General features: G+C 47.5%; 2 protein-coding genes and 1 long non-coding RNA gene across 14 annotated transcripts in view; all 3 read left to right on the top strand.

The window, feature by feature from the left end:
* The first annotated feature begins 26,706 nt into the window (after nucleotides 1-26,706).
* Nucleotides 26,707-42,499, top strand: LOC147002875 (uncharacterized). Its single transcript, XR_015048071.1, has 4 exons — nucleotides 26,707-26,764; nucleotides 28,508-28,560; nucleotides 41,875-41,950; nucleotides 42,362-42,499. It is a non-coding gene; the product is annotated as an uncharacterized LOC147002875 (long non-coding RNA).
* A 24,795-nt stretch (nucleotides 42,500-67,294) lies between these two features.
* On the top strand, nucleotides 67,295-253,116 carry Mical2 (microtubule associated monooxygenase, calponin and LIM domain containing 2). 12 transcript variants are annotated; one of them, XM_085841396.1, is made up of 36 exons: nucleotides 67,295-67,461; nucleotides 76,740-76,811; nucleotides 111,852-112,191; nucleotides 143,320-143,527; nucleotides 146,737-146,853; nucleotides 149,168-149,269; nucleotides 151,019-151,174; nucleotides 154,621-154,721; nucleotides 157,988-158,245; nucleotides 159,292-159,407; nucleotides 160,205-160,331; nucleotides 160,951-161,041; nucleotides 162,109-162,256; nucleotides 163,079-163,278; nucleotides 163,573-163,679; nucleotides 168,328-168,396; nucleotides 171,556-171,699; nucleotides 173,518-173,643; nucleotides 174,631-174,849; nucleotides 175,022-175,123; nucleotides 176,534-176,659; nucleotides 184,982-185,089; nucleotides 186,456-186,642; nucleotides 189,044-189,132; nucleotides 191,036-191,138; nucleotides 204,588-204,768; nucleotides 208,061-208,245; nucleotides 215,713-215,787; nucleotides 220,023-220,168; nucleotides 220,694-221,975; nucleotides 230,779-230,870; nucleotides 234,287-234,367; nucleotides 236,945-237,038; nucleotides 247,650-247,749; nucleotides 251,473-251,546; nucleotides 252,817-253,116. In XM_085841396.1, exons 3-36 carry the CDS (start codon nucleotides 111,928-111,930, stop codon nucleotides 252,999-253,001), a joined length of 5,763 nt encoding a protein of 1,920 aa, XP_085697522.1. In that variant the 5' UTR covers nucleotides 67,295-67,461; nucleotides 76,740-76,811; nucleotides 111,852-111,927; the 3' UTR covers nucleotides 253,002-253,116. The 12 variants fall into 12 exon arrangements, 11 of the variants coding, with proteins under 11 accessions (XP_085697522.1, XP_029334958.1, XP_085697520.1 ...); XM_029479100.2 differs by lacking the exons at nucleotides 204,588-204,768; nucleotides 208,061-208,245; nucleotides 215,713-215,787; ... (6 more) ...; nucleotides 251,473-251,546; nucleotides 252,817-253,116 and adding exons at nucleotides 193,607-193,662; nucleotides 194,668-194,916 and having other exon boundaries at nucleotides 67,301-67,461; XR_003837099.2 differs by lacking the exons at nucleotides 204,588-204,768; nucleotides 208,061-208,245; nucleotides 215,713-215,787; ... (6 more) ...; nucleotides 251,473-251,546; nucleotides 252,817-253,116 and adding an exon at nucleotides 194,668-194,916 and having other exon boundaries at nucleotides 67,300-67,461; nucleotides 191,036-193,662.
* Nucleotides 253,117-270,978: 17,862 nt separating this feature from the next.
* Parva (parvin alpha) overlaps nucleotides 270,979-272,370 on the top strand; it is a 163,512-nt gene continuing 162,120 nt past the window's right edge. Inside the window, exons 1-2 of the mRNA XM_021166342.2 lie at nucleotides 270,979-270,997; nucleotides 271,365-271,564. Coding sequence (XP_021022001.1) covers nucleotides 271,429-271,564 — 136 coding nt within the window. The 5' untranslated portion in view covers nucleotides 270,979-270,997; nucleotides 271,365-271,428. The remainder of the gene's footprint in view (nucleotides 270,998-271,364; nucleotides 271,565-272,370) is intronic.

Below are 272,370 nucleotides of genomic sequence, written 5' to 3'. Positions count from 1 at the left end.
CTGAAGAGGGGTCAGGGCTCGAAAATGGGCTGTGTACCTGAGACAGCAACCTGGTCTATTGGCAGTTATCCCTTCAGTGCCTAGAAACGGGGTACTTAAAAATTAAATTAAATTAAATTTTTTAAAAAGTGTTTCCGAAAACCCTTCTCCCACTTCTTTGATTATCTATCCTGATTCTTCCTCATCAGTTTCCCTGACATTTCTCTCCTCCCTCTCCCCCTCCCCCTCCCTCTCGGCACCTCCTGATCTTTCTCTCATTTCTTCCCTGTGCTGGCTAATTTTTTGTCAACTTGACACAAACTAGAGCCATCTGGGGAAAGAACACCTCGGCTGAGAAACTGCCTCCATTGGCTTGGGCTGTGGGTATATAGCATTTTCTTAACTGCTAATTGATGTAGGAGATCCCAGCCACTAGGGGTGATACCACCAACAGGCAGTTGAGCCTAGGCTGTGTAAGAAAAGTGGCTGAGCAAGCCAGAAGAGCATATGACAGTGACCTTCCTCCATCAGCTCTACTTCAGTTCCTGAGCTCCAGGCCTGGCTTCCTTTGATAATGGAGTGTAAACCTATAAAACACAATGAACCCTTTCCTCCCTGAGTGGCTTTTAATCATGATCTTTATCTCAGCAACAGAAAGCCAAACTGGAACATGCCTCATCTGTTCTCTGGGGTAGTTAGCACAGGCCACTGACTCAGTGGAGTCTCTTCACCAGCTCCTCCCCTGCCACCTACTAGGAACCAGGAGCTTGGTTGTATCTGCAGGGCCCCAGGCCTACACACCTGATCCCTGAGAAACGAAGTGGGGTAGTGTGGTTAGAGCTGCTGGTACAGCACTACAGTAACATGCATTATTAATTAATTAATTAATTAATTAATTTTATTTAAAGTTTTACTCATTGAATTCTCAGCAGCCTTTTGAGGTTTAAGCTTTTTGGTCTCAAACAAGGACCCTTCCTTAAGATCTCAAACTAACAAGGAGTTAGATGGGGATTTGAACCCAGTAAGCCACCTCCAGAGCTTCTACTATCTTTGAACACAATACTCCTTTGCTACACTTCGGCTGGGAAGTATCTGAGGTGTCTGGGAGCAGAAGATAAGCAATTTCCCTGGGAAAACATAGAAAATAAGTGTCTGCGATGGTGACCGCTGTGTCATGTCCATACACCTGAGTCCACAGCAGTGGCCGCTGAGAGGAGGCATCCCTGAGGCCTTCTTCCTACTAGGCAACTGCTTGCCACTGATCTGAGAGAGATGTCTGTCCTGTTCTGTAGGCAGAGAACGGGAATGGGAGACTCAGAAAGGCCAGGCTACCACTCAGTCAATGACTGCAAACCTGCCTCTGGCCAAGATGGGACACCCAGCCACTCCTCAACTGGCAGGCCTCTAAGTAGAGACTCATAGAGTCCAAGGAAAGCTCCCTCCCAGCGTGCTTTGCTCTGCCCTCGTGAGTGTCTGGAAGGCCCTGCTCAGTTAGCTTGCTGGAGATGGCTGACCCTGTGCAAGGAGCCTTCTGCTGAGGCTCTAGATGCCCTGCCTGTCACTGTGCATCAGTGTTCACTCACCAACAGAGATGAAAGCTGCCCTGGGGGGGGGGGGGAGTCAGTCATATCCAGCATCGGGTGAGAAACTGCAAGAGACCAAATTTGCTATCCAGCCCTTGATTTGACTGTAAAATACTAAGGACTCCTCAGATAAGCCCTGACTCCCACCTTAGGTCTACTACTGACCAAATTACAAAGGCTCTTTTTAAACGGCAACAGAAGAGCTGTGCTTTCTCACAAGGGGAAATATCAATTTTGTGATCACATTCTTTGCAGAACTGTTGTGCAGATAAATAGTTTTGTTATTAAACAAAACGATCACAAAAAGAAATGAAACCATACATGACTCAATTATTAGGTCTCTACCTGCCTAGCTTTAAGCAGTCTGGCAGATAGCCCCAGGCTGGTAGCAGAGACACTGAGCAAGCTGTAGCCATGGACACCACCCCAGTGCAGGCATGCTCAGCTCTGAAGAGCTTGGATGGGGGCAAAGAAAGCCCAGTTACTCTGGAGACTGGTAGAAGAGTCCCTACCTAGGTGGCTTTTGTGAGATGAAAGGATGAGGGGTGGGGGCTGGAGCAGAGTGGGGACAGATCTGCACAGTTCTGTTATGTTTGGCAAAACAAACCTTCTGAACCACACTTGCAATTTGTCCAAGATCTAAATACACTAGGGATATCAGGGGCAATGGCGGTGTTAGGTACTTCTCTGCCGCTATGATAAACACCATGGCCAAAGGCAGCTTAAGGAAGAGAGAGAGAGTTTATCCAGGGGATAAGGGTTCACTCAGTGGAGGCATGGCAACTGTGTGATCAAAGCAGAAACAAGAACAATACACCTTTCAAGTTAACAGGAGACCTACACAGGAAAAATATACCTTGCAGGCTAAGGGTTATATTTGCAGTTAAGACAGTTAGAATAAAGCCGGGCGTGGTGGCGCACGCCTTTAATCCCAGCACTCGGGAGGCAGAGGCAGGCGGATTTCTGAGTTCGAGGCCAGCCTGGTCTACAAGGTGAGTTCCAGGACAGCCAGGGCTACACAGAGAAACCCTGTCTCGAAAAACCAAAAAAAAAAAAAAAGACAGTTAGAATAAGTTCCTGTTTGTCCTATGTTTGTTTGTCCCATCTGCACCAAATGTGCTTGATCACATGTGGACAGGAGGAACATGCACAGAAAATACATCAGGATGTACACTTGCCCCTGACTGGATAAAGGCGGCAGGTACACGGGCAGGAAATACGTCAGGATGTATGCTTGTTGTTCCTGATAGGGCCCGATGGGAAGTGTGGTGAACTGTGAATTTTGCCTTCTTAAACTCCTGGAAAATGTGACTCATGGCCATTTCCTGGGAACCCGGAGATGGACCTAGCCAGAGTTCATCAACCTGGTCAGGACTTAATTAAAGCTTGCTTCAAATTTGGTTTAAAATTTTGGTCATGTCCTTATTCCACACTGGTGGGGACAACACGTCAAGCAGCAGGAAACAAGAAGCTGAGAATTCATATCTTTAATTACAAACATGAGGCAGTTTGAAATTAGGTGAGTATATATCATCTCAAAGCCCACCCACAGTGACCTACTTCCTCTATCAACTGGGGACCAAGTGTTCAAATACCCAAACCTGTCGGGACATCTCTCATTCAAAACCACCATAGGGAGTGTGGTTTTGTTTATTTCTCTGTCTTCATTCAGAGCACTGGGAGCACTTTTTGGAATAATTATACAGCGTTTGAAATTCTCACATTCTCTCTTGGAGAATCAACTGTGACATAAACATCTCATTTCGTGGATGAAGACGTGGTCCCAGCAGGCTTGTCACTCACTAGAAATTTCCTAGAGAGTTAGAAGCTGCTCAGCAGCTTTGGGTCTTGCTGTCCACCCCCAACCCCCACCCCTAACCCCCACCCTTCGGGAACACGCACCCAAGGAGGCCTGTACGGTGTTGCTCATCAAAGCTCCGTGTGTGCTGCTGAGCGTGCGAAGGCCACTTATTGGCACTATTGAAGAGGAAGAGGACAGACTGGGCTCTTCTCTCTCACACAGCTCAATGCTGTGCGGCAATAAAAAGAATGAGTGACATTTATAGGCAACAATATTGCTAAGTCTCAGAAACATTATGTAAAGTTGGAAAAGGCAGTTTGCAAAATGAAATTCACAGACTACTGTGTGAGCATATTTTTAAAACACGAAATAAGAGCAGATATTATGTGTGAACCCTTGCAAATAGTAACAAATGCAGGTATAATGCAGGCATAAATGTATAGCCTGCTTCTGAGTGAGAGGCAGCAGAAAACACACAAAGCCTCCACCCCCAACCCTATTTTCTAATATAGTTAAAGGCCAGGCTGACCTCACTATGTAAGTAAGGTGTTTACTTTGATCCTTAATTCTCCTGCCTCTACCTTCCAAATAAAAGGATTGTAGGCATATAGCGCCACTTGGCCCTCTCCATTTTCAATGGTGAATATATGTTGAGATAACTCATAAGGTTAATGTGCTCTGCTGCAATTGTTTTGTTTTGTAAAGCTATTTAAAGTGTGCTATGGAGAATGCACTTGTACATAGTTAAGTACGTCCATTGTATATTTTCTGAATCTCCAGACAGATCCAACGGCGCTGTGTTGTGTGTGTGCTGCTTCATGTGTCTGTGCTATTTAGTCTTGTCGACTTGACACTAACTACAGTCATTTGGAAAGAGGGAACTTCAACTGAGGAGGAATTGTCCCCATCAAATTAACTCCTTGGCAAATTTATAGGGCTATTTTCTTGATTGACAGTTGATGTGGGAGGGCCCATCCCACTGTGAGCAGTGTTAATCCTGGGTTTGGTCCTGACTTCTTGTACTGATCCACTGTGATTGGGACATGTAACCCAACAAATCCGCCCCCCTCCCAAATAAGTTGGACTAAATGGATGGAGTTAGAGGTGGAGAAAATGTCTCTGGCAGCTGTTCTCATGGCTCAAATGAAAAGAGTGAGGTTACACATGACTCTGCATGTCCCTGCAGCCACCTACAGTCCATCCCAGAGCAGCCACAGGGACACGTCAAATAGAGTCAAGACTGTGAGGTCACAGTGCCATGAAGAATAGGTAGATAGACAAGGAGGGGGATGGAGGGAACAGGTGAAACAAAGGCCAAAGCTGACTCCTCATAAAGTGCTTGAAGGACCACCATCCCTGCTTTGCCTCATAGCGACAGGGTGGGGGGGCAGCTTGTCGTGGCATTCCATTCCATTTATCTGAGGATGGACAGCTCAGCGAAGCTGGAGCCATCTCCCTCTCTCCTGGACTTGAGGCTGAGGAAACCATCCAAAGGAGGAAGAGAGAAACCCGAGTCAAGCTTGTGAGTCTGAGGGAGAAGAAGTGGGGACAGAGGTGGAGACACCCCCGGACCCTTGCCTCTGGTTTCTTATGAATCTTTCTGAGATCCAGCTGTGATATCTGTCCTTAGATTCTTCAAGTCCTTGGAGACTGTTCCAGAGTCCTCACAGAGACTCACCCTGTAAACAAGTGTTGCCTGCTGGGGTTGGTGAATACTTTGTTCTCCTGCGTTCTTCCAGTTTCATCTGTTTACTTATTTGAGGCTGTCTCATGTCACCAAGGCTAGCTTCCAATTCACTAATGGCAAAGGTGACTTGACTCCTGAATCATTCCACTTCCACCTGCCAAGTGCCTGGCTTACAAGTGTGCACCACTGTGCCTGGCTTGCTTGCTTTCATTTTAAGGAGATGGTTCTCTTCAAGGTAGTCTATTTACTCACAGGAGCGTATTGTCTTCCCTTGCGATTCCTAGGAAGCAGGATCAGCTGGTCCTACTGAACAGAGACAGTCCCCAAGAGCAGCCCCCCCCCCCTTTGTTAGCCTCTGCTTAGCAATGCCATATGCACAGTTTCCTGAAGCCTTCTCTGTTCCTGCCTGTAACACAAAATAGTTCAGAAAAAAATTGGTGCCAAGATTTTTCTGAATGGAAATTCCATCTGCCCTTGGAAAGACTGTCTACGTGGATTCATGGTTTCCATGAGTAACAACCCCTGAATATCCAAAATATATGTTTCTTTTGCCAAATTTCCATGGGTGGAGCAAAAGAGACCCATAGGACCTTATTCCTAGCCTTTAGCACAGCACAGGAGGGAGAACCTGGAGGCTGGTTGCCTTGTTTCTCTGGCTGGCAGGTGGATCCGTGGGCTCCCTGTGTTATCCCATGTGTCTGAAATGGAGGAGGACGAGCAAGCAGGAATAGTATTTTGGTGGAACTAGTTCACAAAAGGAAACGTGGCAGAGCCTGATGGTGAGTAATTATTATAGAACCCAGTCCTTCAAGCAAAGCAGCCTGCTTCGAAAGACCACAGAGAGCAGGCCTGTTGAGTCCCCTTAGAAGTAGGAGGTTCTGAGAGACAATGGACACTTCTTTGTGCACACACACACACACACACACACACACACACACACACCCTCCACCCCCTCCCTGCTCTTCCCAGCCAGCTGTATGCAATTCTACCCCCATCACTCAAGCTCTCAGAGGTGCTATCCCACAGACTGTGGAGAGTTATGGGGAAGCCATCATCCACACTGGATAAAGACTTCCTGGTGTGGCCACTCAGAGATCCCCACACTGCTGCAAGTAGCCTCCCACCCACACTCTGTAAGGAAGCCCAGATGGTCTCACTGGTTGCTCAGGGTAAACTTTGATGAGATCCCACTTTAATTTGTCATCAGGGCCTTACAGGGAGGGGGTAGACATCGTTCATAGCTCCTGGGGAAAGAATAATTGAAACAGTAGGTAGTCAAGAAAATGAGGAATTCAAGATTATCCTCACGCTGTCAGGTATAGATGAGGAGAATTAAAAATGCCTTTACCCAGTCACCTCCACCATACCTGATTTATTTGTTTGTTTGTTTGAAAATGCTGGCTGATAGGAACCATATTACTATATAGATGTTTGCTGATAAATCCGGGTGCCTGCTTGCCTGCCATGTTTAGAGGTGTTGACTTGGTAGGTGTGACATGGGGTTCCTTTCATGTTGTGGTCCAGTCTGGCTCGGGAGACCACAGGAAGCATCCTTGAAAAGCATCCTCTTATCATTTGGCCTCACCACAAAGCTCTTCTTCTGTCTTTTCACCAGCTTCTCCTCTAGCTTCTGGGTTAGCTTGTTCACACCCAACAGTGCCACCCGTCCTCCTGATGTTCTTGGAAACTGCTGGAGAAGAGGTAAGGCAGATGGATGGAGAGCCTGACAATACTGGGTTCAGATTCTTCGAGGACTGGACCCGCTCATCTCCTGTAGGCTCTCCTGTAAGATCTGCAGGTTCGCACCCAATACCTGGGCTCCTAGCTCAGTATTGATATAGTGTATGATAGTGATGTTATCAGTCATGTCACTAGGGAAGCCTCTAGGAAATGCTTGTGCAGCCAAGAATCAACCTTGACTTCTAGGCATAGCACTACCAACACCACCAGGATGGCAGAGCCTTCCTGAAAATATTGAGGCAGGACCCATCAGGCACTGTTCACCTGGTAGGTGTTTCCAGAAAAGTGGGGGTGGCTTCTGTGGGCTGTGTGACCTTAAGATCCTTACTGGTCAGCAGCTGAATGGAAAAAAACTCTTACACTGTGTACACAATATGGACACATCTCAGATACATTACACTAAGAGAAAGAATCTAGGTTTAGAGAATTAGGGTCCATTTGCATGTTCTAGAAAAGTCAAGCTGTTGGGTCTGCAAACAGATGCCCTGCTGTCAGAGGCTGGGGCGAGAAGGAGTTGAAGATGAAACTGGAACACACTGGGAGAGTCTGTGCCTTGATCATGGCCGTGAGCATGTAACTTAGGAGCCTATCCGTGGGCACCACACTGGCCACTAGTGAGAGAAATTTTATGGATGTGAGTTTGTGATGTTGGTTTTAGTTGTCGATTTGACACAACTCAGAATCACTTGGGAGGTAGGTCTCTGGCTATGTCTAGGACAGGGTGTTCTTGATTTCATTAATCAAGTTTGGAAGACCTGTCCACTGTGGGCAGCCTTTCTGTAGACAAGGATCCTAGACTGAAGGAGCAGAGAAAGTGAGCTGAACACCAGCATGCTCACAAGCTCATCACTCCCTGCTCTTAACTGTGCATGTGACGACGTGTCACCTGCTGTGCATGTGACGACGTGTCACCTGCTGTGCATGTGACGACGTGTCACCTGCTGTGCATGTGACGTGTCACCTGCTGTGGATGTGACAAACCTGCTGTGGATGTGACGTGTCACCTGCTGTGCATGTGACAAACCTGCTGTGGATGTGACGTGTCACCTGCTGTGCATGTGACAAACCTGCTGTGCATGTGACGTGTCTGCTGTGCATGTGACGTGCCTGCTGTGCATGTGACGTGTCTGCTGTGCATGTGACGTGCCTGCTGTGCATGTGACGTGTCTGCTGTGCATGTGACGTGCCTGCTGTGCATGTGACGTGTCACCTGCTGTGCATGTGACGTGTCTGCTGTGCATGTGACGTGTCTGCTGTGCATGTGACGTGTCTGCTGTGCATGTGACGTGTCTGCTGTGCATGTGACGTGTCTGCTGTGCATGTGACGTGCCTGCTGTGCATGTGACAAACCTGCTGTGGATGTGACAAACCTGGCTATTTCAAGTTCTTGACACTTTGGTTTCCTCACAATGGTAGAGCATAGCCCAGAACTGTGAGCCGCATAAACCTTTTCTCCTGTGATTTGCTTTTGTAGGGAGATGTTGTCACCAACAGGGAACAAAGCTAAGACAGTGTGTCTATGTGTGTATGTGTGTGTGTGTATGAGAGAGAGAGAGAGAGAGAGAGAGAGAGAGAGAGAGAGAGAGAGAGAGAGAGAAATTGAGAGAGAGAGAGAGAGGGAGCGCTTTCTTTCCCGAATCCTGATTTTCAGACACATATATATAATACATATAATAGGGCAAAGCTTGTTCAGCACCTGTACTGGCTAGTTTTGTGTCAACTTGACACAGCTGGAGTTATCACAGAGAAAGGAGCTTCAGTTGGGGAAATGCCTCCATGAGATCCAGCTGTGGGGGGCATTTTCTCAATTAGTGATCAAGGGGCAAGGGCCCCTTGTGGGTGGTACCATCTCTGGGCTGGTAGTCTTGGGTTCTATAAGAGAGCAGGCTGAGCAAGCCGGGGGAAGCAAGCGGAAGCAAGCAAGCCAGTAAAGAACATCCCTCCATGGCCTCTGCATCAGCTCCTGCTTCCTGACCTGCCTGAGTTCCAGTCCTGACTTCCTTTGGTGATGAACAGCAATGTGGAAGTGTAAGCCGAATAAACCCTTTCCTCCCCAACTTGCTTCTTGCTCATTATGCTTGTGTAGGAATAGGAACCCTGACTAAGACAGCACCCCAGGAGGCCTTCTCTGACAAGGGTTTGGCAACCAGGCCTCAGATGCTATCCTGCGAAGCCTTCTGGACTCATAATCTTGGATAAGCCAGTGTATATAACCCTAACATTTCCTTACTTTTTGAAATACAGTATCTAATTTGTTACAAAAGAACAACAAAAGTCTGCCTTAAAAAGAAGAAACTTGCCAGGGGCCACTGCATTTCGGGATGGGCTGAGCATGCTTGTGAGGTATATTAGGGCACGTGGATCCAGAGGTTAAAGGACCAACTTCAGTTCACTCCTCTGGAGCAATCCACCTTGATGTTTGAGATAAAGGGTCTCATTGGCCTGGAACGTAATGATTAGACTGAACTGGCTGACTATGGAGCCTCAGGGACCCACCTCCTGCTCCTCCCCAGTGCTTGGATTACAAGTGTGCACTACCAGACTTGGTTGTGGGTTTTTTTGTTTTGTTTTTGTTTGTTTGTTTTTTACGTGGGTGCCAGGGATCAAGCCCTTCACCCACCGAGCCACTTCCCTATTCCCTAACACTGCAACTCAATTATAAAAGCATGGCCCAAAGCAATTCTACTTCCTCATCTCCCAGGTGAGCTGACAGTTTTCTCCACTTCTCTGAGCTCTGTTGGCCTCCTCTACAAAAGGAGGGCAGGAACTCAATCTCCCTCCTGGGTCTGTTGTAAGAAATAGCTCCTCAAAGCACCCAGCAAAGTGCCTGGCTTGTAGGAAGCCCTGGGGAGCACTGACTATGGTTATACAGCCATCAGCAACATCATTACCAGGCCTGGCTGGCAGAGCTTTAAGCCTTTTATCACACACGGACATGGGCAGGAACAGAGCCCCTTTGTGTGGGCCCAGCCAAGCTCTGGGGAAGGCCGGCAAGGGAGTGTCCACAGTAAATGTGCTAGGACCACAAAGAGCTATGGAGAGTCCAGCGGACAGCACTTTTTGTTTACGCAGGCAAGCCTTTTATCTGCCTCCCAGCCTAGAGCTGCCAGGAGAGCCGGGTCAGAAGTTCACCTAATAAACAACGTTTGCATGCAGAATATGCCTACATCCAGTCTCGGGTGCTGATGCTGGGGTTCTCACAGTTTAAGGCTGCTACTCTTGAACCAGGCATGGTGATGCATGCCCGAGAAACTCCAGCACTTAGACTCACACACCAAACAACAAATGTATTGAAGGTTTCCCAGCCTGTGGTGCTACCGGAGGGTTCTACAGCCTATAGGATGTACAGACTAATGTCGCTGCAAACTCAGGTTAGGAAGCCCGTCATCTGAGATTAGTGACCTGGTACCTCTTAGGGTATCAGGTTCATACTGAGCCACACACTAAAGCCCTGGGCCCAGCATTGGCCGCAGACTATACAACCATGATTCCTTAGAAGTACTCTGGTGGCAAGCAGTCCTTCCTCTGAATCCAGGCCCAGAGACCAGGAGAAAAATCTGTGACCAGAGCATCTCAAGAAGGCTCCTAGAAGTTCTCAAGAAATGAGAAATGGTCTTGGCACAGTGACCTTTGATCCCAGCATGTAGGAGGCAGAGGCATGGAGAGCTCCAAGAGTTTGAGGCCAGTTTGATCTACTCAGAAGGCTCAAGGCCAGCTAGTGCTACACAATGAGACTGTGTCTTGAAGGGGGAAGAAAAGTAGTAATGGAATTTTGTGTGGTTCCTCTACGTCACTGCTGAGCATCCACTCAGTCATTGCAGCATTCACTATAGCCAGCTCAGTGCCTAGTAGCTGATTTAAAAGCAAAGAGAATGTAGTATACAAATATACAGAGTTATTCAGGCATAAGAAACAAATAAAGCATCTATTTTCAGGAAAATGGATGGAGCTAAACGTTATCTCAGTATGTGAAATAAGCCAGACGCTCAAAGTCAAATACCCATCTTCTCTCCCATAGGTGGTGTGTTTATTAGACAGGGCTCCGTAGAGGAACAGAGCCAATAGAATGAAAAGTGTTATGAAAAGACCTTCACAGGACTGGTTTACAAAGACTGGGTCATCCAACAATGGCTGGCTGCATGTTGGAGGTGCCGAGAACCCAATCTGGTTATTCAGTCCACCAGCTGCCGGCTCCAGCAAACCCAGTCTGGCTTGGAGGATTCTTCAGGAACCTGTTGGTCTTCAGTCCATGTTGGAAGGCCAGAGAAGCTGAAGTCTGATGGCCATGCAAGATGTGGCAGAACCAGCAGTCAGCAGAGGACAGACACTGTCACCAGGAGGGAAGCAGCTCAGGCTTCTTTTATTTTAGTTTTTTTTTTTTTTTTTTTTGAAACAAAACCTCACTATGTAGCCGGCCTGCAACTAGCTATGTAGCCCGAGCAGGTCTGGAACTCCTGCTTTCCAAGTGCTAGGAGCAAAAGTGTGTTCCACTCCACCCAGCCTTCCAGCAGATTCTTAACTACAGACAAACTAAAGCTCTGGAAGTTGGAACGGGGCAAGGGATGTGTGGTGGTTTGAATAGTTTTGGCCCCCATAGATTCACAGGTTTGAATGCTTGGCCCACAGGGAATGGCACTACTAGGAGGTGTGGCCTTGTTGGAGTGGGTGTGGCCTTGTTGGAGTGGGTGTGGCCTTGTTGGAGGGGGTGTGGCCTTGTTGGAGGGGGTGTGCCTTTGTGGGGGTGGGCTTTGAGGTCTCCTATGCTTAAGCTCCATCCAGTGTGAAATCAGTCTCCTGGCTGCCTGCAGATCAAGTTGTAGAACTCTTGGCCCCTCCAGGACCATGTCTGCCTGCGCACTGCCATGCTTCCTACTCTAATGATAATGGACTAAACCTCTGAACCTGTAAGCCAGCCCCAGTCAAATGCTGTCCTTTATAAGGGTTGCCTTGGTCTCTCCACAGCAATGAAAATCCTAAGGCAGGGTGCCTCCCCTAGTAGAGGTGGGATTCCGATGGTTTGCAAAGGGAGGGCAGCCTGGGTCATATACCCAGAGAGACATTGTTTCAAAACAAACAAAACAAACCAAGCTGTAATGAAGCGAAACAAAAGACACTATAAGCAAGCAACTTAAAAATAAGGAGTGGGCAGGACACAGAGGCTTGCTTCTTTGAGTGACTGCATTCCAAAGCTCCCCAAACACTTGCTTACTTCTTTTTCTTTGGTGTCTTCTTTCCTCTGTCTGGTCTCCCTCTCATTCTGGTTTGAGAGGCCCTGGGTGTGCTCACTCAGCACCCAGGCTCCACGTGTGTCTCCATGTGTGTCACCTCCTGGTCTGGGTGCTTTCAGACATCCTGAACACCATCTGGTTAGTCTCCTGAGTGCTGGCATTTAGCAGGAACTGGCTCGCAGCATTGCCCAAGAACCATGGAATAAATGAATAAATTTGGTTCTGGGCTCCATCACTTCATGTCAGAACTCAAGCAAAACAACCCAGCTTGTCTCCGCCATGTGTCCCTCCTGCCCACGCTGTTCTTGACTCCGCAGTCACAGAGCAAGAGAGTCTTAGACACTCTGCTAAGGGGTGACTTAGGTGGAGGCAGTGAAAGTGAGATCCTCCACCCTTTCCCCAACCAGGTGATGTCTGAGCACCAAGATCCAAGTTGAGCAATGAATATGGTAGATGGTCTTAGCCAGAATCCCTGGATGTTTCTTGTTTGTCTAGTTGATTGACTGGTTGGTTGAGGCAGGGGCTCACTATGCAGTCCAGGTGGTTTCAATGAGAGCCACCACCTTTCCTCCACCCCTGCATAGGCTCACCACCACCCCATCACCCCTGCATAGGCTCACCACCACCCCATCACCCCTGCATAGGCTCACCACCACCACCCCATCACCCCTGCATAGGCTCACTACCACCCTACTGCCCCTGATAGGCTCATGATTTGTGCTCTTTGTCCCCAGCTGGTGGCGCTGGTTTGAAAGGTTGTGGACCACATAGGAAGTGGTGCATTGCTGGAGGTAGTGGGTCACTGTGGGTAAATGTGTGTGTATAAGACAGAGGTCAACTTCAGGTATCTTCCTTGCTGACTCTCATTATTATTATTATTATTATTATTATTATTATTTATTAGACAGCATCTCTTACTGAGATAAACACTGATTGGTTAGACTGTCTGACTAGTGAACTCTGAGGACCACCCTCACACCCTTGCAATCCCAGACTGGGTTAAAGACTTAGCCTGCCTTGCTTCACTTTTTTTTTGTAATTTACTATTTATTTTATGTGTATGAATGTTTTGCCTACTTGTATGTATGTATTTATATCTACCACTTGTGCACCTGGTTCCTGAGGAGAACAGAGAGGGCAATGGAGCCGGTGGGACTAGAGTAACAATGGTTGTAAGCCATCATGTAGACACTGGGAATGGAAACCAAGCCAGAGCTCATATCTCTCTAGCCCTTCTTGCTCATCTTTTTATGTGGGTACTGGGAATACAAACTCAAGTCCTGGTGTCTTCACACATGTGCACACACACACACACATGCTGCCACACGTGCACACACTTATGCTGGACCACATGTACACACACATACTGAACCACATGCATGTGTGCATCACAAGTGTTTAATCAACTGACCTATCTCTCAAGCTCCTTGCTGTCCCTTTGAGCTTGCTGGGATTCTGAATTCCTTCCTGTCCTTCAAGCCGGAAGTCCCACTCTCAAAGACCACAGATTAGTGTGTGGCTAGAGACTCCTTGGAAGGTTACGGTACAGTCCAGTGAAGTGTAGCTCAGATAGATTCCAGAGTTCACAAGACTGAAACCATAAGGTGATCAATGCATTGTTGGGAGAATGGAACATAAGAGGAGACAGGATGTTAACCTCTCACTGGCTCCTGCTTTACAATAGGCAAAGTGGTCACTGGGGGTTTTTAATCATCTTCCAGGTCAAAATCATGGACCAGAAACAAACATTAGACAATCTAATTCCAAGAGAGGAACATCAGTGGCTGGGTTTTGTTTGTTTTGTCTTCCTCAATAAAGAGAAATAAGAAACCATTTAGGCTCTCCAGTCTTCCCTCTGGAATCATGGTTTTAGCAGAAACTCACTTCTTTATATACGTTCTTATAGAGGGCTGTGTATGCCCACTTGTGTACATTGCACATGCATGAATGTGTAGGTAAGTGTGCCCAGGCATACACACACATTGGAGGTCGTGTGTTGACCTTGGATATCTTTCTTGATTCTTCTTCATCTGTTTTTTTTTTTTTTTGAGACAGGACCTCTCACTAAACTTGGAGTTTGCTATTTCAGCTAGACTCACCGCTGTAGCAGAGAACCTGAGTTTGTTCCTGTGACCCATGTTGGACAGATTATAATCACCTATAACTCCAGCTCCAGAAGATCCAAAGCCCTCTTCTGGCAGCCTGAGGCACCTGCATACACATACACACAAACCTAAGCCCATTTCCACACAAATGCATTATAAAAGACATCTGAATAGGAATATTCATTGTAGCTTTGTGGTTGCTGCAGCAGCAGCTGCTCAAGGCATCAGGGGACTTGAACCCACACTGCTTGATTTCAAATCCAGCATGACCTTGAGAAGATTATTAACCCTTTATTCCCCAGGTCCTTACTAATAATAGAACCTGCATTAATAATTATAAGGGTCCTGAAGCTGTGGGCTGTTTACAAATATCTAGTGAAATAATCCATATAACATTCTTCTCATTGTCTCTGGCTTATAGCAGAGGCTCAATAATGCACAGAAGAGGAAAATGACTTCTTATGGTACACTACTGGAGCTACCAGAGCTACCAAAGACCAGGGAGCGTGTGTTTTAACTCTCATTTCAGGGCCTTACATCTGGAGCCAGGATGAACCTCATAAAGGGTCTTCAGAACGAACAAATTTATTTACAAAGTTTTAACTTGGAAGGATTTGTAGGAAGTGTGTACAACAGAGTTCCATTTGTGGAGGCAGGGAAGATGTACTATGCCTCCAGACAATGCACTTGATTACCCAACCACAGTTAAAATGTGGGGAGCATCCCAACTGTTAATGGCTCTGGATGTTTAAGTTTGCACTATTTCACTGGACGCTGCCTAGAACTGTGGCTGTTTATGTGCTAGTCTTGACACTGTATCTGTCAAGCTTCTGTCTCGTCTTACTCCGGCTTCCCCATGGGTCTGGTATATCTTATGTTGCTATAGCTGAAGCTGGACACTTTATAAACTAGAGGTATGTTCATCTGACAATACTGGTGGTTAAGAAGGTACTGGTGTGTTGGCAAGGGTTTCCTGATTGTGTGTCACATTATGAGGGAGAAACAGACACAGATCCAGCAAAAGAGATCAACTCTATTGGAAAAAACTCACTTTACAATAAACCAGCCTCCTGAGACCTAACTCGCTGACAAAACTAGTCCCTTCCAAGGTGCCCTCCCTCCATGACCTAAGCCCTGCCCCTTGAGGAATTCACCACTTGATGCTCTCACATGGGGCACACAAACTGTTGAAGAAGACACCTGAGCTGTCTCCAAACCTCAGCAGACATCCGCCAGCTCTTGTTTTGGGGCATGCTAGGGTCTAGTACATACATTATCACAATATTGACTTGGGAATCATCACCCCCACCCCAATTCCATGCCCACTTAAGGCCTCCCACTTACAATTTTCCCAGTTAAGCCTTCAGAGTTCTGAGGTTGCAGGCACATTCTGTCACCACACTGGGCTCACTGTCCTCTCACTTTTAAAAAGATTACTTTCATTAGTTAGTTAATTAGTGTGTGTGTGTGTGTGTGTGTGTGTGTGTGTATTTGTGCCTGTGCACGTGTGTGTGTCTGTGCATGCAGGTGCTGTGGAGACAAGAAGAGGGCATCAAGTTCCCAGAACCTGAGTTATTAGTGGTTGTGAGCCACTGAGAATTGAACTTGGGCAATTCTTGAGCAACGTACACTCTCAACTACTGAGTCATCTCTCTAGCTCCTACACACTTTTATGTTAAGTGTGCTATCACTTTTCTATTGCTGTGATAAAACACCATAGCCAAGGCAACCCATAGAAGAAAGCATTTATTTTGGCTTGCAGTTCCAGCGGGTAAGAGTCCACCATCGTGGGGAGACATGGCTGCAAGTGGCAGCTGTGTGGCAGGAATGGGGAGCTGAGACATCACTTCTCAACCGCTGGCTCAAAGCAGAGATAGTGAACTAGACCTGGCTGAGACTACAGACTCCTCAAGCCCACCCCTAGTGACAGACTTCCTCCAGCAAGGCCACACCCCCTAAACCTTCCAAAACAGTGTCACTAACCAGAGACCATGTGTTCAAATGCCTGTGTCTGTGGCATAGATTTCTCAGTCAACCACCACAGAGTTTTGGTACTGAACTGTCACACGACTGCACACCCTATCTGAACCACCTGTGATGTATATTTCAGGACTCAGGCTTAGCCATTCTGAATGAGTAGAAAGAACATATTTGAATGGAAGAGCTGAACAGTAGCCATGCTGCAGGGACCAGCACTGTTCAAAGCCTGCCTTTGCCCTGGCTGCTGTTCTTCTCAGAGACACAAGATAAAGATCTTTGGGCTTAGGGCCTTCTCTCCTTGAGGCACCCAGGGAAAGCATCTGTCTGTGTGGGTGATGGAGATGGTGGTGACTTAGGCAGGATTTTAATTGTGTATCTTAGGGACCGACTGTATTTATTTATGGGTCTGTGTCATACTGTTTAGTCATCAGGAGACTGTGTGGAACACAACAGAGGTGCCATCATACTTGGCCCAGAGATATAAGAGCTAAGAGGGCAGAGGTCCTGATCTCAGCAAGGGCAAGCTCTGCTCTCACTCCTTACGCATGACTTGTGTGTCAGCATCCTTTAACATTTTTTACTTATGCATTTGTTCTTAGTTTCTAATTGTTATATTTTAGATTTAATGTTTTAACTTTTTTGTGTGCGCACACACATGTGTACATGCACATTATTAGTGCACCTGTTGAGGTGAGAGGGCACCTTTTGGTATCATGTCCTCTTCTGCTATGTGGGTCCCAGGGATCAAACTCGGGACACACACCCTAGTGTTACCAGCCCTAGTGTCACCAGCCCTAGTGGCAAGTGCCTTCACCTGCTGAACTGTTTTGCTGGCCCTTAGTTTGTTTTTTATTCTTTGACTATTGCATATAAGTTTATATTTTATTTATATAAATTTATATATTAAATATCAATATATATTTATAATTTTATTCCGTCTCACTCAAATTACTCTTGCTATCCCGCTCTCCTGCTGAAACCCTTATTTACAAGTCTGCCCCTTTTTTGTGTATGCATTATCAACTGAGTTTAAGTAGGGCTACCTGTGTGAGCGTGGGTAGGGGGCCATTTACTGGAGCAGCATATCAGCAGCTACATCACTGAATAAAGTGACAGTGACGTTCTTCTCAGATCCACCTTCAACTGCTACCTTTTTTTTTTTTTTTTTTTTTTGAGACTGGGTTTTCCGTAGTAACCCAGACTGCCTTCAAATTCACTATATAACTGTGGACAACCTTGAACTTCTAATAATCTTGTCTCCAGGTCCTGAGTGCTGGGATCACAGGTGTGTGTGCCTCCACTGAGCTGTGTTTCCAACCCCTTCTTCATGGTGTCTAATGTTTTCCATGAATTCTACCTTAAACACAACTCTAGATTATTGCATAGAATTGTTATGGGAGTACCAAATGCTATTATTTAGTGTGTGTGTGTGTGTGTGTGTGTGTGTGTGTGTGTTGTGCTGTAATGTGTGTAGTTGTCTGTGTCACTGCATTGTGTGTGTAGAAGGGGTATCCATGTGCATGCCCAGGGAAGTCAGGGGTTGATGTTGGTTGTCTTGTTTTAAGACAGGGTTTTGTGTTAAACCTGGACCTCACTAGCTAGGCTCGTCTAGTTGATGAATATGCTTTAGGGACCCATCTGTCTCTGTTTCCTCTTCCCCAATGTCAGGGTTACAGACCACAGAGCTCACTTTTTATATGGGTTCTAGGGATCTGAACTCGGTCCTGACACTTGCAGGGCAAGCACCTCACCAACTGAACCATTGCCTCAGCTCAGTGCATAGTATTTTCTCTTTTGCAACAGAGTCATGGGGCTGGAGAGATGGCTCAGCAGTTAAGAGCACTGGCTGTTCTTCCAGAGGTTCTAAGTTCAATTCCCAGCAACTGCAGGGTGGCTCACAACAATCTATAATGGGATCTGATGCCCTCTTCTGGCATGCAGGTGTACATGTAGAAAGAACACTCATATACAAAATAAATCTTTTTAAAGGAAAAAAGAGAGTCATACAAGATAGCCCAGGTATTGAACTCCCAGTCCTCTGACCTCAGCCTCCCATGTGCTGGAACTACACAGGTGCCAGCTTCTGTACTTGGCTTAAGTTTTATCTTTATAGACATACTGTGTGCTCTAAAGTGAGTCTACTTCTGTCTCTGTGCTTTGGCTGTCTCCACCCTGCCCTGTTCTCAGGGGTCCAGAGGGTCCTGAGTATAAAGATGCTGAAAGGGGTAAGGTGGACGGAACAGGTCAGGAGCCTCAGATGCCACTGCCACCCTCCATGAGCAGAATAGTCTGAGGACACTCTGGACACAAGAGAAAATAAAAAACAGAAGAAACAAAAACAAAACCCTCTGAGTTGTAATACCTGCTTTTGCAGACTTGGACTTTAAAATGAAGCCATCACAGAATAGCATACAACTACCTTAACTCAGGCCTGGCCTGAAATTCTCAAGCCACGTTCCAGAAGTGGTTGCAGCAGGGATCCCTTTAGCCCATGACCGTAGCCAAAAGCAGTGGTTATGTTTTAAAACTCACCCTGCTGCTACATATTTTACTTCTTTGTAAGCTTTAGATATTTAAAAATAAAAATCCTAAAGATAAGTGAGATGTGGGGGGTCCATGCCTGTGATCTACGCATTTGGGAGGCCTAGAAGATTGTGAGTTCGAGGTCTATGTGATAAAATCTCGTCTCAAACCAACCAACCAGCATCCCTCAGTAAGGAAAACACCACATTGATTGATCTGTGGAGGTCATCATCGTCCTTCCCCTGCCCTCGTGCTTACACCCGTGAACACCCACAGGGTGTTTGTGCGATGCGGATGCTCTTCTCCACAGTATTAGGCACACCTCAGGATACAGAATTCATTTGGAGCAGGACTTGGCCTTGGGTCTAAAACCTGCTCAACATTTAAGTGTGCACCCAGAGGAGCATTTGTTGCAGCAGAATTCCGAAATCTGAGCAACCTTTGGCAGCTGACGGCTCAGAGGGAAAAAAACCAAACAAACCCAACAACCCATCTAGAGCCTTTTCCCAAAGCTGAAATATTTATGTTGGGTGCAAATATGGCCTGAGGTTTCAGGAAGAGGGTGGGGATGGTTAAGGGTGGAGGGCCGTGGGAACAGCGCCACCTTGTGGTCTCATCATTACTTTCCAGAGCAGCTATAGCTGCAGTGCCAGCTGCCACCGACTGGGGCGGACATTTTGGACTTAGGACTTTGATTCAGAGACTGGGAGACATCTGCACTAGAACCTAGCTCCGACAGGCCCAGCTGCCTGACTCAAAAGACTTCATTAAAGACCTACTCTGGCACAGCTCCATAGTTGTTGAAGAGGGCGGGGGTGGGGGTGCGGGGGGAGAAGGGCGTGTGGCTGGCACTCATGAGACTGCTTGGATCTGGAGGGACTGGCAGAGAGCCTGGAAGACCACGCCCAAGCTGGGAAGCTGGGGAACCAGGCGGTCTTTATTGGGAAGGAAGGCAGGTGGGTGGCCACTCCTTCCCTTAGCTCTGTCTTGGCGTGTCTATTGGTCTCTCCCGTTGCTGCCCCCCCATCACCCCAATACAGGGTACCAGGAAGGTAAAATAAGATGGCAGTTTCCTAGAACATCGGAAGTCCCAGAGGCACCCGGAACTCTTCCCTTCTTCCTCACCTTCTCAGTGTGGACTGTCAAGCACAACACATCTCTGTCTGAGACAAAGATGACTGCCATCACAGGCAGGGGACACGTAAGTCATCTGTGCTTTTTTTTTCTCCTAACAGCTACATCAAAATAAGTATAAGAAGCAGATAAAATTAATTTGGATAATATATTTTGTTTCATCCAACAGATCTGATGTCTTGGCATTTTAACATGTTAAGAAAATAGAATTCAGAGCTAGGCATTGTGGTACACAGCTGTAATTCCAGTGCTTGAGAGATTGAGACAGCAGGATTGTGAACTTAGAGAGTATCCTGGGCTAAAACAGAGAGATCATCTGACAAACAAAGATAAACAAAAGAGTAATGATATCTTTAGCTCCACTTCCCACCCTGGTTCTAAGGCTTTGGGATTCTGTATGTATTTTACTAGATTGGACACACACACACAGATGCACACACACACCAGAAGCAGTTAGCACAAGAAAGGACACAGGATTCTTTGGTAGTTAGTAGAAGAGACCAACATGACCTGGCAAAGTCACATGGAGGCATTCACACTAGGCCATGGTGGCTGTGTGAGATTTAGAAAATGAAGTGACGAGTGTTTGGCCTGAGGAAGATGGATTATCCATCCCTGTTTTACTGGATCATGTCTGTCTCCCCTCCAATCTCCCCCCATCAGTACACACACACACACACACACACACTCATGTATGCACACACAGGTGTGGAGGTCAGAGCGCAGCTTCAGATGTCTCTCCTCAAGCATTGCTCACCTTGACTTTTGAGACAGATTGCTCACTGACCAAGAACTCACTGAGTAGCCTAGTCTGGCTGGCCAAGGAGCCTGAGATCTGCCTGTCTCCGCAGCAGTGCTGCCATTCCAAGCACACACCACCACACATGGCTCTTAAAAATGATTGTTATTTAAAACAAACAAACCAGGGGTTCTGGAGCCCCCCAGTGGGACCCTCCCACTGTCAAGCCAGCGTTACTGACTGAGCTGCTCTCTGGAGTTTTAACGGATCGACAAAGATCAACAGCAGAATCTTCTCTGGATGCTTTAGAAAAATGTTCCAGGCTGACCCAGTGACCCCATCCCATAAGCCTCTGTGGCCCAGGCCCACAGTAAACCTTCCACTGGGGCCCTTCACTCACCAGTCTCTTCTGAGAACCTCAGAGCCATAGGTGAAGGTGCCCACCTAGCGAGTGTATGTGTTCCCTCATCCACACCTCCTGGTCACCGACAGTCCCCAAACCCCAATCCACATCGCATGTTCTCCTGGGTTTGTTTGTTTTGTTTTCTGGTTTTTTGGTGTTTTGTTTTGTTTTGTTTTGTTTTGTCTTGACTCCCCTGAAACTCACTCTGTAGACCAGGCTGGCCTTGAACTCAGAGACCCACCTACCTCTGCCTCCCAAGGGCTGGGATTAAAAGCCTGCGCCACCACCACCCAGATTTCCAGTTCTTTTCTATGATTACATCTTATGGACTTAGTTTGAGTTGGGGGCACAGGTCACAGCTTGTATGTGGGAGTTGGTACTCTCCTTATCTCGTGGGTGCTGGGTTTGAAGCTACATGTCAGGCTTGGCAGGAAATGCTTCTACCCATGAGCCATCTCTCTCTAGCCATCTTCAGGTTTTTAGGGCTCAGAATAATTAAGTCAGAGTTGATAGAACCCACAATTCTACACTTCTCCAGTGGGGAAACTGAGTCCCACTGAGGGAAAGAATGTTGCCAGGTCATGAAGCAAGATTCTCATCTGAGGCAAATGAGAAGGCTCAAAGGGTAAAATAGCATGCCTCACAAGCATGGCAACCGGAGTTCAATCCCCGAAACACACAGTAGAAGGAGAGAAACAACTCCCTAAAGTTGCCCTCTGACTTGCATATACACTCCATGGCAAGCACACACACACACACACACACACACATACACACACATACACACACACTATATCCACAGCATACACATAATCACCACCACCACCATCACCATCATCATCACCATCATCATCTTGAGTCTTCCCTTTCCTGTATTCACTGTAGCCTTAGGCATCTACTAGATGGTATGGATAAAAGCAGCCATACTCTTATTTATTCATTAATAAATAATAATGACAAATTATTTATTAATTTATCTCTGGGGTGGGCCGAACAGGTGGGAGCTGACTGACACCTCACCATGTGGTCTCCACAAGGTCTCCACTGTTTGGGCACTCTTAGTGCCTCACCCTCCATGCTCTTACCCAGGGTTTGTTCTCCAGGAGGACACTTCAGCACATGCCACAGTGGTCACACTGCTAATTCTTAGGACCATATGAGAAGCACACCCTCTGCCTGCTCCACCAATCCCAGCAGACCCACAAACGTATCTTGTTTCTCCATGTAAACATAGCCTGGAAGTTTATGTAACAGGAGTGATCAGGATCCCTAAAGCCTGGTTTCTGGAATGTTCCCATTCTAGGTCCACACGGAGACAGACACACGGTCTCCCTTCCTCCTGCAGTTTGGGCTTGTAGCCACTTGCATTCTGCAAGATGTCCAGGAGGTGGCGCCAAACTGATGTCCACAACAGTTGCCTATGAACCTCTTAATCAGAAGGTAGCCCCTGTGTGGAGAAGGAGGGGATCTGCAGGGATGCTGCCATGCCAACAGATGTAGTTGGCCTTGGCCAAGAGTCCGATCTCTGCTATAACAGGGGTCCTATTATACGCAATGAAGGCCAAGACGTCTCTGCTCATTACTGCTGTCCAGTGCTCAGTGAAGACCAGGCTCTGGGTGCCCCCTATAAGTGTGTGTGTGTGTGTGTGTGTGTGGTGCCATGCAATGGCTGACAAAGCTCTTTGTACCCTACTGTGCCTCTGAAGGTGTTCTAGGCCTGGAGCAGGTGGGAAAGCTGGCCCTCATTAAAACTGAAGCACCCGGCAAGCCAGGGGGATCAGGGGGGAGACAGCTCCTTGAACAGCTGCCTCTGGCAACAAGGAGCCTCACTATTTTGCAGTGGTGATTCCCATAGCAGCTTCACACAAACATACTTGGGAGGTAGGCCCATTATGGTGGCAGGTGCTAGACGCATATGGCTATTTAAATTAATTAATAAAAAAATTCTTTGAGATCCTATGAGATAGGGTATACCATATTCCAGGCTGTTCTTGAACTTGCCTTAAACTTCTCATCTCCTGCCTCCACCTCCCGAGTGCTGGGATGACAGATTTGTGTGAGCACTGCTGGTGTGGGCAGTGCTGGGCATGGAAGCCAGGGCACATGTCAGGCAGGCTCTCTAACAACTGAACTACATCTCCAGCCCTAAGATGAAACAGACTTAAAATTCAGTTCCTGCACACGCCTGTAATCACAGCACTCAGGAGACCAAGGCAGGAGGATTGATGTGAGTTTGGATGCAGTCTGGGATACACAGCAAAACCCTGAAGTGAAAAATCCAGTTTCTTAGTTCCATTAGCCACACTTCAGACACATAGTAGTGGCTAGTAGCTGCTACCAGGCCAGCACAGAGATGAGTATAGACAATCTCTGAAAGTCCTGTTAGACAACGTGAACCCAGAACCCGTGTCTCCCACCGACAGGGTTGCATTTGCATGTTGGAGTACATTTGGCCCTCTAACACTACCTTCCAAGGATGTGGTTCCTGCAAGGTTCTTGGAGGTGGGATCAGGCAAGGCGCAGACCAAATGCTTGAGTCCACTACTCAGTCTTATGGCTGAAGCTTTGGACAAGCCACTTTGTCTCACTCTAGCTGCGATCTCATCTATGCGGTACAGACAGGATTGCCAGCTGCCACAGTTATTACTAACTGACAACAGGTGAGTCCCCAGCTCCGTTCTGCAGCCCATGTACTCTCAGGCTGGGTTGTCACCATGGAAACCTATGTCTGGCTCACAGGTAGCACGAGGCTTGATTCTTGTCCAGAAGGAGATGGTCATCTAGGTGACTGGTAAGATATGTGACATGATCAGTCCAAAACTGTTGCTAGGTCCCATCTGGGATTGTACATGGCCCTGTGGGACAGGACCACAGGAGAGACACCATGCTTACAAAGTTTACGTGAGAGGGCCTGCATGGGTTTTGGAACAACAGAGATAATGGGGGGCGGGGGAATCAGCCTCATGATGTGGTATTGGGCTGAACCATGCAAGGATGGGGAGAGACTGGGAGGTTGGGAGGGAGGGCCTGAGCAGACACAGTGGAGAGTGGCCAGTCAGGAGGCAGGGACCCAGAGGAAGAGTATCAGAAACTAGGCCATGTTGCTGCAGTTGGGTGAGGCATGGTTTGGGGGTGGCAGGGTGTGTGCGGGGGGGGGGGTTATGTATTGGAAAAGACAAAGCCTGGAGACCAATCGTGTTGGTTGCAGAAGGAGGAAGGCTGGGGGACTGTGCAGCAAAGGTGACCTCTCCTCAGTGTGTTTCCTCTAGCCAGCATCTCCAAGGCTTGAGAGCGGAGGCTGACACCAGGCTAGCAGCAGACAAGCCAGGAAGTTCTCGTCCGCTTCCAGTGGACACTTCTCCTCCAGACCTTGCCTGTAAACACTATTTATTTTGGAAAGCAACTGCTCTGTTTTCAAATAAAACGTTGGGACATGCGGTATTGGATTTCCCTGATCTGACATTGACCTAGAAAAATGTGCTGGCAGGCACAGAAAATGTGATGGCCCACTGCGCTGGCAGGCACCAGTGTCTGCTCTTGGCTGGGACTGACTGCAAAGGTTAAGATTTGAGAGAGCAGATGGGGCCTCCTCCCTGCTGGGAGCAGGTTCTTGTTGCAAAGAAGAAGGCAGCTGAAGGCTAGGTGACAGTGTGGGCTTCTCAAAGCCTGTGTGTGCACAGTCATGAGGAGCAAGAAGAGAGATACCCAGTGAAGATGGACATACGTGGACCCTGGAGAAGAAGCTGGTGAAGAGGGCTGGGGGCTGGGCCAATATTCAAACCAAGAGCAGCCATAGGATGTGCTGAAGTAGTCAGGGTACAGTTCTCAGGAAAATGGCCAATGTGACTTGAGCCCTAGGGGAGGCCTGGAGTTCATTCTTATCATTCTTCAAAGGACAGGCTTTAAGAGACAGAGTGGCCAGAACTACCTTCAGGTGGAGGTCATGGTGTGTCTCAGGCTGGCAGGAGACTTGGGACCGTCTGTAAGGGGACGGGGGAACCAGGGAGGAAGTACATTCCAGAAGCCCCTTGCCATAGTAGGAACCTAGACATCTGGGGTCATCTGGGACAGAGTCCTGATATCATGAATAAAGGAGACACAGAGAGCAGTAAGAAACCACTGCAGAGTCACTAAATCTCCCAGAATCCCCCAGCCGAGCCAGGGATCTTATTCTGTTTCACAGTGTATTCTGTATCCCCTTCATCACTGCTTCCCCCACTCCCATCTCCCAGCCAATGGGATGAACTGAGATGAGAGATGTACAGTCGCCAGCTTGGAGCATGGTAAAGCCTCAAGAAACGGGCGGCTGCATTGCAGCTTCACCACTCAGCATGGCATGCCTCCGTTTCCTTATTTGTACACTAAAAATAATACCCAACTGTGCCTCACAGGGCTGCTGGGGAGGGCCAGAGATATGGCCCAGAGCACCTGACTAGCATGTAGGATGCCCTGGGCTTCATTCTTAGCACCATATGCACCGTCGGTGTGTGGTGGTGGCCCACACTTGTAAAACTAGGACTGAAGAGGTGGAGGTAGGTGTCCAAGGTTGTCCTCTGCCACATAGTCAGTTCAAGGTCACCGTGGGCCATGTGAGGAGACCCTATCTCAAACCAACAAACAAAAACCAAACACTAGAGGGGATTAGATGAGCTCATACATGCAAAGGCATTCAAATATTGCCGGCGCTGAATAACCACAGCTGTTTGCCATATTAAACATTATACCCATCTGTCTCTCCATGCGCTCCTCATTTAGTGTCTTTATGGAGAGTCGGCAATGTTCTGGGTACTGAGGTTCTGCCAGGGGCAGGAGGCACCACAGTCCAACTGTCAATCAACTGGTGAATCGCCTGACAGGAACAACCTCAGAGAGAAAGGCTTGTTTTGGCTTACTGTTTAAAGAGGGTACAGTCCTTCATGGTAGAGAAGGCAGGGCAACAGGAGTGGCTTCCTCCAAACCTGCAGGGACATGGGGCAGCCGTTTCACACGTGGCAGGCGGCTAGGTCAGGAAGTCACAAATAGGATCTGAAGCTGGATCAGGCTGTAGCCCTCGAAGCCTGTCCCCACCCCCACTCCCACACCCACCCCATGTCTCTGGTCCCAAAGGTTCTACAACTTCCCGCAACAGTGCCAGCAGCTGGGGAAACAGTGGGTGTTCAATACTTGGGCCGACAGGGGACATTTCACATTTAAACCAGAGCAGTCCTCAGACTATCGGTGCCCGTGTTCCGGTGCCTGGACTTGATGACCATGCCGCCTCAAGTGGCTGAGGAACTGTGGTTACAGATGGAAGGGATGCTACTCTGCGATTGCCTGGGTGTGTCCATCTCATCTGAAGGCCCTTATAAGGAGAGTGCAGGTAGACATCCTGATGGCAGAGGAGGCAGAGGTTATGAGTGAGGTGACTGTGGCTTTGGGGATAAAGCCTGAACCTAGGACCAAGAAAGGGAAGGAGATGGAAAGTGGCCGGGCCGCCCTTCATGGTAGCTTGATAAGACTGGACTGTCCAGAATGATATAAATTCTCATGGCTTTAAGCCACTAACTTTGGGGAGTTATAGCAACCAAAGGAAACTAACACAAGCCCTTCTGCTCGGAGTCTCTAGCCTTTTAAGGACAGACACACAGTAAGAAACAAAGGCAGGGCATGCTGCACACGGAGTGACATCTGGGATCAAGGGTCAGATGATGATAGGCCACCCCTCTGTCCCTCCCACTCAGCCACTCCCCACCCCCCACCCCCCGCCCCCGAGCCTCACACCTCCCCTCTGTCTGCCTAAGGTGTCCAGAGCTCCCTGGCTCTGACTGGAATAGAAGCACACAGAGAGGCAGCTTGTAAGGCTCCTGGGCTAGAAAGAACCAGGTGTGTAGTTTCTGCACCAGGAGCGGGTGGGGCCTGTGACCAAGGTAATTAGCCTGTCCCCAGGTCCCTGGGTGGGGCAAATGTGACTTGTCAAAGCCAGCCAGCAGAGGAAGGCAAAGCTGGTAGACAGCCCCAGTGGCTCCCAGGTCTCTGTGATTACAAACTCTCACTGTTATAGTAAGGAACACCTAGAATCCTCCCATACTGGAGGCCGTAAAACAGGACTTGGCTTGGCTTTCATCTTGCCAGGCTGCAAGACTGCTTACAGGAGAGTTCCTCTTTCATCTCCCTTGCCTTTAATTGGCAGGTCTGAGCCCAGGGAGCCACCTCCAGTCTGAGCCCAAGGAGCCCGACTCCAGTCGACCTCCCTGGCCTCGCCCTGTTTACGTCACCACACGGGTGTCTGCCCCACCCTGGAGCAGACAGCTGAGCAAGGCCTGAGCTGGGCAGGAAAGTATGGAGGAGCATAACTCACTAGAGGGCCGGGGAGTAGGTGGGGCTTGTGGGCATGGCTGGGGTAATTAGTCTGTTTTCTGGTCCCTCAGATGTTACTTGGGAGTAGATGGGGTTCATGGACCTTGGAAGGGGGGGTGCTTGTGGCTCATGTTCAGGAAGTCAAGTGGGGCACCGTTCAGTGATACTTTATCTAGGAGAACTACTCACAAGGTGGATGTTTTAATGTATAGGGACATGCTTGGTAGAGCTCCCCTTGCCCTAACTTCACAGTGACACTCAGGAATGGGTACAAGCTGAGGCCCAGGGGTGCCCTCTGTCCTACATCCATGAGAGGGGTCAGAGGTCAGGTGGAGGCCAGCACTGAGAACAGGGCTTTTGCTCCTGTAGAAAGGAGACTTGACTCAGGGGACTAAGGGGACCAGATACCATTGAAGAAGGCTTGATCCTTGAGCCTCTGGGACCGTGAGCCTTACCCAGAGGACTGCTGGGGTGGGGAGATAGAATGTGTGTGCTGTTGGCTGTAGCATGACTCACAGTACGTGTGTTTGAGCCAGGCAGCCACCATCTATGTCCACCTTTTTCAGGAATGGCCGTGCTTCCAGGGTCAGCCTGCATTTGACCCCCCTCATCTCATTCACTCACCCCTGAAGCTGGCTGCACGGCTATGGCTGTTCACTGTAAATAAGCTGACTGTCTCCTGCCCTCGGGAGTACCCTATCCTGAGAGCAGGCCTGGGGCAGCTGGCCTCACCCATCCCACATCCTCCATCTCCCATAGTTACTTCCTAGCCCGGGCTACAAAGTGAATTCCAGGCCTGTCTGGGATGAGACCCTCTATCAAAAAACAGTTACTCACCCATACGTGGATTCTTCAGGGGTGGTGTTTGCTGTGGGTTTGTGCTTGATGACAGCTGGAAGTCACCCAATGACCCTGAGATGAAACTGGGCTGTCCTCTGCTCTCGGGCACATGTTCCAAGAACCCAGTCTAAAACTTCATGTCTGAACGTTAGATGTAGTTTATTTTCAAAACTTGACAATGTCTTTTGTCAATAGAAATGATGTTTATATTTCAGAAATAAAATATGCTCCAGAAATAAAAGTAGACTCAAATCACTGGTTGGGTCTTTCCAGATCTATTGTAGTATAATCAACAAATGAAAATCACAGGGGCGCGTGCGCACAAACACTGTAGAGGCAGGAGGAATGGAAAACTCTGAGCCATGCTGGGTGATATAAGAATTCTTTCCCAAGGGAGATGTTAACCACATCTTTCCCCTTCCTCCTAAGACTCCAACAAGAGACTGAAGACCAGCTCACCGAAGCTCATCGTGGAGAAGCAGGTTCATTGGGCTTACTTACAGAGAGTGGGTGAGGTGTCACTGACCTGAGTGTGGGGAGCCCCAGAGCAGTCACACTGGAAAGTCTCTACCTGCTAGGGAGCCAGCATCTCTATAGACACATAGATAAAGTGCCCCTCAGTTAATCTTCACTTAGCATTTCCCTAAACTCCTAGGCCACATGCAACCAGGGCAGGATCGCATATAAGTGCCTGAAAGGTGCGGGTGGGAGGACGGTTAAACTATCAGGTGAGGGTCTATGGACTCTCCCCACCTCCTTCTATATAGGAAAGCTCACAGCAGCAGGATGCTATTTAAAGATGTCCAGATGGAAAACAATGTATGCACACGGGCATCTGGTTATACTATATATAGATCATGTATTACCAGGACAGATTCAACTGTTTAAAGGCTGCGGCTGCAGACACAGCGTAGTTGGTAAAGTGCTTGCCGAGGAAGCAGGAGGACTTCAGTTTGATTCCCAGCACCCAAGGAAAAGTTAGACGTGGCAGTGACTGTCTGTAATCCCAGTGCTGGGGAGGCAGAGATGGTAAGAACTGTGGGGCTTGCTGGACAGGCAGTCGGGCCAACTCTGTGAGCTCTAGGCTCAATCAGACCTGTCTTAAAAAACAGTGAAGAGAAAAATGAAGGAAGAAGCTTAATGCTGTCCTCTGGCTTACACACACACACACACACACACACACCTGAGTGTGGGGAGCCCCAGAGCAGTCACACTGGAAAGTCTCTACCTGCCACACGTGTATATGTACTCGCACACATGCACACACACATGAACATATATGTGCACATACACAAACATTTGTATATAAATTTATTTTACTCTTAGTGTAATTTGGCCATAAGAACAACTTGGTATTGTATCCTAAGCAGTAACCCAGATCCTTCAAAAATTTCTTGTAAATACTGATTTTAATGACTGTTCAGAAGTCTTACCCTTTCTTAATAGTGCATTATTTCTATTTAGAATGTTTCTCGTTTTTCCATTAACTCTCAAAAAGCAATTTTATGAGTTTGCAGATTTTTTTTTGTGAATATTTTTAATGATGGCCTTAACATGAATTACTTGGTTCAAGATACGAAATGTAACTTCCTTATAGTCTATGGAGGTTAATTTACATGACGTAAAATCCACCCTTTGTAAGCATAGAGTTCAGTGATTCTTAAAACAAGTCCGTGGTCTGGAGAGATGGCTCGGTGGTTGAGAGCAAGCACTGTTCTTGCCAATGATTGGAATTTGGTTCCCAGCACCCACATCAGGTGGCTCACAACTGCCTGCAACTCCAGCTCCAGGAGGTCTACTGCCCTCTTCTGCCCTTCATGAACACTGCAGGCACACACACAATATAAAACAGCAGCAACAACAACATCCTAAGTTAGCAGCCATTTCCATAATCTAGTTTTAGAATACTTTTATCAACCACTCACTCTTTGAGCCCAGGTAACCATAAACCTACTTTCTGTCACTAGAAGATTTTGTGTGTGTGTGTGTGTGTGTGTGTGTGTGTCCAGTTGGTACTCATCTCTCTACTGATTTAGCAATCAACATTTGAATATATAGAGACAACCTTCACACAGTGTACCCCAACAGATTTTGTACCTCATAGGAAGTAGTACTAATAAGAGGTGTAGCCTTGCCGGCATATTTATGACTTAGTTGGAGGAAGTTTATCACTAAGGAGTGGGGTTTGAGATTTCAGATGCTCAAACTAAGCCCAGCAAGGCATTCATTTTCTGTTGCTTGAGGCTGCAGATGTAGAACTCTCAGCTACCTCTCTCAGCTCCCATCTGCACGCTGCCATGGTTCCTGCCATGATGATAAGAAACTAAACCTCTGAACTGTAAGCCAGCCCCAATTAAATGTTTTCCTTGATAAGAGTTGCTGTGGTCATTGTGTCTCTTCACAGCAGTAAAAACCATAACTAAGACCTCTCCTACACAGTGTTGAACATAAATGTGGTCCAGAGGCTGTAATGGGTGTGGCAGCCTGCACATAACTGCAGCCTTGGATGTATGGACAGGGAATCCCCAGGGCAAGCTGGCTAGCTGGACTAACCATAGTGGGCAGCCCTGGGTTGACTGAGCCTTTGCCTCATTGAATAAGATGGAAGAATGATCAAGGAGATTCCTAATATGCATAGGCACACACATGCACACTCCCCCCCCCAACACATGTGCCCAAATGCACGCAAGCATATACACACAATTCATAAGCAAACATACATCAGATCACATATTAAAATGGATAAAGAAAGAAAAACAATTGTAGTTCAGTTCCTTGGCTCCGGCATGGAGTTACCACCCTGAGCCCTGCTCAGAGTTCTGATGGCAGCAGTGGAGGCAGGGGTGGGGGTGGGGTGCCTGTGCTAGCAGAGCCTGGAGAGTAGACAAGCAATGAGGCCCTTCTCTCCAGCGAGGCTGACATTGTGTGCAAACCTGGAAGCCACTTGGTTCTTGGCTCCAGAATGGGTCTGACATCAATCTCTCAATCTCCAGGCCACTTTTAGATGCAAGGCTGCTGGTGTGGGGACTTTACGAGAACAGGACTGGCTGGCTGTGAAATCGCTGGCATTTCATGGAGTGAGGGAATATTTTACAAGCGCTATGCTGAGCTGGGCTCTGAACCCAGGCCAGGCAGTTATGTAACTAGCCTGGGAGATATAGCACATGTAGGATGGGGAGACAGGTGGAAAGAAGGGGGAGTCCCTAGGTCACTGTGATTGAGGCGCTCTGGTCCCCCTCAAATACCACAGGGGGTGGACAAACATATGCTCCTTAAGTTTCCTGAAAGTGGCTAATGACTTACCGCATTTTTCATGAGTGTGTGTGCACACATGTGTACATATGTGTGCATGTCTCTCTTTCTCTGTGTGTTCATGTATGTGCCATGCACATGTCTGTCTGTCTGTCTGTCTGTCCCCTCCATTCATCATCACCAGAATGCAAGTTTCCTGACAGTGGTATCTGGATCTGCATGCGTTTTTATCATCCACATATAGCAGAGGGTGACCTATAAGGTGCTGCGCTCCCTGCTTCTGGAAATATCCAAACATCCACTCACTTAACAAATTGTGACAATTTGACCTCTACATCTACCCAGGTCTCCTAAGTTCACGGGCAGCCTCAGTGCCCTGATGTTCAAGTTTATACATCAACTCAGTGAGTGAGCAAGATTGCACACATCTGAAATCGGTCTCTGCCTTGGGGTCAGCTGCTATGACCTCCAGATGGCCATCCTATAGTGTCCCCACTGTGGGACCTTTCTGTGTATAAGCCCATCCCTCCTGTCCCTGGAATCCCCCAAAGATCTGGAAGCAGTGCCTTGTGCTGTTCAAGACAAGTGTCCCATGTGTTTGAGCTGTCTCTTGTGTGTCATCGCCATCTACTCACTGTCCTTAGAAGGGTGCTAGTGAGTCACCGTCCCCTACTAAGTGAGTGACGTCTTAGAGCCCTCAGTGAGTCTTGGCAGTTTGTAGATTTTGACACATTGTAGCAAATTTTTAGGTCACTTTTCCCATTTAGACTTTTTAGCTAGAGAGTCAGTTAATTAACAAAGGAGAAATACTCACCCCCTATCTATCTATCTATCTATCTATCTATCTATCTATCTATCTATTTTTGAGAGAGGCTTTTTTTTACATATCAGTTTGGTCTGGGACTTAATACATAGCCCAGGCTGGCCCAAGACTTACCAATCAATCCTCTTAAAAATAATCATGATGTGGTGATGGAGAGCTAGGAGGCCAGAGGGATATTTGGGGCACTACTATATATATAATGTTATATATGTAATATTATATATAACATGTATGTATATATGTGTGTCTGTGTGTATATATGTATATGTATGTATATGTATGTTCAACTATGTGCTATGCTGGCTGGCAAAGCAGTCCACCAACTGGGCCATATCCCAGCTCCTACTGGGACACACATATATATGTGTGTATATATATATATATAATTCCTGAGACCATATATATTTATATTCCTGAGACCCTGTCCTAAGGGTGAGAGAAGGGCACACTGTGGATGTGACAAGCAGTTGCTTGGAGATCATTCTAGTACTTTCTATCACTGCCCACCAGCAGGAGCCAGGACTATGGCTATGGTCGTCGACTCTGCTCATGTGATCCTCACAGAGACAAAGACAAATTTTAATTTGGAGCCATTTATTCCCACTGTAGAGAGAGTTCCAGATAGGCCTGGTTAACACACACCTATAATTCAACTATTTAGAGACTGAGGCAAGAGGGTTTCACATTTGAGGGCAACCTGAGGTACAGGTATCCTACACTCAATAATCAGATACTTCCTGGGCACACTTGGGGACTCCAAAGTACAGGTTTCTCAATCCTCCCCAAGGTGTGAGTCCCAGTTTGTGTACCTACCTCTCGGTGCCTCGGTTTACCCACTTTGCCCAGCATGGTTGCATAAGGACTAACCTGGTAGGCTCATGGCAGCCACTGTTGAATAAACAATGAGAGGTTCAGGCTGTCCCGTGGCCCCTGGTGCTGGTCCAGAAGGTATGTGTCATGGAGCCTGTGAAATCTGAGGACGAAAGTCCCGGTGAATACAGAGCACCTTGTCCCCTGCCATTCTGAAGTGCACACCCTGTACCTTGGCTTGCCAGCTTCTTGAGATGTCGCACTTACTCCCAGCCAAGGTCAGTGGTTTCACTCTGTAACATTTATAACTGTGACTGTGGCAATGAGGACCATAGCACCTCTGAGCTCTGCTCTATTTCAGTCAGAGCCCAGTCAGGAGGCCATCTGACTGTTGTGGCTTATGCAGCCCAAAGGTTGGGCTCTCAGCAGGTGTCTGGGTACATGGCAACTTGGGATCTTACCCCAGCTCTGCTGCAAATGCCCAAAGACTGTGTGTTCTTCAGACTAACTTTCCTACCACCACTAAAACTTAACTCCTTATTTATAAACTGGGGGTTAACACCTGGCACTACATGGGGCTATTGTTTTAAATGAACTATCCTGCTCCAGGCCTGGCACAAAACAAGGTTGTTGTAAGTGAGAGTGTCCTGCCTCCTCTAGGGGTTCTGGCATGGCAGGGGTATGAGGTGCTCTAGGTGGGACTTGCTTTCTATCCAATCCCTGTAGACATCCTCATCTGTGCCTAGAGCATTGGGTTCAAGCCAGCATCTCCTTCAATGCTCTGTACACTAGGACCAGGGACCAGGCTCTGTTATCTGATGGCAATCACAGGAAGCCTATTTTTCTAACTAGGCAGGGCTTCTGCAAACTTCCCATTCTAAGCTTCGTATTTCTAAGAAACTTTTACATGACCCCAGGTGTATAGTGCTATAAGATAGAGGGCCCAATCAAATATTTACTGATAACAAATGATGAAAGTTATTTAAAAGCAATCCTTTGGGAGCTGGGATATGGCCCAGTTGGTGGACTGCTTTGCCAGCCAGCATAGCACATAGTTGAACCCAGAGCCACATAAACTGTGCATAGTGGCACACAGGACGTGGATGCCTAAGGATCAAATGTTTAAGTTCATTCTTGGTTGTATAGCAAGTTGGTGGCCAGCCTGAACTACATGAAAGACTCTATCTCAAAATGTAAAACAAAACAAAAAGCCCAAATCCAATAATTCCTTCGTATGCATATAATTTTAACCATAAAAAGAAAGAAAACTTGCACACTAATGAGGCGGATGCACTTATTTGTTTTTCCATAAGGACATCAATACTGAGTATTGGATGCTGCAGAATCCAAGCATCTTTAACATGTTTTAGAGTTAATCAATATTTGGAGTTGACTTTCTAATCAATGCTGAGAATACTGCTTCACATAAATGTATAGTGACAAACAACACAAGGAAATTTAGACACATTTCAGAAACTGTTGGAAATTCTGCCCTAATCTCAAACTAACATTCATGAATCATGTTTTATTAATTAATTGACTTTAATGAATCTCAAGCCAGCAACCCAACCTGAAATTTTAAAGGTTTATTGTTATTATTATAAATGATTTGTGTTGTGTCTGTGTGTGGACATGTGGGTAATGTCCACAGAGACTAGAGGCATCGGATACCCTAAATCTGGAGTTACGCATGGTTGTGAGCTGCTATGAGGGTGCTGGGAATGAAACTCAGATCCTCTGGAAAAACAACAAGTTCAAGGTGCAACTCTTAAAATCAAATATGAATATGAGTACCAAAGATACACTAATTTGAGATTCACATGCTTAGGCATGATGGTAGGAAAAGATTTAAAGTCTTTGTTTTCCATAATGAAGCCAACACATTTCTACAAGAGTGGAAAAGTGTACATTAAAAGTCTTGCAGTCTATAACATGCGGTCTTATCAGAAGTGAGCCAAAGTCTGTCAGGCAGTATCTGCTGACAGACACTGTGTGGTCTGACAGCAGGAGCACAGCAAACACACGTCTCTGCATGTCCAGAACCAAGGCTACAGCAAAATCTGCCAGAAACATGGAGTTTATTATGTGTATGATTCTGAATCAACATTGGATCACAATGCACACAGAAACCTTATACTACTGTCAGACTTTTGTGACCCACACATGTTGCAATTCACAATTTAAAGAAGGTGAGATCTAGATTAATGATTGTACTGGCTATTTTTGTGTCAACTTGACACAGCTGGAGTTATCACAGAGAAAACTTCAGTTGAGGAAATGCCTCCAAGAGATCCAACTGTAAGGCATTTTCTCAATTAGTGATCAAGGGGGAATAGGCCCCTTGTGGGTGGTGCCATCTCTGGGCTGGTAGTGTTGGGTTCTATAAAGAGAGCAGACTGAGCACGCCAGGGGAGGCAAGCCAGTAAAGAACATCCCTCCATGGCCTCTGCACCAGCTCCTGCTTTCTGACCTGCTTGAGTTCCAGTCCTGACTTCCTTTGGTGATGAACAGCAGTATGGAAGTGTAAGCCGAATAAACCCTTTCCTCCCCAACTTGCTTCTTGGTCATGATGTTTGTGCAGGAATAGAAACCCTGACTAAGACAATGATGTTCAGTCATTTAGTTGTAGGGACCAGTTTGGAAAATTGGCTACAGGCTTCTAAGACCACAGGATCTTTCTGCATAACTGGGTCCACTTCCCTCTCCCTCAGTCTCTCTCCTCTTTCTCTTCTTCCTTTCTCGCTGTACTGAGATCAAACCCAGGGCCTTACACATGCAAGCCAACCACTACACCCCTGAGTCACCCGCCTGCAGTTCCAGCCAGCTCTTGGGAGACAGAAGGGTTGAATCCCTTTATTGGATTTAAGAGGTGAGTCCTTGAAGAAGTTTCCAGAATGGTTTAACTAAAGAGGGGAGACCCAACCTGAATGTGGGTGGTACCACCCCATGGGCTGAGGTGCCAGGCAGAATAAAAAGAAGGAAAAGAGAAAGAGAAAAGGAACTGAGCACTAACATTCAGCATTCATCTCTGTGTCTCTGTGTCTCTGTGTCTCTCTCTCTCCCCCCAGCCTGGCTGCTGACCTGTGAGCAGCTGCCTCACACGCTCGCCTTGTCCCCTGAACCATGAACTGTATCCCTTCCAACCAAGAGCCAAAGTAAATCTTCTTCAAGTTGTCTTGTCACCCTCTTGTCAAAACAATGACATTCATTTGAAAAGTAGTTCTGGAAGCTAAGAAGTTCAATTTCTAACCAGGGCCCTTTTCTGCATTATAACATGGCAGAAGACATTGGGCCGGAGATAGGGATGTGGAGGGAGCAGAATTCAGCCTTCAGATGGACCTCCCCCGGACATTAATGAACACAGTCCATGTTCGTGATTTCAATAAGTCCTTGCAACTTAATTACTTCCAAAAGACACTACCCTCAGCATGGTTGCATTGGGAACTTCCTGTTCTGGTTAATCTTTGGTTGTCAACTTGACACAGACCAGAGCTACTTGGGAAGGGGGAACCTTAGTTGAGGAATTGCCTCCACCAGATTGATCTCGGGGGGAATTCTCCTGATTAATGATTGCTGTGGGAGGATCCCGCTCACTGTGGATGGTGTCCCTGGTTGTCCTGGGTTGCAAATGAAAGCAAGCTGAGAAATCCTTGGAAAACAGTCCTGTAAGCAGTTTCTCGGTGGGCTCTGCTCCAGTTGCCGCTTGCTATGAGCTCCTGCCTTGGCTTTCCGTAATGATGAACTGAAACTTGTAAGTGAAATAAACCTTTCTTCCCCTGGTTACCTTTGGTCATTGTTTCATCACAGCCAACAGAGAAGCAAATTAGGACAGTTCCCAAGCCATTAACTTTGGGGACACATTTGAATCAAGGCAAGTCACATGGTCAAGCCTGAAACAAGAGTGGAGAAATAGACTGGATTCACTAGCTAACTCTTCAGGAGTGGAACAGGGGTGGGAACCTTGGCAGCTCTCTGAGACGGTGGCTGCTCGGCAGGGCTCCTGACACTCATTCTCTGCCCTCCCTCCCTCCGTGATGAAGCTTTGATTAGTTATGTCCTTATTGCTGGGACAAAATGGCTGAAAAAAAGAAAGCTAAGGAAGGCAGGCCTTGCTTTGCCTCCCAGTTGCAGGGATACATTCCATCATGGCAGGGAAGTCATGGTGACAGCGGTGTGAGTTGACAGGTCACAATATGTCCATAGTCAGTAGACAGAGAGGTGAATGCTGGTACTCAGCCCACACCCTCCTTTTTATCCAGTCTAGGCCCGCAGCCTAAAGGATGGTGCTGCCCACATGTAGGGTGTTAGGTCTTCCCACCCCAGTTTAACCAATGTAGAAACTCCTTCGCAGACGCTCACAGAGGTGTATCTCCGAGGTGATTCTGGATCCTGTCAGGTTGATAATCAGCATTAACATTGAGATTAGCACAGCTGGACTTGAGCAACTCACAGGGTTGCTATCCAGGAGCAGGCCTTCTTACAGCTCCACAGCAAGGACTGGGCAAAGGGCATGGGATTGTTAGTCAGTTACTTCCTAGTGTTGCTGCAACCAAGCTGGGTGGTCTAAAGTCACTGAATTGTACCTTCCACACTTTAGAAGACTAGACGTACGTCCTCCTAGCCTCTGGTGTGGCTTACTGGCTGCACTTGGCCTATCTTGGCTGCTGCCCCAAATCCTTAGTGTTATCCCAATTCTCTGTCTTCAAGTGATGTCTTGTGACGTCGCACTCACATTTCCCCTGTGTGTGTGTGTCTCTGTCTGTTTCTCGGTGTCCCCTTTAATAAGGATACCAGATATACTTTCTCCTTAATTACCTCATTTCAACTAAATGTCTTTTGTAAACTCCTTATTTATTAATATAGTTTTCTTCTGTGTTACCTACCTTTCCCGTTGTTGTGATGAAATATCAGACAAGGAGTAATTTATGAATGTGGTAGGGGTGGGGCTTAGCTTATAGTTCAAGGGAACAGAGTCCACAATGGCAGGAGCATAAAACAAGGGGTTCTATTGTGTCCTAAGTTAGGAAGCAAAGATGATGCACATAGGAAGTGTCCCCAATGTCCCAGCAAGGTCCCATTTCCTAAAGGTTCCACAGCTTTCAACAACAGTAGCACCTGCTAGGGACTGTGAATCCAAACATATGCCCTTTCTCTCTTTCTCAACCTTTCACCTTCACAACATGCTCCAAAGTACCAGGAATTAGGATGCTGATATACCATTTTGGGAGAACACAATTTAGCTTAGAATACTGATCTTTTGAGATGAGCTAGATTTTAGAGGAAGTTACAATGCTACCTAAAACCCTCAAAAGGATGGCTGGATAGATAGAAGAAGAGATAAATAAGTGAGTAAAAGTATAGATAGGTGAGTGAATCTATATTTAAATGGATGGATGGATGGATGGATGGATAGAAGGATGGATGGATGGATGGATGGATGGATGGATGGATGGATGGATGGATAACCCTGTAGATGGGTAGATGTGTGAGTCAATGGATGAGTGAGTGAATGAATATAGAGCCCAGTGTTAGCTTTGCAATGAGGCTGAAGTACACTTTTAGCTCTGGAAGTCATGAAGGATACCCAACACTTGTGCCTTCAACTATGGCAGCTTCTCAAGGAGACAATTCTAATCCCCTGGAAGTTTTGACTGCCTATGACATCGTGTCAGAGAATGCAGCACCATTCAAAAAGCCCAGCCAGCTACTGCAGAAGCTTAGCGAGGAACCACCCACTACCACTCCTCGAACATACAAACCATCATCACCAGGGCAACCACAGGACAGCAGCATGTTACCTAGTAACAATGCCTCCCTTCTCTCCCATCACTCTTCCTTCTGGTGCCAGGTTCTCTGGAGACCTTGCTGTCTTTTAAGGTAGCTGTGGGTGGGATGATGGGATTTCCTGGTGTTGGGGGGACACTTCTACTCTTAAACTTAGTGTGTTTGCCATTTTATAACACCATTTTGTTTTCTTTTGATGCTAATAAGGAGTGGCCACAGTTAAGACCAGGCACTGAATCCCTTGCCTGAATTCTTTTAAGGAGTTGTGGGAATAGGATGAAAGGGAGGTTCAGAGGACCTCTAAAAAGTCCAGAGTTTAAGATCTTGTTAGAGATTAATGTCCATATATCTTTGGAAGATTGTCAGTTATTTCTGTTTGGTTTCAGACCCTGGGATAAGGGACTGAGGTGCATATATTACACCTCAAAGCAGACCTGGCCTCCAGGTTTTCCCAGCATCCCTCAGTCCCTATCTGGCATACCCTGCCCCCAATTCTGAACTTTCTAGCCCAGGAATGGGCTGCCCTTCCCCTAGAGGTTCTTCCCTAGATAATCCAGGCATTTTGGTCTCTTCTTTCCTGACCCAAGAGTGCCCTTTCTCTCTTTCTCTTTCCCCACATCCATGGTGACTCCCCTGGCCTCAATCCTTGGAGCCAGTGAATTCACCTGAGAGCAGCTTCCCAATAAACCTGCCTATATATAACCCATCTGGCTTGAATTGGCTCATTTCATCAGCAAAGAATTAATCTAGCACCTAGTACCAGAAGCAGATAACATGATGGGGTCTCTAAAGAGAGGGACCAGAGTCTACAAAGCAGAAGCAGGGAATCTTCTCAGACCTGAGTGTGGGGTAAATTTCACAGTGTAAGCCTGCAGCACGGCTCTCTGATTTCCAGGCAGGAGGCAGGGAAGGGGTCAGGGAATAGGGCAAGGAGTAAGATGTATGGCCACTAATACCTGCTTCATATAGAAACTCACTTCCCTGGTGAGAGATCCGAGAGTCTGCTGGTTGGAGAGCCACAGAGCAGTCTCAGTAGGAGGCCTGCTTGTGTCTGAGAGAAACAAAGAAAAGAAGAGAAAAGAAAAGGTTGTGGTCTCAGCTAGATTCCAGCTTCACATTTTCACATTCTTACCTCTCTGATGTTGGGTGGGCTTAGTCAGTTCTGTCAGGGAGAAGAGAGTCAAAATTTGGCTCCTCACAGTGTAATAATTCTAGGCCACAGCTCTTCTCAAGGTGACCTTCCCCTGACTCCCAGCAACTGTTTCTTCCCTCAGCCCCTCTTGCCTCATCATCTTTATGCAGACAGTTCTATACTGCGTGGTCAGCCCTCAGTAAACAGTTCTTCACGAATGCTCCCCAAGTTAGCCAAGATGAGCCCTGTTGCTTTGTGCTGGGTCCCTCAGTGACTCAGCTCCCCTAATCAAACCCTTCTGTGGTGAAGCCCATGCTAAAGATCTTGGGAAGGAGGTCTCTCATCGTGCAGCCCCATCTGGCCTCACCTCCACCCTCACCCCAACCCCAGGCTTGCCACTGGCCAAGGCTCACTGTAGAACTGACTCTTCCCGAGCCACTTGCCCTTGTTCTCAGCAATTCCCATTCCTCACACTCTTCCTTGGTCTGTGTCCCACTCTCCCTTCCTCAGCCTCACAGGGCCATGCTTTAAGACCTCATATAGAGATGCTAATGATCTGTCTGGTACAGGGTCCACAGACTGGTACTTACCTGGTAAATACAGGACAAATGAGCAATCCCTTGTAGAGGTCTGTTGAGCAAGAATTTCTGAGAGCCTGGCACTTTCCTTCAAGGTCCAGTGTCACTCAGAGGTGTGTTTAGATATGGCTGAATGCCTTTTACTTTATTTTTCTTTTTTAAATTTTATTTTATCTTGAGGCAAGGTCTCTGTGGTAGTTTGAATGAGAAATGTCCCCATAGGCTTGGGTGTTCGAACACTTTGGTATCCAGTTGGTGATGCTATTTGGAGAGGTCTTGGAAGTGTAGCCTTGCTGGAGGAACTATCTCAGGCAGGCTCTGAGAGTTTACACCCTTCTCCACTTCTGGTTAGTTCTCTCTGCTTTGCTCCTACGGTTGAGGATGTAAGCGTCCTGACCATTGTGTCTGCTGCTACAATTCCCCGCCATGATGGACTCTTCTCTCTCTCTGGAGCCATAAGTTCAAATAAACGTTCTCTTCTGTAAGTTGCCTTGGTATTTTATCACCACAACAGAAAAGTAACTACTACAGTCTTTTTTTTAAAGAAATATTTATTTACATTTATTTTATCTATAGGAGTATATTGTAGCTGTCTTCAGACACACCAGAGGAGGGCATCAGACCCCATAACAGATGGTTGTGAGACATCATGTGGTTGCTGGGAATTGAACTTAGGACCTCTGGAAGAGCAGTCAGTGCTCTTAACCTCTGAGCCATCTCTCCAGCCTCTACTACGGTACTTTTATGTGGCCCTGGCTGACTTGGAACCTCCCAGGTAGAAGAAAGCAGCCTTGAACTTGCAGCAGCCCTCTAGCCTCTGCTGGTATTATGGGCTTTCACTGACACTACCATGCCCATCTGTACATTTAAGTGAAAGGCTTTGAGGCTAATGCCACCCTCAGGCTTGTCGTTTTCTGTCTTGGGTTTTGGGATGAACAGAAAAGCGAGAGTCAGTTTCTGAGCTCTGAGTTATGCAATCATGATCAAAGCTAAGGCAGGAACACAGGCATGGTCCCCATCAGCAGCTTTGATGACTCCTGGGTGAGTCACTGCTGGAAAAACAGAGCGGGAGATAGTCTATGTAATCAAGAAGAAATCCTTTCCCGTGGGGCATTCTCCCTGGTAAATGATTGCCTGCCAGGAGCCTTTGCGATCCTTTGCCCAGCTGCAGAGCTGATGGGGGCTGGGGATTGTCTGGAGAGTCACCTGAGGGGATGGGCTAGCAGTCTTGGGGATACTTCTCAGGGCCCCCCTTGTTCAAGAGGAACAGCTGGCCGGCCGAGTTATCTCTACCATCCTTCTTTGCTCTTATGTTGGGCAGCTGAAAAAGAAGTTTGTAGAAGAAACTCAGCCCTACTGCCTGGTGGGTGTCTGTGGGAGAGGAGCTAAGGGAGGGGGTTTGATGTTTTTCTTTTAGGAGGGAGAGAAGGGAGGAAGAAGACGGAAGAGGAGAAGGGGAGGAAGGAGGAAGAGAAAGAGGAGCTTAGCTGAAGGTAATCTTTTTCAGCTGCTCTTTGTTTCAAGACCCACCACTGTAGCCCTAAGGAGAGAGAGTTTGTGCTGGGTGCACACACCCCTTCTCCCCAATATCTCATTCCCCTGGGACTTGGTCTCCTGGTCCTCAGCCCTGGCAGAGGCAAGCTTATCCTTGACTAAGCCTGACTCAGCCACCCCTGATGGCGTCTTCTGGGCTATTGCCCTTCCCAGGATGTAATCGTGTATGCTCTGTGGGCAGACGGTCTGTAACAAATTTCCTAGGATGGAAACCACATGACTATAAAAATAGTTGGGCCCGATTGCTGGAATGCACCACGGCTCAGGAGTAGCCCAGGGATGTCTTGGCCCAAGCTAGTGGCTGGCAAATGAGGTTCATACCCACTTTCTTCCATCCTGTCTACCTCAAGGTACCCATTTGCATGTCAGCTCCAAATGGGAACAGAGGATGATACAAGCTCGGGCACCTTCTTAGAGACTCGCTCTTAGTATGCGTTTCCAGAAAGCTTCCTGGTACAGATCGGATGCTCCCTGACTTACCTGGCCCACCCAAGGTTAGCATCAGATGCCAAAGTTCCAAGGGAGACAAGCGTGGAATGAGACATCTCCACAGCTCCCAGAAGCTTTGTTCAAGGGACAAGTCCCCTTTTGGGGTGACTGGGGAGTGGTAAAGCCAATTTCAAATGAGTCTAGTCTCTAGAATGCTGGCCACCTGAAGATGTGGTTTTCAACTAGAACGTTCCCCTTTCCTGTCCCTCCTTTGTCCCTGGAGGACTCAGGTTGGAAGCCCTGCTCTCCCCTCCTTCACCAGGGATTGCTGAAGGTGGGTCAAACAGTCAAGGAGGCCAGAAGATGTTGGTGGCTGTGATGGGTAATACTGATTGTCAGCTTTCCAGAACACAGAATTGAAGAGACAACCCCCTGGGTGTGTCATCTGTAAGGGGCTTTTCTAGATACAGTTAACTGAGGTGGGAAGGCCCCGCCCTGATGTCAGATGGCACCAATCCTACTGCACAAAAAGGGGAAAGCTACCTGAACCCCAGCTATTCATCTCTCTTTGTTTCCTAACTGCAGATGCGACATGCTGGACCAGCTGGCTCACCCTATCATGATGGAGCGAGCCAAAATGAAAATAAACAGGCCCCTCTTTCAAGTTGTTTTTGTCAAGCATTTTGTCACAGCCAAAGCAGCACAGTGGCCTTATGGAGAGTCTTGGCAATGGATACCTTGACACCTGGTCCAAGGTATTCATTCCAGGCCAGAGACAGCAGGAGCAATGACACAGGAAAGCAAAGTGGCTTGGGGGTGGAGCTTTGTCAAACCCTGGCCCAGTCTCCTCTTCCTCCCTGGGTGCAGGACCTGCTCATGTGCCTGTGAGCACAAAAGTCAGTGAGGCAGGGAGTTTCCATCAAATGCAACTGGTTAGATCCTGGGACCAGCCATGCATGGGAAGGTCTGAGTATGAAGGCGTTTGTTTGTTTGTTTGTTTGTTTGTTTGTTTGTTTTGCACAAATAAATTAAAGGCAAGGAACATTTGGGAAGGATCCCGAGCACTGCTGCAGCAGGAAGCCTCCATTTGTGAGGCAGTGAAATCACCGTATATGGCCTGAGAGGAAATCCTCAGCAAAGATGCAAATAGGTCATCAAGTAATAGCAAAACTATGCAGCTGACTGGAGAGGCTGTGCAGCCTCTGCAGCTGAGCAAACTCCAGGACCAAGAGGGCCACAGAGGATGGGGTGCAGGAGACTCTCCCTTGTGCCGCTGCACCCCCAGCCAGCGTCTAGCCCCCTCGTCCTATCTCCCCATTGGGATCTGCCCCTAGTCTCTCCAGAATCCCCTTGTTCCCAGTGGCTGAGACAGGCAGGGACGGGAGTTTGTTGGACTCTTGCTGGTGACTAATGCAGTACTTGAACAGGAAACAGACTGCAAAAGACTTAGGAGACACTATAATTAGCTCATGTCCTAAAAACACTCACTTGGGAAGAAATGGAATTAACACACTGGGAGGAGGAGGAGATACAGCTCCTAAGAAGGCCGAGGCATCATCCAGGAAGTGAGCCTTTCTCCCAGGCAGCTGCCGCACTGAGTGTACCCAGCTCTGCTCCCAGAGCCGACCACCAAGCAAGCCCTGCTTGCTGCCAATAAGATGGCCTGGATTGTCTGTGGTTCTGGATAAGCTGGATTCACAGGGAGCATGATATACTAGGATATGCATGAAGGACTGAGATTTGGAGTTCAAGAGGGTGAAGGCTCTTCCTTTGGGCTATTGCGGATTGTGTGTAAACATTTTCTCATAGGCTCATGTGCTTGAACACCTGGTCCCCAGCTGGTGGCACTGTTTTGGGAGACTGTGGAACCCATAGGGGCCATGGTCTAGAAGGAGGAAGTGGATCTTTAGTGGCTTTCCATATCCTTTTCAGTAGGTTCCTTCTCAACTTCATGTCTTTGGTCATAACCTACTAAGTATAGTGAGTTATGTATAGTGGGTCTACCAGGGGTCACATCCTTAAGGAAGATTGATTCACATTACTGTGACAAAATATCTGGGGGGAGGGGGGAGGAACAACTTAAGTGGGGGTGGGGGGTATTTTGGCTCACAGTTTGAGGATATATAGTCCATCACCATGGGAAACCGTGCATCTGGCCCATGGCCACAGGAACACCTGGCAGCCTCTTTATACCTTGTATCACTAACTGCAGAGCACATACAGAAACCTTCATTTAACCCTCCAGACCCTCTGCCCAGAGGCCTACTGCAGCTATCAACTGCTAATAGCTCTTCAGAAAGGCACGGGACGTGGGAAACTCTGGCTGGTTTGATCCTGTGCAGGTAAGGACAGCAGATGTAAGTTCACAAGTACAGTCACCATGTCACGTCCAGATGGCAGCATAAAACAGAGCTCCCCACCCCACCATCCTCCTTTGTGATGTTCCCTGAGCCTTGGGGCGTGGGTGACAGGGGTAGGGCTGGGTTGATAGAGATGTCCTATTTGACGCTCAGCATTCTTGTTAAGTATTTGGACGCAGTTACAAGAAAAAAATAAGATCCCGGAGAAGCACAAAGTAGAGGTGATGATACTTTAAGAAAATCTCTTCTGATTGCTTCAGATTCCCCTATATGCCAGGCTGCAGTGATCCTAGCAGCCTGAATCCAGTGATGGAGTAGAGAGCAAGTCAGGAGAATTGGCCTTGGATAAAGGGCAGCTTGGGGTTATAATACTCAGCAGGACACTGAGTTACTAGGTCCCTTAGAGTGGACATTTGTAAGACTGTTGTCTTTTTGTGTGTGTGTGTTTTTTCCTAGTCTGCAGGACTTCAAATCTTTTATTTTTCAAAGCCTTACAGCTTGTCTTCAAAGGAAAACCAGAAAATAGATCTATCCTGAATCCGGTGGGGGCCCACATTTCCTGGCGCTTATACAAAGCACCCGCTCCCTACAATGCCCTGGGGGCCCACAGAACACTGTTTGGAGAGCACAGATCTAGAGTCCTGACCTTTGGGGTTGGCTACCCAAAACTCTTTTTCATGGTCCTTTTATTTCCTCCACACAAAAAATTATTGCTAAAATAGTGAAAAGCAGTGACTATTCCTGGACTGGTATTGTCTAGAAATGTCAGTCAACACAGAAGGACGATTCACGTCTCTCAAGCCCCTGCCAACGGCTTAACAGCCTCGGATCTCCATGATGAACATGCAGAGCTCACTTAGTTCTCCCTCTCCTCAGGAGCCGCAGCCTCTGCCGTGTGCTCTTCCAGCACCTCTTCTGAGAGACAGGTGCCACTTCCTATCCAGTGAATGGGAGCCGCCTGGGGATTTGCTTCACACAGTGTTTAGTGGAAGCGATGGGGCCAGCTCCAGGCAGGCCTTAGGGAGCTTTTTTGTCTTCCTCCTCCTCTTTGCCCTCCTCCCCTAAACCCCACTTTCCTGCTACTGCCCACTGAGGACAAAGCAGAGGTGTCTCTGGAGAGGCCACACCAGATCAGACACCCCCAGTTCACCTGCTGTCTGTCTGCAGAAGCATCGGTCACTAGACTCCCGCAGGATCATTAACGATGGCCTCTCTGGGGCCTGTGTTTTGAGGAGCCTGTTCCTGCTTCAGCTCTTTCCATTGCTGAGTTACAAACCGCCCACTGCTGAGTACTTTATACTAATTGCAGTCTGAATGTGAAACGTCCCTTACAGACTCACGTGTTCAAATGCATGGTCCTTCCCCTGGTAGTATTGATTTGGGAGGTCAGATCCAGCTGGAGGCAGTAGACCTCTGGACAGACAGCCTTGAGGGTTATACAGTTTCAGCCTTTGCTCTGGCCTGTAGTTTGATCCCTGTACCAAGCAGCAGCCACACGATTCTGTTACCATGGGCCACTCTTTCTTCACCATGATAGACTGTATATCCTTAAACTGTGAGCCAAAAAAAAGCGCCCCTCCTTCCTTAAGTTGCTTCCATCAGATACTTTGTCACAGTGATGAGATAAGTGACTGATGCAATACTTAAATACAGCTGGGGTCGGGTGGGGTAGCTCAGTTGGCAGAGTGCTTGCCTAGGGTGATAATGTTAAATGTCAACTTGCCAGAATATAAGACCGCCCTGGGTTAGCCTCTGGTTAGGCTTATGAGAGACTACATTGGTGGCATTAACTGAGGTATGAAGTTCTGCAGGGACCATGATGAGCATTGCCTACCAAAGGCAGAATGGAAGAGATGGCCACCTGGTATATGTGAACTGGTACCTTTTACTCCTCTTTGTCTGGATGGCTCCTACCCACACATTCTCTAACTTTGAAGGACTCTTTGGTGGGGGTGGGAGGAAGTGCAGCTGCCTGGCTTCAGAATCAAATAGATACAATCCTGTCCACTAAGCCCTCTGCCAAAACCATAGTGGGAAAAATCAGACTATCAATGGGTGCAGTTAAGATTCATACCTGACCCTCGTCTAGTGAGGAGGACGAAGATTGTCTACCTGCCAGCCCCAGCCAAGCCCATCTGCAAGCGTTGGAAGGTTTTCAGCTATGTCGTTTACTTCTCCCAGTCTCACATACCAGTGACACACCAGGTTGGCCCCAGCACAAGTGACCCCAGCAGGGCTGTGGCAAGGTCAGTGGTTGTTGCCCAATTCCAGACAGAGTTCCCCTTTAGGCCAGCACCTGAATATCCTCTCCAGCCTTCTGCAACTCAGTCAGGCAAACAGGCTTCTGTTGCAGTACTCATGGTGTTTTAGTCACTGGGGGCTGGGGGTCGGGGACAGAGACAGAGAGAGTTGATATGGGCTTTTGAAACCTCACAGCCCATCCCCAGTGACACAGTTCCTCTAACAAGGCCGTACACCTCCTCATCCTTCTAGTCACGTCAAAGAGTGACTAAGCATTCAAATATATGAGCCTGTGGGGGCCATTCTTACTTAAACTACCACACACGTTTTTGTTTTTTCCCTGCAAGGATGGAGTCCCCTGGATCTCATTTGTCTGAGACCCCAAAGCTGTACTGTCTTCCTTTATCTTTTGCCCTTATTCAGGCCAGACCTGGTTCTGAATCCAAAACCATTTCCTGCTTCAAACAGGAAGTTCTCTCAGAAGTGAGATGCCCCTGCCCACCTGGGGGCAAGTCTGCTTGGCAAATGTCAGAGCCACTTCCTGTCAGAGCTACTTCCAAGAATCCAAGAAACCTACCAGGTCCTGAAGGCAGGGAGCTACCCCTCCCGAGAGCCTGGAGCTTCATACTCCTGTCCTGGAAGGCCTTCGGCTGGAGACTTCTAATGGGAAACTGTCAGATACCACCCATACTGACTTGGTTTTTGGCTTGCGTTGGCACCAACATCCTGTCTGCCCTGCTTCCTATGGAGGGGCAAATGAATGCATTTTAATTGTGCTGGTATATCACAGAGCTTGGGGGAGAGCTGGCTTCTTGGAACACCACCGGCAGCTATCAGAAGAGGAAGGCGTCTAGGAGCTGAGGCAGGAGGGCAGGAAGTGAAGTCATAGAGCCAGAGGCTTCCTTCCTGGCTGAGGTAAACACCTCCATATGTTCTGTAGCAAGCAGCTTACCTGACCCTCCGAGCTCAGGGAGGGCATGACAGTCCCTCCCTGCAGGGGCCTCCCCACACCCAGGTCTACCCTGGGCACAGGCTCCCTTCCCTGTCTCATCCATCCACTGAGCAAACACGACCGACCTTTGAACGAGGCTGCAAATTCGTCAAGGTGAAGGGTATTGTGTGCACCCTGGCACAGGCACGCAAGAGAATGCTTAAGCAGAATAAATCACCCCAAGTGCCGCCTGCCTGCAGGAATCCTGGGACAGAGTGCGGATTTATGTATGTTTACCAACCCCCACCCTTTAGCTCTAGTTTTTCCTCTGGTCTTGAACCCAGTCCCTCTGCCAGACTGACAGGAGGTCACAGGATTGCTGTGTTTTCTGTTCCCACCACAAAGCTTAGAGACCACCAAGGTCATTGGTCTCAGGATTCTCCCCGGTACCCATCAGGCCTCAAAGAATTCTGTCTACCTTTAGGGAGGATCCTTAGCTGAGAGTGGCTGTGGCTTTCCTCCTCTTCCTCCTCTTCTCCCTCCTCCTCTTCCACTGCCTCTTCTGCTTCCTCTTCCTTTTCTTCCTCTTCCTTCCTCTCCACCCACCGCGTCCCCATGACACATAAGATTACCCTGGACAGACAACACTGTGGAATCTGTGGCCACAGACGAGGCTGTAGACCCTGGGAAAGAGGGAATCACCCTTTCTCTGACAGGCCTGGGGCTTCCAATTACCACAGGCTCCCCGTCTCCTTTCCTTCCATGCCATTCTCCTAGTCTATGTCCTCTGTCCCCTTTCTTCCTCGTTCTGTCTTTCTGTCCCTCTTTCTTCTCCTTCACCCTCTCTCCCTCCTTTCCTGTCTCCCATAACAAGCAGCATCAGGCTAGGTCCCATGGCCACAGGTCTGTAGATCCTGGGTCACAATCCTATCAGAGACAAGCTGTGCTTGTTGGCTTAAGTTACTTCAGTACCCTGAGCCAATGTTGTCATGTGCAAGGTGGGAACCCTCTGCCCCGCTTCTCTGCGGAGGGTTCAGAGGGCTCGTGTCTCTGCAGCACAGCACTCAGGGCTCGGCAGGACAGATGCTCTACAGTGTTCATGAACTCTGTGGGATACAGCAGGTGTGCTCTATGTGCTGGGTACAAAAGGAACAGCCATGGGCCCAGCAGATGATTCTAAACAAACTCCAGGTGCCATCTCTGTCATAATATATGATAATTATTTTTTCATAAGTGTAAGAAGAGACATAAATAGTTTCCCTGCAAAGCTCTCAGGGGCAGATTTTAAGGGCTCATATTGAAATTAAAGACACACAGTGGCTTTGAGAAACCAATCTCACATCCTGTGTGAAATTTTCTTTATATAGCTTGTAAGGGTTGTGAGACTGCCAAGACAACTCCGTGTCTTCCCAGGAAGTAACCTTTAAAATGGGAGGTGACTATTTTATGTCTGTATGGCAAGGCAGGCTTGGAGCTACACAGGCCTAGGAAGCCCCTGAAAACCCACACACGGGGTGACCATAGTGTTCCAGCAAGTATGTATCCACTTAGTGAGACTGTAGCTGCATGGAAGGATAGCCTTCCAAGGTAGGTTAGTTCTGACGGATGCAGGGGCTGCCTACAGCACCTGGATGGCAGGGAAACCGAGAGGCATGGGGCAGGAAGACACTGTGGTGAATAGCAGAATCTACCACAGGAGGCTTTAGGACCTGGAGCAGGGAGCGTTCAGGTGTAGGTCATCTCTGAGTTAGCTGACTTTGACAGTGAGTGTGAGCAGCCTGCCTCCCTTCCTGCAGGGAGTTCTCAGACTCTTTTTTACTTTGCCACTGGGATTCCGGTGGGAGGGTGCTCAGGTTCATTACCACATCCTAAAGAGCTGGGGAGCTGAATCAGGTTCCCAGATGGCAAGGCTCAGTGTGCCATCCACAGAGACCCTCTCTCAAATAGGTGAACGTAAATAGCCATTACAAGCTGATGCTAAAATTCACATGGAAGGTAAGAAGGGCAAATGAAGAACTTATGTGCCTTTAAAGAACAAGGACAATGGAGGAGTGTTCCTCTTTCTCCACATCCTCGCCAGCATCTGCTGTCACCTGAATTTTTGATCTTAGCCATTCTGACTGGTGTGAGGTGGAATCTCAGGGTTGTTTTGATTTGCATTTCCCTGATGATTAAGGATGTTGAACATTTTTTCAGGTGCTTCTCTGCCATTCGGTATTCCTCAGGTGAGAATTCTTTGTTCAGTTCTGAGCCCCATTTTTTAATGGGGTTATTTGACTTTCTGGAGTCCACCTTCTTGAGTTCTTTATGTATATTGGATATTAGTCCCTTATCTGATTTAGGATAGGTGAAGATCCTTTCCCAATCTGTTGGTGGTTTTCTTGTCTTATTGATGGTGTCTTTAGCCTTGCAGAAGCTTTGCAGTTTCATGAGGTCCCACTTGTCAATTCTCGATCTTACAGCACAAGCCATTACTGTTCTATTCAGGAATTTTCCCCCTGTGCCCATATCTTCAAGGCTTTTCCCCACTTTCTCCTCTATAAGTTTCAGTGTCTCTGGTTTTATGTGTAGTTCCTTGATCCACTTAGACTTGACCTTAGTACAAGGAGATAGGAATGGATCGATTCGCATTCTTCTACATGTTAACAACCAGTTGTGCCAGCACCATTTGTTGAAAATGCTGTCTTTCTTCCACTGGATGTTTTTAGCTCCCTTGTCGAAGATCAAGTGACCGTAGGTGTGTGGAACACTCCTCCATTGTTGGTGGGATTGCAAGCTTGTACAACCACTCTGGAAATCAGTCTGGCGGTTCCTCAGAAAATTGGACATAGTACTACCGGAGGATCCAGCAATACCGCTCCTGGGCATATATCCAGAAGATGTCCCAACCGGTAAAAAAGACACATGCTCCACTATGTTCATAGCAGCCCTATTTATAATAGCCAGAAGCTGGAAAGAACCCAGATGTCCCTCAACAGAGGAATGGATACAGAAATTATGGTACATTTACACAATGGAGTACTACTCAGCTATTAAAAAAATGAATTTATGAAATTCCTAGCCAAATGGATGGACCTGGAGGGCATCATCTTGAGTGAAGTAACACAATCACAAAAGAACTCACACAATATGTATTCACTGATAAGTGGATATTAGCCCAAAACTTAGGATACCCAAGATATAAGATACAATTTGATAAACGCATGAAACTCAAGAAGAATGAAGACCAAAGTGTGGACACTGTGCCCCTTCTTAGAATTGGGAACAAAACACCCAGGGAAGGAGTTACAGAGACAAAGTTCGTAGCTGTGATGAAAGGATGGACCATTTAGAGACTGCCGTATCCAGGGATCCATCCCATAAGCAGCTTCTAAACGCTGACACCATTGCATACACTAGCAAGATTTTGCTGAAAGGACCCAAATATAGCTGTCTCTTGTGAGACGATGCCGGGGCCTAGCAAACACAGGAGTGGATGTTCACAGTCAGCTATTGGATGTATCACAGGGCTCCCAATGGAGAAGCTAGAGAAAGTACCCAAGGAGCTAAAGGGATCTGCAACCCTATTGTTGGAACAACATGATGTACTAACCAGAACCCCGGAGCTCTTGTCTCTAGCTGCATATGTATCGAAAGATGGCCTAGTCGGCCATCAATGGAAAGAGAGGCCCATTGGACTTGCAAACTTTATATGCCCCAATATAGGGGAATGTCAGGGCCAAAAGAATGGGAATGGGTGGGTAGGGAAGTGGGGGGCGTATGGGGGACTTTTGGGATAGCATTGGAAATGTAATTGAGGAAAATATGTAATAAAAATATTAAAAATTTAAAAAAAAAGAAACAAAAAATGAAAAAAAAAAAAAGAACAAGGACAGACTGACACTGACAGCCATCAAGAGTCGCTACCAAGGCCCCAGTGTTGAAAGGTTTAGTGCAGGCATAGACAGTAGACAACGAGATAGAACAAAGAGCCCAGAGGTTAGCCTGTAGCTGTCTGGATAATAGTGGGAGGCAAAGCAAGGTGTAGTTCCATGCACAGCACATGAATATATGAAGTTTAAAAGCTGAAAGAACACTACGACCATTATTTTGAATGAATGCTTTTGCAGGACAGATACTAACACTGTGCCAGTATGACACTGCACTCAGAGTATGAACTGATGGGTCATGTTTATGCCTATGGGTTTAATTTAATTTTATTTGGGGTTTTGAGATAGGGTTTCATCGTGGCCCAGGTTGGCCTTGAACTCCCGATTCTCTTGCTTCAGCCTCCTGTATGCTGGGATTGCAGGCGTGTGCCACCGTGCCAGGCAAGCGTCTGTCTTCAAAAAGGAAAAAGGAAAGTATGTGAAGTGAATGTCACAGTCATGAAGCTGTATGGCAGGCAGCACATGAGCTGTGGCTACTTTATTGCCTTATGTTAGGAATATTGGGAAAATCATCCCTGTATCCTTGGCCTCTGGTATTCCTGAAAAGCTGGTTATGGGCTAGAGGGCAAAGGGCAGAGTCATTTTCTGCCCTTATGTATGACAGTCAATTCCCTCATAATCATTAGTCCATTTATCAAGCACTGAGGAAACAAATATAATTAAGGTGTGTTCTTCCTCAGTGTAAGAAACAGGAACATGGCCACACTGTGATAGGTGCTAAGACTGAGGTATATCTGAAAGCCTTAAGGAGGACACAGTGGGAGGAAGCTTTTGTTCTGCCCAGTGTGTGGGAATGAGGCAAGCATGGAGTTGGGTCTTGAAGGGTGAATAGGAGTTTGCAACGAGATAAGAGAGTAGTGTGAATAAAGGACTGGACTATGAGTGGGGCTGGTATGTTGTGGGGCTGGAGGGTGGCTTGCAGCTTGACATGTGCTTCAGAGGGAACATCTGGCAGTAGAAAACGCTGGAAGGCAGGAAGATTGGTGATTTAAGCGAGAGGCAATTAGAACATTGTCTGAAGCTGAGAGAGCAGTGTGGGGTTCTACATCTGTGGCTTCCATATCACAGAGTCAACCAATTTGCCATGGAATTCATGACATATGATACATTATATATTGTACAGAATATTTGTGTTTTGGCTGGCTATTGTTCCGAGGGAGCTGAAGCGATGGCTCGGTGGTCAAGGGGTCTTGCTTCTTTTGCAGAGGACCAGAATTCTGTTGCCAGCACCCACTTCAGGTGCACATGACTATATAAACATGCACTTAATTAAAAATAAAAAAATGTTTAAAAATTTTTCTGAATAGTATTGGGATAGCATTGGAAATGTAATTGAGGAAAATATGTAATAAAAATATTAAAAATTTTAAAAAAAAAGAAACAAAAAATGAAAAAAAAAAAAAAAGAACAAGGACAGACTGACACTGACAGCCATCAAGAGTCGCTACCAAGGCCCCAGTGTTGAAAGGTTGAAAGTCCCCCTTCCCCAATCATCATTTCCCAAAGAATAAAGTAGATGAATGAGCTCTAGGTTCAGTGAGAGCCCCTGTTTCAAAAGGTAAGGTGGAGAGCCACAAGGAAGACACCATTGATGACAACTGGTCTTGCACGTGTACAGGCATGTGCACACACACACACACACACACACACACACACCCCTGGCTCAGGAGGTAGAGGAAAGAGAATCAGGACTTTAAGCTCCATCTTCAGCTACATAGTGAGTTTGAGACAAGCCTTAGTTACATGAGACTCCATCTCAAAAAGCCACAATAAATATAATAAATATAGCAAGAGGCTGTGCGTAGGTTACAGCCAAACATATCCCCATCGTTTTACAGCATCCTCCACAGACTGGGTACCCGAGGGACTCCTGGCCATAGAACTGAGGGATGTTTGTATTTTTCTGCAAAGCTGCACATTCACAGCCAGGGACAAGGGCTCGGCTAGGCTTGCTTCATCTCTGTTGGGTTTGCTTTAATCAAGCTGTGTTTATCTCCTCGATGTACCCACAGGCCTCCCTGTCTGCTGGAAGAGCTCAATAAATACATGTTGGTGGCCAGGCAAGGAGGGGGGAAGGAGGCAGACAGAGAACAAAGCCAGAGAGAGGAGGGGTTTCTCAAGAATAGCATTAACGCTAGCTACTAGCTTACTCAGTGCCTCGCCATCTAGGAAGGTAAAGTCCCCGGAGACTTCTAATGAAAGGAGCTCACAGGTGTAGGCCTGTTGCAGTGAGTGAGTCCTGTCATAAGGTGGTGGTGTTGCATGGTGCCACATGCCTGTCAACCCAGCACTCAGAAGGATTGCTTTGTAGGCCAGCCTGGACTACACAGCAAGATCCTGTCCAAAAAAAAAAAAAAAAAAAAAAAAAAAAGTAGTGTTGTTTATAACCAAGTGCTTCCTTTTCTCCTAGGGCAAAAAGACCTCACATAAAATAAAAACAAGTTCCCTCTTTGATGAATAAGACAAAACAATAAGCTGGCAGCTGGCGGCGCCCCAGCTGACAGGCTCTGTTCAGGTGGCAGAAAGCACCTGCCCTGCCCTGTTGGCACTGTGGGAGGGGCAAGACCTGCAGAAGCCTGGGGCTTTACAAGTCTTTGCTCTGCTTCCCTGAGTCAACTCCAGCCACCAACCACAATTCACTTCACTTAATAAACTGGGCCCAAAGCAAACAGGCCCCCAGGAGTGCTCAGAGGTGAACACGTGGCCATCCACTCCTCACTGCCTGGTCCTCCATCACCTAGGAAACCCAACCTCTGTGGTCCAAGGCTCCTCCTGCCTCCCCTCCTTCCTTCCCCTCCGTTGGCAGGCTTTGTTGACTCTCCTATTCTTCTCAGCTCAGCCTCTTTCTGGGCCAGCTTGTTCTTCCTCCATCTGACCACACTTGAGGAAGGTGGCTAAAAGCCTAAGTCACCAGCCACCCTCTCAGTTCTGTTTCTTTTCTTCCGTGTCCCCTTCCATCCAGGGAGAGTGAGCAGAGCCATCATCCCCATACTGGCTCACTTCCTGGGCACCTCTCAGACAATTCGGTGAGCCCAAGGATGTCAGACTCATCTCTAGGAATTAATGCCCAGAGACACTGACATGACTGCATCTGATGAATTTGATTTGTGAGATCCTGCTAACGCCACTGCCATTAGATTTCACAGAGGTGGGAAGGGAGGGACTGGCAAGTTGAGACTTTGCCCTGGACATGGTGTCTGGCTGCAGAGGCTGCCCTTCTTTTGTTCCTGGATTTGTTTTTCAAATGCCTCTCTTATACCTGGTACCCAGGAAAAAGTACCTTGAAAGAAAAGTTATTCAAGAACGTTATGTGGATCCATCTCTTAAGTGAGCTCAGCAGCTCGCACTGTGTCGGGTTCTCTCATGGGCAAGGCAGGGAAGGTCGTGCATCTGCCTTTCCCACACTGACACTGCAACAGTAGGGAGATGAAAAGGGCAGGGAGTGAAGGAGCCAAGAGAAAGCGACTCACTTGGCTTGGAGCAGGGGTTCCCTAACTTTGCTGTGCACTAGAATCTCCTATGGTGGCCATTCCTGTAATCCTATGACTTGGGAGGGACAATATGGAGTCCAAGGTCATTCTCGACTACACAGTGAGTTCAAAGCTAGTCTGAGTTATGTGAGACCCTGTCTCAAAATTATTTTTCATTTATTTGCAGATGCTTAGCCCTTTCCCAGATCTTTGGACCGATTGGCATTGGGGATTTTAATTCCCCAGGTGACTAATGCTCAGTAAAACTGAGGAGACGTCAACGTCAATACTGATAAGAAGTAGCAAGTTCGGTGTGCAAGTGGCACAAAGCCAGCCAAGCCTGATTGCATGGAGCTCTAATCCTAGCAACTGGAAGCCTGAGTCAGAAGGATCAATACAAATCCGAGGGCAGCCTGGGCTACTTAGCTAGACTCTGACTCACCCTCTCAGACGAATTAGACAAGTCAATCAACGTTATCTTAAATATAAAAGAAGTCAGGGAAGGGGTCCTATATACTGTATCACATTTAAACAACAAAGGAGGGGTTTATAGGTCTGAGTGGAAGGGTCTTGAGAGGCTCTGGAGAGACGGCTCAGTGGTTAACAGCACCTGTTGCTCTTCCAGAGGACCTAGATTCAATTCCCAGCATCCACATGGCAGTTCACAACCATGTATAATTCCAGTTTTGGAAGATTTAGTGTTCTCTTCTGGCCTCTAAAGGCAGGATATGTATATGGTACACATACATACATTCAAGCAAGATTCCCAATACATTAGAAACAAATAATATTTCTTAAAAAAATAATCTGTAAGGGTGAAGGGAGGCTTCCTCTTTTGCTAGGTAGCCTCAGTCCTGGCTCACCATGTTAACAAAAAGTTATAGTCTTGTCTCTGTCTTCCTTTTTTTTTTTTTTTTACAACTACTGCAAAGAGGCCTAGAGTCCTTGGAGCTCAGACAAAGCCAGAACAACTTCAGATGATCTGCCTAGGTCTGAGCCGGTTCCTGCAGGACTGGAAATGGCTGATTGACTTATCCCTGGACCAGGACTGTTTTCCAATGGATGTTTTACTTACAAGAATGTTTGTGTGACGGTGTCAGATCCCCTGAAGCTAGAGTTTCAGACATCACTGAGCTGCCCTGTGGGTGCTGGGAATTGAACCTGGGTCCTCTGGAAGAACAGCCAGTACTCTTAATTGCTGAGCCATCTCTCCAGTCCCTATTTTCTCTTTCTTCCTTCTTTCCTTTCTTTCTCTCTTTCTCTCTCTTTCCTCTTCTCTCTCTCTCCCTTTCTTTCTTTCTTTCTTTCTTTCTTTCTTTCTTTCTTTCTTTCTTTCTTTCTTTCTTTCTTCCTTCCTTCCTTCCTTCCTTCCTTCCTTTCTTTCTTTCTTTCTTTCTTTCTTTCTTTCTTTCTTTCTTTCTTTCTTTCTTTCTCTCTTATTTACTATAGCACAGGTGAGCCCGGAACTCCTGACCACCTTGTGCCTTACTGCTGAGATTAGCAGGATGTGCCATCGTATTCTATTACTTTTGCATTTTAAGAAATAATTTCTTAAAATTAAAACATTACCTTTATTTATCTATTTGTTTGTTTGTTAAGGGGATGAGGTGCTTGCCCCAGGATGTGAGTGGAGGTCAGAGGACAACTTTTAGGAGTCAGTTCTCCCTGTGGATCCTGGGCTACTAGCTCAGCTCACCAGGCCTAACAAGAGTCTTTACCCAATCAGCCATCTCCCCAGCCCTTGAGGTGTAATTCCTGGGGCTGGAGAGATGGCTCAGCAGGTAAGAGGCTGCTCTTCCAGAGAAACCGGGTTCAATCTCCAACACCCTCTCTTTGCCACAACACACAACTGTTCTGTAACTCCAGCCCTTGAGGATTCAAAGGCCTCTTCTGGCCCTTTTAGGCACTGCATGCACGAGGTGCCCAGACATCCACACAGGCAGAATAACCAGACACATAAAATAAAAATTTAAAAAGATGTAAGCAGTCTTGACAGTTATGGGAAGGACATTGTGAATAAAAAGAACAGACAACTGAGGTCATTTGGGGAGAGATTTTGGGGGATCGAGACCATGAAAGCTGAGGTAGATAAGCAGGGAGGGGTGTTTGGGGGATTATAGTCGATAGGGTTTATTATCCTAATAGAAAGAAAACAGAAAAAGAGAGGACCCACAGGTGACTGGAGGCTTCAGTTTGTAATCAAGTAGGTACTGGTCACTTTGGATATGCCAACTTTGAAAATCTTGTCTCAGTGTATCCGTACTGCTTTAACAGGACAAGCTGGGTACTTAATCGAGACAAGAATTATGCTCAGATTTCTGGTGGCTGAGCAATCCAAGATCAAGTGCTCTCATCTGGTGAGGGCCTTCTTGCCTTTATCCTGAGGCAGAAGGTGAGGGGACGAGACAGAGAGCAGAAGGGACTAAACTTACGTGTGTAACATCTCAGCCTTGAGGTAACACACCCATTTCTGTGATAGGGACATCAGTCCATTTGTAATTTAATCACCTTCAACAGTTCTTCAAACCTTCAAACTACACTGGGGCTTATTAACCTTGCCACACTACCAATTTGGGAAGACATTTAAAGCATCTAGAAGTGTTACGATTAGCAGGGGTGACGTGCAATCCTGAGACTCTGGGGAAGAGCTGGAAGTCATCAGAGTCCAGACAGCTGAGGAAGCAGAGGCCAGGGGTGTGGTTCCTGAAGAGAAAGTTAGGAAATGGGATTCTACAGCCAGGAGCCTGGGTGGAGGAAGGCAGGTCTTACAGCGTAGGGAAACAAAGAGGGGAGGGGCAGGAGCTGGAACTGGAAAATGGGTTTAGTTACTAGGGAGAAGTCTCACTCCAGCAAGAACTAGGCTATCGGATTTCCAGTGAGCAAGATGAATGCAGAGGGTGTTTCATGGAAGATACTTCAAGGTCAGCCTAGGTTGCATGAGACTTGTTAGAAAAAAAAAAAAAATGAGTTTGCTGGTGAGAGGCAGGGTAGTCTCAAAAGGGAGTGTTCGAAATGATTTCTACGAGTTTGGTTTTCAGTTCTGCTATTATATTCCTGTTTGTTTTCTTTTGAAAGCTCGATTATGTTGTCTCCACGAGAGAAATCTGACGGTGATTAAAGCTACCAGCCCAAACAAAGATGGAGAGAAAAGAGGAGGATAAGAGGTAGTGATTTTCCATAAGCTGGGAAAGCAGATGTCAGAGGCTGGGAGGAAGTAGGCAGGGGAGTCATTGCTCCCTGGGGGCGGGGTTTCCCCCTGGAGTGATAAAACCGTTCAGGAACTAGATAAGAGTCCTGAAGGTTGCACAACCTCAAGGATTTATGACGTGCTCCTGGGTTTTGTACTTTGAAATGGGTGGATTATTTTTAAATGTATATTTTATATTTTATCATGCTCATAAAAATAGTGGTCTTACACACGCCATACTTTGTGAGTTTTATGTCTTTTGTCTCAGCTTATATCCACACCATTAGACAGGGTACCACACCCACTTTACGTGACTAGATCATGCAACTGGATTTAAGGTTTCAACTCAAGCTGACTTAACTACAAACCCCAAACTTTGAACCACCTTTTCACACTATCTCTACATTTCACAGGTGCCTGTATTGATAGTGTGAATTGATTCATATCTACTGAGGACAGTTTTCAACTTGGTCACTGTAATGCAACACCTGACATTTATTTTGGTTCACTGTTTTGGAAGTTTTAATCTGTGGTTTGTTGATCCTGTTGATTCTGGTCATGTAGTTGGGGTACCATTTTGAGGCTGTCCTATGTGGTGGAGGAAGCTGTTTATCTCATAGAAGTCAGGAGAGAGAGAGAGAGAGAGAGAGAGAGAGAGAGGGAGAGAGAGAGGGAGAAGGAGGGAGAGGGGGAGGGGGAGAGAAGGAGAAGGAGAAGGAGAAGGAGAAGGAGAAGGAGAAGGAGAAGGAGAAGGAGAAGGAGAAGGAGAAGGAGAAGGAGAAGGAGAAGGAGAAGGAGAAGGAGGAGAAGGAGAGAGTGCTCACTTCAATCTCATCAAGGGCATACCTCTAATGGCCTAAGATGTTCCATCAACTCTTAAAGGCTCTGCCAACTCCTAACAGCACCTTCAACATGAAGGCCACTGAAGAGCAAACTATAAATCCAAATCATAGCAACAAAAATATTATGGTCTGAATATCTGTGTGATAAACACATCTATTTTTTTCCTCTTTGAGATAAGGCCTTCTGTAGCCCAGGCTAGCCTTAAACTTAACTGTGTAGCTGAGGATGACTTGAACTTCCACGTTCTAGGATTAAGACATACACTAGTAGGCCTGGTTTATGGTGCTGAGAATTGAGCCCAGGGTTTCATGCATGTTAAGCAAGCACTCTACCAACTGACCTGTGCCCACAGCCCAGCACCTGTACCCACAGCCCAGCACCTGTGCCCACAGCCCAGCACCTGTGCCCACAGCCCAGCACCTGTCCCACAGCCCAGCACCTGAACCCACAGCCCAGCACCTGTGCCCACAGCCCAGCACCTGTACCCACAGCCCAGCACCTGTGCCCACAGCCCAGCACCTGAACCCACAGCCCAGCACCTGTGCCCACAGCCCAGCACCTGTGCCCACAGCCCAGCACCTGTCCCACAGCCCAGAATTCACATGTGTTTTTGTCATTGTTGTTTGCTGGTTTGCTTTTCGAGATAGGGCCTCACTATGTAGCTTTAGGTGGCAAGGAACTCACAGTATAAAACAGAGAGATCTGCCTGCCTCTGCCTCCTGAGTACTAGCATTAAAGACATGTTTTACACACACACACACACACACACACAGTTTCTACATATTAAAAAATGTCCTTTTAAAAAAATTGGTTCCTTTTATTGGGAACAGCAGTGATTCTAGAAGCTACTAGAAAGTTGAGATTTACCATAAGAAGGAAAAGGAGGCTGGCTGACTCCTCTTAGATAAGAAGAACACAAACCAGGTGATAAGGAAGCTCAGGAGGTGACCTACCGCACAGTCTGAGGGGGAGTGACAGTAGTCATAGAGTAGGCTGGAGGAGGAAGGGCTGTGGAGGGGAAGGTAACACCAAGCAGGCATCTTAGATCTGGCAGGGGTGGGAGCATGGAGCACCTGGCTGGATCCTAGAGGCCTGCTCCAGCCAACTCGTGCCTGATTCTCACGCTGTTTGGCTTCCAGACTCCCTTCCTCTCTCACTGACCAGAGAGAATCCCTTTGGCATGTACTTGCTTTGCTCCAGGAGACAGCCACAGTCTTGTTCTAGGACAGCCCCTTCCCACCAAGTCCTTTTTCTTTGTTCTGGGATCCCCTGACTGTTGGCCACACATCTGTAGCAGCCATTACTTCTTTGTGTATCTCCTCCCGGTTGGAGGAGAAGGATGCTGAATGTTGATGGACCTGCAGAGAATGCTTTACAGCTCATTCTACCCAAAGTAAGGAACTCCCTGTGCAGGAGGTCAGCCATTTGAGGCCTTACCCAGCCTGCTGACCCAATGTACTCCTGCTGGAGGGCCAGCCGACCTGTCATTCCCCCTTCTCTATGGAGGTGGGGGCAGGGAGGTAGGTTCCATTTGGAAGCCTATCCTACTGTTGTGCTTTGAATACGTTATGTTATGTCTCCCATCTCCCGTAGGCGCTTGCGTTTGTCCTGTGGTCTCTAGCTGGTGGTGCTGTTTTGAAAGGCTGTGGAATATTGAGAAGTTGGAGTCTTGCTGGAGGTAGTGGGCCCCTGGGGGCCTGACTTCCTGCCTACTCTCTGTTTCCTGATTGTGGCTGTAATGTGACCATCTTTGCACCCACAGCTCTGCTGTCATCCCATCCATCCCATGATGCATTGTACCCCTTCTTAAGCTATGACTCCAAATAAAGCCTTCCTTCTTCAAGTTGTTTTTATAGGTTTTTGCCATAGCAACAACAACAGTAACATCAAGCAACTAAATTTCCTGCTCCCTTTATCTGTCTTTCTCCCTTGCCCCACGGTGAGGAAATCCTAGGCCCTGAGCATGCACAGCAAGCATTCTGCTGTAGTGCTGTCCTAAGCAGAGGCGTGGACTTTTCTACAAGGAATTGCTTGGAAGGGACGCCTCCTGCAGGCCATGCTGATCTGATACAGAGTGATCAGTCCCTCCTGAGCCCCCAGGATGTGGGCTGTCCTAGGGAGTCCCTTGCTATCTAAGCTGCCTCGGAAGAAAGATTAAGAGGAAAGCAGGCAGGCAGGCACTTACTGCAGGCTAAAGATATTTATCCATTACAGAATTCACCAAAGGCTTATCTGGAGTGCTGGTGTGTGGGTGGAACAGGACTGGAGAACGGATCAGAGAGGAAGGTGTCAGGGTGACATGACTTTTTGAGATGTCAGAAGCACACAGTTATTCTGAGAGACCACACTGGCCAGAGTTGTGGGTAGAGTCCAGGCCGTTAGAGAATCAGCGTATGGGGGCTACAAACATGTCACTCAGTGGTTTACTTACTTCCGGTTCTGGGGATTGAACCAAGGGCATTCATTATACACACCAGACAACCACTGTCTTTGAGCCACATCCGAAGCTAGCTCTCATTCATATATATATATATATATATATATATATATATATATATATATATATATATGTATATGTATGTGTGTATGTGTGTGTGTATATGAGATATATATATATTTATATATTCATTTATATTATTTTATTTGCCTTTCGGAAAACCAGTGTTTTAGGGAATTGAGTGGTCCACACAACATAAAAGCCACAGAAGAAGGTGTTTCCTCAGGTTAGTCCTCCACCAAACATGTGGTCATCTACTGCATGCGGGTTACTGTTTAAGCAATGGCCACTGGGGTGACCGTGGTGAATGCTCCACTGTGACTCCCCTCAGGAGGTTTGATTTTGGGAGCTCAGATGAGCTGTGTGATACACAGCTTTCTGTGACCCTGAGAAGCATAGCAGACACAAGGAGAAGGAAGGATGGTTTCTTTGGGCTCATGGTTTCGTTCCAGAGCCGCTTGGCCTTGCTGCTTTGAGTCTGTGGCTGCACATCACATCATGGTGGGAGCACAAGGCACAGGGGCCTGCTCACTTCATGGTAGCTGGGAAGGTGAAGAAAATCAGAAATGATGTGGCCATAGTGATTGGTGTCTGGAATCCTAGCACAGGGAAAGATGAGGCAGGAAGATTGCTACAAGTTTGGGCCCAATACATCATTCTAGTCAATATAGGTACTGTGTAAGACCCTGTCTCAAAAAAGAAAAAATACCCCCTCCCACACACACATGCACACACATGTGCATACACTCACATACTAACCTCCAAAACAGAAATGACTCAATTGACAAAGTGCTTACCTTGTAAGGCATGGGCACCTGAGTAAGATCCTTAGCATCCCTGTAAAGAAAGTTGTGCACTGAGGAAGGCTCAGGGCTGTCAGACAAATGTGAAGACCTGCATTCAGATCTCCGTAACCTGCATACAGCCAGACACAGAGCACACCTTTGTGACCCAGCATTCCTGCAGTGAGACAGGAAGCAGGTGGGCAGCTGGCCTGGCATACCAAGCAGTGAGTGAACAAGGAGCTGTCAGGCAGAGACTCCTCTTCTTCAAGATACCAGTCTCTTACTTCTCAAGTGTGGATGGTACCTACCTCAAAATATGCTGAGAACTTATGGAGCTTGCTCAGGTATGATGCTGGAAAAATGGTATATATGTGTGTGTATATATATATATATAGTCTCCTAAAATTGCTTACCAAATCTGTACCTCTTAGGAACAATTGATTAACTCAAAAGAGCCATATCTATCACTTACCAGGAGCCACCCTCTGTTCTATGTGTGGATCTCCCTGGCACTATTGCCATTTTATAAGGTAGGTACCTGTTACCCAGGGAAGTTAGGTTTCTTGTGTGGGGCACGCTGTCAGTAGAACTGAGATTCAGTCCGGGCTCCTTGACTTGGAACCTGTGTGACCACCTGCTTGACCATGGCACTTCTTAGGAGAAGCATGCCATACCATACATATATGCTGTGGGATGGATGTGGGATGGACATACAGACAGGTAGAATGTGAGTCTCCTTTGTGGACCAGAATAGAGAAGAGGATTCTTTTCCTTGGCCCACTTAGCTGCTATGTGGACGATTGGGTAGCACTGTTGAGAGCTGTCTCCAGGTAGCTATTCAGCTACTGCAGTGTTATTCAGGAATGGAATATATTCAGATATATTTCAACAACTGAAGCCTAGCACACCATGAGGGTCCCCAGAGTTTAGTGGTCTTATTTCATTTCTTGTGTCTTTAGGGGCCACAGTGATGCCCTTGGACTTTACAGTTGGCTTTGAAGATCTGTGTTGAAGTCGACCGTGACAGTACATGCCTGTACTCATGGCCCTTGAGAAGCAGAGGTGGGGGGATCCAGTGTTTAAGGCCACCCTTGGCTCTGTAGTCAGTTCAAAGCCAGCCTGGATTACAGGAGAGCAAACAAATAACCGAACCAAAACTGAAACAAAACAAAAACTTCAATAAAAAGCCCAAAATTCACAAACTCGGGAAGAGAGACAGACAGAGAGCTAGAGAGCGAGGGTGGGGGGATGTTGATATCTTGGTATCTTCAGTTTTGGGGGCTGAAGCTGGACTCTTTGTGAGGCCCTGTGTTCTCCTAGATCATCCTCACTCCCACACTACGTTTGTCCGTTGCAGTTGTCACCCCTAGTTGGAGTGCCACTTTCTGCCTATAGCAGCAACTTGACTACCCCAGCGCTGACTTTGTCACGTGTGCATACATCCCCGCAAAGTGCAGTGGGACTCCAAGAATAATCCTGACCGGAACCCCCCCAGTCAGTCTCCTCTTCTTCTCCACATTGTCAGAAAAGTCTCCTTGATGATGTGGTGGGTCTGATGGGTCCCTGATGACCTTGAATTCTGGTACTCATATCTAGGGCCAGTGCTGCTGCCTGCAGCCTGCGGGATGATAAGAGGCTTGGACAAGTTGCCACGGTCCTGTTTCTCACACACTGCGGGTATGTCTGAGGGAGGCACCTCTGCTCCCACTTCCTGGCTTAGAAAGTCCTCCAAAGATAGCTGGCTGTCAAGGCAGCCTGGGCCCATCAGCATCTTTTCATCACTTGACAAGGTCACTGCTCCATGGAGACCAGCTTTCCTCTTCCCCTGAAAGCCAAGGCACTTTGATGTCAGCTCTAGAGAAAGCCTGGGAACCACACATTCTCTGTGTCAGCCCTGCTGAGGGAATACTTGAAAGCAAGGGGAAGACCCCAGAGTGTGCTCTGAGGAAAATGTCCCTGGGGGCAGTCTCCAGGCTCCTCACCAACCTTGTTTCTAGCACACTGGGAGGCTGGCACTAGGGAAGGCAGTCCCGGTGTCTCTCTGCAGCATCCTTGGAAGTGGTCAGGTGGATGCTGATAATGACAGGGCCACCAGCTGGGGCTGCTTTGGAATTGCGCAGGCTACTGTTTCGGTTGGAGATGAGGATATTTTTAGGGCTGAATCTGGGTCTTCCTTCTCTCCCTCCCTCTGATGCTAAGTAGCCATCTGTATCTCCCAGGCAACCTCCTCAAGCTGTATCCTAGAAAAGCAGGATGGGGAAGTGACTAATGTTAAATGCAGAGAGTGGGGCTGCTGCATCATTCATTCATCTCTTAAGAAAGGAGCCACATCCTATTTCTCCCTAACATAATATAATGCTTTCTTTGAAGCAAAGTTATATGTCTCCCCGATCCAGCTGGTCACCCTATACTGACAGCTCTGAGTTTTGAGTTTTGACACCCCTATCCCCAGTCTTTCAAAAAGCCACAAGCCTTACATAATTCCTTTACACAGTCAGCCTCCTCAATGGCCAGGCTTGCTCTATTTCAGAGTTACAACTCAGTCCACCACACCTACCTAGCAAGAGCCCCATGAGATAAAAACTTGGTGGCCGGCACAAGAGAGGTACAAAGGATGCTGGGAAGTATTGTAAAACCTTACTTTTGAGCAGCCAGAACTTCTGTCCTAGCCCAGACCTATGGTACATGCATGTAATCTCCACATTTGGGAGGATGAGGCAGATAATTATTGAGATTTGAGGTCATCGTGGAGTACACAGTGATGGAGACCAGCCTAGAGTACACACTGAAATCTTGTCTGGAGAACTTTCTGTTCTGAGCAGTGCTATCATTGCTAGACTTAGTTGGCTCACAGTGCTCCTGAGGACATCAGGCTTGTTTTGATCTGAAGACAGAATGTTGTGCTGTGTCAGACCATGAGGCTGAATAGAGAATAATGTGGACTATGCCTCCCCCACAGTCACCTCTGTTCAGTCACCTGGGCACCTCTCCGGAGTGACGGCTGGTTAAATGAATGAATGCTCCTTCTCCATCTCTATCTCCACACTGCCTGGGCTCAGCCAAGTAGCTATGAGTCTTGCCCACTGAAGTCAAGCTGTGGACAGAGGTCATGCAATTTCCTAATTAAGTAATAACTTAAAAGGCAGGGCCAGGTCATTCAGGTCTCCTCTCCCTGACAGCAGCCAGATGTGAGCTCTATAGTATGCTCAGATCAATTGTCAGTTCTTCTAGAGATCTTACCAGTCCAGGGTTCTCGGAGGCCCAGGAATGGCTATAGAGGCCTCACATCAGGATTGTGTTTGTTGACTTGGAATCAGCTCTCCGTTTAGATACAGTCACGTTAATATGCACATGATCTTGGTAAATGGCTCTATTACAGATCTCAGTTCCCCCATCTGTGAAAGGGGATGAGGATATTGAAAAAATCAATCTCTAAGTCTGGGTTTAAATGAGATGATACATGGAAGGTGTTCATTGATTGGTGGTGACATGGTTAGAGTCCCACCAGAGTCAAGGACTGTCCCTCTTAGAGTCAGTGATGAGTTTTGCAGACTGAGTGGGGTTGAGTACCAGGGATTAAAAAACGCATCCGCAGAAGCGGGGTGAATTCTAAGGACGCTAAGAGGCAAACTCTGAGAAACCCCAAGGCCTGGAAGATGGAAACGCAGAGTATAAAAAAAGATGGGCCCCAGGTTTGGGGGTGGAGGAATTGCTGCCTGTACTTGCCTGGCCAAGGGGCATGCTCTCCAGAGGGTGGTACCCGGGGAATTCCAGCAGCCCGGAGTCATGGTACTGTTTGCCTTCGCCTGCTTTCCTCCCACTGGGTCAGCTCAGTTTCAAAAACATTTATGGACTCTGCATTGGGCCAAGCTGAATGATGGGCTGCGGGCCCCAGGGGTGAGTCAGTCCACTTGAATCCTACTTTCCTGGTCTCTGCTGTCGCAGTGTCCGTATGAATTTCTCAGGACTTCGAGCCCCGAACCATTCATTCAGAATTTTCTCTGAAACTGTGAGAGGCATGGTCACTCATGAAAGTGATCAGAAACAGGGGTTAGCCATTCGACAGCCAAGAAAGAGAAAGTCACAGGCAGTGCGATTGGTCTGTGTCACTACCCCATTTCCCACAGCTTTAGCCCAAGCAAGGCCAGTTCAAGGGAGGACCCAAGCAAGGAAGACTGCATGCAGAAAAGCAAGAAATGAGGGCCCAAGAAGGCCAGGCAGTCCTAGAAGTCCTTCGCTGTTCCCTCCAGTCCAAAAGGGACAGTGAGGCTGTCTTTCCAGCTGCCTAGGTAAAGCTTCGGGAGGCCCAGCTTTCCCCTCTCCCTCGACACGAGAACACCAAGGTCGGGTGTTCGTCTCATAGCAGTCCAGGGCTGGGTCTTCGACCTGTGGCCAGGGTGGAAGCGGCTAGGGCAGGGCTTCAGCCCACATGCGTCCGAGGCTGCAATGGTGACAGCAGTCCCCAGCCTGGTACTAACTGGGCGGGCGCTGGGGTGGGTTTCGCGCTGCACGACCATTGGTCGCGCGTCTCAGGCATGGGGTGGAGCCTCGCCTTCGGAGGCCCTGTCATTGGCCGAACCTCAGATGGGGGCGTGTCCCAATCGGATCCTCCGCGGCTCACAGAACCGCAGGCACCCGGCCGGCTCAGCCTGCGCCGGGCCGCCTCGCTAGCTCCGGGCTCAGCAGGCGGCCCGCGGGGTCCGGGATTTCTGCGCCCTCAGACAGAGGACAAGCAAGGCAGGTGCTGACCTGAGGCCCGGAGGCTCGCGAGACCTTCGGTAAGACGGAGTGGGAGTAGGCTCCGGGATGTGCGGGAGCGGGTGGGGACTGTGCCAGTCCCGGCTGGACTCCGCGCCCTACTGGACGCCCCGGAGGGTCAGGTGCGGCAGTTCCGTCCGGGATCTCAGACCCACCTGCGGGGTGCGCCGTGGGCTCTCCACCAATCAAAACTGTCATTCTAACCTCAGAAAACCTAACACACAAGCGCATAGTAGGCGCCCTTCAGCAGCAGGGTCGCCTGTCATCGTTCAGGGGAACGTCCCCAAACTTTGCTCCGTGCGATCTAGGCTCCCGTACCTTTCCCATCCTCTAACAGAGCGCCTTGCTCATTTTTATTTTATTATTATATTTTTCTGCTTCCTTTCTTCTCCTCCCTCCTTGATAACAGGAAGTTGGGCCAAATGTCAGTGGCCTGGCCAGCGGCGGGCTGGAACTTGGGCTGGTTGCTTGGCCGGTGGCGACGCTTCCAGGGTCCTGCGCTGCTGTTCCCTCTATCTTGGGACCCCTGACAGCCTGTGCTTGTCCCGCCTAGGAGCATCCTACCCTCGCGTCCTGCTCTGTCAGTGGCTAGCTGGCTCTGGGCTGGGGTCTCCCTTGCAGCCTCTGCCTGCTGCAGCTGTTCGGAGAGGGCGGGGTTAATTTATCCCAGGCCAGCCTCAGTCTCAGCCTCACCCTCACCGGCGGAGCTGGGAAGGGCCTGTACTGCACCGGGAAGAGGCGTGTTGAAACCAGAGTACTCTCCTGTCTCCTTCCACATTGTTTATTCTGGGCCTGGGTTTCTAAAGCGGAAAGAGCTCTCGTTTGCAAGGCCTTTCGCTGTCCACTATGTCTTAGGTGGTTTAGTGGGAGGATAAAGTCAGTAGCCCTTATGGACAGACCCGGAGAGAAGAAAGCTGGAGGTTTATTGGCCTTCCGCATTTGCCTCCTGAGTTCTCAGGTACCTGTGTCCTCTGCGTGCCAGCAACCTCCGCGGGGGGGCAGTGGACCTAACGCGTGGGATACCAGGATAGCCCCTGTTCATGTCCCAGGGGTTTCAGAGGTGATCAGTGCTGCCTTCTTCAGGCACAAGGAAAGGGGCACAGGTTGGATCCCAGTAGTTTCTCCCCCAAAAGCTTGTGTTGTGTCCTCTCTGTTTTAGGGATCCGGAAAGCAGTCCTGACTCTGTGCCTGCTTCCCACCAGTTGTCCTGTGGCTGTGGGAAGGAGCTCTGTGTGCATGTGTCTAGAGCCCCTGGCCTTTGAGAGATTCTGGGGACCGCAAAGAACAACGTGCTTGACCAGACAGCAGGAAGGGGGGGGGGGGATATGCGCTGTGAGCTGCTCCTCACTGTGTAGTCCCCTGCAGAGGGGCTCTGGCTGAGTTCTTTGTGATGAGAGGGACTGACTGTGATGCTGCCTTGGAGGAAAGCCTCCTCCCATTGGCTTTACCTCTGTGGGCCTGGCTTTTCCAGTGATCTTGAACTGAATTCATTGAAATAACTTTGACCCTTAGGAACTCCAGGGCTGTTCTTTCTGCAGTGGGGTGGGGCAGGCTTTGGTATACCCTTCTTTTGTTTGCTGGGTGATGGTAAGCTACAGTTTCAACAGCCCCATTCCTAGGAGCTGCAGAGAACAGCCGCGATCCTTCCATCCTGTGATAGGAAGGCGGTGGTCTCTCTCCACCATGTCCTCATCTCTATCTGGGTTTGCCTTCCAGGCATGGGCCCGACTCTGCTCACTCTCCACTGCTGAATGGCAGAGTTCTACCTTCCTGGTTGAGGACTTGGTTGGGCTAACCCAGCCTGGATTGAACATGGCTAACCCAAGTCTGTGGAGTGCTAATAGTCCCTTTGCTCATTCTTTACCTCATGAGCACCTCCACATTAGCCCTCTGTAGTAGTTGGGGCCACACCCATTTTATGGGTGAGAGAAGTGAGTCACAGAGAGATTGCTACTGGTCCCAGCAGACTCTAGAGTCTCATGATGATTCCAGCTTCTAGGAGTGGATATGTGGTAATGTTGACCTGGAGGAGGCAGAAGCAGGAGGATGGCTGAAAGTTTGAGGCCACACCGGTATATCTAATGAGCTCTAGGTCAGCTACAATGGTCTCAAAAACCAAAACCAACAGGGCAGTAGTGGTGCACACCTTTAATCTCAGTACTTGGGAGACAGAGGCAGAAGGATCTCTGTGAGTCTGAAGCCATTCTGGTTTATAGAATAAGTTCCAAGACAGCCAGGGCTACACAGAGAAACCCTGTCTCTAACCACCCTCCCTAAACAAAACAAAAGAAACAAATAAAAACCAACCAACCAAATATAGAAATATAATATATATTTAACATATAATATATATTTATAAATATACATATAACTATATTTTTTTCAGAAAAATAGGATAGTGTAATGAGCTGTGCCTGCCCCTTCCCAGCTTCCCCAGCTACTAAAATGATGTCGCGTTGTGCTAACTCTATGGCTTTCTCCTTTACTTTTCTCTCTGTTCTTTTTTGTTGTAAACTTCCATTTATTTTTATTTGTTTGTTTACTATGTGTGTGTACATGTAAGGGCACGTGTGACACAGTTCCTGTGCAGAGGTCAGAGGACAATCTGGGGGAGTTGGTTCTCTCCTTCAGGTATGTGGGCCCCTGAGATTGAACTCAGGTCCCTGGACTTGGCAGCAAGCCCCTTCACCTGCTGAGCCATCTTGTTGGCCCCCTGGATTTTTCTTTCTGAAGTGTTTTAAAGCTGATTTCTGATGCCATTCTTTCTGTCACTTTTTTTCTCTACACAGTCCAGCACACATCACCTAAAAAGAGCATTCCTTTGTAAAACTGTGGTCATTGCTGCACAGGACAGAGGCAGTAGTATCATATAGTGTCACCTGTCCACATCAAGATAGGCACACGGGCCTGCTGGTCAGGAATGACATCTCCAGCTGTCTGTCGGAGTGTGGATCCATGCATATTCTGCATTCGGCCACTAGTCCCTTGCGTCTCTCTATGAGCAATTACTCTCCGTTTCAAGAGCTTATCTCTCCCGGAAGCACAGTGAGCCCCTGGAGACTGGAGTCCACTTCAGTCCCTCTCTGGATCCTCAGGAACAAAGCCTGCACACAGTGGACACACAGCAGCACACAGCTTGCAGAGCATCTGCTCAGCGGCACCGCAGCCACTCAAAGGGCGTGTTCTGAATGAGGGGACTGTCAGGGGCTCGTGTGACTGTGGTGCGTGTTTGGAATGGTGACTTGCTCATGCACGTGTGGCTGTCAGGGCAGTGAACGTCAGTCCATAAGCATCCTGAAATCATAGGAGAGTTATTTCCAACAGTCACCCTCGCCACTTTGGTCTGTGGTGTGGAGCCCAGATGGCCACGTGTGTGCCCTGAGCAGCAGCTGGCTTTGCACATCACACGTGGCTGACAGCTGCTGAGGTCACTCTGTTCAAGCTTTGAGTTTAGTTCCATTGAGACCAAGTTGGAGCTCTGACACTGAGCTGTGTAGAGAGCAGGGTTCACCCCATCACCCCTTACCCCCACCCTGTCCCTTCTTTGAGCAATACATCTCTGAAGACTTAGAATTTTACTTTTGTTATCTTATCCCCTCCCCCAGATTAGCTTTTCTGAGAAAGGGTCTTATGTAGCTCAGGCTGGACTTGGACTCAATAATTAGTTGACAGTGGCCTCGAACTCCTGAACTCCCCTGCCTCTACTTCCCAGGTGCTGGGATTGCAAATGTGTACCACTACATACAGCTAATCTTTTATTTATTTTTTTCAGCAAATATAACAACATTTTTATGCTCAGGTTGTGTCAGCATTTGAGTTGATATTTTTCCTTTCTTATTACTTTTTGTTGTTGTTGTTTTTGTTTTTTTGTTTGTTTGTTTGGCTGGTTGTTTTTTTTTTCCCCAAGACAGGGTTTCTCTGTGTAGCCCTGGCTGTCCTGGAACTCACTTTGTAGACCAGACTGGCCTCAAACTCAGAAATTCGCCTGCCTCTGCCTCCCAAGTGCTGGGATTAAAGGTGTGTGCTACCATGCCTGGCTTCTTATTACTTTTTAGGTCTTTGGCTGGATGGCTTCCATACTGGAGACCATAGCCTGAGCTCGCTCATGCATGTTAGTCAAGTATTCAACCTCTGAGCCACATCCCCTGCACTCTTTAATGCTTTTAGTCTTAAGAGAGGGTCTCATGAAGTTGCCCAGGCAGGCTTTGAACTTACGTTCCTCCTGTCTCGGCCTTCCAGAGAGCTGGAATTGTAGGTATATACTGCTGGGCATGATATTACTCTTTACTTTTTGTTCTCCCTCAAATTTTTATAGTAAAAATGTTTTTGTGATAGGTAATCCATTATATTCCCTTTAGAAACATGACCTCCGCCCCCCCCCCCCCAATTCTTGGGCACCTATAGACAAGCTTAATTGCCAGTAACAAGCTTAGACTCATGGGTATTGACTACAGTCATGTGTATTGACAGTACCTTAGAGCTAGTGGGATTCTGAAATTTGCTCAGATCATAATATTGTTTGTAGATTAGGTTTATTTTGCTTTTCTGGAGGCTGAGCCACCAGAGATGACAGAAGAGCAGGCAGGCCCAGGCTCCAGGCCCTACTGGTCTGTGCTGACTCTTGGGAAAAATCTTTAAGGACAAACACTTGTGCAGCTCATTCTAGGGTACCCTGGCCCACCCACACTAGCTTCTCTTTTTGTCTGGGCACTTGCCCCAGGCTTAGGACACGTGCCTGGTCCCTGATGACAAGGCACCCCTTCTAAAACATTGATTCTCTGCTGGTGGCCGACATTAAAGCTGTCTGGAGTGATGGTGACAGGACCCCTCTGGTCATAAGCTGCTGCTGCAGTCTGATTTGGGGATGCACCCTTTTCTGTCAGGTCGTGAAGAATCATCCTCCCCGAGTACACAGCACACAGCCTTTTGTGGTATCAAGTGTGGTCTGGTTTCTTCCATTCTCTTGCTCTGTCCTGTGTACACATCTGCACATTGCTGTGGGCATCATGGGAAACAGTCCCTGGCTCACTGAGTGTACAGGTCACTGTTTCCACACAGTGTTTGTCATGTTGGAGACTTTAGGGGTGTTGTTCTGTTTTGTTTTGTCTTGTTTTTTAAATAGGGTCTCATTATGTAGCTCTGTCTTACCTGAATCTGTATAGACAAGGGTAGCCTCATTCACAGACATCTGCCTGCCTGTGCCTTCCAAGTGCTGAGTTTAAAGGCCTTTGCTACCTCTCCAGACTTGTTTTTGTTTTAAAGATAAGGTCTTGTGTAGCTCAGGCTGGCCTCAAACTTATTATGTATGGGTGAATGAACTTAAGTTTGTGATTCCCCTGCCTTCATGGAATCCCTGAGTACTGGGATGATAGATATGCACTGTGGCCATTTTATACAGTGCTGGGGTTCCCACTCAGGGAATTTTCTGTGTAGGGGCAATCACATTCCCAACTGAGCTACAACCCCAGCCTCTTAGCATGTTCTTTGTGTGGATTAATGTTTCTACCCAGGACTGTATTCCTCCCTCCCCGAGATCTCCACCTCTCTGTGGCTGCCTGGATACCTCATGGCTCTAGCAGCCCTCCTGTAGCTTGCCTACATGTCTCTCAGGGCATAGAAATGTTACAGCAGAACCTTTCCTGGGTGACAGGGTATGCCCAGAGCTCATGTTCTTTCAGCTGGCTGTAGGAGCTGAACAGCAAGGAGCTAGTCAGTTGTTGCTGGCCCCTGCACCGCTAGAGGCACAGGTTAGTGGAACACTCTCAGGCCCAAGTTTCGGACACACCCAGCCCGGAAGCTCAGCACAGGCCAGAAACAGGAGTGAGTGTCTAGAACACTCTGTCCTGGACTTGACACCTTCAAATCGTTGTGCTGAGCCGCAGAGATCGCGTCTTTGCTCACAGACTAAATGCTGGCCTTGGCCACTCGTGTGAGGACTGGATCCAGGTCTCAGGGTACTGGGAGCCAGGCACATGAGGAGCAGAGGAGGAGGATGGGCATGGAGAAGAGTTACTGAGATCTTTCAGTCATTAAGAGAGCTGCTTCCTAGGGCAGAGTAGACCCAGGTCTGTGGGGGATCTGACTGCTGACTCCTGCGTTGGATGCCTACTTATCCTAAGGTTCTATGTGCAGTATTTGTGGAGTTGATAGCTCCATGGGTGGGGACAGTTGGACCTTTCACACTTGGATGCAAAGATAGTAACGAGCAAGCGTTTCTTCCTGAAAAAACTGGGGGTCTGACAGCCAAGGGAGAGGGTAAACAGCATGGAGGGGCCCACATGCATGTATTCACTCACTCTAAAACATGCATATGGATGCATGGTACACACACACACACTGAGAGACAGAGAAGGGGATATGGTACTTGCCCCAACACACATGTATACATGTGTGGTTCTCACCTCCACACACAAGTGTGTGTGGCACTTACCATCACAAACATACAGATACCTAGAACTACACCACGAGCACACACAGATGCGATGCATGGTAAAAACACTCACTCATACAAAAAGAACTGGTGAAAACCCAAGCCAAATTTCTTCTCTCAGCCTGCCTCTCATCTCATAATGTGGTTGCTGTTCCAAGCCTCCTGTAGACACGCTGTGGGCACACTTCTCTGCCTGTTACCTGCTTCACTTTTCCTTCTGTCTGCTAGGAAGTAACCAGAGTGGACCAGAGGGCCCACAGGATCTCAGAGACTCAGTAATGAATTGGCCAGAACTCAACGATTGCCTCCTCCATATATTTCAGTGTCTCTTTTGTCAGAATCCCCCCTTGCTTTAAATCTGGGGGATTTGGGACATCTAGGCACTGAGGATAAACATCAGGAACAAGTTCTCCATGAAGATGATAGAGGCAAAAACAAGCAAGCAGACAAACGAAGCATGCTAAGACAGACATGGGTTCGAATCCTAGCCATGTGGCCTTGTAAAGTTCATGAATTCTACCATCTAAGCCTATAAAGAAGAGGTAGTTAGAGTCATCTTGATCTCAACACTGATGTAGAGATGAAATTAAAATATTTACAAGGTGCTCTGCACAGGCCTACATTCCAATACCTCCCTGTTTTCAGTGGTCAGTTTCCACACTGAATAGCATGAATGGGCTCCTCCAGAGCCCCCTCTGGAGCTCAAACTTCAGGTTCCTATAAAAGTCAGTCAGTTCTTCATTTTTCCCCAAGCTGAGCTCCTCCTGTCTGCCTGCTCCCCCCACCCAGCCCTGCTCTTGTGGCACCCCCTCCATACCACCCAGCCTCTAGGCACCCCATCCTTCTCTGCCCTTCACTCCCTGCAGCCTCCTCCTCACTTCCGTCCCTTCTGCCATGGTAAGCAGTAGCTTCCTGGAGAAGGCTCCCTGTTTATGGCTGCTCCCTGGGGTGTTTATGCTGCTTCTCTTCAAGAGCTCCTAGCAGATGTCTGTTTATTGCTGAAACTTCATCTTCAGCCAGAGAGAGGAACAGCTTTTTTTTTTTTTTTTTAGATCTCTAATTGTGGTGGCTGTACAATACAGCTTAGATTGCCTCCGAGTCTTAATTCCTCATTGCTCTCCAGCTCTACCCATTATGAAACTCTTCAGATGCAGGCAGAGAGACCTTATATGTCCCGATTTCAGAGCTGCATTTAAATTTAGCATGCAGTTGTAATCAGTTAGAAAGGTAGGCCAGGGGAGTGAGGGCAACCAACAGTTTGTCTTCTATCCTGGCTCCGACAGATGGTATGAATGAGAGGAGCATTTTTGGTATCCATAGCAACAGCAGCCCTCTCTCACGCCCCCTCTTGCCACCTGCAGGATTGAGCAGGCAGTCTCAGGCTGCTCTAAGATGAGCTGCCAGCTCAGGAGTTTTATCTTTCCCTTTGGACCCGGGTGAGGCTTGAGGTGCTCAGGGAAGGGCAGCTGGGGTGGCTTTAGATGATCTTGACCTCTCTGCTGGAGGAAGAAGAGAGAGCATGAGTCACAGAGCCGTGGGATGTCAAGTTGGAAAGGTCCTATGATGTCTTGGTCACGAAGTTCTCACCCTGCCTTGAGTTTATGGGTTTAGAATAAGAGGCTCAGACAATGTGTTTTTATTTTTTATTTTTATTTTTATTTTTTTTTGAGACAGGGCCTTATCATGTAGCATAGGTTAGCCTTAGCTTGCAATTCCTCTGCCTCAGAGTTCCACATCCCCTGAGCCCTGGGGACAGAGTTTCTACCTTTGTTTTCTCAGTCTGTGATACAAAACCAGATTTTATTTTGTGTTTGTTTATTTGTTTGAGAGAGGGGCTCACTATGTAGGCTTGGCTGTCCTGGAACTCACTATATAGAACAGGATGGTCTCAAACTCACAGAGATCCATCTGCCTCTGCCTCCCAAGTGCTGGGATTAAAGGTGTGTGCCACTGTACCCAGCTCACAAACCCAGATTTTAACTGAGATGGGCAGCTGTTCATAGAGATTTGTTTGTCTCCAATTGGCTATTGGCTGACCCTTGAGAAAATACACCAACATGAGCCAGTTGGGAGTCATGGAGGAGGACTATAAATAGGTGTTGGGGTGGCTACCAACAGCTGGAGGCTCAGGCTTGTTAGAGCCCAGCACAGCATGCAACTGTTGTGCTGCGGCCCAGATCTGGTTGCTCTTCTTTTGCCTGGAGTGTGGTATGCAGGACCAGCTTCTCGCTGCTGCCTGCACACTAGGACTGGGTATGGAATATATGCAATGGTGAACCTTCCAGGGGACATCTTGAAGGAGGAAGGGGTAGGCCCAGCTTGTTAGTCACAGAGCACCTTGGAGGATGGCTAGGATGTCCTCAACAGAAATGAGCAGAGGCAAGAGCACACAGAGGCGTGGGCAGGGGGCATGTGCAGGATATGAACAAACCCAACAGGCAGGAGGAAGCCACCAGAGGACACTGGGCCACCTAATCCTTGGGCCAGGTAAGTTTAGGAAGCCTGGGCTTCCCACCAAGGACTTAATGCTGCCTAAATGGCTACCCTTTGACTACATGTAGGGGTGCTCAAAAAACTGAGTAGAGCAATTAAGGACAGGTCCCATAGCAGACTTCCTCTGTGCCCTGGCTTCGTCTCTTAACTTTATTTGTGGTTGCAGGGTCTGTGTGTGCAATCTCATCTTTCCAAGTACAGCGACCCATTATGAAGCTCCCTAGCTAGGGTTGTAGAATATGGTCCATCTATCTTTGCCTGCAGCATGCATTCTGTAGGGAACAAACACACACACACACACACACACAAACAAAAACAAACAAACAAACAAACAAAAAAACCTGTCCCCTTACACCCTTCCTTCCCTTCTTCCAGGTCAAGGAGAAGAAATGTGGACATAGAGGCTCCTGACCTCAGAAACGGACCAGGAGGTTCCTGCTTGTCTGGGTAAGTCAAAGCAGCAAAGCTGGGATAGATTGGATCCTGAGGGATACTCTCTTCCAAAGGAGCAGCCTGCTCTACAGAAAGAATCGTTTCTGTAGGGCTCAGAAGCTCACAGAGCTCAGCATCCCGTCTGAAATGCTGCCTATTCTCCTGCTTTTGTGACCTCACAGCCACCAGAGCCTCCTTTCCTGCCATGTCCTGGCCTGGAGAGGAGATGAAGGCTGAACTCAACCTTTGCCAGCTTGCTGCTGGTGCTAAACTGGCGGCCAGTAGCATGGCAACTAGCTCAGACATTTGAGCAGGGCTGCTGGCACCTGTCTCTCACATATGTCTTGGGTACACCCTGGATTTGTGTCATGGAATAAAATGTGCTTGTGAGTTGCAAGTGGAAAGAATTGAGTATTCATGGGAGCTGTTGAGGGGGCTGGGGTATGGTATAGACTCCTCATTTCTCTTCCTTCTTCTTTCCTCTGCCTCCCCCTTCTTCTCTTCCTCTCCATTTCTCTCCCCTTCTCTCTCTTCTTCTCCTTTCTTAGCATCAGTTGTTCCAATGGGGGCCCAGGTTGGCTCATCCATCACTCAGGACATCTGATCTGCCATTCGAGACCTCTGATGTACTGTCTACTGGAGGCGGGCTGTCACAGGTAGAACTGGATTTTCAGTTAGGTTTAGTGATATCATTACCCTCACAGGATGCATGTGAGAACTAAATAGGGCAATGGGTTCAGCAGTACCCAATGGCACAAGTCGGGTCATTCTTCTGCCCACTCTTGACTTGGCCTAAGAAGTCTTAAAGCACAGATAGGATTCGAGTTCCTCTTGCCTTCAAACCTTCCATTTGTATTGTTCCCTAAGTGACTTCTGTCCTTAAGTAGTGGAGCTTTGAAGAGTGTTTCAGTCGGGGCGCTACCATAGTCAATAAAGAGCTGTGGGAAGCTTGCCTTCTTGGTGACACCTACACATCACTAGACTCAGAGCCTCAGGGTGAGAAGAGTTCTGATTTCACAGGGGACTTCATTCATTCCATCTGCTGATACTTAAATATCTATTACTCTATTGGGCATTAGACAAATGTCATTATATTATTCTTGAATTTTGCTTGTTTAGTTTTTTTTTGAGAGTAAGGACCTCATTCTGTACTCTTTGAGGGTAAGCCTGGAACTCAAACTCTCTGCAGTACAAACACCTCAAACCCATTCCCTATGCACACTAGGCTGGCCTCGAACCTCCCACCCCAGCCTCCTGCATGCGAAGGTATTGTACTACCATATTTTGCTCATTTCCGATTCTTCTTGCATGCATATTCTTGCAAGAATAAAAATGGTTACAGCATTTCTGAACCTTTTCCACACTCACGATCTGGCTCTTCAGAATCTCATTTGGCCCTGCTGTAGTCAGAATGAACTGTCAACTTGACACAGCCTAGAATCGCCTGAGAAAGCTCTCAGTAGGGTCATGTCTTTCTCGGGTTGGTCTGTGGGAATGTCGGCAAAAGATTGTCTTGGCTGTGACTTGAACAATTGTGTTGGTTAATTTTTTTTAAATTACATTTTTTATTTATTTACCTGTGCATAGTATGGAGGTCAGAGTGCCTACCATAGAGCACATGGGTAGGTCAGGGGACAACTGCAAGAGTTGGTCCACTCTCTACCATGTAGGTCCCAGGGATTGATCTCAGGTTGTCAGGCTTGGTTGCCTTTACTCCATGAGCCCTTCCACTGTCATCCACTCTGGTTAAATTGGACAGGGTCCCAATATGCAGCCCAGGATGTTTTTGAACCAGCAGTCCTGAGTGCTGGGGTGCAAGCATGCACTGCCACCTTAAATGCTGGCAGCCTTGCTCGGGGGATCATTTCAGGTTTGCACACCATGGCCATAGCATCCTCCAGGTCACCACCATGCAGGGTTACCAGAGAGCCCTCTGGTGTAGTACTATAGAACATCCGTTAGGGGACCTCACACATTAGCCAGCTTGCTTTGAGAACATGGATTCCAAATGCCCTGTTGGCTCCATCCCCTTCCTGCCTATGACAAGGTACCTACTGGCAGCCAGAGGAGATCTGACTCTTGCAGCTCCCCCCACCCCTGCTTTGACATCGTATGTCCCAGTTTCCCACAGGGCTCAGGACAACTTTTAGGTCTGGGCTGCCTCTCAGATACAAAGGCCACTAGGCTACTAGGCATCTCCTCTGAGGATGTGTGTGCAGCGCTCTAGGCTAGAGGTTTTCTGGCCTGGAGGACTTGAACTCATTAAAAAGAGTTTAGACCTCCTTTAAAAGCAAAATGGAGCTGGAGATAAAGATCAATGTTAAAGTGTTTCCCTAGCATGCACATGGCCACAACACTGAAAAACTGAAAACAATAACAAACAATAAGAAAAACACATAAAACTAAACCAAGCCCTGTGTGGTCTGAGTGCCCCATGTCACCTCAGGGTAGGTTCATGTGTCTGCCTTCTTAGCTGCTCACCCACTTCTCGGTCTGGAGGTTGGAATCCCATCTCCGAGACTCATGAGTCACTTGTTTCCTCACTCTAGGTCCTGGAGCCTTTTCTCCCGAGCTGTTAGCAAGGTCTGTTTTCCTCAAAGCTCATACACCAACTTCCCCTTCTCTGGTCCACAAGTTTCACAGGAAATGGTTGCTTTTCCTCCACACATCCTGTGTCCTGGTCACTAGCTGGCTCTGCCGTTGCTGTGGGAACTAGGGAATTAGGCCAGTCCTGTTACCATGGAAGCTGCCTCCCTAATGCAAGTTCATCTTGTATAAGGCTAAAGTAGCCATAGCAGTGTGTGGAGTCAGCTGTCAGTTACCTAAGGGAATGGTAATTTCAGCTTGCAAATGCATGGAGAACATTGTCTGGAGGCAGCTCGAAACTGTTTACCACTTTGATTGGTACATGAGTCAAGGACCAAAAATGCCTTTGAGGGGCTTCCAGAGTTTGGACTTGAGAATTTGGTGAGTGTATTTCCTCCCCCTCCCAAAGTGTCAGGTAATCCAGGAGTATGATTGGCTAATTAGTGTTGATAAGGCTATGTGGAAAGAGTGTGACTTACAAACCTGAGTCAGGCCTCTGTTGACACCTGCTCACCTGGGCCTCAGCTGCTCAGGTGCAAGCAGCTGCTCCAGCCTTCTGACCTCTCGGAGGCAGGCAGGAAGATCATTCTGTCCTCCAGAGTCTAGCCCAGGCCCCACACAGCATCTTCAAGACATCGCATCCTCCATCCACCTGACTCTCCCCCGAAGAGCAGAAGTAACAACGGGAAAGCAGGTTTTGGTGGCTCACACTTGTAATCTCAGCACTGGGAGGGGTGGGAGCAGGGTAGGGGGAGGCTGTGGTAGGAGGATTCCTGGGAGATCAAGTCTAGCTTGTGCTACAGAGTAAGTTCCAGCCCAGCCTGGACTATAGTGTGAGGTCCTGTCTGAAAAAGAAAAAGTCACTGGAGGTTCTGCCAGTCCTTGTGATGTGGGTTGGCTGAGAGCTGGTGTTCAGCAAGCTGAGACTTCAGTTTTGGTTTCTGATGTCACCTCCACCTCCTTCCTTGTGTTTCCTCTGTTAGGCTCCCTGTCTGAAGGAATCAGCACTCAGAACCCTTGGTTTGCCAGAAAGAACCAGACACTTAACTTTTCCAGACCCGTGGTGCTTTGCAAACTGTCTGGTGGGCCCTATCCAGGAACTTTTGAAGACACAGGTCCACAGCTGCCTATGCAGATAAGCAAGCTTCAGCTAGGCTGGGAGGAGAGATGCAGGGTGTGGGAGAGGCCAGGCCAGGCCAGGCCAGGCCCGGGCAGGGAGAGGCCGATGAGAAGGTGGCTTGTTTACATTGGGAAGTGAATTTCGAAACATTTCTGGAGTACCTACTGTGTGCCTGTTCCTTGTGCTATGAGGACATTGGAATCCACCAGGCTTGGCAGCTCTTCCCAGAAGGTCTATGGTGCCAGAAAAACAAGAAACACGTGTGTGTAAACAAGAGCGGTGGCAGCAGGGGATTTAAGAAACTTCAGCTCAGTCACCAGGAAGTTCATGACTATCCAGATGACAGGGGGGAAGACCTTGGTGCGAAGAATGTTTTCTATGGGCTGGGAAGACCTGGAAAGTTTCCTAGGAGAGGAGAAGGCGGCAGTAGTGTTTGATGTGGATCTTGAGGGGTAGGCGGAGTGCAGATGGCAAGTGGGAGGAAGCAGAGAGCATCTCTCCCTCTCTGCATGCTGGAGGACAGGGAGAGCTGGTGGGAATATCCAGAGCCTCTGAGTGGGTGAGTGGCTTTGGACATATGGGAAGGGTCTTCTATTTAAGACAGGGCAGGATACCCAGAGAGCCCCTAGGACAGACAAGCCAGACATAGTTTAGTTTCCATCTATTCCAACTTAGGCATTGGGAAGCAGGAGGGCAGAGGCTCGCTAGCCACACTTTACCATTGAACCTCCAAGATTTGATGTTTTCGTTTTGCTTGGTTTTAGACAAGTTGCATGTGTTTAAACTGGCCTTGAACTTCGCTATATAGCCAAGGATAACCTTAAGCTCCTGATCTTCCCTGCCTCTGCCTTCTGAGTGCTGGGATTACAGGCACATAGCTGACTTTATACATTTGCTCAGGGCAAACCCCAGGCTCCATGCGAGCTAGACGGGCATTTCTTCTACCAACTGAGCTCCATGCCCAGCCTTCTCAGGACATTCTAAGGTCTGTTCAGTCATTCTATGGGTATTTACAAGATGGCTCTATTCTTCTAAAACAAGCCAGCCAATTCTGGGTTTACAACAAGGGGAAAAAAAGTAGCAGGACATAACAGGACCCCATCAGGAACCAGACATTTAGGGTCCAGGAGGAGTAGAGACAGTGGGGCCTAGAGAGAGTTTTGGGGAACCTTGAAGTTGGAGGAGGAGGGGGAAGGAAGGGGCCCAGGCTTCACTGAGGAGGAGGAGGAGGGACCATGTGAGTGTGAGGCTCAGAGGATGCTGGGGACTGAAGCAGAAACAATGGGGATGGTTCCTTCTTGGGGAGAAACAGGTAATTATGCTGTTAGCTGTAATGTGGCTAAGCCAGCCCTTAAAATGGATGCCATGGCCCAGGGACCCTCAGCAGGAAAGTTGAGCTCAATGGAAGGGTCCTGAAGAAGTGCTTGCAGTAAGAAAAGACCCCCACCCCCACCCCTTACTGGGAAGACCCCAAGCCTCTGGTTTTGCTTGAGCCAGCACCTCTTTCTTCTCCCTGGCAGTCTTGAACGCTGGGGCTTAGAGGCTCCTTGCATGCTCACAGCAACCTTTTAGATTCTCAGCTTGGGCTTGAATCCACACCTGGCAGGTCAGCAGAGCAGCACAGACTGGAAGCTCAAACACTCCTGCTGTGGAGTTGAGTTTTCATCTTGGCCACGGGAGGAGAAGCCGCTGGGTTTTGAAGTGCATGTGCCTGTGAATGCACTCCATAATTTACTAAAGAAGCAGATGATGAAGGGCCTCCGGGCTCTAGGTGACAGAGATCCCAGTAGAATTGTTCCCAGTGGAAGAGGCTCAGATCCCTCCCACCCACCCGCAGGTAGACACTGCTACTCCCCAGCTTCCACACTGGCCTGCCTCATTAGCATTCACAGTCCTGCTACCTGTAGTGTCCCTGTTTTAGCTTTGGCTCTGCAACACTTCCCCTCTCCATCCTCCTCCTCTCAGGCTTGGCTCCAGCACTGCCTACTTCAGAAAGGCTCTTTCCATTTCTTTCCACCCCTTCTCCATCTGCCTCCATGGGGGAGCCAGCAGTCCCTGGTGCAGAACTTAGCCAGCTCTGGAGTAGAGCACTCTTTCCCAGTGTTATGTTTTAAGCATCCGCCATATCCCAGGCTGCCGGGCAGAGGCTGGGACTCTAGTGGAGTGTGCCTGACCAGGGCTCATGCTCTCCTCCATCTAAGGTATGTGACGTTATATAGATGCTTTAGTTTTCTTGGTCTCTATGTCCTCATGTGAAGAGAGCATATGGTGCCTGCTCACATGTTGGGAACATTGGACGGAATGATTTGTGAACAGTGCTCTGTGCCCAGTTCCAGCCTCACTGGAAAGGGCTGGCATATGGCAGCTTTTATCTTAGCATGGTAGTTGTTACGGTTTGCATATGAGATATCTCCCGCAGGGCTGGAGTTTGAACTCTTGGCACCCAGATGGTGCACTGTTCTGAGAGGCTAGACAACCTTTTGGACAGGAGGTCTGGCTGGCAGACCTTATAGACAGTAGGGACTTTGACTGAGGGTTCTAGGCCAAACCTACTTCTACGTCTTGATCTGTCAAGATATAATAAGCTATATATCAATATCCTGCCACCATGGGTGTAATAAGCTGTATATCAATATCCTGCCACCATGGGTGTAATAAGCTGTATATCAATATCCTGCCACCATGGATGTAATAAGCTGTATATCAATATCCTGCCACCATGGGTGTAATAAGCTGTATATCAATATCCTGCCACCATGGATAGAGTCCCAGCTGTCATGCTTTCTCCACCATGATGGATTGGTTCCTTCAAACTGTGAGCCAAAATAAATCCTTCCCTCCTTCTGTTGCCTCTGTCAGGAATCTGGTCACAGTGGGGAGAAGAGCAGCCATGAGTTAGCTCTCATTCCAGCTTTAGAAGTAGACGCCATCCCCCTGCAAAGGTCACCACTTGACTCAGAGCTGATGTCCCTGATGGCCTCACCACGGGGCACCTTTCCTCCCCCTTCTTCCTGAGCCCCAGTCCCGGCTTGACTTCCATGCTTCTTCTTCCAATACCAGGCAGTGCTACAACCCCATCACCAGTTCCCACCAACCAGCAGAAGTGAACCAAACCAGGCCATGAGGAAAGATAAGCCAGTTTCTTAGATTGTTTAAGTGGCAGAGAGAAATAAGGAAAAGGATGGAATGACTTACCTGTGGGATCCCTGTAATGGGGGTAGCACCCCCTCCCACTGTCAGTCAGGCTCTAAGATGTGCATATCCTCTGGGGGATTGCCAGTGATGACACCCCCCAAGCTTGGCTTACAGTGTAGACCCTGCCCACTGCTTACCTCTTAACTAATTGCTATGTCAGGAGAATGTTCATATCATTCGACTATAGCTTCCAACTTCATTCTCCAGCAAATGTTGGAAGCTCCCACCTCTGCCTCTGGCTGTGTCCCCTTTTGTGCCAGGCAATGTTTATGTCTGGACAGGCCTTCCCCAACTGGTTGTCTGGGTTACCCCTGTACACTAGGGTGCTAGGTTTTATGAGAGCCAGGAGGAGACAGCTAAGCATGCTTGTTCATGAGGCTAATGCTGCAGGAGAGGAGGGGGCTAGTGGGTTTTGGTTATTTTTTGTGTGTTGTCAAGCTAGAGATTTTATATTTTTGGCAACTTTAAAAACTTACCTTTCCTGGGGAGAGTTTAGAGACTACTAGAAGGCTTGGATCAGCCTATCTAAAAATAGAAAAAGAGATTATCTTGGGGTGCTGGCCTGGAGGCAATGAGACAGTGAGCCCAAGCAAAGATAACTTTGTTGAGCTCAATACCACATGCCAGGCACTGCAGTCTCTCTACCTGGTAAGTCAGATGCTCCTGGGAGAGACAACAGAGAACAAAAACAAACCCCTAACTCCCCATGGGATTCTGGCAGGTGTGTTTGATCATGTGGTTCCCTGAGCTTCACATAGAGCTCTTGGAGATTAAAAATCTTTCTGTGAATGTTCAGGAGTGTGTGTGTGTGTGTGTGCGCGCGCGCGCGCGCGCGTGCGCGCTCATGTATGCATGAGTGCTTGTGTATGCTTATGTGTGCAGGCCAGAAGTCTTGAGGGTCATTCCTCAGGAGCCATCCACCTAGTGTTTTGAGATAAGATGTCTCACTGGCCTGGGCTTGCCAAGTAAGTGAGGCTCATTGGCCAGTGAATGATCTGCCTGTCTCTGCTCCCACAATATTGGGATGACAAGTCCGTGGCACTATGTCTGATTTGCATGTGGGTACTGGGGTCAAACTTGTGTGAGTTCTCGTGGTTTGGTGGCAAACACTGAAGCCACTAAACTATCTCATCAGCTCCCAAGATTAAAAATTCATAGGTGGAGAGGAGGCATCTTGCCCTGAAACACACATGGGGTAGCTGAAGGCACCTCTCCTGTCTGCCTCCAGGCAGTCCCTTCCCCTGGAGGGATGCCACTTCCTGTGCCAGCTGGTCAGGGAAGAGAGAACGCAGCAGGACACCAATGTCCTTCAGCCATTCTGAGCTCTGGGATTAGTGTCAGCAGAAATGATCTATGAGAGGAGACCCCAGGCAGGGGGATTAGAATGAAAATAAGACCTGGGGAGGTGGAGGCAGGAGCCATGTGATTGGTGAGTTTGGCTACTGAACACTGTAAGCCTCAGTCTCCTCATGTGGAAAGGGGGCCAAATAATCAGCTGACTCTCAGGATACCGGTGTAGGCTGGGTAAGGTCCTACAAATAGCGCAAGAACTCCAACAAGGTTCTTTCTCTTCCCTTCCTTCCCTCTTCTCTCCTCTTTCTTCCTCCTCCAAAGAGCTATATTAAATAGCTATTGTAATTTTGAAGGGTGGGGTAGCGCTTTGAATTCAATGAAAATCAACTCTAGCTTCCTTTTATCTTTCTCTCCTACTTTCCAGACACTGATGGCAAAGTCTGAGGCCAGGTTGTTGCCAGGACTGCAGGACCAGGTATCCTGAGAGTACTAATCCAGGGGCTTGCACTGGCCACCCCTCTCTGCAATTTACAGATTCTTGCTGCCTTTGTTTGCTTTGTCCCAGTTGCCTGGGTCTTGCTGTGGTTGGACAGCTAGCGCTCCTTCCTGGGATGATTCGGTGGTGATAAAGCAGCCATCTGTTCAGGGCTGTTGTTTGTCAGGATTCTCTGTTTAAGGGACAGGAGCTTACATACAAAGAGAGTATGTCGGAAGGTGCCTGGGAGGCTCTGAAGAATCCAGCCCCATGAGGAGAACATCTGACTGACAGGCTTCCTGCGCCATAGTCCCCTTTCTAGTGCACTCCCCCACCCCCCAGCTACAGGCAGCTCCCAGATTATCCCACCCAGCCTAAGGGGTGACTTGACCTAGGGGCACCAGACCTTCCTGGGGGCTTTTCAGAAAAGACTGCATACATATTCAGCCTGCATCTTGGGTTGAGGGATGGGAGATGGGGTGGAGTCTGTTATGAGAAGATAAGGAAGAATACTAAGTCAGGCTTACCTCGTGCTTAGTGGCAGCTGCTGTTCTAAGGTAACTCTTACGTAACTCTTTTATTCTGTGGCGTTGACCATCTTTCATGTGCCATGAAATTGAAGCATAAAGGTTAACTAGTTTGCCCAAGAATGTCTCCTCCCTCTTCTGGAAGGATTATGTCAGGCAGAGGGTTCCAGGTGTGTCCCTTGTCACCCACTCTAATGAAGCAGTAACAGCTATGTCACCTCTAAGTATATGCTGAAAACTAGTGCTAGGCTAAGTCCTTTACCATATTACCTCATTTAACCCTCAAACTGTCTTTATGGAGTGGGTACTAGAATTAAGTTAATTATAAGTTAAAAGAAAAAAATTTTTGAGACAGAGACTCATGGATCCTAGCCTGGCCTCAAAGTGACTATGTAGCTGACGATGAACTTGAGCTTTTGAGGTTCTTCCTCTACTTCCCAAGTGCTGGGATTGCGGGCACCCCCTACATCTGGTTTTATGTGGTGTGGGATGCATTCTGAGCCCCCAGCAGCAGTTTAGATCAGAAACCAAAGCTCAGAGACAGCTTTTCCAAGAACCACTAACTGTATTAAAGTAAAGGAACCAGACTGTAGAGCTGCAAATGTTGACTGGGAAAGCTTTAAATGAAGGCGTTTCTCTTGCTCAATCGGAAGCTCCTGGCTGCCTGAGGTAAATCCCAGAGTTGGCTCAAAATCTGAGTCTTTGTCCTCTGTCCAGCAGGCTGGGGTGTGGAAAATTCACTTATTGCATGCTTGGTTTGAACCTGCCTTGGTGTCTCTAACTAAACTCATACCAAGTGGCTCCGGAGCCAGCCATGCTCCAGTACATACAGGTTCTAAATTCACACAGTCCCCACACCCTTGTCTTAATGGTCCTAAGGATTGAACCCAAACCTTGCACATGCCAAGCAAACAACTCTCCTCCCGAGCCACACCCCAGCCTTTATTCAACGAGTATTTCCCGGGCGACAGGAACACTCCAAGCCTCGTCTAAGTTCATAGAGCCCTTAGGGAAGCCCCTGACTCTCTGCAGCTAGATGTGGAGAACATCAGAGAGGAAGACCGCTGAGTTCCTTTCCCTGGGGCTTCTCAAGCTCTTGGGATCCACCAGGACACGTGTACCACCAAATCAGGTCCACAGCGGACCAGAAGCCTTCTGCTTCTTAGATATTGCCTGGCACGAGGTCAAGTTCCTGGGAGATGGCATTTCTTCACTCCGACTGATCACAAAAGGAGGCTTTGTGTCAAGGAACAAGTGTGGGCCTGGACTTAGGCTGCTCCACCACGGATCCTAGGATTACTGTGGTTAGTGCTAGTTGGAACTTTGGTTCAAGCGCATGACACAGTTCTAGGTCTTTCCAGGGCAGGTGTGAGGATTTGCCAATGCAGAGCATGGTAACTAGCCAGACCAAAGCCTGTTCCACAGGTAATTCCATGACTAGTCTATTAACAGTCATCTATGTCTCTGAAGCCAGGGTCTGTAAACAGTTGGAAAGGGGATCACTGGTTATGTTAAGTTCTTTGTTGTATAGATAGAGACACCTAGGCCCCTGGTGGCAATGGAGTCTGGGACCTTCTGGTCAGGTGTGATATGTAGACCATGTTTGTTTGGCTGTTGGTCAGACTAGTTGGTCTTTTGAGTGGCTAGACAGCAGTGTGCAGAGGCCTCTGGGAATCTGACTAACGTTGCGCTGACCCAGCCATGTTCATCTCCCTGCCATTGTGCAGGCAATCCAAGCAGACCTTCCAAGAGCCCCTTATGTCCCTGCTGTTCTTCATAGATCTCTTGAGCTCTAGGGAGATGGATATGTGGCACCAGGCTTCTTAGACTCTGGTTAGGCTGACAGTAGACCACATTCAGGATGTCTAACACTTCTACCTACTGTTCCTGGAAGCTTCCCTTGAGAAGCAGGCTAGAAGTGTTGAGGCCCCTGCTTGCTCTGACTTCTCCAGTGAGGCATTAGTACCAAGCCTACAGCTCAGGCTGATAGAATGTAGCCAAGGCAGGCTAGCCTGTTCATCAATTGGCACAGGCCCTGAGGGCTGTGGGCATAGTAATGGGGATGACGATGGGTGGGGTGTTAACTCCTAATCAGGTGACTGCTCTCAGAACTTGCCAACCTCACATGCTATTGCAAGCCACCCCAGCTGCATCAGGCTTTCATGTTCAGGGTACCTCAGCTTGGATGGAAGGACCCTAAGTGTTGAGCATGTCAACCTGGGCTTGAGCCCCGCCATGTTGTAGGGCCAAGGAAGGTGCTACCCAAACTCTGAAGCCTCAGAGCCTCCAGTCTATGAGGAGCTGCTGGGATACAGCATGTCTAGTCCTGGCAGTGCTGACCGTGTGTGGCCAGCACTGAATAAACAGTGAATTTTGTCTCCTGAGTGGTGTGAGCAACCAGACAGGAGATCCTTCCTCCTGATATTCTAAACATGCCTCTTATGTGCTAGAAAGGACATCTGTGTGTGAGGGAGGCATATCAGGGTCTTTGTTTCTCCCAAGCATGGACAGATCCCTTCTAGATCTCAGCTTTCACATCTGTGTCTGTTTCATCCTCTTAAAGTCTCTGAGACATTTGAATTTTCTTTGGATGTGAAAATAAATCACTAGAAATATTTTCTAACCCTGAGCTCTTTCTTCCAAGCAGGTGTGGAAACATTTCTACAGCAACAATTAGGATGTAACCAAATCCTGTGGGTGGTCACCGGAAGCCAACATAATAATTTGGTTAGGAAACAGCCACGCTCAGCTGGCTTGCTTCTGTGGCTTTCTCGTTGATTTATCCTCTGGGGACCTTTCCCCCTTAGGCAAGGGGACAGATTATACATCGGCAACCTGTTAAGTGTTGTACCAGTTAGACTTGATGTCATTCTGTCTTGAGCTTAGAAGTTCTGGTAGACTAAAGCAAACTAAGTATAAAGATAGTATAAAGCCCTGGGGTGATCCTCCTTGGAGACATACCTGACTGACCATCTTGGGGGCCTTCTTCCTCACCACCCACACCACTTCTCATTGTCCTGCCTCATTTTCTGCCCCTCCTCCATCCCAAGCTCCATTCCCATGGTTCTGAAGCAGTTCACCATTTCCAATACATACATGTTGTTCCCCTAAGAAGCTTTCTTTGCCTCCCAGAAGGGCTTGGCCCCATAGTGCTTTGTGGGTTCCTTAGACATACCAGTATGGTGGCTGTACTTGGTTGGCTCTCACCTACTGGCTAAGAAAGACTTTTGTGCAAGGAGCCACCACCCAACCTTCCTGTCTGAGCCCAACACAGCTCCAGCACAGGGAAGGTGGGTAGTAGATACTCATTGGCGGAGCCCCAAGTTCATTTAGGGCTTATGAACCCTGAAGCTCTGCCACACTGTACCATATGAGAGACAGTTGTATTATATTCCCTTGTTGGTGGCCAGGTCTGACATGACAGGTCTCAAGCTTTCAAGGTGCTTGCCCCAGGTCATACACACATAAAGACAAGGCCTCTGATCTTCTGTGTGTAATATAAACCTTTATCATGAGAAAGTTTATTTAGAACAAACCCCTCATTATCAAGTGAGGAAACTGAAGCCCAGTCTGAAAAAAACTTTCTGCAGGTTGTAAAACTAACCAGAGTAGAGAATTAGACCATGGGCCATGGACAAGCACTAAGACCCTTTTTTCTGTTCCCTGCTTTCTCCTCCTTTGCCTCTCTTTTGTGAACTCCACTTTGAGAACATCCTAAGACCTGTGCCTGCCTTTGTTGGCACTCATCCAGGGCCCTGAGCTGAAGGGACACAGGTGAAATGGCTTAGCCTCTCTCCAGGAACATTCAGGACTCACAAGAACTGGGTTTTGTTGGAGAAGGGAGTGTAAGGATCAGGGAAGAACAGCAGGGGCCATCCAGTCCAGGCTAGGGTGACCACTGGTGACGTGTTGATGCATTCAGAGACTGGCTTTGTGGGCACTGCGGACACACAGGGGGACAGTATGAGAGGTGGATTGGACTCAAAGGAAACCTGCTTTAGAGTTCTGATTTCCTAGTATTAGACTCAGATCCAGGCAAAGAGGTCCAGAATGAGCAGTGTGTGCCAGCCTGAGATACCTCCCACAACACACAAACACTTTTTCTGAAGACACATAGCACCCAGACTATGTCCCTGGAGGAAGGTTGGCAGCAAGCAGTGAATTCCAGCATTGTCTGAAGCAAGTGTGGGGTGAGGCATGTGTGCCTTTCTGGCCAGCTCACTCCTCTCATGAGCCCATGAATTGTCTTGTTTTGTTTCTGAGTGACCATGTGCTCTCCTCCCACATTGCATTGTGGGTCTCTCCTGGCTCATTCATTCAGTCCTGGCTTGACACAAGGCCAGGCAAGCTCTAATGTGAACTCCACCCGCCAGCTCTGTCTCCGGTGCCAAGTTGAAACATACAATTTGCCCAAATTACATAGAATGTGATGTTGGCCAAATAGGTACCTTGAGACGTTTTCCAAAACATTTCCCAGATTACACATTTCTTCGGGGCAGGGAAAGTGTGTGCTGTTACATGATTATGGCTTAAATTCCTAGTTCACATTGCACTTTGCCATTTACAAAGAACATGCTGCCATCTTCCCCATCAGGCAGGTGAATTCACCCCCATTGTCCAGATGAGAAACTTGCTTTAAGCAGGCAGCAACCTGCCCAGGCAGCATAATTTGAGGGCTGAGCTGGGGGCACTGCTCAGAACTCCACAGTCTCTCCTCTCTGTTGAACTCCAACCATATCTAAATCCTAGAGGGTCTGGAAGAGCCATTTAGCCATAAATGGATTTTCTTGGACAGTCAACAAGTCATTTTCCCATGAAGTGTTTGGGTTTCTTGCTGCGGTGGAGTAACCAGTGAGCTCCCTTCTCACCCAGCCTCACCCCCAGGAACTGGGTCATGTTTGTGAATAATTGATTCCTTGACCTTGTCTCTTCCCTGGAGGATCCTCCTCCTGTTGCCAAGCAGATCTTTAAAGGCATACCCTTTCGTTTGTTGCCCTAAACCTTGAGCTGACCTCAAAATTGTCCACTTGTGATGTTCTTGATCTCAACGGGCCAGATCTCTAGTAGGTTAATTTGCCATCATTGTGATCTCCTCCTCCCACCCCACCCCACACTTTTTCTAGACCTCGAGACCAAGAAAAAGAGATAGTGTGGGTATCTTATCTATTTGGGTCTGTGGAGGGACAAAGAGGCCCAGCTCTTTCTCACTGACTTCTGACCTCCTCATGATTTTGTGATGAGTGCTGGAGAATGAACAAAGAAAACCATGGTGAGATAGCTCAGCTGACAAAGGGGCTGCTACTAAGCCTGATGGTCTATGCTCCATCCCCAGGATCCACATTGTATCGGGAGAGAACAGATTCCTACAAATTGCCTTTTGACCTTCACAAAATGCTATGGTGTAGTGCATATACACACTGAGAGAGTTAAGTAAACACACACACACACACACACACACACACACACACATGTTCATGTTAGCAACAGGGTCTCACTATGTAGCCCTGGCTGGCCTAGAACTTGCTATATAATCCAAGCTAACCTCAAACTCACAGAGAACCACCTGCATCTGTCTCCTAAGTGCCAGAGTTAAATGTGTGTGTCAAAAGCCTGACATGTAATTTTTCAAGAGAAAAGAGAACCACAGGGAGTCAGGAAGGAATCCTTGGGGTGGGGAAGCAGCTATATCATCTCATGGGTCACTTATTCCCTGAGTGCTCTAGGGTTGCATTTCTCAGCATCTATAGCAGATCTGCTGGCCTCGTTAGACTCTTGAGGTCAACAGAGTTGAATGGAAAGAACAGTGGGCTGAGGCCCAGAGATCCACGTGTGATCCACTGGTCCCAGCTTAGTTACAGGACTTTGAGCAAATCAGGCTGCTTCTTCTGCCCTGACTTCTTAGGCAGGGTATGATAGACATGCAGGGTGTGGGGGTGTCTTAAAAGAGCCTCCTAGGCTTCAGTGGTCCCTCAGTGCCAACTCTTATATCTTATAGTATCTTTTCACCCCTGTCTCCTCCTCCTCCTGCTCCTCCTCCTCTTCTTCCTCCTCTTCCTCCTCTCCCTCTTCTTCCTCCTCTTCCTCTTCTTCCTCCTCCTCCTGTGAGGAGAGCTTCCTTCTGTAAGCACTTCCCTCTTGGCCTATGTAGCTCTGCCATGTCTCCTGGCTCTATCCAGAGTTATGTCCAAGTTCAGATAAGAGCAGCCTGTTACTTCTCCGGTCAGGCTGCACAGAGGCCTATAACTGGGAAGTGATGCTGGAGCTCTAAGGAGAGAGGCTGGTCAGTAGACAGGCACAAGACTGGAAGGAGATGTTGTTTTCAATTTCCCAGGTTCCCAGACTCTACTGTTATTGAAATATGGCCCCCTTGGACCTGGTAGCTCAGGCCTATGATCTCAGTTACTCAGGATCCTGAGGCTTAATGAGGCTACAGTGAATTCAATGCCACTCTGGGCAATTTAGTGAGAACATATCTCAATAAAAAGTAAGATGAAACCTAGGATATAGCTCAGCGGTACTTTCCTAGCATGGGCAAGGGTCCTAGATTCAAACCCCATGACAACCACCACTAAGTAAAAAATGAAGTACATTCTGAGTGGCCAGACCTCGTGGCCAGGGCTTGGGGGGGTATTTTGCAGCAGTAAACATAGAGACATTTGGTAAAACAGGACATAGCTTAGCTAGAAAGCTAGGGGAAGGGAACAGACTTAGGAGGGAACCTGTCACTAGGATTTGTAGTTATGTAGAGTATTCAGGCTAGAAAGAACTTAGAGATCGTCTAACCCAACCTCCACTTTTGTGGACAAGACTGAAACAGTCCCAGGAAACCAGCTAGTGACAGGACTGAGAGGGGAGGGACATCCCCATGCCTCTCCAAATGGCTTTCCCCCAAAAGCCACATTCCTTTCACACATGAGTTCATACTCTGTGCCTTCTACTTGTCTCTTTGACCCTGAGCTTGGCTGTCTGAGGTGTCAGTAGGGCCCCACCTTGTTGTTTATTGAGGCCTAATAGAACCTGGGCACAGCGGTGTGGAGAGGCGGAAGTGCTTCGGGTCTGTTGACTTGTACTCTGTACCTAACGATGCTGAGTCAGCAGGAGTGTGTTTTATGGCGTGTCTTGGGGTGGAAGGTCGATTTTAACACAGGAAGGGAAGGGAATGCCCAGCTTCAGCCGTGGTGGCCTCTTGTGGGTTTGTCATTCCGATTACAACTGCGTGGCTTGGGAAGCAGCCTTGTTCTGGGGCAGGGCTGAATGCAGCCTGCAGAGGCCCACAGAGGGACTCTTGGAGTGAGAGGTGGGCGCCTGTTCCACTGCCGTGATGGCCTCTGTGAACCAGGCAGCCGTGTCTCACTCGTCTGAGGGATCCACTTGCCCCTTTAGTTCTGACTGAGTGAGGATGGAGGGCAGGAGTGGGAGATTCTGTGCTGTGCCCCTTTTGTTGGATGAGCCCTAGGTTCACATGCAGCACCTTGCCTGTCCCTCCCTCCCTAGGGTACTGAAGGATGAATAGGAGACTGTGGGGCAGAGCAGGCAGAGGGTTGTCCAAGGAGAGGGTAGGGTAGGAAGGAGCTCATTCTGGATTTTGGAACTGAAGAGGGTTGTAAGCATGTTTTCTCCTCAGCAGAAAGCACACGGTGACAGAGGGAGACCCTGGAGACCAGCGTCAGCCCTGCAGATGTGACTTCTCCATGCATCTGGAGTCCCATGTGTTTAGACTCTGGAGTGGGGGCTCAGGCAGTTTGTGTTCGTTTTCTACTCTCTGGCTGTCTTGCAGCAGTGAGGGTATTATTGGTAAGGGGAGGACAGTGAGGTGGGACAGCCCACACCAAAGGGTCATATTTAAAATGTCTTGGATTGCCGGGCGTGGTGGCACACGCCTTTAATCACAGCACTTGGGAGGCAGAGGCAGGCGGATTTCTGAGTTCGAGGCCAGCCTGGTCTACAAAGTGAGTTCCAGGACAGCCAGGGCTACACAGAGAAACCCTGTCTCGAAAAAAAAATGTCTTAGATTCCTAGTGCCAAATAAATTGCAAGCAAATATCCTTGTGAGTTCATGGCAGACTATCCCTCCCAGGACTGCCACATTCCAGACAGGGCGTCATTCCACAGAAGCTGGGGCATGGGTGAGAAAACTATTCTTTTACAAAAAGGCCAATAAAAATATATGATCATTTATAAGGCAAAATTACCCACAGAGCAGCTTATTAGTCACAAGGACAAGCTAAAAATTAAAAAAAAAAAAACATCTAGAACCTTCAAGTGAAGAGAGGAGCGAGGACAAGGAGTTCCCCAAGATCTCTTCCCTCTGCCATGGGTGTCCCCCTCAGTGTCTTGCTGAGGTCTATCTCCAGGAAACCAGTTTTAGAGATGACATTTGGAACGGTGTGGAGTGATTTGGAGTCTGAGGCTTTCATGGCTTCCTTTCAAGGGATGTATTATCACCCCTGGACTTTTGTTTGTTTTTACTTCCTCTGCAGTTCCTGGGATTGAACCCCAGAACCCAAGGCTTTGAATATGTCATGCGAGTCCTCTGAGCTGTATGCCCTGCCCTGGGCATAGACTCACTGGCTAGCTCAAGGTGTCCTGGGACTTGCCTTCTTCCTGCTGGAGCCTGGGATCTTGACCATGTGCAGCTAATAGCCCTGAGGTTCATGTCTTGGTGAAGAAACCAAGCATTGCTTCTGACAGTCGCTGCTTATTTTAGTGCGTGTGTCTTTCAGAGCATGAACCCAAATACCAAGGATGGAGGTTAGCACCTTCTCAGAGCCAACACAAATGCATGATGTCTCCTTCTACCATGGAACATACATCCTTGGTCCCACCTCTGTGGTCTCTTTCCCTGGGGCTGTGCTGGAGTTTGGGGGTCGCTGAGAGCTACTTCAGTCCAGCAAATGTCAAGATATTTGCTGAGTTTGGTTCATTTACCCTAGCATCTCCAACCTCAGAAGATGCAGCCTCCAAATGCCCCTAGTCAGTCAGGATCCCAAGACTGTGTTTGCCCCTCCTTCATTGTCTGTTGCTCTTAGCAACCAGCCTTGTAGCTACTTGACTTTCAGACTCAAGTACTTAGGCATGGGAGGATGAAAAAGCCTGTTCAGGTAGCAATCTCCTCCAGACTGGGGTCACAGTGAGTGGATTCCAGGCAGGCATTCTATCCCGTCTGATGATAAAGCCTTTCCACTTTAGTTTATACCACTTTGTAAGTCTTTGGGGAAAATCAGTTCTCGGTGACTTTTACTCCTCCATCCAGAAAAGGAGTGGACCCTGTTGTCTTTGTCTGTCTGTCTGACTGACTCTCTGTCTCTGTCTGTCTCTCCCTTTCTCCTTCCCCTCCTCCCCTCTCTGCTCAGACCTTCATAATGCCTGCTAACAGCAGCAAGCACATTTTCCACAGGTAGGCTTCTCCTCAGCCTTGGTGAAGGCAAATAAGACGTTCTCAGAGCTGAGCTGCCTCATCTGTTTGTTTATGATTGGCTTGCTATCCTGGGATTGTGACTGAGAACTGTTAGCACGTTACTCAGAGCACATCATCACTAGTGTTTTTAGAATGGATGGATGTACACATGAATGAATGTATAAATTAATTGATGGGTAGAGAGATGGATGAATGAATGAGTGTATGGATGAATAATTGGATGGATGGATGGATGTATAAATGGATGGTTAGATGGATGAATGAATGAATGATTGGGTCTTAGGATGAATGTATGGTTAGAAAGATGAATGAATAAATGAGTGAATGAATGAATTCATTCATTGATAAATGTATGGTTAAATGTATGGATAAATGTATGGTTAGGTGAATAAATGAATGATTGAATGAATGGGTGGATGAGCACCAAGCAAAGTTCTCTTCCTTCCAACAGAAACATAAAGGCAGTGAACAGGTCTAGACCAAGTTACCCACCTCCTATCTTGGATCCAGCATATACTTCAGAAGAAACACATTTGGCTTTGGAGGAAAGAAAGCTGTATGAAAAGCGGTTTCCTAGGAAGTAGCAGGGTAGGGCAGGGCAGAGCAGGGCAGGGCAGGGCAGTGCAGGGCAGTGCAGGGCAGTGCAGGGAAGCAGTTAACATTCTAGCCATAATATGCCAGACCTGTTTTTAGGGCTTAAAACAAACGTCAATAGCATTTGCATGGCCACAGCAAAAAGCAGGTTAGAGTCTGTTCTGGCAGCTGTTCTGCTTGTTCAGCACACAGGATGATATGCCCTGCTGCTGGGCGCATGTCATAGGAACCTCCTTATGGGGTGCATGCTCTATCCATTGGCTTGCATAGAGGATCTCACACTGATACCCTAGATCTTGCCCTCCCAATACACTGACTGACATACTAGTAAGCTTTAAGCCACTCAAGAGTCCCTTCTGACTCTGCAGATGGCCCCATCTGCTCATAAAGGCTGGATGCTGTGCATGGGCCCCACTGAAGGATGAGAGGGAATGTGTGGCCAGCTGCATGGCCACCTGGCAGACATTTAATGGAAGGAACAGACAGGTACTGCCCCTTCCCCCTGGCCTCAGCATGTGATCCAGGAAGGTGCTATTTATATCACTAGTTACACCAACGATGGTGTCAGCAGCAAAGGCATGGACTCACACATCAGAAAATCACGCTGAAATGGAGAGTGTGCAACCCAAATTTAAGAAATTTAGAGACAGATATAGTACCATCCATCCTGATTTTACTGGGAAATATCTATTCATTCAATGAACACATCAGCTACTGATGGGGGCAATAGTGACCCTGAAACTGAGATTTCAAAGATAAAAGATGGGACCACTCATCAGTGGGTGAATTAGGAAACAAAACGAAGAAAGAACAGCGCATGGAGCTTGGTCACTTGAGCTCTAAACATTGGTGTAGTACCGACAGGGCACTCAGAAGTGAAGTGGTCACTCTGGGAAGAGAAAAGACACAGACCATCTACCTTTCCCTAAAGGTGTTTCTACATCAGTTACCCAGGCAAGATGATAAACGTACAGAGGTGTAACGGTTTCTGGAGTAAAGGAAGATCCAACAGCTTGCTCTCTGGCCTGTGTGATACTTCCCTGCCCATCTGGGCCTTCAGAAGAGAGAGTAGGATGTGTGTCCTGTTCACCTGGTAGCCTACCATGGTTCTAGAACTGTCCAGGTTCTCAGTAAAGGAGATGGGTGGAACTCAGTGTAGCTGCTGGCCTTCAACCCTAGCTGGTCAGCAGAGTTCCCTAGAGAGTTAAAAGCATTTCACCTCTGGGACCCTCAGCCTCTGAGATTCTGTCTGGGAGTGGCCTCAGATGCTACTTTTGGGTCATTCCATGGGGAATCTGCTGTGCCATTACCCAGCCTTGGTGACTCTGGCACAGAATCCAGAGGGAAGAAAGGGGAGGGGGGCAGATCAGGAAACTTTTGCCTCTGAACGTTCCAGCTCTCTCCTCAGAGCCACTGGGAGCCAGGCCCTTTGTCCGGAAGCTCTGTGGCCATGCGTCATGGTGGCCATCTTCGCCGTAGCTCTTAACTATGTGGCTTCCTCAGGACAAGGTGCCTCATAGATCCATAACCAGTGCCATGAGCACTGTGGGGCAGGAAAAGAGGGGCAAGCAGAGGTCTGATGGGAACACTGACTGGGTTTCGGCAGAGTGAGACAAGGGACTTCAGGAACCAAGCCTCATAAGAAGGTGCTACAGAATGGGGTGGTATTGGGGAGAATGGGGGGCACCAAGGGTGTGGTGACTCCCAGCTCCTTTCCAAACAGTCATACTGTAAGCCATCATATACTCTGAAAGTCATGGGAAACTTCTGATTTGATTTCCTCTTAGTTTTTATCAAGCATCTAGTACTGCCAGAGGCACAAATGCCAGGCACTGAAACAGGCAACCTCTGGCCTCAGTAGATCAATGCAATTGTGTGTGGGAAACATCCCTGTGAAACTCCACAGGGCACGGTGTGGGGAAGGTGGAAGAGGAGGGCAATGTAGTCTTCAAAGAACAGTGCTGCTAAGAATACCACCTGGCCAGGCATCTTTTTGCTTTATCCTCAAGGTGCCCAGCAAGGCAGGGCTATTATTATCCCCATTTTATGGATGAGAAAACTGAGGTTCAAAGAGATTAGGCAACTCATCCTGGCTCAGACACCTAGTAAATGGCGACTTAGGATTTGCCCTCCAGGACCTCAACTCCAGAGTTCATCCTGTAATCCATGATGCTCCATTGCTCCATTGCCTCTGAGTTGCTTTTTCTCATTGCTATGACCTTTAACTAGCTCATTGCTATGACCTTTAACTAGCTCCTTATGGTCTGATAAGGAGCTAGTTAAAGGAAGAGAGGTTCAAGTTGGCGCATGGTTCAAGAGAATGCAGTCTATCATAGAGGCAGTGGGGGCATGGTGTTGGGTATCTCTGTGGCTAGGGAAACTTACAGCAGCTGCTTATTCATATCAGTGGACCAGAGAACAGGGATGGAGGAGGAAGTAGAGCCAGGCTATAAGCCTGAAGTTCTTTCCATCACATATGTCTCACTTTCTCCAGCTAGATCCAATTCCTAAAGGTTCATAACCTCCCACTCATAGGAGGCTTGGTGTTCAAACACAAGCCTTTGGAGGAATTTTTCATGGAAGCTGTAACAACTTGGATTTACCCAGTGACCAAGAGTGGAGGTGAGAACTACAGACAAAGGGGGCTGCACCAGTAGGACCTGAGGATTCCTTATGTTAGGAACAGGGGCTGGGTACTGATGAGGGCTGAAACCACAGAGACAGGCAGGAGCTGGACCAAGCTGGCGGGCTTCATTGGTGTTCACCCTGTTCATCTTTACAGTTGAAACTCCTAAGGCAGCAAAGCATCATGGGTCACAATATGCAACAAAGAGTAACAGGGCTAAGTCTTATGCATTTCTGATAGACCTCTCCAGCAGCAGTTTGAGATCTGGGCTGGGAGCTTGGTGGAAGGTGAATCTAGACATAGAAAAGGATTGATGAGGTGAATTGGAGGGTTCTGGTGGGTGAGTGGATGGAAACGTGAGCCCTGTGTAAGGACAGGAACTGTGAACAGGGCTACTGAAGAGACATGACTCAGCTAGCCAGATCTGCAGGATGAGGGGAGAAGAGCTGAGACCGTTGAATCAAAGAATGTGGCACCAGGGTCTGGTGTAGAAGGGAGACAGGTGCAGGTGAACTTGAGGCAAACAGACCACACTGGAGGTTTATATAGGGCAAGCGGGAGACACAGTTCTCACTAGTGAGTCACTGGGATGCAGCCATTGGTGGCAGAGGAGAGTTGAGGTCCTGGAGGGCAAAGGTCAGAAATTTCTCTTTTAAAGGCAGTTGAGAGAGAGGACTTTACCAAAGATGGAAATCACACACAGACCAGCAAGATAAGGCAGGATAAGTGGCCTTAGAAGTAGAGAGTGGGTGTTGACAGGGGGCCTGGTGCTTGGAGTGCGAGCAGAAGCCAGAATGTGTGGAGGAGGGATAGAGGGGACATGAGGAAGTGACCTTGAAAGGGAACAGTGACTGTGAAATGAAAAGGGAAGGATATAATTTGGTCTCTCCAGGGAAGGCTAGATCTAACAGTGATTGAGTTTGGCCATAGTTGGAGGAGTGTCTTAATAATGATAAATTCATAAATCAGAAAGCCACCCAAAACACATTCAATGAATCTTTGGAGGAGGTGGGAAATTCAGTGAGGAGTCATGTTCTTCTAAATGCTGAGATCTTGGTAGGCTAGACCATTAGATGCCAAGCATCAGTGAATAGGCAGAGGGAGCCTGACTCTGTGGTCACCTTGAGACTGCTAAACGTGGTACTGCACACTCTGTAAACAGGTGTGGGTACCTGACCCTCTTCTCCAGAATCCTCACACACCTCCAAACAGAGGTTGGGGATTCTCATTCCCAAGGCCCAGCTTCAGCAAACCAAATGAAAGATTCACCTGGGAGGTAACTTTGCAGTGGGGCAGGCAGAAGCTGAATAGAAAGTATCCGCCAGCCACAGAAGGCTGGCCCATGCCCTTGACAAAAATGCTGGGTCTCTGGAGGGGAGAGCCACTCCCAAGCCTGGTGTCTATATTGACATGTACCAGGCATGGCAGGGAAGCCAGACACTGCAAGAAGTCTCAGTTTTCACAGGAATTCAGTGTTGTTTGTGACTTGCTCAAGGGAGAGTTGAGTGACTCAGAGACCCACATTTCTTTTGATCTGTCACATAGGGTTGTAGGGTTCAGTAGTTGGGAGAAACCAAAGGAATGAATGAGGCTGCCTGTCTCAGCACCCTGCCGTACACCATTTTCAAATGGGTAAAGGACATGGGTTTTTAAGAGAGAATAGGAAGGCTCATTACTGGGGTTCAGACAACTTTTTCAAGGCATCAGGTCCTGATATAAGGTTAGATATAAAATTGGCAGAATAGATTGTTATTGAAAGTTGACCTACATATTAGCTATTTTCTTTTTTAAATATTTTAATTATATAATTTTAAATATATATTTATACCTATACTATATTTAATATTTATATATGTAATAGCAATTTTAATATTAAATGTATTTATAATATATTTATATAATATATAAAATTATATATTTTATTTTCTCTTGCCAACTATTCTTATGCCTCCTCCCCCTAACCCCTCTCATGCCCCTCCTCCCTCTCAAATTGATGGCCTCTTTTTCTTGATCGTTATTGTGCATTCAAATATGCATAGATATAGAAATGCAACTATTGCTCGTGTGCCTATGATTTCAGGGCTGGCTACTGGTTATTAGGGAAGGAGTTAGGGGCTCATCCCTAGAGAATACTAATTCCTCCTCTCTTCACAGACATTAGCTGCCTGTTGTCTTATGTGTCCAGGTGAGATCCTGTGACATTTCCTCATTCCATAGTGGCATGTCTATTGGTGCTGTCACTGCTCAGGTCTTGTTTAGGCAGTCGTGTTGTTGTGGTTTCGTGACTGTCGCTTCCCAGTCATTTCTAAGAGACAGAGTCTCATAGCCAACTTCTTGGCCCTCTGGCTCTCATAATCTTTCCCTCTGCCCTGTTTTCCAAGATGCTCCTTGAACCTTAGACGTAAGAGTTGTGTTGTAGATACATACATCATGCCTAGGCAGCCCATAATCAGTTGATCTCTGCATTTGGACCCGTTGTGGTTCTCTGTGATGGTTTGCTTCTGTCTGCTGCAGAGAGAGGCTTCTTTGATGAGGAGCAAGAGCTGTACTTATCTGTGGCTATAAGGATAAGTTGTAGAATGTAGCTAGAAATTATGTTGATTAAGTGAAGTGGTGGTGGTAGGGCTCTCCTAAGAGCCATGTTCTCACCAGCCCCAGACAGTCAGCAAGATTTCTAGTATCAAGCATAGTTTCCCTCATATTGAGCTGGCCTTACGTCCCGTTAGAGAGCTGTTGTTACTGCCGAGAGGAGTGTCACTATTGTGCTTTTAGGGATATTTAACCATGTGGATTATAATTGTGGTTCAGAGGCAAATTAGCTATTTTAATATCTCTGTGACAAAAAGTACCTAGCAAAAACAATTCAAGAGAGGAGAGATTCATTTTGTCTTATGATCTCAAAAGTTTTTTTTAAAAAATAATTTGTTTTTATTCATATATGCACTGGTGGGTTTTGTTTTCTTTTGTGTTTGCCTGCTTTCACACATGTATGTCTCTGTGAAGGGGTCAGATCTTGGAGTTAAAGACAGTTGCGAGCTGCCGTGTGGGTGCTGGGAATTGAACTCAGGTCTTCTGGAAGAGTATTCGGTGCTATTAACTGCTGGCCATCTCTCCAGCCCCTTCAACAGGGTTTTAGCATAGCTTATACTCGAGAAGTGGAGAGACAGAGTGGGGACCAAAGACTTAGTCTGAGGTGGTGAGAACCTGTGGCAATGGTGTTCACGTCATACGGGACCAGGAAGCGGAAAGAGCAGGATCAGAGTCTGGGAACAGCCTTCAAAGACTCACCCTTAGTGACTTCCTTCTATCAACCAGGCCCCCAGCTCTCCTGTGTGCTACAGAACCCTAAAATAGCACATTCAAGGAACAAGCACTCAAGCCACAAGCCAGTGGGAACATTTCAGATTCAAAGCATGCCAACACATGGTGGCATAGGAGGGGCGTAGGTTCCCACATGAGCGGCATTCTTGTTGGAGGGAATGCTCGCTCATGACACAGGCCAAATTTAGTATGCCTGCTGATATCTATTGCATTTATTAAGGTATTCTTTTCTGCCTGACAGACAAATCCCCACGCTCAATGGCTTCAAAATTACAAGTTTAGTTTGTTTGTTTGTTTGTTTGTTTTTATACATGTAAAGACTAAAACATATTCTGGTGATAAAGGGTTTTTTTCCCTAAGTGGGCATCTAAAAGGAGCTGGCTTCTTTCTCTCTGTGGCTTTAAACTACCTTACCATGTAGTTCCCAGGGCCATGGAGCTCTAGGAGAGAAGGAAGAGCAAGCAGGATCTTGGGATAAAATGGGGACGCTAATGCATCAGTGCTAAAGTGTTGTAAGTCCCTATGTTCATGTTCCTTAAGGGTATACCTGGTCATCACCATTCTCACAGCTGCAAGGAGCAGCCCAGGAGGAAGAAGCCACCAGGCTGCAGGTCAGCTAGCTTATCTCTGCCATGCCTACCGCCACTAAACTGTCACCTCTCAACTGAATGTTTATGGATGTGTACCCCAGATCCTGGCATATCAGAGCTGATGAAGAACGAGTGTGTGGAGGCATCACAGAGCATCATGCCTCCTAGGTCTACAGGAAAGACTGCCTTTGACTTGGTGGTCAGGGTATTCTGTGTACCTGTGGCTCTATGTGCTTTGTGTAGGAGCATTATGGGAATGGTGCCTAAGAACATGCTTTTGAACTTGGCTATGGGGCCCCTGTGAAAGCTTGCCGACTCAGGCCCTGTGACCTACAGTAAGCTGCTGACTTTCAGTCCTTTGAAAAATGGGCTTGAGTATCTAACAATGCCATAGTTTGCTACAATAATTAACTACTTCAATACGCATTGAAGCTGCTCGCCCATCGCCTGTGATTTCACTGATGCTCATTAAATGCCGACAATCATCTTCTCAGAGAGTGGACACTCACTCTTTCACTCCTGTGCCACGGACAGTGTAGGGAGGGCCTTGTGCTGGGTGTTGGAAGCAGGGAGTAAAGTATGTCAGTGTGGTAACTGACCGTAATCAAGATGGGTATGGGTACTGTGGAAACTCTGGGAGGGTCCCAACCCATTTGGAGAAGACCCCGGGGTGAGATGTGTCGGGAGGAGAGGAGGCTAAGAGGACAAGATTTACAGCTTGAAGATGGGCTCAGGGCATCTGCCCACCCAAGAGTGGCAAAGTCTGGCATGTGGTGGAGCCCACACTGTCATATGAACAAGGACCTTCTTTGTGTGACAATCGGATCCTAGTGAGTCAAGAGGATGCAGAGGTAGCATCTCTAAAGTGGTTGCTAGTCAATGAAAAAGATGCTGAACCTTGATCAAGAGACAGAGCTGCGATAACACAGCTAGTGTTTTGCACACACTAAAAACTGTGTACAGTTCTGGGTTGATCCATCTGCATCTCAGTGGCTTTCAGGGTTCTACTCATGTGCGCATGAATGTTTCCTGCGTAGAGGAGCAGACCCCGATGGTACTATACAGGAACCACAGTGACTAGGAGATTGGACTGGGGAGATGTGGGGTGACTTTGGCAACTAATACAAAGGCTCTTGAGCCCCATTTTCCCTGGAGTGTTGAAACTTTCAGAAATGCCAAATGGGAGGGAGTATGTTAGCATGAGATCCCGTGGAAGGACAAAGAATAACAATGGGCGTTTGGTAGAGCTGAGCTTCCAGAAGCTTCTTGGGCTCAGGTGAGATGTGAAGGGAAGAGCAAGAGAAACCTAGATAACTTAGAAAAAAAGGTTAAAACCACAGCAACTCACCAAATAAAACCAGTGTATTTCCTTCATTAGTGCAATGGTTTATTTTGTTGCTATGGTTTAAAACAATGGACTCCACTATAAATGCCATTCCCCATTCTCTACCCTGGCATGGGCACCTCCACTCTTGGGTGGTGGTCTTTGTGGCTTTGTTTTGTATGGATTTGATTGTTGTTTCTGTGGTGAAATATGCATAACATCAAAGTTACCATTTTAACTGTGTTTAAGTGTATACTTTAGTGGCACATGGACGTTTACATTGTGGCTCAACTATGGCCACCACCCATTCACAGAGCATGCTCATTGGCCTACAGCAAATTGATGTGTCTTATGTAAGAGCTTCCCCTCTTTTCTCCCTCAGACCCTGGAAACCTGCATTCTGTTTTAGTTTGGTATTTTTGAGACAGGGTCTTGATTTGTAGTCTAGGCAGGCCTTGAAGCATGATCCTCCTGCCTCAGTCAGCCTCTTGAGTGCTAGGATTATGGATTACAGGCAAGGCATGCCCCACCACACTCAACTCCATTCTACTTTCTATCTCTGAACTTGCCTGCCACAGGTAGCACCAACTGTCTATCTAAGAACACAGATTACCACAGTAGATCCTGTAAGCACACACCAGATGTTCTGTGGAGAGATGGCTCTATTGTCTACATGGGACAGACATAACTTCCTTTGTGGCTGCTTTTTAGGTTTTCTTGAGGACCTTGTTAAGTAGCCTAACCTTGTCTCTAAGCACGATTCTCCATTGTCAGCCTCCCAACTGCTGAGCTTATGGGCATGCTCTGCCAAGCCCAGCCCCATTCTCCTTCTGTTTCTGAACTTACTTGCTGTGGTGCCTCTCATTGTCTAGCTTGAGACAAGCAAGCACGCCTTTGGGAAAATAGGTGGTTGAGTTCACAGTTTTCCCGGGTGTATGCAGGCCATAGACCTGCAGAACAGCATGCCAAGTGTTGCTAGCATAAGTGGACTCTGTGTTTTATGGGATGTCTGTTATTTGGCTGACCAAGTATATAGGTTTCCATTGGGAGAGATCACATCAGTTGTGAACTGCACCCTCATTTCCATTCCATGTTGCCATAGAAGGAATAACCCTTTGAGTTTTTACGGTTGTTGATATTATTGTTAGTTTTTAGATTATTTGAGAAAGTATCTCCTTATATAGCTCCATCTTGTCTAGAACTCCCTATGTAGCTGAGGCTGGCTTTGACCTTGTGGCAACCTCCTCCTTAGCCTTTGGAGTATAGTCATGCCTGGCTAAGGATGTGACTCTTTGGAAGGGGCCCTGCCACACTGGCCTTAGGGGCTCTGTGGTTCAGGAAGTAGTCGTGCTGGGAGGGAACTTAGCTTGCTGGGATCTGAGCTTCACCAGTTCTTTCACAAGAGCAGGGCTTCGTGCAGGACTGTGCTTTCTTTTCTGGTGGGCACTGATGGCTGAGACCTGATAAAATATCCAGCAATGATTATAACTGGAGAAAGCAAGGTGCAGGAGGCCACCCCTCATGGTAAGTAATACAAGCAGGGGAAAGATATTCCTGGATTCCAGGCATGTCAACAGGAGGGAGTTACTTAAACTGTGCATGGGTTACATAGAAAATTTGGGAACTAGATAGACTCACTAATCCTTCCTTGTTCAGGATGCTGTAACTCAGGAAGCCATGCCCAAGAACATCACGAGCTACACAATTTAACCAGTGTAATTAGGGGCTGGTTGGAAAGACATGAGCAAGTACATATGCTATTTCTGTTACATGGGACCCATCTATGGTAGCTGAGAGTGTGGGTGATGCTATGAATGGGGCTGGGCTCCCCTCACAGCTGGCTCTGTATCTGCCCATGTGGCTCTGTTGGGGCTACTTATCCTGGAACCTCCATTCTCCCTGTCAATCACAGGCAGTTGACTGAGGATACAGATGGGAAGGGGTCTGGGTAACATTAAGCCCCTGTCAGGGATGAGGCCAAGAGGCAAGCAATAGTCCTCCTCACTTGGGGATTTTCTTAGGACACCCTAAAAAGAGGTTTAGCAGTACTGGCTGAAGATGGGAGATGCTGTCAGAATATTTTTGTGGAAAAAAATGAATATAAACATGTACCATACACACACACACACACACACACACACACACACACATGAATACCTATAGATACACACACTCCCACAGATACACAAACACATGTTAAATAGCTACCACAAATGACAAAGTTATAGTTACATTATACAAACATGGACACATTTGAAAGGAGTTCATTTTGTGTGTGTGTGTGTGAGAGAGAGAGAGAGAGAGAGAGAGAGAGAGAGAGAGAGAGAGAGAATGTACAACATACAGGTTTGTTGCCAGGACTCCCGGGTGAAGGTACCTGGCAGACAGTAACCTCAGACAATTCTGGCTACTTGTTGTCCCCTTGTCTTGCCACCTCCTGGTGTGTAGTTATCTCCTGATACAGGGCGTAGGTAGCAAGATCCTGGAAGGTGTGGACTGGGGACGACTATGGGTCATCCTGGTGCCTGGCATCGTGTGTAGCTCAAGAGAGTAGTGGGTGGAGGCCGGGGAGTGGTAAAGTGTGAGGCTACTTCAAACCTGACCACAGCCACCACTGAAGAGGGAGAAAGGGGCTGGAGGACCCAAAACAAGTAAGTGGCAGAGATCATGGGGCAGGAGTGGGAAGGGAAGGGCAGGCCCACCATCAGTGGACTGGAGTGTCCTCCAGTGCTCACCTAGGGCAAGGGGTGACAGGTTAGCCCAGCCCCATTGCAGCTGGGGGTCTGGTTGTTAATGTCATAGCACGTCCCTGGCTGTCTTTCCCATGATCCCTTCTTAGAGAGGTTCCTGGCAGGGTTAGTAGTAAGGGCTTCTGCTGCCTGTGAGTGAGCTCTCAGTGGAGATCAGGGAACAAAGAGAGTTTGGGCTAGACAGTGCCTCTCTCTGGGGCCAGCTGAGATCTCTGAGGCCAGGGCGCAGGTGGGAGGCCTAGCAGGCAAAGCACATCCTCCTGTGGAAGTGACTAAGTCGGGGAGTGCCTGGTGGACACAGCACAGAGCATGGATGGCCCCCTCCTTTCTATCTCAGTTCCTTTCCCACCCCCACGCCCACCCCCACGCCCCCGAACTGGACCGTACGCGTGCTAGCAAATTCTTTCATTGAGCTCCCCAGTCCTCTTTTCACCTGAAGACAGGGTCTTACTAAACTGCCCAAGCTGGCCAGGAACTAACTCTGTAGCCCAGATGGACTTCAAAACTGCCACCCTCCTGCATTAGCTTCTTGAGTAGCTAGACTTACAGGCCTGGGCTACCAGGTCTCGCTTGGAGCTGCTCCTGGTTCATGTTGGCATCATGGTACCCTGAGAGATGGAGGGCCTGACCGGAAGTTAAGTTTTCAGGTGAGCTTCAGAGGAGGCTTTCTATCCTTGCTGGGCTCCACAGACACCTAGCCCAGAGGGAAGTGTTTCCCTGGCTGGCTTTTGCTTCAGCTTAGAGATTCAGGTAGCTGTGACTGATTTTCTACAGTATATGAGGTCAATGGGTTTGTGGTCTTTTCCTGTCCACACTGAGTACAGAATTACACCCTTGTCATTGCTGAGACAGCCCCACCCTCTAGACTCCTTGCTGCAGCAGAACTGAGAGATGGGGAGGGCAGGTTGGCATGAAAATGACATGAGGGTTTTGTTCTTAGGTTGCAGTGACCTTGAAACAGATCTTGTTTGTGGGGCCCGAGGATACAGTAGAGGGTTGAGTGTCTCTCCTGGACGTGGCTACCCACGTCCCTCCCCAGGCCTCCATACATTTTCAGGCACTCCATCTTTTTCCCCAAGACACTGTCATACCGTTATACTGACAGTGAGTTGGGTGGTGAGGCCCAGAGAACACATAGGGAGTGAAGTTCTAAATATAAATACACAGGTCAACCTGGGCTCAGGAGTCCCCATCACCTATATTGAGAGGGTGCTCAGGGTCTCTGTGCAACCTTGACCTTATCTCTGAGATGCTGTGACTGAGTCTGTCACTATACTGTTACCTGCAATCCAGGGCTCTGAGTGATCATTTTTGATGGTCAGAAGCAGGGAAGAAATGTCTTTGTGACTCATAAAGTCACATAGGCAAGAAAGCTGGAAAACCACAAATAAGGGACTCAGTCAACAAAGCCAAAACTACTTCAGGCTATTCTTGGAAACGACACATCACATCTTGTTTCTTCCCAGAAAATGCAAAACCCTGCATACTTCTAGCTAGTCGGTTCTATTTCTATTAACGTCCCAGACTCTAGAGAGGCAACATCTGGGTGGTGGTTAAAAAGGCAGACGACCAAGAACCAGCTACCCAGGAGCTTCTGATTGATGTATTCCTCTTGTTTTTGAGACTCTGCGGTCTCACGGAGCCCAGGCTGACCTGGAACTCACTCGGTAGCTGAGGGTTATCTTGAACTCCTGCCTAATCGCCCTGCTTTTACCAGGAAAGCTCTGGGATTACAGGCTCGGGCCACCACGCTCAGTCAGCTCCGCTCAGCTCTGCTTTCACAGGTTTGAACCTTTGTCCTTTGGAGCTGGGAAGAGTATTCTCCAAAGGTCATGACCCCCCAAATCTCTAATAAATGGAAGCTTAAACCTCAGACTCTGCGTCCCTGGCCAACACTGCCTGTATGTACTCTGTTATCACTTTGCTACCAAAACTCCCCGGGTGAGATTCCCCCTTGGCATATGGGGAAATTAAAACTCACAACTTCAGTGATTTGCTCAGGACTATATGGCTAAGAATCGAGCTCAGACCTAAATCTTCTGAACTGATACTCTAGAGATTTTGTCTAAGACAGGGTTTTCCTATGTAGCCCAGGCTGGACTAACACATGTGACCTACTTCTGCCTCCCAAGAGCTGATATTGCTGGGATGTGCTTTGTCCTGTTTGAAGGTATATGTATAAGTTCTTGACATAGGAAAATAGTCTAGCAGGGTTTGGGATTTTGGGGTTTTGTTGTTGTTGTTGTTTTGGTTTTGTTTGGTCAGTTCTCGGGCTCAAACCCAGCATCTTGGCATGCTAGGCAGAGTCTTTGGGGAGCCAGTCTAAGTCATGACTTATACTTCTTTGTTGATGTTCGAGACATTGAAAGACTAGTGCTAATTACAAAGCCAGTGAACAGTACGAAGTACATGCCGAACCTGATTGCTCTTCTCTCTTATAACTCTGTGTTGTGGGAAGCATTGTCTCCATTTTACAGATGAGAAAACTGAGGTGACCAACAAAGATGACTTGTCTCATATCACACAGTTAGCAAGTCCTGGTTTCCCTGACTAAATAAATGGTCTGATGTTCCCACAAAGATGACTACCCACCATATAACAATGCCATTTTGAACTGGTATGGCTTGGCAATGCAGTCTTCTAAGAAGTGCAGACTGTTTAGATCTGGGAAGGCATGTTCAAGCTGGTACAGTAAGATTCGTGTCCAAGGCCAAACTTAACTCCCCCATGGGCTCTTACCTCCCTATTTCTTATCACATCCTAGATAAGAGCCGGTTCTGGAAGCTCTCACACCCCCAGACCCTCAGCACCGCCTTTGCTTGTCCTATACTGAAGTACAAGATTTAAGTGGTTTCAGGAGAGAGGAGACGAGTTCTTCCAGTTTGTAAATTGGCGCCTGGGAGACAGATCTGGCTTGATACTTGCCAACGGTATGCAATTTTAGATTTTAGACAAGAAGCTGAGAGTGAAAAGTGGGTTTGGATGCAGTAGGCATTACATACATTACATACCTTAACACACGTGCCCAGGACTTCCTGGGCCTGAGTGGCTTGTATGAGGTCATGTAGCAGTCAGGGGGCTTTGTACCCTTGCTCCTGTAGCTCCAAGGTGACCCCACCTCATCCTCAGGAGAGATTTCGGGGTTGCATTAGAATCCTGGGAGCACTGCTTGTCTTCCAGCTCCCGTCCCTCTCTCCTCAGTCAATAGCACACTGCTCTGGTTCCAAAGATAGCTAGTCTGGGAGTGTGCATGCACTCAGAGACAAAGATGAGTCCTGCTTTGTGTTGGTGCTTTCTGGGTGGCAAGTGTGACATGCAGAGAAAGATGAGATCTGGGAGGCCACAGTGTTGATGCCAGAGGGGCCGAGCAAGTGCCGGGGAATCTCAGAGGAGCTGAGGGAGCACACGGGAAGGAATTCATAACTCTGCTAAACCATGTGGGTGCCAGTGTTGCCAGCCCTCTCCGTCTCTGTGTCTTCTTGGGTGGCCTAGATGAAGGAAGTCAGGTGAAGGATGGGCCTGGTCAACACATGCAAACTGACAAGACCTTGCACAGGCATGGGCGTTAATCTCCATGTGAGCATGGTGCCAGGCACAGTGGACACTCTCAGGGGAGCAGTAGGGGAGGACAGGCTCCCACATGAGCCTTGGCCTGGAGGGGACACTCCATGATGTGTCTCAGAACCCCTAACCTATTTTTGCTGAATGCTTATGCTGCCAATGCTTTGACTTTGCCATTCCTGTAACTGTACCCCCTCTTTCCAGACTCATGTCTCTGTACCCCCTCTTTCCAGACTCATGTCTCCATGGCCCACAATGCCCACTCCCCCATCTGCACTGGAACCCTCCTCCTTTTTATAATAGAAACTATTTGACATCTCCTGGGGACTTCTTCAGGCCCAATGGGACACCTGCTTCTCTGAGCACCCACACACTCTTTGTCCAAATGCTACAAGTGCTCTTTTGTCCACTGTTCTGTCCTCTTTCCCAGATGGGGTCTATCTCTGTATCAACCATCTCTGTTCCCAGCACCCAGGGTAATGCTGACACTAGCCAAGGCACCATAAACTGTTATGGATGAACCAGAGATTAGGGGGAAAGATACACAGCCTCCTGACTGCTTTGGGTATTTTGAAACCAACTTCCGATCCAGATGTGCCCTCCATAAATGATCCCATCTGGGGAGTAAGGAGCTGCCTGGGGGCCTTTTACTCTGGGCATTTTTCAGTCTCCCATTGCCAGGCTCCTCAGAGCCCCAACAGCTGGGCCAGCCCAAACCCCTCACGCTGACCTTCTTGTGCTCTCCGTTCATTCTGAGGGGGGAATAAAGCTAGCTTTGCTTTGGGGAAATGGCTTTTCTTCATTTTCATCCCTTTGAAGTTGAAATGATTTTCCTAAGAAATGCTTAAGGTTAGAATGCCACACACACACACACAGAGAGAGAGAGAGAGAGAGAGAGAGAGAGAGACAGACAGACAGACAGACAGACGACAGACATGCCCCAAACCCAAGCAAGCTATTTCAGTGATGCGAATGAACACCCCATTGAGTGTCTCCCTTACATCAACCCAGACCCTTGTTTAGACAGCTCCCTGCTTGGTCTTGCGCAGAATGGGTTCCTTTTGCTGGAGAGAAGGCCGTCCAAGTCTGTCTTCTGGTTGTCTGATTGAGGTAGATGGTGTGCTCCTGGTAGACTCCAGAAACAGGTTTAGAGTGGTTGTCTTTTGCCACCTGTGCAGTGGAAAGTCTTATCCCATAGTAATCAGTAAAGAGGAGCGTGGAGCCTGGAGGAAGATGGGCCATGGGATTGTTGTTGTTGTTGTTGTTTTTAAACCAGTGCACTGACATAATCATAGCTACGTAGAATTCATGTTAATCAATTCGCAGCACCAAGAATGGTAGGTAGGTTTACCACAGGGCTATAAATCCTTTCTGGCCTTTTCCCTTTCTTACTCATTGTTTCCAGAGCTATCTGACTTGTAGCATGATCGCCTAGCTCCTGTTGACATTCTCCGGAGTATATTTATATAGCTTTGTGCAATCTGCAGTTCTCCAGCCAAGAAAGGGAGTGGGGGTTGGGGAGAGAGGTTGCCAGCGAGGCTGCATGCCAGGCTAGAAGGTACTTTGGACCATCTCCAAATATGGTCCACGTGGAGTGGTGAACATGAGGGATGGAGTTCTGCCCTTTAGCCCTTTAAAGGCTATAAGGCTCACCTATCGATGGCTTCCTTCGCAGGTGTGATACTTATCCAGCCCTTTATGCTGACTCCCGCTGACCCCTCCACACCACTGCTCCACACAGTTCCCGAATCATGGGAGAGAATGAAGATGAGAAGCAGGCGCAGGCCAGCCAGGTCTTCGAGAACTTTGTGCAAGCTACCACATGCAAAGGGACCCTCCAGGCCTTCAACATCCTTACCTGCCTCCTGGACCTAGATCCGCTGGACCATAGGAACTTCTACTCCCAGCTCAAGTCCAAGGTGAACACCTGGAAGGCCAAAGCCCTGTGGCACAAACTGGATAAGCGCGGCTCCCACAAGGAGTACAAGCGAGGAAAAGCCTGCTCGAACACTAAGGTAAAGGGGACCCTATGGATGCTCCTTACCCTCATAGGACAGGGAGCTATTGTTCTTGTCCTGTGTGAGTGTCCTATTGTGGTTCTCAGGGGAGGTTCCCTCTGTCTGGAAGGACTGCCTTGAAGCCAATCCTGTTGCTATGGCCACAGCTACCCCTTTGTACCATCCCCAAGGGAGGGAACCAAAGTAATATGGAGGGAGTGAAGCAAATGTCACCCTCCTACATTTCCCATCTCTACAACCCTGCTTGCCACCTGTGGGCCCCTGGCTGTTTATTGAGCAACTTCTGTGTACAGGGCACCTTTTGTCTGTGAGCTCACTGAACACCTACAGTCGGTCTTTGGACAGCTTTAGAGATGTCTGGATGGAGAGAGCAATTGTTTTACCTGGGTTCATACTTCTAGAAGTCATGCTGACTGGCTCTGTATGACTCCAATGCTCTGGCACCGCATTACGTAAGCGGTGTCATTTAAGTGGTTCTCTACCAGGAGCAGACATTTTGGAAAGACTCCTGCCCGTTTTTGTTGTGTGGGGAGTGGGAAAGGGTGGGTACACTTGCCTGTGTGTGCAGATGAAGAGGCCAGGGGTCAACTTCAGGCATCTTCTGCTGCTGCTCTCCACATGGTTCTTTTAAGGCAGAATCTTCCCCTGCATCTAGCGCTAGCCATCACAGCTAGACTGGATAGCCAGTAATCTCCTGGGATCCACCTGTCTCATTGAGGATCACCTCAATGCTGGGCTGGCAGGTGTCTGTCTCCATGCCTAGATTGTATATGGATCCTGGGAGTTGGAGCTCAGATCCTCTCTCCATACAGCAAGATGGTGTGTATTCACCAAACCATCTCCCCAGCTGACTCCCTGGTAGGGAGAGTTAGGCCTGTGAGATAGTTCTCTGGTCTTTTCTTAACATCTCTTTGCCTCTCCCCAGGATCCACATCCCTGCTCAGGAGTACACCTGTAGCTAATTCTCCATATACTGGTTGTGTCCCCTGTGGTCTATGGTTGGTAATATCTGTGAACCTAGGGCCCAGAACATCACACCTCTGACACCTCTGACATGCCAGCACCTGACAGGCTGCTAAAGCTGATATTCATTGCTGGCCCTGGAGAACTATTGCTGGTCCAGGTCCAGGCTGTGTGTTTAGGTTAACATTGAATGCACAGCATTTAGACCTCTCGGGAAGTAGTTCAGCAGAGCCCACGGAATTCTATTCTGTGCCAATTCCAGGACAAGAGGATTGAACTCTCCATGGCAATGGAGCCTGTTATGTTTTTGTTTTGGTGATGGGGAGTGGCTGAGGCCACTGTGGGATACGGCTGCTTTCCATTGCCCCGGGGAAGCAGCTGCCAAGCTCCTGAGCCCAGTGCGCCAGTGTGCAGAGGACAGAAAGGGTCCCAACTGTACTAAAACCATGTACACTTCAGCTCTGAGAAGAGGTGCTGCCCCCTCCCCCTGACCCCATGCTGGTCCAATAACTTGCCCTGCTCTAGCCTCAAGCAGAGGGTACCAGGGCAGCAAACAAAAGGGGAGAAGACAGATGCCCTGGGTACCACTCCCACCAATGCCTCCCTTCAGAGTTGTAATTTCCTGGTTCATGGCTTCCTGGGAGTTGAGCCAAGGGAGCGTCAGAGTTACCTTTTTCAGTCATTGTATATAGTGGCTTTCTTTTTTAAAGGGACCCTGTGTATGCCCCTTGCACCCCCAAGAAAATCACAACGAGGGTACCATAGAAGTTGTATGGTCACTGTTTGACACACCCTCTCCCAGAGAATTTTTTTAGAATCGTTATCCCAGGCTGCTTTGAAGTCGTGGCAATCCCCTTGCTTCAGTGCTAGGAATACCGTTGTCTAGCAGGACTGTTCTTAGGAAGTGGCACTGCCTGGGTGGCTGATCCAAAGGTGAGCCTGCTGAGGGAGCCAGCCAGCATGGCATCTTTTTCTTTTGTTTTGAGACAGGGTCTCATGTAGCCCAGCCTGGCCAAACCCACTATGTCTGGTTTGGAACAGCTGATCTTCCGAATCCATATCCTGATTGCTAAGCTTACTGGCACGCACCACCCTGGCTGGCTCTGAGGATGTGCTGTGAAAAATCATCAGCCAGAGAGTGGCCTGGCTTGTTGGACCAGTCCTGTTTTATAAGTAAGCTCTGGTGGCCTGAAGTAGCAGAGTCCTCACACCTTGTGGCTGTCAGATCACTGTGGGTCCTGGAGATACAATGAAAACAAGGACGTCTTTAGTTAGCGGTACTACTTAGAAACAGCTTTGAGCTTGATGAGTCGTTATGTCTGGGATGTGAGGAGAAACGGAGGCTTTTGGATTTGTGAGAGCCCATCTTACAAAAACTGCCTGTGCTGAGGAGTGGAGGGGTCTGAGAATGCTCTGGCCATCTAGACTAAGACTCCGTGAGCTCAGAGACCCAGCTCCAACCAGTCAAGTCAGTAGGGAAAGCATTCGGTCACAGAGACAGGATGGTCCACCATGTGTCTTTTCCATCCTCTCCCCTTCTGTCCACGTTGGATATTTTGCTCCATTCCCCTAACCTGTAGGCAGGTTTCTCTCCTCTTGAGATGTCCGAGTCCCATTTCCTCAGGTCTGTGATCCAAAGGGCACATCTTTCTCCCCAGGTTCAATAGTGAGTTTTTGACTGACCCACCTCTAAATTTATAATGATCCAATCCAGGGAAGCTGGTTACTATAATTGATGGCCCTTTGATGGCCCTTCCAAGTTTCACATGGTTGACATGAAGGTGGGGCAGTTTCTCAGGGCTGTGGGAGTGCAGACAAACACAGTTTTACTGCTTACTTTATTTCTGCTTAGGCCCTCCCAGACCAGACTCATGCATGGGTGCTGGGTGCTCAGCTCTAAGAGGCCGTGCTGCTGTTCTTCTCATGAGTCAAGCCAAACCGCAAGAGATGGGTCCCACCTGCCCTCCTACATGACAGACACTGACTTGTTCACACAGGGTGTTTGTTTCCTTTGACATAATAGTTTATGCTCAACATCATCCAGAGAAAGAATACTAGGCCTTAGCAAACATGTGGTTGATCATAAATGCTATTCCAGATACTGCAGGTGTGTTGAATGCTGGGTTTAATTAAAGCTCCCAGTTAGCCGCAGGCATGAGTGGGAACAAATGCAATTTGTCTGGACCCTTCTCTGTATTGAGAGGAACATAATCCAATACCATCTGGAGTTAGTCTGGGCTTTTCAGCCCTCCCAACTCCAGGTGCTAAACACTGTGGTTACTTCCAAATCTCTAGGCACACAGGTCTGCATGTACTATGGCAGTGGCAAGGGGGCGGGGGCGCAAGATCTACTAGGAGGAGAAGAGCTGCAGTTAAGAATGACCTAGCAGGTCCCCAGAGCACTGACACAGCGTGTATTGCATAATTTAACCTGAGATAGTTGTTTATGACCTATTAATATTTATGAGGGTTTCATTAGGCACTCCATAATTTGTTTCCTGGGTGTGGCTCTGGATAAGAATGAGGTGAGCCAAGGATCAAACCATATGAACTCAATTGAGATTGATACCACCTTGGGACTAGGGCCACACCTGGCTCAGATGTGACATCCAGGTGGGTAGGTCGTATGCCAGGCCCAGATGAACTTGCAATATTTAATCTGGTATGGAGTTGTCACACCACCAAATCCGTGCACTTATGTAATGCTAGGAGCAACTTAAGAGAATAGTGTTCTCTTCAGCTGGCAGGTGATATGCAGGGGCTGGGCGTGGGCAGCTGGGAGCAACAGCTGTCTTGGCGAGCCAGTGAGTAGCAGGCTAGGGGTTGGGCTCTCTTGGTTTGCCCCAGCAGCAGGTGTTTGTAGCTAGGCATCCAACAGTAAAGAGGGTTAAGAAGGTATGAATCTACCTTCTACTCAGTGTTTTCAGCCAGCTTGAGCTCCACAAGACACTGACAAAGGGAAAAACACTGCAGGAGAGATGCTGAGATGGGTCAGTGAATAGCGGCTCTTGTCATGCAACCCTGGCGACCTGAGTTCAAGCCCTGAAACCCACGTGAAAGTGGAAGAAGCTTCCGCAAAGATATCTTCTGACCTCCACACACATTCCATGGCATGCATCCCCCTACACACAGTAATAACAATACAGTTAAATTCTATAAAAAAGAAGCCGTTCTCAAGTTATATATGGATTCCCATGCCTGTAATCCTAGTACTAGGGAGGTGGAGGCAGGAGGACCAGGAATTCAGGGTGAGCCTGGACTACATGAGATTTTGTCATTAAAAAAAAGTTCTCACCTGAGCTTTTTATAGTGGAGATAGGAATGCAATTACTTCCTTATTCACCTACATATTTAATAATTCACAAGATGAGTGTTATTGAGTTATTACTATGCACAAAGGCTTATCTAGACACCTATAAATCTCTCCACGGTTCTGTAGGCTGCTTTGCTGTCTCTACTTTAATCTGTCACATAGGATCAGTCGTGTATCTATCTACTTCATAGAGGAACTGATAGGGTTAAATACAGACTTGCCGTGGAGTCCTTGAGTGTTGCCTGCTGCCTAGTTAATGATCAGCAAACACCAAGCCATCTCAATCGTTAAGAACTCAAGTGCTGTGAGAGGGGTGTGCACCCCAGTATGCAGGAATATAGGAAACAAAGCACTAACTGGCTGGGGGCTGGGGAATGCTTCATGAAGGAGGGCAGATGGTATAGGAGTTTGCTGGGTAAGTAGGAGTCTGTCTTGTAGAGCTGAGGACAGAAGAAAGATGATCTAGAAAGAGACATTGGTTGTGCAGTGGAAAAGAAAGGAGGAAAGGTACAGGAGGAGGCTGAGAAAGTAAGATGGATGGATGGATGGACATACAGATGGATGGGAGGAAGAGGTGGGGGAAAGGACCTTCTGCTTTTGGGTCCAAGCTACAAGGAAAGGGTCCTGAACTCAAAGATAGGCCCTAGAGGACCATGGGCAGAGGACCCTCACCTCCCTGGACTGGACTCCTTCTATCACCTTCCTGGGCTTGCTCTGTAAAAACAAGTTATCATTGCAGGCCAGCAGATATTGACCACCTTGCATAAAAACACACTTGCAGAAAGTGACTCATGTGAACTCCTGTCCCTATCAGAGATTGGGGACAGCTGACATGGTGGAAACTTAAGAGGGATATGTGTGCATTTGGGGAACGTTGAGCTGGGTTGGCACACCGCACCACGTCCTCCCCCATCTGACCCTTGCCCATGGCTGCCTTAGTGTCACCTCCCCATGTAGATCCCGAGCTCTAGTTCTCACTCATGACCTAGCTTGCCGTGTAGCCCCTGCACTGCCTTAGTAAAGCCACCAGAGAGGCCTGCTGCTGAGAGTGGGTGAGGAAGCTAGGAACAGAAAGGGTAAAATTGGGAGCACCCAGCTGCTATCTCTTGCTTGGATAAGCCTATCAGACATTCCAGTTGTCTGAAGTCAGGCTGGGAGGTTCTAGCAGGTCAAGAGCCTCCTTGCCTAATATGGACAGGTACGGGCAGCTGGTAAGGCAGAGGTGGTTCTGGCTCAGGGCTGTGAAATGCTGAACTCTGGGCAAGGACTGGTTGAGGCCATGCCCACTCACCTGGCCAGAGACCACTGAGCCTGCTACTGGAGCAGCTTGGAGATAGAAACCCACTGAGCCTGCTACTGGAGCAGCCTGGAGATAGAAGCCCACTGAGCCTGCTACTGGAGCAGCCTGGAAATAAAGTTTGTTGTGCTAACTACTACCCCTTACCTAGCTGGAGAGAGCATGTGCAGCCTGCCCATGGTCACTTCCTGACATTTGACTGAGAGGAAAACCCTCTCTCTTTGCACTAGCTTCATACAAAGCCAGGAATCTGGGCCCACTTGTGGTTTACTTTGTGGAGACACAGTCAGCCCTATGTATTCCTAAATTTTGTTTCTATGGAGTCAGCCAACCATGAATCGAAAGTACTTAAAAATAAATTTGTTCTGATAGATTTTTTTCTCCTTGTCTGTCCCTAGATGACACAATAAAATAACCATTGGCATAACATTTTGCATTTTATTTAGTATTGTTATAAATGATTTAGAATTAGCTTAAAATGCATGAAGAAGACCTGCACAGGTTATAGGTGAACTCTATACATCATTTTATTCAAGAGACTTGAACATCACAGATTTTGGTATCTGTGGGGAAAACAATGGAGGTTTACTAGAACCCATAGATACTGAATAATTACTGCATTAAAATATACTTTTAAAAGAAAAGAAAAAGTTAACTGAGCTGTGGATGTAGCTCGGTTGGTAAAGTGCTTGCCTAGCATGCATGAAGCCCTGGGCTCCATTCTTAACATCCCTTAAGTTAGGCATGCTGACATATGCCTTTAATCCCAGTACTGGGGAGGGAGAGGTTCAAAGTCAACTAATGTACATAGAGAGTTCTGGGCCAACCAGGGCTACATAGTGAAGCCCTGCCTCAAAAAAGAACGAAAAGCATGTTGCCATTGGTAAGTCATTTTCTCCCGAAGCCATCCCACGTGAGTCGTGGTGTTCCTGAGGCTGTATGGGGAGTTTTCAGAAGCTGTCCCAGCTAATCCTCCTGCTTATTTATTGCAGCACCTGTCCCCATTTGCCTCTGAGCATCTCTCCTGTGTGGGGCAGGGACAGTGATTGCAGTCCCTTCTGGCACTTGGCTAGCATCTGAGACCTATGGAGCTCCCAAGGAGTGTGGGAAATCAGCCAATCGATAGGTCTGCAAGGCTGGAGAGCAGCCTTCCTTTTTCTTGGAGAAAAACAAACTCTTGTTGCAGTCTCTGGCCCACCCAGGGTTGTACAAAGCCCTAGGGAGTCTCTGGCCAGATTATCCAAATAAACGAATGTCTGGGTAGGGCAGGAGGCAAGAATGGAAGGTTGAAAGCTACCCACATAGAAAGAGCTGCCTGGCTTCTGTCTGTCCTGCTTTTTGAGACTCTTTTTGTAATTGTTGTAGTAGTTGTATCTGAGAGAAGTCCCAGTGAGGATCCAGTATTGACAGTATAGCAGAAGCCAGAGGCTTCGAACCAGACCAATGACTCATTATAATGGACATCTGCAAGAAAAGCTGTTTGCGCAATCATGTATACTGTGTGACACACTGTGACACAGCATAGCTTCCTCAATGAGCGCTTTTGTTTGTTTGCTTTGTGTGTGTGTGTGTGGGGGGGTGTCATTACAAGGGCAGAGGGCAGACATAGAGGGATGGGGAGATGGGTGGGATTGGGGTGTATGATATGAAATTCACAAAGAATCAATAAAAGTTTTGGAAGGAAGGAAGGAAGGAAGGAAGGAAGGAAGGAAGGAAGGAAGGAAGGAAGGAAGGATGGACAGAAGGCAGGCGGGCAGGCAGGCAGGCAAGCCTTGGGGATGGGTATTTTCCATTGCAAGGAATTCTGTGGGACAAGCTACACGGAAGTCCATCAGGCTCAGCCTTTAAGTTGTTCTCCGTTGCTGAGTCAGCAAGGATTGTATTCAGCTTCGAGTTACTGTACGCAGCCACAAACAGCCATGGGGACCAAAAGAAAAGACTCATGATTTTAAAGCAGGAATTCAGGGCAGAGGTGGCCACTAAAGGATCAGTAGCCAGTCTCTAGGCCAGTGCTGCCTGCAAGAGCTGTGATGTGAGCCAATTGAGCAGTGCAAGGAAATCGTGGGATGACGGAGACACTTTATTTTATGTGGAGGAGTCCCGTGGAACTGGAGTTACAGGTGTTTGTGATCTGCCATGTGGATGCTGGAAACTGAGCTTGAGTCCTCTGGGAAAACAGTAAATGTTCTTAACCTCAAAGTAATCTGTAGACTGTTGAAATAACTTTAAATGTCATACACACACACACACACACACACACACACACACACGGGTGGTGGAACCTATTCCCTCAGGCCCATCCCTGGAATTCTGTAGAGGAAAGACATCATTCTAAGGACCCTCTCTAGAGGACAACTGTTTATTTAATCCAAGGAGAGAAAGTACTGGGCAGTTTACTACCCCTTCTGTTTTTGTATCTACTTTACCGATTGCTAATTGAATTTATTTTATACAATTTCCTGCATGTGCACAAAGCATGCTTTACTACTCTCAGCTGCCCACCTCTTAGTCCTTCCCCCCTATTCCCCACAAACATCTCTTGATTATCTTCATATTTGTATATTTGTTTTGTCAGTCATGGGTTTCAGTACAGTCTGTTTGAGTGTGAGTTTGAAGCTATCTCCTGTAGTCAGGTAGGCTCAGAAGTGGGACTACAACTAAAGGCCGTGATCTCCTCTCCCGGGTCTCCCAGAATTATTAGCCAGTAGCTCAGCAGGAAAGAGTGGGACCCTGTGAGCCTCCCAGCACTTTGACCTAGTCTTGCAGGGAGTCTCATATGGTCTGCGTGTAGGCAGCCTTAGTTATTGTGATTATTGATAATTCTGTTTGTGTCTGGAGAATATCACTTCACAGCTAACCCTATCATCTTACGTATTTCCTGCCCCCCCCCTTCTGCAGTGTTCCTTGAACCTTAGATGGAGAAGTAAAAATGTTTTGTTTAGGATTGTACCTGTAACCATCACATGTAGTTTCTGGTCTCTGTCCCCTTTCTTCTCCCTAGTACATACTCTGTGTCCTCTGCAGGTTTGTCACTTCTCAGGGAACATCTCAGCCACACCACCTGTGTGCTACTGATAGATGGCCCTTTATAGCACAAAGGTCACCTCAGCCAGTGGGTCACTAGGGAAGGCCTCCATGGACAGCCAGTTCCCCTTTCCTACAGCGGCCGTGAGAGTAGGCTCTGAGGCTGCCCTGACCCCCCAACTATCCACTCCTGCCAGATAAAGAATGTGCACCGATGGTCCTCTGCTCCCACAGTGCCTGGAAGAGAGTCTTCAAGACAATGCATTCCAGCCCAGCCCTTCTGTTCAGCATCTGGACCTGCAGATAGCAGGCCTGGGAAAGCCATTAATCTTTGTCCTCAGGGTCTGTGTCCAGCCACAGCCACACTCGCTGACTCTCCATCTGTGGGTTCAGGCCAACAATTCTTAGGTGGAAAAATGTAGCCTATTGTCCTGAGGAAAGGTGCTAAAATGATGGAGTGCTTTCTTTGTACAGGATGCTGAGAGTCCACGGGTGGGGCCAGGGCTCCATGCTGTTAGAAAACCATATCCTGACCCTGTTTTTTTATTTTTCTTAATTAATCCTCTAATCAAAAAAGGCGTTGTGGTCACTGGGCTCAGATGACACAGACGAGGATTTTCCCCCCCTTCTGAAACTGTCTTGGCCTTTGGAGCATGTTCTATTTCAACTTGACTTCCAGAGTCTGTGAGTGCAGTGCGTATGCTCCAGTTGGCCGGTGGCTGTTCCTTAAAAATGATGCCGGGGTCTCGGCATCCTAGGTGTCTGCCTGCTGGCCTATCTGTGTCCTCTCCCTACTCCAGCCCAGTCTCTCACCTCCCATGGGGTCCTCTGAAGCTTACGAAATCATGAGATGTGAAGAAGCCAATGTTTCTGAGATAGAGCCAAGACAAGAAACATTGACTGTGTGTTCAGTATTAAATCTCGTGGGCAAGATGCTACTGAGGTGAGAGGGCACAGAGAGGAAGGCATGCTCAGAGCTTCATTGAAGAGACTGACTGTGATGTTCCCGAGTCTGCAATGAAGTATCAGAGTGGCTGTGGAGCCATGGCTGAGAGCAAGGTCTGCAGGGTTCTGGGTTCATATAGAAGCCTGGGTTCATATCCTGCTATGGTCCCTCCTGGCTTTTCATTCATTTGTTTGTTTTATTGTAAAATGAGGTGGATAATAGTACCCACCTTTCAGCGATCTGGAAAGCCGAGAAAAGTTAATATAGTTAAGTGTCTAGGAGCAGTGCCCAGTGGGAGCTACAATTATGATGTTTGTCTTCGTTCTGGTGCAGCAGGGTTCACTGCTGTGTGCCCCCTCCCTCTTGCTGGGTGAGGGTTCCCTTGTGATTACTTCTCTGCTAGAAGCTAAGGGGAGGTGTCTGTCTCTGGGCAGAATGTACGTGTAATCCCCTGCACAGGACATCCCTACAGAGGTAGCAGCACTGCCTGTTTAATAAGGTTCCAGTTCAGAGAGTCACCTGAGGAGACCAGGCTCCCTTTCTTTAGGATGCCTGGCTCTAGGGTATTCCATAGTGTCATCTCTCAGGAGATGTCTAGCTAGGACTGACATTTGTGAAGGAAATGTCTGGGCTTTCCTGAGAGGAGCCATAGATTCCCAACATCGCATTTACCCAAGCCTTACACTGTGTTTCCACAGACATAATAGTGAGTAGGGGTCCATTGCTCAGCCTGCTGGGTGAGAGCACTGGGGAAGTTTTTCTTAGATGTGAATAACAGCAGAGGCAACTCGCTTTCCTGGGCTCTACAGTTTTGAATTCCTTGTCAAGTGTCAGTGGATGTTATGTGCTCACAACCCCTGGAGTACTGGATCTCTAGGTCTAGGGGAGTTTGTATCTCAGGAGAAGAAGCAAAGATCTCATGTTCTGAAAGGTTTGAATGCCAGGGTAAGTCTCCCCAACTGCTCTGCCTAAATTTCCAATTTCTACAGGTGTTTTACTGTTTGTTTGTCTTAAAGTAATCATTAAATTTATTCAACAAGGACAATAATTCCTTGGATGATGGTCAGGTGGATGATTAATGGCTGGATAGATGGATGGGCAGATGGATGTAAGGATGGACAGATAGATGGGTGGTCAGATGGATCGTTGGCTAGGTAGATGGGTAGATATGTGGGAAAGGATGGATGAATAGACAGTGAGAAGATGGATGAGAAAATAGGTAGATAGATGGATGGATGGGTGATTGGCAGATAGACTCCTGGAAAATGGATGGATGGATGGATGGATGGATGGATGGATGGATGGAGACTGCACTGTCACAGATGCTAGCAATAAGAAGTAACTGTCTAAATAAAGCCTATTCCAATCATTTAATACTAGAGGGAACAATCAAGAAATGTCCTCCCTGTTGGCTGATCTGGAGTTGTCTTTCCCCATGATTGTTCATCTTGGTTTGTATCCTTCCTGGTCTAAGCTGTTCTGGATGTTGTCTGATGTTCTGGTTGGGACTGAACAGGGAGCTTCCAGCATCCCGTCATGTGTTATGCAAGCATTTCATAGGTGGAAAGGCTGAGGCCTCAGTACCTCAAGTGGAGGGAGCACTCTAGCTTGCACTCTTACCTGGGTATTTGGTTCTAGCTCATGGGGTCTCTGGCCTGTGCCCACCCACAAGAAACATGGCCCTCTCTTGCTTGAGCAAAAAAACAAAACAGGGGGAAAGATTCCTCCATCCGCAGGCAGAGTGCTGGACCACTGTACTCTTCCACTGCCCAAGACAATGATGCCCCAGCCCACAAATAAAGTAAAAAAGAGGAGAATCTCAGGGTTTTGGAGGAAACCCACACAGCACCATGCTACTGTATTGTACTTCCCATAAACAGCTTCAGTTGAGAACCAGCTCCAAGCCCAGCCTGTGACTCTGGCTTTGTTTCCAAAATGCCGCAGAACCTTTGAAATACTGTACCTTCTCCACATACCAGATACCTCCTCGGCACACGGTAGGTACTCAGCAGTGGGGGCCCGGAGCTAGTTAGTTGGTCCAGCTGTCCTGGTTGGGCTTTCTGGCCCCATCTGCTGTGAGAGTTCTCTTTCCCCTGACTCGGGGCGGTGGAAGCCATTCTGCACCATTCCTAGACACCTCAGAAGTGGCAAAGAGTTCCTCAGTGCTTTTAAGAAGTGGGTTTCAAAAAGCAAACACAGCAACCTACACCAGTGTTCATAGGGCAGCAGAAGGGGGTCGGACACCGCTCTGGGGCGCTTTTCTTTTGGCTTAGTTGAAAACAGACCAGACTCTTTAAGTGAACTTTAAATCCTTTGAAAGTAGGTCTGTTGCTTATTGCGAGCTTTTGTGTCCCCCTGGTAAGATCACACTCAGGGCAACCGGACAAGCTTTATTGCTTACCCCATCAGGAGCCAGTGGCGAAGAGAGCCAGAGAGGGAGCCAGAGAGAGAGAGATGGCCAGAGAGAGAGAGAGATTGATAGAGAGATCCTCTGAATGGCGAAAACCCGTCCCTTTTATGGAGGACTGTCCTCCGCCTCGGACGTGTCGCTCCCTGATTGGCTGCAGCCCATCGGCCGGAGTTGTCGTCACGGGGAAGGCAGAGCACATGGGGTGGGAAACTACCCTAGCGCATGTGCAGATGGTTTGTTTACACAGGTGCCAGTGCCATCAGCGCCATCTTGTAATGGCCAATGTGAGGGCGGCTCCTTACAGTTGCTTTTTTTTTTTTTTTTTTTTTTAAAAGAAAACAGTCAGTTCTGTGTATTACAAGTAAATTTAAGAAACAGCAAGGCAGTTTGGTGGCCCTTGCTGCCAAGCTTGACAGCCTGAGTTCGATTCCTGGGACCCACATTGGAAAGAGAACTGATTCCCCGCAAGCTGTCCTGTGACTGCATTGTGAATGCTATGCACATCTGTTACCATCTGTCTCTCTCACACGTACACAAAATAAATATAATTAAACATTTTTCAAGGAGCAGGATGGGAGGGTAATCTGGCTGTGACAAATGTCACCTCATTGATTACCCAAGTTGACTCACTTGTGAAGAGCATTGTAACCTACAAGTCCCTTGCACATGCTTTGGGTTTATATGTGTAGCAAGAGTTATACATAACGATGAGGCTAAGTCTTTTGGAGTATCAGCAGGTGAGTCCTTGGGAGTCCGCGTGGTCTGATGAGCCCATGAGAGCCTTCCTGTGCTCTGCCTGCGGATGGAGGAATCCCTCCCCCTATTCTGCTCTCTTGCTCAAGCAAGAGAGGACCATGTTTCTTATGGGTGGGGATACTCTCCTCTCCTCTCTTCCCTTCTGCTCTCCCTTCTTCCCCAGCACTGGGGACAGATCCTCACACCTGAACGCTCAGTGACACCCCCAGCTTCTTCCCAATAGCTCATTCCTATTTCATTCTATTCCCATGGAGCTGGGGTTTTTCTTTGTTTGGTTTTTGTTGTTTTGTTTTTTTGTTGTTGTTGTTTTGTTTTTTGTTCTGTTTATAAAGCTTGGATTCATGAAACAGTTGCGTAGTCAAGGGAAACACCTCTACACTAATTCTTTTTTAATTATGTGCTTCAGTGATCACATTCTGGCTGGTGTCCTTTCTGAGGAGGGTATAGTCTAGTCCTATCTGTCCTGACCCAGAGTGTAACTTCCTTCTCTGGGATGGAAACAAAGTAACTGAGTGAAAAATAGAAGCAAGGCAGTAACAGCCTCCATCCTTCCCCTAAAGCTGCGCTGATCATGCCAAGTGGTCCCGCCACCTAAAAGGGCAGGGGCAATTCAGCTGCTCGTGGTGCTCCTGGAGGCTTGGTGGCACATGATTTTGAAGACTGGCTTTCTGTACTTCCTTAGGCAGGAGTCAGCCCTGTTTTGCAGCTGTTAGTAGTGAAGCCTGGATGTTCCCTACCATGGTTGTATTGTCCGTGTGTGTTGGGGTACATTGTGTGAAGGTATCTCTGTATAGCCCATTGTTAATTCTGTACCAGCAGAGAATTAATACTGTCAGGATCTTGGTATCATTATTTCTATGGCTCATCCCTGGTCTCATATTTTATAAATATTTGTTCTTCCTCACCTGCCTAAGACAGTCTAGAGTTGCATCTGATTGGCTCTAATAAAGAGCTGATGGCCAATACCTGGACAGGAAGTGAAGGGCAGATCTTCCAGGCAGAGAGAGGGATGCTGGGAGAAGAATTGACAGACAGAAGGTTTAGTCAGAGGACATGGATGTGAGCAGATGGACCAGAGCAAAGCAGATGTGGACCAGAAGTAGGTAGACCTGGCCACATGGTGTGACACTGTGCCAGTATTAGATAGGTTAGAGTGGTCTGGAGACTGCCTAGCAAAAGGCCTGAGCTCCAAAATATTAATAGGCCTCTGTGCCATCATTTACATCGCTGGTGGGTCTGAGAGAGCCCTGCTGTAAGTATGTGTAGTTCCTTCACTCCCACCAGAAGCCTGGGGCTGATTCCCTGTGGGGGCTTACATTGTCCTGAAATCCCTGACTAGGCTCTATCTGATTTCCCCATATTTTTCCACTTCTCCCATAAGACCACATTTAATTGCATCCCATGTTGTAGGTGTGCTTGAGACAGGATCTCAATTTACAGATCAGGCTATTCTCAAACTTGTGATTCTCCTGCCTTAGTTTTCTCCAGTGCTGGAATTACAGGTGCTGTACCACTGTGCCTCCCTGAGCAGCTTGGCACTTGCCAAAGTAAAACCATGTATGTACTACACCCTGCTTCCTTCTTCCCTCGCACTTCCTTAGATGTGCCCTTCCCTAGGTCTGCAGTCTCAGCTCACAGCCCTACTATGCCCACTCTGAGAATCTGTGGTTTGACTTCCTCAGCCTTCCCTTTGGCCCACATTTGTGCATTTGGCCTCTTTAGGTCATGTCTCCTCCAGTTCCTCCATTCCTTCCCACTCAGCGGAGACCGCTATTCCCTGGCCCTTGGTGTGCAAGGTGGGTGAGCTCTGTTTTGCTTACGTACTTGCGTCCCTTTGCTGAATCATGAGGAAATGTGGGCAGGAAACATGTCTTGTGCATTTCTGGCACCCGGCAGGATAGGATGTCTTGAGGAACGCTGATCTGAGCATCTGTAGAGTGAATGAGGGACATATTCTTCCTCTTTCCTGATGGGGAGAATCAGGTGTGTGGCTGCGCGCACACAGATGTCTTATTTTCTTTTCATAGTTGAGGAGAGCTTGAACTATGCCCTCCCTCACCTACTCTGGCAGTCCTACACTAGGTTTGACTGGAGAAGTTTGCCTCTCTGAGCCAGATATTTGCAGCAATGTCAGAACAAACCTGTAACCCGGAAGTCCTCCATTCTCCACGTGGACACTCTTCACATACCCAAGGAGACAGACACCAAGACCTGCTCCAGAGAGCAGGTTCTCTGACTGCTCAGGCATGACACTTGTGAAAGAATTCCAGACAACTGTCAGTAGGCTGTGAGACGCCTTTCAGATATGTGCCCTTCAAGATGTTCTCGGAAAGAGAACGTTCCGTGGCAGGCGGTAGGCGAGTGTCACGTGATATCATGTGCCTGCACAGTAAGGAAGGATGATGTGTGATCGGAGCCTCCTGGTGTCTAGACACTATGATCTAGTTACAGTTTCAAAAGGATTTTAATTATAACCCACTTTATGGTGTAAGTTGACCCACTTGGAATTATCGAGAACTTCTGAGTACATCTCTTTGCTTCTTTGTAGCAGCCACAATGGTGGGGTCAAGATTACGTTCCTTGTAGGGAGGGGGCTACGGTCTCTGGGAAAGGATTGTGAAAAGCTCACAGCGCCTCTATTGCCTGCAGTGCCTTCTCTTTCTTTGCTGGAAAAAGGTGTCCGTAGGCAGATACTCTGGGACTAGCCTGCTAGAACTAAGGGGATGATTGGCTTTGCAAACAGCTGCTTTCTGTGGCTTAAGTACCAGATGTGTGCATCCCACCCCCAGACAACAGATCCGGGTGCATCGAGTTGGCAATGGCTTTGCCCTTGGAAAACCGGAGGATTTGCTGGCACCTCTCATTGGCTTGAGATGCCTTCATTTGGTTTCCCTAGCTAAGCCTAGGTACTACGTTTATAAAAAGTGACCCCCCCCCACCACACACAGACACTTTATTGTATCTTTTATTCTTTCTACTCTCTCAGCCGAGGCTGTGCCCTGAAACAAATTGTTTAACAAACCTACATTTATTAGATGGTGATATCGCCCAACCCTTTTGTTTTGTCACACATCTCTACCCCCTCAGCCTTTCCATTGGCCAATAATCTGTGTTCAGACTAAACTGACAAAGTATGCAAGAGTACTGGTGGGTACCTTTGCCCCAAAGTGGGACAGATCTGGGTTGAAGCTTAGTCCTACTGTTTCTCAGATAAATATCTTGAAGTGGTTTGCCCTTACCTGGAGTGACCTCACTGAAGCTAGGAGATGAGATAGTGCCTGCCTCCTCAGTTAGCTTTGCCTCACCAAATAAGATACCTGGGTGTCTTTATCTAATAAGATGAAATCCCTGTATCTTTGTAAATCCTGGCCATTGTACTTCAGTTAGCCTCTGCATCCATGAAAGGTCTGATTTGGTTTGACTCATTTACTCAATAGGCGAATATATATGGGTCTGTGCTGTAGATCAAAGATAATCTCAGTCCTTGGGGACACACCCATGAATTGAATAGAGAGATAAGAGCCTGGTATTTGTAGATCGTGTTTTCTCTGGGAAGAGACATGGAGAGAAACGTTCAACCAAAACATAAACAGATGTAGAATTGTAATAAGCATTAAGAACTAAGGAAGGAAAAGAGCGAGCGAGAAAATCAAGGAAAAGAAAAAAGAGAAACAAAGACAGAAAGGGGGAAAGAAAGCCTCAGGATCACACGGTGGGGGTGGGGTAGGAAGGAATTTTGGAGGATTATGAAGCTTGGGATAAGAATGAAGAATGGCCCATGCAGGAGGACCAGCAGGGAAGTCCTTGCAATTCGGGTGTTACTCTCTTCAATACCTTCTTAAACCTCCTATGGGCACGTGGTTATGGGGAGGGACTCACTAATGGAAGCCAGCAATCAGGGCTCAGAAAAAAAGTATAAAATATTACTAACTGGCCCTTTACAGAAAATAAATAAATTCACTGGCCCTGATATGAGGTCCCTCACAGCTCAGACACTGAACATCCCTGCGTGTCAGGACACTAGGCAACTCCCTGGAACAAGAGTAACTCACTTGCCCGGTAACCCACGGTGTCCTCAGGCTCCAGCTGGGAGCCTTCGCCATCCTGATGATTCTCTGACTTGCCTGTTCTAAGCAATGTGAGACCGCTTCCAGCCTGCTGGGCCCACCATATTCATGTCCCCAAATGAGATGGCCCAACTATCTTAGGAGATCAAAATGCCAATTTCATATAAACAGCTCCTTTCGAGGAAGAGAGAACTGAGGAGAGGGGCGGGCCCTCCTTTAATATCTTTACACGGTGGGCACCGTGTACCATCTAGGTGTCTTAATGAACAGTCCTGTAGAACATTCCCTCCATGCACATAGCGACTCTGGCAGATAGGACTCCCCCCCACACACACCCTTATCCAAAGACCAACAGCCTGTGTAATGAGCTGTGTGCTCAAAGCCACAGAGTGGCCAATGGCCTGCCTGCTGTTTCTGGGGTGTTCTACTCTGCCTACGGGCCTGAGGGAAGAGAAGCATGAAACCCTGGTGCTGCAGCCTCATCACAGAGGGCAGAGGAGGGGATGAAGAAGAGAGGCACATTCTAACAGAGGGTTCCTGCCTCCTCCTCCTCCTAGCCTCCTGCTGGGGCTCTGGGTGGGTGGGTGGTAACGGTGGACTAGCTGTTGTCTTGCAGAGATGGTCCTGTGCTCCTTGGCTCTGCTTCTACACTAACTCCAAGGACAGCTGCTGAGTCTCCCTTTTGCTGACCTCAGAGTTGGTGACAGAGGAAACCCTGGCCTTGTCTCATACACATCCATTACCTTCATGGCCTTTCTCATGATGACAAGCTGGCACAAAACTGCTGTCTGTGGACAGAATTATTCTTATCCATGGCCGTGGGGGTCATGGGTGGTGATGGCACCAGTAGAGGACTCATGTCTCCACAAGGGAGATAAAAGATACCAGGCTAACCCTACACCTTGAGACAGGTGACAGCAAGGGAAAAGTCTGATAAAGCATCAGAAACACCAGGTGGTGAGATGGCCCAACTATCTGCGTGGGCGGATGGTGGCATCAGTTGTGTAGCTGTTCATCTTTTTGTTTGCTTGTTGAGAAATACGGTTTCTCTGTGTAGCCATGGCTACCCTGAAACACACTCTGTAGACTGGGCTGGCCTTGAACTCAATAGATCAGCTTGGCTCTACCTCCCTAGTGCCACCACACCTGGCCTAGCGGTGTCATCTTAGGTGACTTTGTGCTTTAGAGCTGAACTGCCCACATTCAAATGGCAGTTTGAATTCACTTGCTTCCTGTGTGCTGTGGCCTTTAGCAAGTGCTCAGCCGTTTTGTGCATTGGTTCCCTAAGTTCCAGTGGCTGTGAGGTCTGCTATAACTGAGACCCAGCTTTATCTCTCTACTGTAAAGTGGGACTGGGGAGACCTTGTTGTCTGCACTCAATGGTGGCTCCTGTAAAACCTACCTGAATATACTTCAAGCAAGCTCAGCAGCAGGCATGTCAGGCGCTTAGGCATGCTTCTCTTGACCTCAAGTGGTCCCCGGCTGTGGCACCTGTTGAGTGGAAACACTTGTCATTAGGTAGATTGACGGCTGCCATTTGAAGCCCTGGCTGGAATTCTTCCCACTGGGCAAGTCCTGGGTGGCACTGCTCAGCTTGTGTTCAGCCTTTAACACTGGATTAGTGACCTATGCTGTTGGCTCCTTCAAGAAACCACCAAGTCTGGCAGGCAAGGAGCATCCAGCTGTTGCTGTAATTTTCCTCCTAGAACTTGAGGCTGCCCACTGTTCTCCCAGCCACCAAACTAGGCTGATTCCAGGGTGGGGGGTTGCTGTCTCCCTGAAGGCCCCTCTCCCAGCATGTTGGTACTGTTTGACTCTTATAAACCTTATCACCTCATAATTCCATTTCAAAAATGTGTCTGGTGGAAACACTTAAGTGTGAAATCAGTGTCAACAAGTCCATTCATTGCAGGGCTGCAGTGGGGGGAGCTGAGATTAAGCCATAAAGAATCCAGAGGATGCCAGAGCCTGGTCCAGGCTGACTGAGTGCCAACCCTCTCCTGACTGGACTGTTGCAAAACCTTCCAGGATCCTGCCTTGCCTCTTGTGTGTTTCCGTTGGCTTTGTTTTTCCTAAGTGACTTTAGGCTGGACTCCTGTGAGTCACAAGAGAAAGTCTTCCCCTCCGGGAGGAGGGAGGAGGTGAAGTGTTCCCTTTCATGGCCAATGAAGAGAGACAAGTTGGGTGTATTCATCACAGTTCTCCAGAGACAGAACCAGTGGGACATATGCAAGACTACCTGAGGACAGTGTCCCTTCCTCTTTTCTAACACCTTCTAGTGCTAGAACACCTTCTGGTGCTAGGCTCATAAGGGGTGTATCTCCTGAGAAGTCTTCAGGGGGATGGTGTAGACAGGCTTGGAAAAAAATCACTCAGATGTTCCACATCACAGTACCATAGCGGCTGTGTGGACTCCTGGTCTGCCACCTGCCCCTCTAGGGCAGTACTGCACACACACACAGGCTAACAGCGTGCTCTGGGACCAGGTGCAAGGGTTTAGGGTATGATTTCTGTATTGTGGCTAAGTAAGTGACCGTGGAATCCGACGACTAAGTTAAATACATGATCTGTGCACAGTTGTTAGATGCATGATCTTTGCACCATGATGATTAGATACATGGTCTCAGGACCAGAAGCCTGGGTTCATTTTCAGCTCTCCTACTCAGCAGCTATGGTTGCAAAACATTGTCAGTTTTGGACTGTGTGATGTGAACATGGACTTAGCATGGGAAGGTCTTAGCATGTAGTTAAAATTTAGCTATTATACTATGGGAACCCCTTAATAAGCTACTAAGAAAGAAAGAAGATGATAAAATGGACTAATATTTCTGGAGTTTGCACGATGAATTTATTGTAGCTCTGCTTTCCCCGTGTGTGGATTCTAACTGACTTTGGGTGTTTTGGCTTTGGTTGTGTCTTATACTATCTTAGAAACTTGTTTCCCTCATTCCTCCTCAATAAATGTGATATTCTGGTGACATTCCAGTTTGGATCTTGGAAGAACCTATGACTGCTCTTCTGAAGGGAGAAAGGGCATCCAGTCAGGGCCCTGTACTTGGTTAGGAGCCCCTTGCTGATGACCCTAAATACTGAGCTGCCAGCCAGAAGGTTGAAGGATGGAGGAATAGGTAGATGGATAGAAAGAGTCATGGATGAAGGAATAGATATGAACAGAATGCATTCATGGATGGAGGAGCAGGTATCTGAATACATGACGCATGGATATGTGGATGGGTGGAAGGCTCGATGAATGGATAGATGAGTGCTTGGAGAGTAAAATCTAATTGCAGAATCTTCATGGCAAGTATTTTGATGTTACCCAAGATTCTTAAAATTTTCTATTTGAAAAACGTTCACATTTTACCAAAAGTACTATAAAGATGTTAGAATTAAAAGGAAGGGCCTGTAATAGGAAAAACACAAAAAGCAGATTCCGGAACTGGTAGGATGGCTCGAAGGGTAAAGTTGTTTGATGCCCACCTGGTCAGTCTGAGCTCAATCACCAGGACCCACAGAGTGGAAGGAGAGAACCGATTCCCAGAGGTTGTCCTCTGACCTCCACATATGTGCTATTGCACACACTCATACACACACACAAACACACACACACACAAAGTATAAAAAATTCTTTCTTTTTTTTTTAGGCAGATGCTTAGAATATTTACCAACATTTGAAATACTGTAGAAAACGTAACTAGACATGTAGGTGTCATATAGTAGGTACCCCTTTTTTAAGTTAGAAAAATGAGGGATGGCGAAAGGGAGGCAGATGAGAGGGACGTATGCATGCTGATGCCATGCACAGAAGAGCCGAGAAGGTAGGGAGGTAGAAACTGAAGTCAGAAGGAAACTGTACACAAGGTCACACGGGGCCTGGAGGTCACAATGAATTCTTCTGAGAGCCACAAGAGCCGGTGAAGGGTGGTCAGCTGGGAAAGGCCAGGCCTCTCGTCAGAAGGGCTGTGGCTTCTGCATAGGGGAGAGGCTAGAAAGGGCTGAGGGTGGGACAGGGAGACCAGGCAGGACCCCTGATGCCAGGGCAGGGAGGGATGTGAGGGACTTGAACAGAGGAGACAAAAACTGGTTAGATCTGGATGTGCTCAAAGGGGTTCCTCGGATTTGCTGTGACAACGAGGTGAAAAAGGATCAGGATAGAGATTAAGGGTGTAGCCAGCTCGTTTATGTACACAGCTGGAGGAGTCCATAACTGTTCCCCAGACAGCAGTGGGGGGTGGGGGTGGGGAACAGATTGGGAGCAGGCTGTAGATGCTTACTTACTGGAGCAGAAATGGCAGCATGTAGGTGGCCCATGATTGTCTTCTGGAATCCAGGGGAGTTCAGGGATGTGAGTGGATGGTGAAGCCTACCAAGGGTGAGCCTGAACCACTGTCATTAGAGCCAGGAAGATGAAGGCAGCAGCCTAGGTGCTGGCACCTGTGGGGCAGGGTGGAAATTTCCATTTAAACACTGCTAGGAAGGCACTGCCCTTCTCCAGTTCCTCACATCTGTCTTTGTTCTAGAAGAAAACGCAGGGGATTCAGCTATTCTATCCCAAACCCACTATGGGCAAAAGGAGGAAGGGAGACCCTACCTGCTCCAGGACCCTCCAGGTCTGGCTCCTTCTCCATGCCTACCTGGTTTCAATTTCTCAGCCCTCTCAGCCCCCAACTCTAGCCCCGTCCAGGCTCCCCACTGGTCCACAGCCACCTCCCTCTTCCTCAGTCTTGCCATTTCTTCTGCCTCTCTAATTCCCCCAGCTCAGTTCTCCGATCACGTTCCTTCTATATGGCTCTTCCTTGGCCAGAGTCACCAATCTGTGCCTTCTCCAACTTCTCTGAACATTCTTTGTATCTGTTCTTCTCTACTCCCAACTGTGCTTTCTCAGTTTCCTGAGGCAAAGGACACGAGTCCACCACCCTCGGAGCCATCTCATAAGTCCCCATACATCTCAGGAGATGGGAAGAGAATTGATTATCTCACTCCTAGTAAACTCTACCTCTGACCTGGAAAAAGGAATAGCAGCTTGGTGACCTTGAGCCTGACCTCTGACACTACAGGTCACATTTTCACCCTTGTTCTACAACCAGGAACTAGGTACTCGCTCTTCCCATTGGCTGTGGGCACAGCTTCTCAGCAGGCAGTGTGGGCCACTCCAGAGCTTAGTCTAGTCTTAGTGCTACTGTTAATGTTGCTCTCCTGAACAGGGACACACGTGAGTACTACAGTTGACTTTCTCTGCTAGCAGGGACTGGTCTGAGGTAGCCCTTGTGCCTTGGCTCCAGGGACCTTTTACTTTAGGTGGGAAGATGCCACAAGGCCTGAATATTGCCATAGGGGTGAGGACTGTGCTTACAAATCCCAGACCAGTGCCAACTTGAGCAGACTCAGAAGACTAAGGGAAGGATGTTTGCAAGTGAAACTCTCAGGACCCAGTAATCTGTGCTCCCTACTTACACTATTGACAGGAGGAAGAAGAGGAGGAGGAGGAGGAGGAGGAGGGGAGGGGGAGGGGAGGGGGAGGAGGAGGAGAGGGGAAGGAGGAGGGGGAGGGGGAGGAGGAGGGGGGGAAGGAGGAGGGGGAGGGGGAGGAGGAGGAGGAGGAGAGGAGGAAGAGGAGGAGGGGGAGGAGGAGGAGGAGGAGGAAGAGGAGAAAGAGGAGGAAGAGGAGGAGGGGGAGGGGAAGGGGGGAGGGGAGGAGGGGGAGGAGGGGAGGAGGGGAGGGGGGAGGGGGAGTAGGAAGAGGAGGAAGAGGAAGGTACTGAGACACTCCAGCCAGTGGGGAGGGAAAGAGGGAAATGGAGTGTTTCTCTTGGAGGAGATATTTCTTGAGAGGAAGCATGGAGATGGGAGAAAGCTAATGTGGTCACTAAGTGGAGTGTAAGGGTTAGTCAGGAAGAGCTAGGTTTGAATGAGATATGAGAGAGCTGGGCTGAGGATGCCATTCTATTGGTAGAGTGTTTGTCTAGCGTACAGGAAGCCCTGGGTCCAATCCTTAGCACTGTCTAAACTGGGTATGTTGGCACATGTCTCTGGTCCCAGCACTTGATGGAGGTAGAGGCAGGAGAATCTGAAACTCAAGGTCATCCTTGAACTATATATCAAATTCAATTCCAGATTGGGCTATATGAAACTGGGGTGGGAGGTAGGAGGGCAGAAGCAGTCAGAGAGTTGGATGGGGCAGGGTTCCACTAATCAAATGAGTTTTAGCAGCTTGCCAAAAATGGAGCGTGATGTGTCTGTGAAGAACCTTCTTTGGCCAGGCCTTCCAAGGACTCCTTGGTGGGTGGGTACACCTCCCATTGAGGTCCCCTCTTTGTTGTTGTGCAAAATAAAACTATAAACTCCTCCAGCCTCCAGCATGAGCCACCTCCCTGGAGGCAGAAAGCGGATGCTTGGCTTCACTTTTCACACTACAATAAGAACAGTAACCGCCATGGGCTTCCTGCCTGGGTTCAGATGAATCTCTTGTCCTAACAGCCAGAGGCTGTGAAGCCACCCTGGCAAGGACAGAGGCAGAGCTCTGCCTAAGAGAGCCAGTGTGCCGGATGGCTATTGTTCCCAGGGAGACCTAGCAGGCCACCAGCTCTCTATAGAATTGTGCTATCTGACTGGAGGCATTGCACCGAGGCACCTGCTGGCATGGCTTCTCAGGACCTGCACAGGCTCAGACTCCATCTAGCCTGGGAACTTCCGTCCTGGGGAAGCACGGGAACCTTGGCTGGGCATAGCCCTGTCGTCCCCTGCAGAGAGGCCGTGTGAACCCAGCCTGAACTCTGGCTGCATTCGCGTGTCCTCAGTGAAGGGAAGGAAGGAAATGGCCTCCGTCCATTCTCACCATGAAGTTCCTGGTAACTCAGGCTTTGTACTCTCAAGGCAAGCTATTGAGAGCATAGGCCCGGGTTCAGATCCAAATGTAACGGTTTACCTGTTACACAATCTTAAGGAGAATTTCTTGCCTTCTTTCTCTCCATTTTTTTCACCCCTTCAAAACTGAAGACTGTGTTCATGACTTCCAAGCTGAGGGGCAGAACATTTACAAATGAAACTGCCTTTTACTGTGGTCATACCACTCACCGTGTGTGTGTGTGTGTGTGTGTGTGTGTGTGTGTGTGTGTGTGTGTGTGTGTGCAGGTATTGCAGGCATGTATCCCTATGTGCTTTGAAGGCCAGAGTGTCTCGTGCTAACACTCTGTGCTTTATTCCTTTGGGTCTCTCACGGGCCTGGAGTTAGAGCTTTTAGTCACTAGGCTCTAGTGACCCTCTTGTCTCTGCCTCCAGCTGTGCTGGGATCACAGGTGTGTGTGTAGCTACACCAAGTTTGTTTTTAACATAGGTCCTGAGGATTTGAACTCAGATCCTCATGTGTGCACAGCAAGGGCTCTTATCTGCTGAGCCTTCTCTTGCCTTACTTTTCTATGCCTCCATGTTTCCACTTCCAAGGTGGGTGTGATGCTAAGACTTTCAAAGTGTGATTAGAAAGATGAAACACAAGAAGTGATTGTGGAGGTGGCCAGCAAGTAGGGAGTGCCATCAGAGTGCTTGTGAAGTGTGTTAAACTTCATTTCAGCCGAGGGCCAAGGCAGTAGTGGTCAGCAGGAAATGAGTGGCAGACCCCCATTTCCATTGTTGCACAGCATCTCTCCATAGCCTTGGCCCATATTGCACCCAAGGAGAAGGGAGGCAGGAAGCAGAGACAGAAACAAATACTGTAGACTATTGAGGGACTGTTGAGCCCTGGCCTAGCCCTGACTCCACTCAGTGACTCTTGTCCTTTCCATCCTGGGTCCCAGCATCCCCATTTATGGGCTAGGAGGAGGGCCAGTTGGAAGGTGCACTGTGCCGTTGAGAAATTAGTAATTGGATTGGGGCTATGGCTCAGTGTATGAGGTACTTGCCATGCAAGTGTAAGAACTGGAGTTGAGATCTCCAGAAGCCACATACATGCTGGCTAGGTGTGGCAGCACATCTGTAATCTAGGCTCAGAGGCAGTGATCTACAGACCAGGCTGGCTAGCTAGACTAACCTGGGTCTGTGAGCTCTGTGCTCACTTGAAAAATATAGAAAGTGATTGAGGAAAACGCCAGGTGGCAACTTCACAACTTCAGGCACACACACATACACACACACCTGTGCACACATGTGTCCCCATGCCTATGCATGTGAACATACATACACACCCATTCACACCACACAAATACATACATGAAAAAAAGGCAGGTGGAGTTGGAGAGATTGCTCAATCATTAGGAGCACTGGCTGCTCTCACAAAGGATCTGGGTTCAGTTTCCAGCACCCACATGGCAGCCACAACTATCTGTAACTCCAGTTCCCAAAGATCCAACAACCTTTTCTGTCCTTCATAGGCACTTGCAGGCAAAGCATACACACACACACACACACACACACACACACATATATATATATATATATATATATATATATATATATATGCACACACATATATTTAATATATGTGTGTGCGTGTATGTATGTATATAAATTTTAAAGAGTCATGCTTTCAGGGCCCCTCTGAGGTACAGCAAGAGATCTATGTAGCCTCCACTCACACCCTACTAGCATTTATGTCTTGGCTAGGTATACTAGCTGTTGTCCCCCTCCCGCTCCTTGATAAATAGTCTGTTTTTCCATGTGGTGTTTGTCTCTTGTCGAGAATATGCAGGTCTGAACTCTTCTAAGCTTATCTTTACAGTGGATTTCCTGCTGGTGGTAGATCTGCCTGCTCCCCAATGAGCAATAATTCACATGGCCCAAGTGCACAGATAATACCGCCATCCATGATGTAGGTGGCCTTGGCAGCCCCCTGCTCCTTCTGTCTGGGTGGGAAGCTGCAAACGTTAACCCTGGCTGGCATGCACCCAACATCCCTCTCATGGTCAGAAAGCCAGAACTGAGTTGGTGTTGAGTGGGTGGGAAGCTCATTCATCCATCAGCTACGTGTTGGGCCTCCTGTGCGTACCAGGCAGTGGATGCGTTCCAGGCACACAGATAACACAGCGGATGGGGCAGCTCTTGAGACCCAGCCAACGATAACATGGGAGCTTTGTTCTGGGGCAGCAGTAATGAGTGAGCCAGTGGGACCATAGGAGAAAAGTATGCAGTCTAATTTAGGAAGGCCTTTGGGCTGTGTGTGTGTTTGTGTGTGTGTGTTCATGGGGTCGTGGTATATGTACATGTTTGCTTATATGTGTGTGTAAGCCAGAGGACAACCTTGAATGTTACTCTTCAGGAGATATTTCCTTGTCTATTGAGATAGGGTCTCTTTCCTGGCTGGTGGTAGATCTGCCCACTCCCCAGTGTGCAATAATTCAGTCACCCCAGTGCATAGATAATACTGACATCCATGATGTAGGTGACCTTGGCAGACAGACCCCTGCTCCTACTGTCCAGGTGGGAATCTGCAAATGTTAACCCTGGCCTGAGCCTCGCCGTCTTAACTAGGCAAAGGAGTCAGTGAGCCGCAGGGATCCTCCTGTCTCTATCTCCCCAGAGCTGGGCAATAGGTGTGCACCACCAAACACAGGTTGGTCTTGCTCTCCCTGTTTTTGTTTTTGTTTGTTTGTTTGTTTGTTTGTTTGTTTGTTTAGCATGGGTTCTCTCACTCAGCATAGGTTCTCCTGCTTGTGCAGGGAACATGTTACTGACTGAGGCTAAGTTTTAACCAAAAGCTCTATTTATTGGAAGTCTGTTCTCAGTGGTAGATGCTGGCTGGGTCTGTGGAAAGGGGAGAGTCCTTTGCCTCTGCGTTCAGTCTGCTGAGCCACGCCTGTCCAGAGAGCCTCCACTGGCCATGGGCATCCCTGGAAGCCAGGGCTGCTCCTCTGCTCAGACACACGGCTGCAGAGTATTTGACCCCTTGTCAGAATGCCAAGGCCCATTTTGATCATAACTAGCATAGTCCAAGGGGGAACTGTCCGGCCTCCACAACCCCAGCCAACAGCCCCTTGTGCCAGCCTGGATTTTCTCCCCCAATATAACTAAGCCCATTGGCATTTGCTTTGATTAAGATTATGGTATGATTGGTATCTCTGAGATTCAGGCCCAAAATATGTAACAGAGCTTAGGATGATGGGAAAGCCAAGCATTCACTGATGGAAAACCAGGTGCCACCAAGAGGGCTGGATGTGAGACCTGGCTAATATTTGCACCCTCTATGTACAACAGTCCCTGGCTGGAGGAGAGGAGGTTTCCTGCCTTGTCTGGAGACCGGAGATGGGTCAGGCCTGGTGAACAAAAACTGCAGAAGGCCTCTGTCCCCTTCCTGCCCTTCTTCACCCTACATGCTCCGGCTGGCCCAGCCTTGGCCATGGAGTGACAGAGCTCACCAACAGGAAACATGCAGTAACTGCAAAGACATGTAACGGGTCCAGACTTCGCCCCAAAGCAAACCTCACAAGCGTGGGGTTTGGAGCAGGCTCTGAAATGACCGTCATTGTCTGGCTATGTGGAGCAAGAAGCCGTGTGGAGGGTGAGATAAAATGTGGATTTGGGCTGAGGAAGCTGGTTGTCTCCAGGCATCTCTGTCCAGAGAGGAAGCCAGCTCTGCAGCCCCCCACCCCCCCACCCCGCCCCCATGTACTTTCCAAAATCTCTAGGGGTGAGTCAAATCTCAGCAGTGACTTCATTTCCTCTAACTGGGTGTCTACAAACTCTTTGGATGGTTCCAGCCAGTAAACTATACTGATTGCAGTGTGGGAGCTTCTGATACGCTTGATCGAGTCTTCCTCTGGGACCTTGGCAGCCTAGGGGAGTGAGACGGCCAGAGGATGGAGTGTTTGCTCAAGCAGGGGGATGTGTTTTTAAGATAACATTTAATCCCAAGTAGAGGGACGTTTCCAGATGTCTCAGCAACGTCCGACAGTGAGTGAGGAGCGGGTGATGGTCTCCTCCATTGTTGCCTAGGTGAACAGTTTCGCCTATTCATCTATACCTACCTGCCCATCCCCCACCCCCACCCACCCACCCCCACCCTCACCTGTGAGCTCCTGCCTCTGCTGGACTACTGCCATGTTTTCAGGTCTTACGCAACACGGAGACTATGCACAAAATTAGATGTTTATGTGCCTATCTAGGTCACCATGTTTCCCCCTCTTCTGTCCTAACAGACCATGCCCTCCCTGGAAAAGCACAGGATCTTCTTCAACATGGAGCGACTTGGCATGGACCTTGTACAAATCCCTGACTCTTCTTTATCCATGGCCCCAGTGCCAACAAGACCAGTGCTTTTAAGACCCTGCATCTGGGTGCAGACTAGCTCTCCTCTTTCCCTCCCCTTCCACCCCTCTTTCTCTCTGAATGGGCTCTATCAGCCGAGATAGTTGGTTTTCTTTTTATTCTACCAAACCAGAAGCAGTACCGCACAGTAGGCTCGGGAGGGAGAGCATCAAGCTTTAGATCCTGGCTTCATCCCTTTCGTTCTGACCCCATGGACCAGTTAGTTACCTTGTGGCTTTGTGCCCTGATTTCCCCATTTGGGAAGTGGTCAGAGTAAAGGTTCTCTTGTAGGAGTAATACAGTTCCTGAATTGGAGAAGTCAAACACACGAACCTGGGTGGGTGCTCCACAAATGTGGGTTACAGTGGATGACAATGTTGATGATGATGGTGGTGGTGGTGGTGATATAGATGTTGATGATGGTGGTTATGGCATGGAAAGCCCCTCCTCTGATGTCCCTTGCAGTCTATCATGCAGAATTAGCTTTTCCCCTTTTGTGTATGAAACAGAACAAACTACAAGGCATTCTACTTATTTATTTTGAAGTTCAAATTTGCCCCATGGCCTGAGAGTCTCTAGAAGCAAGCACTAGTTTTCAGTAATAAGACTCCAATATTCAGGGCTAGAGAGCTGGCTCAGTGGTTAGGAGCACTGGGTGTTCTCTGGGAAGATCCAGGTTCTACTCCTAGCACCCTCAAGGTACCTCCCAACCATCTGTAACTCCAGCCAGGGGCTCTAGTGACCCCTCCTGGCCTCTATGAGTACCAGGCATGTGCCTAATGGCACAGACATACATGCAGGCAAGGCATTCAAATGTATAATACAATTTAAAACTTTGTTAAAAACAAAACAAAACAAAACAAAAAACAAGAATCCAACATTTTTACCAGTGTGTGGCACACTTCTTTTTAATTACCTTTTTCTCATACAATTTTTGTTTGTTGAGCCTTACCTAGAATTTGCAACCCTCCTGCCTGAGTTCTGGGATTGCACTCACATACCACTGTGCCTGAAGTTTTCATTTGTTTAATACTATGTGTGTACTGCATATGTGCAGTGCCCATAGAGACTAGAAGAGGGTATTAAATCCTCTGGAACTAGAGTTACCCCTGGACCAGTGAGGCACCATGTGTGTGCTGGAAATTGAACTTGGGTCCTCTAGGAGGAGCAGTCAAAGCTTTTAACTGCTGAATCATCTCCAGGCCATTTTTCTTTTAGATAAGGCCTTGCTATTTTATTGTATGCAATATAATCAACATACTATAAAATTAATCCTACTAAAGTAGATAACTATCACCACTGCCTAATTCCAAAACATTCCAAAAACAAAGACCTATATATCCAGTAGCACTAGCTTCCCAGTCTATTCCCCACCTCACCCTTAGCTTTATCACCACTAATCTTTCTGTCTCTACAGATTGCCTGTTCTGGAGTTTAGATCCCCAAACCCACATCAATGGCAGCTGGGTGTGGCAGCCCATCTGTAATTCCAGTGTTCAGAAGGTAGAGATCAGGGGTCCCCAGAGCAAAAGCAAGATAGCAAGCTAGACTGTGTCAGCAAACCACAGGGTCACTTGAATAATGTGGGGAGCAATCAAGGAAGACTCTTGATGTCAACCTTGAGTCCTACATGCATGCCTGCACTCACACAGACAAACGTGTATTTGCACCCATGGCATCACACACATATCATGGCTTGCTTATCCATCGATTCATAGGCTCGTGAGTTGTTTGCAGCTTGGGGCTGATGTGAAAAAATCCTTCCCTTGCTGTTCATGGAGAGGTTTTCAATTCTCTTGAGTGTATGTACCTAGGATCGGGACGGTCGGCTAATATGGTACCTCCATGCTTAACTGTTAAAGGAATTGCTATAACAGACTGAAATCGTTTGCACTAGCAATATGTGAGGCTTGAATTTCCAGCTCTTGATTCATGTGCCCCATCAAATTCGAGCCTTTACTACTGAGGGAGTAACCATTCACCATGGCTTGGTTTTGCATTTTTCTGTTGGGACCTTTCCATCTACTTTCTGATTCCTTGTATATCTTTATTGGGGAAAAATGCTATTTTAGTTTTTTTCTCTAAGTATTTTAATTTATTTTTCATTTTAAGCTGTCATGACTTTATGTGTATTAGATACAAGTATGTTTTCAGAACTTACAAGTTATGTGGCTTGCAAATATTTTCTCCCATCGGTGTGCCTGTCTTTTCCCTTTCTTCCTTTCCTTCAGTAGGCTGGGGAAGGGGTTGGGAGCTGGGAGCTGAGACAAGCTGGCCTGGGATTACAGACATACAACACCATAATGGTATTCTTTTCACTGCCTTAACTATAATGCCTTTCAAAACATCTGTTTTATCTTAAGCTTTATTTTTATTTGCATTGGGGGCATCTGTATGACGATACATGATGGCCAGAAGAGGATGTCGGATCCCTGAGCTGGAGTGGTTGTGAGCCACCCAACACGGGCGCTGGGAATAAAACTTGGGGCTTCTAGAAGAACAGAGAATGGATGTTCTTGGCCACTGATTCATCTCTCCAGCCCCAGCACCAAAGTTTTAATCTTGACGAAGTCCAGTTTGTCAATATGTTCTTTTGTTGCTTGGCTAGCCTATGGCCACAGGAATGATGTTCCATACACTTTCACAACACAGAAGCACATTCTTCTCTCATTGTGTGCTTGTTTAGTGGTGCTGAGGATAGGTAGTCCGGGTCCTGCACACACTAGGCTAGCTCCCTACAGCTGAACCGCATCTTTAAGCCTAATATACTTTACAAAGGTGATCCTGTTGACAACAGCCCTATGAGGAAAAACAGCACTTCACAGACCCGGTTCATGAAAGGATGATAAGAGGTGGCCTACCAGGGCTGGGGTCAGATTTGGTCTAGTCTCACCTAGAACGCCTGTGCATCTTACAGTGCCTTCTCCTAAAATCCCTTTGCATGTTCTCCCTGGGTTTGGACAGTGTCTAGTCTATGATGGGCCTACAGGGAATATATATACTAGGCAGATGAATGACTGGTCCTGGCAGATGCACAGAATGCTGTGGCTGGTGAGGTGGGACCTCTGTGACAGCACTGCCTAGACACTCAAGGTTTCTCTCCTTTCCCCACCACAGTGTCTCATCGTCGGAGGAGGACCATGTGGCTTGCGCACTGCCATTGAACTTGCCTACCTGGGAGCCAAAGTGGTTGTAGTGGAGAAGAGGGACACCTTCTCCCGGAACAATGTGCTGCACCTCTGGCCCTTCACTATCCATGACCTGCGGGGCCTGGGGGCCAAGAAGTTCTATGGGAAATTCTGTGCTGGCTCCATCGACCACATCAGTGAGTGGGGCTCAGGGTGGGGTGCTTGGTGCTTCAAGACGATCCAGGTCTCACTGTTCATGGACCCATCTTGCCACATCTGGGAGTCCTTTGACCATGGATGCTCCATTCATCCAACTCTTGGGTGTTATCTGGAGGACTGTGAATTAGTTACTTTCTTTGGCTGAGACCAAATTCTTCACCAGGATCAGCTTGAGGAGACATTTGTTTGGGCTCAGCCCCTCATGGCAGGAAAGTAAAAAAGTCCAACAGCTTCGTGGCTGCTAGCTCATATCTGGCCAGATCCAGAAATGGAGAAAGGCCCTGCAGAATGCCCAGGCTATAAACTTCAAGCTTTCCCCACTCCTCCTGTATCTACTTCTTCCAACTGGGTCACATCTCCTACAGGCCCTACAGTCTCCTAAAAATGGTACCACTGGATAGAGCTCAAATTAGCCCATGAGGACCTTTCTCATTCAGACCATGATGGTCTGCTTTGTGGCTTATTCTGGGCTCTGTCTTAAGTCCCATTGGTCATGGACCCTGGGATGCACTGCTTGCCAAAATACCTGTCTCCAGGGCCTACGTGCTTGACACGTAATAGATGAAACAATAAACATCTGCTGAGTGAATGAATGAAATACAGAGCCCAGAGGCAAGTAGCAGGGACGGTATGCTCAGGGAGCTCACTAGATTTTGTCAGTAATAAAATATGCTTTAATAGAGTGAGTCACACTCCCAAGAGGAATGTGAGAGAGAGAACTCACAAAACCTCTAATGGGGCCAGATGGTTGAGACCTCCTTGTGCAGAGGCATTGGCACAGTGTACTGCTAGTACTGCGGAACAGGGCAGGTGGTAGATCAGAGGAGTGACGTAATCGGGTGTATAATCTCTGACGGGTCTCTCACCAGTGTTCCTTAGAGCTTTGACAAGAGAGAAGGCAACATAATGTGACTTCAGGGAGGTTGGGAATGGAAGTTGAAAATACAGCATCTGAAGACGCTGGCCAGCCTCAGAATGGCTGGGTCGAGCACAGCTCCTGTTCCCCTGGCTGTAGGCCACTCTTGGAATCTTGAGGCTTTGGGAGAAGCAGCATCCCTCTTTCTCTCAGCTTCACAGGGAAGAGGTCTCCAGCTATTACACTTATGACAGCCGAACTTGCGAAAGTCAGGCAGATTGTATGGGGATTTAAGTGTTTGATTTAAGTACAAAGCATTTATTTCCTCCTGACCTGGTTCAAACTCCTTACGTTCTTCAGGCCTCAATTTTATCTCTTAGAAAACAGGATTAATTCTGTCCCCTTGAATTGTTAAAGTTACATGGGGTCAGGTTTGTAACATGATAGCACATGTCTGTTATGTAGTACTTTTTGTGTCCAGTGGCATCTAGTAATTGGGCTGCCATATGTGGCCCTCAGACCTAAAAGAATGCCACACTTTTTCATGGGGGTGGATGAGAGGGGAGCCCAAAGAGCCATGTCTATGTGAGATCAGAATTGATGGGAAGTGTGTGGGGTGTGGGTGGGCCTGGAGAGAGTGAGCCGCTGCTAAGGGTGTAATTTATTCAGACACAGAAGGATTTACCAGCAGCAGCCCCAGAGTGTATTCCCACTTTGGGATGAGAAAATTCCAGGAGTTCAACAGAAAGAAATTTGTATTTGCCCAGAAAGCCACAGCATGAGCTGGCAGGATGCTCTGTCCCACCCAGAGGTCTGTCAGTGAGACTATGGAATGAGGCTTTGAGCAGGGCACTGAGAGGATGTGGTATTCCAAGGGCAGCTCTGTGAGAATGGAGGTGGGGGACTCACAGAGCTCCTACTGTGTGCTGGAAGCCAGGAACCTTGATACTGTGAGGTGTGTCCAAGCCTCCCCTGGAAGAACTGTCTTCTCAGCAGGTTGTGGCCTAGGTTTTATCAAACCAGCTGCCCGGCAACTGTTCTGAGATGGGCAGTCTCCATCCCTAGCCCTGCCTCAGGCTTAGCACTGCTCAGCAGTTCTCTGTATGACCTGTATGAGGACTCTCCACTCCCCATCACTGTTCTTCCAGCCCTAGGTTCTTAGCAGTTGCCTGTGTCCTATGCCTAAGGGAGAGAGGCCATTGACCTGCCCATTATACACTCATTGTCCCTCCTTAGCGTCCCAGGATGGAAGCACAGCTAGCCATCCCTTCCAACCCTGGTCCCTCTTGGATTTCTCGCCTTCTTCTTCCCCAGTCCCCACCACCAGTCTTCCTGATCCTCACCCTGGACCCTGCCCTCTATGGAGACCCCATTATTATTCCTTCACTCAAAAGGATTTGTTCTAGAAGAGGAAGTGTGGACTGTGTATCCACTACTCCAGTGGTTGCCTATTTCCTTTTTGTCACCACACTAAAGAGATTTTTTTTTTTTTACCCAGAAGCGTCCAGGCTTCTGGATGTCCTGGCCTCATGTGGCCTCTGTTGTCATCAGTCTCCCCATGGTACCTAATGCTCCCAATTAATCCTCTCTTGGAGTCCCAGCCTAGGCCCCAACACTCCGTTCATCTGCTTCCTCCATTAGAGAGCGTGCGCCCATCTTCCTGCCACATTGTAGGTACTCAATGAATATTAAATACCCAGGCAATACAGAGAAGCCCACAGCAAGCTTAAAGCTTCTTACTGTGAAGAAAAGTACTCAGAGGAATGCCCCTTTGTGTAGGGAACAAACAAGGTTGCACTTAGAGGCCTTTGAAATGGTAAAAAGCAGAGAGCACTGAGCCCAGTTGATGGGGAGAATTCTCTGCCTTTCCCCTTCCCACTAGAGAGGGAGAAACTTTAGGTTTAGGCCTCATTCACGAGCCTCTTCTTGTGGCTCCTGACTCTCACTAGCTCCTTCTCTACCTTCATCTCATCAGATCCAGAGTCTGGCTCAGCAAAGGTGTAGAAAAGACAGACAGATCTCTCTAGTTAGAGCAGCACGGTGCAGGTAGAACAGAGCTGTCAGATCTGACAGAACTGCACCCGTGGTCCACTTTTGGCTTCTGTGTAGCCTTGAGCCGTCCTTTGACTTTATCAAGTCTCAATAGTTCCTCCATTACATGAGAATAAGAAGGGTCCCCAAATGAAAAGCCTTGGAGCGCCTGGTACAAACTCAGCCGGCGGCGTGGCGCTGTGCTCTGGGCTCTCTGGGCCACAACTATCCAGCTCTCACACACACATGCTGCTTATGCATTGCTCCTGACAGTCCCCTCCCTTCTTTCCTTCCTCACAGGTATCCGACAACTGCAGCTTATCCTCTTCAAGGTGGCCCTGATGCTGGGAGTGGAGGTCCACGTGAATGTGGAGTTTGTGAGGGTGCTGGAGCCTCCTGAAGACCAAGAGAATCAAAGTACAGTCGGATTTTCTTTCTCTGCCTTGAAGGCACATATTCCAAATGGGAAGCTTGCTGAGGCTATCTCTGCAAGTTATTTTTTGCTGGGAGCTGTTTGGCACACTTCCACTGACAAATACTTTACCTTTTTTGACCATTTCTGTGGCTTTGGGCTTATTTTTCAGCTCCCAGCAAGGGTGGGGGTGATGGTGGAATTAGTACCATGCCATGAAGCCTATAATTTGGTTACCCAGACCCTAGGAAGCTGCAACTTTGACAACTGACGTCCAGTCAGTGGCAGGAAAGAAGACAAATATGGTAGTGTAATAAAGTTCACACATACTTCAGCTCACCCTCAGGTAGTTTACACCTGCTATACCCTCAAAATATCTTAAAAATATAGTAAGGAAACTGAGATGTCTAGAACAGTTATAAAAATAAAGCTTTTAGATATTTCTCGGTTTTCACACGCCTTTTTTAGAGTTCTATTGCTGTGAAGAGACACCATAATCATTTTGTTTGTTTGTGGGGGTTGTTTGGGTTTATTTTGATTTGTTTTGTTTTCGAGACAGGGTTTCTCTGTGTAGCCAGAGGCTGTCCTGAACTCACTCTGTAGTAGACCAGATTGGTCTCGAACTCACAGAGATCCACCTGCCTTGCCTCCCAAGTGCCAAGATTAAAGTGTGCAAAGCCCAGCGACCATGGCTATTCTTATATAGGAAAACATTTAATGGTCTGGCTTATAGTTCAAAAGTTCAGTCTGTTATCATCATGGCAGGAACAGTGATGGCATGCAGGCAGAAAGGGGGCTGGAGAGATAGACAATGAGCCACTAGGCCTGGCTTGAACTTCTGAAAGCCCACCCCCCTAGTGATAAATTTTCTCCAACCAGGCCACACCTCCCAATAGTGCCACTCCCTATGGGGGCCATTTTCATGCAAACCACCACTATGCATACACATACATGTATGTATGCATGTATTATACACACATATATAGCTATATATGTTATTCCTGAATTCCTGAGATAGTCTTATGTAGCCCAAGCTGGCTCAAACTTGTTATGTTGCCAGGGATGACCCTTGAATTTCTAAATTCTGGAATTACAGGAGCTGTTATGCCCAGCAGTGTTTTTAATTTTATTGAGTTTTAATTTATAGATCATAAGATGCTTTCATCTAGGCAGAGTCTTGATAATATTCTTCTTTCTTCTTTTATTGTGCATATTTAAATTGTGATATTTTTGCTGAGCATGATGGTGCACACCTGAAATTCCAGCACTGAGGCAGATGGCTATGCTTTCAAGGCCAGCCTGGGCTACATACTGATAACCCACCTAAAAAGCAATAACTAGAGGAAAGGAAAATTAAATTCTGATCTATCTCATACACCATAATCATGGGTTTTTTCCATCAAGGTTTTATATTTTGTTGTTTCCTGCCTTGGAAATGCTGAGTTATGAGGCAGCGTATGTTGAAGACTTTGGGGTTTCCCATGGAGGACACATCCCTGACTCTTCCTGGCCTCTACCCAATATATTTGACAACTCAGGGAGGCTTTTCTTGCTCTTTTAGTAAGACATTTCATTTGGGGCATTCAGAGACTGTTTGCTCTTAACCAGTGGAACATCTCTACTGGATAGTCCTAACCCTGAGGATCTGGTCAGGCATTCCCCAAGAGTGTGCTACTATAACAGCAGACCACTGGAGCAAGCAGCAGAATTGTATAGTAACCCCTCGCGCCCCCACCCACCCACATCCCACCCCACCCCCACCTTGGCATCCTGCACACTCTCTGGGATGAGAAGCCATTGAGTTGGGGCAAATATGGGTGAATCTGATGAGATACAAACACAGGGTGTGGGAGAAGGGTTTAGGGCTCACTAAAGGTCAGCACCCTAGCAAAGATCTGCCACACTAGGCACAGGGCTGCAGTGCCTCCCTTTCTCTTGGCTTTGTTCTGGAGTGCACTGACACAAAACCTGACCTTAGCAGAGAGAACCTGGATATGGACTGTCCATGTAGGCCTGGCCTGCAGACTAGGGACCACAGGCTACCCAGGAGAGTTATGACAACTATGAAACAGTAAGCTTAATTCAAATATCATGAGAGGGGTTTTGCCATTTAAAACCCTCCATTGCCCAGTTCTCAACCATGAACATTGTATACAACATCCTTTGTCATAGTGTCAAAAATCTAGATATGTCTGATGCCTGACCTCTCTTCAGGAGGCTCCACTGGGTCATTATCCATTTCTCCTAGCCAACTGGGAGGGGTAGTATCACTCTCTCAGCCTGCCCCTGTCAGCTCATCCACTCTCTCTGTCCTGGTAGAAGTTGGATGGCGGGCAGAATTCCTTCCTGCAGACCACGCCCTGTCTGACTTTGAGTTTGATGTCATCATCGGTGCTGACGGTCACAGGAACACGCTAGAAGGTGAGGACTCTTCTTTTGGTGATAGGGCTGAGATAACGAGGGGAATCGGAGAAGGAAGATGAAGGTGGCAGCCATTCCACTTTCCCACTTGCTGGCTCTTAGCATCCCCAAGTGAGAATATGGGTAGCAGAACCCTTTCAGAGCACCAAGATGAGGGATGGGGGAGGGCTTATCTGTGAAAATGCTTTCTAAAGTGGGAATACTGTGGGAAAAGTCAACACAAACTCACCGAGCTGCTGTGTTAGCCAAAGTGCACCCTGACTTCATCTAAGGCAAACATCTCAAGACTTTAATAGCATCCATTCATGTTCAAGGACTCCACCAACCAACAGAGAAACCCTCTTTCTTCATAACTCTTAAGCACACCCACTGCTGGGCAGCTGGGCAAAGTGTCAGGATTCAAAGCCAGGCTTCTCTAAGTCCAGCAGGCAGGCTTCGTGCGGTCATTCACACCGAAACTGTTGTCTGAGACCAGTGTGATAAACCATGTGCCACCAGTAGAGTCTTTCAGAGTAGGGAGAGTTGTGATTTCCCAGTTTGCTTCTTTCAAGGGTCACAGGTTGCAGACAGATTGCTGGGAAAATCCATTCTCTGAGGACAGCACGCACATGCTGACCTCAGCAAGTTCTGAATGTGTGGGCCTCCAGCTCAGGCCTCCCCTGTCAGCAAGACTCTGTCCTGTCTCTACTCGCCCCGCCTTCATACCCACACCCATCTTCTTTCAGCAATATCTGACAAGACACTCCGAAGCTGCTAACATGAATACTTGTATGGTTTATGGGATTGTTCAGGTGGCTTGGGGAAATTATGAGTCTGGATATTTGAAAGCCCAGGGTTTATGCTCAGCTTGCTATCAGCTGGATCCTCTCAGATCAATCAGTAATCAAGAAAATGCCACCACACATGCACCTTCAGGCCACTCTGATGGGGGCTACTCATCAGTTGAGACGCCCTAGGTTTGTGTCAAGACAAAGCCAGCCAGCACACATACTAGGTACCAGCCACTAGGAACAGGTGTATTGGGTGTTTTGTTTTGTTTTGTTTTGTTTGCTAGGCTTTGGTATTGCTTGACTTATAGAAGTATCATCCCCATCTCTGTGTTTACAGAGCTTCTCCCTCGATGTGTTCACCTTTCCCTGAGAATAATGACATCAGCCACATTACAATAGAGGCTCTACTCCAGTAGACCTTATCTTAAATAAGCCCTTCTATAATGACTCCATCTCCAATAGGGTCACATTCAGAGATACCAAGAGTTAAGACTTCATCAGTGGGAGAATGACAATGCAATACAGCCTATGACAACAAAGATGGAAAGGAAATGTGTTACTATCCTGTCTTCTGAGAGTTCAGCCAAATCCTATTTTTTAAAAGAAGATTTTCTTTTCCATTTAAAATGCTCACAAAATCATTTGGACCACGTAGGACCCCAGTGTGGAAGGGCCTTCAGAGTGTGTTCAGTGACATACCCAGCATGTCTGCAGAGGGCTGAGCTCTGTGGTAACGTGCTGCACAGATCACTTCGGTCACTGGTCTGTGGATATGTAAGAAGGGTGTGTGGTCCAGTATAGAAAAGAACAGAGCCCTACTGACTTCAAAATGCCTCTTGTGGGCACAAGCCCGGTGCCTGCCTGTCCCAGAGCCCCTGTCCCCACTGCCTGTGGGGCCCCAAGAAGAGTGTTCTCAGCAGTGCTGCTGAGTTTCCCACCAGATCCAGAGAACGGACACATCTACCCTTCCCTTCCGCAGGCTTCAGGAGGAAAGAGTTCCGAGGGAAGCTGGCCATCGCCATCACCGCCAACTTCATAAACAGGAACAGCACAGCTGAGGCCAAGGTGGAGGAGATCAGTGGTGTTGCCTTCATCTTCAACCAGAAGTTCTTCCAGGACCTAAAGGAAGAAACAGGTGAGAGTCTCATCTCTAAACCAGACCCTATTCACAGTGTATGTGTGAGTGCATGTGTGTGCATTTGAGCGTGCATCTGAGTGTATATGAACGTGTGTGTGTGTGTGTGTGTGTGTGTGTGTGTGTGTGTGTGAGAGAGAGAGAGAGAGAGAGAGAGAGCTTGCATGCGTGCACACATGTGCGGTAGCCAGAAGACAACCTTTAGCATCATTCTTCAGATGGTGTCCACTTTTCTTGCTGTTGTTGAGCAAAGGCCTCTCACTGGCCTAATGTTCAACAAGTAAGCTAGGTTAAAAGCCCAGGGAGGCCCTGGGATCTGTCTCAGCCTCCCCAGCACTGGGGTTATAATACCATACATGCCTGCCTTCCCCCACATCATGGATTCTGGGGATCAAATCCCATTCGGCAGTACTTGCAGGTCATGCATTGTTTCTGACTAAGCCATCTCCCTAGTCCCTTGTCCAAGCTCTCTGAACTGTTCATAGACCTGTTGGCTTCCAATGTTTGCTGGAATTGGAGAAGGGAGCAAAGCTTTCTCTCCATCCGGTAAATGTCCAGAGGTCCTGCAAGGACAAGAGGGATTCTCGGGAGAATGTACTAGGTGTTGTATGTAGAAATAGACAATAGACTTTGCTGATAGTTAATGGCCATGAACTGAGTATCTGTCCTGTGTCAGTGCTCAGCAGTGTGGAGTACAAAGACAATGTTAGCCCCACCCCTTCTGGAGTTTCCCCTATCCAAAGAGGGTCCCCACATAAAGCACTGTAACACAAGATAGTCAGGAAAGCTGTGCCCAAGATTAACATGAGATGCTGGGAACACTCTGAGGAGGGAGCTTATAATCTGAGGGGAGAACCTGATGGATCCCAGGTGCTTTACACAGTACATCAGCTGCCCCTCCCTATGAGACAACACTAGGACACCACCCCACTCCCACCCACCATGCTCTGGCCAACAGTTGTCACCTAACCACATGTACACAGAACAGAAGGTATTGGCTCAACCGCTTTACAGATATTCTTTTGAATACATGCTACATTGCAAACACTGGGTGTATAGCCTGAGGCAGATCAGCAAACCAAGAAGACATATTCTCTGTGGTCGGATAGTCAGTAAACGAGCAACTCATGCTCATGAGAGTAGAGGAGAAACAAAGGAGAAACGGCCTTTTTCTAACCTGACCCAAAATGGGCATTGTTCCTTGAAAAGCCAGTGCAATGATAATGTTAAATGAAGCCTCCGCAGGTATGGTGGCACTTGCTTGTAATCCCAGCACTTGGAAGGTAGAGGCAGGAAGATCAAGGTTAGCACCAGCTACATAGTCACTTTGAGGCCAGCCTCAACTATAGGAGAAGTGAAAGCTATTGGTGCTCAGCCCAGTCTGTCCTGGTGTTTTACTGACATTTTCCCTCAGAGCCTTACATGCTTATCTCACGTGGCTCCAGTTCTAATAACGTATCCGTTCCCCTCCTCCTCTTCCTCCTCTTCCTCCTCTTCTTCCTTCTCCTCCTCTTCCTCCTTTTCCTCCTCCTCCTCTTTTTCTTAGCACATTTTATTATCACCCACATTTCTCATTTTCTCATTTAGTATCCTATCTTAAATATAGTTGTGATGGTAGGTCTGGGGGACTGTGGTGTCTCTTGGCATCCAAGCCTGAGGACTGTAGAAGACCATGTGGTCTTTGAGATGGGAATGGTTTTCTATATTCAAGGGGCAGAACGAGATGGGGAAATCAAAAGGGTCGTGTTTCATGATACATTGAGATGATAGGACATTCAGGGTTCAGTGTCCTTCAGCAAGGGCTTTGATTTCACACCACAGTCACAGATATGCATTCTGTCTACTGCTGTCTACAGCCAATTCCATCATGAGTATTTGGAACAGAGAAAGACACACATGTCTGCTTAAAGCTTTGGCCTCTGATCTCCACCTTCTGTGAATTTCCTGTTAGGGTAACACTTTCCATGGAATCATTTCCTCTAAGGCTCAGCTTCTAGGAACCAGCTGAGTCGCTGAGCCAGACTCTGCCTCTTGCTGGTCACAGTGGTATTTACCATCTTATGTCCCTCTGAGCCTCCACAATTTATTATTACAAGTTTTAATATTTCCTTTCCAGAGAATAATATCCCTTGAATGATTTAATACTTAATTTTCCAGCCCTTCCTTCCCCTTAGAAAGAAAGAAAATAAATACACAGACCATCAAATAGGGATTACCACGAGACATTGTGTTTCTCCAAAGGTTTCACACGCTTCCTTTAAACTTGGCTGTTGTTGCCACTGTAAGTCATTGTCTCTCATCAATGACAGCAATAAATTTCCTTTGAATCTCTTGGGGGTCCTCTGCATTCACGGCTGTTTCCTATTTTACTGTAATAATAGTTATGTTACTATGGTTACCCAGCACACCTTGTGTGGATGCTTTGAGGTCACTGCGTGCCTGTCACTTCCCTTCACATGAGCTGATCCAGAGAGTCTTAGGCTCTAGTAAACATCTGAGTCACACAGGGAGCTGGAGACTCAGGGTGCTGGCCCTACCCCAGCTTTCTAATTCAGCAACCTGGACAAATTTGACCTTTTAGTAAGTTCTCAGGTGAAGCCAGTGTCTCTGGCTGAGCTTCCTGCATCCCTCTTGAGAACACAGAGCTGAGTGATCACCTCATAGCATGATTTTGAATGAATGATTTTCTGTCCGTGGAAAGAACAAAAGATGGGGGTCTGGGCCTGGGGAGATGGCTCCAGTGAGGATCTGAATTCCCAGGACCCACATATAATGTTGGGCATAGTAGTGTAAGTTTGTAATCCCAGCTCTACGGTATAGCGACAGGAGCATCCCTGAGGCTTGCTGGCTGGCCAGTCTCATTGATGAGCTCTGTGTTAGTGATAAACCCTGTCTTAAGAAGGTAGACCCTGTCTGAAGAAAGTAAGCACCTGACAAATGATAGACTTGGCTGCCTTCTGGCATACACACAGGTTCACACACACACACACACACCAAGATGCCATTAGGCCTCTAACCTTGCAGTGTTGTTCCATTGACCTGGGTTTTCTCTTGCAAGCTAGGACATGGTAGAGAATGCTCTGTGCTACTACACACAGTAGATGGGGCCTGAGCCATGCAATTGGGTTCAAAGTTGGTCTTTGCTTAGCATCCATAGTCCTGTCCAGTACTTCCCCTCACACTGTCTGCCTAGATTTAACTTTGGAATACTGGACACCTGTGGTGGTTGTATGCCTGTTTCATTGTGTTGTTTTTGAACATGTCTTTGTGCAAGCATAAAAGCTAGCTGCTTTGACCTGGGTGGGCTCTGGTCCTCTCTTCTACCTTCCATATCCTGGTATGTCTTTACTATTTATCTTATGTGCATCCTCTGCAAATCCATAATGAGACCTGGAATGGAGCAAGGTGCAGACTGGTAAACTGAGTCTAGATGTTTCTCCTTTCAGGGATTGATCTCGAAAACATTGTTTACTACAAGGACAGTACCCACTACTTTGTCATGACAGCCAAGAAGCAGAGCCTGCTGGACAAGGGCGTCATCCTTAATGTATGTACCTGTCGGCTGGGATTTCTTACCTGTCTTTCCCCTGGGCGGCATGGACTGGCAACATCTGCAGATGTGGGAGAAGATGACTGTCCTGCCAGGACCTACACCAGGGGGGAAGAGACTGCCTGCCACCTTCCTTGCTTTTGGCATTGTGTGACTACTCAGCCACACAGATATGTTTCAAACATGCGATGAGAGACCTTTGCCGTGATGTGCCCAGAATATGATCAGCCGAATCTTTCCCTTCCTCAAATGTCATTCATTTGGCCCCATGCCTTCACTAGGAGGTCACATGAACTTGGAGATGGGACTCCTTGTCCTTGTGGAACATAGAGATGCTATCACTTAGGAATCTCATGCTGTGTCTCCTTTGCCATGGGGGCGGGGGGTACTCACTGTTCTGTCAGAGATGAGCAGAGACCCAGCTCTGCCATGAGCTAACTCAAGATGGTGGCCAAGATGTTGGTCTTTTTTTGTTGTTGTTGATTTTTTTTTTCTGAAGAGGAGAAGAGGGTTCTTGAGACATGACTGTGTAGTGGGTAGGGGGTACATGAGGATTGTGCACAACACATACACACACACACACAGAGGCATGGACATGCATCACATTTAGTACAGGGCCTGGTGGTTCCCAAGGTTTTCCACACCCAGCCTTGTTTGGACTCTTGTTCTTCTGTTCCTTGGCTCCTTGGTTTCACTGTGGCTTTGCTTCTTGTTTAAGTTTTGCTCTGAGCTAATTAATATCTTGTGAAGCCCAGGCTATTATCAAACTCTCCTTCCACTTGCCTCTGCCTTCTAAGTGCTGAGACTGCAGGCATGAGCCCCAGGTTGCGCATACATTGTCAAGTATAAAGAGAAGACAAGGTGGCACTGGAAAGATGACTTAGAGCTTAAGAGCACTTGCTGTTCCTCTAGAGGACCCAAATTTGGTTACTATCACCTACATTAGGTGGCTCCAACCTACTGTAACTCCTGTTTCAGGAGATCCAATGTCCTCTTCTGATCTCCACAGGCACTGCATGCATATGACATGTGCTTACACATACATATGGATGAATAAAAATGGACAAGAGGAGGTGGGGAGGAGGGGGCTTTGGTCAGGCATCCTTCTAGAGCTCCCGGGTTTCAAGATAAGGACCCCACAGCCCCAGGCCAACTGCCTCCAGGTCCTAGCCTGGACTGGAACCACTCAGTGTTGCTTGCCAGAGTACAGTGTGCCTATCTTCTTGCCAGCTTGTACTGGCATCTGGCCTGGAAGCATGAGTAACCCAGGCCTCCCCTGGGCCTCCTCCACCTTGGCTGATGCTTCTGCTGAGAGCATGGGTTGTGGGCAGAGGCTGTGGGTGGGTCAGGTGAAACTAGCCTCACCCACCCCCTCACATACCAGCTGTTATGAGCACTAGAATTCTAAGTCTGCCAGCTCACAGCTGGCTGCTCAGTCTGGTGTGTTGTGCCCTCTTTTTCTCTCAGGAGGAAGTGGCTTCTTCAGTCTTCTAGTGGGAGAATGCTGGGTATAATCTTGTGGGGATAGTATTTGATTTTCCAAAATAGAGCATTTGAAATCATGGCTCCCCAGGAAATGCAAACAGAAGGTCACTCCAGTTCTAGAGGAACTCGTATGTCTTGAGACCTCCCATACCAGCACCTTACGCGGGTCCTGTTAGCATCTCATTGTACACCACCAGTCATAGCATTATGAGTTAGTAGGGATAGCAATATCACCTTCTATGTGCCAGGCACAGCAGGAGGCATTGCATGTGTGCATTCCCACTCCAGATTTAAGACGGAGATCTTATAATTATGTTTCTGTGAATGAGAAAATGGAGACTCAGAATCAAGCTAAACAACATGCCCAGATTCCACTTGTGAGAGGGACTCATGTGTGCCAGGCTGGCCTTGAACTCATTTTGTAGCCGAGGACGGCTTTGAGTTCCTGATCCTTTTGCTTCCATCTCCCACATACCGAAATTGTGGGTATGCCTTACCCACTCCCAGTTTTAGTCAGTGCTGGAAACTGAACCCTGGTTTTTCATGCACACTGGGGAGTACTCTATCAGTGGAATTTTACCCTCTGCATCATCTCTGGGGAAGGTGGCCTTGAAGTTTCTCTGCCAAAGATGAGCAGAATAGACTTTGGAAACCTTCTAATCTTTTCTCTCCATCCTCTGACACTCTTTGGCTGCATTGCCAGAATGGATTCTCTCATTATCCAAGCACAGGCATCCTTGCTCAAGCAAAGGAGCAAGACAATGCACATGTTCACAGCCAAGATATCCCCAGCATCACTGAAAAGTGAACAACCGCATCCAGATAGAAAGTTAGAGAGTGGCCTGGCACACATACCCTTTTTTCTAGTCTTATTTGACCACGAACCACAGCATGTCTGGACCTTAGTAGCTTAACCTCATCCATTATCAAATCACATTTACTGGCTTGTTCCTTTATCTCTTAATTGTACTTGAAGTTATTGCCAGAACCAGCCATGCACAGTGTGCTCCTTGTTTGCTGGGAGGCTGTTATCAAGTACACTCACTGTTCATTACAGTTCCCAGGGTCCTCTGTCTAAATTCCTACACGAGATAGATCTTTCAGCACTCGGTGCCAGGAAACACTCACCTCCTCTGAGGAATTGCTGTGCCTCATTTTCTGATAAGGGAAGCCCATATCACATTTTCCCTTTGCCTTGGATGCGAGGAAGCCCAAAGCCAAACTGGGTGTTTAATCAAAACTGTGCTAACCACCATGGCTGCACCATGTGCTTATTTCCTTGGCTCTAGTTTTCTAGTTTAGGCTCACATGTGTGCAAGTGCGAGCACACACACACACACTTCTGCAGACACGCTTGCACATATGTGCATCTCTGGGGAAGTCACATAGATGTCAACTTCACGAGTGATTCCTCAGGAGCCATCATCCTGTTTTCTGAGACAAGGTCTCCCACTGGCCAGAAACTCACTAGTTAGGTTAGGCTAAGCAGGCTGGCAAAGGACTCCCAGGGATCCTCCTGTGTATGCCTTCATAGCACTGAGATTTTAATCACACACTGTTCTGCCTGCTTCTTAGGTAGGTTCTGGGGCTTGAACTCATGTCCCCAAGTTTGTACAATAAATGCTTTACAGACTGACTCATTTCCCAGACCCTCCATTTCTGTTTGGAGTAGTCTCAGTACCCACAGACCCATCCCATGGCCTTTTGATCCACAGGGGATGTGAAGGCAGGCCTTTGGAGAGGAGGGAGGGTTTGACGTATGTCTTGGTCTTGCTCAGGACTACATTGACACAGAGATGCTGCTGTGTTCGGAGAATGTGAACCAGGACAACCTGCTCTCCTACGCCAGAGAAGCCGCTGACTTTGCCACCAACTACCAGCTGCCATCCTTAGACTTTGCCATCAATCACAACGGGCAGCCTGACGTGGCCATGTTCGACTTCACCTCCATGTATGCCTCAGAGAATGCAGCTCTGATGCGTGAGCGCCAGGCACACCAGCTGCTCGTGGCTCTTGTGGGCGACAGCCTGCTTGAGGTACTACCTGCCTTCATTTATGCTACAATTCAGACCTATGGATCTGTTCTCAGACTCATAGCCTCTGCCAACAACATCCCAGAGAAAGGCAGGTTCTAAAAAAAAAAAAAAAAAAGGCAGACCTCTGCCAAGACCATCTTAGCCTGGGAGCCAGCCCTTTTGGCTGAATTTTGAGATTTGTCAGCTCACCTGTATAGGAAACCTTTTCTCCCATTTCTAGCTTCTTCAGGGCTGCGTCTAGATTGAAGAACAGAATTAACCAGGCCTGTTCTAGAGCCCACGACTGTTTTGCCTCAGGACATATAGACCTCCTCAGCATGGCTGGGACCTGTTAACCCATTTGGGTGGCCCTATGAGGCTTTTCAGTATAGAGATTTTCCAGGGTGTGAGGGAGGCTGGGGGGCAAGGCAGGAGATTTTCAAAGTGCAGTGTTGAAACCACGGCTTTCCCTCTCGGCTCTATAAATGCAAGGATCCTTAGATAAGTGACCATTCGGGGATTAGCATCCCGTCTTAATATGAACGCTGACAGTGTCCGCAAAGTTGTCCAGAGCTGAGAGTCAGATTGCCAACCCTGCTTTTGGTACATCATGTGCGTGCAAGCTTAACCAGATCAGCCCTCGTTCACTCTGACTGTGGCCTGCCGCTTCTGTGCCTGTCTCCCTCCCAACCTTCCCTTTCTCACACTCCTCCAGTGCTAAGTGCTCTGGCGGACTCCAGCATTTTCCAGCTTTGCCCCTGATGACGCTAAATGAAAGATGAGAATCCCACCCATGCTTTACAGTGGTCATAAAGGCCACGCTTCCACGAAGCGATTCCTGGTTCCATTCTCTCTCTTCCAGAGACCCCAGGTAGCTTTGCTACCTATGGGGCCGCTATACCCTTCACAGTTTTGCTACAATTACCCATGATTCCGGTAAGCTATGGGCAACACAGTTCTGCCTTTGCCCTGGCTCAGAGCTGGCAGTCAGCCAGTGCTGGATAGAATGGGAGAGAAAACTGGAAGTCATTAGAGTCCATGGGAATTTTACATGTGTTCTTTTACAGCCATTTTGGCCCATGGGCACAGGCTGCGCCCGAGGCTTCCTGGCAGCCTTTGACACGGCATGGATGGTAAAGAGCTGGGACCAGGGCACCCCTCCCCTGGAGGTATTAGCTGAAAGGTAAGTCTTAAGAGTAGAGCTCATAGCTGGCCCCAGCAGCCCTGGGCAGGAGTAGAGCCAGGCTGGCTATCCAGCAGCTTTGAGCTTATCCATCTTCCCATGTATGGCCTGATATGATCTGAGGGTCTCCAAGGACACTCTGTGTCACAGTCCATTTCCTTTGATGAATTTCTCTGTGTCCAGTGTCTTAGGCCCTGGATAGTAGAAACAAATCTTGACAAATCTAAATGGTGCCTCTATGGCTTTTCTAATTCACTCAAGGCCCAAGAAGTTTATTTAAGGAAGTCTTTAAGGACATTGCACAGTGTTCTGTCCTCAGTAAGTGTTCTGTGACCTTCCAGGCTCTCCTACAGTTGGGGTCCTGGCTTTCTCCCAGGCCCTTGCTCTGGCCACAAGACTGTGAACAGATGGCTGACTTGGGAGAGTTCGTACTGATATGGGAGACATGCTTTTGATGGCCTTGGGTGTGGACCACAATCACCACAGGGGCAAGCCACAGTAGCAGTGTGGCTGGGTGGAGGCTTTAACTGAACCAGAGGCTACTGAGATGCTGGCTCTGCAGTCCTGCCTCCTCCTGCCTGGTAAAGGACACCCCACCCCCACCACCTGGATGCTTTGCCTCTGTCTCCCTTTTTGTCTCTCTCTCCCCACATTTTGCAGCTCTCCGGAGTGTGTCAGACATCGCAGGGGAGGACCATACAAACACACCCAGGGAGACCAGGGAAGAGGGGAGTGTAGGAGCAAGGGCCTGTGGTGGTAAGAGCAACCCCTGACCTCTGGGCTCTGACTCCCAACAGAGAGAGTCTTTACCGGCTGTTACCTCAGACAACCCCAGAGAACATCAACAAAAATTTTGAGCAGTACACATTGGACCCAGCCACGCGGTACCCAAACCTCAACCTGCACTGTGTCAGGCCTCACCAGGTAAGACCACTCCCAAGTCTGTCTCAAGCCCCTGCAGTGACCTGACTGAGGAAAAAGAATGGTCTCATAAATTGTCACATTCCTGGAACTGAGGCCACCAAAGCATGCTAGCCCAGGGGTGGGGCTGATTCTTTCCCCCAGAAGATGCAGGGGTTCAATAAAGGCAGCACTTGTTATAGCCTATAGGAGGGAGCTAGACCACAGGTGGTGCTGCACACATCTGTGTTTATTTGCATGTTTTGCATATGTTTTCATATGTTAATTTGTTACTGTGCAAATGTGACACTGATTATATCTGTGTCAAAAATAACTCACTTTATGAGATATCTCCTCTCTTCCTTACCATGCATGGGCCTGGACTTCATTTATTCTGGGGATTTTATGCACCCAAACTTTACCTTATTCAATTACTAGGACGAAGATTAGTACAGGTTCTTATTAGCTAATTAGAAATTCACTGTCAGTTCTCCCTTGTTTGGGAAGACAGTTCAGACCTGGGGTGTGTACTGAAAGCCATGTCAGCCAACACCAGAAGAAAGTAATATCAGGTAGGGAATCCGGTGTAGGGCACAGGGCCTGGGAACCGGTGGGCAGATGCGTGTTCTTTTTGTGCTCATAGGTGAAGCATTTGTACATCACTAAGGAGATGGACCGCTTCCCTCTCGAGAGATGGGGCTCGGTGAGGAGATCTGTCAGCCTCTCCAGGCGGGGTGAGTTGTCCTTCTGGGACCCTGAGACAAGCTGTGTAGGGGAGGAAGCTTGCTTAGACCCACAGCCAGCTTGGTTCTGCCCCATTACCTGTGTGACCTTAACAGGTGCCTCTCCTCTTTGTCCTTAAGCTTCCACATCTGTGAGAGCAAGAGTAAGACAGGATTCTCAGAGTGAAGGCATGCCGTTAGTTGTTGAGCATTTAGCACAGGACAGTCCACTGTAGGCGGTTCAATGGGGCTGGTTTTTCTTTGCCTCTTGTTTCTGGAGTGAGGGTCCTGTCTCCCCAACTGGACAACAGGTTCCTGAGCTTTCACCCCTCTTCTGATCTTCCTAATCCTGACACAACACTGGCTACAGAGTGGGTGCTCAGAGGTGGGGGAGGGGTGGTTCAATGAGTAACTCCCCAGTAGCCAGATTCTCCCAGGCCCCTCCCCTCTCCTACCCAGGGACTCTCCAGCTACCTCTGTCTACCCAGCCTCTCCCTCCCTTCCCTGCACACACCACATGCCCAGCTGCTGTAAAACACTGTTTATAGTTTTACAACTTTTACTGTTGCACAACTGCTTTATGACTGTTACACAACTGGTTTTTATAACTTTTACTGATACAACTGTTACTGTATTACTTCTACCCAAGCAGGGCAGGCTCTCCTCATCTGCTGTCACTCCATCCTGTTTTTCTGGAATGCCTCTGTCTGGTTAATTTCTAGACATTCTTCAATAGCCAGCTCAAATACACATCCCCAGACACTTTCTTTAGAGATGTCTCCTCCCTGGCCTAGCTTACAACAAACCTGGTCATGAGCTTCCCTACCCATGACAGCCCCAAGTCATTAGTGTCACCCAGTAAATGCAGGGTCTGTGTTCTTGGCCTCCAACCCTGGACCCAGCTATTGTCCCTAGGGACAATGCTGTTAGACAGTATGCTTCCGGTTGACCCAGGTCCTGTACAGTGGCCATCAGGGTTACATTTATGTCATCCACTCTTCCTGCTTCCCAGCCCTAATGGCAGGGAGAGTGACTGATGCTGAGGCTGAACTATCTCACCTCTTGTATCTTTCCTACAGAGTCAGATATCCGGCCTAACAAGCTTTTAACCTGGTGCCAGCAGCAGACCAGGGGTTACCAGCATGTCAGAGTCACTGACCTGACCACATCCTGGCGCAGCGGCTTGGCCCTGTGTGCCATCATCCACAGCTTCCGGCCAGAGCTGATGTGAGTACACACGAGCGACCCCAGCCTTCTTTGGGTGGAGAACCCTCCAACCCAGCTCAGTATTTCTCGCTGCAAGTTTCTATTTGGGTTGTTTTCTAAGACTTGTTTTTTTGTCCTCATTTGGACAGCAACATGTTTGCCCTGTGTCCCTAGTATGTGACAGTCAGCACAGGATTAGTGGTTATGTCTCTCCACTTGACCCCCAACCCTAATAGCCACATTTGGGAAAATTGAACTATGCTTCAAAGCCCCACCTACAAGGAAGGAAATAGAAGAGAGACCTAACTCAACCAAAGAAGCAGTTTTCTGACACCCATACTTGTCAGATCATCAGTGGAATTTTCTAGAGTTTCTTTGTGTGTTTGGAAAAATGGCAGAGTCAACTGGAAGGTGAGATGACATTCTAGAAACCCTTTGTGATGTCTAAAGGACAATACTTATTGACACGGGGAACAGCATAGACCCTTCTTAAAACACTGGTGAAAACCTACCAAAACCATCTAGCAGCAAGGGGACAGGAATCTTCTCTCCATATGATATATATGATTTGATTGGTTTGAGAAAAGCTCCTGTTACTATAGCAATTGCAATGAAAAATGAATGAGAAGTAATTAATGTAACGCCTACATCTTCTGGTAGTTTAAGCCTAGGTCAGTGGTATGATCATGGTCCATGTTTGATTCAGTCCCTTCATGAGGGAGGTGTGTTCCTGGGCTTGATGTTGGGGCTCTATGGGACTGGAAACTTCATCGTCCCATAAGTGCTTCTTGTGCGCAAGTCATCCTAACTCACCATGAACTTCCCCTGATATTGACCCTCCAGCAACTTTGACTCGCTGAATGAAGATGACGCTGTGGAGAACAACCAACTGGCATTTGATGTGGCCAAGCGTGAGTTTGGGATCCTGCCTGTGACCACAGGCAAAGAGATGGCATCTACCCAGGAGCCAGACAAGCTCAGCATGGTCATGTACCTCTCCAAGTTCTATGAGCTCTTCCGGGGCACTCCACTGAGACCCATGGGTAAGCATGGAGACTTGTAAGATGCTAGTATTATCTCTGTCCTCCAGCCCAAGTCTGGCTAGCGCTGTCTACTCTCCAGCTACTAGACAACTTCCATTTGACTCAGAGGTCAAACAAGGGTAACCCCTGAAGAGATGTAGTGATCTCTCCATAGCCTCCAGCCATTTAAAGCTTTATAAAGGTCAGGGTGAGAGAATTATTTTAGAAGAGTCCTGATACAGTGACACCCACAGGTTGTAACATCACCATCTGGTCCTGGATCCCAATCCCAACCTTGCTTTTACTTGTCAACAGATTCCTGGCGTAAAAACTATGGAGAAAATGCTGACTTTGGCTTGGGCAAAACATTCATTCAGAATAACTATCTCAACCTCACATTGCCCAGAAAGAGGACCCCACGGGTAAGTTTCAGGCCAGTGTTTTGTTTCAGGAAGGAGACTATCATGCCCTGGTCTGTTTGTGTTGACAAACTATGTACATCAGGACTCAAATGATATACACATAGCTTAGCAGATACATGTGTTAAGAGTGAACCCAGGTTAGCTCAATCGCCTGAGTGTTAGGTTCAGGCTCATTTCTCATGTCATTGGACAGTTCAGATCAGGGGTATGACAAACATTGGTTAAGCGGCAAGGGTATATAGTAGTATTCTATATTCTCACTTTCATTCATTAAATTAATTTGTTGAATCAATGGCCATCATGCCCCACTAACTTTAAGGCTATGGTTTTTAGTCGTTTTGCTGATGAAAGCAATTACACAGACATGAATGATGTGGAGTGTTTGTCCTTGAGTCCAGTCCTAGTTGGCTTCTCTGTTGTGATGATTAAGCACTGACCAGTCCGACATGGGGGAGGAGAGGGTTTGCTTGGTTTACACTTCCATGTCATAGTCCATCATCAAAGGACACCAGGGCAGAAGCTCAGGGCAGGAATCTGGAGGCAGGAACTGAAGAAGCCATGGAGGAATGCTCACTCTCCATCGAGTGCCTGATTTCTCATACAACCCAGAACCGTTTGCTCTGAGGTGGTACCGTCCACAGTGGGCTGGGCCCTCCTACGTTAATAATCAGTCAAGAGAATGCCCTGTTGACTTGTCAACATTCGGCCAGTCTAATGGAGGCATTTCCTCAGTTGGAATTCCCTCTTCCTGGGTGACTCTAGCTTGTGCCAAATTGGCAAACACTAACCAGCACAAGCTTAGGGTGTGATGGGGTTCTAGAACTTTCCAGATTTATAACAGCCTTAGTGGCTATGACTTTTTTTTTTTTTTTACAGTTTTTTCAGATAAGACAGGAAATGCTTGTTTTGTTTCCTAAACAGTTAAGTCCAAATAATCAGTTTTTTTTTTAAGATATCTGACAGATATCACTGAGTGTCCTGCCATTCCTCTGGGCTCACGCTGGTTTCATGGGATACTTAGCTACACAGTTTGGGAACCACACATCTAAAGAACAATTATCATTTTATGATATCCAACCTGTGGCCTGAAGGTGGGAGTGTACCCCAGGATAGCTATGAATATAGTCTAACACAAAATCTTGAACTTAATTAGAACATGATAAGACTTTTTTTTTTTGAGACAGGGTCTCACTATGTAGACCAGGCTGACCTCAAACTCACAGAGATCTGCCTGCCTCTGCCCCACTCTACTGGGATTAAAAGTATACATTATCATGCCTAGCTGATGAGACTTTTTATGGCAATTTTTTTTGCAACTCAGTTATCCATCAATCAATGTACCTACCCACCCACCCAGTCCTCTATCCATTCATCTATACACCCACCCACCCATCCACTTATCCACCCAAAATGCACCCACCCACGCACTCACCAATCCACCCACCCCATCCATCCATACATATTTTTTTTGAGGAATATTGGAAACATGGTATCCTTGTAATGTAATGGGGAGGGAAACTTGGATTTGGAGATATTAAATTTTAGTAAGTTATGTAGGTACTATCAAAGAACTAGAAGTCAGATATTTAAAATTTTTTTGCTAATAGTACTAATACTTGTGCAACAAATTTCTACTTTAAGAGGCATTTAACATCCTGTGATTTTACCAACCTTCGCAACAGCTTACAAGTAGACAGTGTAAGACTCTTTCTTATAGGTGAGGAAACTGAAGTCAGAGTAGGTAGCCTCTGATAGCCTCTAGATACAGAGCAACACCCAAACCCATGATTCCTTGAAGAATTAGCTTTCTTGCTAGTGTCACCAGTCCAATGTTGTAAATGTCAAAGCTGACATCCAAGTCTATCAGGCCATTACCTACAGTGACCAATCTGTCTTCCTGTGAGCCAGAATTAAATTCCTCCAGGATTAGGCTAGACTAGCCAGCTAAATATAAAGGTTGTTTGAGTCGAGCCAAACAATTCAGGATGTGTGGGGACATGGCTGTCCTCTGCTAGTCACATTAATAACCGGACTAGCAGATATGGGCCACTGGTTATTTTTTAAAGAGGGAAGCCATTTGGTTTAATAAATGGCTTTTTCAAACCCTTGAAAAATCATGATAAGAAAGGGCTCCTAGGGTGAACAAGCTGGAAAATTAATAGGAAGAGAAAGTAAGTCGTTTGTTTATTCTCATGTTCTCTCCACTGGCCATGAGAAATATTTGCTTTTTCCTTATGCTTCTGGTTCTTTGTCAAGTATAATAAAGTCCACAGTGATTAGACGCTTTTGGTAAAGGGTACTTTTATTTATTCTTTGGTAATTTCATAGATGTGTGTAATATATCTTATCAAATCCATCCCTTGACACCCCCATTCCCACAGACACCCCTCTTCTTCCCAACTGGCCCCCCTCCGAATTTCCTGCGTGTTCCTGTGTTCATGTTCATGTCCCCTGAGTTTAATTCGGCACATTTGCAGGAGCATAGGTGGGGGTTATTTTGTGGAACATGGCAACATGCCATTGCTACACCACTGAAGAAAATCACTCTGGGTTAAAGGTCTTGAATCAATCTTTGCCTTCTGATGAGAAAAAAAAAATCTCTACATTTTAATCTCCTTAGGCTTTCGTTTCTACCCATGTCTCAATATCATTTTTCCAATGGGGAAAGTAAGTGTTGTTTGGATGCAATACTGCTAACCTTCCTATGTGGGCAGCATCTTATTTCCCAGGGTCCTGGTGGAGGCACCTAAGAAGCAGAGGTTGCCCCCCTGTACTTGATTTACTCGCCCAGAAGATTTGGGATCTTTTTAGGAGCAGCTGACTGGGCCTGCCACCATGGAGTGCATTTTGTGAGCCCATAGGTCACATGTCTGGATGGGATCTAGCCAGGCTCCCATTGTTTAAATAGTCCCACCCTAGGCTGACAAGTATAAAAGAGAGTTGCATGTATTGCTCTTTGTGGGAAAAGCCAAGTCCTCATTGAAAGTGGGAACAAAAATACAAAGCGAACTCTAAGATTATGCACGGAGCATTCTTGTTGATGGGACATTCTGTACTTGCACAGCTCCCGTCTCTGGGCCTAAGTGGCATTCACAGTCGGTGGCGCTGGGAGCCCAAACAGCCTGAGTCTCTAAAACCCAGCATTGTTGAAAATAAGGTCATCTGTTTCTCTTGGTGTTTGCCCAAGCATTTAGACTGAGATTATTTCCATTCACAAAATACTGATTTATGAGATGCTGAAGGAAATGTTGAAGGGAGGCAGGGCCCTCTGATCTGTTGCTTTATGGCGCCCTGGTCAAATTTTTTTAACAAATTTCCATGACTAAACTATGGTTGTTGTGGGTTTTTTTAATGGAGTTGGTGAACATGGCAGTTGTGTCCATGTCGTGTGTGTGTGTGTGTGTGTGTGTGTGTGTGTGTGTGTATGTGTGTGTGTGTGTGTGTGTGTGTGTGTGTATGTGTGTGTGTATGTGTGTGTGTATGTGTGTATGTGCATGTGTATCTGTGTCTGTGTCTGTGGTGAGTGTGTCTGTGTCTGTGTGTGAGTGTTTACTATACTTGAGTGATACATTGTAGACTCTATGCTTAGACTGCTGTTTCAGAATAGTCAAGCCTGAAATGACCCTTCTGGGGCCAGGCTACACCAAGGCCTGGATGGGTGTTATGCCTGAGTTTACAGTGAACCTATAGCATCTCTTCCTACACTTACAGTGTTTGAAAGGCTGGGATGTGGCCATGCCATGGAGGAAGTTGGAGTGACTCCATACTCCCCCCTCACTCCTGTGGGAGAGATAGCATTGGGAGGAGGTCCAAGCCACTGGAAGCTGGCAGTTGAGGTGTTCATCCTTAGGAAGTATACCTATGCTGGGATCAAAGATACATGAGAAGAAGCTACTGTGTCCAGCCTCCACCCCATCCAAGGTCACGCTGAGAGCCCAGTCTCACAGCTCTCCTCGTCTGTCTAGGTCAGCTTCGTAGGCCTTGGGTAGATTGTTCAGATTACAGGAGCAGGGAGTGAGCTACAAGGTGTTAACGGACTAGCTGGGTAACGTCTATGAAAGGGAATGTGTCTGTGGATAGTTACAGTTAATGGGGAAGTCAGGAAATCTGCATTGGCCTTGGCACACTGGACATTTGCTCTCTAGACCTCAAGTTGGATCTAATGTCTATTTGAAATGTATTAAATCTTATAATGGTACATGGATTGCAGGCTTAATTTGACACCAAAGCTCTGGACAGCTCACTCCTAAGAATGCTCTTTGCAGGTGAACCTGTGCTACCTCTTCATGGGTGGCCCAGGGAGAACAGAAAGTCTGGTACTTTCCACAAGGCAGTTCACACAAAAGGTATCTCCAGGTCAGGCCTGGCTCCGCCCTTAGGCACATGATTAAATCCCCTCTGAGCCCAAAGCCACTGAGATGGAGATGGTGCCTACCTCGCCTATGTCGAAGGGATGCTGAGATAGAGGAGAAACACTCTTCCCTGTGCCTGACCATAACTCCACACCAGCACTTGTGTGGGGGACCATCTTTGCCCATGTCTACCATTGGGCTGACAGCTGTTTCCAGACAAGCGCGCATCCTTCTGTGCTTCTAGTTTAAACACTGTCCAGGGCTCTGAGCTCACCATGTTTGCTTGGTCATTGCAGGTAGACACCCAGACTGAAGAGAATGACATGAACAAGAGGCGGCGACAAGGCTTCAACAACCTGGAAGAGGTCTGTGTGCATGGGCTCAGCTAATACAAAGCCTCCGTGTCCTGAGGACCGGTGGCTTGGGTGTGCTTGGCTATGTCACTAGCCCTCGTCCCATTTGGTTTGGTTTTGGTTGTTTTTGTTTTGTTTTGTTTCTCTCATGAGCCACTGGGATTCAGGCTCAGTTTTATAGAAAAGCAGTCAGTGTTCTGATCCCGACTTGGCTTCTTCCTAGCTGTGTAACCTCATAGGAGGAAACCTCCTGGGGATGAGGAGTATGTCTGTCAGATGTGCAGATACATCCAAACTGCTTGAAACTTTGCAGGGCTTGTAGATTTATAAGATGACCTATATAATATAGCTAATTAATATTGAATTTTTAATTACACTAAGTAGGAAAGAGACACCAGCAGGCCGTCTGCATTTTTTACTGCCTTTTGAACTTGGAGTCTTAAGACAAATGTTGGGTGCTCTCGAGCGCCACCATCTGGTGAAAGAAGAGAATTGTAGGAGACTGGGTGTCAACGTCTAGAACTTGCCTCTGAAAATGTTAGCATAAAGTGGGCGTGAATTCTACTCTAAAGAAATAATTTGAAGAGACAGAAGATGTGCACTTCATTTATCTGTTTATGTACATTTTTGGAGGCCAATCATGCAACTTGTGTGCATGCAAGGGCAGAGATTGGTGCCACGCGTCTTTCCTGTTTGCTTTCTACCTTTTTTTCTGAGGCAGGGTCTTACAACAAAGTGATGTCTTCTGCGTTAGGTTTAACTGGCCAGCCATGAGTTCCAAGACTCAGCCTGCCTCCAGTTCCCAGTGCCATGGCTGTAGGCATGTACCACTGCACCCAGCTTTCTATGTGGGTGTTGGGGGGACCTGAGTCTTCACGTTTGGGTGCCAATCCCTTTACCAACGAAGCCATCTCCCAGCCCTATGCTACATTTGTCAAAGCCATCCTAATTCTGCAATAGGAAGTGTGCATATGTCAAGGAGGCATGGGTGCTAGCTTTAGCTAGCCTGCTAGCTAATGTCAGAGCTGACTCAGAGGGACATGGGATAATTTTTAAGCTATGCTGATACTTGATTCACGGGACTCAGAAGAGACATGCCCCTTCTGTGTGCTTGAAGAGGCTTTATTGCTGTATTTTGCAAAACTTTAATCTTCATGGCTCAGACTCGTTCCACCCCTCAGCAAGTAAGCTGTCAATCAAGTCAGGAGCCCACCCTGATAGAGCTCAGCTGCCACTCTTTACCTCATTTTCTGAGAGAAAGAAATCCAGAGTCCTCGTCACATCTTACAACGTGAACATGTTCACTATGCCCATCTGAAGTGTTCTCAGAGATTTGGGGGGTGATCCCATTAAACTGTGGCTTCAGGGAGTGGAGGAATGACTGAAAGGTTAAGAGAGCGCACTGCTTTTCCAGAAACTCAAGTGTAGTTCCCAGCACCCACATCAGGTAGCTCTCAGCTGCCTAAAACTGCAGCTCCAGGGTATCCAATGCTCTCTCCAGGTCTCCACAGCCACCCATGTGCATGCCCTACACACACACACTTACACACACACCCATGCATACACACACACACACAAATGATTATTTTAAATAAAAATGAAATAGAAATGCAGCCCTGGACTCAATGAATCGAATCTGGTTTGGCAAAAGGATATAGGAACATCAGTGAGTGGGAGACCACTGTACTGGCTGACTTTGATTTTGTGCGAACGGTATTCATTCAGTAAACTCTCCCCTCGCCCTTGAGCCTACATTCACGTGCAAGACACACTTCCTACCCTAAAGTGAGGAGTGACTCTCCATCTTGTGTCTATCCAACACTTGACTGTGATATGCATACAATGCTCCCTCCCCAAGGTTGTTTCTCTTTGGGATCTCATTTCAAGAACAGTCAACTTTAGCTTGCATCTTCCCATTTGTCTCCTCTGAATGAATGCATCTTTACCACCTCAAGGACGATGCTCCTGTGGGGAAGACTCATGGTCTCCTTGAGATGGCCGACCATCCTCACTTGGCACAGTACACCCCTCTGTGTTTGGAGGTGTGTGGGAAAAGATCCCCACGGACCCGGAAAAGACATTAGGAAATACTAGAACATTTCAAATGTTATTAATTAGCAGATGACTGAGAAGGAACTCAATTTTATAAACCATTGTAACGAGGTCTTCATCACTCCTCACAGTCTTGTTACCATCATGAGTTCTCATAGGATGGGTGCAAAGCACCCTTCACCCTTGTGCCATGAATCTGCAGAACCTCCAGTGCAGGCTAAATGTGAGAACACATCAGACCAACCCAGACTGAGGATCTTTTTATAAAATAGCTGCCCAGTGCCCCTCAGAAGTATAAGCACCAAGGAAGACATGCCAGAGATCGGAGGAGACAAAGGAGACAAGATGACTAAATGCGTGGGATCCTGGATAGGAGCCTGGAACTAAAGATGGGTGGGAACGGAAAAGCTGACGCAATCCAAACAGAGCCCCTGGTCCAGATCACAGCATTAAGCCAGCGTCCACTCCCCAGCTCTGATAACATTATTCCTGAAGCTCCATCAAAGGCAGCTGGAGAAAGGGTGCTCGAGAGCAAGCATACTTCTTTTACCTTCTGTGTAAATCTAGAGTTATTTCTGATTTGTTTTTTATTTAAAGGTTGGAGTTGTGGGTGAACTTGGGAGTAGGAGTACAGAGCAGCAGAGAGAAATTGCCTTAAAGCTTGTGCTTATAGCCTAGCTGAACCTGTGCTTATGACAGCCCAGCTGACCTCCCTCCCTCCCTCCCTCCCTCCCTCCCTCTCCTTCCCTCCCTTCCCCTCCACCCCCTCTCTCTCTCTTCACACTTCTCAGCCAAATGATGCATTTGGGAAACTATTTTATGTAACACTTCTCTATAAGAGCTGATTTTTTTCTGCAATAACCTCTTGAAGTAAGACATTCCTCCCATTTTGTAGATGGGGTAAATTCAAAGACCAGCACCAAGGTCCCAGGGCTGGGAAGGAAAGAGTCCGAGTTCAAACTTTGAACGGCTGGGTTCATGCTGGCCATGCCACTCTTTAGACACACACATTGTGCTGTGAGCATCAGTTCCAGGACTCATCCCGGTTGCCTGGTCTCATAGAGGGGCCCTATGTTCTGACACCGCCTGGATTCCCATGTGCTGCTTTGATCTCTGCAGCTGCCAGCCTTCTCCAGCCGCAGCCTGGGCTCCAGTCAAGAGTATGCTAAAGAAAGTGGCAATCAGAACAAAGTCAAGCACATGGCCAATCAGCTGCTAGCCAAGTTTGAGGAGAACACTCGGAACCCTTCAGTCATGAAACAGGTAAGGCTATCACATGGTCACTGGACCTACCCTCTGGTGGCAGAATCTTTCTGGTTAGAGATAGACTGAAGTTCACCGTCTGGGTCTGACCAAACAACAACAACAACAAAATAAATAATTAAATAACAACAACAAAACAAAACAAAACCCTTCAGCTTCCTGGTTATGAAGTAACAGACTTTTCCCAGGGGACAGGTAGCAGCTCTTTTCTACTTTGGAGTCACACTGTCCCGCTAGAACATTTAGTCTTCCATAGTGGATACTCAACAAGTAAGTGTGGTGGCATTCCAGCCAAGCCAATTTACACCAACAGGCCTCTGGATTGGACCCATGAGGCAGTTTGCTAGTGCTCATCTTGCAGTAATTAAATCCATTTTCTATTTTGGTTTTGCATTCAAACCATGATCTGTAGCCAATGTGAGATGGGACAATCGAACTGAGAGACTGTGGGAGAGCACTACCCCAGTCCATGGTGAAGTGACGCTCCCCAACCAGGGATGGTGACTAAGCTAACAACAAGGACTTGACCAACCTCTTCAGTGTTCCCTGGTGTCTCTCCCCTCCCTGTGCCCCAGCAGACCCTGACAGGGTGCTGTGCCCCTCAAGGGCAGGCTGTCTGCTGTGCCCCAGACTGCTGAGTCCTCTCTGACTCACTCACTTGAGGTCTGTGCTCATAGCTTCGTTACTCTCTTCACTTGCTGACTTAGTCAGGGTTTCTATTCCTGGACAAAACATCATGACCAAGAAGCAAGTTGGGGAGGAAAGGGTTTATTCAGCTTACATTTTCCACATTGCTGTTTATCACCAAGGAAGTCAGCACTAGAACTCAAGCAGGTCAGGAAGCAGAAGCTGATGCAGAGGCCATGGAGGGATGTTCCTTACTGGCTTGTTTCCCCTGGCTTGCTCAGCTTGCTTTCTTATAGAACCCAAGACTACCAACCCAGGGATGGCACCACCCACAAGGGGCCTTTCCCCCTTGATCACCAATTGAGAAAATGCCTTACAGCTGGATCTCATGGAGGCATTTCCTCATCTGAAGCTCCTTTCTCTGTGATAACTCCAGCCTGTGTCAAGTTGACACATAAAACCAGCCAGTACACTTGCCTTGGATACACGGTGCCACCTTATGATATATTGTCATTATTACAAAACTCTGGGGTCAGATTCCCTTTGTGTATGGAAGACACCAAACCCATGACAGAAATTGGCTCATTTTGTGGGGGGACAGTCTCTTCACTGGTTAACTTTAGAGGCAAGCATAAATGGCTCCTTGGTCTTGGGGTAAGCCACACCTCTCCTGAATAACTAACCTGCCCCAGGAAGTGGCTTTGTTACAAAAGGACAATTTTCTTGAGTCCTGTCTTTGTCTAAGCATAGTTTCCAGGTCCCTTCTGGAGTCCTGACTTCCTATAAGCCCCAGTGTTAGGGAGGGCTCTGTCCATGTGGCCTGGACATTGCTGTCCTGGAGTGGGCAAGGAGCTCTGTTTCTGGGAGGACTGTACTAGACAACCTAGCTCGGTGTAGGCTGGCAATGATGGCCCAGAGCCCTGAGTTTGAGCCAAAAGCAAGGCCTGTGGGATTCACACATCGTCCCAGAGCAGGGGACTACAGGACTTGTCCATCCCCGTGCTTTCAGAGCCAGGGATCCAGTTTCCTAGCTGGGCCAGGCTTGCAGGAACCTTGCCAGCCCCATCTCTGTTCCTCACACTGCGTCTCCTCCCTGTTTCTCCTGTGCTCCCTCTGCATGCCTGGGTCTTACTTGCCTTTTCTTTCCTGTCTCCTGGGGCCGCCTCTGTGGACCTGCCTTTCTCCTCTCAGGACTGCCGCCGGGTCTCAGGCATAGGTAAGCCTGTCCTGTGCTCTGCCTCTCGCCCTCCTGGTACCTCTTGCTGCCCCAAGCTGGAGGAGTCCACTCCCAGGCCTCCACCTCCTCTGAAAAGGCAGGTAGGGCTCTTTCCAGTGGATACTATTTTGGTAAAGCCAGAGGGAGGGGACTTTGAGCCAAGGGGTGGGATCAATTGCTCCTTCTAGTCCCCAAATATGGCTGAATGTAAAAATCTCCGCTGGATAAGATCACTGTCCTTATGGATAAGAACAACCACATAGGTCCACCTGAAGTATATGCCACTGGTCCCTCAGACCATCACAGGTGTGACCCAGCCATCCATACTCACTCTTGATGCTGTTGCTTCGGAGGGAAAGTAAGCAACTCCATGTGGCACTATGGGGAATCCCATGTCATGGCTTAGTATAGAGAGCTAGTGAATAAGCTGGTTTCCAAGTTATTGAAAAATTAATAGTTGAATTGAATCAGGGAGGCCTCGTGGGTACATCCACTGAAGAGCTGAGGCTGAGGCATGATGAAAGCCTTTCTGGATGTCTGAGCAGCCAGAGCCTACGTGGAAAGACTGTGGCTTATCCCATCTCTGGCTTTGGAATCTGGTCGGAATCAGGATGAGTACGAAGGAATCCCAGGGTCACCTGGTCAGCACTGGGTATGGTGTGTTGCTCTCATAGCAGAGGAGGAGAGCAGTCAGTGAGGACTAATTAATGCAGCAATGATGTCTCTGTGTGCTTGCCAGTCCTCTGAGGGTGAGAAATGCTCATGCATACTTACATCAATCACAGTCTCTAAAGGGATGGGCCAGGCCTTCCTTAGCATCCTAGACAGCCTCAGAATACGGATACTCATGGGAACTGAAGTTATAAGAGGTTTGTCTGGGGTAAGGGCTCTTAGGCCCAGGACTGAGTACTGCTGATCGGGTGCTGGGGATACCAACACAAGCGTAGAAGTTCCTCTTCCACCCAGGCTACTCAGTGACCTTTATCATGGAGACACCTGCTGCCACGCCCTCCCTCTCTGTCTCATGTGGTTCCTCATGGAGATGGGGCCTATAAAGGGAAAGAAGCTGACTTCCCCCTCTCTCTCAGTTCTCCTCCACGGTGGCAACAGGACAGGTGCTCAGAGAACTCAACCCAGTACCGGCTAGTGGCGAGTACCCCAGCAGACCCTGGAGAGCCAGGGCCAAGTCAGACCTGCAACTGGGTGGGGTTGAAAATCTCGCTACCCTGCCTCGCACCTGCCAAGGGGCACTGGCCCTGTCCGGGGTGCTGCGGCGCCTACAGCAAGTAGAAGAAAAGGTTCTTCAGGTGACCGTCCTCTCTGCCTGCCTGTGTCCATGTCCCATCCCACCTGCTCCTCAACCGGGTCCCTCCCTTCTGTGTGTGAGGAGACAAACCTGGCTCACTCCTTCCCCTCTCCCTTGGTGGCAACCCTCATGGCCACTATCTCTATCCTTCTCCTTTCTCACCTTGACTGCAGAAGAGGGCCCAGAACTTGGCTAACAGGGAATTTCACACAAAGAACATTAAAGAGAAGGCAGCTCACCTGGCCTCCATGTTTGGACACGGGGATTTACCACAGGTAAACCAGGGGTTTTCGGAGTCTTCAGGCACCAGGGCTGAGTGTCTAGCTGGCCTGGACCAGCCCTAGAAGCTTTTCTGTAGTATAAGAAGACACTCAGTCTTTAAGCCATTGATAAATTTGACCTTGTACCTAAGAGACCCAAATGCACAGTTTTTAGAAGGTAGACATATTATTGACAAAGGAAAATGGAGACAGAAAAATAAACTCAAGTCAAAAGCATGCCCTATTGAGATCTTAGTAGGTCTGACTGTGGTGACACATGCCTTTAATCCCAGCACTCAGGAGGCAGAGGCAGGTGAATCCCTGTGAGCTTGCGGCCAGCCTGGTCTTTACAGTGAGGTCCAGGTCAGCCAGAGCTACATAGTGAAAACTTGAGTCTAAACAAAGTAACGTTAAATCAAAGAAAACAACCTTAGTCAAGGGTATCTAGTCTTTTGACTTTGGGATGTGACACTGTCATGCATGAATATGCTTGGTCATGTTTGTAGTTATCCTGGGATGCATGTGGCTTGTGGATACATGCATGCTTAGTAAATTTCTAAGTAGACTTTGAGCCTCCTGAGACTCACTGCAAGGAGGGACTGCTGGTCAATTGCAAGGCTCTGGGTGCGTTAAAGGTGAAAGCGAGCCAAATTCTTGTGCCCTTACACCCCATCCCTCCTAGTCAGGGAAGCACTGATTGGTGAGCCAAAGCTATGCCTCAACCTCAGCTCTCAAAGCAGCAATACTAAGCTGATGCCAGAAAGTTTGCCTTAGCCTGGGAAGTACAGCTTCCTCCAGACCACCTACTTACTCAGAGACTGGTAGAAAAAGAAGGTGTTTGCATAGCAGGAACTGAAAGAGGAGTAGTGAAGCCCTGGAGGTGGGAGTATACTTGCGAAATCCTCCTTCTTCAGCAAGCTGTCTCTAGGACACATCTCTGCCAGCTTCACCCAGCCTCCTCTTGTGTCTCCAGCTGCTGCTGAAGTCATGCACAGAGGGATGCTCTGCACTGAGTTCATTGCCAGGGCTCTAGCAGCCTCCTGGAGGCCAGCGAGTGTGTGCCTACAGCTGCAGAAGCCCCAGCTATGGCAGTCTGCCCCGGCTGGCTCAGGCTTCTCCCCTCCTAAGCCTGCAGCTGCTCCCTCATACCAAACTCTATGAGGGCTTCTCATAAGCATTGCAGTCTGGGGCAGCTCTAGGCAGGAGCAGAATGGGTCTCCTCGGGGGTTCTTCAGGGAGCTGAAACTGAAGCACAGTGTAGTCCAGCCAGGAGCTACATAATCCCACTTGGCTCCAAAGACACACTTCTGTGTCATCCTGAGACACGGGCCTCAGTGTCTGCTCCCCCGTGAGTATGTCTAAAGCGCGACTGCTATGCCTGCTGCAGCTATAATCCTATCTTTATTCTGTCTCCATTCCGTTCAGGATAAGCTCCTATCTAAACGCGTGCCTCACGCTCATCCTCCATCTCCTCCCTCTTGCCTTCCGTCTCCTCATCCAGCTGCTGCTTCCTCTCCACCCGCTGCCGACTCTGTTTCTCCTGCCAGAAAGGTAGTCGCACTGAATCATCGCCTCCCCCCACCCCTGCATGTTCTGAGTTGTTCTCGGGCTCCATCTGGCCGGCACAGCCAAACATCTGGAGCCAGGCTTGGCTGGGATGGAAGTTTGTTAGATATTGTACAAAAGCCCTAGATCCCATTTGGGTTTTGTGTTAGCGCATACATGTAGCAGAACAGCTCCAGCCTGCACTGTGAGCGTCGCTCTCACACATAAAACATTCATCATGGACCCAGATGCCTGGCCCTGCCCAGGCACTGAGAAATTAAAGAGAAGCTTTGGCCCCATTGCTATCATCTGAACAGAGACACCACCCCCATCATAATAATAATCACACGTTTGTTTAATATGTGGAGCTGCTGATATGCGGTGTGCCTGACCTAAGCAAATGACAATTTGACCCAGTAAGCTTAATACGGTACTATTCATGAACTGTGTTAGATGTATATTGGGCAAGGTTATAGGAACAGAAGGAAGCCTGGGGAGAGTTGGGAGGCAATGATAGGAGACCTGTGTGGAAGGTTCCACGAGAACAGTTTTCTAGACAGAGGTGTGGGGCTAGGGTGTGTTAGGAAGTGGTCAGTGTGTGTAAAGTGAGCAGACATGGCTGACAGGGCAGAAATGAGAGGGCAGAATGTCTGATATCACCAGCCTTGGGGTGTGACACTGTGGTGTGGTCCTCACACCACAGTGTGTGAGGACGTGCAGAGGGTCTCACACGGCCCTGACAGCATGTTCTTGAGTTTCATCCTCTGACTAGGCTACAGCGAGCTCCTGAAAGATCCACCCTATGTTCTTGAAGGATGATTTGGGTAGCAGTACAGAAGCTAGCTAGCTCAGAGGGAGCGAGGTAGGGAGCCAGCCCTGACTCAGTAGAGAGGGAACTGTTCTATGAACAAGAGTTAGCTTGGCTTGAGGGCACATGTTTAACCTCCAGGATGAGCCAAATGGTTCCGCTGAGCTCACAGTCTGCTGTTGGCCTGTCTCCTGCAGAGGTCAGCATAGAGGGCTGAACGCTTCCTGTCTGAAGGTCCCTGACTCCCTGTTTGCTTCTGTGTTCCTGAGCTGGTGTACCTCCAGCTTCGTGCTGTTCTCTTAGCAAAAAAAAAAAAAAAAAAAAAAAAAAAAAAAAAAAAAAACCCTCCAAGTTGTCCCTCATTTTGTTATGTTCCCATTGGCACCCTGAGCATCTGTAGGGAGATATTCATAAAAAGAATCTCCAACGAAAGATGAAATCTTATTACGTGGCCCCCTCCAGGTTCTTCCCCATGGGCATAAAGTTCCCCCAAAGATCAGGAGGAGGTGACACAGACACTCCTGATTCCCAGTGTTACTGAAAAACAGGCATGGTCACGGTATAAACACAGCTGCATCCTGAGCAGCATCAGTGTCAGCGTCAGCACATCCGTCAGCTGTTTGCCCTTAAAGCCCCCTGGCCCATCAGAGCCTCTGCTCTCCCCACTCCCAGTGTAAAGGGGGATCCTGGCTCACGTCGTGGTGAGCTATGTGGGTGGAAATGGGCATTTTTGCCAGCACCATCAGCAAGGTCTCAGGATAGACTTTCTATCCAGGGAGCTGCTTCCCGCCATGGGAAACATCGCCTCCTCTGTTGATCTTGATGGAATCATGGGGGTGAGGAGTGAAGGCCATGGGCCAGGCAGTGGCTCCAGTAGTCAGCCAGAGCCACCTTGAGTCTCACTGCCTAGCCCCTCTTCTGCTTCCTGAGCCCTTCAAAGATGATCTTGACAAAGCCCTCCCTCTCTGTGTCCCTGATATTCTTCTACCCTCAAGAGATTCCCTCTACCTCCTAAGTCATAGCAAGAGATAGAATCTGGGTCTGACAAACTCTTGTCAATAGTCAGCTTATCCCTGTCAACCATCATGGAGACCCTTCCCAGTCACAGTCCGGTGATCCGTCTGAAGCAGACGGACAGAGCTCTGTCAGAGATACCAGCCTACAAACTGTCTAAGGGAAGCGCCAAACTTGGGGAGGGAGAGACTGACTGAGACTGGCTTTGAGATGGCTCTGCCTCTGCTGGAGCTTTGTCCCTTGTTTCTGAGGACTTGGTCCTCTGCCTTTCCAATTCCCAGACCAACCCCAGCCACCCATCTGAGACGGATGTGTAGCTGGGATTTGTTTGTTTGATTGATTGTTTTTGGGTTTTTGTTTTGTTTTGTTTGTTGTTTTGTTTTGTTTTGTTTTGTTTGAGGTAGGGTTTCTCTATGTAGCCTTGGTTGTTCTGGAACTCACTCTGTAGACCATGCTGGCCTTGAACTCAGAAATCTGCCTGCCTCTGCCTCTGCCTCTGCCTCTGCCTCCTAAATGCTGGGATTAAAGGCGTGTGCCACCACTGCACATAACTGGGACATTGTAACAGCTTCCAGCTTGTTAATCACAGGCCAATGTACATTTCAAATGTGGCTGGGGATAATCTTGGGAGCTCTTAAAAGAAGTCACCCTGGCAAGGCGGGGGAGGGGGACAAGTGACAGTTTCCCTCAGTGCCCACACTCAAAGACTCCCGGGGTTCTTCTCGAGGTGAGTCCATGGTAGGCAGCTGAGGATGGAGTTGTGAGGGTCCAGTTGCAAGCCTTTTGGATAGGATCTTGTTGGTCCTGCCCCCACCTAACCTTTCCCTCCCTCCAAGCTCCACATCCTTAGGTCAAAACCAGGTTTTACATATGCAATGTCGACCATCATCCTAGCCTCCTCTGAGGACAGACTTGGTTGCCCTTTACATCAGATGCTGACTTGTTGATAGACAGTCTCATTCCATCCTGATGGTATCTCTCTCAAGAAGAAAACCTGGAACCGGATATTTCTTCCCATCAGATGAGGAAGTGCTCTGACTGACCAGTGTGAGACTGCTACAGTTCACAGAAGGGGGAGGAAGAAAAATACCTGGAAAGTATTCTTAGCTTCCTATCAGGCAGCATGATCAGGTTCTGATCCTGCTTTGGAGTTATACCCCAACCCTGAGAGTCCAGGATGGGTGGGTCACTTTGTCAGGGGAGCAGGTTGAGTCAAACTCACTCTGAGGATCACACATTACCCACAGAGATGCAAACATGAGTCACCATCTCCAAGAGATGTGGCCCGGGCTCTGCCTTCAGGTTGTGCCTGGCACCTTCTCAAATGATGCCTTTTTGAAGTTTGGATAGGTCCTGTGGACTTTTATTTGAATAATCACGGAGTCTTGAGGCTGTTTTCTGTACCACCTAGTGTCAAAACCTTGGACTATGGGTTTCATGCCTTGTCTTGTGACCAGTGTCATTTCCTCCTTTGTCTCATCAAATCCCTATCACCTATTCACTTTTTCTTTAAAAGGGGAAGCCAGTCAACCTGGTCCATAGTTTGGCTGCTGGCATTTGCCAGAATTCTTACAAGAACAAGATGGCAGGGAAGGATTTGACAGTTGTGCCAAGGATTGTTCCACTGTGGATTAGCCAGCTGCCAGGGCCAGAAGAGCAATGAGCCCCCCAAAACAAGCTTCCTCTACCCCTCTGAGTGTTTGTGTTAAGACCAGATTTACAGGATTTACTCTGGGATGTTCGTATGAAAAAGGGATGCCATCAGTGGGCATGCTTTGGCTAGGCAATCTGTCTTGTTTTATCTGGTGCTAGGACATATCTCAAAGTCCCCTCCTCCATACATAGCATCTTCCCTTTGTCCCAGGGATGGGGCTAGGCAGCACTGTGGGGGCTTCTGATATACACCAGTCTAGAAGGATAAGAAGTAGGATGTTATTAAGTAGGAGAATCTGAGCTTAGAATCAGACTTGACTTTAAAGGCTCACTGTGTAAGCTTGGACAAGGTAACGGGCCTCTCCGAGCATTAGTTTCTTAGCCTGTGAGCCAACCACCTGGAGTAAATGGAGTCACTGTTCCCGTTCCCCGTAGAAGAGATATCTAGAAGAAAGCTCACTTACCTAAAGCATGCATCTCTAAAATAGCAGTCGTTTTAAGGGTTTCCATTTTCTACCCTAGCCACTTAAGAACAAATGCCACCCTGGGTAATTTAGAGTCCAGAGGGCTTCAAGAGCTATGAATGCTAGATTCATGAGACCAACTTTGCATGCCTATCACCAGGGGTAAAGTCGGGTGGATGAAGACTTCCCCTGGGAGCTCACAGCCCTCGAGGCTGGTCTCAGCTCTGAGCATGTCATTTTTAATATTCTCAAAAAAGGCAGTGTTGGTAACTTGCCCTTGTCTTGCCTTGGGCAGAAAGACAAGGAACCAAGTCCAACAGCTTGCTCTCTGTGGTTTTCTTGTCTAGGAGCTCCTCAGTGGGGGATTCCTTAGCTACCACCACCACTCCAGGACCCAAGAAGCTAGTCAGGTTCTGCTGACTGAACCGCCCCCTTTTTCTCAAGCCCTCAGCTCAAAACCCCTGGAAGCTTGATTCTTATTCCCCAACTACCTTGTGTGGGTTTGCTTGGTGCTCAGAACAAGCCAGCTGGACATAGATGGCCCATCTGCAGAGAAACACAGCCTGGGCACCTGCTGTGTAAGCTGAGTTCTGGGCCCAAGGTGGGGAGGTCCCATAGTTTGCCACAAAGGGTTCTGTATCCTCCTCCATTAAAAGATGGCCAAGACAGGACAACTGACATCAGAGATACAAACTTGGGGAGTAACTGAGCTAGCCTGGTCCAGTGTGAAAATAACTCTCACATCTGGATAGAGATATGAACTGGAAAAGGGGTCACAAAACTATGTGAAGACTGTCTCTTGGTAGAAGGCCAGTCACCCCTACAGCCTCTGGCATTGATGCTTGTGACAATATCTGTGTTGCCATGTTTGAATCAAGAATGTCTCAGGAAGGACAAAGCCACATCTTGTTTGTACAGGGAAAAAGGGAGAGGAAAAAGGAGTGTCTAAAAGCTGGAACTCCAGGCTGTATGTGTTTCAGTCTCACCGACTACCTGCCGAGGACCTCTAGATGGCCAGCACCAGTGAGGCTCCATTCAAAGTCACCTGTTTATATTGTGTCCATGTCTGTGTGTGTCTGTACTAATGTCTGCTGTGTGTAGATGCCTGTAGAAAAGGGCACTGAATTTCCTGAATCTGGAGTTACAGGTGGTTGTGAGAACTGGGAACTAAATTCAGGTCCTCTTTTCAGAGTAAGGCACTCAACCTCAGAGCCACTTCTCCACCCCTACCCAGGGTCTTTCAGGATGCTTCCACAACCCTGTAAGCTTGGGAGTATCTCCCCACTTCACAGCTGGGGTAACTACGGTTCACAGAGAAGAAAGAAATTATATGTGAGGTTAGTCAAAGGCCATGTGAGATGATACCCTGCCCCAAATAACCAACCTTATGTAACTCATTCTAACGAATTCACGGAAAAATGGTTTGAATTCAAAAGGAACAGCAAATAGTGAAAAATATTCAAATTCTTGAAAATTATAAGACTATGGAAGGTTATGTAAGCAGTGCAAAAACAGTCCCAGGGTAGTCTGAAATGGCTAATTTTTAATTTTTTTTTTTGGTTAAATCACCAGTTGTCCAGTTTCACATTTAAATAAAATTTTCCAGGACAGATCGCCAGCATTCCCCTCATCCAGCTCCCACTCCCACAAACACATGTGCTTTGCTATTCAGTGTCTGTGAGTCTTCTGCTAAGAACGTGTGGCTCTTGTGCCGTGTTTACCCCAGGATGAATCTCTCAACATCTCTGCACAAGCTATGCCTTTCATCCTTTCTCAGAAGTCAGGCCACCTGGTAACTCCCAAGCTGATGAAAACTCGGCTCCCAGGCAGAGACTGGGTTATAGTCTCCTCTCACAGAGCCAAGGTAGTCAGTCTTTCTCTTGTCAAGAAACAGAGAGAGGGAGCTAGAGAGATGGCTCAGTTAAGAGGACCTGGATTCAGATCTCAATACCCTGTTGGCTCACAACCATCTGTTACCCTAATTCTGGGGCATCTGATACCCTCTTCTGGCCTTCAAGAGCACTGGGCATGTACATGGTATATGTCCATACATGCAGGCAAACCCTCATGCACATATAATAAAATGAATCTAAAATAATTTTTAGAAGAATGATAACCCCCAGTCTTCAGAGTAATATTCACTTTCATGCTGGTCCTGACTAGCTTTCAAGAGCCTTTCATCCCTTGAGGCAAGTCTCTATCTCTTGAGTTCCTTGCAACCTTTGTGAGTCCTTTTTATGGCTCAGTGATCTGGGATGGTTCCCAGCAGTTGGGAAGGGCAGACTGTCGAGAAGACCCACTGCCGATTTAGCTCCTAATGAAAAGTCTGGGTGTGGTCTTCATTTTGGACATTAATGTCTCCCAAATCCCCACCCAGCTGCTGGGTGACTTGCACAGCTGATTAGAACAACCTGAATAGGCTGTGACTATCCCAGTGTGTTTGGGGGACACTCCCAGCACCCTCAAAGTCCTCTGCAAGCTTCAGTGATTTTTCCCTTAAGATGGGATTGCTTAGAAGTTCAGTGGCATAAAGTGCTTATTAGCTAAGTAGTTAATGAGGTCTTATTAGAGACTTGGATTTCTAGTCTCAGAGAAGACAGGCTGAATCTCGGCTCCATCAGGTGGCAGGGACAGTCTGGGTACAGTCTGTGGGTGTTACGGCACCTCTTGCCTCCTTTCTGGGAGAGTGATGTGGAGCCGGTTCACATCATAGGAGGCTGGGTGGGCAGTACCTAGGGGGAAAGCTAGCCTCCCTGTCCTCTTTATTTTTCAAGCAAACCTTGTGTTTTGCCTGTCTATCTTGGGGGCAGAGTCAAGGGTCCTACCAGGGAATGGAACATCAAACAACGGCTTATTGTCTGGAGCCAACACACCTGAACCTTCCTGGAAGAAGAAGCCAGATTTCTTGGCTTGTGTAGGTTCCTAAAAGTAGGAAGAGACTGTGTCAAAGCAGAATTCTTATTTTTCCCAGGATAGACCTAGGTGTGTGTGGGGGGGGGGGGGGGTGCTGGGCCTGGCAGCAGGCAGCTGCTGCTTGCAGGTCAAGCCATGGAGGCTTTGCACAGGCTCCTCAGAGACTCCAAGCGACACTAGAAATATCATAACCCCTGCCCACCAGTAGCTTGAAGCCATGTTCCTTATAGTCCCCTCCTCATATTGAGTGACTATCCCAAACTTCTCTCAATGGTACAGCTTCTAGAATGACCAAAGGTGTGAGGGTCCCTGTAGTCTTCTCTTCTTCCTTTCTGTTCACCCATGATCCCTGCTTTGTCAGGGATCTGAAGAGTAGCTTCAGATGCTGGGGTGCGGTAGCTCTGGTCTAGGAGCTGGGGATCCATGTTTAGTTGTAGTCCCTGAACATTCTGCTTAGTTCTCAAATCTGATGGCTTCCAAGAGGAGGCTTGGGTTTGGATGAAAGGCGTTGTTTTATCACATAAGACTCATTATGTGAGGCAACTTTACCAGAGTCTAAATAGCTATTAGTTGTGGCCATTCCTCTCAGAGGTTGAATTGGAAGGCAGCAAGGTCTTGAAGCCTCCCTCAAGAGCCTGAGGATCACAAGCAGCACTTCTGGCCTCTTGGTCTATGCACTATTCACCTCCAGACAAAGCTTTCAGTGTGATTTGTCAGAGCTGCTTGGGAAGTGTGGTTGGCTGGGCCTGGATGTGGGATTATTCCATCTCCTATTTGAGCTGTTCAATGATGCTGGTCTGTAGCCATCCCTCCAAGCTGTCTTCCTGGATGCTGCATTGGCTGCTGAGCAGATTATGGGGCAAGGCTGAGATCCAGCTCCACTCTAGACAGGTTCTAAGGTGTGGCACAGAGCCATGAACTTCCAGACCTGGTTTACTCATTAGGAAAATGTAGATTGTTGCATTTAAAAAAAAAAAAAACAGACCCATTAACCACAAATACCATCCTTTAACCCTTGGCTGTGGTTTTGTTGTTGGCTTTGTTCGTTTTGTTTTGTTTTTCGGAGTTGGGGACAGGACCTCATTCTATAGTCCAATCTAGTCTAGATCATACTATGTCACTCGGGCTGGCCTCAAATTCACAGCAATTCTCCTGCCTCAGTTTCCTGCGTGTTAGGAATTCAGGCATGTGTCACTGTGCCCTGGCTCTATCTCTGTGATTTGAAAACTCTATAGAAGTCAGAGGAGGAGAAACAGGCATTTCATTCCTTTTGCTCCCACCAGTTTTTTGGCTTCTTCTGTCCATTTTCATAACTCTGGCATCTACTCCTGGTGGTCTGGTTTACCTCTGGAGACTCTGGGGGTCCACTTTCCTGTGGGCAGGAACCCTTTACCACCTTGCCCTGTGTTCCTGTCTGGTGCTAACTGCTTTTCCTTTTATCTGTTTCCTTGCCTCCTCACCTCTGCTCTTGGCTAGCTGACAGTAGGGAAAGTATCCAGCGGAATAGGGGCTGCAGCTGAAGTGCTGGTCAATCTGTACTTGAATGATCACAGACCTAAGACACAGGCCACCTCTCCAGACCTGGTAAGGAAATGCACTGTCAGCCTCGACCTGAAGATATTTGCCCAGCCTCCCCGGGCAAGAGTAGGGGAAGACTGAAAGGGAACCATTCTCAGGGCAGCAAGGCAGGGGTGTTGAAAGTCGGCTGGATCCAGCAGAGGTTGGGGGAAGCCACATTTCCTCGAAGTCTATCTTCACTTTGGGTCCTTGTGGTTGATTTTCCAAGAGAGGCATGTGCCCTGCTATCCATGGCTTTCAGGGTCCGTTCAGCACCAGACTCTGCAGGGCTGCTGGACAAGTCCCCCACCCCTCCACTCCCCCACCTGCAGTCCCCTATCCCTCACCCCAGCTTCAGTGTTTAGTGTCATCCTAAGCAGACCTGGGAACTGAGACATGAGTAGCAGGGCAAATGTGTCTTCCCTCTGGCTCTCTCCCTCCTCAATCTAGGTGGCATATTGCCATCAGCAACACTGGGCACTGACTGTTGATTTGCTCACCTTCAGGGAGGAGTGGGGGACTGGCCTAGCAGCCGCTGCTTGCAAGTCAAGTAATGGAGGCTTTGCACAGGCTGAGGAGGCCTGGCACCAGTCTGCTCCAGCCCTTCCCTCCCCTGTTGCAAATAAGGAGGGAACTATAAGACACAAACACCCCTTTTCTACACTCTCTTGAATAGATATGAGGTCACACCCAGTCCTCACTTGGTCCCCCATCACTGCAGTGGGCAAAGACATATAGCACACCCTGTCTTGGCTTCTTTTCCTGTTGCTGTGATGAAGTACCCTGACAAACACAGCTTCGGGGTGGGCGGGGGCAGGGGGGATATACAGCTCATAGTTCAGGGTACAGTCAAGCAGGAACTTGAAGCAGCTGGACATGCTGCATCCACAATCAGGAAGTAGAAAGAGATCAACTTAAGCTTACTGCTGTTCCATCTACACAGTCTGAGCTCCTAGCCAGAGGATGGTCCCACTCACAGTGGGTGGGTCTTCCCACTCCGTAACTAATCGAGGTAATCCACCACAAGCCTACAGAGAGGCCCATCTCCCAGGTGATACTAGAGTCTATCAAGTGGACAACTAGCACTGACCATTGCCCATCACCACTGTAGTGCCCAGTGACGCTTGTCCTTCAGGACTCAAGAAAGCAACACTAGGTAGACATAGTTAGGTAAGATGTTCACTCATTTAGATGAGACCAGGAAGAGGCCCTGCAGGACTGGAGGCTGTGTAAGGAGGGTCTTCCTGCACCACGCTCTTCTTCGCAATGACATTAGCTGCAGCCAAGAGCCCAGAAGTCCCTGTGGTTTTTTTAAAAGAGTTTCAACAAGCCTAGGCCTGGCCTTTGCAGACTTATTCAGCCCTAGCACTTTTCTCTTTTTTCCTACCCACAGGAGTCCCCACGGAAGGCATTCCCCCTGAGCCTGGGCGGCAGGGACACCTGCTACTTTTGTAAGAAGCGTGTATATGTGATAGAGCGGCTGAGTGCTGAGGGCCACTTTTTCCACCAAGAATGCTTCCGATGCAGCGTCTGCAGTGCCACCCTGCGCCTGGCTGCCTATGCCTTTGACTGCGATGAAGGTAACCCTAGGGGCCAGGAAAGCACCAGCCTCTGACCTTGGTCTCAGATGTGACCTTGCTCTGGGGTCCTAACCCTCTGGAGGCTCTAGGACACCCAACACTTACCAACAGGGAGTATGATATCATCAGGAACACTGCTTAGGGAAACTGGGAGATGCTACCATGGAGAACAGAAGCCTTTGACGCCTACAGTACACCAGACACAATGACACCTACTGTCTGCTGAGGTCTCTCACTATCTCATTCAGCCCTACCACTTCTCATGATGCCTTCGAGGCCAAGATATTCAAACCTGATAAACCGTGTGACATGCCCATCATTAATGGTGCAATAAGAACTTCATGGATGACAGTATACTAATAAAGCAGGTGGGGCTGGGGGATTGCTCCATAAATCAAGTGCTTGTCCTGCAGCCATGAGGGCTTGAGTCCAGTCCCCAGAACCCATACTTTGTTTTGTTTAAATGGGGCCAGGTGCAGTACTACACACCTTTAATCCCACTACTGGGGAGGCAAAGTCAGGTTAGTCTCTGAAGTTTGAGGCCAGCCTAGGTAACACAGTGAGATTCTGTCTTCAAACAAATAAATAAAAAAAGAAAGAAAAAGAGTAGCAATGTATGCTGGTGCGTGTTCATCATTCCAGCAATGGGGAGACACAGGTAGATCCTTAGGGTTCTCTGGCTGGTCAGCCTAGCCTGCTCCGTGTATTCCAGAGAGAAACCCTGTCTCAGAACAAAAGCAGAAAACCAAGGTAAATGGTACCTGAAGAACTATAGCTGAGGTTATGGTCTAATCTACACACACACACATAACAACCCCCACACAAGAGTATACCTACCTGCACTACACACAAAGTATGAATTATAAAATTGGCTTTAATATTTGCGCCAATTTGGCTAAGTGGCCTATCAGAGCTCATCAACATAGAATTACAGTCACTGTACAGAGAGATCACCTTTTAAAAAAAGATTTTATTTATTTATGTATATGAGTACTCTTTCTGCATGTACACATGCGTGCCAGAAGAGGGCATCAGATCTCATTACAGATGGTTGTGAGCCACCATGTGATTGCTGGGAATTGAACTCAGGACTTCTGGAAGAGCAGCCAATGCTCTTAACTGCTGAGCCATCTCTCCAGCTTTGAGGAGTCACTTTTAATCCTTCAGCCTTTGCTTTTCTACTATCATATAGAATGTAGGACAATATGACACAGTGCTTCTAATTGTGTGCCTTAAAACTATCCTACCATAGAGGTGGTGGTACATGCCTTTCATCCCAGCACTCACTCAGGAGGCAGAGGCAGGTAAATCTCGGAGTTCAAGGCCAGCCTGATCTATAGAGTGAGTTCCAGGACAGCCAAGGATACACAAAGAGATCTTGTCAGGAAAGGAAAGGAAAGGAAAGGAAAGGAAAGGAAAGGAAAGGAAAGGAAAGGAAAGGAAAGGAAAGGAAAGGAAAGGAAAGGAAAGGAAAGGAAAGGAAAGGAAAGGAAAGGAAAGGAAAGGAAGAAAAAGGAAAAGAAGAAAAAGAAAAATAAAGAAGAAGAAGAAGGAGGAGGAGGAGAAGGAGGAGGAGGAGGAGGAGAAGAAAAGCCAACCAATCAAACAAACAAAAATGTTCTCCTCCCTGGGGTGAATTCAGACAGTAGCCCCTACTCATCAGATAACCTTTGGGTTGTTAGAGTCTTGGTCCCTCAGCTTCCTCATATGTAAATGAGGATAATGATAGGATCAGGATGGACACTGCACATCAGTGACCCCAGCACTCAAGAAGCAGAGACAGTAAGAGTCTGAGTTCCAGACCAGCTGAGGCCTGCACAGAAGCTCTGCCACAGATGAACAAAACAAAGAAATAACAGTTCTTAGCTCATAAGGATGTGGGGGTTGATGAGTTAAGTTTTATGAAGTATTTATTAGGTTTTCCTATTATTTATTATTATAACCATCACCATTGCTACTGTTGTAGGAGTAGGCAGCGAGGCTTTTCTAGAAGGTGCCCAGTGGTTCTGGGCAGTGCTGTTTTCCCCAGCATGTACCCTGCCTGAGTCTTTTCTCTCATCCCTGGCTGGTTGTCCTGACCCTCAAGATTCCAGAAATTCTGAGAGTCTGATTCTGGACTAGCTACCTACTTATCTCCCTGACAACTGACCTTGTGACAAAATCTGACTTTTGTTTGGGTTGTGAGTTACCTGCCCGTTTTAGCCCACTCAGGGAGTTCCCCAGTGCCAGCTCTGTCTATCTTGGAACCACTTTAGGGGAGGTGGATAAGACCGTGCTCATGTCTGAACTGTGCTGGGCTTATTTCCATGGCTGTTGTATTCTGACTAGACAAGGATGAGCATTTGTTCCAATGGTTCTGTCTACAGAGAAAAACTGCATGCCCATGTGTCTTTTCTCACAGGCAAATTTTACTGCAAGCCCCATTTTGTTCACTGCAAAACCAGCAGCAAACAGCGAAAGAGAAGGGCAGAGCTGAATCAGCAAAGAGAGGTACGTTGGTCTCAACAGTTCTGGGAGAGCGGGGTGATTCCCTCCCACTTGATGAGGTCTCTAAAGACAGCCTCAGAGTCAGACAGTCTTCTCTAGCCCCAGAGGGACAGAGACTGCTCCCAAACAAACAAAAGTCCCTGCTTCCCTTCTAGCGCGTTCTGGGTTTTCTTAGTCTCTTCAGCAGTCTCTGGGGCCAGCCCTGTTTCAGACAACAGCTCCCTGATAGGTAGCTGGCTTCCGCTGAGAAGTCAATGCTTGCTCCTGGGTCAAGACTGGGCTGTCTGCTGAACTGTGCCCTAGAGCCACAGGGTACTGCTTACATGAGGAAGGCCAGGGTCTCAGGTCCCTTCCTAGGTTTTTTAAAGCAGCCACTGACTTCACTGATGGTTTGTGGCAGCTCCCCCAACCCCTGGCAGCTCTTGGGAATACCTTCTCTCCAGTTTGATGAACCACCTCGCACCAATAGAAACTCATAACGTGAGCTTTCCTAATGATACAGTCCTAGGCTCGCTATCAGCAAATGAGAAAGTAAATAAAAATAAAGTAAATAAAATAAATACCTATGACCACTTACCTTGGAAAAACTCCAGTTGGCCTTACGGTAATCGTTCAAGATGACTGGCGTTGGGAAACCTGACATTGTACTGTCTCTCCTGCCAGGTGTTTCCGTGTGTGAGTAGATACTATATCGATAGCTTTCTAGACTTCTTCAGTGAACGTGTATCAAGTACAGGTTCCCATAACACTGAGACTCTTCTTTTTTAATTGTTTTCCATTTTAGTCTATGTGTATGGGTGGGTTTTCTACCTATATGTCTGTGGACCACATGTGTGCCTGGTGCCCATGGAGGCCAAAAGAGGGTGTCAGATCCCCAGGGACTGGGGTTACAAATGGTTGTGAGCCATCATGCGGGTGCCAGGAATCAAACCCAGGTGCTCTGGCAGAACAGCCAGTGTTTTTAACCACTGAACCATCTCTCTAGCTCCTATGTCATCTCAGCCCTTGGGAGATTAAAGCAGGAGCTTTTGAATTTGGAGCCAGCCCAGTCTACATATGAACTTTAAGATTTGTCTAAGCAACTTAGCCACACTCTAACTCAACAAGGGGTAGGGGTGGGGCAGGGAAGGAATTGGAGAACAGAAGTAGGGAGCCAGCATTTCAGGAGTAAAACTCTTTTTTAAATTGAAACAGGATCTAACTATGTCAACCCGACTGGCCTGGAACTCAATGGTTAGTCCTAGCTGGCCTCAAAGTCTCTGAGACCTACCTGCCTCTGCCTCTGCCTCTGCCTCTGTCTCTGCCTCTCTTGCCTCTCTGCCTCTCTGCCTCTCTGCCTCTCTGCCTCTCTGCCTCTCTGCCTCTCTGCCCCTCTCTCTGCCTCTCTGCCCCTCTCTCTGCCTCTCTGCCCCTCTCTGCCCCTCTCTGCCTCTCTGCCCCTCTCTCTGCCCCTCTCTCTGCCTCACTGTGCCCCTGCGCCCCTGCGCCCCTGCCTCTGCCTCTGCCTCCCAAATGCTGTGATCACCTTGCTTAGGAGTGTAATTTCTAATGCTATCAAAAGATTGTATTTTATGCATAGTCAGTAATCTATTTTAGTAGTTCCATCCTGTTGGGCTTTTATGCCATTTAATAATTTATCTTGCAAAGATTTTTACAATGAGTATACTTGCATACAAATCCTAATCCCTATTTATAATCATTTGTGGACTATATATCAGCACAAGTAGATGTTCAAGTCAATGGGCATGCATATTTTGAAGGCTATCGAACGGCATGGTGAGTTTGCCCCCCTTAAGAGCAAGTTGTACCCACATTCAATACTGAGAACAGGGGTTCAGTGTACTTTGCTGGAGGCAGTCTCCTGAGATTCGCCGACTAAATGCCCTTGCTTTGCTGTCTTCTTCAGGAGGAAGGAACATGGCAGGAGCAGGAAGCACCTCGGAGGGATGTACCCGCAGAAAGCTCTTGTGCAGTGGCGGCCATCAGCACACCAGAAGGCAGCCCGCCAGGTACCTCCACCTCCTTCTTTAGGAAAGCACTCAGCTGGCCTCTCAGGCTGACAAGAGGTCTGCTCAACCTGCCCCAGAGCCTGCTTAGGTGGATGCAGGGACTCCAGGAGGCTGCTGGCCACCATGTGCGGGACAATGCTCACAACTACTGCTTCATGTTTGAGCTCCTGAGCCTGGGGCTGCTGCTGCTCTGGGCTTTCTCCAAGGTCCTGGCTGCCATGTACAGAGAGTCTGAGGAGTCTCTGGAGAGCATCCGCAGCTGGCTGCTCAGGTTTATCCCAGTGAAGCTGCAGTGAAGTGCAGGCTGCCCCACAGTGCCCTAACATTTCCAAGTGTAGACTGCAGATGTTTGTAGTTTGCTCTGGCTCTGGCCAGCATCTGTAACCAATTAGCTCCAAGCCAAAGAGTCCCACATTGGCCACTTCTGCCTGACTTTGACAGGGTTGAGTATCTCTTCATGGTGCTGGGGCCAGGGACAACATGAAGGATTTTTTTTATGTGTTTGTTTTCTAACAGCTTTGTGTTTTTGTTTTTGTTTTTTTCCAAACCAAAGCGAGCCATATTTCTGGGTTTACATTTCAATTTTTAACTTTTCATAAGCCAAAAAGAAAGCACTATTTTTCTACAAGTATCCATATTTCTAACTGTTTCTACTGTTATCGCCAGTTTTACAAGGCCCTTGAACTTGGCAGTGAGTTGAGATTCATTGCTGCCAGCAAAGTTAATGAGCTGAGACTAGAGTCACAAAAGAGAGGGTACCCGTCATGTGACACCAGTGCCTTTTGATTCACATATCCAGATGCCACCTGGTCACAGTGGGTGCTGGGTTTATTTGTTTCAAAAACACAGATATGTAAAAACATAATGAGGTTGGCAGAAGTAAGCACAGGGGTAAAATAAACCAAACTTGATCAAAGCACCCAGCAGGGGGTCAGTGCTATCTGTCCTCAGGGTAGGAAAGAGGAATCTTATTCTTACTTTATAAAATCAAAGAGTAGAGGCTTTCCCTCCTGTCCACCAAATCACAGCAGTGACAGAACCACAGGGTTGCCACACTGCAAACGGCTATTTTCCTCCCCAGTAATGGGTACTGCAGTGAAAAAGCCTGTTGGCACTTGACCCCGAATAGCTGTCAGGCTAATGCCATGCTGAGGACAAACTATTTCAGATGACGTCATTTTTCACCCCTGTTAAGTCCCCAACCCAGGCTGCAGGCTGAGCCAAAGCCCTTCAGGTCCACCATGGTTCAGCTGCCTCTCCCTGATGATATTCTTTGAACTGGGGACTTGCTGTCCTCTGGGAAGCATGGCCCTGATCAGTGCTGGTGGCATCCTGGATGCTTAGTCATGTGGCTACCTTGTATGTTTCCTCAACGCAGTCAAAAACCCTTTTCTCAGTGCCCCAGAAAAAAAAAATAGCATCTGGTCTTCAGGTGACTCCAAGCCCACAGGAACAAGCCTTCAGCTGTCCCCTCTCTGTCCCTCTCTGTGCTGCTCAGCTTCAGCAGCAGGTTGAGCAACTGGAGGGCTGAGAAGGGCCTTCTAGGGACTTCACGTGTCTACAGTCACTGGGTACAAGACAGCCATTTAGAGCTGCTACCGTAGGCATGCCCTCTCAAGATTAGAAAGGTCTGGTCAAAGACCAGGCATCTTGAAAGCTTTGACATCAGCTTTCTGGAGGATGGGGAAAGAAGGGTGCTTTTCTAGACTCTGTCTAGAGTCATGGGAAAGACAGGCATGGCTGTGGCCAAGTCTGTGGGAACCAGCACCTCTGACCTTGTTGGAACTGTTGCCAGTGTGGTGACGTGCACTGTACATGCCCCAAGTGTAGCTGGGGTGTTAATGATCAAGAATGATGGGAGGAGCCCTTGAGTTCTAGTAGGTTTCATTATGTCACATGAATCTCGAGGTCATGTTATAGTGTAGCCCAGGGTGGGCTGGGATGCTTTGTGGAATGCTCTGGGAAGCCAGAGTGAACTCTCAAAAAAAAAAAATCTCATTTATAGCCGTACCGCGGCTGGTTTGAATTACTCTGGTAGACAGGGTGTGTCTGACACAGGGCTGAGACATCTGTATATTCTGAGTCCTTGAACCTTCCTGGTGGGCAACAGCAGGGGTAGGTCCTGGGAGCAGATACTCTAGAGACGAATTTGCCTCAAGGATGAATATGAGACCCCAGAGTAAACTGGAGACAGAGGGGGCCATGGAGGGCAGAAGGTCCTGGGAACATTTGCAGACAAGAGTGGAGTTCTGTTACTATGCAGACCCTGGGCATCCACTCTTGGAAATGAATAGCTGGCCGCCACCAGGAAGGTCTGTCCCTCCTAAGCAGGCAGTCCTTTGTGAGGGACAGTGGTGGCTCTGTTCCTCACCTCTAGTGTCCTTTCCCATTGTGATTGGTATTTGTTTTAGGCCCTTGCTAAGTCCTCCTTTCTCTTTCTCTCTCCAATCTCACTTTGCGGCCGCCAGTACGTTTCAGCCTTCCAGTCCTACACCCACTTCTTGGCTGACACTTCCGCTCTAAGGTGACTGATTTTCTTGGCAATTTTCAGAGAGAGGTACTAACCCCTAACCCGCTTTCCGCACCCCATCCTCTGCGTGCGTCGGTGGTCCTGGTTGTGCTAACTGTGAGTGTCTTGCCTACTAATATGGACTTGCTAGAGGCATGAATGGTAAAGAGCATGGGGCGGGGTCAGCTTGAAAGCCACGCTCTGCCTTCCCTTCTTTGGAGCCCAGCCAGCAGCCTGGGTCCACAAGTGCATGCCCCATGCCCCTCCTCCTCTGCACCGTGGGCTGGCTTCTTTGCATGTTTTCTCAGTTGCGCTTTCAAAACCTTTTGTCTTCTTGGGAGGGTTCACTATGATTGTGAGACAACACCGAGGGCTCTTGTCACCTTTCAAAACATTTCTACGTAGTAACCTCTGAAAAAAAAAGACATGTCTAGGCATATCTTCTTCAACCCATTCTAATACAAAGATTACTAATGCCTTTAATTGAGACCATAAGTGACTCAGTTTGGTGAGGTTTTAAAAGTATACTTTTTTTCCCCAGACTCCCAGGACAGTTTGACCCATGCTCTCTGTGCTGTGAATATAATGACAATAGCGAGCCCTTGGCCTAGTTCAGCATAGTTAGTCCTAGGGCCTTACTATGCCTTTCACGTGCCTCTGGGCTCTTAAGTCCCTTACTGTTCCACAAGCTTTAATCGGAGCAGTTGTGGTCACAGGAGAAGGGCAGCCTCTGTGGATGCCCCTGTCAATCTGTGGAAAGGGCATATTGTCTCTGCTCATTTACCTGGAGCAGCGCACCAGGCATGTGCTACTACAAGAAGCAGTCACAAAGGAGGGCAGAGAGCAGATGAGAGTCCAGCCCCACATTTTCAGACTGCAGCCAGAGTCCCTCTCACATGCAGCTAGGGCCACCCTACTCTCTAGCTTCTGCCCAGTCCTGCATGCCGCACTTGCCTGCTGTGTTGGCGCCGAGCCCAGCCAGTACAAAGTCCTCTCCTCTCCTCTTTTCTTCTCTTCCAGCATTCCCCTCTCTAAAATGTCAACCAAAGAGAGCCTTCTCCCTCCCCTGATCCCACTCCCGTGCCCCCCACCAGCCCCTTTAGACAGTCTTCTCCCCATCTCTCAGAAAGGCATGTCTGTGACCCTAGAGAATTCATTTACAGTGCCATATGGAACCCTGTATTTTACACACACGGCAAACAATGTTCAGGTTTATTTATGATATTTGATGCTGTAAATGAAAATAAATATGGTTCTTTATAAAGCTCACCGTTTCCTCTCTTCTTTGCTGTGGAAGCTTCTAAAATCTCAAACATGGGCACCGGTTTAGGGGAACCGTCCTCCCCTAAACTGCTGGTGGGGCTTGCACTTGTGGTGACCCGGGACTCTCTGGGGCTGTGCCAGGGCAATCTGAAATATTACCCAAGGGTAATATTTGGAAAAATGTCACCAATACTCCGGTGCCAGGCTTTGGGGTCTCTTCCTGGAATGTGTGGTACTTTACTGTTCTAGACTCTCTGAGGAGAGAGCCAGTGTGACCTCAGGAACAGGCTGTGTTGCCATGGCTCTCTAAGAGAGCTTTACCAAAAGCCCCGCCTGTTTGGGTTCTCACTTGTCCACCCAAGTAATGGGGAAAATAAGGAGGAAGGAGTGGGCACCAGTCTCTGGAAGACAGTGAAACCGCAGGTGTACTCATGGCAGCCCTGTGGTGTGAGGCTCCGCCCACCTGGCCACTCTGAGCCTAGTGCCCAGAAGGCTCTGCCCAACATCTCTCTGTTTAGGGGAAGGACTTGGCGTCTCCACTGACTACCCTGGACAGTGCCAGATCTCTCCAGGTTCTGCCATTTCCAGACCAGATGTGGTTGGGCTTCCAACACTAGCAGAAGAAACCCGCTGTTATCTATGAGGGTTCTAGAATCTCTCAGAGAGCATTTCTGGGATGCCAGGCTCCAGCTCAGCTGCTGATGCTCGAGTCTGCCTTTGGTTCCTTTACCTGTGCATCAGTTATTGCCCATGGCACAATTCTAGCCCTAAGAGACATAGCAGAGCGTGCCAAAAGGCCCCTGCCCCTCCCTGACATTTAATAAGTATGTGCCTCGGTGTGTTTTAATTCTGATTCATCTAATCTATGCTCTTGCTCATTTACCCACTTGTCTCATTTTGCTGATCACCTACTGTGTGCCAGGAAATACAGCTAATCTTGAAAGTCTAAGATTTGAAACCTCATGTTAAGTTTTTGGTAAAGTCCTCTAATTAGATAAGCTTAACTAGCTGTTTGGATTGGCTTTCTCAGACCTGCTCAGAGAGTGTCTTGGTTTGATTTGGCTTGTCTATGTTAATTGGTATTAGAATATTTTTTAATTCAAAAACATTGAAGACTTAACTTTTTTGTGATGGAGAGATCAAATCCAAGACTTTGGTAGGCAAACACTCTACCACTGAGCTACCTCCCCTACCCTAAGACGTAACATTTCTAAGGTAGTCTAGTCTAATAGAATTCAACATTAAGTAGAAGTCCCTACACTATCAGGCTATCCCTGCAATGCCTCCTATACTAGGGAAGTGCAGTCAGGAGAATCAGAAGTTCAAAGTCATCCTCAGCTACACAAGTTCAAGAAAAACCTTGCTTACATCGGACCCTGTCTCAAGAAAATAACCTCCCCCCACCCCAAATAAGTGCCTGATGGCAAATTTGTGCTATATATAGTAAACACAAGTCAATATTTGTTAGGTTATGAGGTTGTGATTCTCTGAGTTGTAGAACTGTTAACAAAAACAAATCCATGTAGGAAAACCATGAAACAAATTTGACCATTTGCATTTTAAATATATTTAAAGTGTGTGTGTGTGTGTGTGTGTGTGTGTGTGTGTGTGTGTGTGTGTGTGTGTGTGTGTCAGAGTATGGGTTTGTATGCATAAGTACAATTCCAGAAGAGGGTATTGGATCCCCCCGGAGTTGGAGCTTGTAAGATGCCAGATGTGAGTTCTGGGAACCAAACTCAGGTCCTCTTGAAGAGAAATCGGTACTGTTGATAACTGACCCATCTCTCCAGTTCCAACTATCTACATTTTTAAAACAGCATGAAAGCTAGGCATGGTGGTCAATGTCTTTAATACCAGCACTCAGGAGGAAGAGTAAGACAGATCTCTGTGAGTTCTAGGCCAGTCTGGTCTACATAGTAAGTTCCAAGAGAGTCAGGGATATGGAGAGAGACCCTGTCTCAAAACACTAATCAATCAATCAATAAGTAAATATTATATAGTTATAAAAATTAAAATATTAACTAGGCAGTCAGACTAGAGAAAAAATCTGACTTAAATATAGTAACACAGAAGTTCATTGCCGTGATATTTAAAGAATTCATTTAAAGTGGGTATTTCCGGGCACCTCCCAAAGTGACACTGATAAGTTAATCTTTACTGAGCAATGACCCAAGGATAAATGAATAAAGACTATGAACAAATAGTTCCCACTTAGACAAATTCGAGAAGTAGACACATAAAAAGAAAAAGGAAGCATTTGGGGAAATGTCCTGCCTTGTCTTTCAAAGGAACGTAAATGAATCCTGTTACCCTGCCTAGTCCATTGTAAGGGGAAATATCAGCTTAGGATTGACCATAGGAACTGTCTATTTCTTGAAAGGCATTATAACAACCAAGGTTTCATATCAAAAGGGTCTCTGACCTTTGGCTCAGATATGAAAGAGGGTCCTAAGAAAGATCACTGGTGCTAGACAGGGGAGTCACAGTACCAGGGCCCAGAGTAGGTTGCAGAGACCTGTGTGGTAAGGGCCCAGACTTGGCTGAAATCCCGGTTGTGACCCCTGGAATTTTATTCCCTCTGTGTCCCATAGTGAGGTTCTTCTGTCCACCAGGAGCTAACAAAGCCTCTGACACTGGGTTTCAGAAAGGTGGAGTCAATTAGCCAACCCAGGTCAGTGCCTAGAACTGTGCAGTTGGGGTGCTCTGCTGAACTCTTGATGGCACCTCTCTGGAGGGATTGCTTCTGGAAAGGCTTCCTTCTAACACAGATGAGCTGAGGCTCTGGATACCCTACAAGGTGGGTGGACACTGGTCAGAGGCCCCAGAGTACGCCGGGGGCACCATCTTTTCTCTCTTGTATCCCATCCCCGCCTCTTCAAAGCAACCAGCTATTTCCCCTCAGACAAAGGTCTCAGCTCAAGTCCTACCTCCTACGTCCTGTCAAAGGCATTGTGCGGGGAAATGCCAGAGCTTCAGCTAAGAGGAAACACAGACCCTCCTCTCCCCCATCCCTCATGAATTCCTGGATATCCCTTAGCATCTCCAGCAGGTCAATCTCCAACACTAACGTTTTCACAAGACAGTCTCCCCTGTTAACCAATCACCCTCAACAAAAGACAGCAAAGAACAGCCAGTCTCTTCTTATTCATCTCAAAAGCCTGGAGCTATGCCTGAGTCTGCTTTATCCTGGACCCACACCTGGTCCATCTAGAATCTTCTATGAGAATGAAAGAGTTTGCTCAGGCTGAGAAAGTCCTGCTGGGGTCAAGCCATATAGTTCATGACAGAGCCCTAAGAGAGCAGAATGTAGACATTGTGTGCTTCCATTCTGTGCCCTCCTTGCCTTCTGAGGACTGTCATCCTCGCATGAATCGTGTGGCAAAGCAGGGTCCATAAAGCAGCAGGCAGGTTTGAGTCCCCAACACCAGAGGAATGCACCTGAACTGACAGCTGTTCCCATGATAATTTTGACACCAAGGTCACGTTCAGCAGTGTGTCACAAGGCCACACACATCCTCTCTCCTCTCCTCACTGTCTCTTGCATAGGAAACCAGGTGCTACTTGGTGACAATAAGTGGAGTGGGGAATGTCCCACCATTATGATCTGGGCTCTGGGTGGGCCTAAGGAGTTGACTGCTGTCTTTGATCCATTAAGCCCATTGTGAGGCTATAGCATAGGGCCTATCTGGATGGAGCAGCCAGCCTCTCAACTGTATGGTAGCCCAGAAGCGCTGTTAGATCTGTCTCATCAGCCCACATCAGGCCTAGCCAAGGGTGGACTCCATCATGGACCAGTGGCAATGCCTACAACATCCTCTATCCCAAGGATGCTAGAAGGAGATCCTTTGTTGCCTAGCACTAGCCTGAGAAGGAGGAGAAATCACCTCCCCAATGCTGCCTCCCTTCCTGCCTTCCTACATTGCCGTAGAGGGGGGGGGGCTACCTTCCAGAAATTCCAGCTACTCCCCTACCCAACTTGTTACCAGAGTTAATAGGGACAAAGCCTGGACTCTAGGAGTCCTAACAAACCAGGCTCAGCCATTTGTCCTCAATGGGCCAATTAAACACACTCAAGAAAAACAGAGAAAGATATGTCCAATGGAGTACCCAACCCCATGGCCAACACACACTGAATCCCATCTTTGGTTTTGGTGGAGTTCTTGGTTTAAATAGAGGGCAACTAGAAATAGAACACTAAGTAACGAGGCCAGAGGAACAGCCCCACCTATGATTGTCTAGGCAGCAGTCTTTCTGGCATGGAGATTTGTGAGGTGTCAGCACTGTGTGGAGTCTCTTTCTAGGAGACAAACACTAGGTTTTCCTTCCCTCAGCAATCTAGGGAGATTCCAGTTTCTTGGGATCCATTGTCTCAATAGCATCGTCAAAGAGAAGGGCACATCTCTCTCTTTTAGAGAGATCTCTTTTAGAATATCTTCACGTCTGTCAGGACATTACAAAGACTCTCAGAGGAATGTAGACATTGGTCCTGGTTGAACCCAAAGCTGGAGGCTGAACCGGCTGGGCACAGTGCCTGTTAGTGATAGGACAGAGGTGGGAAAAGAGAACCATAGTCCAAGACTATGGCCCCTACCCTGCAACCGGTACACAACTGGTCAGCTTGCTTGCTGCTGGGGAGCCCGCACAGTCATAAGGAAAACATTGGGCTTTACCCCTCCTCCCAATCAAAGGGCTCTGATGTCTAAAGGAGCCTGCTCTGGGGAGTAGCATGTGGTCTGGGGATGCATGTGAGGCAGGTATTTCCCTGGTGTCTGGCTCAAGATTTAGGATGAAGGGTCTGAGATGGGAATGGGTACACTCCTCTGACCTGGTTCCCTTTCTCTCTGGGCAGAGGAATACCTTCTATCTGGGAGGGTATGCTTCCTTGTTTATTTAGCTGAATATGTCTCTATTTAGGCTTTGGCTGGGGCCAGAGAGGACTCAGTTAGTAACATTATCTGTCATTATTTCATTCAGCAGAAGATGGAACTGTACACATACACACACACACAAAGAGACACACATACAAACACACACACACAAAGAGGCACACACAAACACACACACACTGGGTCTGTGACACCTGGGAAAAGCACAACAAGGGAGACTATACGTCATAGTGGAGAGTACACCCAGAGGCTCAGGGCTACCCACCCATGCCTTCATCTCTGAACATCCCTGGATGCTCTGCTTCCATTACAGTACTGTGATGAAAGCACTCTCAAAAGCACCTGGAGTAGCCGCAGTCTTTGAACACATGTCCTGCTAAGGACTAACAGTGCCAGGGACAATTCTTCCTCCCCGAGCAGTTGTAACACCCACAATAATGTACTGAAAGACTGCCTGCTCAAGCTCTCTGTCATCCTGCTGATGCCTCGTACCTCATCTCCTGTCAATGATCATAGTCCACTTGTGGACTACGGCTGGGGAGGCCATTCTGCACAGCAGTATAGACAGACATTTGCCTGTCTATGGTAGCCTGTGTGCTCTATCATCCCATGCTCTGCCCTGTGCTATAGAGGTATAACCCCTGCACACTACATTCTCCGGGGTGCCTTGAATAGCTTCCCGTTAGGTTTGAGACATGGTGGAAGAGTGGGATGGGATCAGGAGAGGAACCAGGATATTATTCCTGACACCCTAACCCCTAATATCATAGCAGTGACTTCTGGGAGCTGGTGAGGCTGGCCCTTCACTTTGTCCAGCACCATCATGTCTCCCTGCCTGCCTTGCCCTTCCTCTGCAGAGCTCTTTGGCTGGAGCTCGTTATTCTCAACTGTATCCTGATTCTTTTAGTTCCCTCCACAGATGTTTCATTTTCAACTTTTGTCCATGATGGGGCATAGGGAGCGGTACCCAGGGGAGTTTCTTCAAGCCCTGAACCAGAAGCCACTCTAGTAGTCAGGACCTTGAACACATCCCTTAACTCTCAGTGGTGTGTGGCCTCTTCTGCTTTCTCTTCATGTGTCTGGGGGTTGCTGGATGACTCTGTAAGCTGAATGTGTAAGGATGGACTCCAGGTATATCCATCTTTGTACCTTCCACCAAGGATCCAGGCTGACAGGGCAGCAGCCATCAGAAACAAGCTTTTTCAATAGGAATGTGAGTGACAACTCAATCTGGCAAGGCCACTCAGAGTCTTGGGTCACAGCTATCCACTGGTCTGAGGCAGACAAGCATCACATGCCTGGAGCAGAGGTATGTTCTGCCAACTATCAGAAGGACTACAAAATCCAAGACAGAGTGTGACTCTGTCCAACCAAACAAATGGTTCTATCATATTCACAGACAGAGAGCCTAGCAACGTGTGGCCATCTGTGGGTGTCTTAACCTCTCCATGTTTCCATTATCTCAGCAAGAAAATGGGGGTCACAAAATGCTTTGCTTGAAGGATTATACAAGTGTAGCAGACTTAGTACAAGTCAGTGCTCAAACTATTCCTGGCATATATTAGGGGCCCAATAAAAGTAAGCTGCCACTGCTCTAGTTACAACCATCACTATAAACACTAGCAAAACTGCCACCATCGTCACCATCACTATCACCATCACAACCACCACCCAACCCTTAACTGCCATTACCATAACCACCATCGCTACCACCAAACCCACCACTATTATCCCCACCATCACCAAAACCATCACAATAGCCATCACTATCACCACCACCACCACCATCACCATCATCTTTAGCAGAGAAGCCAATTATATTCCCCCAAACACCTCCCTTCACAGTTGTACTAGCATAAAAGCATCAGTGTGCATGCACACAAGTAAGTTTGCACATACACCAGGGATTAGACAAAGAGCCAGCAGGTTGGGTCTGCCTGTACTCACATTGTACTTGACCTTATAGTATTTTAAAACGTCATAGAAAGTGCAGAACTGCTTGATTTGTCTTTACAGGCAGGAAATGCAGCTATGGTGCAGATACCTCTTCCAGAGAGAGTGTATAGAGTAAAAAGAAGAGAGACCTGGGGGGAAGCATGAAGAACACAGCATTTAAGGACTGAGATGGGACAATGGAGAGACAGGGAAAGAATGTGTCTCCCAAAGTAGAGGAGGGTGTAAGGCAAAGACCAAGGGAGAACCTGAAAGAAAATCCTATGCACTCGATTCAGTAAGCAGGCTCGAGGGAATTTTCTAGGAGTAGGAAGGTGGAGAGGTAGCAGTCTCATCAGAATCGTAGGAGATTCATAAGGGGTCAGAGAAAGCTTGTCCAGCTCTTCCAAGACTGGCTAGAAATGAGAGACAAGTGGATGGGTTAGAGGTAGAACCGTCTGTATATTAAGTACAGATAGAACCAATCCAGTAGGCAAAGTCAAGAACATGGGAAAGAAGACAACAGTGAGCCATACTGGGGCTGAGAAGTGAAGGGGAGCCCAGTTCAACCGAGGTTTAATTCTAGAGAGGAAATTAGATGGCTGCTTCCCTGTGGCAGGACAAGGCTCACCAGCCAGCCACTGGCCGGGCTGGAGCTGGGCTCATGCACACATCCACTCCACAGGCTCCTCATGAGCACCCACTTTACAAGGCATAATTTCAACAGCAACCAAAGCGCTGCCCACATCCTAGTCCTGAAAGGAGACAATAAAGGAGAAAGGAAATTAAACAGCTTGTTAGAAGGCGAGATTCACTCTGAGGAGTAATAAAGGGGAACAGAGCCTGCTGAGTGTGTAGCTACGTTTAGCAGAACAACTCAACACTGAGAAGGTGACAACTGACCAGAGCTGGCAGGCGGTGAAGTAGAGGGATAGCACTCATCACAATAAGCACTGGACACAAGGTCAGGGACAGCAGACTCAAGGGCAACATGGGGGGCCTGAGATGGTGCCTCCTTGAAGACCGGAGGGAAAAGTGGTAACACAGAAGGAATAGAGCAAGCCAAGGGACAACGTGAGGAGATAAGAGCACAGAGGCCATGGAGCTAAATTAGATGGGACTTTTCCTCTTAACTGCAGAGTAAAAAATGAGAGACCTCTTGGGGATTTGAGCAGGAACGGTACCCTCCAACTTACATTTTTCTGTGAAAGGTAGGGCTCAGCAGGAGAGGGATGAGGGTCCAGGTGGAGATGATTTTTTTTTAATCGTCTGGACAAGATGTGGTGGAGCCAGGGAAGTGGCAGCAAAGAGTTCCTTCCTGGTGCACTTGAAGGAGGAGCCATGAGCACTGGTAGAGGGCTTTGTGAAAGATGAAAGAAAGGGTGGTATCGAGGGTGTCATTATAGTGCTAGCCTAACCACCTAGACTCCATTCCTGGCATATTTGAAGGAAGGCTCATCCATACTTGTAGAGGGCTTTGTGAAGGATGATGGTGGTATCAAAGATGCCATTATGGTGCCAACCTAAGCCACCTTAGCTCCTGGAGGCTCCAGACTGATCTGGGCAGAGTGATGGGTAGAGCAGGTTTTGGGGAGAGTGAAGATAAAAGGTTCACTTCGGACTTGTTGCATGTGCCGTGTCTGCTAGGCACCCACAGGGAGATGTTAAGTCAAAACCAGGAGACACACATCTAGATGCAGGGAAGTGGCAAGGCTTTAGATGCACATCTGGGAATCCTCTCTGTCTAGGGTCATTGAGAATCATAGGAGCAGGTGAAACCAGAGACTGAATATAGACAGGACCGGCACAAGGGAGCAAGAAGCTGGGCATAGCTGTCTGGGAGCTGAGAGGGTCCTTTTCTGGAAGGACTTGACAAGCTGGGTCACAAGGTCAATAGGATGAGAGGTGAAGGGTTGTAGAGACAAGGGTCACAAGAGCTTGCCATGTAAGCAGGAGGACCTGAATTTAGATCCACAGAAATCCACAGAAATGTCAGGTAAGACTGGTGGCCCCTCTGTATTTACAGCCCCAGAAGATGGTGACAGGTGACCTACAGAGTATACTGGCTAGCAAGTCGAGCCATATCTCTGAACTCTGTTTGATGATGATCTACTGCCTTAATGAATAAGGTGAAGAGCATCAAGAATGAGGCTAGATGTCAACCTCAGGCCTCTATATGCACATATGCACACATGCATATGCACCCACACATATCTAAAATCATCTATACATACACATATAAATGCCACACATACACATGCTCACACTCACACACACACAGAAACATTTGGGAAGTGGGGGTTGTTTGTTCTTGTTTGTTTGTTTGTTTGTTTTGTTTGTTTTTGTTTGGGTTTTGGTTTTGATTTGAGACAGGGTCTCACTATGTAGCTCTGGCTGGCCTGGAACTCACTTGTAGACCAGGCTGGCCTCAGAAACTTACAGAGATCCTTTGTGTCTGCCTCCCAAGTGCTGGGATTAAAGGCTTGTGCTACCATGTCTGGTGGAAACAATTTTTTAAGGTGATGTCACCCTTGAGTTTAGCAACAACTTGGCAGAGGCAGTTTGAACAAAGCAATCCAGAGGCCGTGGGCTTGTGATGGATCGTGGGAGCATCTCAACATCTCCCTCCAGATTAAACGGGGAGGTGTGTGATTTTATTCCTTACACACATCAGAAGTACCCTAAGCATTGGGGCATTTGCTGGGCTGAGAGGTGGCTCTCAGCAATGGCACAGAGGATGGGAAGGTCTGTCCTTGAACAACTGAGAGGACCATCATCCTTCCCAGACACCTGGAGGAGCCAGTACCCAGAAAGGGACCGTCTATTCTGCTATCTCTATAGGCCCTATTCTCTTGGCAGATGAGCCCATCTCTCCCAAGAAGCCAAAGAGTGTTCCTGAGCCCAACCCCAGAGTCGTGGAAGCTGAAGCCACCTCTCCTCGGCCGTCTGAATGGACTTCAGTGAGGATCAGCCCTGGGGAGGATACAGTCGGGCAGAACGTACTGGCTGTACGTGTCCTAGTCACCAGTGAGGACAGCAGGTATGCCCAGATTGCTGAAGGATAGAAGCAGCAACAAGCTGGGATGGGGCAGGCTGCATCTGGGATCTGCTCTTCTCTCCCCTGGGAACTCCCAGCAAACGGGACCCTCAGAGCCTCTTTCCTCGTCTGTTAATGGGACTGTAATAGTGGCTTGCCTCTGAAGGAGTTCTAAGACTCAGTGAATTGACACATGCCAAATACTGGTTGGTGCACAGTAAATCCTATAAGGCTGTATAAGTCACTGTTTTCTCAGAGCAGGGCAAGGCTCTACTGTCTTCCCCCAGGAGTCCACTGTGGTGCACTAAGGGCTGCAGATGAGTGACACCTGTCACAGGCTCCAGGGCCCTCCCATGCTAAGATGTGATACATGGTGAGTGAGATACCAAAAAGGGCTGAGAGGAAAGTACAATTCTTAAGCACCCAGCATCCGATCCACGCCAACTGTGGTTATGAGAAGATCAGACTTCGGGCCTCTCCGGCCCCAGCTTACATAACTGAGTGCATTCAGAAAAGCAACCAACAGCATGAACTGCTTGTTAGTGCTTGGACTCTGCATGTGTAACTGTGACTTGTATACAAGGTGAGGTCCTTGCTATCAGACACCTTTACTCCCTGGGTAGGCAGCCAGGGAAACAAGGAAACATAAACAAGAAAAATACCATGTATGTGTCAGGCTGAGAAATAAAGGGAGATGTGTTATAAACAGGGTTGGGATGGCTACCTTAGACTGGATGGCCAGGAAAGGTATCTATCTGTCGGTTACTGAGTCCCACAGTGACCAAGTGCCAAAGTGGCCCCAGAGCAAGTGGGCTACTCTCCTTCATCACGTGTGGGCCAGAGATAAGGGGCCTCTGTGAGCCAGTGCTGGCCATACTGGGCTCACCCAGACGGGTCTAGCTGGATCTAGCTGGCTGTCAGCTAGAGCAGGGGGAATGGTATACAAACAGAATGGAAGGTCAGTGTGGCCAGAAGCTGATAAGAGGATGAAGGAGGGGTTATACTAGGGAGCTGTGGTGTAGTTCAGTGGTAGAACACTTACATAGCAGGTACCAAGCCTGGGCTCAATTCCCAGCGCCAGGAGGGAGGGAGGGAGGAAGGGAGGGAGGGAGGGAGGGAGGGAGGGAGGGAGGGAGGGAGGGAGGGAGGGGGGGGAGAGCAGGCTGGTTGATTGGTTATGAAGAGGGTAAGGAATTTATATTTTATTGTGGGAATAATTGAAAGAGAGTGAAGTTCTAAATGACATATTAGCAACTTTAAGATATCTACAGGGTTTGGTATGGAGAGCAGAAGAGACAGGGTGGGTGAGAGCAAAGGCAAGGAGACCTAGTGGGGGCCCGGGGGCCCCTGGGGAGGGGCACAGATCAGAGCCATGGTGATGGATTTGCTGACAGGTTAAACATGAGAGAAAGAGAACACCAGGGTGTCTCCCCAGTCTTGACTTGAATTACTGAATGGATGGTACAGATGGTTCTAGAGGCATCTGGGCACAAAGAAATGCAGATACTGTGAAAACTGAGCAGTCTGTGCTGGGCCCATTGCGTTTGACTGGGGTGCATCTCTGTTCTGACACTGAGTCCACCGTTGGGCATTACGCCTGCAGTTTCTGAGAAACCCCCTTCTCTACAACTTGCGTCCCTGCACTTTTTCTTCCCTACATGCCCTTCAATGCAGCCATGCTGACCAAGGAAAGCCATGTGTCCATTCTGTGGTTTAGGAACTGGGTCCCTAGAGATGCGTTTGTTTGGCCCTAAGAGCTAAGCAGCAGAGCTCTTTTTGACCTTTTTATTTATTTATTTTTTTCAATTGTGGCTTTGGTTTGGTTTGGGGCAGTCTCATGTGGCCCAGGGTGGCTTTGAACTCACTATATAGCTGAGGCTTGTCTTCAAATCTTGATGCCCCTGCCTCTCCCTCCAAAGTGTTGAAATTACAGATGTGTGCCACCACATGCAGTTTAGGAAGTGTTTAGGACTGAAGCCAGGGCTTTGCGCATGCTAGGCAGGCACTCCTCCAACTTACTAAATCACCAGCCCTGGAGCCATGTTCCTTCTGTACTGTCCAACACTGTAGCCTGCTGGGACTGTCAAGGCAAAGTGTTCCAGCCTGGGAGCCTCATGGAAATGTCTTCTCTCACTCTGGGGGCTGGGGTACTCTGTATGACAAGAATTTCTGGAGAGATGCAACACACACGTCTTGTCACCCCAGGTAGGGAACCCCAAAGTCCAACTTGGTGAACCAGGAGTTTCATTGGTGCTACCTACAGGAATATGGGTGAGGGGTTACTTTAGGAGCAAAAATGACTCAAAGACAGCTCACCTTAGTGTGGGTGACAGTTTACAAAGCTGGGGGCCTGGAGTACACTGCATAGCCTGCAGTCAGCTCAGCAGGTTGGAGAGTGTGGTTTCCAGGCACCCTGGTTGGTCTGAATCTCTCCTGAGCAGCTCAGCTGGTTTCTGCTCCTTCCCAGTGGACTGGTCGCAGAGCCTTTGTTGTAGCTAAGTTTTTCTGGGTTATCTTGGCTGCTTGGCACCCTCTCCCTCCTCTCTCTCTCCCCCTCTCCCTCTCCCCCCTCCCCTCCCTCCCCTCCCTTGCCCCTCCTCCCCTCTTTCCCCCTCCCCTCCCCCCTCTTCCCTCCCCTCTTCTCTTCTCTCTCTCTCTCTCTCTCTCTCTCTCTCTCTCTCTCTCTCTCTCTCTCTCTCTCTCTCTCTTATCTGAAGGAGACTCTCAGCTTTTTTTTGCTTACTCTGGTAGGAAGGGTCTAATGAATCTGATCAGCTTCAGGAACTTCCTGTAGTTATAACCTTCCTCCTTCAGTATAGGAGGAAACTGTCACACAAGTAAGAGATAAAAGGGTAGCAAAAAAGAATTCTCCTGGGGGCTCTTAGGAAAGGGTCTGTCTCAAGCCTCTCCCTGGCCTGTAGATGGCACCTCCTGTTTACAATGGCAGTCATCTTCTATGCACGTGTATGCCCCAGTTTCTTCTTAGAAGGGCACCAGTCATAGGATTAGGGCTCACCATAATGACCTCATTTTAACTCAATCACCTCTTTAATGGTCCTCTCTCTAAAAGCAGTCATGTGCTGAGGAATTGGTGGTTGTCTTTTTAACATAGAAGTCTAAGGGGACATAATTAAGGATGTGACAGAGCTAAGTCTGGGCCCAGGCACAGAGGTAGCTGACATCTTTGCTCCAGGACCCGAGGACTGTGAGAGGGGCTAATGAGTAGGGCATGGGATGTGGAGGGGTGGGGGGAGTGTCTAGAGCCTCTGAGCCACCCTCCTCTTCCTTCTTCCAGCTCTGATACAGAATCCGACTACGGCAGCATCACAGCCCCCTGTGCAGAGGCCTATGAAGAAAGACCTCAGCTTCCAGAATCCCCACCTCTTTCAAAGCCCCTAACCCGGCACATCTCCCTACGGGAGACCCTGACCCAACCAGTCTCTCTGCTACTACACCATGAAGAGCCACAAGCTCTGCCTGGTGAGTAATGGGCCCTCCAGGTTTCATTCAGGGACACAGAGAGGAGTGGGGACCCTCAAATCCCAGAGGATGCACTCTTTGGTGAATGAAGTACACCCAGGGAAGCGGTCAGGACCAGACCTGGGCTCTGTCTCCGGAGCTTTGGATTCACAAACATTTAGTAGTTCCGGGCCTCTACTGAGTGCCGTTGACTGTCGTAGATAAGGAAATCCAAGTCCTTTGCCTGCAACAGCCACCCTGTGTCTCAGGGGTCCCTCGAGCATCCCATAATTTCTGAAGGTAGGAACATGGGCCTAGTTGCTATGTGACCATAAGTAGGTCAGTCTCCTAGAACCTCTTGAGCATGTAATGTCTCATGTGACACAGGAGACATTACGGGTGTATGTGGAGGGGTACAGGGGTAGGTGAGATGCACCTGAAGTTGACCTATAAGATAATGAATGTACTTTTTCTACCTGGACCTTCTCTACGAATGACCCCTTTCCATCTCTAGGTTGATTTGAGAGGTGAGTACCACATAGCTCATTCTTTGGATATGCTGTGGTCTCTAGCCAATGAGCAACGTGGCCAGGGCTGGTGACCCTACTCACTAAGCTCAGGCCACCTAAGAACTTGCCTTTAGTAGCCCATCTTTTGAAGACTCGGAAGGATGTGAGCAAATCAGGATGTCCTCTGACTTCCTGGGGACCCTGGCAGAGCCTGGCAATAGAAATCTGCCACCCTAAATAACCTGCTAGAGCTGGTGGTCAACTTGTCCTGCACTGCCCTCTGGTGGCCAAGAGCAGAAACTCCAGCTCTTCTCACCAGTGTGGGGTTTCCCAGAAGACCGAGCCTGGGAAACCCTGGGCCAAAACAAACACAGAAACTTGTATAGGCATTTCCAAGCCTTGGAAACTCTGAATTTAACCTTCAATGTGAGTCTTTAAGAACTAGGAAGTGGAAAGGCACAGTATGTGGCTAATGCCTATAATCCTAGAATTCAGTTAGGCAGGAGGATTGCCACATGTTTGAAGCCAGACCAACCTGGGGCTCAACAGGAAGACCCTATCTCAAAACCAAAGCAAAAACAAAACAAAAACCCGCTAATCCTAACCCTGACAGAAGGGAAGTCTCCCGGCTGTTCACCCTTTTCTCTGCTTTTCCTCTCTCCTCAATGGGGCGTTAAGCATCTTTCCCAGAAGCTGTAAATCGGAATTATGAGTTTGTGCGAAAAAGAAGGCTCATAGATCCAGAAGAACAAAGCCAGTTTAGGAGGTAAAGACTCCTGAGAGGCAGGCCATGTTATAAACAGCCAGGATTATACAGGAAACCCAGAGACGGTTGCTCTCATTGGTGAAGAGGAAAGCAAATTGGTTTGTAGGTGTGTACTGACACGACTTTTCTCAATGCTTGTCTGAGTTTGTGTCTCTGCTGACATGATAAAACACTGACCAAAAACAATGTGGGGAGGAAAGGGTTTATTTGGCTTACAGGTTATTGTCTATTGACTGTAGAAGCCAAGATAGAGACTCAAGGCAGGAACTGGAGCAGAAGCCATGGAGAAACATTGCTTACTGGCCTTCTTCCCTGGGCTTACTCAGCTATCGTCCATATACAGCCCAGGCCTATCTGCCTAAGGATAACTCCGCCCACAGTGGGCTGGGCTCTCCTACATCAATTAGCAATTGAGAAAACACCCCCACAGGCCAATCTGATGGCTGGGATTTTCTCTTTCCAAATATGTCTAGGTCTCTGTCAAGTTTGCAAAACCTTAACCAGCACAATGCTTGACTCTGCAGAAAGCTTCTATTTATGTCAAATAAATGATGTTGAGAGATGTCATGTCCTTAACAATGTCTGGTTTTTTAAGCACCTTGTGCTGGCAGGGAAGGACATGCCAAGATCTGACTCTGTGAAGCACAGGTTGACCCTCAGAATCTAGAGAAGTCTTGGCAGTAGAATAAAGCCAACTTTATTCTACAATGAGTTTTTAAGCAGAGAGGAAAACGGGTAGATCGTTTGACTTGCATCTGTCTGTTGATTCAGTTTTTAGCAGTGATGATGATGATCGGCAGACAAGCCCCAGTGCAGATGTAACCTTTCTTACAGAGGTGCTGCAGTGTAGATATGACGTGTCTCTCCTCAACCCTCAACCCCTGCCAAATGCTTGTGTGTTGCAGGCTTAGTCCCTAGCTATTGACGGTTAATTAAATCATGAATGGTGCTAACTTTAGAGGATTAACTTGTCAATGAGTCCATAGCTGAAAGGCCCATGAGACTGTGGGGCCTGGTTGGGGCAAGTAGGTCACTGTGAGTGTCTCTCATAGGCATATCTTAGCCCCAAGTCTTCCTCCCACTTTCCCTGTTTCCCAGTGGGACTGTTCGACCCACTATATGATGCTCTGTGGCACTGCACACCAATAGCGATAGACCCAGCTAGTTATGGACTGAACTCTCTAAAACCCTGCTGGCTAGTAAGCCTCCCCTCCTTTAGACAGTCTGCAGTGCCAGGCATCACAGTGATGACATAAGCCCCTCACTTTCCCAAACAGCACTGGGTAAACCTAGCTAGTGGGTCTCATGGAGGTCCGCCAGCTAAGATGCTTGCTGCATCACTGCCTCCCGGTAAATTCAGAGGAACCCGGGTAAGAGCTAGGTATTGTTTGTAAGACTCCTGATTTATATAGCTGTGATCACAGTATCCACAACAACCCCAAGGGGAGACAAACCCCCTCTCCATCTTTCTAAGCATTTTTTTATTGTTTCCTCTAGTTTTACTCCATCCTTTTTTTCATTTAATTGGGGCTAGCTTCCAATCTCAGCAGTTCAGTCTATCATCATCATGGCACTGTCCAGGCAGACATGGTGCTCTAGAGAGAGCTGAGTATTCTACATCTTGCTTCAAAGGCAGCAGCAGGAGACTCTTCTACAGACAGCCAGGAGGAGGGTCTCTCCACACTGGGTGGAGCTTGAGCACAGGACCTCAAAGCCCACCCCCACAGTGATGCACTTCCCCCAACAAGGCCACACCTCCTAATAATACCACTTCCCATGGGCCAACCATACTCAAACCACTACATTCCACCCCCTGACCCCCATAGGCTTGTTCAAACACATGAGTCTGTGGGGGCCATACCTGGCCATACCATAATAAAAAAATACATTTAGTCTAACTTCAAAAGTCCCCATAGTCTATGACAGTCTCAACAATGTATAAAGTTCAAAATTCAAAGTCACTTGTACCCTTTTATAACACGTGAGTAAATGGAAAAAGATAATGGCTTTGGTGGTCCTTTAGCTTAACAAGAGATTTCCAGGTCTGCCTTGGCATGCCCAGGAACCTTCCATACCCTTCTAGTTCTTCAACCTAGAACCTTCTAGGCTGAGGTTGTGATAAGGGTGTGAAGCAACTTAAACCCTTGTGTCAGAGAAACTAGAAAACATTCCCTTAAACTCTCTGTGTCTTGATTAGCGTTCCACTGCTGGGGGCGGGGAGCAGGGGAAACACTGAGATATATAACTTATAAGCAGGCAAGACTCTGGCTTGCCGTGGCAGGGTGACAGTCTCTGGTCTCCTGGCCCAGGTGCCTTTGAGCCTGTGGTGGGGCAGCACACCATGGTGGAGAACACTGCTCACCTGGTGTCATCTCAGCAATGAAAAGAAAACCAGAAAGGGGCAAGGATCCTCAAGGTCCTTCAAAGCTCCAAGCCCAGTGACCCAGCTTCCCTGCCCTAGACCCCGCCTCCTAAAGCTCCCACAGCCTTCCCCAGCACCACAGGCTAAGCACCAAGCTTTTTAACATGCTAGCCCTTTAGGGACACTTAAAATCCAAAGCATGAGAACCCAGGTCAGTGGTTTATATTAATCTTACGTCAAAGGCATAGTCCTAAATCTCTACCATCCCAGAGCCAGGCTCCGTGGGCTAGAGCAAGATCAAGTGTCTGCACTGGCAAAAGAATCCCAAGTGCATCGATGCAGGTCAGCATGCCTGTGCTTTAGGCATCACAGCAGGGCAGCTTCCTGGTGTGTTTGAATGAAGTGGCTCCAGCACCTGCCCAAGCCACTAAGCGAATATATCTAATTCATCGAGTTCGTGGACAGAAATCAGTACAACTAAGGAGGGCAATCTGTCCCCAAGTTGTGCCAGCCTAAACAAGTCAGTTCTTCATCTTTGAGTGATCATTTGACAACAGCTATAGAGAAGGAAGCACATTGCTAGTACGTAACAATGAAATCAGATCAACGACATCTGGCTACATTCCTGCCCTCTATGCCTTTCCCCAAAACAGGTTGTGCACTGTGAGCTACAACAGTGATCCTTTAAAATAACACAGAGTAGGGCCAGAGAGAGAGAGCTCGGAAGGTAAGAGCACTTGCAGAGGATCCAGCCCTCACATGGTGGCTCACAACTGCCTGTACTGCCAGCTCCAGGGACTATGACACATCTTCTGGACTCTGAGGGCACCAGGCATGCACGTGGTACCCAGGCATACATACAAGCAAATACTCAGATACATTTTTTAAAACGAACATAAAACCTACATGCAAACATACTACTATGTAGTAGTACACACAGAGTGCAAGCTTGAGAGAAGGGACTCAGCTAAGCTTTGTGCTGTTTGACACTGCTCAATTGCTGTAAACGTTACTTAGACATTTCTTTTGCCCGATGTGGTTATGCAAACCTGTATTCCCAGCAGAGGGAGGAGGGTTGCTGTTAGCCTGAGGTCATCCTGGTCTGCACAGCAAGATACAGGCCAGCCAGTACTACATAGTGAGATCATATCAAACACAAAGGAAGAGAAAGAAATAAGAGAGGGGGCAGAGGGAGAGAAAGAGACAGAAAGAGATAGACAGACAGATTCTTTTGCTGAACAGTGCTAAATCCAGAGGGAACAGGAAGATTGTAAGATCCAGAGAACCGGGATGTTTTCAATGAGATTGTGTCTCCTAGTCATGTCAAATGCTACAGCCATGAAGTTTCACCAACATGACTACCTAAACGGAAGCCGAGTTAGGACATCCACATGCCAACGTGGGTGGGGAAAAGCCCACGTGGACTCAACCCTACATAAAGAACTGTACTCAACTAAGGCGTGCTGAGAGGGGAAGAAACAGTGTTCGCCTGGGAAGAACACATGACCCCATTGCCTATATATATGCATGTAACAACAATTAATGGGGAAAATCCGAGGCCATGAATTTGAAAGAGAGCAAGGACAGGAATATGGGACGGTCCAGAGGGAGGAAAGGGAAGGGAGAGATGATGTGATTATATTATAATCTCAAAATTAAGAAAGCAGTGCTGCTCCTCACTTGGGCCCACAGGGCAATACAGAGGAAGGAAACCTGGCCTTTCTGCTTGAATTTGCTTCTGTCTTTGTCCAAGCTTTGGGCCAGACTCCTGCGTGTCAATCACTTCGGAAGCGTCTGTTGAACTAAGTGATACCCGCCCCATCTCTCCCACCTGCCAAGGTTGAAGGCATAAAGAAGAGAGTGATCCTGGCTTACTTTTAGAGTCCTGTTCCAGGCCCCCAAAGAAGTCTACAGGTTTCCAGTCACTGTAATAACCTACAGTCACTCCTTAGATGCCAGAGCAGCAGAGCATGGCAAACGGTCACGGTGATGAGATCGCACACAGCCCACCCCCAGCTGCCATGATCATGAGAAGGGCGTGGCCTGTTCTCTCAAGCACTAAGATGTTTCTTCTAGTCACTGTGCAGAGCCAGAACAAAACACTGATTAACCAGCCCCACCTGGACTTTGTCCTCTTGCCTCCTGACCCAGACCTTTGTCTATTAAACCCAGAGCTCACATTAGCGCTCCAGAGATGGGCTCAAATGCTTGCTTTGTGATGTTTAAAATATTTCCCTGCATTTTCACCATGGGTGTCTGCTCACTTTCTCTGGGGAAAGCTTGACATCTGGGTAAAACACCATGGCCAGGTCAAACTTAGAAAAGGATGGATTTATTTGGGCTTACAGCTCCAGAGGGATGAGAGTCCAGCATGGCAAGAAGGCCTGACAGTAGATGGCAGGCAGGCATGGCGGCCAGAGCAAGAAGCTGGGAGCTCACCTCTCCAATGGCAAACACAAAGCAGAAAGTGAACAGGAAGAAGGGTGAGGCTATACATTCTCCGAGTCCAGCCCTCTCAGTGACACACTTCCTCCAGTGTGCCCAAGCATTCAAATGCCTGAGCCTCCTGGGACATGTCTCAACCCAAGCTTCACAGAACCCATGGAGCCGGGCCTCTGACCTAGGACTCTTATTATATTATGACCTCACTATGGTAAAACAATGCCTACGTGGCCTATTACCACCAGTGGAGCATCTGAGCCATCAGTTCCACTATCCCATTGAGGTTAAAGCAGAGACCCTTAGGAGCTGAAGGTTCTTGTCCTGAGAAAGGAAACCCAGGTAGCGGCTGGCATGACAGTGCTCAAGTCAGCTCACAGGGGTAGGGCGATGTCTAAGTGAGGTGAGAGAACATTCACTGGTGAGGTGTTGGATCCAAAGAGTTCTGTGTTCGAACCTTCCCTGTTCATTCTCCCACACCCAGACTCCTCCTGGGGGTCTCTTCCTCCCCCATACCTCCCAGTTCTACCTTCTGCCCCTCACATGTGCACTCACACCCCTCCTTTCTCTATGATGGAAGCACAGGGCCCGTGCCTGAGAGCCCTGCACAGGAACAGGATACACCTAGATGCCACATCTGTTCTGAGGTTCGGGGTGGCCAGTGCCTGTGCTCAAGGCCCAGCCAGGCAGAGGGGAAGCACACAGGGCCCTGCAAAAGTGCTTCCACAGGAACTCAACTTCCAGGAGTGGGTTCTCACTTTCTACTTTATTGGGGCAGGGTCTCTCCTGATGTTTCTATGCAGTACACTGCAGACCCGGTGGGCTGTGAGCACCCCACCGATTCTCACATCTCACCGTAGGACTGCCACCATTTCAGACACATGCCTCTACAGCCAGATTTCTTTTTGAGATTAGAATCTAATTACAACATTTCTCCTTTTCTTTCCCTCCCTCCAAACTCTCCTATACAGTTCTCCCTCCTCTCCTTCAAACCATGGCCTCTTTTTTACTTAATTGCTATTGCATGCATATATGTATTTGTATCATACAGATATATTTCTAAATATAACCTGTCTTGTTTATATAGTGTTACTTGTATGTGTTTCCAGGCCTGACCAGTTAGCACTGGGCTCTTCCCTGGGGAGGCTATCCTTCCTGCTTCCAGCATTTAATCTGGGTTTCAGGGAATCAAACCATCTCCCCAGCCTCCTATGTAATTATTTGATATGTGTATGAATGAGTGAGTGAGTGAGTGAATGAATGAATGAATAATGGGAGGGGGTCAGAGAAGTACACTATGATAAGAAGTGTCTCAGCCCATCCTAAGCGTCTGCCTGCTAACTTTTGGTGAGTAAGCCATGGGAGACAAATTCCTCTCCTACACAGTTAATGGTCTCTTACTCCCTCCTCAGCTCTGCAGCGGGCCCATAGCCTCCAGTCTCCAACTTCAAGCAAATACCAGAACTGGAGAAGAAGATTCCAGTCCAGTGAGTCATGGGCAGGGGGAGGGGTGGGGAGGGCAGTCTCGCTCATTCCTTACATGGTATCTTCTCTGGCCAAGCCTGGAATCCAAGGGCAAGGAAAACTGTTAGCTTGACTTGATTTCCACCGCTGGCTGTAATCATTGCCGAGGGATTTGGGAACTCTCCATTCCTCTCCCTCTACTCTGAAATCCCAGCACCTTAAGGTTCTGTAGTTTCACCAGACCAGAGCTGTAGCAGCTATGAGCTCCAAGTTTGAAATGAGAAAGAAGGGAAACTGAGAGACAGGTTCTTGGTTCTGTCCCAGGAACTGGACTAGATCCCAACCCCACCCCACCTCTGCTTTTGGTTCTATGTCATTGTGACCAAGGCAAGAAGATAGCAGCTTGCACTAGAATATGAGGGTAAACACACACACACACACACACACACACACACACAGAGAGAGAGAGAGAGAGAGAGAGAGAGAGTTAGTTTATTTCTTCTCTAGATCTTGGCCCCAGGTGAGTTTCAGAGCTCCCACAAAAGGTACAGTGCCCATGCACACACAGTCACACAGCAAACAGAATTCCTCCAGGACCCTTGAGTGAGAAGCTGAGGCTCCACCCTGCTCTGACCCCATCACCCCCTTCTGCCTCCCCTAGTCTGCATATTCTCTCCTGCCTCCATCTGCCCAGGCTGACCCAACACAGCCTTGGGCTTCTGCTCTTCCTCCTTCTGAGTCAGCTTGATTCCTGGCCAATGAGTCACTTCCCACCAACCCCCAGACTCACCACCTCTCCTGTGCCTTTGGAGCCAGACCAGGCCTGCATACCTGGGAACAAGCTAAGATGACACCTGAATCACCTGAGCTCCTTCAGGTGGCAAACCTGAGAGGACAGAGGGAACTAAGGTTTCCAGGAGTCTCCCCACAACAGAAGCACTAGGATCCCTCTCAGGCCTGTCTTCCTGGGTGCTAAAGCCATCCCAACAGTTGAGTACCACCAGTGTCAGGGCGCTCAGTCTGTCCTCAGCAAGCTTCCAGCATAAAGTGAGATAGGATTTTGGCAAACAGCAGGGACAGGGGTTCTAAAAAAAAAAAAAAAAAAAAAAAAAAAACAAGACAGACTTCTACTACTCAGAGGTGGACTCTGGGGACAGACCTGGAGACTTTAGCATTCCATTACTAATGGATACAGGGTGTGAATCTTAAGCAACAGTCGTGCTAGGTGCAGACAGGACTTGAGCCTGTTGTTTCTGTGACCTAGCAAGGTCTAGTTCAAAGGAGTTCTTGTTTATGTGTAAAAGGGGGGGAAGAGAGAGAGGGAAAAAGGAAGGAAGGGAGTTTGAAAACTGGTTGGATTAGGGCACAATGAAACAGTATATGGGTTCAGACTTGCAGGATGCTGGCCCTAGAGGGCGCTCCAAGACTTTGAGAAGACAGAGTCCTTCATACTAGGAAGCAGTAGTACTCCGAATCCCAGTCATGTCAACCCCGAAAGTCAAGAACCCCTATGCCCCAGAACAAGGTTTATAGGATATAGGGCATAGGCATCCTTTCCAATTGAGCTGGCTTAGAGTGAACTGAACGTCACCATCAGGGGAAAAGGCCGCTGCTGTCAAACGAAAACAAGAGAAAGTCACACAAGGAATTGCCCCAGAGGGCACAAAGACTATAATCCTGTCTGGGGCCTACTTTTCAACCCCTTTGGCACAAAAGGACCTGAGAGCCAGTAGCACTCAGTCCCTATGCCCTACAGAGGACAAAGCAGCCTGGCTGGGCCATCTCAGAGCTCTGCAGCAAGAATGGGAGAAGAGTATGGAGGTAGATAAAGAATGAGCTCCTAAGCCAAGAGTTAGAGCAACCCTGGCTGGGCAGGGTGTCCCACGGCCTCTGAGGCAGACTAGGGGTCTATCTATTTGCCAGATAGTTTGTGTGCAAGGGGAGGGAAATGGATGCGAATCATGCTAAGCTAGCATGTGTCTGCATGGTGGGTGGTACTTTTGGATAAGGACACTGGACGTGAGTAACTTGCTCCTGTGAATAAATTGGGTTCCTGGGGGTCCCTTTCCAATCTTTTAGAGGAGCTTGAAGACATGACCAGTCTCATGGAAGAGGTTTCCCATCTCTCAGCTCCTCCCTGGCCTTTCTTTCCCCTCTGGGGTCGTGCCTGGCCCTTGGGCAATGCCTTGGCCCAGTGACAAAGTCAAGGGGAGAGACCAGGCCTCATTTCTCAAGCCTTCCACAACCTCTGATTTAAGATAATGGATAAGGACGTTGTGACCAGAGATCTCACAGCAAGGATGGATCCTGGGATGAGAGGAAGGAGAGGGGAGTGGCTTCTGCATCACGATCTCATAGATCCCAAGACTTCTCTGTCTAGCTTGTGTCTAGCCCAAGGTGTCCCTGACTCTGTCACAAGGTCCCCTGTGACTCCTCAGAGGAACAAAGGGACAGTCTGTGGAGCTGAGGAGACTTTGGAGGCTACTTAAGGAGCCTGATTCAGCGGACGGCAGGGAGAGGAGATTGAGGGGGCGAGAAAGAGGGGGAGAAGGAATTTGGCAGGAATCTAGTAACTGGGGGCAGGAAGCAAGACAACGACTCACTCACAAGTTTTGCCTTTTTAGGCTAGAACCATTATGTTGCAGGCTGGGATGGGGTGTGGGTAATGGGCTGGAGGCCAGCGCCTCCCCTGCATCAGTTCCTGGCAGCTGATGGCCTTTCTCCCAGGGTTTTCCTCTAACCCACCTCCACAGCAGCCACGTTCCCCAGTTATCTTTCCCCTCAGAAACATCCTGGGCCAAGGGTGGGGTACCCTACGGGAGCTCATGGACCACATGTACAGCAGCCATCTTTTGAGAGCCCACACCTGGTATGCACTGCCTAACATGCTAATCTTTATGTAAAGAGAGCAAAAAGCATACTGAAAGTCCACCAAGACCTCCCCACCCCCGAAAGATGTTTGAAACTCTTTTGGGGTGGAGGTAACTTAGACTTAGCTTTTCTTCAGATGTGTGTCCCCAGAGATGCCTGACCCTGTGTCAAGTTCCTCACATTTTCTCAGAGCAACAGAAGCATAGTTTGAGAACATGATCAGGTACCTATCGCCTAGAGCTTTGGGGAAAACTGAAGCCTGGGAATTGTGTTGAACTAAGAAATGAGCTAGAACCTGTTGGTTGGACATACTGAAGAGAAATCTAAATGGGCCACTGAGCTGGTTGAAGCAGGGAGTTAGAGTACTGGATGGAAAATAAACTAATGACACACAGTCCCAGGATGTGCCTAAGGAATGCTGCTCAGGGCCACAAAGGCTTGTCATGGCCTGAGAAGAAAGCCCTGAGCATGCCCATGAAAGACTGCTTTTTTTCTGAATCTAGCTCAATATAAGTTATTTGAAATGCTCCATCCTGGAGATAAAATATCTGATCTTGCAGATTTGAGGTTACCTAGTTGGAAGGGAAGAGGAGGAAGAGAGACAGGAAGTGTCAGTATACGTGGGTCTAAATGGCCTCCCGGGATGGGACGGGACTGGATGGGACAGGATGGGACGAGCCAGGACGGGAAGTACTGTCAGAATCCTGCTCTTGCAGGGCAGGATGATTTCAGCTGCCCACAGTTCAGAACTGCACTCCTCCCCAGAGGCCAGCGGCCATCCTTTCTCAAACATCTCTGAAGCGATACATTACTTCCTGCCTGTTTCCTGAGCCGTAGAAGTTTGGCAAGGACCCATTAATTCTCTGTGATTCGAACTGTTGATATGGGTATAACCTCCCTCCTCTTGGGCCCCTCATAAAATCTCAAGCTAACCACCTTGTCTAAGAGCCCTTTAGGGGCTTTTTTCCTCATGTGAGAGGAAGAGCCCATTTCATTAGGACCAAGCCATCTATCCTGTCCATGCCCACAGCTAATGGTCTGACATCTTGTGGCAAGAAACTTAACATGGTTTATTGACAGAGAGATTTAGTGCAATCCCAGCTCCTGCCCACCATGACTTCGGGGAAGCGTTAGCGGTAAATGTCAGTCTCCAAGAAGCACTCTTCGGGTTGCGTGCTCATCTCCTGGGAACGATCTTACAGAAGGCTGAACTGCTAGCTTGCATGACTTCTTCTCCAGGGCCCTGCTGACAAGTCCCAAGTTATGGCCACTAGGAACCTCTGAACCCACCCCCAGCATCTCCCTTCCTAAAACTGAGGATCTAGCCACAATCTTTTCTTTTATGCTAAAAACAAGGTAGCAATGGAATATGTCATTTCCTTCATAGATTCAACACCCATGAACCAAAGAGCACCATCGTCTCCAAAGGAGCCTCCTCCTCCTCCATCTTCGTCTTCTTCATCTTCCCTCCCATCTTCATTTTCTTCAGCCAGTGTACCTGGGCACACTACAGACGATTCCTCCTCTCCCCAGGTAACTGCACTCCAGGTCTCTGCCCAGGAGATGGGAAAGCCAACTGGCCATATGCCTCACTAAATCAGGGTTTCTCAACCTTCCTAATTGGTGTCCCTTCAATACAGTCCCTCATGCTGTGGTGACCCTCAACTATAAAATTATTTCATTGCTACTTCATAACTAATTTTGCTACTATTATGAATTGTAACATAAACACCTGTGGTTTTCGTTGCTCTTAAGTGACCCCTGTGGAAGGGTCAGTTGATTCTCCCAAGGGGCTGTAACCTACAGGTTGAGAACCACTTTTTTTGGAGCCTCGAATGATCTTTGATTAGAGAGTCTTGAATGATTTGAGTAAGGGACTGTGGATAGATGCCAGCAAGTTCTAGCCACTTGGGCCAAAGAGTGACCTTTCTATAGCTTCCTTCTGACTTTGAGTATCTCAGAGTGGGAGGAGGAAGGCAGGTGGTGTGTGCATTGACCTTGCCCTTCCCCATAGAAACAAAGGCTTTAAGTAACCAATATTTCTGCCCACTCCCATAGGTGCCAGCTTACAACCTCCACTCCCCACAGATCTCCAGAGGCGATGTCAGCCCCACTCCAATCTACCTCAGACGTGCCAGGGCTCACGGGATTGCGAAGGAAATTCCCCTCTATCTGCCTCATAGCCCCATGCTAGAGAGCACAGAAGACTGCCTGGTGGAGCCCGGTAGAGAAAGCCTCAGAAGTCCTGAGGAGATCTCAGCTTCAGAGGGCTGCCAGGAAGCACAGGCTCTTGGAAACACCAGAAGCATACACCACCCCATTTCAGGGAAGGACCAGTATTTGCCCAATCAAAACCTAGCTCTTGGTGCTGCAGGGAACCCTGGAGACCTGAGTGAGGAATCCAGGATGGGACAGCCAGGTGGACCAGAGCTGTCCAAAGAAAGGAAGTTGGGCTTAAAGAAATTAGTCCTCACTGAGGAGCAGAAGACCCAGTTGCTAGACTGGAGTGACTACACCCAGGAGCACAAGACTGGGGAGCAGCTCTCTCAGGAAAGTGCTGAGAACAGCAGAGGTGGTAGCCTGAAGCCAACCTGCTCTTCTACCCTCTCTCAGGCGGTGAAAGAGAAGCTGCTATCCCAGAAAAAGGCCCTGGGGGGGATGCGTACCCCAGCTGTCAAGGCACCTCAGGAGCGAGAGTTGCCCCCACCCAAATCCCCCCTGAAGCTCATAGCAAATGCCATCCTTAGGTCTCTGCTCCCCAACTCTGAAGCTGGAAAGAAGACCAGCCCGAAGCCAGAGTCCAAAACTTTGCCTAGGGGCCAGCCACATGCTCGTTCGTTCAGCCTCCGGAAACTGGGTTCCAGTAAAGATGGGGACCAGCAGTCTCCAGGGAGACACATGGCCAAGAAGGCGTCAGCATTCTTCTCTCTGGCTTCTCCAACATCTAAGGTTGCCCAAGCCTCAGACCTTAGCCTTCCCAACCCCATCCTCCGCAGCCGGAGTTTACCTAATCGTCCATCCAAGATGTTCTTTTCAACCACACCTCACAGCAAGGTTGAAGATGTCCCCACACTCCTGGAGAAAGTGAGTTTGCAGGATGCCACTCACCGTCCAAAGACAGGAGCCTCACCTATTTCTTCCCTTGGCCTCAAAGATAAATCCTTTGAGAGTTTTCTCCAGGAATGCAAACAAAGAAAGGACATTGGGGACTTCTTTAATAGCCCCAAGGAGAAGGGGCCACCAGGGAACAGAGTCCCATCCTTGGAGAAGTTGGTACAGCCTGTTGGCAGCACCTCCATGGGACAGGTGGCACATCCTTCTTCCACAGGGCAAGATGCACGTAAGTGACTTTCCTAGTGGTCTAGAGTTGGTGCTCAGCAGTCAGTGGCCTCACTGGATCAACAGACATTGTGCACTTTTGGTTTCCTTCTCCAATTCATTCTGACAAAAGTGTGAAACGTTGGTACTGGTGAGATGGCTCAGCTGGTCTCAGTTGGTACTGGTGAGATGGCTCAGCTGGTCTCAGTTGGTACTGGTGAGATGGCTCGGCTGATCTCAGTTGGTACTGGTGAGATGACTCAGCTGGTCTCAAGGCTATTGCTGCCAGGCCTGAGGACCTGAGTTCTATCCCCAGGACCCACAAGGTGGAGAGACAAAATCTACTCCCCGCAAGTTGTCCTGTGACCGCCACATCTGTGCCTCCCTCCCCCAATAAACACACACGCGTGCGCACACACACAAATGAATGCAATTGAAAGAAAGTTTAAGGAAACTTGAAATTTTTGTAAGAGAAATCTGGAGAAAAAATGAAATTATAGAAAGAGTTAAACTAGTAATCCTACCAGTTTCCTTCTGTGTGACTATATGAACATTTTTATTGAGATGTACATACAATTGTATATTTTTTAAAAATCAACTTTATATTCTAGGTATCATATAAATGACCAGAGTCTATATAAATGTGATTTGAAAGAATGTCCTATTTTATGACAGTGTTGTAATTTAATGAACTATTATTTTACTGTTTAACTTATAAGTATATATGCAATATAATTTTAAATATGCAAATATTTATAGGTGGATGTATTTATACCATATGGATGTTGCTGGTTGGACATTTTTACACATGTACCTTTTAGTTTTCTTTGAATTACTAACCACTTTTCTGTATGTTTGATTACCAATGAAAAATAGAGACATTTTATATTTGAAGCTGGTTGTTGTTGATTATTTAATTAATATATCAAAGAGTCAGAGTAATCAAACAGTACAGAAATATCTCACAAGAAGCAGAACATGTTATGTTTTTGCACCTTGCCAAAATTTAGTGTATTTCTTTAAGAACAGTTTAAGCACACACCAGGCATTTCTTTTTTTGTTTCTAAGGCTGTGTGAATGTGTGGTGCATGTGCATGTATGTGGATGTGTGCATGCATGTGGATGTGTGCATGCATGTGCATTCTAGGCTAGAAGAGATTGCTGGGTGTCCTGCTCTGTTCCTCCCTGACTTCTTACTCCCTGGAGACAGCGTCTCTCACTAAACTTAGATCTAGGCTGGAAGCCAGTAAGTCCCATGATCCTCCTGTCCGCTCCCGTACAATGCCAGGATTGCAGTAGTGGGTGCAGCCCTGTGCAGCTTTTGATGTGGGGATTTTAACCCAGGTGCTCACACTTACACAGCAAGCAACATTCGCACCCACTGAGCTGTCTCTCAGACAGTGACTTCTTTTGTTGTTGAATGTTCACGTGATTGCTTTAAACAAATTGTCATCCGATTACTTTCAGTTTTCAAAAGAAAACTTTTTCTTTATATTTTTTTATCTCTTAATTTTTTTTTAACTCTTAGGGGAAAAAATCAGTTTCCAAGAAATTGATTATTTATCTTCTTTGCATCCTAATCAAACATCTGCCTAATTAACAAGAGAACTTATTTGCAGCCAAGTTTGGAATAAGCAAAGGTAACTTGGATATAAGGATTCTTTTAAAATCACACCATAAAATGTCATTTATGCCGAGTGGTGGTGGCGCACGCCTTTAATCCCAGCACTTGGGAGGCAGAGGCAGGCGGATTTCTGAGTTCGAGGCTAGCCTGGTCTACAGAGTGAGTTCCAGGACAGCCAGAGCTATACAGAGAAACCCTGTCTCAAACAAAACAAAATAAAATAAAACAAAAGTCATTTATTACACATATGTATTTAATTTTAGATTTATTCATTTTTTATTTTGTGCATGTGCATGTATTACCTACATGTATATCTGTATACCATGTATGTGCCTGATACCAACAGGGGCCAGAAGAGGCTATCTGGTCCCCTTGGAACTAGAGCTACAAATGGTTGTGAGCCATTGTGTGGGTGCTGGGAGTCAAACCTGAATCCTCAGCAAGAGCAACAGATGCTCTTAACTGGGCCATCTCTCCAGCTCCTGTAATAGATTTTTAATAGGAAATACATTTATCAGCTTTAACATTAAAGGGCATGTGGTTGGGTGTGGCAGTGATGTCTATAGTCCTAACACTCAAAAGTCCAAAGCAAAAAGAATGTAAGTTTGAGGCAGCATGGGCTACAATGTGAGACTTTATCTTTAAAAATCAGAAATAAAGAGAAAAGTATGGCTGGAGAGATGGCTCACTGGTTAGGAGCACCGACTGCTCTTCTGAAGGTCCTGAGTTCAAATCCCAGCAACCACATGGTGGCTCACAACCATCCAAAATGAGATCTGATGCCCTCTTCTGGGGTGTCTGGAGAAGCTATAGTGTACTTACATGTAATAAACAAATAAATCCTTTTTAAAAATGAAGAAAAAAGTAGCTGGGAATGCAATCTATCTTCATAAACATGGATTTATCCATCTGATTAGAAAGCTTCTGCATACCTAAAAAAACAAAACCTGTTAACAGTAAAAAGGCAAAGAAACCTGTGCCAACCAGTCATATGATTGGAGAGTCATAAACAGAATCAAGAACTCATTAAACACCCAAACAACAAATAATCTAATCAATAAATGTGCAAATGAACTGGACAGAAAAATAAATGTTCAATAAATGCATAAAATGTTCCACTTATTTAACCATCAGGGAAATGCAATCAAAACTGTGATTGCCTCTCACCCTGGTCAGTAGAACTGTCATCAGAGCCACCAAGGAAACTGCAAATGCTGGCCAGTGAGAATGGAGTTGGGACAAGCATGAGCGACCTTCTGTACTATTAACAGGATTATAAATTAGCTCAGCTCCTGAGGGACTCAATATGAAGGTCCCTTCAACAGTGGAATGGGAGCTACCGTAAGATCCAGGTGTACCACACCTACTTACACACCCAAAACAGTCAAAGTCATCACAACAGCCCTGCACATCCACGCACGCTGCAGGGTTATTCAGAACAGCCCGGTTAGAGAGGCAGCCTAGGTGCCCCTTAACAGATGGAGATAACCCACACGTGGTGCCATATGCCTGCACTCTGCCCTTAGGCTGGAGAACTGAGAGGTGGAGACCAGCTTGGGCTACACTGAGACCCTGTCTCAAAAGCCAAACCAAACCAATCACACACACACACACCAGATGAATAAATAAAGAAAATGTAGTATATATACACAATGGAGTGGGGAGATTGGTTTTGTTCTATGGGATTTTGTTGTTGAGTGAACTATCCATAAATTGAAGTGTGTTGTGTTTCACTTGTTCAATCATGCTCGGGTTGGAGAGATGGCTCAGTGGTTAAGAGCACTAGCTGCCCTTCCAGAGGTTCTGAGTTCAATTTCCACCACCCACATGATGGTTCATGATCATCGCTAAAGAGATCTGATGCCCTCTTCTGGCATTTGAGTGTTCACGCAACAGAGCACTCATACATAAAATACATAAAAGTAAAAACAAATCTTAAGAACATATTTTAAAAAAATGCTCAGAGTAGGAACTCTTATACTAACTAGTTTGATTATTTTATCAGTCACTAAGAGGGGAGTTAACACTAGTTAACTCCTACCTAGAGTTGTTTCAATTATTTTTATATTGTTTTGGTTCTATAACCTTTTGAATCAAAAATATATTATTTTTCTATTTATTATCTTATTCTCCCTTCCACCAGCCCGGCCTGTGTGTGTGTGTGTGTGTGTGATATGTATGATTATCTATGTGAATGTGGGCCTGTGAGTGACATGGCACACAAGTGGCGATCAAAGAACAACATTGGGGGTTGGTCCTCATCTTCTACCTTGTTTAAAACAGAGTCATCTTGGGGATTTTAATTTTATTTTATGTGTGTAGGTGTTTTGCTTGCATGTATGTATATGGACCAAGTACATGCAGATGTCAGATGTTATAGAACTGGAGTTGTGAGCTGCCACATGGGTGCTAAAAACTGAACCCAAGTCCTCTGGAAGAGCAACCAGTGCCCTTAACTGCTGAGTCTTCTCTCCAGCCCTAGGATCTCTGTTTTGTGGTTCTTCAGGCTGTGTACACCAGGCTAGCTGGCCTTCAAACCTCCATGGCTTCTCTTGTTTCTGCCTCCCATCTCACAGTGGAAGCGCAGAGATTACAGATGTATAGACCTGGCTTTATGTGAGTTCTGGAGATACAAGCTCAGGTTCTCATGCTTGCTGTGTTTACTGAACTCCCCTGGCAGGGAATACACGGTTGTCAGAGCAGCTCCTAGCCAGGTCATGGGGTCATGGGGTCATGATTTGCATCATGTCAACAGGCAAGAAACAGTCACTGAGCCAGAAACTGTGCCCACAGTAGCACTTTTCATCCAAATAGCCTCCATCTCCTAGAGATTCCAAAACAACTGTGCAAACACATGGGCCTATAGGCCCATTCAAACACTAACAGTCACCATACTATATAATAGATCTCTTTTAGTTTTTTTGTTTGTTTGTTTTGTTTTTGTTTTTGTTTTTTGTTTTGTTTTTTCTGTAGCCCTGGCTGTCCTGGAACTCACTCTGTAGAGCAGGCTAGCCTCGAACTCAGAAATTCACCTGCCTCTGCCTCCCAAGTGCTGGGATTAAAGGCATGTGCCACCACGCCCGGCCTAATAGATCTCTTAATATTGATTCTATTGAACTGAAATTTCCTATCCTTTGAACATCTCCCCTGGTGACCTGCATTTGATTAGATTCTCCATGTCTATGAGTGAGGTTCTGTAATTTCTTTCATATTGTTCCATGTGACTTGACAGAATGCTCCTGACTGGAGCTGAGGATGTGGCCCTGCAATAGAACTCAAGCTGAACGTGTAAAATTCCTTGGGCTCAATTCTCAGCACTAAGCCAAAGGAAGGAAGGGAGGGAGGCTGAGGAGGGAAGGAGGGACAAGAGAGAGGGAAAGGAGGGAGGAGGGAAAAGAGGGAGGGAAAGGAGGAAGGGTAAGTAAGGCAAGGGAAGAGGAGGGGAGAGAAAAAAATGAAAGGAAGAAAAGAGGGAAAAAAGTCAACCGTAGCAATGTTAATTTTATATACTACTACTTTGCTAAATTATTAATTCTCAGTGTTGTTTGGTAGAATACTTTCTAAACTTATTCAGCATGTTTATGATAATTTTAAATACTTGACTGTTAATTTTCCTATATCAGTCATTTCTGGGTCTGTTTTTATTGATGAATTTTTCTCTTGCTTATCAGACTAACGTGTGTGCCTCTCTCTCTCTCTCTCTCTCTCTCTCTCTCTCTCTCTCTCTCTCTCTCTCTGTGTGTGTGTGTGTGTGTGTGTGTACCTAGTCATCGTTTACCGACTGATAGCTTTTATGAACATTATACTGAAAAGTGCTTAGGAGGTTTTAATTTTTTAATGTTAAATGAGGAATAAGGAATGATCAAAAAGCAGTAAATAATGTTAAAATCACTGTGTTCCTTCCAAGGCTTACCTTTATGTTTCCTAGGTGTGTCTATGATACGTGTTACTCTACCACTAGTCTATCCCTGGTAATAAAGTCAAAGTTCCCTGTGGTCTCTACTAGCACCCAAGTATGTGTGCTCCTCAAAGGACAATCTGAACATTGCCCCTCTGTGAAAGCATTAGAGCAGTGGTTCTCAACCTGTGGGTCATGGCCCCTTGGTCAGCTCTTTATCTTCAAAAATATTTACATTGCAATTTATAACAGTAGCAAAATTACAGCTAGGAAGTAGCAATGAAATAACTTTACAGTTGAGGTCACCACAACATGTGAACGGTATTGAAGGGTCACAGCATTAGGAAGGTTGAGAACCACTGCTCTAGAGACCGTTGAGCGGGCCACGGCTCTGCAGTTCCATCCCCACCCCCAACCAGGAGGCTTCTTTTTCGGATCTTTGGATTCCCGTTAAGCCACACATGCACTTTTACACTGATTTCTAAAGTTATTTCCCAGCATTCCCTCCTCTCCAGGGCTCCATCTTACACAGTGCTGCTGCCTCTGCCTGACCAAACTCTAAACTGCCTTTCAACTCAGTGAACCTACTATGGACTGTTTGGTTCTTCCTTTTTGTCTGTGGTTAGGAAAGGACCTCAGGGCAGAAAGCCTTGGCGGCCATTGGACTTCCTGTGTGGGTTTCTACTCTTTATCTTTTACATTCTTCTCTGCTGCCTGGTGGTTAATATCTGGGAAAAGATGCTTTGCATATTTTGTCCTGAATTCTCCTGCTTTCTGGGGGGAGGTCAACTCCAAAGTCAGTCACTCAAACATAAAATCACAAATGAAAAGTGAACTTCAGCATAGTTGGCACTCTAATGACAGAGGAGAGACTTGATGGCATTAAACTATGAGGTGGAAGAGGTAACGTTATGGTTATGGTTAGCATCCGTTCTTTACTTTTTGAAACTAGGAAAGTTGCAACTCGGCACTTGCATGTCTCCCATAAATAAAGGTCAATTAGGCAGTTTTAGCAACATGAAAGCATCGCTGGGTGGGTGATAACAATGAAGGCGGTGAAGACAATTATGACACTAAGGGTTCATAGTCAACTTGACTAGGTGTAGAACCGCCAAGGAGACACACCTTTGGGTCACCTACAAGGATGTTTCTAGAGAGGGTCATGCTAAGGAACAAAGACCTACCCTGAATGCGGACTGTCAGTGGGCTGAGCTAGAGAGCTGAAAGGGACTAACAAGGAGTGTGTGACAGCGTTCATCTCTCTCTGCTCCCGACACACTCAAAGGTGAGAGAGCGAGCAGCCTTCCACAACACACCTTTCTTGCCACGATGGATAGTATCCTCAAACTGTCAGCCAAAACAATCCTTCTTCCCTCAAATTGCTTTTTCTTTTTTTCTTTCCTTTTCTTTTCTTTCCTTTTCTTTCTTTCTTTCTTTCTTTCTTTTTTTTTGAGGTACTCTCATCTGGACTGACTTCAAACACCACCACCACTTCACCACCCCACCCCTGTGTAGCCAAAAATGACCTTGAACTGTGGTCGTCCTATACTCCCCCCCCCCCCGACACACACACACACACACTCTCAAGGACAGTGCTGGGGATCCTGCATGCTAAACAAATGCTATGTCAGCTGATCTCCAGCCCTTAAGTGGCTCCGTATCAGATATTTGGTCACAGCAAAACCATTCCCAATAGCTACCACTCATACACCAGGTACCATTCGGAGCTTGGACTGATTGTCTTTGCTCTTCCATGGTAACTCTGCACATAGGAATCATGGCAGCAGGGTATCAAGTCAGTTCCTCGAGCTCCTACACTCAGGGAGCACTCAGTGGCTCTGGCCCCACCCCCACCCCCACCCCCGTAATTTAGTGGCTGGAAGCAAAGATGCATCTCTGCCCAAAGAGAACCCAGCCTCCTCCTGCCGTGATGCCACTCTCCGATTCTATCTTTACCTGAGCTTTCCCATCTGGCAAATTAAAGTGGAAAACAGCAAACTCCCTCCCCTGAGAGGCTGAGTTGTAAGATGCATGTTTTGTATTATTTTGCTCTGAATAACAGCGTATGTAAATGTGTTGCTGGAGGTTAAAATTACCCTTATTTTGTAACACTTGGCTGCTCCCACTGGGGTGAATAGTTGAAAATTATAGGGAGGCTGGAGAGGATGTTAGCTGACTTGAAATTACTTCCCTCCTTTCTCCCCACCCACCCCACAGTTCTATGCAGACACAAGCTGCCACTGCCGCATCCCTTCCCATGACTAAGCTCTAGCTGGTTCTGCTGTGTAGCGAGCAGCACGGGTTAATCCTGGTATTAACATAAACTCCATCAGGTGTTTGTGCAGGGGCAGATGTTCTTGCTGGGAAAACCGAAAGTCTCCTGTGGCACCTGGAAGCCCCCACCACACCTGGTTCCCAGCCAGATCACAAAAAGGTGTTTGGTCAACATGGGCGCGTTTCAGTGCTGGGCCATCCAGTTCATGTTTGGAGCTTGGCATGGCTCCTCAGTTTTAGCTGCCCCACAGGCCCTGCTTTGTTGGGCCGTCCCTATCTTAAACTGCTTTTTCCTGGCATTTGAATCATCCCTTCCATGATGTGATAATATCTGCAAGTTGGGAAAATAAAAGTGGCATTTGTTTAGCCATAATTAATGAAATATTTATGTTGCATGAGGCTATGTGATAAAATCCTTAGGCTTAGGGTCCTTTTGCTTCTGATTACATTTGGGATTTTTTTTTCTATGACCAGACATTCTGACGCCAGCTCTTTTACACTGAGCAGATGTCGTGTAGTAAAAATGGGTGCCAGATGCTGTGGGCCGCAGAAGGGCGATTTGTTTAAGAGCTGGCTCTGACTTTTTTTTTTTTTTTTTTTTTTTGCATTCAATTACTCGGCAGAACAAACCTTACCCCATCGGTTAGGTAACCCAGCTAACTTCAGATATGCATTTTCATAATAGATTTTGGATTCAAAAGCAATGTAAGCAAGGATCCTGCCCCAGTAAAGGGTGTTTAAGGACTTCCTTGATTTCTGCATAATACCTTGTTTTGTTTTGTTTTGCTTTGCTTTGTTTTGAATGTGAGAAGAGCCCAGGCAGAGCTCTTGGCAGGAATCCAGAAATGTAATTAACGTGGAGGGCCAACTTTTCAGTGGCCCTGAGGTACTGCTTTCCCAAGCTCCTGGCAGGTGCAATGAGGGGTGGGCGGCAGGAAGCAAATGGGGTGAGGGAGGAGGAGGCAGCTGTGAGGCTGGAAGGAGGAGAAGGAGGCAGCAGTTTGGTGAGTTCTCTGGTTCTTGTTTCAGACCCCGTAGCTCCAGTGACAGAAGCCACCTCTTCTCCCACCTCGTCCTCCGCAGAGGAAGAAGCCGACTCCCAGCTTTCCTTAAGGATAAAGGTACCATCACTTGCAACACCATACAGTGCCTTCACTAGCTGGGGCTCCTTACCCATCCAGGTTTCAGAGCCAATGTGGGCTCCAGCTGCAGAAGCCCTCAGGAGGATCAGGCCACGCTGCATCTGACGAGTACACTCCTTTATGTCTGGAACCCCCCCCCCCCAAGATTTGTCTTCTTAAAGACAAAAACCTCAGCACACATCAGGGAAGGGAAAAAAGAAGACATATTGACTTAAAACCATTTGGCAAATGCAGTGCTTAAAGTGGGTTTAATATGTGGTCCAATAAGCAAACCATTGAAAATTTCAACAAGCAGATGTGTATTTCCCCAAGGGAAGCACAACTTCATTTAAGAAGCACTAGAGGCAGATTGCATGGAAAATGTTATGTTTATTCTATTCAAAGCTATGAAATGAAGCATGCAGTTGCACAGAGACGCGGACGCACCAGCACACCTACTGTGGACAGAACAGCCTGCATGCCACCGGGAAGACAGCCACCACCTTTGCTTAGTGGATGCTAATATGTCTGGAGAGCACTTTCTAAGTCTCTCCTACCAATGTAGAGAAAACACAACGCTGTGTGTCTGTTGATGTGTCTATATATCTAATACACAGAGACGCGTTTGCCACAGAAGCCCGCTGTTGTTTTCTCAACTTGGGACTGGAGTTCGTCCCCTCGGACTAGGAGGAATGGATGTTGAAGAGCTGGTCCTCACACGCTTCTGGGGTGGATTGCGGAGCAGCTCACGGTCCTGCTGCTGTTTATAGTTTTGGAGCAGAGAGGACTAGTGAAAGAAGAGAAGAAACACATTTATTCATCCTTACTCCACTTTTCCATATCTAGCCAGGGAAGCTTTGGCTTCAGTTTAAGTCAAGGGGCAGAGTGAGGTTCTCTAGCTCTCTAAGGTGCATGTGAGCAAGTGAGCGTACACACACACACACACACACACACACACACACACACACACAGGAGGACCAGAATTTCTTTTACTGTGGGCTTCTTGAGTTAATTGAATCCTCACGAGAAATGATTTAAATCTGAATTAGGTTACCTTGACTTCTGGGGGCTTCTTACTGCCCCTCATCCCCTCAAATGACCCTGGGTTAATTCTATATTCAAATGAGACAGATCGCAGCCTCCATATTCTTTACTCTCATGGAGAAAGAATAAGCTGCCTTGCTGGCCTGTGGAAGCAGCAAGGCCGGAATGTCCCAAAAGAACCTCACAAGCGGCTCCTTGTCGTCTCGCTGGCCTAGCACATGGCCAGTTGTCACTTCAGAGTGACCAGTGGTAAAGCATGACCATGCCACCTCCTGATGGGCCCCACTCTTCCAGAAAGTCTTCAAGTGGGAAGGAAGGTGTTTGGCCTCTGGGTTCTCTGGTTGGTTGATTGGTTGGTTGCATTCAGATGTGTCTCCAGCCAAGGGTCACAACAGCCTGTTCAGATGCACAGGAAGCCGGAGGCAGGATGCTGAAGATAGGAGTTATGGCAGCTGATCCTTGGTTCTTCCCCAACCCCCTCCTGTGCTGGCTCTCTTCTTGCCCAGCCCTTATCTTCTTTCCTTGACTTCCTACAACACCCTGTGCAGTGAATAAAAGAACCCATGTATAAAGGTACCTCAGTATTTGCTAGAACATGCTTTAAATTGAAAATAACAATGACTTTCTATCCCCATGCACACGTGCACAGAGGATCAAATCCAGGACCTCACACACGCTCAGCAAGCACTCTGCCACTGAGCTGAACCCTGTGAGGAGGGGTCTGCTTCTGGAAGTCTGCACAGAACTGATGTGGTCTACCCTTCTCCAGATGTCCTAGTTTGCTGTGATGAACACCATGGCCAAAACCAACCTGGGGGAAAAAGGGTTTGTTTCAGCTTATAGCTTACAGTCCATCGTGAAAGGCAGTCGAGACAAGAGCTAAAAGCAGCAACCTGAACTGAAGCAGAGGCTATGGAGGAATGCTGCTCACTGGCTTGCTCTCCGTGGCTCGATCAGCCCATTATTTTACGCAACCCAGTACCAGCTGCCGAGGAGTGGGTCTGCCCACAGTGAGCTAGCTGAACCCTATCCTATGTCAATCATCAATCAAGAAGATGTCTTCCGGACTCTCCTACAGAGCATCTGTTGGAAGCGTTTTCTCAATTGAGGTTTCCTCTTCCCAGATGTCCCAGCATGCATCAAGTTGACCAAAAATTAATCGGAACACCAGAATTTGCATTCAATTGTCTCCATTTCGAGGACAATGACACTACTGTAGGACTATAGGACCACAAAGTGGGCGTCCTTGATTGCCAGTACATGACGTGGTGTGGCGTAAAGAAAGGCAGTATTGCCTATGAAGAAATATTCACCTGGGCTCAGTTCAGAACTCTGTCCATTACTAATTGTTTCAATTTGGGCAGGTTGTCTTTCTGAATTTGGATGTCCATATTTGTAAGGATGTACCATCTGAGGAATAAAGGAGACACCATGAAGTAATTAGTTCGTGGTCTGGCACCCAGCACTCTACAAATGCTAGAATTTACAACGTGGGGTCATGTGATGGATGCTGCTGAGATGCTTGTAAAATAAACAACCCGGATCTCCATGTGGGCTGAGTGAGATCAGCTCAGGGCAGAACTCATCCATGAGACCCAGTACCTCTCACCCTGGTCCAGACTTTCTCTAAAGATCCTCTCTGATATTAGAGGGCCCCCCATGTTATCTCTGGAAACAAAGATGAGAGATCCGTGTTGTAGACCCTAAAAGCCAAGGTTTCCTCCCAAACATCTAAAGGATTCTAGAAATTCTAGAACAGATTTCATCCCTGAGATGGAACACTTGGGAGACAAAGGCAGGTAGATCTCTGAGTCAAAAATAGCCTGGTCCTACATAGTAAGTTCCAAGTCAGGTCTATACTGTGAAACTGTGTCTCAATAAAGATAATACTACTGCTGCTGCAGCTGCTGGCAACTGTGATGCAAAAGTTAAACGGATGGGGCTGGAGAGATGGCTCAGTAGTTAAGAGCACTGACTGCTCTTCCAAAGGTCCTGAGTTCAAATCCCAGCAACCACATGATGTCTCACAACCATCTGTAATGAGATCTGACACCTTCTATTGGTGTGTCTGAAGACAGCTACAGTGTACTTATATATAATAATAAATAAATCTTTTTTTTAAGTTAAATGGAATTTTAACTTCATTTTTTATTCACAGCTTAACCCCAATACCACATATGGATAGGGGCATTCATGTTTCACATGGTACAGACACAGGTCATTGTCATCAGTACAGAGAGTGCCATTGGATGCCAGAAGCTCAGCAGTAGCTAGGAGCCATGTGTGACGAGGGCAAAAGGCTATGGTGAAGGTGGATAAATGGTAATCATTCTTGTCTTAGTCATTATTTTCTTCTCTCTTGGTTTGTATAGGAGAAGATACCCAGAAGAAGGAGGAAGCTGGAGAAGCAGTCAGCTAAGCAAGAAGAATTGAAAAGACTCCATAAGGCTCAGGTCAGGAAGCAAACATGGAATATGGGTGGGAGCCCCAGGCTATGGGTGGGAGCCCCAGGGTCTGAGTAGGAAAGTATTTCTGAAGTCATCCTGCACTTGGGGAGATAGGCAAGGGATAGGCCTGCTCCTTTCTCTGAGAACCAGGAGTGTGACCATTCTGATATTCCTGGCCCCATCCCCAGTAGGGCTCTGGCATGAGGAGGCCCATCTGAGTCACCTTTCATCCACAGGTTTGTATCCTGCAAAGTGAGGCTAGTGCGTGGCCTTGGCCATCTTCATGAGCCTTTATTCCCCAAAGCAGTGACCTCAGTCTGTCCTCAATGAGGACAGAAGTCATTTTCCAGCTCCCTGACTGAGTCTCTGCTGAGTTGACAGCTGCTGGGGTCTGACTCTGTTTCAGGATTAGTTCACAGCCTAAGTGCCTAGAACTTCCTAACTTCATGATTTTACTCGAAGCATTTCTGCCCACACTGATCTGTCTGACTCTGTCACAAATGAATAAAACGAAGCAGACACTGTCAACATTGTCTCCCTCTGCCAGGGACTCTGAGTCTAGTTTGAGGAACAGTTGCACATTAGCATATAAGGATTTAGAACAAGCATGCCTGTTAATCCATGTAACATTCAGTTACTTCCACCACTGTGCCCTTTATCTGGCCTGTAGTCCTGTACACTAGTCCGCTTTCTGTTACTGTAACAAAATGCCCAAGACAGTTGACTTTAAAACGGGAGAGGTTTGTTTGGATTTATACGGTCAGTCGTATTAGTCCACGGTCAGCTAACCCCATTCTGCTTTGGGCCTGTGGGGAGACTATATCATGGCAGGGAGTATGGAGTGGAGTTTGCGTCGAGGCTCCAGAAGCAGAGAGTGTGAGAGAGCAGGGAGTTCCTCGTATCCCCTTCAAGGGCTCACACCCCCCAGTGGCACAGCTTCCTTCTGTCAGGTCCCACTTTCTAAAAGCTTCACTGCTCCTGGGTTGCACCCTCAGCTGGGAATCCAGGCTGTAATATGTGGGATCCTGGAGAACGAGCACTGCGTTTTCCTGCTCTGGCTTCCACGGCCACAGGCTGTAGCCTGGGCATCCCAAACAACTGATATTTCTTTTCTGGGTGTTAAAAACCCCAGATCAAGCAAAGTGCATCAGACTGGGGGTCTGCCAAGGCCTATGTCTTGGCTGGGAGGCAGCACCTACCTACTACATCCTCGCATGGTCTTTTGGAAGTGTGAGGAGAGGGGATCCAGGAGAGCTCCCTCCACTCATACACACAGGAGACCTGTTAGATCAGGTCTCCCTACCCTTATAACCTCAGTGCTCTCCTAAAACACCTCGTCTATAAAATAATCACCCTGGGAGTTAGACTCTCAACCTATGAATTTAGGAGCAATTCATTCTTTTTCTAGAACAACATCACAGCTGTAACTACACAGTGAACAGTGATCCATCATAAAATCTGTCTCCTTTCCTTAGTGACTCTATGCCTTACCAGCAAGAGAGGTGGCTTTATCAAGATACAATCCTCTTTCAAGATCCACAGAGGAGAGTTCTGTTATCAACAGAATCCCCATCTATTTTGGGGGGCTTAAAGACTCATAGTTGGGGCAGAAAGTACCAGGTGGCTGCTCAGGTTCCTGAGTGGGTCTCTTGGTGCTGGGGATACCTAGGTTTCCAGGGGAAATTTAGAAGGACGGGAGTTAGGAGGAAACAGAAGCAGAGCTGCACCACCTGCCCAGATGGTCCATGGTTTCTTTACTCTTCCTGTTCAGCTATGTGTAAGGTCTCTCCTGCCAAAGGCTGTGCTGTGTCCTGGGTAGCCCGGGGCTTGAAAACACAGAAGGCTGGTGGAGTTGAACAAAGTTTACTAAATAATTAAATACTAACCTTGCTTAACTTTCCTTCCTAAGAGACTACAAGAGAGTAACAGCTCGTAGGGAAAGCAAACATGCCCTCCCCAAACCAAGCATAACCCCAAACTTAGCAAGTGCTTAGGGGTCCATAGAGTGTGAGCTGTGATCCTTATGAGTTCAGCACCTGGTATTCTGCCTTCATAACTGGATCATATCAGATCTGCAGGCGCTCTGTCATGGCAGCACCCGGGGCCTCAACCACTGGTACAAGACAAGGGCAGGTGCCATTTGTAGCTAAGATGGGATACAAGATCTAAAAAGGTACATTGATCCCCGAGTGGGCCCCGGTTTCCCTTTTCAAGGCACCAGGGACTCCTTCCTGCAAAATAGACCCTGAGCCTCCTAGCCTGGGCTGAGGACAGCCCTGGCTACCGAGCCCATGGTCAGTACTCAGGACTCATGAGGACCTCTAGCCAGGGCAGGAGCCTCTCACCTAGGACTCCAGTGTGTTGGGCAGTTTTGACTCCTTTGTGCACATACACAGATGCTGTGCTCTGTGGCTCAATCCTGAGGACAAAGGCAACAGGCTCCAACGCTGAGGAGCTTCAGCCTCTCTGCCAAGTGAATCAGGGCAATCACAGCTCAGGTGACAGCTAGTAGCAGGCTCAGCCTCCCTCTTAGGCTTCCACATCTACAGAACTCCCTCACATCATGTGCTCTTGGTCTCACAGGCCATCCAGAGACAGCTTGAGGAGGTGGAGGAGCGGCAGAGGACATTGGCGATCCAGGGTGTGAAGCTGGAGAAGGTGCTGAGAGGAGAAGCAGGTAGAGTTGGTGGGTCTGGATCTAGAGTCTGTGAGTAGCACTGGCCTTGAATGGTGGGGTGGACACATCACCTGCAGGGGGTAGATCAGCACGAACAGATGCCACTAAATCTACTGCCTGATGCTTTAAAAAAAACGATGTATTTATTTTTACTTTATGTGTATGGGTGTTTTGCCTGCATATATATCTGTATACCACTGAATACAGTGCCCACAGAGGCCAGAAAAGGGCCTCAGATTCCCTGGACTTGGAATTGCAGATGGTTGCTAGGGGCCCCATGGATGCACGGAATCAAACCCTTGTCATTTGGAAGAGCAGCAACAGCTCTTAACTGATGAGTTAGCTCTCCAGTCCCATGCCTCACACTTGAAACATGAAACTGCTGGCTTGGTCTGAAACTCCCCCTGGGAATCCTCTGCCACTTTCTCTCTGCATGAATCATCTTCAAAACTCAGAGGATGAGACAAATCCAGGAGGAATATTTGTGATGAAGTTCAAACAATATTTGTTATGAAGTAAAGCCCATGAGTTCAAATCCTGGTTTCTAGGGGAATGGCTCATTGGGTAAACTGCTTGCTGTGTAAGCATGAGGATCTGGGTTCAAGTCCCCAGCATCCATGTAATCTGGGCACAGCAACTCATATCTATAATCCTAGTTCTGCTGAGGCTGAGGCAGGATGACCCCAGGACCTTGTTGGCCAACTGGTGTAGCTAAAACAATAAGCTCCAGGTTCAATGAGAGATCTTGACTCAAAAAATGAAGTGAGAAGTGATCTAGGAAGAGACACAACATCAACTTCTGGCTTCCATATGCACAAGCATACAAGTGCAGGAGCATACATAACACACACACAAACACACACACAACCAATTTCTCAAAAAAGCCCTAGGCAAGGGCCTACAGTGGAACAGAATCCAGAACACAATGTGTTCCTTTTCTTCTGGATCACAAATAGATTTCCTTGTGCAGAGAGCCTGTAATGGATCAACTGGAGCAGACTCTGTTTGCTACAATGATGACTGTTCCTTCCTGCTTAGATGGAGTCACTGATGTCTCTCCAGACACACTTAGAAATTCTGGTGGAGTGAACTACCCTTGATTGGTGTTTTGTATAGTAATATTCCAAATCAAGGAAGCGCTAATCCTCATCTCTAGGAACCTCTTATTGCAGTGAGCCACCTGGAGATGAAAAGAAGAAGCCAGCAAAGGGGGTGCATCTTCCCTGCTGTTACTAAAGCATTGCTGATATGGGGCACAGTAGGAACCGTGACTTGCAGATGTCACAGAGCCTGTACTGGGCCAGAGAGGTTCCTCGGCCGGCAAAGTGCTTGTGGTGCAGGAGTGAGAACCTGAGTTTGGTCCCCAGAACTCACCAGGTGTGGTGGCTCACACTTACAATCTCAGACAAATCCCTGGGGCTCACTGACCTGCCGGCCTAGGCTCTAGGTCTAACTGGCGATCTCTAGGCTCAAACCCAAGGTAGACAGCACCTGAGGAAAGAGGTCCACTGTTGACTTCTGGCTTACATACACACAGACACACACAGACACACACACAATACTTTTTCCCCCCTCACATACACATGAACTGTGTATTTAAATTTGTTTCCCATCATGAAAACTGAGTAATGTAGGGATGTGACTTGGTCTAGTGCTTGCCTAGGGCTTTTGATGAGGTCTGGGGTTTCATGCTACCTCTTTTGGGTGGACAAAGTCCTTGGAAAATCACTCACTCAACCTCATAGATCCCTCACCAGAAAAGTGAGCTAACCTTCACAGTGCCAGGTCATTTTGAGAATTCAAGTGCCAGTCCATACATGAAGACAGTCAACAAACGCTACCAATATTCTACAGAACATTCTTGTCCACACAAGACACTTTAAAGAAAATACCCATTCACAGCCAGAAACTTTAAATTATAAACAGCAGATATTTAAAGCTTGTTCTGAGTATCTCCTCCAGTCTCCAAAGGGAAGCTATTTGGAGCCATGCCTACAGAAAGGAGGCCAGCTTTCAGTGTTGTCAAAGGCGAATCTGACCAGCCAAAATATGGATTCTGTTTGTTCCCTTTCTATCCCCAGTAAACTAACTACCCTGTTAGGTTTATAGGTAATTTCTCACTGGATGTCCTTGTGAAGGTGACAGATGGAAACCAACAAGGGTCTGGAGATAAATAAATACATAAATAAATAAATAAATAAATAAAAGTCAGGTCACAGAGACCAGCCTCAGAGGAAACCAAGAGGAAACTTTATTAACCAGGCCATCAAAATGAAGACTTGCTAACATACAGTTGGAAATGGGCATATCCCTCTGTGGTTCGATAGTCTATATAGTCCCTTGAAGAGATTGCCTTGCTGCTCAGCGAATGACCAATGCTTTATTGGGTTAAGTTTTATTTGAGCTGGCCTCTGCTGCTCCCATTCAAGTGATTTAATGAGAATTATTTAATAGGTATTATTAGGATAATTAGACAATGATCACAGTTAGGCAATAATATTGAATGATCAAGGTTGTGAATAACCAAATTTAGAGGCAGACCTACAAACAAGGAGTGGGCTGCGACAGTTAGGCGAGGCCCCTCTATAATGACTGGGGATAGCCTGAAAGGGTCTTTTGTGCCTGGGAGTTATTCATCAGGTCCATTGAATTAGAGGACTGTGCAGGGGAGCAGGGTGGTGGGTGCAGGCCAAGGACCCTGACGTCTGAGCGAAATGAGCTCGCCATTGTCATGACAACAATTTTGGCTTTCTTTTAATTTTTTTTGTTCCCCAACAGTCAGAAATGAGTTGTTCCCGCCCCCAACCCCAGCATAGGGGGCGCCCGTCCCCAACCCCCTGCCCCAATTTTTTCAGGAAAAGGAAACAAAGTGAAGCAGAGAGCTAACAATCCACCCAGATGACAAATCAGGACACACCGGATGTCTATGCGTGTGGCAGATATCTTGGCCCAGGCAACACAGAACTCCTGTGGTTCCCTGTGTCTAAGTCACACACACACATACTCAGTGACCTGGATGCCCTGCATCCCACGACCTGTGGACAGTCAGACCTGACTTTGTCACCTACTTGGAATTGTTTGGGTTGAGACACTAGACAGTGTTAAATGCTGGAATCACAGTATGCCCCTGCAAGAGACTACCATGCAGATCTAGGTAGTCTGGTGAAGTCTCATCCTTCTTTCCACATCTGCAGACAGGCGAAATCAAATGCAAAAGAAGAGGGGCCTCAAAGGATGAAAGGTTTATTCCCAGGGAAGCCGGGTGAGCAAGGTCCATCTCCCACAGCCTCCACTTCAGCCAGCAGTTTCTCCTTCACAAGGCTAGCAAAGACAATGTAGATGCTGGAGGCTGCCAGCAGAGGGCAGCAGCACATACATTATGAATGATTTAATGGCTCTCCCAGCCAGGAAGAGAGGAACAATTTGTCTGCTACTCTGTGGTTTTCATCTTTGCTGCTGAGGAACCCAAGAAATGCCAATTTCCTGCCTTATGTGCTAGTGTGGGATTCTGGACGGAGCACAGAGATGAGTTGGGAGTCCCTGAATGCATTTTGACGTCATCAGCATTCTGCAGTTTCTAATCTCTCAAATTTTCCCATCTGTAAAATGGGACTAATAAATCAACCCGCCTTCTAGAGATGGTAGAGATAGGTGAAAGAGGAAATGATAAGGGCGGATCAGGGAAGAGAAGATGAGGACCAGAGTTCAATCCCCACATTCGCATAAAACCCTTGATGTGGCAGGCCAATCCTGGTGCTGAGGAAGTAGAGGCAAGAGGACCCTGGGGCTGGCTAACCAGACAGTTCAGCCATATTAGTGAGCCCCAAGTCCCAGTACACACACACACACACACACACACACACACACAACCTTTAAGTGAAGCCCTTGATTAATGGGCCTATCACATCTTAGAACCTCACAAGGATGGATTCTTCTCTTTTGTTTTGAGTTTCTCTCCATCCTTATAAAACCCAGCCAGGTGGCTGGTCTTCTCTTAGCTTGAGTCCATCTGTTTATCCATTCATTCACATTTATAACTAACTCTCTCCTCCAGATAAGTTTAAGCTGGTTTCTACATGCATATAGGCCACAGATTTCACATATTTGACCATATATGGATCTGGAAGGAAGTCATGCTTAGTGGCTCAAGCCTATAATCCTCTCAGGAGGCTGAGGCAAGAGGATGAGAAGTTCAAGGCCAGCCTTGAACTAAACCTGTCTCACAAAGAAGAAGGGGAAAGAGAAGGAGAGAGGGAAAGAGGAGAAACAACTTCATGTAGATTCTGAAATTTCATGTTACATTGATGTACTTATAATTTCATGTGTGTGCGTGACTCACATGCCATGGCCTGTCATGGCACACAGAGGGCAACTTGTAGAAGTTTGTTCTCTCCTTCTACCATATGGCTTCTTAGGATCAAATCAGGTTATCAAGCTTGGAGCAAGTGACATCTCACCAGCTGGCCTGTTTGGTGGTGGTTGTTGTTTTAGAGATGTGTGTGTGTGTGTGTGTGTGTACAGGTACCTATGGAGGCCAAAAGTGAGAATTAGATTTGATGGGGCTGAAGTCATAGGCAGTTGTGAGTTGCCGGTCACCAAACAGCAAGTGCTCTTACCTACTGAGCCGACCCTCCTGCCCCCAGAGTAGATTCTTATTGTCACTCCCAGCACAATAGCAACTGACTGAAACAGATCAACAAGCAGACAAAGCCTGTGGTGTGGAGAACTGCCTGTTTGACAGTTCGCCATCATTTGGGAATGGGGTCTGGGGAGCAGATGCCCTTTAGATAATCTCTGTAAGTCTCTGAATGGAAAAGCAGCGAGTCCAAGGTTACACTCCTTGCCAGCTGTCCTGTGTGGTCGATTTCTGTGCTTCCAGGAAGCAGCTCAAGGGAGGAATGAGATCTCCACAATTGTCCAGTACAGGCAGACCATAGGGTTGGAGCCAAAGGTAATGTTAACCCTGTATTCCAATAGAATATTGTCAGAAAAGAACTGGGCCCTTACAGAGGCTTTCCAGGAGTCACTCAAATCCAAAATTACTGAAGCAAGCAAATATTTTGGCCTGATTTTCCCCAAATCCATAGAAGGCATTGCTGAAGTCCAGTCCTTCCAAAGAACAGAACTTGTACTTCTTTATAACAGCAGGAGCAGCATCATGGTGACACAAGAGGCCTGGCCCCAGGTCCCAGGGTATGACACAATGGGTTTCAATAACATATCAAAGCTAGTGCCATAGCTAGGAAGCCCAGGATAAAGAGCACAGCAGCCTTTATACCAAGCAGTAAATGAGTGGGTTGTACAGTCCGCTCAGTGTGGGGTTCTGAGCTGCACACAATTCTCTTCTTGTAGAGTCACAGGAGAGGCCCAGGCATAAGATGCTTAAACCTTGTGCTTTGCACACTTGGAAAAGACACACACATGCATATGCTCACACTGCACAGAAGACAGCGTCATTCACAGATATCAGTAGCCATGTGTTACTTGTCCCCTCCATCACAGCTTCAGTGGTTATCCTAAAGACACAGGTGTATCCGGTTTATGGCCCATGGACTGCAGGAGCCCAAGGACAACTAGAAATGCAGCCCAGCACAAATCATAAACGTATGCCATGAAGTTGTTTGTTTGTTTGTTTGTTTGTTTGTTGGGTCTCTCACATGTGTAGTTATCTGGTGTAAACTTTGTAAATGGTAACATCCTGTCACAATGTCAAAAGGTTGACCACTGACCTCTTTGAGGGCTGTGTTGAAAGACTAGAGATAATCTTAAGTTGGTTGTTTAAAATAAAACAAATAAGTAGAGGAGAAATGATCAGGGCAGACAAAGATATGACAGAGGTTTCGAAAGATAAAATTATTGGATCCAGTGAACATGAATCCAACTGTTTGAAAAAATAAGATAAGCAAGTGTGACTTTTAGAACCACCAAGCTAAAAATGAAGTAAAGGAAACCTTATGATGTTTTCAATTCATGAGCAAAGTTCATCTGAAAAACCTTAATACCCGTGGCCCAGGGCGCTGTCTCTGAGCTTTAAGATACTTGCCACCAAGTTTTGTTCTGACAATGAGTTTTGTCCCCAGGACCCACATGATAGAAGGAGAGAACTGACTCCCTCATGGTGTCCTCTGACCCTCACAAGTGTGTGCACACACACAATAATAAATAAATAAATAAATAAATGTAATAAAAAATTCAACATCTACTTAGGATTAAAAAAAAATCTTTCAGCAATAGGACTTAATCCTGAAACCCTACAGCAAACATCTGTGGATCATCATTAAAGTATGCAAGGAGCTGTGGGGACAGTTATACTCCAAACTCTGGGGCCTGAGGCCGATCGAGACAGCTGTGAAGCCGTCCCGTGTGAACTGAGCCTGGAGCTCATGAGAAGTCAGAGGACATGGGTTGACCTGGAGCACAATTGCTAAAGCACTTGCTTGCCATGTATAGACAAAATCCAGAGTACAGAAGGCAGGCCTGAAACCACAGGCACTCTGAGGAAGGTGCCCCACACAGTGCATTGAGGGTTCCACCATAACCACTCGAATGCCAGCAAGCACCAGAAAGCATATCCAGCGTGTTAACAAAATTGCAGTGAACAGTAAATTAGCACAGATTCTAAGGAGGGGAAAAATAATCACATCTAAAGAATGAATTCTGAACCAGACGACAAACAAGAGTGGACCTGGTAAAAACCACACATCAATCTGCACGCAGTCAGGGGCATGGCAATCCCTCAAGAGGAAAATACACACAAAACCAGAATGGCTTCAAACAGATTTTACACATTTTTGTTGTTGTTGTTATTTTTACATTCAGAAAACAAACAGCTGGACGCTGTATGCCAGTCACGCCCAGGTAAGCGAAGACTAGGGTACACCAGGCTTGGTCACTTGAATTTGATGTTGAGGGTCACTGGATCTCAATAGAGACTGACATAATTTGCTTTGTGGTTTTGAGAGCACTCTTGGGCAAAACTAGGTCACTATAAATGACAATTAACAAGTTGGTTTGTGTTAAGCTCTAGTTTGTTTTGGTTGATTGGTTGGTTGGTTTTTTTTTTTTTTCCAGACAGAAATCACATGTGGCTCAGGCTGGCTTTGAACCCACAATTCTCTTGCTTCTACCTCCCAAGTGCTGGGGGTGGGCACCATCTTGCGCAGACACTAAGTGTTGATTTCATTATGGCAAGTGAAATCTTTCCAATGTGTCTGAAAAGATCCATGATAAGAATTCAGGAGCAAAGAAGTTTGACCGAAGACGCAAGCAGAGGATAAAAGGAAGAGTTAGATAACTGAACTGTCCTGGTCATGGCCAGAAGCCACCTTGCCTTCTGGTCACACAGCCCTCCAGGTCAGGAGTCACTGCTCTGCGGAGGAAGGGCTTTGCCTGTGACAGCTGAAGCCACTGGAAAACAATGGTAGACACAGGAAAGCAAGGAACCTGGATAGGCACCATGCATTCACATCTTTGTAGATGGTCCATTTCCATTGTATGAGCAGGAAAAGGAAAAGTGCCACTAAGGTGCTGGTGGTGGTGGTTTCAAGTTGTTAGATAAAGACAAAGTTTTATGTTTTGTTGTTTTGTTTTGTTTTGCTTTGTTTTAAGCACCTAGCTGAGGTTTTAAAGATGAATGGAAACTAACCCTAGCTGTACACCTAGACACAGCGAGGCAGACACAGGAGCAAAGGGGCAGTTTACTGAAGTGTTACTATGTACAGAGCATCGTGCTGAGACTTCCCCACCTTCTCATTTAGCAGCCCTAACCAACACTCGAGGTAGCACCGCCAGCCTCCTCATTTCAAAACGTGGGGAAGAGCAAGGCAGAGAGATAAGAGGTGACTTGGAGAATATCACAAGCCTGATTGACCTAGAAGTCCATGCCCTTCCCCGCATACCCACATCGAGAGGTAACGCTCCCTAAGCTTCATAGGCGCCACAAGGGCAGAATGTGATAGGGGACAATCATTAAGTAGAAACTGTGGGACAAACCCTTCAGTGCACTATTGGGATTAAGAGAGCAAGATCTCCCCATATCTGACACTGAAAAATCGGGTTTCCTGGTATCTTAGTTACTCTCCTGTATAAAATACCTTGACAAGATAAACATAAGGGTTTATGGTTTCTGGGGGATTGAGTGCATCATGATGGGGAAGGCACACTGGTTGAAAAGGAGTGAAAGTAGAGAGGGGAAGGCATGGTGGCTGGTCACATGGAATCTGCATTCAGGAAGCAGAGTAAACAGGAAGTGGAGCCAGGCTCTAAAGCCTCAAGGCCTGCCCCCAGTGACCCACTTTCTCCAGCCAGCCCTGGCCTCCTAAAGATTCCACAACCTCTCAAAACAGCTAGAGGTCATATGTTCAGCCACAGGAGCCTCCGGGGGACACCTGTAAACCCTTACAAGTAGCTGTATCTGCAGAGTCCCCCAAAAGGATTGTGTCTGCTAAAGAACAGAAGGCTTTAAAAAACTGAACCAAAGCCAATAAGATCACAAATTTAGTGTGCTGATAAAGGAAAATTAAGTGGCTCAGTTCATCTTGTGTTTGCTCCACACATGTCATCTGTGACATCTAAGAAATGTCTCCACCATGACAGGAGTTCCACAAGGGACACATAAGGCGGAAGCAGGGACACAGGGACACATCATGCAGGTGATGATCATTGCCTAAGTAGATCAGGCATGTCCGTGTAGCAGAGCGAATTGAATTTGAAAAACAATACCGAAAGATTCTCTGCAAACAGTAAAATAGTGCTTTAAAGCTGTTTCTTTTGGATCGGGGACAAGGAAGGGGAAGCCCAGGGCTGGTGGCAGATGGTATCTTGTTAGACGATAAGGAGAAACAGCATTTCCAACTTGCAGCTTTTCTGTTTTCTCTATCGTGGAAAATGGTTCTTAATATAGAAACATTAAACAAACATCTAGAAGAAATTGACTCTAGATGGATGATAAAATGGAAGAGCTGTGAATTTAGATTCTTTTTTTTAAAGAATTTACTATTTTTAAATGTGTGTGTGTGTGTATGCCTCTGTGTGTGTGTGTGTGTGTGTGTGTGTGTGTGTGTGTGTGTAGGTGCCCCATGGAGGAAAGGTTAAGAGCATTTACTGTTCTTACAGAAGACAGGATTTCATTTCCCAATGCGCACATCATAACTACTTAAAACTCCAGCTACAGGGCATTCATGCCCCTCTTCTAGACCCCTAGGGCACCCACACTCATATGCACTCACCCACACAGAGACATTTTCTAAAAAAGAAATTTGTCAGTTGGGCAAAAGATTTCCCTATAACAGAAGAATAAACAGGGTGGTATTTAATTTCTTTTAGTTAGTTAATTGGTTAGTTGCTAATTTTCTGAGACAGGGTCTTACTACATAGTCCCAGACTAACCTGGAACTTACCGTGTTGGCTTTGAACTTGTGGCGATCTTCCTACCTCAGCCTTCCATGTGCTAAGATATCAGGTGCCCCTCTCCACACTCAGCAAGGTATGTAATGAGATGTATACCAAGTCTTGAACTGAGTTAAGGAAAGATTCGCTACCTAAACGAAACACAGAGCACCTATGTACCATTGCTATTGTGGAAAGCCAGAGTTCCTTTGTAAGTTAATATGAACTTCAATGACCAGGGCTGTTAAAAAAACATGTCTGTAACTCTGGATCACAGGGCAAAGGTGTGAGAATCTCCCTACCTCCTCTATATTTCCACAAGGTTTCTCTGTTGTGATTTGAGTTTATCTGGTCACAAAGATTAATTGACAATATTATTGTTCAGTAGACACACAGAACCCTCTCCAAATGTCTAGAGATAGCAAATATAACAATCACTCAACCTCTGGCTTTGGTATAAACCAAATCAATAGAATACTTTTGCAATCTTGAATCAGGGGTTGGAGAGAGGTCTCAGTAACTAAAAGCACCCAAGTTTGACCCCTGGTACCACACAGCAACTCTCAAGGATCTGTTTTCTTCTTCTAGCCTCTGTGGGCACCATGCATGCACTTGGTGCATAATTATGTTCAATAAAAGGGAGTATCTATTCTGTAATAATATAGGAGTACATATTTATCTCTCACTCGATTCGATCCTAATTGTATTATTTTCATCATTTGGCTTTTCTTCAGGGGGAAACAATCAAAATGCCAGTCACCAGCCTTTGATCAAGTGTCGTGTGACCATCCCTGGATGGGAAGGGACCACACACCACCTGGGCACTCGTTAGGAGTTTGATTTGCAGAGGGGTGAAGAGCATGAGCAAAGGTCACCACTGGGCAGCTAGGGCTTCTCTGATGCAGAAACAGACATCAGTTTTATGGACACACAAGTAGGCAGGAGATGAGTCCTTTATGGGAAGGACATTAGTCATCACGGGCATGCAACCTTGGAATTGAAGTAGTCCTATCCTCCATGCCCAGCAGTCCTCCCCCCAGAGCAGGCTCAGGTGGGTTTCATTTGCAATGCCCATGACCTTGAAGCATCCACAGGGTGCCAGGAACTGCTTTCCTGCTGAGCCCTGCTTGCCATAAACATGGCCCGCTAAAGTGGCTCGGAAGCAGTTTGATCATGGGGCGAGAAATGCCAATCTAACCCATTTGCCATTGATTTCTTAAGCAGATTCAGGGACACAGGATGAAGCCCAGCTTTTGCAGGAATGGTTTAAGCTGGTTCTGGAGAAGAATAAATTAATGCGATATGAGTCGGAGCTACTGATCATGTAAGTAAAGCAACACAGATAACAGTGAGTGCTAACAGCCTGGTAGCGGGAGCGGGTGGCTCACCGTCCTTGGCTGGAGTCCCAGGGTTTTTCTTCTTTGTGCATACGGAACAGTGATTGAAGCAAATTGGTATTTTGTGTCTTGCATATCATGCTGGCATTAGTGGCAAGACTCTTTACTTGTCTGCTCTCTCCGCAGAGTTCAGTGGCTAAAATAGATTTCAGTAGCAGGTCAGGAGCTAGAAGGTAGCCGGTCTATTCCTGGCTACCTTCTACACACACACACACACACACACACACACACACACACCACCACCATCAGTGGGGAATCTGTGCTTGGCCCCTCTGTGTGAACCATGGGGAATCTGCCTGACCACTTCCTGGTGGTTTTAACAAAAGAAAGGCTGAACCCTGGTTGTCTTTGATCTGTCTGTGTGTCTTCTTGGAGAAAGGGCTGGTGACCTGGTCAAATGGTCAGAAAGATCCCAGCTCATCACACAGTTCTGCACCAGACAAAGGGCACCAAACCCACACATCATTCTGAAGAAAGAGAAAATAGCATTGTCTATAAACCACTAAACTCCAGAATTACACTGTGCATTTTCATTTTTCCTCCACCCCTGAGAGGTCATCTGGGGACTTTAGAGGTGGTTCACTCTTCCCTGCCAGGGTTCTGAACCAGGTGAGAAGTAGGCAAGCCATCCAAATATTACATGCATTATTAATAGTGACTAATGGCCGAGGATAAGACCCCAGGCAGGCTGACTAACTAGTTTCTTAGTTACTATCAAGTACATGACTCAGTAATAGGAATGTCTTTCCTTAATCTGGAAGCAAGGAGTCCACATGAAGGGGCTGAGAGAGCCTCATTCTCCTGGATGCTCTCACAGGGACTCCTTCCTTGCCTTTTCTACTTCTTGTGGCTTTGGCCATTCCTTGGCAATAGCTCTGTCACTACAGCACCTTATGTCTCCATCCAGCCTTCTCTGTGTGTCTGTGTCTCTTCCGTGTCTGTCTCTTAAAAGTCTTCTCTCACTGGGCTATCGGCCTAATAATATAATCCACATGTGACCATCTCAAGGTCCCTAACAGTGTCGGCAAAGACCCCCTTTTAAATAACATCACGTTCACTATTTCCAGGGCTCAGGATGTGGCATGCCTTTCCTATTCAACCCATTACAGTAGCCAAATCTCAGAACTGGATATGTCTACCTAATGAAAAAAGGAAGTGGACCTACTTGATCCTAAGGGAAAAGACTTTTTCCTAGACCTTGGGTCTCAAGGGTGGGGGTGGGGAGGTGATATTCCCGGTGGAGGCTATTTAGCAATGACCGGGAAGATGTGTTTGGTTGTCACACATAGGGCTCTGATTGAAAACTAGTGACTACTAGCCAAGGATGCTAAGCTTTCTCCCTGTAATACACAGGGCACCTCCTCCTCCCACCAAACAAGGAACCAGCAGCCTAAAGGACTAAAGGTGTCAGCACTATGAAATCTTACCAAAATCCCAGGCAAAGCCCAGTGCTTGCTGAAGATAGGCTGAGCCTGGGAAAATTGAGGAGAACATGGCTCATCCTGAGAGTGGGGGTGGAAGGGTTAGAGAAGGAGACCAGAGTTACACTTACCATTTTCTGACCACATGGAAGGGAATGCCAGGCATGGGGAAGGGGAATCCTTTCTAGCAATCATTTGTTTCTAGACCATTGTTTAGCTGATGAGTATAGTAAGTCTCAGAGGAATTATGCAGTGTGTCCACATCTGCCTAGCTACAAAGTCCTTATATGCCGCCATATATACAGTCTGCATTGGGGCTAGGTCTGAATTATAAAATCCTTCCAACAGACTATCAAGAACATCTTCTTTATACCAGGAACTCATCTGATTTCTATAGAAATAGGCCACAGCTAGTCATGGAGATGCAAGCCTAGAATCCAAGCACTTTGGAGGTCGGGGGAGTTGCTGAGAAGTGAACACAAGGTGTGATGGCAATAAGAAAGTCCATCAAGGGTTCCATGGTGGAGACAAGAATCTGTCTTGGGGAAGAGAGGGACTGGTATGGCTGCAGACCAGAGCCAGCAGCTTCTCTAGAGAGTACACCGGTCAAGGAGAGTACTTCTCCATAAGAAGTCAAATAGGACAACCAGGGTATGTGCACTGGACAAAGGAATATTGGAGGATAGGTTTTGGTTGGAGAAAGACCTGTATGAACAAGGAGAGATGTCTTAGATGGGTGTGTCCATCAGACTCTTTGGGATGTGAAGTTAAGAAAGAATGAGTGGTATGTGGGATTCCTTGAGGATGACACCTACGAAGGGTAAAGAGCAGGAGATGGGTAGAGTTAGAGTCTTGGGCCCCTACCCCAGTTCTGATTCTTTAATAAAAACAGAGGAGGAAGGAAGACGACTTGGGCAGGAGGAGTTCCGGATGTAACATAGCTCTGGGTCTTAGCTAAGACCCAGGAACATCAGACTGGAGACAAGCCATCAGAGTGCTGGCAACCATGTCAGCTCTCACATCTCTACGATGCCCAGCCATTGGCTGTGAGCCACCCAGGAACAGCAGGGCTTCAACATGACACTGAAGCTGATTCTATAGTGGCCCCCATGTCACTAAGCTTCCCCAGAGAATTCTCCCTGCCATCTGAGCTGCCACCACCTCTGAGTCCAGAGATGATAAGTGTCCGTAATAAGGCAGAACTTTAGCCCAAACAGAAGTAAAAGCAGTTTCAGGGCTGGGGACGTAGCTTAACTGAGAGAGTGCTTGCCTAGCACGCGTGAAGCCCTGGGTTCAACCCCCAGTACCACAGGTGTGGTGGCACACAATCATAGTACCAGCATTGTATGTAAGGGTAAAGGTGTGTGTATGTGGAGAGGTTGTCAGGAAGAGCAAGAGTTCAAGGTCATTCTTGGTGACACAGCAAGTCTGAGGCTAGCCTGTACTACATGAAGCCCCATCTTGAAAACAAAAAAGTGAAATAAGAAAACAGATGGTAACAACAGGGTAGACTAGAGTGACCCCAACACTGTCACAGGGACACATGGAAATGCAGGTTGGGTCTGGAAGAGAAAGTCCCAACAGGAGGAATGGAGGGGCTCATTCCTGAACCTTGGCATCATTGTGGCCCTAGCTCCCCCCTCTTCTCCCTCACCCTCTAGTCTCTGTGAGGGTACGTGGGCTGCGGTGCCTGCTGAGCCCTTGGGGGACACTCAGTGCTTCTCCTCTCAACCCTTCATTTTCTCTAGTCTTGAGGATCACGTAGCTCAAACTATCACCTCTTGACATCACCACGTTGTCTAGATCCTCATTTCTCTGAACTCCAGAGTGGCATTGGGGATCCCCCCAGCAATGCATGGGCCAGCATCTGGTGATCGACATGGTAGGAAATGACTGGGGCATCCCCAGGCTCAAAAGCCAAGTTCCCAGCTGACCTTCCAAGGGGACTCAGCTCCATTCCGTGCTCTGCTGTTCCCCACAGAGGCAAACCCTAAAGAGCAGTTTGGTGGCCTTCAACCTCTCTACATTTCTCTCATCCTCTCTCAAATTCAACGTATTTCTGCCATTTTTCTGGGCACCTATGGTGGCCCCAACAGTGGCAATACTTTCTATTAGACATATTAAAAGATGCCAATTTTAATGGGAAAAAAGACTGCTGGTCCATGGGTGCCTCCATTTGCGTTTTCACACAGTCCCCTGTTAATGGCTGGAACATTTTCTTGTACTCAGGGCCCAAGAACTACAACTGGAAGATCATCAGAGCAGACTGGAGCAGAAACTACGACAGAAAATGCTCAAGGATGGTGAGTATGGGGTACATTTGGGGCCCCTGCTGAAGACACACACACACCTCACAATTGAGCAAGTCATGCTACAGATAGGAATGAAGAACCCATCCTAGCTTGCACAGCCCCCAGCCTGAGGTGGACTCAAAGCACTTCCCCTCTCACATTCAAAGTCTCTCTTTGTAGCTAAGGCTGGCCCTAAACTGTAGCTGTCCTCAGCCTCCCAAGTATTGAGATTATAAGCGTGTACCACCATACCCAGCTCAGACTATATCTTCCCTTTTTAAAAAAATTACATTTTTGCTTATTTATTCATGGGGGTAGGGACCATGCATGCTCTAGCACATTGGTGGAATTCAGAGGACAATTTATGGGAGTCATTTCTCTCCTTCCACTATGTGGGGCCTGGGAATTGAATTCAGGCCATTAGGCTTGATAACAAGCACCTTTATCTGCCCAACCATTTCTATTTGTAAGAAACCATATTAGGCCACACTACATAGCACTATTAAGGAAAGTATACAGGCCAGCCAGAGTGGTGCATGCCTATAATCCCAGCAGCAAAGACAAGAGAGACCTTGCCTAGAACATGGTGGAAGGTGAGAGCCAACTCCTACAAGTTGTCCTTAGACCTCCACATGCATATCACAGTGGTGCATGCCTATAATCCCAGTTCATTGGAGGAAGAGGTAGGAGGATCAAGAGTTCAAGACCAGTTGCAGCTATCTGACAAGTTTGAGGCCAGCCTGGGAAACAGGAGATCGTGTGCACACATGCACACATATACACATACATCAACTGTTTAAAACAAAACAAAAGGTACAATTTATCATTGTATACAAATGACAGAAATGTTGCTCTCACTGGCTTAGGAGCCCCTGGTTGGCAATTTGCTTTGTTGTAGCTCAGATGTGCTTAGGAAAACAGCCCTTCTCCTGTTCAGTTTCTTCCTTGGAAGGAAGGAAGGAAGGAAGGTTGAGGCTCGACAGGGTATGGCTACATTAACTTCTCTGTGCTCTCTACACACACACACACACACACACACACACACACACACACACACAAGCGTGTCCACACACAATCTCAAGGTGAAATCTGAGCTGACTCCCACACAAAGCACCTACTTTTCTCTGTGGCTTTGTGAATAGCTCCTTGGTGTTAGATTCACTTCCTTGTAACCAAAGGACATAACAAGCCCAGAACCATTGTGAACTCCTCTGCTAAGAACTCCCTTGACCCCAGTCTTTCCCGAGCATTGATTTTTTTTCCTTATTCTTCTTTTCTTTAGAGGGCCAGAAAGACGAGAATGACCTAAAGGAGGAGCAAGAAATATTCGAGGAGATGATGCAGGTGATTGAGCAAAGAAACAAGCTCGTGGATTCCCTAGAGGAACAGCGGGTCAAAGAAAGAACCCAAGATCAACACTTTGAAAACTTTGTTCTCTCCAGAGGCTATCAGCTCAGCAGGACTTGAAGTGCCCTTCCCCGCTGAAGCCAGAGAGCCAAGAACACCACACTTTCCCACCGAGGCACTGAATTTAAAGCCTACTGCCTTAAAAAAAATAATAAAAAGATAATGATGTCTCTTATATGAGCTGCATATGGTAGTTCACATCTGTAATCCCTGCTGAGAAAGGCTGAGGCAGGAGGAGTGCTATGAGTTCCAGGATAGCCTGAGTTGTATAAAGAGACCCTGTCTCAAAAACCCAAACATCCCTTTTAGGTCTTATATCTGTTGTAGATTCTCAGAATTTTTTTCCCAAAGGCTATAATGGAACAGTGAGAAAGGTCCTTGAACTTGGCAGTGCCAGAGAGCCGGTCCTGAGAGTGCAGGTGTTCTAGGCAGATGACCAGCATTGTCTTTTCCCTGGAAAGCCGTTTTCTTTGTTCATTGAGTTACATGTTTTAAGACTTTTAAGAAATGCCTTTTCATTAATACGAGCGTGTTTGTCCTTTTTGCATGGCTGACCAGTTTCCAAATGTCAGGGCGCAGCAGCAGCAGTTTAAAGATTAGCTTAATATTTAAATTGTGTTTCCAGAGAAAGCAGAGAAACCCTGAGATTACTGATTAAATAAAGCCAATAACTCATATAGCAGGTGTTAATTCAATCCAGGGTGAATTTAATTTACCAGGTATATTTATAAGCCTTAATATAATATACATAAGCAATGAAGGTTGAACAAAAACATTTGAGCCTTAATTTAATTTTTTTTGAAAAAGAAAAAAAGGAAATAAAACTTAAAATTCATGCCAGCAGGATTCTTGGTTTTCACCAAATCCTCTGACTCAGAGAAGCCTGTTGTTCCCACAGTGCTCTGCTTCCAACCCTGGACCATAATAAGTGCTTTTAGGGAATGAATGGCCCTGAAGTGCTTTGGGAGTGAGGAGGTGGTGGTGGCAGAAGGGAAGCTTTCACTTGTTGATAAAACATGACATATCTACTAAACAAACAAAGCGAGGCACCAGGGGAAGGGGCTTCGCCATGCTCACCTGTGCTCATCTGAAGTGTGCACGGTCCCTGAGAGACAAGGACAAACCACTTCTGATTTCCAGTGCAGGCAGTGCTAACCGCATTTATCTAACTCCAAATTGAATCGTGTGTGTGTGTGTGGGGGGGGGCAGACAGACAGACACAGAGACAGACAAAATGACACAGAGAGACAGATGGAAATTTAAACTGTGCAGAAACACAGTTGTCGATGACTTGAGTGTGCACACATTGGGGTTCCTTGAGTATTTGGACAGTGCACACAGGGATGAAAGACAGCAAGATTTAGAGTGGTGATTTATATTGTTGTAAAATATTTGGCTGTTCTCCTTTTATGGAATCCTTAGAAGATTTAAGCTGCTAGTGATGAGACTAGAGGATTCTTAAGTGTGTATCTGTATGCTCATTTCCATGACTGTTTAAGTGTTTCCTCAGCCAAAGGTGCTTTGTAGCTGTTGACTGTAAATGGTGGCTGGATTTTTTTTTCTCAATCTAGGTTGACCTATTAACCACCCTCATCTGAAAGGCTGTCTGTATGGTCAGCTTGGCTGGGGACAGCCAGATCTAGATGCACAGAGATCTTGTCTGACCGCAGTTGTGCAGTGTTTTGAGGCACAGCCCGCTATGGGACACCAAGGCCTGTGGTTACTTTTATTCCTTTTGCTTTCTTTTGAGTCTTCTAGTGCCTTTGATTCTACTTTGAGGACAGTGGTGGCATATTCTTATCTACTTACCCACAAAACCTGACATCTCTGGCAAGTTATTTTTATTTTCATATTTAGTGGACATGGGTTATGTGATTTCCTGTCATTCTGATTCTCCTAGGTTGTCATTTGAAGAGGACCTTTCAAAACAAAGATATAACAATGGAAGTAACATGATGCCTCAATGTTTGAGGCAGTGATTTACAGAGTAATAAACATATATAGAGATCATTAAAATATTTTTGGCCTGGTGGCACATACCTTTGATCCCAGCACTCAGGAGGCAGAGGCAGGTGGATCTCTTTGAGTCTCAAGAACAGCCAGATTTACATAATGAGTTCCACGTCAGTCAGAGTTACATAGGCAGACTTTGTCTCAAAATTTTTCTTTTCAGCCCTTGTAAAGAAATTGAGAAGAATATTGGATGCACAGGGATGAATCATTCTGACAAAGATGTATAGTTTCCACTCTCCCAGTTAGATGAAAGTGTCCTGTCTGACGGCTGCATGTATTTAACAGAGGATGTGTAAGTTTACAGTTCCTACGTTGTCCCTGTGAAAAAGAACTGGCACGTTTAGCTAGTTATAAAAAAGATGCTCTCAAGGTGGCCAGAGGAGGGTGATGCTTGGTCCTGTTGTTGGGTTATTACACTGTGGCTGCTGAGCTACTTAACAGGGCTTGCCTGTTAGCAATAGAGAATGTTCTAGACACTCAAAATTTACAGGGCACAACATCTTGAAGACATTTGTTTTTATTTTTTGCTTGTTGTGGTGTGTGTTTGTGTATGTGCATGTGTGTGCGTGTGTGAGCATGCGCTTATACAACAAAGCAGGATTGTGAAAGGATTCTGAACTACAGAAGAGTTAGTTCTAGGGTAGAAAGTCGAGAAGAACTGGCCTCGTTCTCCAGCCTTGGGTCATATTTCACAGCTTCAGAGGCAAGCCAGACAGGTTCTGATAATCACAGCTCAGATTTTACCCAAGCTGCATCAAGACTTGTTCTTAAGGGTGGTCTCCCCAACCGTCCACCTATTGATCTACTTATTCAACATTCTCTGAATGTCGGTGGGGTGCTGGATGCTAGGCTGCAGAAAAGAGATTTGCCGCCTTCATCTCCAAAGAGAAACATGAGTCAGGAAACCACTGGCATCCCCAAGGAAAAGCATAAGGAAATAAATGGCTTTGAAAAAAATCATCTACTCTCCTCAGTAGAAGGACTTCTCTCCCCCAACTACTGTAGTCTGGAAATAAGAATAAACTCATGTGACTAAAGCTGTGAACACTTCTCTCAGGTTGTAGCGTTTTCTTTAGACTTCCTTGTTGGCAGCGTCAGGCTGCTTGGAATCAATCGATGCCGAGCTACTGCGTGTTAATTACCACTGAGAAAGGAAGTGGCAGGTGGTGCTGGCTCTGATGAGCTGCGATGCAATTGATGTTTTCCGCATTTGGGGGGCCAGGGGGGGATGACAATTTGGTGATGTCTCTCTTCCCAAGCAGCAGACTGATAGGCTTCTCTTTCCAAACTGAAAATGGCAGCATGCCCCACCCAGGTGGCTGATCAGAGAAACTACCTCAGCAGGGCAGAGGTGGCAGGGGCCAGCTGGCTCCACCCCACCCCCACCGCTCCAATGGAGAGACTGGCGGGGCGGCTGAGTGAGGGGCAGATGCAATATGGGGACTGATTATTCTCAGAAGTTTCACGTGGGGCAGAGTCTCCTGTTTCACCTGCTCTTGATCATCTCACCTCAATGCTGACTCGATTGTAAACGATTAGTCTGCAGCGACAATTGGTTGATGGAAACGTGTTATATGTGCATGGGTCTAAATACCGAAATGAACCCTCAGATATATGGTTTTGTGTCTCAGGAATCAAAACATATTCATGTGGGCTTGCCGGAGGCCCTCTGAGGGTAGCGTTCATTTCATCTCTTTCTTCTCGGTGAAAGAGCCCGGACAAAGCCCTGATTTCATGTGGGAGTCTGGGAATTAGCATGGGACCTCTCATTACACTAGGCACCTGGAGGGATTTACCTGCTGGGCCTCTGGTTGGATTCCAGTGGGAGAAATGGAGAGAGCTCAAATCAGGGGTGTTCTCACAACAAAGAAAGCTATTTTTAATGTCATTGTAGGGGAGGGGTGAGGCCAGCCTTGCCCAGCCTGCCGAGTCTTCTCATCTTCTCGCCTAGGAAAGGCTGGTTTTGAATTTCCCTTATTCACCAGGGACACACCCTTCTGCACAGAGCTGACTGCCTCCTTCCACTCAGTCTTTGAGGATCAAGTTTGTTTTGCCTCCATTCTTCACCTCGGCACATGTAAATGTATAGAATAGCAGTTATACTGCACCTGAATGGCCCCAGCAGGAAACCAACTGTCTGGGGGGAGGGGAGGGGGGGGGCACCTCCTATCTGCTCACCCCGCTGCATCTGCATCATGGGAAAGCTTTGTCTGATCCACCTTTTGAAAGGATTTGCTTTTCTCCTTGGCTCTCAGTGTTATCAGTGCGTTGTAGGCACTGCCCTGTGAGGTGAAGAGGCAGAGAGTCACCTTGGAGGAGCTGGGCTGGAATTGTTAGGGAACCTGTAGGGACTCTGCTGCCTTCTCAGTGGGCCTCAGTCTCAGACAGACTCTGCCTTTCTATACTTGTTAGCTACAGATCCTGAACTAGCATCCTGAGCTTTCAGGGGCAAGCTGGGTAGTTGGGCTCATTTTTGCAGAAGAGGGAGGAGGAGGGGGAGGAGAAGAAAGGGGAGGGGAAGAGAGAGGGGGAGAGAGAGAGAAACAAAAGCCATGGCAACACAGTAGCTCACCAGGAGAGCCGCTGGACCCACACCCATGATCATGAATTCGGTCATCAAATTCAGCTTGTCCCACCTGTTGGGTGCTATAAATTCTACCTATGTTTTATCCTGTCCACTCCTGAAAAATGCAGTACTTAAGAAAAACACTGAATTTTCAGAGGAAGAGCCTGAGACACTAAGAGGTTCAGGTATTCGACTAATTGTCATTGTTCATGTCTAAACAGGCCAACCCGCTGTGGCCAGCCTGGAGAGTCTGGGGCCTAGACCTCCAGGCTACACAGCCCTACTCTGCGCCCCGTCCTGCTTCCTGCCTCTTGTTACCTGCATTTTCCCTGGTTTGGGTGGGAATCCATCACCAGCCCTCACAAACAACACACTAGCACCCATTCTGTCAAGGTAAATCTGGGAACACAGAGCAAGCTGCCACTGGATAGAACTAGTATCCTGGGCTTCCCTCAGCCGAGCATGCTCACTCCTTAGGATAGTACACAAATCATGAACTCGCTTAAAATATGATGCCATATCTATTGTTGTTCTGTTGTTTGTTTGTAGCTGAACTGTGCTGTTCTGTAGCGTGAACTTTGTAGAGGACAATGCCGTGTTACTATGTCCCTCCCTTAGGCTAGGGAGATGACACTTGTTTATCCTGCCTGCTGATGGAGCCATGAACCTGGCTTAGGATGCAGGTATCATGGAAATCATACCCCAGCCCTAACCTGGACCAACCTGGGAGGTGGGAGCAAGAGGATCAGGAGCTCAGGGTATGTCTTGGCCATGAGTTCCAGGCCAGCCTGGGTACATAAGACCCTGTCTTCAAAAAAAGTATGTGTGGTACGAGCGGGATGCTGAAGGGGTGGCTCAGTGGGCACGAGTGCTTGCCGTGCAAGCATGAAGACCTGGGTTTGTCTTCCCAGCACCCATGTAAAAGAGCTGGGAAAAAAAGCACCATGGAGAGCCAGGCACAGCTGCACCTGTGGGACAGAGCGCTGACCTAGCCAAAAGGGCAAATTCCACATTCAGTGACAGATCCTGTCTTGAGGGAGTGAGACTGACAGCCTTAGAGGAAGACTCGGTGGCATCCCTGAGTGAATGCATAGCTGCATGCCCCTCCCCCCGCGTAATAGAACAATAAATGCATATGTTCTAAAGAAAGGATTGTATCCTGGAGCTGAAGAGCACAGAGGGATGGGGAAGCAGAGGAACTGAGAGAGGGTTTGGGGCTTGGGGGTGAGGAGAGGTGACTCTTGCAGGCTTTTAAAGGACTGTGTAGAGGGTCAAGACCTTCCAGGAGGAAGGGAGGATATTAGACACTGGAGAAGCCCTCATGGTCCTGTGTGACACTGGAACCAACAGCTTGATGCTGAGCAGTGGTGGCACATGTCTTCAGTTCCTTCCCCATCATAGAAAAGTAGACAGTATGTCCACAGTAATTTGATGTGTGCACAGATATGTGTGTGTGTAGCTTTGGCATGCACGGGAGTGTAAACAAGGCCTTTGTAAAATAATTTTGGGCCTCTTCACCTCCTTCCGTCCTTCCTCATTCTGGAGGCAGATTCCTTGGGATCCACTATCTGATGATCTAACTTAGAATACCTTACAAATTAAGATGTTAGTTGTTGTGCCCAGAGATTATGTTACCTGTTGATTTTAAACTAAGTTCTGTTGTGTTTCCCTTCACGAAGCAACTCAACTGCGTTCCAGAGAGAAAGGTATGGCAGCAAAACCTGGGTTTGCAAGAAGTACACCCAAAAAAGTCATGGGTATTTGGAAGTGTGGAGTTGGTGTGGCAACAACCTCCCATGAGAACTTAATGAGCCAAGTGGAGAGATTTCGGAGCTATGCATCAGAGAGTCTGCTGAGATGAGAACAGGAAGGCCTGCTCATAGATGCCCTTCAGCAAAGCATGGATTTCTTTTTAATATTTCAAGCTACATTCTTGAGTTCTTTGTAGGACTAATATCCAATATATATAAAGAACTCAAGAAGGCAGACTCCAGAAAATCAAATAACCCCATTAAAAATGGGGCTCAGAAGCCGGGCGTGGTGGCACATGCCTTTAATCCCAGCACTTGGGAGGCAAAGGCAGGCAGATTTCTGAGTTCGAGGCCAGCTTGGTCTACAGAGTGAGTTCCAGGACAGCCAGGGCTACACAGAGAAACCCTGTCTCAAAACAAAACAAAACAAAACAAAAGGACCAAAAAAAAAATTGAAACAATGCAGCTTTATATACTCACAAAGTATATCGGTTCTAAGCACCCAAGGGAGAAACCAATAAGTTGGGACTCTTAATTCCAGCTCAGTGATGCTCACTGCATGCCCCAGAATCTTTGTGTGTCCTTGCTGTCTCCATCTGTGACACAGGGCTGGTCCCCCCCACCTGTCTCCCTCAAGGGTTCCTGCTGTCATAGTCATCAGTTTTCCAATGGGAATGGCAGGACTGGAGAGTCAGCTCAGCGGTTAAGGACACTCGCTACTTTTGCAGAGGATCTGGTTTTGACTCTCAGCACCCATATGGTGGCTCACAACCATCTGTAACTCTGGCTCTGGGGAATCTGATGGCCTCTTCTGGCCCCCATGGGTACCTGGCATGCACATGGTGCACAGACATACATGTACAAAAACACTCATATACATACAGTATAAATAAGTCTCAAATTTTAAAAAAACAGTTTAAAATAATGAGAATGATGAAGTCAGGCGTGGTGGTGCACGCCTTTAATCCCAGAACTTGGGAGGCAAAGGCAGGTGGATTTCTGAGTTCAAGACCAGCCTGGTCCACAGAGTGAGTTCCAGGACAACCAGGGATACACAGAGAAACCCTGTCTCAAAAAACCACCACCACCACCACCAACAACAACAATGAGAATGATAAGCATTTAACTTCGTAATTGGATTCAGAGTCTCAGTCCCAACAGCAGAGCCAGAAAGGGGCCCAGAGAGTCTCAGATCAAAAGGGGCAGTTTTCTGTAGGGGAGACATAGGCAGATGCCAGGTCAGGTGGTACACTCCTTCCAGAACTGCCCCTTGAATAATGGTTTGCGTATGAACTGCTCTGGGGTCAGCTCTCTGGCCTGACCTCTGACGATGAGCTATCCAGCCCCTTCCTTGCCCGACAGCCAGCAATATTTTGAGCCCACTCGTCAGGATTTCCCAAAAAAGCCATCTGCACTTTTAGTTCCATCTCACACCCCCCAGCTTTCTTCCATGAAAGGAAATGCCCCTGCCCTCAGTAGTTTTAGCATCTCTCCAGCAAACCCTAGTGCAGGCACTCCCCCTACCCACAACCCCCAGTGACTACAGAGGTCTGAAGATGGGGTGTGGAAGGACTATCATAGCAGAGAAATCCTGGTTCCAAGCCACAAAGACCTGAGAACTGGGAAGGAGCAGAGGAGAGGGAATAGCAGATAGGCCACACAGTGAGACCCTATTATACAACAAAGCAAAACAAAAACAAAAAAACAGGTTCAGTGACTGTGACAGACCACATGCCGACAATGTCACAATATCCCCCAGGCTCCATGATTACCACACTGGCCTGACAGTGACCCACACCTGCTTGCTTTTTGTCCTTAAAAGCTTGGTCCCTGTGCTTGAATCCCAAGACTGGGAAGGTAGAGAAAGGTAAGTTCCTGGGACTCACTGGTCAGCCAACCTAGCCAAAATGACAATTCCAGACCAATGAGAGCCACTGTCACAACAAAAACCAAAGTGGGTTGCATTGTCCTCTGGCTTCCACACTCCAGTACACACGTGCATGGGGACTGTGGTGAGATTTTTCTTCCAGGGGTGATGAAAACATCTACCCACTCAAGGACAGACCAAAGTAGTCCACCAAAGTTCACTGGGGAAACCACTGAGTTCACTGGGCTTCTTTAGAGAGCAGCCATATGGGAGACTCAAAGCAGCTACACTGTAAAGTCTGTACCCAGGATGGACAATGGCTTCCCACAGCTGAATAGAGAAAGTTCCTTCCCATTAACCTTTCCTTGCCTATACACTCTAGCCCTTCCCCAGACCCAGACCCAGAGCCACTAGGCAAAACTGAAACAACTGGCTGAGAAGAGTGCCTAGGCTATTAGGTGAGGGTCCCATGACAGTCCCCACCAATCCTAGGAGGGAATGCCAACAGTCTATAGGCCGGATTGTAATGGGTTCTTGAAAGGACCTGATCTGAAGATGACAACTGTTTTTGCAATTACGCATGCATAAACAGGTACACACACACACACACACACACACACACACACACACACCAGTGTAGCTCTTGCTGCTGTTCTTAGGCTGTTCTCTGGTCATCTGCTAGATGAGTTTTGTCTTAGCTACTGGTTTTTAAAATTTGCTTCTGTAGCTGAAAGTCAGCTATTGTACTCTGGGGGAAAGACTTCCTCTGTCAGTCTGCAGTTCGTTGTATTGTAAGACTCCTGAAATACAGCTAAGAGCATCATCTGTTTTAATAGATTGGAGGTCATCCCTCCAAAGCTCATCTGAGTAACCCTCAAAGAGGTCCTGCCTATGGCAGGGTGTGGTACTATACACCTTTTTTTTTTTAAATAAAATTTTATTTATTTATTTATTTAATGTATGACTGCTCTATCTGCATGTCAGAAGAGGGCATCAGAACCCATTATAGACGGTTATAAGCCAGCATGTGGTTACTGCGAATTGAACTCTGGAAGAGTAACTAGTGCTCTTAACCACCTAGTCATCTCTCCAGCCCCAGTGCTGTACACCTTTAATCCCAGCACTTGGGAGGCAGAGGCAAGTGGATTTCTGTGAATTGGAGGCGAATGGGTTTACATAATGAGTTCTAGGCTAGTCAGGGCTACACAGTGAGACTCTTTCTTGGAATAACAAAATAATTCCACCCTCAGTCTACCATGTCCTCAAATGTGTTTGAGGTCTCCCATCCTCTTGCTCCCTGCTTCCTATGCTCACTGGCAAACTGGCCTTTGTAGGCCAGCACACAATCCCAGAATCCTTGAGTGTGCACAACAAAGTGTTTTATAACCACCAGAACAACTCCAGAATGTGCCTGTGTTCAGACGTTCCTTTTCTCAAAAGGACATTGGTCTTTCTGGATTACCTGGATGTACCTGCACTTACCGGTCCAAGCTTCCCTGATATGGCTGGCAAAAAGTTAAACCAGGCTCTGGTTGGAGGCAGCCATAGCAATATTAAGGCTGTGACCATTTTATTGAGAGCAATTAGACTTTTATACCCTTATCAGAAGCAGAATATAGCGACAACTGCCAGGATATAGTTGTTTGCTAGAATGCTAGAATGATGTCTGAAGGCTATACAGGGTACACATGAATAATGTCTAAAACCCATTGTCCTGTCAAGCTTCCATGCTTCCTTGATTTCTAAAAGAGCATAACGAGAAACACAAAGCTGTCTGAATTTGTCACTGCCTGAGGGAGTGCCTTGGTTCCTCAGGCACCAAGTGACAGGTACACAGTGACTCAGGAGCCGTGGACTCTAACACACATCTCTCAAGGCAGCTAGGCCAAGCCAACACCATGGCTCTTTTCAGGAACCCATTATGTTTCAGAAGACTGCCAAAAGACTGGCCTTCAAAAACTGTGCTAAGACCCCAGGATCCCTAAGGAAGATGTGTAGATGGTCCCTTGTGTAAGAACTGAGCCCCTCCCCCCACATGCTTTCCAGAGTTTTTCATGTCACACACATAGCTTCCTGAGAGCACACTTCCCTACCCATGATCAAAGAGGTTTTCAAAATACTCTGGCACGGTCCTCTGGCCTCTTCCCAGGCTAACAATTCTGGTCACAGATTAAGACCCGGAGCTCCTGTGAAATACTCAACCCAGTCTACAGTCACATGACTCTTAAGTGTGTATTAGCTTCCTGGGACTGCTAACACAAAGGACCAAGGACTGGCTGGCTTAGAGCAATAGAAATCAATTTTCCTTAGGGTAGAGGCTGGAAGTCCAACACCCAGGTGTGTATTGAGTCAAGGTGCCTAAGATTGTAAGTCAGGATCTTTCTATGCCTCTGTCAAGCACTCACTGGCTCATGCCCCCTCTGTTCTGTGCTTCCTTGTGTTCAGATATTACTCATATCTTAAACTATCAGCCTTCCTGAGTTGGTTGCCACCATACTTAAGGGAATATGCTCACTGGCAGAATGGCCTTCAAAGACCACCACTAGTACTTTAGAGTTTGAGGCCATTCCAAATGTGTCTTCAATAATCCTGTTTCCAAGTAGGGTCCCACTCTGGGGGACACTGTTTCATCTGTAGCATCTGCTTATAGGGAAAACTTCCCCAGGCATGTGCCTTTTGAGTTTTATTATAATCTGTTTTGAGATGGCTAGTTAGCCTCCAACCTTACTGAAGGAATGCGATCTTTTTTTTTTTTTTTAAAGGAACATGGTAAAACACAAGAAAAACACTGTAAAAGTAAAGGTGACAGCTATGTGACAAGAAGAGATTACAGTTTATGAACTCTGTCTGAACTGAGCTCTGAGATGCCAACTTTCTCCCCATTATCTTAATACCTTAGTTACCTTTCAAGTGATCTCCAGTGTGCATGAGCCTCCATTTGTCAAACTCCAATGTCAAGTGTATAATGTCTTTTACGTTTTCACAAGGAGTGGCTGGACCTGAAGACATTCCAAAGTGTTTACTCACCCGGCAATGGGAAGGCTTCTTTTGTATATTTCAATTTGATTTACATAGTTTAAACATTATAAACCCTAAAAAGACTTCTTGTTATTTCGAGTCATGTTTTCCGACATGTTTCATAGCTTACACTTTTCTTTTTATTTAATTAATATATTTTAAATTTTAATTAGTGGGGGGTAGGTGGATGGGAACAAGCCTCACGGTACATGTGAGGACCCACTACGATGTGGAAGCCAAGGACTGAACTAAAGTCATCAGGCTAGGCAGCAATTGCCTTTACCCTCCAAGCAATCTGTTCTGGCTGGTTTTGTGTGTCAACTTGACACAAGCTGGAGTCATCACAGAGAAAGGAGCCTCCTTTAAGGAAATGCCTCCATGAGATCCAGCTGTAAGGCATTTTCTCAATTACTGATCAAGGTGAGTTGGGGTGTCCCATTTTAAGTGGTTCCAACCCTGGGCTGGTGGTTCTGGGTTCTATAAGAAGGAACTCTGAGCAAGCCAAGAGAAGCAATCCAGTAAGCAGCCCTCCTCCATGGCCCCTGCATCAGCTCCTGCCTCCAGGTTCCTGCTCTTTGTGAGTTCCAGTCCTGACTTCCTTTGGTGATAAACAGCAGTGTGGAAGTGTAAACTGAATAAGCCCTTTCTTCCCCAACTTCTTGGTCATGATGTTTTGTCCAGAAACAAAAATCCTGACTAAGATACCATCTAAAAACCTGCTTTTATTTTGGGGAGAAATGGTCTTGCTATATATCACTGGTAAGCCTGGAACTTGCTCTATAGTCCAGCTCGCCCTCAAACCTGTGGTGATCTCCTACTCTGCTTCTGGAGTGCTGAAATAACAACAAACCCACTCAACTCCTCCCAGACTCCTCCATGTCTCCTTCCAACTTCATGTCCTCTCTTTGTAGCTCACTGAGTCAAGTTAGTTCTACTTGCATGGGTGTGGACACCCACTGGGGTATAACCAAGCTGTCAGGGTCACAGCCTGAAAGAAAACTGACTGTCCCTTCCCAGGTAAATGTCACCACCATATAAAGCGCGATGTTTTTACACTGAGTACATGCGTGCGTGCATGTGTGTGTGTGCGTGCGTGTGTGTATGTGTGTCGTGCATTCATGTGAGAGTTTGGATACCTGTGTATGTCCTTCTATCATTCTCCACTTAACCACGATGAGACAGGGTCTCTCAATGAAGTGGAAGCTCCGGCCCTTGGCTAGGCTGGCTGGTCAGCACATTCTTCAAAGCTTCCTTCAGCCCCAGTGCATAACCATTCCCTACCTTTTTTGTGGATGCTGGGGATTTGAACTCAGATCCTCACACTTAAAAAGCAAGCACTCTTACTTATTGAGCCATCTCCCTGGCTCCTACAAATTGTTTTAAAATCCTTCTTTGAGAATTTCATGTAAGTTTACAATATATTCTGATCATGTCTATGCGGCAAACCTGCTCAACTCCTTCCAGACTCCTCCATGTCTTTCAACTTCGTGTCCTCTCTTTGAAACTCACTGAGTCAACTTAATTCTACCTGGATGTGCATGGATGTGAGACATCCACTGGGCTATGGGCAAGCTGTTAGGGGCCACAACCCTGAAGAAAACTGTCCCCCTTTGAGCTGGAGGACTGGCTGCTTGCTTTGCAGGTCCTGTGCAGGCAGCCAAGCTGCTGTGAGCTCATGAGTGCAGCATGGCCCAATCATGTCCAGAAAAACTGGCTTTAGTTCTTTCAGTGATGTTCCCTGGGCCTTGGAAGGAAGGAGTACAGCTCACCCCCTTATTCCTCATCTTTCTTCAAATCATCTTTCTATCTGGGATGATCAGGAATATAAAAGCCAAAAAAATAAAATAAAATAAAATAAAATAAAATAAAATAAAATAAAAACAACCAACCAACCAAACAAACAAACAAAAAACCAAACCAACCAACCAAACAAACAAACAAAAAAACCTTAAAAGAAACATTGGCAGCTGGGCGGTGGTGGCACACGCCTTTAATCCCAGCACTTGGGAGGCAGAGGCAGGCGGATTTCTGAGTTCGAGGCCAGCCTGGTCTACAGAGTGAGTTCCAGGGCAGCCAGGGCTATACAGAGAAACCCTGTCTCAAAAAACTAAAAAAAGAAAAAAAGAAAGAAACGTTGGCATTCCTTCTGTATACTCTATTAACAAATTCTCCCCCTCCCCACCCCCATGTATTTAGAAATGTCTTTTTTCCTCATCCACTAGAGTGGACACTGTTTTAGAGTTTTAGACCAACCGCTGTCTCCCATCTACCCAGACCTATCCTCTACTTATTTTTGGGAAGGTGGCCATTTTTCAGCTGTTTTTCTGAAAGTACTAGATACCCTAGGGACTATGCTACCTTCAGTTTCACCCTCTGAGATTCCCCACTATATCCTGTAAACTTGCAATCCAGAATTCTCCCTTCTCCTGCCCAATCTTGGATTATAGCTGGCTGAATCGATTTTGTGATGAGAAAATGGAGTCATAGAGAGATTCAGGAACTTCACAATACATTCACAGATGTCTTGCTGCAGAGTAATGGTCCTAACCCAAGTCCTCTACCAACCACAGCATGAACCCCAACAGCTGGATGTTGGGGCTGTTGAAGGAAGAGGACAAGACTGGAATGAGCATGGCGGGGAGAATCCCAAGGCAAGAAATATGACTTCCACCCAAAAAAGCCTGGTGACAGTTTAGGGCCTGTGGATTTTTGAGTGATATGGGCCACTCAGAGACCTAGAGACCAGGCCCACAGAAAAGGCTCCTATAGAGCACAGAAGACCATGACTTCATTTAAAAAGTTAAGCAGGCTAAGGAGATGGCTTTGTAGGTAAAAGTGCCTAAGTGTGAGGACCTGAGTTCAAATCAGCACCCACATAAAAATCTGGCTTTCTGAGGCAAGAGAGATGGTTCAGCAGTTAAGAGCTCTGGCTACTTTCCCAGAAGACCTGGGTTTGATTCCCAATACCTACATGACCCAACAACTGTCTATAACTAGTTCCAACACCCTCTTCTTGACCCCAAGGTCACCAGGCATGCACAATAGTATCCATCCATCCATCCATCCATCCATCCATCCATTCATCCATCCATCTATACATACATACATAATACATACATACATAAACACACACATATATGCATTCATGCAAGCATGCATACATGTATGCATGCATACTTACATGCAGGGGAAATATCACAATATTTTCTTTTTTAAAGCTGAGTGTGATCATGTGCTCCAGGTTCATTCAGAGACTATCTTCAAGAGAACAAAGTTGAGTGACAAAGCAGGGGACCTCTGCTAGTAGAGGTGGCAACGGACTATTTACTTTCCAGATTGCCAAAGCCTCACCAATTCTAGACGTTCTATCATGATCCTTAGCCAAATTTACACCCACAAACCCCACACTGAGAGGTCTGTCTCCATCCAGGTTCAGAAACCTCATCATCATCCATATCTTATCCTACTCTGCCAAGGAAGAGTCCTCTTATCGGTGCATAAGCTCAACTTTTCTAGCTGCAGAGCTGGCTTGATGTTCTGAAAGGCAACATTTAACCAATAAGACTGGCTTTCCTTTAAGCTTTGCTAAGTGACTTCAAAATATATTAAAAAAAATTCCAAGAGGGTTGAATATAGATAAATGCATATGTGGGCAACTTAAAAATGGGCAACCTTGAGGATGCTATGTTTAGGACATATTCCCCACACACAGAAAGTTAACAGCAATTTGTGAAAGACCCACAGGATATAAGAGCTAGAAGTAGCCTTAAATACCCAACACCAACATGTGGACCACTTATATTAATATCACCTAATGTGAGATGATTTTAACCATCTGTACTCTTTGGTTTCACCTCACATTAATTGAGTCAGAATCTCTGGAGATGGTGCTAATATTCACAACAAACTTGTAGGAGATTGCAGCTCCCTCAACGTCCTCATCAGACTCAAGAATCACTATTCTATTCCATCAAGAAATGGAGAGTCAGAAGCCTGGCGGTGGTGGTGCACGCCTTTAATCCCAGCACTTGGGAGGCAGAGGCAGGTAGATTTCTGAGTTCGAGGCCAGCCAGGGCTACACAGAGAAACCCTGTCTCAAAAAAAAAAAAAAACCCAAAAAATAAAAAAACAAAAAAAGAGAAAAGAAACCCCCACAAAAAAAAGAAAGAAAGAAAAGAAAAGAAAAGAAATGGAGGGTCAGAGGCTTTTGAGGTACATGGACTTGATGCTAAAATCAGAGCTTATAGTGCTGCAGTTTTGGAAAATGTCTTCTTATATCTGAGATCCTTGTCAAGAAGGGTTAGTGATATAATCAAAACACAACGTCACGGTGGCCTCACTGTCTCTCGAGGGTGTGTGTGTGTCTCTGTGTGTGTGTGTGTGTCTGTGTGTGTGTGTAAATCATTCCAGGCTAGTAGACACAACATCTCTTCTTTTTTAAAAGAATATTTATTCATTTATTTCATTTTTTAATGTATGTGAATGAGTACACTGTAGTTGTCTTCAGAACATCTAAGCAGACGTGAGAACTTGCGACCTCCCCTCCCCCTCGGCTCCTGACCTAGAGACCGGACCTGTTTATTGATGTTCCCTTATAGAAGGATGGAGCACGGGATTCCATTATAGATGGTTATGAGCCACCATGTGGTTGCTGGGAATTGAACTCAGGACCCCTGGAAGAGCAGTCAGTGCTCTTAACCACTGAGCCACCCCTCCAGCCCTACAAGATCTCTTCTGTTTGGTAAGAGGCACCAGGAAAATGACTGTGTTCTGAAAAGGTGAAATGGCAACTCTTGAGCAGGCATAAGTGAACTCATGCTCTGAGTGGGACCCATGGGTCATCATGTTGGTTAGACTTTGCTTGTCAGCATATGGCTTAGACCACACAATGGTAGACAGTTCCTAGAAGGCCGTAGTAGCAGTATCTCCTCAAATGGAAGGAACTTCATGTGGGAATGGAAAGGGATGCAAGACTTCATGAGTTCTCCATGTCGAGACCATCATGTGGTCTTGTTTTGAGACAGTCTCACTAGGTATGTAGCTGACTATAACATTAAACCCCTTCTGTCTTCACTTCCAAGTGCTGGGATTAGGGGTGTGTCAAAGCACCTCTGACCCACATGGCCTCTTGAGAGAACGTCTATATTTCTGGATGCCTGGAGTGTCACACGTGACACATAATAGACACACACACACACACACACACACCAGATACTGCCCTATATCCCCATGTCCCTCTGAGTGTATTTTGTGTTGCTTAGTTTTTGGTCTACCAGACACAAGCTAGAGTCATCTGAGAAGAAGAGACAACAATTGAGAAATGCCCCTATCAGATTGGCCTATTGGCAAGTCTGAGAGGCATCTTCTTGATTAATGATTGCTATGGAAGGGCCCAGCTCACTATGCATGGTGCCATCCCTGGGCAGGTGGTCCTGGGTTGTATAATAAAGCAAACTGAGGAATCCAGGAGAAGCAAGGCAGTAAGCAATATTTCTCCATGGTCTCTGCTTCCAATTTCTGCCTCCAGACTCCTGCCTTGACTTCCCTCCACGATGGACTGCTACCTTAGAGGTGAAAGAAACCCTCTCCTCTCTAGGTTGCTTCCGGTTCTGGGATTTATCAGAACAATAGGAAGGAAGTTAAGACACAGATACTCATCATCAACATGCATGTCACTCATCAACACGAGCCTCTGGCTGAGAACAGACACTGCTGCCTAGTTAGGCACTAGATCAGCCACCTAGTGCCCAACTGCTGAACCGATTTCTCCAGCTCAGTTCAAAATCTTGCTCTCTCTGAGTCAGAGATTCAGTCAGATTCCATCAGTGTGTGGAGTGTACATGTGGAAAGCCCTCCTCAGAGCATGACAGTCACCATCTTCATCTAAGCAGATGTGAGAAGTTGCGACCTCCCCTCCCCCTCGGCTCCTGACCTAGAGACCGGACCTGTTTATTGATGCTCCCTTATAGAAGGATGGAGCAGGGACAGTCACTGGGTTCACATCTCAATTCTGGCCACTCCCTCTTGTAACCCTACTAGGTCATTCTGTCCTAATTCCACGTGGTCACTGGAGGTGCTAGAGTAGTAGTCTGTTGAAGATTAGCTGAAGGGGATTTCATTTAGACAGTTAGGGGAAGTCATCTGCCCTGGGGTAGGAATTTGCAGTAGTGCAGCTGCTTTGGGGCTGCCCACATTCCTGTAGGTGACTCCTTCCCCAGGCTCTGTAAGTCTGATAAACTCATTGGATCCCAAGCTTGATTTCAGGGAAACGGTAGTTTGTTGGTGGTGCTCTGGGAAGGAGACATAGATATTTGTTTATGCCGCACCACGGAAAGAGCTGTGGAAACAGTTATGTAACTCTTCCCGCTGGTGTATATGACCAAGGTACCCTGAAAGAATGGGAAAGAGATGGTCAAGCCACAACTTAGGAAGAAGAAGCACAGTAAAAGTACGTAGGACTCCTAAACATCTTCAGCATGAATCTTTAAAACTGCCCGGTGTGACTCCAGCGTCAGGTCAAGAGAGTCTGGAACTAATTCTATTGATCTTGGCTAGATAGATGAGCGCCTCACTGGAGTTCACAGTTGTGCTTTCTACATCTAGTCTCGTCTTTTCTTACAATTATGATGTCATACCCATGAGTGCCTTGCAAGAAGAATATGCTGGACCTCTGCCGTCGTGGACTTCCAGCTTTGTTTGAGTGTGGACAGGAGAAGGTGGAAGTCCGCAGATTCATGCAGAAGTTGAACGGGAAGTCTGTTGGGACCAGAGCCCATTTTAGTTCCTTGACTTCTTCGTGAGACAAAAGTACTAACAGTATAGGAACCCATCCATGCAGGAGGTAGAGCAAGAGACCGCAGCAGCTGGGAAATAGGGTCACAGGGCTGATTCCCTGCGGATTCTGACGTGTGTGTGTGTGTGTGTGTGTGTGTGTGTGTGTGTGTGTGTGTATGCAAAGCAGAGAAGTGAAGGCTTCCAGGCTCCAGATAAGACCTCACGTCCCCCTAGCATGCACTTGCCCCTGCGTCTATAGCCCCCAGCAAGCGGCAAGCCAGGGCATCCTCACAGCCAGGGCAGCCCGGGGCGCGGGGCCCCAGGAGCAACAGCTCCTCGCAGGGCGGAGGGCGGCGCGAGGGAGGGAGCGAGGGACGGGAAAGGCGAGCGAGCTGCCTCAAATGCCTGGAATAATTCCGCTTCCGTTTGGAAAGCCGCAGCCTCAGTCCCGCCGCCGCCCGCCGCGGCCGCCCAGCTCCAGCTCCGCGTCCAGCCGCCATGGCCACATCCCCACAGAAGTCGCCCTTGGTCCCAAAATCTCCCACTCCCAAGTCGCCTCCGTCCCGCAAGAAGGATGACTCGTTCTTGGGGAAACTCGGAGGGACGCTGGCCCGGAGGAAGAAAGCCAAAGAAGGTAGGAACAGCCGAGGCCGTGGGCGCTGCAGGGATCGGGAGCCTGGGAGTGGGAGACCCCCCTGGCTGTGCCTGGGCGCGCCTCTCAATGTCCCCATGTCGCCTCCAAAGCCCTAACCGGGTCGGTGTCATCTCTGGTCCACAGGCGGAGCCCAGGCTTTGGGTGGCTGTTGTCCCAGAGCCCAGGCCCAGTCGGTCCCCCGTGCTCTCCCCTAGGCCGCTGTCCCCGCCCTCTGCGCGCCCGAGGACTGGCATTTGCCAAGTTTCTGCTGGAAAGTTTTCTCGGGCGCCGTCATTCCCCCGCTCTCAGCCTTCATTGGTCTGTTGCGCCGTCGTTTCCTGGGAGCCTTCAGGTCTTTTGCTGCAGTTGCAATGGCCTCCTTGGATCTCTCGCGGGCCCCCTGGGCTTGTGTGAACTTTGATGATCTGTATAAAATGTTAGTTGACTGACTGAGAGAAGAATGGTGCCGAAGTTGTGGGGATTGAGGAATGGTGAGATAAACTCACTACACCTAAGGACTGTGACCCTGCTGTGAACCTGGACATTCCATTCCAAGTTTTATTTAAAGAAAAAGAAAAGATTTCTTCTTCCCACCACAGTGAATTGCAGCAATCTCAATTTTTATCTCCAGAATAGTTTCTGTGGAAAGTACTTTTTCCCGTAGGCAGAATTTACAACTCACTTTTGGGTGTAGGAAATGAAGTGATGGTTCTAAAAATCAATGTTGCGATAGGTGTGTGAATCAAAAGGGGGTTAAAATGTTTTCCTCTTTGGCATGGCTGGAATTGGATTTAGAGGGCCTTAGG

This window comes from Mus caroli, unplaced genomic scaffold, assembly GCF_978045245.1.
Source record: "Mus caroli unplaced genomic scaffold, Mus_caroli_1 scaffold_8, whole genome shotgun sequence".
Taxonomy (NCBI): Eukaryota; Metazoa; Chordata; class Mammalia; order Rodentia; family Muridae; genus Mus; species Mus caroli.
The sequence above is the reverse complement of the archived record's forward strand: the minus strand, read 5'-3'. Positions and strand labels throughout refer to the sequence as shown.

Coding starts and splice junctions, on each gene's coding strand:
- Mical2 (XM_085841396.1), top strand. CDS start 111,928: ATGGGAGAGAATGAAGATGAGAAGCAGGCGCAGGCCAGCCAGGTCTTC. Junction 161,042..162,108: donor TGTCAGCCTCTCCAGGCGGG/GTGAGTTGTCCT, acceptor TCTTTCCTACAG/AGTCAGATATCCGGCCTAAC. Junction 191,139..204,587: donor ACCAGAAGGCAGCCCGCCAG/GTACCTCCACCT, acceptor TTCTCTTGGCAG/ATGAGCCCATCTCTCCCAAG.